The sequence below is a fragment of the Ursus arctos genome, unplaced genomic scaffold, assembly GCF_023065955.2.
Source record: "Ursus arctos isolate Adak ecotype North America unplaced genomic scaffold, UrsArc2.0 scaffold_33, whole genome shotgun sequence".
NCBI classification, from domain to species: Eukaryota; Metazoa; Chordata; class Mammalia; order Carnivora; family Ursidae; genus Ursus; species Ursus arctos.
In genome coordinates, this window is record NW_026623019.1 from 19,000,083 (window position 1) to 19,288,440 (window position 288,358).

At 42.6% G+C, this 288,358-nt stretch overlaps 1 protein-coding gene and 1 pseudogene across 6 annotated transcripts; one reads left to right on the plus strand and one right to left on the minus strand.

The window, feature by feature from the left end:
- The first annotated feature begins 61,035 nt into the window (after positions 1 to 61,035).
- On the plus strand, positions 61,036 to 200,620 carry LOC113269823 (transducin-like enhancer protein 4). 6 transcript variants are annotated; one of them, XM_026518793.4, is made up of 20 exons: positions 61,036 to 61,385; positions 62,245 to 62,342; positions 63,445 to 63,508; positions 64,695 to 64,739; positions 95,668 to 95,730; positions 108,173 to 108,247; positions 131,645 to 131,849; positions 133,125 to 133,141; positions 179,087 to 179,206; positions 180,258 to 180,311; positions 181,230 to 181,382; positions 182,583 to 182,715; positions 182,982 to 183,175; positions 183,674 to 183,750; positions 192,482 to 192,731; positions 193,710 to 193,957; positions 196,025 to 196,172; positions 196,601 to 196,751; positions 197,078 to 197,154; positions 198,938 to 200,620. In XM_026518793.4, the coding sequence occupies exons 1-20, from the start codon at positions 61,341 to 61,343 to the stop codon at positions 199,043 to 199,045; spliced, it is 2,325 nt and encodes a 774-aa protein (XP_026374578.1). In that variant the 5' UTR covers positions 61,036 to 61,340; the 3' UTR covers positions 199,046 to 200,620. The 6 variants fall into 6 exon arrangements, with proteins under 6 accessions (XP_026374578.1, XP_044247027.1, XP_026374579.1 ...); XM_026518794.4 differs by having other exon boundaries at positions 61,037 to 61,385; positions 131,648 to 131,849; XM_057305545.1 differs by lacking the exon at positions 61,036 to 61,385 and adding an exon at positions 61,788 to 61,927.
- Positions 200,621 to 246,879: 46,259 nt separating this feature from the next.
- LOC113269822 (60S ribosomal protein L7a-like) lies at positions 246,880 to 247,861 on the minus strand (annotated as a pseudogene).
- Between the last annotated feature and the right edge of the window lie 40,497 nt (positions 247,862 to 288,358).

Here is a 288,358-nt window from a genome sequence, read left to right on the forward strand (position 1 = left end):
CTTCCCATCACCTCAGGGAGGGATGACAAAGGACTTTTATCTGGAGTGCCAACTCCAACTGAATTGTACCCATTGCTAGGGGAGCTCTGTTTAGATAAATTGTGAGCAATGCTTACTGTGGTCCTGGGACATAAAGAGAGCCAGGTTCTTGACTTGCTGAGTCTCAGCAGTTCTAGGAAGGTAAGAACTTGGCTTGGCCCTATACCCAGACCTACAGAGGACCTGCCCCCAATGTCACAGTCGCTGGAGAATTTAAGACAGCAAGTGCTAAGGCCCCTAAGACCGCAGTGGCCCAAGCCAGCAAGAATATCTTCGCAGCCTGCACTAAGAAAGAGACAGATGATGGCCAAATTGTGGGCTGTGGGCGGGCATGCCACCAGGAATCAACACAGAAAGGATGGACTTGACATAAAGCCGAAGAGGAAAGAGTAAGAGGAGCACCTGAGCGAGAGGAACTATTTCCAGGCACATCTCCTGCCTACAAACTCCACTCTTTCGGTCCATCAGCTTCACAGGAACAGCTCTTAGATAAACTAGGTGTGAAGGAAAAGTCTCTAGGGATCACACCGGTATCTTGCTGTGTGTGAGAACAGTCCTGCACACACACAGTCTTATCTTTTTTCACCATTCCTCATGGATTTTCTTTTTTTTTTTTTTTAAGATTTTATTTATTTGAGAGAGTGCGCATGAGCTCAGGAGCAGAGGGAGAAGCAGACTCCCCACCCCCGCACCCCCCGCACCCCCGCAGGGAGCCCCACAGGGGCCTCAATCCCAGGACCCTGAGATCCTGACCTGAGCTGAAAGCAGACGCTTAACCGACTGAGCCACCGAGGCAGCCCTCCTCATGGATTTTCACACTTCTTAGAAACGTCAGCCTTCTTTTGGATTCTCCTGTCTCCCCGGAGGAATTGGTCGCACAGCCCTGGAGCTGAAACCGGGGATGGTTTCTTACCAGTAGGCTGCCCTGGCCTAGAAGCTTACTTTCAGTTTAGGTCCTGTGTTGCTGGGAGAGCTGAGTGGGCGGCAGATTACAGATAAAGGCTTCAGGCGGTGGTTAACTGGGGCCGGTGCAGCCTCCCTGGCCCACAGCTTAGAAGGAACAGTGCTCCTGACCAGGTGGGGAGAGCCTAGAATTCTTCTTGCGGAAATGAGACGTGCAGACGGCGGGGTGGGGGGTGGGGGGGTGACGCCAAGCAGCAAGTACCCACGTGTCTGGGGAATCCACTTGCAAGGCTGCTTTCAGATCGAAGCCTTCCTGCTGAAATTAACCCTCCGTGCGCGGCTGATATTGACGACGCTGCCCCACCTAGCATATTACTCAAGGTCAAAGGCCTCTCCCTTCCCTCGCCGCCTGCATTCATTGATTCCGGGGATTCTCCAAACAGAAGCCAAACACTTTTCTTCCACGACTCAGTTCACACGGATGGACTAGCTGTCCTGAGGTGGGCATTAGGTGCTTTGAGAGATGATTCACGCTTGCCTCAGGGAGTTTACAATCTGGAAAGTTAGAGGGGAAAAATAAGAGCTAATAAATTAGACAGAAAAGCAACATCCTGACGCAAGTTGGCCGTCAGATGCTTCTCTCTCTCACCATCAAAAGCTTGTCCATAAAAGAACCTTCGTGATGAGGAGAATGAATATATGTGACTGATACTAGGGAAACAAAGCCCCAAATAAGCCTTCGCAACCACAAAAATGTTTGGGAAGCGTCATGCCATATACCAGTGGTTTTCAACCAATGTCATTTTGGCCCCCCTTCCCCCAGAGGATGTTTGGCAATGTCTGGAAACATTTTTGATTGTTGCAACTGGGAACAGCATGCTTCAAAGCGCGTAGAGGCCAGGGAGACTGCTAAACCCCCTGCAAGGTACAGGGCAGTCCCCCACAACAAGGAATTATCCAGCCCAAAATGTCAATAGTGCCAAGGTTGAGAAGCCCTGCTTTATATTAAAATTCATGGAAATTTTGCATTCTACTCAATATTGAGAATAATATTTAACATTGTGTGTGTGTGTGTGTGTGTGTGTGTGTGTTTGTTTTGTTTTTGTTTTTTCCTGAGTATATTTGACACTGAAAGAAAATGGGGTCATGTTTCTCTGATGCTCTGGCCTGGGCTTTTTAAAGCATGGCCCCATTCTTACCTCTCCATTGATTATACTCATCCTTCAGCTTACTTTCCACCTCTTCTGTGAAGATATCCTAGAAGCTTGTAGCTGAGGGGTATCCAATTATGCAAGTAAAAATATGGGACACCTGGTTATATCTGAATTTCAGAAAAATAATCTTGTAGTGACAGCATAGTCCATGAAATACTTTGGACAATTGAAATTTAGAATTTTAGTTTCAGTTTGGAATTTGAATTTCGAATAAAAAGGAAATAACTTTTTAGAAATAGAAATGTGTCCCATGTGATACTTGGGATATGTTTATACTGAGAAATATTTATTTTTTTAATCTGAAATTCCATTTTAACTGGGTATCCTATATCTTATCCAGCAGCCCTACCTACCCCAGCTTTAAGTGTTTTCGGTCTCCTATCAACTCCTGTGATGCTGTGGGTCGTACTCCTTTGGCACTTGGGTTTCATAACCGTATTTGAGTAATTCTCCTTTAGCAAGGATGTTTTAACCCCCATAAGTAGAATCGAAGTTTCATAAGGCTGGGATCAGGCCCCATCGTTTTGTTTTCGTTGTCTAGAAAAGTACCCTGAATATTGCAGGAACCCAATAAATATTTTGTGGCTGATGCATCATGACATTTCCATGCTATGCTGGGGAACTAGAAACTTTATCAGGTATCATTATATGATACGTACTCATAAGACTAGGATTTTAACAGTGAGTATAGACTATATTGGTTAGGATTCACTTGACTGTTAGGATTCACCAAAACAAACAAACAAACAAACAAACAATCAAAAAGCATCCCTAAAACAAAAGTTTACTTCTCTCCTGCATAAAAGCAGGCTGGAGATGAGCAAGACAAGGCTGGTGTGGTATCTCCACTGTCAGAGACCCAGGCTTCTTTGAATTTTTCACTCTACTATCCTTAGGGTGTGGCCTTTGCCCTCACCTTCCAAATGGTTGCTGGTTTCCACATTCCAAGAACGGGAAGGGCAGGAGGGGAGAAGGGCTCACCCTCTGCCTTTAAAGACAGTTTCTTCCACTTGCAATCTCATTGACCAGAACGCAAGCATACGGTCACCACACAGATGCAAGGGAGACTGACAGACATGGTCTGTGTTCAGGGGAGAAGTGTGCCCAGCTAAATGCGAGGTTAATTTGAGAGCAAAGTGAAGAATGGATATTTGATGGGCAAGGAGCAGTCTTTGATACAGATCTCTCCCGGCCTGGGACACAAATTCCATGACCACTTTTGACTTCTATCCCTCATTCTGAAAGAAACGGACAACAGACCCTAGAAGAGTCCCCGGTCCGCATCGCCACAGTTCACACCTTGTTTTTAAATGCCACCTCCTTCACTCAACCTTCTTAGGTTCTTCCTTTTGCGTATCCCTTTATGAGTCATCCAAGCACTTAATACATATGCATGGTTTTTACCTTGCTTCATAGTTACTGCTGTGAATTCACATTTCCCCAGTAGACTGTAGACATCGTGAGGACAGTGTGCATTCGGAAATCTCTGTGACCCCTTGATGTGTCGCACACACAAGGAGTTCACCTCTCGGTTTCATGGGGGAACGACTGTCTCACACCTGTAGGAAAGGAGTGACAGCCTTGGATAGACAGACAGGCCCAGGAGGGAAATGTCCACGTTCTCTTTAATCACGGCCAAGATAATACATTGTGGAGATTATTTCATTTAGTTAAGCGGATTTGGTAAAGGGGAAAAATGAATTTGTTTGGAGACTACAGGGAGCTTTTGAATATAACTGATGTGAGAGTCTCAAGATTTGGGCTAAAATCCCACCCCAAACTGCTCGGGAAAACAGCACGTCTGCAAAACTTGCCATTACTGAATGCACTGGTGTAGGAAGGCCGTTAGCGAAGGCTAATGCCTATACAGATGGTGTAATGAAGAAATGGGAGGTTTAGGCAGGGGAACCACAGCTCCAACAGAAGGAGCTGAAAAGATATAGATAAGATTAGCGACATATGTAAAGGCCCAGATACTGTGTGACAAAGTCTACCCAGCTGAATAGGCTGAAGCCAGAAGTAATAGGAAGGCCATGTTCTCCCTAATCCGCCAAGATAAGCTGTTCCATCCAGAATTATCAGCCAACAATCTTCAGGGTATCAGGCTGAAAATGAAGTTTCAGACTGCTTTGATTCCTCATCCATAAATGAGAAAGTGCCTGAAGGATCTTTATTTATTCTCGCTCCCACCGAAACACTCTTCAAAAAGTGCCAATATACTAGCAACAGATGCATAAAGCCTCCCTTCCTTTGATTGACAGAACATGATATAAAGCAACCCTCACTTGACATTTCAGTTTTATAAGTCTCCTAGCAGGGGGAGGGAAAAAAAAAAATCCTGAAGAAAATCCACCAGAAAATAAAGAGGATTTTTGCAAACTCACATGAATGTTTTCAGAATCAAATTTAACAGTTTTATTTCTCTCCAGCCCTTATGCGATATTTCGGGTTGCAGATGAATAATTTCAGCAGAAGTAATTTCAGCCATGTGCTTATTAATGTTTATGGCTTATTAAAACAAAGTATTTACATGTTAATGTTTGTTGATTACTGGATGTTTAAGTTGCTTAGTTATAAATAATTGGGATATTCACTCTGAGGAGGAGATATTTAATTTGGTGCTGTGTGTGCTTTAATTTAGATTTCAAAATAAGTAACTGAGTGAGAAAATGTCATCCACACCTATGCATTTCAGTTTTGAAAGGTCATCCCGTGGTTAGTTTGTACATTTAAAAATTCTTGTCACACTGTTCAGTAAGATATTAAAGTCAACCGCACCCCTCTACATATTTCTTGCAATTGACATATAAGTGTTTTGTTTGAAATAAGAACTGAATTTAATGCCTACATATTTCTTGAGGAAGAAGGGTTGAAAAACCTTCCAGGAGAGCCTTTCAGTAAGATACTAATGCTTTTTGTCTTACCAAAGGCATCTGCTTTGTTTTTAATTCTTCTCTGAGTTTTTGCTAAGGTTACGGGTAGCTGGAGTTGTCCACGTTCCGTGGCAAACACGGTGGACTAGAATTTCAGCACGCCAGCATTTCCCTGATGAACATCAAAGCTGCTTTGGATCCCAGGGTTGACTTTCTGTCACTCAAAGAGCATTTCAAATGGTAATCTTCAGACTGCAAAGAAAACTCTGGGTGAATAAGAGCAAGAGCAAGAATATACCAAATCTGACAAAATGTAGTCAGACGGAAGTCCGTTTTATTTCAAACATAATTTACTTATCTGTGTCTCCTGTTTTCCCCACTTGCCAACCAACTGGACAGTAGAAACCAAGCAGGTGTTGCTAAGAACAGTGTACCGCTTTTTATCCTGCTTCAGCTGGTGTTGGTGGTGGGATGGCTCCAAATCTTGGTTATTTTGCCATCTGAAAGTGGGAACTTGAGGAAAGCAACTAGGGTGATAATATTCCTATTACAGACTGCAGGTTTGTGTCCTGTCAAAATTCATGTTGAAGCTGGAGTACTTAATATGATGTATCTGGAGATGGGGCCTTGGGGAGATTATTAGGTCAGAAGGATAGAGCCCTCATGATGACATTAGTGCCCTTATAAGAAGAGACTCTCCCCTTTCCTTCGCCTCCTCCTCTTCCTCGTCCTTCCTCATCCTCTCGCACCCCCTTCCTCCCCTTTGTGAGGACGAAGCAGGAAAGCAGCTGTCTACAAGCCAGGAAGTGGTCCTCAAGAGCCATCTTACCTTACCTTACCTTGATCTTGGATCTCCCAGCCTCCAGAACTGTGAGAGAGAAATATTTGTCACTGGAACCACCAGTCTATGGTATTTTTGTTTTTGCAGCCTGAATTGACTGAGAGTGCCTAATGATAGTATTTTTAGTGGCATAGAGATACTCTCAAAGCAGCCAGAAGCAAGTTATTGAATTGCCCACCCCCACCTTATTTTTTTGATTGGATAAGAGGTTCTTTAATGTTTCCAGATTTCAACGAAAAACCAAGGAAAACAGAGGAATTAGATTGAAAAGATTGACGAGAAAGTATATAGATAGAAATAGTTGCATAAATTCGGAATTCATTTTTTGAAAGATTTATTCATTTATCTTAGCATGAGCGGGAGGGGCGGAGGGAGAGAGAATCTCAAGCAGACTGTGCTCTGAGGATGGAGCCCGACATAGGGCTCGATCTCAAGACCCTGAGATCATGACCCTGAGCCCAAACCAAGAGCCAGACGTTTAACTGACTGCACCACCCAGGTGCCCCAGGAGAATTCATTTTAAAAATAGACTTCTACTTCCCCATTCATTTAGGACCCAAATAGTCATCTTAGATCCAGCCCCAGAAAAAAGGATCTGATTAAATTTTACATATATGCCCCACTATGAGCCCTGAATCAGAAATGAATGGTTCCTTTTTTCAAAATAGAAAATTGCCTCCTAAGAAGTCCCAGGCTTGACTCCCAAAGACATCGATGGGATGTCTATTTGGATTAACTGTAGTTCGCAATGCCTCCACTTCCTTCAATCTATTTTATCGGTTCACCTGGTGATTAAATAAATCATATCATGGCACAAAATATCCTCTCTTTTCATTTAAACCTCATAGAGACACCCAAGATGATACAGGCTAGAGTGCCTTTGTGACAACAGGGATTTTCATCTCCTGGGAGAAATGTGAAAATGTCCTATAGCATTTTAGAAATATGTTATCATAACTGGACCTTAAATAAGAAGAAACATAAAATCAGCAGACAGTATTATTAAAATAAATTGGGTTGGCATCGAAGTTTCTCCAAAAAAGGAATAGGTTTTTTTAAAAAATGTTCTTTTTTTTAAGATTTTATTTACTTATTTGTCGGAGAGAGAGAGAGCACAAACAGGGGGAGTATTAGGCAGAGGGAGAAGCAGGCTCCCCACTGAGCCCGGAGCCCGATGCGGGACTCAATCCTAGGACCTTAGGATCATGACCTGAGCCGAAGGCAGATGCTTAACCACTGAACCATCCAGGCGTCCCTATATTGTTGGTTTTTTTTTTTAATGCATATTATGAGACAGGAATTCTGTCTACTTTATGTCATTTAAATTTCCCAATAACCCCGTGAGGTGAGTGCTATCACAACCCCCGTTTTACCTAGAAGGAAACTGAGGCTTCTTTCTGAGCCTAACTGAGCACGGTCCAGTCACTTGGTTAAGACTGTGTAGCTAGTAAACAGCAGAGTCCAACTTTACACTCAGCTCTGTCGGATTGAAGCCCTGCCTGCAGGCACCACTTTATATTACTAGTTTTTGATTCTTTTGGTTGGGAGTTGCTTCTGCACATCTATTACACACATACTTTTTTTTATATTGTAATGGAAAAAAATCCATAGCCTATGCTTTACTTCTAAAGTCTCTGGAACCTTGGACGTGATAAAAATATTTCGGAATATGTAGTGTGCCCAGGATCGCCACAAGATGCTTATATGGTAACAACTGAGCATGAGGTGTGTGTGTGTATGTGTGTGTACACGCGTGTTTAAAAGAGTCCTTCTGTTGTTCTACAATACATTTTCCGTACAGAAGTATACATACTGTGCTAAAGGCAGCTTGTCAGAGTGACACTTACAATTTCAAGATAAGCGCCAATTAAGTCTACCGCGTAAAATACAAAAATCTCAAATACACAAGCGTGATTCCAAAAATGGCCATTTAACACAGAATTGTTGAATAATTCATTCCGTGCTGTAAGGCAAGTCCTGCACTCAGTTGGCACTGGTACGTGTCACACATAAGCTGATGCATTGTACTATAACTCACGGCCACTACTTATTGTCCAAATGTCCTGCAAAGTTACGTAATGTTGCCTGTAGAGAGACAAGATAAGAGTGTGGACGACTCCATCAAGACTCCCTTACCATGTGTTCTGTACAAGTCAGCAGTAGATGAAGTGTACAAATAAGAGACTACAGTTCTAAAAAAGTAAATATAGGCATATTCTCCTTAGCACAAGAACTGCCTTCCTGGAAATAGGAATGCTAAGTGAATCCATACCCTCCATGTTCATTAGGTCGTAGCCCTTGTGAGGATGTGGTCCCCATGTGGTGATTGTTTAATCGTTAACAGTGCCTAAAATAGTCCTTGTTCCAGGGCAGACACTCAATAAATATTTGTTGAAGGAATGAATGGATTATCCATTCACTTCGGCTTCCCTGAAGTCACCACAAACCTTTCAACGTTGTTTCTTCTGGGCCGGAGCCACACCACTGTAGTGTCTCTCCCTGGCGGTGGGGATGTTTTTCTGTCTGAGGGCTTCTGCCCACCTGCTTGGGGGCTGATCCTTACCCTCTGTTTCCCTGCCTGCAAGCCCGTCTTTGAAGGCGCCTCAAGCCATTATCAACCTTGGATATTAAAAACCCTCCCAAAAGTCTTGCTTGCCCTGTTCCCCTCCTCTGGCATGTTTACAAATATATTTCTTATTAGCTATTATGAGTCCAAGTTGTTCAGCTAAACACGAAGCAACGGCAGAATTAGATACTCACGAGAATCAACAAATTGCCTGACGAGCACCATTCACACCGAGCCAAGTATCTCATGGTCTGCTGCTGGTCTTTGACAGAGCCTGGCATCCCAATGCTCTCTTCTGTACCAGCTACCATGTCATAAGAAAAGTAGCTATTAATTACATTATTCACTCTCTACGTATTTGGTAAAAGTATTTTCTGAGACAAACTGTAAAATATCGAGTCAGTAGTATAGGAGGGAATCCCAAATGTATGCCTCCATTCTAGGTAAAAAACAACAGATTTGTTTTGGTTTACTCCTCTTTTGCAGGATAGCGTACATACCACAAAGTGTGCAAATCTGCAATATGCATTGTAATGAATTTTACCAAAGAAACACAACCACCCCACAACCCAGATAGAAATCATTAGCAGCAAATCAGAAGTCTCCCCCATAGCTTTCTCCTCCTCATTACTTACCCATTCCTGAACCACAGCAAAGCAGCTCTGGGATCTCTTACCAAAAGATCTGTTTGCCTAAGTTTTATTTCTTATAGATGTGTTATATGGTGTAGACTTGTCTCTGTCTTTCTTCTTTCACTCAATCTTTTATCTGTGGGATTTATCCACCACATTGTTGCAGGTGGCTGTGAGTCATTCATTCTCATTGCTCTATGGTATTCCATTGTACTGGTATATCAGCGTTTATTCATCCATTCATTTTTAATGGACATTTGGATTTTTTCCCAGTTTGAGGCTGTTATGGACATTCTCATATGTGTTTGGGTGCACACGTGTCATGTTTTTGTTGGGTATATAACTAGGAGGGAAATTATTGGGTTACACGATAAGCACATTTTTGATTTTTAGAAGGTATTGCCCTACAATTTCTCCAAGTGTGTGAGAGTTCCCGTGACTCTACACACGAAAGACACTTGATATATTTTGGAGTGTTTTTGGTTTGGGTTTACCTTAGTCATCCTTGCAAATGTGTAGTGTTACCTCAGTATGGCTCTCTTTGCAATTCCCAAATACCTAACAATGTTGAACATCTTTTCATATGTTCGTTGATCATGTAGAGATCCTTTCTGATAAAATGCTTCTTCAAATTATTGCCCGTTTATATTGTGTTATCTATTTTTTTCTTATTGATGTACACATTTTATATATGTAAACACATATATATGCATATATAAACATATGCATATGTATGATATATACACATATATAAACATATGCGTATGTATGCTATATACGCATATATAAACATATGCATATGTATGATATATATGCATATATAAACATATGCATATATGATATATATGCACAATGTATATGTTCAATAATAACGTTATACACACACACAAAGAGACACAGAGGCAGAAAGAGGAGGGGGAAGAGTTCTTTTTTGGAAATACATTAACAGCAATTATCTTTGCACACCCCCTCCCTAGTCTTTTCACTGTCTGTATGATGTCATTTAGTGAATTAAGATTCGGAGTTGTAATGCAGTCCAATTAATCAATCTTTCCTTTTATGGCTAATATTCTTTGCATTCTATTTAAGAAAACTGCCTAACTCAAGGTATTAAAAAAAAAAACTCTTCTGTATCTTCTAAGAAACTATATGGTTTTAACTTGTTCCTTTAGTTTCTGTGATGCTTGTGGAATTGATTTTTATATATGGTGTGAGTTAAGGGTCAAGATTCATTTATTCTTTTAATAGGGATATCAAATTGATTTAGTACTGTTTTTTGAAAAAACTCTGTTCTACATTGCACTGAAGTGGCATATTCATTATAAATCCTAGTTATGTGAATTTGTGTCTGGATTCTATCCTTCCCAGTGGTTTCTTTGTCCATCTTTGTGTCAATACTATTTTAGTTAATGTAGTCTTAGTAAATACCTATATAAGACCTCTTTCTCCTTCTTTAAAAGTATCTTTGCTAATCTTGGCCATTCGCACTTCATATAAATTTTAGAATCAGGTTGTCAATTTCCACAAAAAGTATCTGGGATATTGAACGAACTGCAAGGAAGTCAATATGACAGAATTGTTCAAATGGCAGGAGGACAGCAGAGGGGACTAGGGAGAAGCCTGAGATGTGAGGCCATGGAGGTATCTAGAACCAGGACCTCACAGGCCGTGCCTCTATGGCCTCACATCTCAGGCTTCTCCCTAGTCCCCTCTGCTGTCCTCCTGCCATTTGAACAACTCCACCATACCGACTTCCTCACAGCTTCTTCAATAGGCCGGGCCTCCATTCATCTCAGAGACTGTGACTTGCTTCTCTCCTGACAGAAACTACATTTTCTATTTAGGATTCAACTAAAATTTCCTTTCTTGGTGTGCCCCATTATATAGGGATACGGCTGGCGGTAGGTACTATGTTTTGCTCATCTTCTATCCTATCAGCTTGACCAGCACATAAGAGGTCCTCTAGAAACATTGTTTGAATGAATGAGAACGTATTTACTACAATTCTCCTATGTCCACTGATCATCCCAGTGTAAGAACTAAGGGCCGAAAGGAAAGTGAGAAAAACAAGACTATCACTAATTTACTCATCAATTTAATCAGCAAATAATTACAGAATACTGGCTGTGGGTTAGGCACAATCCTGGACATGAAGGATACAATAGTAGGTAAGACAGGAAAACCCAAGAAGTTTATAGTCTAGGGAGGGAGAAAGGTTAATATAAAGGGGGGGGGTGGTAAGTTTTAAAATCACAAATTGGTATAAGTTCTATAAAGAAAACCAAACAAAACAAAACAGGGTACTAAGCTCCAGAGCATTGAGAGTAGGGAACGCTCACTTCAGAGAGAATGTCAGGGAAAGCTCCTCTCAGGTGGTGACAATTCAGCTAACTTCTGGAGAATAAGGAGCCAGTGTTAGAATAAGCCAGAACTGAATCAGTTCTGAATCAGGGTACTTAGCTTGATCATAATTTTATTCCGGTTTGTTTGCCTCAGGAGTTCTCAAAGGGCTGTCTGGAGACCAATAATAGGCGCCTCCCTTTCAGAGTTGCCATAAGGTCAAAACCGTAACACTAAGATCAGAACACTTAAATTATCTTGCCTCTGTCACTGTTAGTATTTCATAAGGTTACTTGGAGAGTCCCAGAATCTCCCTGACATGTGATGTCACAGTAGGCTGAATGAAGGGGCCGGCTTTTATTAAATCAGACATTGCAGAGATTTGCAAAAAGCTGTAACGACAACAACAAAAAGCACATAACAGTGCCCCTTTCCTCGTTAAGCATTTTTACTTTAGACAATATTGGCATGTTGATAAAAATATGTGTTATTTATGTTAACCTGTGATGGGTTTATTGCTGCTTTGCGATCACTTAGGAAGTGCTTTTAAAACTTGCAGGTTTTAATTTCTAATATTGATAGCTAAAACCCACATGAACAAAAGCTCGCTGAAGTTTTCAAACATTTTTGGGAGTATAAAGGGGGTGTGGAGGTCCCTTAAAAAGTTAAAAATTGAGCTACCCTGTGATCCAGCAATTGCACTACTGGGTATTTACCCCAAAGATACACACGTAGTGAAGAGAAGGGCCATATGCACCCCAATGTTCATAGCAGCATTGTCCACAATAGCTAAATCATGGAAGGAACCGAGATGCCCTTCAACAGATGACTAGATTAAGAAGATGTGGTCCATATATACAATGGAATATTACTCAGCTATCAAAAAGAACAATTTCTCAACATTTGCTGCAACATGGACGGGACTGGAGGAGATAATGCTAAGCGAAATAAGTCAAGCAGAGAAGGACAATTATCATATGGTTTCACTCATTTATGGAACATAAGAAGTAGGAAGATCGGTAGGAGAAGAAAGGGAAGAAGAAAGGGGGGGGTAAACAGAAGAGGGAATGAACCATGAGAGACTGTGGACTCTGGGAAACAAACTGGGGGCTTCAGAGGGGAGGGGGGTGGGGGAATGGGATAGGCTGGTGATGGGTATTAAGGAGGGCACGTATTGCATGGTGCACTGGGTGTTGTACTCAAGTAATGAATCATGGAACTTTACATCAAAAACTAGGGATGTACTGTATGGTGACTAACATAATATAATAAAAAAAGGGGGGGTCCTGAGACCAGAATGTTTGGAACCACTGGTTTAGCTGGTAGGATTAATATCAGTAAAAGAAATATGATTCATAGACGAAATGAAAATACCCAAGAGGATATATATATATATATATATATATATATATATATATATATATATAAATGGTCCTGCTAACCTTCAGCTTTGGACACAAAATGATAGCATCTGCCTAGAAACAGAAGCATTCAAACATCTCCAGTGTTCCTAAAAGCCCAGTGGTTAGCAGGTTATGGGAAAACATTGAGTGCATATGAGCAGGGTTCCATGATGAGGAGGGTTCTCACTCAATTATTTGGCGCGTCATAACGCCAGCCTGAGCATTTTCTATTTAATTGGGAAATTTTGTAGTCTCTTGTTTATAGCACAAGGAATAGGACACCAGGCATCCTTAAGTGAAATAAAAATAGAACCAACTCCTCATTTGAAACTTCTAGAATCTTTTCCTTGAAATGTGGCCGCCAGGTCTCTCTCACCCAGTTAACTGGACCAGGACTGCTTAGCCACTGTCCAGGATGATCAAGGCTGACTCCATGAAATACTCAATCACTCTGTGTCTCCACCTGCTGCCTGGGCACCGTGGCACAGTATCTCCATTGTATTTCAGTCTGATTTTCAATTTCATTGGAAAGGGAAAAGTAATGAAACTGCCGACCATAAGAGATCAGTTATGGAGGAAATATTTCTTCATGAGAAAATGAAAAAAGCAAACAAACAACACCCCCCCAAAACCAACTTCAGTCTTCTGTCATTACTAAGAAAAATGATTTCTCTTTTTAAAAGTCTGATGTACTTTACACTGTATCTGAAACTAAATTAGAAGTCAACAAAAGAAACATCCCACTGAGAGGAGGGAAGTAAGGGAAAGCAGGAAGGGAGAGAAAGAAAAAAGGAAGAGAAAGAAGGAAGGGAGAGAAAGAAAGAAGGAAAGAAAGAAAGAAAAGAGTAGAATATATTAAATCAGTAGGGTTTGTTTGGGTGGTTTTTTTTGTTTTTCGGGTTTTGGGTTTTTTTTTCTTTTTGGCTATTCTTACAGGCTTGTTTAATGTACTGTACCCCAGGAAACATTTATATTTGCACCAGATTTGCAAGCAGAAATGATCATATTACTCTGAGAATCCCTGTGTTTGCATTTAACCTAAGGTTCTGACTTTTCCTGTTATAAATATGCCCTTGCAGACTTATGCGAGGTAATGTATGTGAAAAGTACCGTACACTACAAAGTTATGTATACTCATGTATTGTATTATTATTGCAAGTAAAGAAACCGAAATAAAAGTTATTGACACTATTTCTATATAATCTCTTCCACTGATTCCTAAGAGTGTCTTTGTGAATCCGAAATGTCTTGTTTCTTGACTAATGGAACATTTCTATACTGACCCTTTCAAGTATATATGCCATCAAGTAATCAATCTGTAATCTGGAGCCCTCTCTGTTTTAAGATCTCCAAGTCTTTCTTGAATACTAATTAATCTATTCTGGAGAGATTATTAGCAAAGTTCAATATGTATTCCCCTAGGTACCTGAATACTGAAACAAAATAATGATTTGTAGATGTTGTAATAGACAATGACCAAACTATACCATTATCTTTACAGTTACTTACACAAATTTCTTTGAGCAGATTGATACCTTCTTAGAGCTCGATTTTCCAATTCAGAGAACCAAGAGGTTCTCAGAATATTAGGGGAAAATATAACATGAAAAGTCAAACATTTAGAATAACAAACTCATAATAACTGTCATTCCTGTTGTGAGGACTCAATTTATTTGAACAGAGTTGACTAGAAAAATAATATTCAATGAATGTGAGGATGTGGGATCATTGTTGTATTTCCTTGAAATCGTTAATAATAGTTAAAAAGACATCATGACACTGTAAGATGAAACTACTTCCATGTAATTATTCTGCTGTTAAGGACTACGAACACATGAATACAAATTTTGTCAACAGAATTTTATAAAATCTTCCATAAAGTGATCATTTACTTAGAGGCCCTCAGTTATCCTATCGCTTTAATATTCTTTAGCTTTTTGGCTTACGAGGACTACAATTTGGAAGAGGTGGGTCTCCTGAAAATATCTACTTCACAGATTTGCTTGTGTGTGATATAATCCTTTATTCACTGAAGTCTCTATATCCCACCTTTGTTTCCCTGTTAGTGTCACTCTAAAATGAAAAAAGGGGGAGGGAAAGATGTGAAAATGCTTTTTCTTCTTAAATCTTCTACCATCCTCAGCAATAATAACTTAATAAGTGAGAACCTCAATGCCAGTTACAAGAGAGATGCATGGAAGGTATTTTGGAATGGCCTAAGGAGATGCTTCCCATTCTGAAGTGCGTCGCACACTTAGAAAGAAAAACACCTTTATAAGGGGGGGGGGGAGACACAAGAATAGAATTTTCAGTGTCAGCTTTACGGTGTAAGTACGTTTGCTTCAGAGAAGGAGGAAGCAGGCAACTTTGACAGTCCTTCCATATTTCTGGAAGGCAGTGAGATGCTCTGCTTTACCCAGCATTACCACACTGAAATCATAGATTTTGCCCCAAGTAAGTCCATCTGTCAGTCATACATGACTGATATAATATTGGATTATAAAATTATTAGAATGAATTTAAATGTGTTTAAATTACCATTTATATGCTGGTGGAGATTATATAAGTGTGAACTAGCACCAAACCCTGTGTAACAAGGAAAATATCATGCTTAGCATAAATGAGGCAAAATATTTGGTTTAATATCTGATGCATCTGAACATTTTTTATTGGCATTTCAAGCTTTTCTTCCTCCATCTTCTTTCTAGGTAATGTTGTTAATGAATAATACAGATAGTATAAAGTATCCAACCCCCCCCCCCCAATTCCCTTTGGTTGGGGCTGAGCAATCAGTTGGTGCATTCAGTGGGACAGAGTTGGTTATCAGGGTGAGGGCCGAGGAAGAGCCTATGAGATCAGAATATTGGCTATTTAGGGGTACTGAACAAATATATAAAATAAATGAACTGAAGATAATGAGAAGCAGATTTCTCACTGTTGAAGATGGGAGTTACAAATACAGAAAGGGAGAGTGCCAGAAGTTACACTGTAGTACGAAGCTGGAATTGGAAATGTTGGTGTGGAATCATGGTTTTTCAATATACGTAAATAGAAACAGGTATTGCTGCATGTGGACATGTGTGGGTGTGTGTATATAGGCACACATTCCTTAGTCCTGTCTGCACAAAGAGCAGCGACACACTGGTAACAGCATCCAAGGTACTCAGATCTTGACTCCCAAGTAGCTTCTGTTGATTTCAAAGAAACCAAGGTTGTGCAGAAATGGCTGGGTGGAGGGCGGGGACAGGGAAACAACAAGCTGAACCTGGACTACCTTGTGCCAGAAATTAAAGATTGTCCAAAAAAATTATGTCAAAAGGACATGGGAGCCAGTTTGAAGGGGCTTTCATTGGCTAAGCCTGGGAAAATTTGATCATCAAGACATATAATAATAATAATGGGTTGTAAGACATTGAGTGAAACGGGAATCTGAGTCGAACCTGGTATAGATGGTAGGTAGATAGATGGTAGATAGATAGATGATAGATGATAGATGATAGATAGATAGATAGATAGATAGATAGATAGATAGATGATAGATGATAGATAGATAGATGATAGATAGATAGATAGATGATAGATAGATAGATGATAGATGATAGATGATAGATAGATAGATAGATAGATGATAGATGATAGATAGATAGATGATAGATAGATAGATGATAGATGATAGATAGATGATAGATAGATGATAGATAGATAGATAGATGATAGATAGATAGATAGATAGATAGATAGATAGATAGATGATAGATAGATAGATGATAGATAGATAGATAGATGATAGATAGATGATAGATAGATAGATGATAGATGATAGATAGATGATAGATAGATAGATGATAGATAGATGATAGATAGATAGATGATAGATAGATAGATAGATAGATGATAGATAGATAGATAGATAGATAGATGATAGATAGATGATAGATAGATAGATGATAGATAGATAGATAGATGATAGATAGATAGATAGATAGATAGATAGATAGATAGATGATAGATAGATGATAGATAGATAGATGGTAGATAGATAGATAGATAGATGATAGATAGATAGATAGATAGATAGATAGATAGATAGATGATAGATAGATGATAGATAGATAGATGATAGATAGATAGATAGATAGATAGATAGATAGATAGATGATAGATAGATAGATGATAGATGATAGATAGATAGATAGATAGATAGATAGATGATAGATAGATGATAGATAGATAGATGATAGATGATAGATAGATAGATGATAGATAGATAGATAGATAGATGATAGATAGATAGATAGATAGATAGATAGATGATAGATAGATAGATAGATAGATAGATGATAGATGATAGATAGATGATAGATAGATAGATGATAGATAGATAGATAGATAGATAGATAGATAGATAGATAGATATAAGTTGGTTGATCTCACTTTTATGGTGAAAGGAAAAATATTGTACAGAATGATATGTATGTAAAAAATATATCAAATTTGTAAGATCACCATTTGCCAGCCATTACAGAAAGAATTGATTCAGCTAGATTTGTCAAAGGATGCTAAAACTGGTGGGTAAATGTTTGATATTTACATAGTCTCAAAATTGTCTCCACAAATTACTTAATTACATATCATTTAATAGGTACAAAACACATAGAAAGTGATCTACAATGGAGAAACCTGGAGAATACTATCTAAAGCAAATTGTAAGAGTTAATAGCACCAAGAATGGGACGTATGGAAATCATGTGCCTCCGGAAATGACGCACTGAGAGCACACTTCCCTCCTACGATGCTTCTGCCCCCAAAATGTGTAAATCACAAGAAAACATCAGATAAATCATGATTGTGGGACATTCTACAAAAATTGGCTGGTACTCTTCAAACTTTTCAAGGTCATGAAAGATAAGGAAAGACAGAGGAACTGTTCCAGATTAAAGAAGACGGAAGAAATATGACTAAATACAACATGTGATCTTAGATTAGGTCTTGTACTTTATAAAGAAAGCTGTTAGGAGAATTGGCAAAATTTGAATGGGTCTGTGGATTAGATGGTAATATTTTATCAGTGTCAGTTCCCTGATTTTAAAAGTTTGCACTGATGTAGGAGAATGTCCTCATTTTTAGGAAATATACATCGAAGTATTAAAGTAATGGGGTAACATGTCTGAAACTTCATCTCAAATGCTTCAGAAAAATATGTTGTAATGTGCGCATATATGTATAGTGTGTATGTGTGTGTACGTGTGTGTGTGTCAGAAAGAGTGATAAAATAAATGTACTAAAATGTCAATAGCTGGGAACCTGATTGAAGGATATACCAGAGATCTTTGTACTATGATGTTCCTTTTCTGTAATTTTAAAATCACTTCAAAATGAAAGTTAAGAAAACAACTTAATTCTCCTCACTTCCCAATAAAAGGGCACAAAACAATGATTTTAAAAAGCAAAGCAAAACACCCACACACATAAATACAAGCGGCGATGGTCCAGGGACACCTGGGTGGCTAAGCATCCAACTCTGGATCTCAGCTCAGGTTTTGATCTCAGGATGGTGAGTTCAAGTTCTGGGTTAGGCTTGATGTCCTGGGCATGGAGCCTACTTAAAAAAAAAAAAAGTGGTCCGGATTATCTACAAAAAATAATTCAGGGTTGTATTAAACTATTAAAATTTAACAAGGAAAAATAGTTATGTATTTTATCCAGTTCCATCTAAATTTGGGTTCCAAATTTATGTCCATTTTTCTCTATTTCAATTTATTGATTTCTATTTTCTCAGAGAATCATTTTGGCAGACTGCATCCCTTTCCAGTATTTCTCAGTGAGGCTATTTTCCAAATATCCATCTAAAGTTTTATAAATGTTCTCAATATGACCGCGTATCTTATCTCTCCCCTCTAGGAAAACAGATTTTTTAATTCCTAGATAATACCTACTATCTTAATTTGAGGCATTGCACCGAAAAATTATCTTTTCTCCCCCAGAGTTTGGACTTAAAGAAGGAGACTTTAGATGGTAGGCAGAAGAGAGGGATATTATCAGAGTTGTTTCTTTTCAGCTTTGGGGTTTTGTAATACAGCCAGTTTCATGTTTTTTTCTATGATTTTCTTTAATTCTAAAAATTGAGTTTTATAACTAAAGTTTAGACTATCTTTTAGGTATGATTTTTTTAAGAGGAAATCATGGTAAGTCTCAACATTTATTTGAGTTATAAACTACCATAAATAATACTTTTTCAGTGTCACAGTCTTCTAAGTTTTCAAGTTCTTGATCAGTTAGTAATTGTGTTTAAAGTTAAAAACTTCTCCCCCAAAAGACAATAATGTGCTTGCTGTGTTGGGAAGATAAAGTAATTGAGTTTGGGTAGAAATCTAGGGTTACAGAGGTCCACCTAGATCCAAAATGGTGACAATGATGATGATGGTGGTAGTGGTAGGGGTGATGATAATGATGGTGATAATGGTTGTGATGATGATGGTGGTAGTGGTAGTGATGATGATGGTGATGATGATGATGCAGGTGATAGTGGTGGTCATGATGATGGTGATGATGATGGTGCTGGTGATGCTGATGGTGGTAATGGGGGTGATAATGAGATGATGATGATGATGGTGGTGGTGGTGCTAATGATGATGGTGATGATGATGGTGGTAGTGGTAGTGGTCATGATGATGATGGTGATAATGGTGGTGATGAAGGTGGTGATGATGATGGTGTAGTGGTGGTGATGATGATGATGATGATGGTGTAGTGGTGGTGATGATGATGATGATGGTGATGATGGTGGTGCTGGTGATGCTAATGATGATGGTGATGATGGTGGTGCTGGTGATGCTGATGGTGGTAATGGGGGTGATGATGAGATGATGATGATGGTGGTGGTGGTGCTAATGATGATGGTGATGATGATGGTAGTAATGGTGGTGATGGCATTGATGATGGTGAAGAAGAAAGAGGGAGGTAAAATGATAATGATGATTATAAGTGCTAACATTGAGAACTTATTTAGACCCTCCTTTAAGGGTCTCACATGCCCTAGACATATTTAATCTTTAAAATAATCCTATAAAAAATATACCCATTTACAAATGCAGAAGCTGAATTCCAGAAAGACAGATAAGTTGTCAGAAGTCACAGAATCAATAAAATGTGGATCCGTGCCCCAAACCTAGGTCAGTACATCTCTTTCACCCTCACATGTTGAATTAAGAGTTGCCCTCCCCTTCCTGCCCTCCTCTACCAGCACATACTTCTTATATTCTCTACATTTCTTAGAACCCAGAAGTTGAGCAGGAAAGGATTTTACTTCCGTCCACTGGTGTAGTTCAGATATATGCAGACACATCTGACCCACTTACGGGGCAGGAGGACTGTGGTAGCCAGACTGTAGATACCACCAAGAAGCCTCACACGCACGCAGAAATCACTGCAGTAGCCATCGCGGTCTGAATGATCTGACTTACTGTCACCTTTCTGACACCATTTCCTGACACCTTGTTCATTGCTTTCTCCACTCCTACCACACTGGCCTCCTTGATGTTCCATGGACCCTTAAGCATATACTAACCTCAAGGTTTTTGCATTTGCTAATCCCTTTGTTTACACAAATAACGTACACACATCCATTTGTAGTATGTGCATGTGTGTCTGAAAGAGAGAGATTGATTGAGATTCATAGGTGAGGGCCGCCTCAGCAACTGCCTGAAATAAAGGGAGCAGTGGTTCAAGATATCAGGGAGACATTGTTATGGAATCCACCCTGACCCTAGAGTCAGGGAGACACATATCTCTCTGCCCTGGAATGATGGGACTAAAAGGCAAAACCAAAAGAAATGCAACTGAAGGTTGACGCAACTCTGCTGGGTGGCTCTCTCCCGTGTCCACTGCAGCCAAAGAGGGGGACACTAGAGGGGACAGGCACTAGCTGAGGATGGTGGGAAGTGCAGTGACCCTAACTATGCACGAGGTAGTGGGTGGGTCAGCACCCCTGCTGGGCAGCCTAAGGTGACATCAGCAGCCAGGTGGCATCAGAGCCCAGCACTCAGCCACTAAGAGGGACGGGCTGAGCAAGAAGTACAACCAAGCCGAGGAGAGAAGCAGGCAGGTGACGAAGTGCATTTCACATGAGGCAGTCTTTCCTGGAAGCCTGAATGGAGACCCAAGAACGCAGAAGGACTGAGTTTCTGTCTTTGAGGGGCAGGAGCTCTTGAGTCCCGTAACTTAGGAGTAAAGGCTTGAAGTGATTCATCGCCAGAGCTACACACTCTTGGCACCTGAGGACGTTTGAGTTAACACTGATACCGAAGAGACCACTCTATTAGATCTGCTTTCTTTTTTTTTTTTTTTAAGATTTTATTTATTTATTTGAGAGAGAGAGCAAGAGAGCACAAGCAGGGGAGGGGCAGAGGGAGAGGGAGAAGCAGGCTCCCCACTGAGCAGGGAGCCTGACGTGGAGCTCGAACCGAGGACCCTGAGATCATGACCCGAGCCGAAGGCAGATGCTTAACCCACTGAGCCACCCAGGCGCCCCTAGATACTGAGTTCTTTAAGTCCCTACTTTTACTTAGTAACTTTCTGATATAAAAGAGGAGCTAGGAACAAACAAATTAAGATTCTGTGTCTTTTCCTAACAAACTGTCCAGCCATCCAAATGTGGAAACTGATGATTTGCTGTCTTTCGTGCTGCTCCTCCCAAATACGGGTAGACGCTTGTTCAGACACGTAGATACACCTGCTACACCGCCATGACTTAATTCATTTGCTGCTTCTGCAAACACCTGTGGAGTGCTTGCTCGGGACTAAGCAGCAAATAGATCCAGCGAGCGAGGTTTATGATGTGGGGAGAGAGATCATTAACGCTGTGTGCAATTAATAAGTTAATTATTGGGAATGTTAGAAAACACGAATGCTATGGAGAAGAAAAGTAGAGTAAAATAAAGGGATCGGGGATGGCAGACAGGGGAAGGGAGGTTGCGGTATTAAGCAGTAGGAATAATTTTAATGTTTAGCAATGAGAAAAAGTCAGAATCGTTTAATCGGACCCATTCTTGAGCATAATAATTTAACTTTGTGTATGATGATATAATTGATACATTATGGAATTGTATAGTTTTAGAAGTGAAAAAAGGTCTAATTAGAAAACTGTTGACCACTCATCCCACAGACCCTGAGAGTTTAAGTGATTTGCCCACCATCAGTCAGCCAGTAAATGGTATAAAGAGAACCAACGTGTAGTCTCATCAAAGTCTTTTTTGTAAACACAGTTTTCAGATGTTCCATGACGTAAGTTTATTCTCCTATTTCTTGTGTAATTGTCTGATTCCCACATTATTCCCGGTCCACCCCGTTCCTCCCTGCTTTGCCCCTTAGTTATGTGGCTGTGTTCGCGTGTGTCCTTTAGGTGCTTCTTTAAGTAAGTACAAAAAAATATGAATACATCATGTACCCTGTTTTAAACACAAAAGTAACAGATAGACACTGCTCTGTACTTTCATTGACCTCAGTGCTTTTTTAAAGAGATCCCTTACCCATTCCCCTGAATTCTCCTGTTCCTATCTTGCACCAAGGGATATAATACTAGCAGCGATCTTTTCTTAGCAGAGATTGGGACTATAGAACAGAGTTCTTTAATCAGGGTTTCAGTTAGAAAAGCTACAGTTTGCAGATAACAGAAACCTGATTTACAGAGACTCAAACAAACAGGTATTTTATTCTCCTCTTATAACAAGAACCCCCAAGGTAGGTGTTTGCTGGCATTGAGTCAGCGGTTCAACAATGAATCAGGGACCTGGATCTTGTTTTTTCATGCTTCCATTCTTGAGAGCTGGCTTTTATCCTCTTGCTGTCGCCTTGCCATTGTAAAAGGTTATTGCGCCTCCAGGCATTATCTAAGGCCTGTCTCTCAAGCAGCTTTGTGTTCTTATTCCAGAAGGAAAATCCTGCAGCCAGTCCTCCCGATTCACCCCGTTGGCCAGAACTGAGTCACATGCCCATTCCCAAGCCAATCACAGGCCAAGAGGAATAAGGTTGCCTGGCGCGTATAAACCAATCAGCCCTAGGGGCTGAGGTAGGATTCTAGCCTCCTATTAGGAAATTGTGTATTCTGAGAAGTGTGAGGGCTCTCTTAGCTGTTGAGAGTATATTACGTCTTCTCACAGCCCACCCACTGTTTCATTGTGTGCCCTTGCTTTAATATATTCGTTCAAGGGCACAATTTTAAAAATAATAATAAAAGGAAAAAAATCACATGAGAACAAGAAAATGAAAGAATGGGGGTGAGGGGACTCATTTCTGAGATAGCACATAGAAGGAGAGGAAAGGAGAACAGGGCCTCCATATCTGGGTAGATAGAGGTTATCTTAGAGTAAACATCTGTACTCTGTTAAGGCTATCCCAAACTACACGATAAATAAAAATGTAAGTAAATATATGCAAATCCTAGCTTTGCCCTTATAAATGTTTACTAATTACAAAGGGAAAAATAACTTTACAGTGGAGAAATCTGGCAGGCATCACCTTAATCAAGAAATCAAAGTTAACATCACCAGTAGTGAGATAAATTGAAACCACGTGCCATGTGATAGGATGCAATGAATAACTTGCCAAAAATGTGTAACCTATAAGAGGAAACATCAGGCAAGCCCAGATCAGGCTTATTCTGCAAAGTGACTGGTCTGCAATCATCAAAAGTGTCAAGGTGAAAAAATTAAGAAGAGACAGAGAGGAACTGTCCCAGAATGAGAAAGAAAGGTAACTAAAACTTCACGACAGCTAAATGCAACGCATGATTGTGGACCGGATCCTTTTGCAACAAAGGACTCTATTAGGATAATTAAAAATGGAAAGGAGTCTGAGGATGAGATGTTGGGAACATACTGATGTTAAGTCCTGATTTCTATGTTTGTATGAGTAGTATGCAGAGGAACGTCCCTTTCTGTAGAAAATACATACTAAAAATATTTAGAAATGATGGAGCATTATGTCAGCAACTTACCAAAGATTCAGGGAACAAAAGATTTTTGTATTATCAACGTGAGCTTTCCAGAACTTTGATTCTGTTTCAGAATAAAAACACTTTTCTGCTGTTTTCACTTAATGATATATAGAGATGCCGATTCTTCGTAATGGCTGTATAGTATTCCAGTGCAGGGAAGTAACTTTCTATTGACGGGCGTTTCGATTGCTTAGATCTCAGGCAATTATGCTATGCTGCAGCGAATATTTCTGTACTTAGTATTTTTCATATGTGCCACTTTTTCTGTAAAATAAATATCTAGAAGTAGAAATTATCTTAACTGATTTTAAATGGAAGGCATATTCCAAGATACATAGTACCAGTGCTCAATGATGAAATACATACTAAAACTATTTTAAGGTTGATTGATCTGGTTTGGTTTGGTTTGGTTTTTTTAGGGAGGAAGCATGAGCAAGCGAGGGGTGGGGAAGGGCAGAGGGAGAGCAGAGAGAGAGAATCTTAAATAGGCTCCATGCCCAGCACAGAGCAACGTGGGGCTCAATCCACGACCCTGAGGTCATGATCTGAGCCGAAATCAAGGATCGACCCCTTAACCGACTGAGCGACCCAGGAGCTCCTGATCTGGCTTAATATTTTCACTCATTGGTTCAACAAATATTTTTTGGTTTGCTTCTACAGACTAAGCTCTGTAGAATACAACTGTAATCTTTGCCTTCCAAGGATATAAGCATTTGAGAGATTGAGCAGGCTGATGTTAATTAACTTAAAAATTTTCCCCATGTAAAATATATCATAATATTGACAAAACTTTAATGGAGGCAGAAAAGAATTAAAACCCTTTTTCTCTTAAGGTGTGTATAAAAATTTTTTCAACATGGAAAGGAAACCCTTACAAGTTTTAGGTATTTTACGAAAATCACTTATCAGCCTTAGTGTTGCTATTAATATTCTATCTATTAATACTGTCTATGTTATGGTGATTTCAATTAAGTCCAGTTGGCAGTTTGACACCCTGATTCCTCTTTTTTCCCCCATTTTAAGGTTTCATTGGATATCTCCTGAAAGATGGAGAACAATGGCCCATCTCTACAAGAATGAAATATTATTTTCAAGGTTGTTTTTCCCATATATTTTCAGGAAAGAATTCAGAAATACATTCTATAAATACATTCATAAAAATTTTTCTAATATAAGTGGAGGCCACTCAAGACTCCCACTCTGGGAAATTGATACTTACAGAACTGACAAACTGCATAAATGGCCTTTTGTGGATATTGATACTAACTGTGCAGATGGAGGAGCCTTTCCATCAAGAATTTATCAAGGAGTTTCCCCAAAATAAATAATAGTGCAAATCCCAGAATAGTCCTAGTCATTCTTGTTAAGGAATAAATAATTACAATTAAGACTCCAGTTACAAGGAAATAAATCTCTTAAGATCAAAAGTCATTCCTCTAAGTTGAGAAGCTCCGTGGAAAGGTTTGGAGTTGGATCTAGAGATTTGTCCAAATGTGAAGTCCATCTCTGGTTTTGAAAGGGCCACGCACAGCCCCGGATGCAGAACAGGGCGGTGGTTGGGAGCCTCGTGGCTTGGGATGCGTATCCTCGGTATTTTATTGTGTGAGCATTGAGTGCGTCAATGATTTACCTTCTCTGAGTCTTAATTTCTCCAGCTGTTTAATGAGATAACAACGCCAACTTTTACCCAAGACCTAAATAAAAGTAATCCAATCTAACTCACAGCCGGTCTAGGTGAAATTTGCATATGAGTGTGCATGTTGATTTTCGTCCAGCGTCTTAGCGCCTCGTTAAAGACCTGCCCTGAGCCTGCTTTTCCAGCCTCACCTGTCTCCACACCTCCCCTCGTAAACTACACTTTGGAAATAATCCCCAGGATGCCACGCAGTTCCCCCACGCTGTTTCACATATCTGTTCCTCTAGCCCGGCGTAGTTTCTGTTTCTCATGATGAGCTCGAGGGTAGTATCCATCATCTCACCCCTGGCTCTCCCCCTCGTCCATGTTCAGCATGTGCACGTGTGCCTGTTCTCGTTGAGGAGGAACGGGGTGCGGGGTGGGGGGGAGCACAGAGCGAGAAGAGAGTACAGGAAGCGAGAGAAGCGAGAGACTCAAGCCTGAGGAGGTCCTTTGGAGCCGGATTAGAAAGGGACTCACATGATACACGGAAGAGTTTGGCCTCATCTTGAGGGCAAAATCGTACAGAGGCTACAGAGCATTTTACTAAAGGAGTGACACGATCAGGTATTTTTTATTTAGGAAGACAATCTAGCTACAGTGACAAGGATAGATAGATTGGAGATGGAGGAAATGTCACAAATACAGATGGGCTCTTCTGAATGATGAGAATAAGTCTCCCTGCAAGGTTCTTTTTCCTCTTCTCTAGAGTTTCACAGGGGTTGGTTGGTTGATGTGTGGACCCAGACAGGCTGGCATTTGACGGGAGTCCTGGAGACTTAAAGGATCAACTATCAGGGTCCCTGAGGGGTGAGACTGATGTGGCAGCCCAGGCTCTCCCCACGTTCTGCTCTCAGCCCTCCTTTCCTTATAACAGAGAAGACAGAAGGCGACCCGAATTGCTTCTAATGATGAAAACGGAGAGGGAGTTGGAGAAGCAGGGGTAGACAGCAGAGGAAGAAGGAGCATGCTTATAAAGGTAGTTACTTTTGTTCACAGACTCGGTGCCCGGAGCTTTTCCTAGTCAGTGGTTCTCAAGCCATCATAATCACCGCAAGGGCTCATTAAGCCATAGAATCATTGATCCTGATTCTACAGGTCTGGGGTGGGGCCAGCCATTTGCCATTCTCACAAGATCCCACGTGAGGCTGATGCTGTCGGTCCGGGGGCCATTCTTGAAGAACCGCTTGTCCTACTTTGTTTCGGTTCTTCCTCTCAATAACCTGGCAAGTGGTATTGTTGCAACAGAAGAAGAAACCACTGTCGGAGGACTTTGTAACCTGACCCCTACCCTAAGTCAACTAGTAAGTAGAAAACAAAACTTTGGGGCCAGGGTGTGCTTGGCTCAAAAGCCCATGTGTTCCCCGCCTCACCTCCCTTTCCCCAACAGCTGTCTTGAGACCTTAACTAGGACAGATGGAGCTCCCAGCTTTTTCCTTCCCATCGGGGTCCCAGTTGCCCACGGCTCTTAAGTGTGAGGGTGGTGTGTAAAGGAACATATTGTACATCGGAGTGCTTCCTTTTCTCCAAAAACCGTGTTAACTCCTCTGGCCCAAGAGGTGGCATCATTGCCTATGCAGTTGCTCCCGGAACGTTTTCTTTGAGAGAGGGACCAAGTGCACCTCCAGCTGTTCCACGCATAGCATCACACCGGGGAGTCTGCAGTCTGCCCGCATACAGCTTGCCTTCCATGCCTTTTCCAGTAAGTTAACCCTTAGCACAACCACAGCCAGGTGGTTTTATATGGAATTGCCCACTGTGCTCTCTGCACGCAGGGCTTCCCCATTTTTTGTTCTAAAATATTTCCCCGTGCTATGGATATCCTGCCAAATCCTGTTTCCGACGTTGGATCGTTTTTTCTTACCTGCTGGCTGTCCGCTTTGAGCTAGGAAGAAAGAAAAAACAAGTACCCAAGGAAAGCATTCATTTTGAACATACCCGTGCTTTGGAATTAGTCATTTTATCTACAGGTAATATGTAATAAGTTGCTTTGGGCCTGTTTTTGGCCAAAGGAAACATTTTAACCTAATATTTCCTTGTTGCCGTTTTTAAAGGTAATATTCAACCTATAAAGTAGCAAGGTTTGCTTGAGGAATTTTCTAAATTCTTTCTGTGTTATTTACAATGCATATGTTCCTTTACTGCGATAATCAAAAGAAGGCTGATTGCCCTGAGATTTTTTTTCTGCATAAGATTTTTTTCCCCCTGAATAGAGAGGTAGTAAGCACCAACAATAAATTTTGCCCACCTAATTTTGCACAAAGCAAAACATGATAATCCTCTTGAACTTCCCAATTTACCTCGTTGGTATAGTTCTTGTTGACCTCATTAACTTAACATTAGTTGATTTAGTATTAACACAACTTAGTATTCCTTGATTCTGGGTAGCATTTTTGTCAACGTTGGTTTTGCTTTTTAAATCATTAGACTGTGCATAGTGTAGGAAAGTGAAAAATTTATTTTCATAAATGTAAATTTTCAAAGTCTAATATATTCTTCCTTTTCTTCTGTCTCTTTTTCTCTTCCCTCTTTCCTTTCCCCCCTTTCTCTTCCCTTTTTTTCTCTTCCCTCCCTCTCCCAACAGTTTAGCCTCAGAGCTGTCAGGTAGTGGTGGAGGGGAGAGCTCAGGGAGGGTTGTCACAACTCCAGTGAAGTGAGGAGGGCTCCACACTGGGGGATGGTCTTGCTCTGTGGCCCAGCACGAGGTTGCCAGATGTAGCAAATAAGGATATGGGAAGCCTAGTTAGGTTTGTATTTCAGAGAAACACTGAATGGTTTTCTTTTAGTATAAGTATATCCCATACAATACCTGGGAGACACTTATACTAAAAATGTTTGTTTATTTGAAATTCAAATTTAACTGGATGCCCTATAGTTTTATCTGCCAACTCTATCAGTGTGGGATGTCAGAACTCAGTCTATATGAAAAGGGCATCCACATGGGGCAGGAGCAACAGCTTAACATGGGGTGTCAGAGCTAAGTAAGATGACAAGGACATCCTTAAAGTAGAGGGATGGTGGCCCAAAGGATTGTTTATTTACAAGGTAATCAGTCAAATAGGGAAATATATTGAGGATAATGTTGGAGATGGGAGTTAAAATTTGGAAAAAAGAAAAAAGTAGTATGAGCCCTGTTTTGTGGGGTTAGAATTGGCAATATTAGTGTGAACTCATGGTTGATAATGTGGAAATAGTATAGATATTTGCTTTACATGCACAGACTGTCTCTGGAAGATGCACAGGAGAGTTGTAATGGTGTTTCCCTCTAAGGAATAGAACCGAGGCTCCTTTTTACACTTTGTGCCACATGCTCCCATGTTACCAGCACTAGACGATATTTTTTTTTTGAACATCTAAAAAACAGAATTAGCTCTATTTCAAATCAGAAATTTAGAGGTAGCAGGGACCTTAGAGATTTTTCTAGGCCACATTCCTGAATTTAAGATGTTATAACAGAAGACTAGAGACGTCAAGTGACCTTCAAGGTCAGAGGACCAAACAGTGGTTACATTGGAAAGAAAGCTCTGGATGAAATCATGATTCTATCCCATGGCAGCATGGTGCCCTTGGGCAAGTCACTCGCCTCTCTGATCCTCACATCCCCCCATAGTACAGAGCACAAAGCAAGGGCTCAAGGTCAGCTCGCTCAGGGACAGGTCCTGCTCAGTTTCACCTGTCACAGTGCCTGAACTTGGGTGAGTCGACTGGCCTCTTTGAACTGCAGAATCTTCATTTATTTACGATTGCATTAGCTTTACTTTATCAAATCTAAGAAGCCTGAGATTGTTTAAAATGCACCGTTATTTTATGTTCCACAAGAAATTTTTAAAATGCTGCAATTAATTGTAAGATGGCGACTGCCGTGGGATGTATGCTGATTTCAAAATGTTAAAATGTGAAAAAAGAAATACATCCTAGACTCAATGTAATATGATAGTATTTACCAAAGGGAACAGATTTATAATATAAGAGGTGGTCCAATGGTAATTGAGAAATAAATGGATATAAGTGAAGAAAATCAGGCTGGCATTTAAAAACATTATGAGGATGGGAGAAAAAAAGAAACAAAGTAACGATATAATGTTAAGTAAACACCCCAGTCTTCATACAATTTTGATTCAGAAAACAGACAGGCTGTACACACTTGGCCATAAACACAACAAAAAAATTAAGTACAACTGGAATCACTTCCCAGGAAGACAGGCTCTGGTGTCAAGTAATTTGGCCAAGAACTAAAGCCCATCCTCTGTTTTAAAATGTTAAGAGGAGGTGGCAGATGTGCGGTTCTGGCTTGGGCGTGGACGTAAGCAGCCCTGGGGAGCACCAGGCTGGTGGGGTACATACCGCCGCTGGGCCAGCATTGGGTGAAAGCAGCAACAGAGTAAGAAGGCGATCTTATGAGGTCTGTAAAATATGTAACTCTAAGCGTGAATGCCTGAGAACTTTGGAGGAACTGTGGCCCTATTTCATTGTCCCATTGACCCTGGTAAGACACAGAAATTGAAAAATAATACGGTTGTGTTATCTAGGTTGCCTCATCCATTCCACTAACTAATCAGTACTGGATGGAGTCCCAGAACGAGGGGAAGGAGCAGAGGCTCACCCTAGGGCCCAGTCTGGGATGAGAGGCATCCAGCCAATCAGTTGATCAGGTCAGTCTGACCTTGTAATCACCCAGGAGGGTGAGGTTGGAAAGTAGGGTGTTGAAGAAGAAGAAAACACTTACTTCATAGAGGTGTTACGAGAATTAAATGAAATCACCACATCTGGCACGTGGTAAGGGCTCAATAAACGTTAGCTATTGGTAAATGAAAAAAAATCAACCATAAATGCCATACAAATATTTATATCATTTAGGTTTTTTTAAGCAGGCTTGAGGCTCACAATCTAGACCTCTTTGCAACATGCTACGTTATGCTTATTTCATGCACTATTACTTTAAGTTGAACCCTTTCTCAATAAACTGCATTATATACACTTGTTCATAAACAATAGTTGTGTGCATGGGGTGCTGTTTATCTTTCAGATATTTCCATAATGCATACACATGATGTAACATAGAAACATAGATTTTTCTTTTAAAGAGCAAAGCTTCAGCAGTTTCTCTTGAATTTTATTCTGTCATTTGACTACATTATATTTCTGATGTTCAATTTGCACTGAGTACATTATGGACTTCTCTAGGGAACAGAAAGAAATTTTTTTAAGTAAACATAAAATGGTTTGATAAATCAAAACATGTGAATGAAATTTCTGTTAAAAATGTTCCAGTCTGTTTTGAGACTTGAAATAAAGCTCTGTCTTTAACGTAATAAAAACTGTTAACCCAAAGGCAACAACAAAGTAATAATAACTTGTTATAGGAGTAATGCATAAGGCTTATTTTAAAACGTTAGTTGTTATGTAAAATACAAAAGGAAATCTTACTATAAACTAATTGTAAAGAAACTTAAAAGCTGTAAAGTTTGCGCTTTCTGATTTGAACTGGCAATAAGAAGTGTACGTTGTTTGGAATCCATACATAACAGCTTATATCATAAACTAGCCGTAACATCTCCCATCCTGAAAAATCACCCATATTCTAAATCATGGAATATCATGAGATATTGAGAGATCATGAGAGAATGAGACCCTGCCTGGCCCATCATAGCTGTATTCCCAGTATCTAGAACAATATCTGCCCAGAGTGGGGCTCATTAAATATTTCTTGAATGAATAAATGAATGAATACTACACATAGAAATTCAGCAATTTTAGAAATCCCAATGAACAAAATTCTAAATATAAAAAAATAGGTAACTGGAGAATGATAATTTAAAATACAAAAGGGTGCTATGAGCTTGCAAGTTCGGTGCAAGTCAAAGGACAGTGGAACAGAGATCTGAAAATCTTAGCTAACTAACTATATTAGTAAGTCACATAGCTGAGCCACTTAGCTTCTGAGTTTTAGTTTCTTCACCCCTAAAATGAAGGGAGGGGTGGCTGGAACTAATGATTCTAAGGACCCTTCCAATTCCAAAATTCTATGATGCTGAGAATGCAAAGGCCCACCCCCAGGCATGTATGTGTATGCTTGCTCATTTTTACTTGAGATAAAAACAGAAATTTGTAGCTAAATCACTTTCAAAATTGACAACGTGGAAGAGACTTCTGGGTGTCCTCCAAAACCTGCTTTCCCCTTCTTCCTGGACACAGAGTTAGGCTACGTATCTCGGCTTCTGCTGCAGTGAGGCGTGACCATGTGCCCGGTCCTAGGGAGGAACATTAGGAGGTGGCATGCCCCACTTTCAAGCTTGCTTCATAAGACCTTCCATGCTCTCTTCTCCAAACCCTTCTCCTTCCAGCTGTCTGGGATGGTGACACCCCCATCCCCTAGAACAACCTCAGAAGCCACATATTCAACATAGCTGAACCACCATCAGTCTGGATCTCTGAATACCTTCATGCAGCACAACACCTGCTCCTTCCCTCGCCCCAGAAATGTTGGGTGGCAATTCTCCTTGGGTCTCTCATGTTTCTGAATGTCCTGTAAGCAGAGGCACTGGCTCTCTTTGTTTCAGACTCTTTTCAAGGATGTTAGTATGGGGAATATACCCTTGGAAGATAGAGATAGTGGCTTCCTGAGAAGCAAAGGGTGGGTTTCTTTGTTGTCCAGTGTGATAAAGGTAATATCTTCCTCTGAGTAATAAGGAATATCTTCCTCTGGGTAAATAAAGGTAATATCTTCCTCTGGGTAGCTCACTATAAAAGATCCAGGTTCCCTAAGCTTAAGGATCCTATTTGTGCCCATCCCAGACACTGTCTTCCGCTAGCTTCCATGAAATGTGGTAGACTAGCTAATTCATAAGCTCACAAGTGGGTCAGATCTCAGATAGACATGGTTCTCGATACCCACCCACTCCTCCCACCCCACAAAAACCCTGGACTCTTAGGTGAGTGAGCCATTACGTTTTAGATCGTTTGTTTGTTTTTTTTTTTTTAATAGCCTTAACTGATACAGCAGAAGTCACATCCCCATTGAAAAATCAATAAGAAATTAGAGTCAATTACCTTATCTTTGCCAAGTAAGGTGATGAAAATAAAGGATATGAGTCTGTTAAATGAGAGAATTGAATTAGATAAATATTTTCAAAATGTATCAGGGTACACACCAGTGCTATATCTGGTGAAAATAATGTTCTGTATTCAAATATGTTTGCAGTACACTCACTGTTTAAATCTTATTCCCCCTCCTTCCCCGGAGAGCCACAATGCACATAAGTTTATTAAAGACTCTGAGAAATCCTGTGGTAAAGAAAATTATTTGCATTATTTAACCAGCAGTATTTTCCTAAATTTTTTTCAGCATAACCTCTATTGACATCCTAGGAAATGAGTGTTCCATGGAATACACAGGGGGAAATGCAGGGCTAGATCATTTCTAACATCCCTTTATGCATCTATGATTCAAATGTCTGAAAATAAGTAAGAAACATATTTATTCATGTATTAGACTAATGTGAGTACAGTCGGTGCTTCTTAAACTTTAATGTACACCTGGGAATCTTGGTAAAGTGTAGCTTTTGATTCTGAATGTCGGTGTAGGACCTGATACCCCGCATGTCTATCGAGTTGGCAGGTGATATCAGGTCAATGTTTGAGTAACAAGGATCTAGACAAGACAGGATCTAAAAAGCGAATAGGCACACTTATGATGATTGTGTTAAGACATGTAGCGAATCGGTAGTTAAGGATATGTTACTGCAAATGAGTTTTTATTACAGATTTGGGGGGGGGGGTGCTCCACAGTTCATATCAGACAACTTAGGGGTGATTTCAGAATTTCTCAGTATTACCTGATGAACTTAGGGACATGTTGACTAACCGGAAAAATGAACGGGTATCAGTTTGGGGGCTCCGTATCATCATACAGCCTCTTCCCAATTTAGAAATTTGAACACAGAGACAGGACCTTCACTATTTGTCAGCGACAAATAGTGATTCAACCCAGCAGAATGGATTAATCTGACCAGACTGTTACCTATCCGCTCTAGATTAAAGATGGTGAAGCGCAGTTTATCTCCAGAAAAGAATGTTTTTCTTTCTTTTGTTTCCTCCTAACTCAAATTTGAACTTCCCTGGCCTATTTTTCAAGAAATCGTTTTCCCCACTCTAGTCTAATCGTTCTATAGCAGAATTTTTTCCACAAAATATAAAGGCATGTGAGATCAGGTAGAAAGGTTATAAGGATATGAGCTTACAGGGGCATAAAAACTTAATATCACTGAAGTTACTTCCAACAATGAAAACGAGAGAAAGTTTGGCATGTGCTAATTAAGGAATTTGATATGTGTGAATTTGTTTCCAATTATGAGATCTGAGTCCAATAATGAATTCTTTGAACCTGTTTCCAAAGTAACATATTTGGTTCTATAATAAAATCTCCTAGCAATCCCTAAATAAAAATAATTTGCAACCTTCACGCTAGTGAGAGGAAAAATGTCAAAGAAGGCACACCACATGCTCTCAATGGAAAAATAGTTTTAAAAAAAATTTAACTTTGTAAGAATCTGAGAGAAATTCATGGTATAACTTTATGTGAAATAAGAATAAAAGAAAATCTATCTCCCTATAAGCAGGACAATAAGAAAATGAAAGCAATTCAGCAGGTGAGATGATAAAACCATGAGCGAATTTTTCTTTATTTTGGCTCCTGTTAATATTGTACATCCACTATCAGCAGACATTATGTGATTTAAAATAAATATATTAAGATGGTTCATGCTGATGGGTCTGTGGAAACAGTAGGAGTTATGTCAATGGGAGTTAGAAAAATACCATATTTGTTTTGTTAATTTTTTTTAACATGTTGGCGTGGGAGAAACGTTGCTTGATTGGAACTTTCTGTCAGCGTAGGGTATGATCTAAGCTAGACGTAGGGAAACTCTACGTTTCCCTGAGAAACTCAGCAGAAAACAGATGGCACACCGGAAGTGAACAGTTGAGGAGAGTTTAATGGACCGTTTACAAAGGTGAAGGCAGGGTTTATGCCAGTGCCTGGGGGGATAGCAGAGAGCGAGCTGTTGTCACCACTGGGCCCGAAGGAACAAGGCTAGAGTAGTCCTGGGGGCCCAGGCTGGGCAGCCGATTGGAGGGGCTGCTGCAGGAGAGAGAGAGCTACTTCGCAGAACGCACAGCAGCCTGGCAGGGAAGGCCCAGCAGGAGACACCCCGACCTCACATTCCTCCGGCCCTTCCTCCCCCATGGGTGCTTCCTGGTTGTCCTCCCCAACCGAAGCCAAAGGACAAGGGAGCTAGTTGGTGCACGTCAGCTTCCCAGGCCCAGAGCAGGGCGACAGAAGGGTGGGACGTGGATCTGGAGGGACCAGGGGAAGAGAAACAGAACAGGGGGTTCGACAGCAGGGCAGAACACAGGATCTGCGCATTTACACAAGGGGGCACGTGAGGGCTCATGCTAAGTGCTTCGGGCGAATGCTAATGAGGAAAAATATGGCCAAAGGCATTTCTGAAAACCTGGAGCATTGCATAAACATGTTTATTTCTCCTTATGTGCAAGAGTGCCCATGCTGTGTTTGCTTGGCTAAAATAAGATGTTCCAAGACATCCTGTGCTCTCCTTTGCATTAATAGCAAGAACTGATGGATCTTAAAACAAGAAGAATCTCGGTCAGACCTTTGTTTAAAAATCTCTCCTAATCAGCTTTTCTATATATGATACAGAGAATATATATATGGTATAAAATTAATAAATCACCGTTATTCCCTCATTGAAGCTCTCTTGACTCCCAAAATTAACGCCCGGAACAATACTTTTTTTTTTTTTTTTTTGGCCAGAAGTGTAAATTAGTGGCGATGGTGACGATGGTGATGGTGATGGTGATGATGATGCTGATGCTGATAGCTACCACTTATTGAATGCTTACTATGCCCAAGCACCTATGAAGTAAGTGCTATTATCGACTCTATTTTAACACTGTTCGGGTGAAGAATTGAGGCTAAAGGAAGATCATTAACTTCGTCCAGTCACATCAGCAAAAATACATGGCTGGGCTTTTAAAGGCAGCCAGACTACAGAACCCCAAATTTTAAACATCCTATTATCTCTCTCTTTGGAAACATTACATTATACCCTTTTTTTTTAATATTGGAAAAGATGATTTAAAACTTTTGCTTGAAAGCTAATCAGATAAAACACAAGACTGCTAAAGATGGAGGAAGAACAAAAGAAAAGACATCAGAGGTAGGGTGGGGGGGTAGATATCAGCTGAGGAAGGTTCTACACTGATGTCAGTCTACTTGCTGGCTCCTGCCGTTCGCGAATGTTCTGTTCTGCACCTTTCCATCTAAGCCGTGATGTTTGTCCTTCCCTTTCCCAAATGATCGCTGTGAGCACTTGGGAGCCCAGTTCGATCATTTTGTTGAATCTGTATGAAAGTCCAATGTACGGAGTTGTAATAGGATGATTCTGCCATAGACCTTCAACTTATCCCGTTATCAGCTTTGTTCAATGAAATGCTGAGAAATGTGATGAAATTGTGAAATGTGCATAGGGCCACATTGCATCTGTCCATGCGAACAGCTTTACTAACATGTTAAGCTGCTTTTGTAAAACATACCGATCGACCAAACCAAATACAGATAACCAAATATGGATAACCAAAGGTTATCCAAGGGTTATCCATATTACTCCACAGCCTTCAATGCTCAAAACATGAAAACATTATAAAGAAATAAACAACAATTCTCACTCTACCTTGGACTGTCAAGGGATAAATAGATAATTATAGATTATTGAGACTTGATACTTCCCCATCTCTGCACTGCTTGGCTCATTTTTCTATTTATCAGATGGTAGTCCTGAAAAATATGTAAAAATGGAACCCTTCAGTAAGTTAATTTAATGACTTGTTAACAGCTTTGACAAAAAGGTTGGTGATGAAATTAAAATAGTTATGGAAGATGACATATTGAGGCTAACAATGGGATTCAGTTATCCATGATATCCATTAGCATGGAAGGCTAAGAAGTTGCTGTATATTTCCTAAAGCTTGGACCGCCCCGTAGCTTCAACCATATACAGCAGAAGAAATGAGAAGGAAGTCATTGGCTCCAAACTGATCTGATTTGCCTGGTGGCTGTGCGCCAGCCTGTGCTAGTGCAGATGTGCGAATTGTAGGCTGCTGAACATGGTCCTGTAATAGCTCGTGTCTGTGCCACATGCTAAAGAAGACTTTATCTGGGCCAGACCTGGATTTCTGAAATAGTTTCCTGTTACGGCCATTTGTTGTTTTTTGCCTCTCTGGTATCCATTCCCTTTTTCCCCAGATTACAATACTTCAAATTTCCTTTGGGGAGCTACTCCATCCCCAATCTCAGATCATGTGCTTTGAGATGGCTCGAGTGACCCAGCACTCAATTTGCTTAGCCATACTGATTGGTTCAGAGGTGGGCTCATGAACCAGGCCTGCCCAAGCATCAAAATCCCATCTCTTTGGGTGAATGGATTGGTTTAGAGAGAACCGTAAACCCGGGTTGATCCAGTCATAGTTAATTCAGAGTCTTGAGAAGGTACACCAAAAAAGAAGAAGAAGAAGGAGAAGGGGAAGGGGAAGGGGAAGGGGAAGGGGAAGGGGAAGGAGAAGAAGAAGAAGAAGAAGAAGAAGAAGAAGAAGAAGAAGAAGAAGAAGAAGAAGAAGAAGAAGAAGGAAAAGTCTTCTCTGCTTGGATGACTAGCGTTAACAATGATATAATCCTAGAGTTATAGGTCATCTTTATAGAATTCAAGAATGAATCCCATGAATGTAATGCAGAAAAAGCCAAGAAAATAATCCTTGCTAATGTTGTTTGAGACCCTGGATCAAACCATGCCTAAAAATATGAGTATTGAACTTTCAGTGATATTAATTTATCCTTCTTTTTTGCTTAAATGAGTTTAAACTGGGTTTTCTGTCACATGCAACAAGAGAGTTCTAAATAATGTATCTCTTATCTACATTTGTTCTCGTCTTCTAGTTCTAGAAAAATCCTGCTGTTGATCGCCCTTTTGATCTAGCTCTCTCCCATTGAAGAACATTTAACAATGACTTTTCAGTGCTTAGCCTAACAGGCACAGTCTGGTCTCTGCCTTTCCTTTGGCTGGCTCAGCCGTGTGGCTGAGCGGCATGAGGGCAGTTGGGAGAAAAAACAAACAGGACTCGATGGGAGTCGGGGGACCATAGCCTGCTTGGGAGAGGACAGTGTGGCGTCTGGGAGCAGTGTCCTGTGGTCATTTTTAAAATCCCAAGTGAAATAAATATGGACAATTGGAGACATAAAACAAATACTTCAGAGACATAATTCTGGGAAATCTGGGTCATCAAAAGGAGTCACAGTGACACTGTAGCCGGAGGCGAGGCTAGTTTCCCCCAGTCCATTGGTTCTGCCTGGTTGCAGGCAGACAGTTAGCCATTTGGTTGGATCACCAGGGCTTACTCTGGACAGCGGCCATGTTAAGCCTCCCCTGGCAGGGGACACACAGGTCACTTCCAAATGCACTAACCCTGTTGATATTCGCTCAAGAAGTCCGATGGTTCGGAACCTGTGCATGAGCCCTTTACGAGCTGTAGCTGGGGAAAACAGACAGGTGCAACCAGCAGATCCCAGGGCCAGAGTGGGGTTGTAAACTTTGGCTTGGAGACCAACCTAGACCTAGGCTTAAGTCCCAGATCCACCACCAGCTACTGGGGTGGCCTAAAGCAAGTGTTTCAATTGTCTATGCCTCAGTCTTCTCATCCACAGAATAAGTCTTTCCTCAGAAGGTAGTCATGAGGATTAATTGAGAAAGGTGTATAAAATGTTCAGCACGAGAGTAAATACTCAGTGAATGCTCTTTCATTGTGCCCCTGCACCCCAATAAGCTGGATGTTCCCTGTACCATTTCCTATACGTAGCTGGTGCTCCCCATCTTCCCACATTCCATTTTCTTCGCTTATGTTTCCCTACTGAAATTCTACCCAACCATTAAGATTTAATTCAAAAGTCATCACTTTCAGGACGGCTTCCTTCCAACTAGATGGAATGTTTCCTTTGGCTTGAGCTTTTTGTAACAGAGAGAAACCACATATAGGGCAGTAGTTCTTAATCCTGGCTGCATATTAAAACCACTTGGAAATCTATTAAAAATATTGATGCCTGGGCCCCTATCCCGGAAATTCTGATTTAATTGGTCTGGGGTGAGGCTCAAGCATCAATATGTTTAAAAGGCTCCCTAGGTGATTCTAATGTGCAGCCAAGATTTAGAACTGATGGTTGAATGAGTATGTTCTTAAATAATGTTTATCAATGAATTCAAGCTAAGATATTAATGGCTTAAAGTTTTAATAGACTAACCTTTAGAAGACGTGCATTTTTATTAAAAGCAATGCAAAAGTGCAAAGGTAAATAAGATTTTAAATAACATTTAGCCTAAAGAAAGTAATCATAATTAACTAGGGAGATGCATATAGGGCTACAAGCATAGAATATGATATGTGAATGGTATCCTAGAAATATATCTGAAGTATTTGGGCAGCACAAATGGGAAACATCCACTAATTTGGAGTGGCAGAAAAAGAAAAGGAAAAGAGGCTTTAAAATGTGGGTGACACTGGGGGGACCTGGGTGGCTCCGTCAGTTAGGCATCCGACTCTTGGTTTCAGCTCAGGTCATGATCTTGGGGTTGTGGGATTGATCCCTGCGTTGGGCTCCATGTTGGGCGTGGAGCCTACTTGGGATTCTCTCTCTCCCTCTGCCCCTCCCCCCATGTCCACACTCTATCCCTTTCTCTCTCTCAAATAAATAATAACATCTTTTTAAAAATGTGGATGACATTGAGCTGAGTGTTGAAATGTGAACACAGGTTTTCAAGGTAAGCCCTCCCAGGCCACATATGGAGGTGTCTAAGTACATGGGTCATTTCAGTTCATACAATTTTGAAGCAGGAGAACATTTCCCAAATTATACCTATAGCAGACTACTTTGGTTATAATGGACCGGCTTCCAACTTGATTTGTTTTTCAAAAGAAGAAAGAGTTGCCTTCTAAAACCAACTCATAGGGTGAGTGTGATTGGGTTCAGGGATAACTGTATCAGGAACTGGAATGCCCCCAACACTTTATTCTCCTCTTTTCTTCTCTGCTACTCCCTGAATATATATCGCATTACCATAGGCTTGCTTTGTCCATGTTGCTATGGCTGATGTCACAGGTTCCTAGATTCACAGGTGCTCAGCTGTCCCACCCGTGGAAGCATTTTGAGTAGCCTGAATTGGGCCTTGTCCGCAATTAAGCCAAGCACGAAGGCAAGATAGGGAGTATTCTGATTAACGTAGGTTGGATCAGGCGCCCACCGCTGCCTAATCACTATGGCCAAGGAAGCAGAGTCAATAGGAAGACGTCAGCATTCTCTTAAGTAAGTCCTGTGGTTAAAATAAGCATTTCTTAGAAGACAGGAAGTGAGTGCTGCTTGTAAAAGAATAAAAGAGTGCTTGCTGGGCAGATCTTAGAGATAAATCACTACCACTATCCATCTCTCGGTCATCTAGCTCTCTCATACACCTTCTTCTTCCTATTTAAATAATTTCCGCCTTAGCCTCTGTGGTTGATTCATTGCAAAAATGGCTCTAATTCCCGACTTTGCCCTCTATCCATCTTCGCCATGTAACTTTGCAGCAACTTTCATCAACGGGTGCATTCCCCCCGTCCTTTCAACCTGGGTTAGCCTATGACTTGCTCTGGTCAATAAAGCAGGACAGAAGTGGCAGTGGGTTAGTTCTCACCCTAGACTTGAAAAGGCCCTGTGTGCTTCTGTTCTTTATGCCACCAACATTACAGCAAGCCCAGGCTGGTCTGATGGAAGATGACAGACTTCGGAGGCAGAGCCAGATCGTTGTAGGTGAGGACACTGTAGAGCAGACATCCCCTCGCCAGCCCACCAGCTGAGTCCCAGACATGAGTATGTTCAGCCAAGATCAGTCGAGCCTCGCCAAGACTGAAGAACTAACTGCCCGACCAACCCACAAACTCATGAGCTAAATAAAATGATTGTTGTTTTAAGCCACTGAATTTTGTGGTTGCATGTGAACAGATTTTTTGTGGAGATAGATAACCAGTAAAGCCACCAGTTTACAAATGCAGTAATCTCACGTATAAACACAGATGGTTCGGCCCACCTCAGTGCAAATAGCTGAATGTCCAGTATCCCAGGGTGAAATCGGTCCCTATTTATTAAGTATATGTGACTTTTCTGATATTAATATTTAATGGTGGCAGATAATGAAGATAATGCTGATCAAAACTTTCCACGTCGAAATAGGGGATAGAGAAGCCACATGCAGGGGCAAATGCTACTTGGCTTTGAATCATGCTATTGATCCTTGCCCAGAGTGCTCCAATTTCCTTTGGGAATTGCCCTTGTGCCTTGCATGTGGGTGGCCCTGGCAGGAGAGTGTTTCTAGCATTCTCCATCCACCAAAAAGATATCCTGCTGGTCAGGCATAATAAGCTAAATGATGACTTTAGTAGGTCTCATTGACATCTACGTGTTGAATCATTTCCCTGGCAGTGTATGGAGCTCTTTAATTGGCCAATCTGGTAGCTCAGGTTCTGCCAGCTGGGTGATTTCCCTCCTGCGTTTTCATCAGCAGGAACCCCAAGAGAAGAGAGGGAGGTTTGGGGGAGTGTGAACACCTCAAGCATCCAGCTCACCTACAACGGCTACACACCTGGGGGTGGAAGGATTTCCTTGGTGCTTAAGCAGTCACCGGCTTCCGTGTCCAGATTTGAGATTTGTCTGGCAACGTCCTATTTGCCCAGTCACCAGCGCCAGAACTGTGGTCCAGCCTGATATTTGAACTAAACATCACCATCACTTTTTCCTCCGAGCCTCTATCTGCCTAGATCTCAGTTTAAAGAATTCGGTCCCTGCCTCTGCCTTGTGGTTGGGAAGGGTGGGTAGCCAAGGGAGGCAAAACTTTTTTCTCCTCTAACCTCAGCTGATGCCGGGGGGGGGGGGGGGTGGCCTGGGAGATCAGACTTCCCGAATTCCCCGGGTTTTCACCCGTCTCCCACTTTAGCTTAGGCTGAGAAATAGACTTTTGCAATTTGCCAGTGCATGAATCCCAGACCCTCAGTTATAGGACCACTGCTGAGGACAGAAAGGGATTCGCTTCGCAAAACCATTTCGTTCTCCTGCTGCTCTGTCTTTAATATGGGCAGAGCATGTGTTTCTCTTGTGACACCGCGCGGAGCGCCCTGAGAGGAAGCCGCACACGCCACGATCATGACATTTTTCTACCACATCCTCTACAACTTTAGTCTTGATGGAAGATGGGTTTTGAATTCCAAGAGAGCACACAGTTTAGCCCAAAGCTTCAAAAGCTTCAAATCTAAGTAAAAGCCCAGGATTTGAACCACATGCTTGGAGGACTTTTCTAGAGGAAGAAGTGGGCTCTTCCCAGAGCATCAATATTCTGGGCAAACAAAAGAAATCTCTGACTACTGCAACTCCATTTTGAGCCCTGTTCCTCTGAGCTTGTCAGCTCTGATCATTGGCAGGGGCTGCTGTCAGTGCTCCGTGGAAAGGAATTCTGCGACCATGCCCTGACTCTATGAGCAAGAAGGCCATGATTAATTAGCTATGTCTGCCAAGGTCAAGCGATAGGAGACTAACAAGACATATGTCATGTTTTGTCATCCTTGTTCTACACCAATTAAGTGTAAGATTAGGTCTGCTGTGTGGCTTTGTCTTTACAAGATAAGAATTTGAGAATTTGATAAGCATTGGAGATAAAATTTGAGAAGAGCCTCCCAGGAAAAATAATCACCAAATTCCAAATAGAATACCTTCCCTTTTCAGAAAACTAGTTCATTTGTATATATAAATTAGCATTGTCGACAGAAGATTTTGTTTGCACTCTAAATATACTCAAGTCAGTCCCCAGTTGAAACTGTCACGTACTTAAGGTTACACGTCTCTTTCTTTTAAAATAAAAAGCCGGAGAATAACTCAACACCGTATATGCTATAAGAGCAACCTCCTCTTTTTGAAGTTCAGGTAGAATCGCTGCTCCGGGGCGCCTGGTGGCGCAGTTGTTAAGCGTCTGCCTTCGGCTCAGGGCGTGATCCCGGCGTTCTGGAATCGAGCCCCACATCAGGCTCCTCCGCTATGAGCCTGCTTCTTCCTCTCCCACTCCCCCTGCTTGTGTTCCCTCTCTCGCTGGCTGTCTATCTCTGTTAAATAAATAAAATCTTAAAAAAAAAAAAAAAAGAATCCCTGCTCCACCTGCATCTCAGTCTCGTGAAGATCGGATGAACTTTGAAAACCTTAAAATGGTATCTGAAAGCTATTTTTACTGTTTTCCACTTTGGAAACTGTAATACTCGGTGTCAATTATTTTTACCGTCCTGTGCTTTTTTATTTTGGCTGCCTAACATCGATCCTTCTTCCCAGAGTGTCCCGGTCTCCTTTGGGGGTTGCCGTCAGGCACTGTGAGTGGGACGTCTGCCCGAGGGTGATGCCGGTACTAATGACACACAAACAACAGGGCAGGAGCGGGGGCGTTGAACCCTGCTTCCACTTACTGCTGGAATCGCCAGGGGGCGGGCAGGTGACAAAGCTCAGCAGAATCCGCTGCTCGCTCCTGAGAAACCGGCTCTAGATTACAGGCGAAGTCAGCAGCACTGGGTAGATGGGGTCGCCGTTCCAGGGGAGGCTGTGAAGGTGGCCAGGGCTCGCTTATGACTTGACCATTCCTGGGGCCGGCGACGGCGGTGACTCCTGGTACCCAGCCTCCCTCCTTGTCTTCTGTCCGTTGTCCAAGTCACATTTTCCAGTCTCCCCGTGAAAGAAATTCGCATTACCTAGTATCTTCTATGAATCCCCTCCCCCGTTTTATCTTATAGTCTCATGCATTCATGGCAATAAATCCACTGCAAACAAGCCGTGGGTGTTGTGCTACCTGATAGAGGAATGAATGTGGACCACAGACACGTATCAGTGTCTTGTGCATCGAGCCTAAAATGTAGCAGGTGCTCAAATAAATAATTGTTGAGGAAATGCAAGTATGGAATCCAACTGACCTCTGACCTCTGTGCTGTAATCAGCCGCCTGCTGATCCCAGTGCAGCTCCAGACAGCATGTCTGAGTTCAAAGCTGCAAGAGCCAGGCCCGCAGCATCTGTCCCCTTTGATGAGGGGAGTCATCTTTCCCAGAAGCCATTGTCCCGAAATCTCCTGCTTTCTCCTCCTTCACCACCACCCTCCCTGTCATGGAGGTGGGGAAATCATGTCTGCCACGTGAGTCTGGATCTTTTGTTGCCTCAAACAGATAAAGGTTCTGTGAGTAAGGAAGAAATGGGTGAATAGATGCTGGGTAGGAGGCAACCAGTGATGTCTGTCAAAAGAAAAAAAAAAATCGAATACACATGAGCCTCGGTCCCCACGGTCCATTCCCTCTGCCCCAAGCCAAGCAGGTCGTCCCTGTGGAGGATGTGCTAAGTCTGAAGATGGGGCCTTACTTTCCGACACAAACATGGAAGCCCTGGTTCCAGAGGGGGACTCATTTCTTCAGAGGAACCCCAACACTATAGCCGACCAAGGTCTTCGAAGCCGAAAGCTTTCTACCTGGAGGCAGACCTGGCCCTAAAATGCCTAGAATGAAGGCACACATCTGTGACGTGTTTCTCGGGATATAGCTACTCTGGTCAAGTGCCATCAACAGGCCTGCTGGATCCTTCCCGACAGCCTAACAAGGGCTGCTGCAGACTCCTGACCCCACCCTGACCTGCCCCTTTAGGACAGATGGTCCCAGGAGACCCCACTAACCCAGCAATGACCCTTGCCACTCTGACCTCTCCTGCAGCTCCCTGCCTCTGACCGCAAGAACTAAACAGCCCCATCCTGCATCCCGCGGAGGCCCCAGACGCTGGGCCCATGGAGTAGCTAATTGGTTTTTTACAAGCCTGAGATAATTCAGACATTTAAATATTGATGTTCATTTCTGGGCAGCTATAAACACAAAAGGGGGAAAAGAGCATGTTTAACTGCTTCCTCTCATTTGTTCTCACCGGGGATAATGGTTTTTAGTCAATAGGCCCAGCTTTCTAAAGGGGGGCTTCATTTGCATTAAAAAGGATGTTCCCTGTGCCCTGTCTCATGGTGACAGAATGGTCAATCCACTGGGTAGCTACTCTGTTCACCCAACGCCCTCACCTTTTGGGGTGGCAGGAGAGCTATGAAGCCCCTGAGTCCTGGGCTGAGGGGAAGAACAGAGCAGGCTATGTCCAGTGGCCAAGGCAGCATTTCCCAGTAGCCAGTGAAACCCCACGGAGGACGAACAGGCCCTGATACCCAACTCCAGATCCAGAGTGGGAGGCCATGCCGCCCCTGCCTGCCTCTCCTTGAAGCACAGCTGTGAGTGGGGACACAGGTGGGGACTTCAGATGCCTGGGGTGGGTCACTGAGCTGACGCGATGGAAGGAACAATCCCCTAGTCCCGTTCACCTCCCTTAAAGTCATTCTGTGCTCTTGTCAGGGCCTCAGAACCACTTGTCCACGTGTCCCTGACATCTGCTCAGGTTTTCCTTGAACTAGTTTGTATTGTTTCTGGAAAATGCCCAGCAACAAGCAGACAATAATCGGCTCCGATGCGGATACCTTCTGTTTTCATGTGTGTTTGACTGTTATTATCAAAGGCTTGTCATCCACCCATAGGATCTGCTTCTTCTGTAATCAGGATCAAGAATATGAAGGTGTATAAACAATGTTAATAATGACAGTGTCCTTTGGTTCAATTAAAACACCGTTAACATTACAGTACAGGTCATAGAATCCCAATGTGCTAATTTATGCATAATTGAGAAGATGGTCTATGATACTGGGTCCCTCATGTTACGTTTATGTAGGCTCCTATATTATCACTCTTTAGGGTTTAGACTTCTTGAGGGCAGCGACTTCGTTACTCTGGGGTCGTGGAGTCACATGTTCACTCACAGTACAAGTCAGATGTTGATGGAAAGGACAGTTTCTTTCATTTTTCCATTAACTGTTCTCTTTTTATAAATGCCCAACTGGTCAGCAAGGAAAAAGGAAAAAACAAAAACAACAAATTTATTCTAACAACCCAGAAAATTTCAACCTCTTCGTTAATTTTTTACATTTTCTCGACCTAACCACTCAGTCTCTTTTAGAAGAAATGCTCCACATTTCAGATTTCTCCTTCCTCTTCCTGTTTTCCCCCAGATGGCCTCTGGGTCCATGGGGAGAGGTCCTGGGGCTTCTGTTGCTTTGTAGAAGGGGGGGGTGGTGGTGACACGGTCCTCAGATGAGCTGAGTCTACCCCGGATCCTCATGACGTCTGCTATAGAGGGATGGACAAGGAATTCTCTGGGGGGAATTAATGACCACAGAGGGTTAGTGGCTCTCCTTCCAGGAGGTTCTACTGGGAACCCATCCTGAAGCAGGGAGCTAGAGTAACTGATAGTTTTCTCTGTCTTGACCTGGAGCTGGCCATTTCCCTGGTGACTTAGTCCCACATGTGCTTTGCTGGTGCTGAAGACTCCCCAAAAATCCTGGTCCAGCCAGTCTCCCTGGCAGTCCTCAATTGCTGCCCCTGGCACAGTGACTGCCTTCTTCCTAGGTAGTTCCTGTCCAGCTCTTCCTTTACTTTTCAGACTTTCTTTCCTTGGTTCCTTTGAGTTGCATTCATGCCACGGAGAAGCAAGCAGCAGTTCAAGAGGTCTGCCCTCTGCCTCACTCTGGGGTATCTGTGAATTTACTTTACTGTGGCCATTCTTGGCTGCTGAGTGTGGGTTACAAGGCTCTGTGCTCACAGAGCCACAAGTGGAAAGGAGGGCAGAAGTGCCTCTTTCCACCTTTTCATTCAACTTAGAACATTTCTTTGGATATACAATGCTATTGAGTTTAAGATATACCAACATTCTATATACCACTAAAAGAGAAAATAACAGTGCTTTGGAAGATGTGACATATCCTGATGCATCCTGGTTTCAGAGATTAAAAAGTGTGAAAATGTATGAATGATCAGTGAATGATTTATGTGTGTAACATATGTTCCTGTCCACAGAACATTGGCCCAAGAACAAAGATGGCGTCATGACCACTACTAACCTTCCTCTCTCACTTCCTTCTGTCCCCAATCCCTCAGGCCCAGTGGAATAAACTTGGGGCTTTTTGCTTCTTGTCATTGCATTCTCTCACTACCTCAGGGCAGTAAGCTTCACTGCCTAGCTTCCATTCCCCTCCCATGGAAGAGGCTCATCTATTCAGCCATGTCTAACTCTTGAGACCCTGGTACGATGAATTTGGAAAGTCCCTTCTGTTTCAACAAAGCCTGGCTTTCAAGCCTAAATTCACTTGTGACAAAATCCTCATTTGGTTATCAGAAATTGAATATTAGCTCTTTTTTTTTTCATTGTGAATGATTTCTGTAACAATCCTAAACTTCAGGAAAGTGAGCTTTTCGAACGCTTGTGGGAGAATGGGGAGGAGTTTGGTTAAGGAAAACAAAACAAACGAGGGGGGAAGTATCAAAGCACGTTAAAATATTACCAAAAAATTACGCTATTTCATTTTTATCTCCCCACTAGGCCTAGCATAGAGCAATGGACAAAACTGACATGCAGTAAATTCTAGCAGAAAAACAAAGAATGAAAGTATTTGCACTCATTCCCAAAGCTCCTTTTTATGAATACCTCTGAAGGCAGAATTTGTATCATTGACTATCTTGGCAATTTCCCACAGAAAACTTAGACCTGGTCTTCAGGGGCCCCACAGTGGATGTTGACTTAGTAGTTAACCTCTTTACCATTTCCAAATTGATACTATCTCTACCACCAAAAATAACCCTGAGGCCCTATACACTTCTGTATTTCTTTGTGTTGCAATCTTTGGAGGAGGAGTGAATATTTGCTTCTTTTTGCTATTCGAGTATTGGTATCTCATAGGCGGAATAGAGTTTACACATGGAAATTGTTGGGGCACCTGGGTGGCTCATTGGTTAAGCGGCCGACTCTTGATTTCGGCTCTGGTCGTGATTTCAGGGTCCTGGGATCGAGCCCAGTGCAGGTCTCCACACTCCAAGGGGAGTCAGCTTCAGAATTATTCTCCTCCGCCCCTCCCTCTCCTGGCTCGCTTTCTCTGGCTCTCAAATAAATGAACATTAAAAAGAAAAAAAGTTACAAGTCATATGTAACTCTTAAAAAATAAGAAAATTGTTATCATATTGTATAAATATGACTTTTTTTTTTTTCACTATTAGTTTTTGCCCCAGAAAGAGAAATTCCTGGGGCAGGACTTATAATGTAGGGCTTTTGTGTCCCTACCAGTGTCCTTTAAAAAGAGACTTTATAGAGATGCCTGGTGAGGTAATAGGAGTGGTTTCTCTGGCCAGGACTTAGCTGCCTGCACAAGAACTATCTCAAAGGGCCTTTCTCCTGGCTCGCCTGTCCCAAGACACTGGTGACAAAATCTAAATATAAACCTAAAGTAATTGGTGGTCAGCAGCTGATAATACTAGAAGTATACAAAAGAGATCATGCAAGAATAGCATTGACTTGTAAATAGGTAGCTGAATGAAGTAAAAAAACTTCCAGAATCACGCAGACTTTTTCCTTCGTATTTTTCTTCACCAAAGCCTCATTATTTCTCCTATTTTCAGTTACAATGTTTTAATCACATAGCTGTCATTTAAAAACATAATTTAAGGGGAACTATCGTATTTCTTTAAATGTGCGTTTCGAAGTGTGATCTTTACCGTTGAGGCAAAATTGTGTGTGTCTGTCTGTCTGTCTGTGTCTGTCTGTCTGTGTGTGTGTAGCACTTAATCCCTCTAAACTTCACTTTAATATGGAAGTCATCAAGAATAGAAGTGAGTGAATGTTGCTGAAATTCACATGACAGACGTTTCTTTGGGATACTGATGGTGAGCTAAGCTACTGTTTATTTTGCAAACTGATCTTTAGGGTCCTAAAAATAAATGAAACATATTAATTAAAAGATCTTCCCATATATTGGAGGGATTCCTCAAGTGGGAAAAAATTTTTGTTTTAATGGTCACTAATTGTTAACGGCTTTCTCTAGCTGCAAGCATGACCCAGTATTTCCTCATCAGGTTTTTATTCTCTTTGTAACAGCTCCTGTGCCTAACTCTGTGTAACATTTCCCACCAGCAGGTTAATAGGATGCAACACACAAAAAGGGCCCGTGAATCTGTTTGTTACAGTCTACTTGCTAAAGCTATGGCTACAATACTCCAGTGCTGAAGTCAGTGAAAAGGCATCATCCAAATACAATCCAAGGAAAATGCAAGCTGATACAGCACAAAGATGCTTTGTTTAAGAATGGCAGAAATTTCCAGCAACTATCTGGGAAAAAAAAAATGCAGGATGGGAGGGAATGTAATCAAATAACAAAACAAACCCAAACTAAAAGAGAATCTTTATAAACCAGCACAAGGACACTTTGTTTTTAAGTGCACACAATGAATTTTAAAGATCTTTGTTCAGAAGGGAAATAAAGTATTATGAAGGACTGACACATTTGATGGATGGATGGTTTCTGAAAAAAACCACATTATCAATTACTTTTTCCTTGTTTGGCCCCAGTCCAGTAATTTTTATTTGAACAAGCCACATGCTAGCACGGTTTTGATTGCAGGAAGTGACTGCTTGTTGTTAAAGGCTACTATTTCACTCAGGGGCTTATCTCTTCCTCCCCCCTCCCCTTTCTGATGGGACTCTGATATGAAAGGCACAGCTTTAGTTGTTATAAACAGAGTCAGGGATTGTTTGATAGACCCACCCGTGTTTTGCTTTCAGCCTTCCGTGGTACAATCTGGACAATGTATTCAGCAGCGGTTCAGAAAACAAACACTTGAATTTGGCTATTTCTGTCCTCGACTTTGATAGGAAATTTTGATTTTTCTGACATTTATTTCTCTCATAAAGTTAGGTGTGTTAGCAAAAAAAAAAATAGTGATGAATATGATATTCTTTTTTTCTTTTTTCTTTTTTTTCAGTAGACTCAAATGAACCTTGCTGAGTAAAAAGGATCTTTATGAAACAGTTAAACTAAAATGTGTCAAGGATCTTCTCAAGACAGTACTATGCCTTGTTCTCGCTTTGCTTATTTTTTATCTAATCAAAACAAGTGCATTAGGACACTGATTATTAGTCTAAATATAAGAAATATAGCTAATTAAACTATATTATTAAGCGTTACGAGTTTTCCTCTGTAATTAAACAAAGATTTGGGTCCAGTCATCAGCAGGCAGGAAATTATGTATGAAATCAACTGTTGATACTCATATGGACGTGTGTGTGTGTGTGTGTGTGTCTGTCTGTGTATCTGTGTGTATCTGCTATTCATAATAACTTCCTTTATGACTGGATCTTTCGCCTGCTATCATGCCTGAAACTTAAGATATTTCCAAATTCCCAGGGTAGCATGTTGATAACAGGCTTTGGAAAGTTAGTTAAGTATGGTTCCTAGTTCTATATTTTAAATACTAATTTTAGCGATTATTCCTCTGCTGAGAATGAAAAAAACGAGATGGGCTTAGAGAATGGGTCATTTGATTATTCATCGGAACATCAAAACAATTTGAATGAATTAGGATTTAATCTTGTTCAATGGAGGAAATATGAATTTAGCAAACATTTATTGACTCATTGGTTCACACCGAAATTCCTCTAAAGAAGATTGCGCAACATAGAGAGACATATATAAAATGTATTATTAGCCACAACCGATTCCCTGAAAACAAAATGAAGAAAACAAAAGATATTTTATATCAAAATTCTGTATCTAAATGTCTTACTCTTTTCTGACCTAGAGAGGGGTGGTTCGGAAGCAGCAAAAACCAAAAACCAACCAAAAAACCTGAAAAACTGAAAAACCTTCTAGAGAAACAGTCCTGAGTTTGAATCTTCCTGTGCAATATGCAGGTTGGGCGAATATATGTGAGCGAGAGCATTTGTTTGAGAGCACACGGACTCATCTTTAAAATGAAGATGAGATGGAGTTTAAGGCATTGTATTAGATCATTTACATGACAGTGTCTGGCTCGCTCGGTGGGACTTGTCAAACAATGTGGTAACCAGTGGTTGATTACATGTAACCCAGCTGTAGAAAAAATACAGGTCCTTCCTAAGATATAACAGAAGGCCATGAGGCAAGGTTCATAAGAGAAATCGATCGCTTTCCAGCACCGGAAGTCTTGATACTCAAAATGTTAAAAACAAAATTATACTTCCCTCTTTTGTCACTATTTAAGTTTTCAGTTGAATTGACTAGTTTTAGTATTTCATTTGGCAGTTCTTCGTCCTGAAGCTATGATTTTGTATATATTTGGTTTTAATAATTAGTCAAGTTCTAGTTGTGCATGCAGTAGCTTTACAGATAATAAAAATTTAATTAAACTTACTTTGATGCAACTTTGATTATAAATTTTCCTAAGCATTGCATAAATAATTCAAAAATGTTTGTGACTAACATACTTGATTCAACAGAAAGCAAATTTTCGAAAGCTCCATGCCATGCTCAATCTGGTTGTTTGTGTTAGGCTATCATAAACATTTTGCTCTAGAACTGATGGAAAATGTACAGTTATCACTACCCAGCGTTTTTATAGCTTAGATTTGATTTCTGAAGCTGACTAATTTTTACAACGTGATTCACATGTTTACTGTTTTTGGAGCAAGTTGTCAGAGAACATTGCTGCATAGCAATCTTAATGTTATAAAAATGCTTCTAACTACAATTTGTAATAAATAGTTGACAATTCTTTATTTTACATTTCAATGTCTTATTAAACGATACTTAGATGTGACAATTACCATCATAATCAATCATTTTCCACATGATTAATTACATATCTTAAAATTTTCAAAGAATATAACATCCTCCAAGGAATTAAAAACAAACTGTTGCCTTTCAAAAAAGCATAAGTACCAAATTTTATTAAGCCTCTAAAGGAAAAATAGTCTATGCTGCTGCTTAAATCCTTGACAAACGTCATTCTTAGAGATTATAAGATTATTTCCAGCATGGCTTCCCTTTCAAAAGCCTTAATTTCTCTTTAAATTGTCACTGGATGAATTCTAAAAAGTGCATCGGTTTGGGTTACGAATCAAGAATGGAGAATGAGGGAGTTATCTCTGCGTGTCTCCCTTTCTTACATACATGTTGCAAAAATTAGTTTCACGAATCAACCCTCTGGGGTGAAAATGCTACACAGTGGCAACTATACTAGGGAAAGGTGTGCCCATCACTCTGTCGTGGTGCCTGTCGTATGAAATGAGGCGGGATGAGTGAAGGGGGTTGCTAGACTGAATCATAGTTGGGTGGTGTCTGCAACTGAGCGGGTCAAGGGGGTAGAGATAACCAAGCAGCAGGGATGGCTAATACTGTACTTTCATTCGTTTTTGCCCTACTGAGTTGTTAACTCCCTCTGTCACCCAAACCTTCGGTAAAAGTGTTCATCACAGACAGCTTGTGTCCAGGGCACATCAGAAGACGAGAACGGGGCGCCTGGGTAGCGCAGTCGTTAAGCGTCTGCCTTCGGCTCAGGGCGTGATTCGGCGTTATGGGATCGAGTCCCACATCAGGCTCCTCCGGTATGAGCCTCCTTCTTCCTCTCCCACTCCCCCTGCTTGTGTTCCCTCTCTCACTGGCTGTCTCTCTGACACATAAATAAATAAAAAAATCTTTAAAAAAAAAAAAAAAAGAAGAAGACGAGAGCACATCCAAAGGATAACCTGGTGTGGAAAAGGGACAGATGAGCAGAAGGCATCATGTAGAAATCAAGCTTTCATCAGAAATAAGAGATCACAGCTGGGGATGGTGAAGAGAAACAGAAACCTTCCAGAATCCCTGGAACTACAGAGAAGGATGCTGGATTTCCCACTGTACGTGAGTTGGTGGTGAATCATTCCTGTCGAAAGCTCTTAAGAGCAAGGAATCCAGCAGACGGGAAGATGAGGACATCCAGTTAACTGACGCATGGGTTATACAGAGAACACCTTTCTATAGATTTTCTAAGTGTATATATTGTAGGATATTAACTATTATTATATATGGCCATACATGTCAATTTAGATTGTAGAGTTGGTGGGTACCTAGACTATACACTCATGAGTCAGACCAGCCACTTTCTCTCAGTTAGTTTTCACATCTGTAAGGTGGTCATGGTACCTGCTCTCCTTACCTAACAGGGTTTTGTAAGGAAGGAAGACGCATGAGGAAGCACTTTGTAAAGCACGATGCCTTATAATTAACCGATGGCATTAAAAGGCAGCTCTAGTGGAGTGGGAAGAAGTGGACTTGAAAACTCGTTTGATTCCCCTTTGCTTACTAGTTGTATAATCTTCAAGAGGCCATTGGTTTCTCTGAACATCAGTTTCCTAGTCTGTAAAATGGGGGTTTTAATTCCCATTCTTCCCATCTCTCAGGGTCTTTGCATATTTCCAGATACAGTAACATGTGACACACTATGTGAACACTAGTGGCCCATACAGAAATTAAGTATCCACTGGTCTCTATGGTGGACATATTTAATAAAAACCCATAACAAAAGCATTTAAATCTTGCTCCATGTAAAGCCAAGCAGTGGAGGTGTATGTGCAGGGTGTCTCCATGAATGAAAATTACCCAGAATTATAGTCTTTTCTAAAAGTCATAGTGCACTAGGCTAGATATTACACTGTGAATGATGGCTCCTTCACACTATTTTACAAGGATTTCTATTAAAGGAAGTCATGTGACTTGCCAGAATTGTTCCGGGTTCCATAATATTGAGGACGAGTCCTGAATTAAATTATAGCAGTGGGAGCCAAGGTACCGGCATTAAGATTATAGACCTTTACAGTTTTGATCACTTTCTGAGACAACTAATCCATTCTCAACAAAACGCATCTGCTTCCGCTTCTCCCAAATAAGATTTACTCTAGAAGTTCATTTCTTTGGAAGTATTAAAGAAGGGGAAAGAAAAAGTGCTCAGCAGGGTGATCCTGAATCAAAATCCATTCTATATGATCCACGCAACTGCCTAATTATACAATAAAACACTTCAGGGGCTGCAAAGGTTTGCATTTAGTGGGGAGAGCTTTATCTTCTCTTTGGAGGAAACACCATATGGATGAAGTCAGAAAGGTTAAAGGGACTAACCGAAGTAGACCAGATCGTGGTAGATTGTGAACTGAGCCCTGGTTCCTATGAGAAGAATATTGGACTTTCATGACTGATTTTCTCATACAAAGCAGTATGGTGTCTAGTTATAGCGTCCTACACCTACCCCATTCCCATGCCACCCACTTCAGAAAGTGAATCCAATTTTTCTCCTGGAGTATCTGCGTTGCAGGCTGTTGTGATAGCATGAGTGGGCGCCTGTGGGAAGGCATGGTGGGAGCAGCTGAGTGGGTGTGAGCCCTGCTGTTCTGGAAAGTGGAAAGACTGGTGCCTGAGCATCGTTTGTCTCTCTCGAATTGTGCTTATCAAGCCCGCAGAGACTCTGAGCTTCGGGTCTGGAGGAAAGGGGGGTGCGAGGTTTGCTTCATGCATCCATGGGGAACCTCAGGGTCAAGTTTTGCCCACTGGCAGCTGCAACACAGCCATCTCCCTGATTCACCCTCCACCTCCGTTACAGCAACAAAATCTCTGCTTGAAAAGGAGTAAACCATGCAGGTGAATTAGGGAATGCTTAAGTCACTTACTTTAATTGAATACCCATTTGTGGAAAAGGGTTTTAGACAGGTAGGAAATAAGGAGGCAGAAGACAGAAGTTTGACCTCTGCTTCTGTACTTCTAAACTGTATAACTTTGGGCAACTAACTGCTTTCTGAGTCTCAGTTGATTAATCTTTAAAGCGGGGATAATAATACCTTGTTGGCTTTAAGGCAAAGGAGTGGGAACAGAAGTATCTCTTGAAGGTCCCTTCTAGATTCAAGGAAAGTAAATATCATGTGAATTTTTCTTGAGCAAGAGGGTCATTTTTTAAAAAGATTTTATTTATTTATTTGAGAGAGAGAGAGAACTCATGAAGGGGGAGAAGGGCAGAGGGACAAGCTGACTCCCCACTGAGGCGGGAGCCCAACACGACGTGGGGCTCAATCTCAGAACCCTGAGATCATGATCTGAGCCAAAGTCAGACGCTTAACAGACTGAGCCACTCAGGGTCCCCAAGAGGGGCCTTTTTAATAGTGCACTTCTTAAATACAGTTTGCTTTATCAGCTTGGAGTATAAATAAATTCACCGATTCTTTTAAATATTCAGACAAATTGTTAATTGTTCAGACTAGCTAGAAGTTCAGGGTCTCTCTCAGACACTTGAACTATTGCTGACATAAGGTGTAATTATTGAAGATAGGAAGTTCTCCGCAGACCTTTATCATCCTCATACAGCCATTTATCCCAAAGCACTCCATTAGTGTTAGCATGAGTAAGCCAAAGGGGGGGGGGTTTCCTATCTTTACCCAGACTTCTTTCAGAATGAGAAAGACCCATACCCCCTGCATCTGTAGCTACTGATGCTGAACCTAGGTCACTGATCCATTCTGTTGACTTCATGGCGAATTCTAGACAACCCCGCACACAGCACCATGTCTGTGCTCTCCCAGGAGGGGCGAGAATGGTTTCAGTCTGTTTTCCTTCTTGCCAGTAGACTTAATTAGGGACCGTCTGAAGGGGTTCCAACAATGTAGCATTTCAATAAGAATTCTTTTCTCCCAGAAACCTCCTTAGTCTCTGTACACATTTGCCACCCTACTCCCAGGCCAAGTGCCGCCATTCCCCAAAAAAGCAATGGGTGCCCACTTGCCTTTTATCCACCAAGTTAAGAAAACACATCCCAATACAAAGATAGCTTGGCAACCTCTACCACTAAACACAGAGGCAGCTGGCAAAGAGGAGACTCGGCCTCACCAGGCAAGTTCAGAAATTTGGCATTCTCTTTGACATTGATATACTGAATCTTTTCAACTAAGGAGAATATTATATAGTTATGCCCATCTTATCATAGATGGGAGAGCAGTGAGTAGTCAGTTATGGGGCAAATCAACTGCTGCTCTAGACATGAGTCTACATGTCCTTGATTCTTTACGATTATTCCTGTTCCAGTGGTACATTCAAGGCAGAGCTTGGCATTTCTGAATTACATGAATGGCCTCTGTTCAAATTAAAATTTATCCATCACTCAATCGTGGGGTTAGGCAGTGCCAGTGCTAAGTGGGTGTCTGCCTCCATAGTCTGTATTAGCTGCCCCAAATAAAAGTAATAGGTATTTTTCAATATGGAAAAGGACATTTTCTTAATCTTATGGCCAGTTGCATATTTGTAATGATTCTGTCACTCCCTTCTTATACTCCTTCCCCCTCCCACATGGCTTTCCATCACACTCAGAATAGAAAACAAATGCCTTTATCAGATGTCAAATGTTCCGTATGATCTGGACCCATAGATGTGGTGATCTCTGCCTTGGCTGACGGCTTGACTGTCTCCTCTGGGAAGCCCACCACCATCTGAGCTAGTTCCACCGCTCCAGTCACTCCTATCTGCCCACCTTGCTTTATTTCTCTTCATAGCATGTATCACCACTTTCATATTTCACGGTTATTCATTCAACTGTTTGTCTGCCTCTTTCAATCAGAATGTAAGTCCCCAAAGGGAAGAGACTGTGCATATGTTGTTTACTGCATCAGTCTGAGTCCAATTACACAGTAATTTGAACAAGAGAAGTTCAATATAAAGACTTATTAATTATGACAGGAAATGGGAGTAAAGAGGGACTGGTAAATAAGAGGTAAAGAGAACCCTAAAGAATATAGAAATAGCAGTTATAAGGAACAGCCATTACCTCTAGGGCTGACATAGAGGACTCAAGAAAGAACTTCCCCAAGACCCCCACACACACACCGTATGGCTGAAATCCAGACCTTGCTCCAGAGGGCACAGCTGGAGCAGGTGAACCCTGATGGACATCTGCCTTCTGGAACTTGCTGGAAATCCACACTCCAGAACTTACGGGAAATTGATTCTCTGGGGCGCCAAGAAAGCTGTTCAGGGAATGTCTCAGCAGAGGCACTCTGCTCTGAAATTACATAAAGGGGGACTGAGGAGGAAGCTGCTGGCTGTTGGGTGCAATTGATTGCCACCTGTGCTGTACTGATCTGTCTGGCCTGCACATCAGATTCAGGAAGCAAAGCCCTTTCCTCTTGTAATGTCTCCCCAGCGCCCTCTATGGACAAAGCTTTGGTACCAGTTGACAAAGGAAACTTACTTAAAGGGCCCAGATCTATTTTCACAGAGCAGGCAAAGAGGATGAATTTGAAGCTGAGAGACAATTAATAAAAAAGAAACATAAATAAAAATAGATGACAAATGAGAAACATAAATATGAGAGGCAAAAAAATGAGAGACATAAATTTTTAAAAAGACCATAAATAGAAAATAACCAGTTTATTGTTAAATTCCCTTATCCCGGCACCTATTAGGTCCCCCCATTTTTTTTTTCAATAAATACGTGATGGAGGAACACATAATTTATAACATATAAAAGAAAATAATGTGCTTGCTTTGCACACATCACATTAAGATTGGAACCCCAGGCCTAGCTTCCAATAGGAATGCTGCTGCTGAGCCCCGCCCACATAAAATTCTGGAGCTCCCCACTGTGTGGTAGCGATAAGACAAGCCCCTGGGTGACCTCACAGCTTGGCTCGACAGTTTGTGAAAAGTGCAAAAAGAGAAGCACAGAGGTGCCTGGCTGGCTCAGTCGGAAAGCATGAGACTCTTGATCTCCAGGTGGTGAGTTCGAGCCCCAAGTTGGGTGCAGAGATTACTAAAAGTAAGTACATAAATAAATAAGTAATAAATAAATAAACTTAGAGAGAGAAGCATGAGCAGAGAGCAGAAGAGACGAAAGCAGCTGTTTGCCCCATCCACTTTCTGTGTTCTGCTGGGTCACCGGTTGCTTCATTTGGCATCTTTCTGAGACATCACTGTCCTGTAGAGCTGCCAAACGAGCAGCGTGTGAAACACATTCATGAGCAGTATTTCAAAACGGCACTTAATAAAAAGTAAAGGAACATCCTGATCTCTTGTCACTCTTCTGTTGACACAAACTATCGAAAGAGTTTAGGAGAAAGGTCCCTGCCATTGGTTATTTGATATTTCTTAACAGAGCAGTTTCCCCTTCGTCCATTGACCCTTTGAAATAGTTCTTCAGGTTCTATTATTAGGATTCTCATTCCCCGTCCTGGGAAAAAACTGCATAGAATCTCAATAAATATGGCCCAGATGATACATAAGCTTTCCGTACTGACACAACATGGCGTTTGCTCATTCACGGCATCCACAAGTATTTGCAGAGCACCAGCTATGTGCTAGACATCATTCTAGTCATCTGGAGTGTGGCCGTGAACATAACCAAGTGCCAGTTCTTATGGAACTTGCTAACATTCTGGCAAGAACAGATAACATGGAACTTCCTACAGAGGCACCGTGGGTGATTTAACGATCTATTGAAAAACTCCACTGGGAGCAAATAACCAACCCTAGAATAAAATGTGATCGTTGCTGGTGTTCTTCGAAAATTTGCTGTCCTAGTGTAGAAATTGCATGGCTCAAGTCTTCTAATTTTTGGTTCTTAGGAATGTTTCAAAAACAGTGCTGTCCAATGGAAATATGTGAGCTACATCAAGTGATTTAAACCTTCCTAATATCTCGGTTTAAAAAATTAAAAACAAACAGACAAAAACTAATTTTAGTTACATATTTCGTTTAAACAATTATATTCAAAATATTAGAATTTCAACATGAAGTCATGAATAATTATTGAACCATCTCATGTTACTTTTTTTTTTTTTACATTAACCCTTCAAAATCAATGTGTATGTGTTCTTACAGCACATCTCATTTTGGACTGGGCACATGGAACAGAGGAGGCTCAGAAAATTGCCCAGAGTTCTCCGTCCTCTTATTTTGGGGATGGAGAACGTATTTGCTGAATTGAATTGCTGAAAGTATCTGGGGATGGAGTTCACATTGTGAAGACCATCATAGGCTTCGTTTGCACCGGCCCTCCACAGTGCCCAGCACAGGGAGAAGCCCATAGAATGTGTTAGGTTGGACATTAAGTCATTGATTTGTCCACTGAGGTGTGGAATATCACTAAGAAGATTGGTTTTCCACTAATGCCGAAGCATCTCTGCCGATGTCTCGAGTTAGAGTAGTCAAATGACACTGAGAAATGAACGTCCAAAACAGACCCTTAAATTAGTCCACCGTCAACTTGACTTTTTCTGAATTCCTCCACGCCCCCAAAGGCTAGAGGCTCACTAGGAAAGGCTACCAGCCGAGGCGACTCCCCTTAAACCAGGGAGCTACCCCTTGCTGGATGAAGACTAAGGGTGAAGGCCCTATCTGCCCCCGGCCGTCCCGTCTTGCCACGGAGTCAGTCCCCACCTCCTTAGCCCCTTCCCTAAAAATGCCCCTCCCTCCACCTCTGCTCCCGCACCATCCCCACTTTCCCGGAACTTGTCCGCCCGGTGGCCGACCCGCCCTCTCTCGTGGCCCGCTTGGCCTGGCCCGTTTCAACCACGTCAAACTGACTTGCTCCTCCAAAGAGCAGGAAAAAGAGGGACAGTCTGTTTCTGATCTGGGAGAAAGGAGCGCCTCAGGGGCGCAGGGACGTTTTCTACCCTGTGCCTGCGTCAGGTACCTCGTTGACACTGCCCTAGTGCGGGACCGACTGACAGTCTGCGGTATGCGGGTGGCCCCCTAGACTAAGTTTCTTTGGGAATCGAGCGACCCCTGCCCCCGGGCCTCGAGCTCCACCCCGAGACTCCACGGTTACGCCCCCGTGGGCCCCGAGGGGAGCGACTTGGGGTGCTTCCTCGCATTGTTGCTTGGGGAAACCGGTCCCACTTCGGGGTTAAACGGCAATCACAGTCCTCTCGGGGCTCGGAGGGGCGCCCTCCCCACCCGCGCCCTTGGCCCCCTGCCCCGGTAAGCGTCTCGCAGCTCAGTCTCCTGCTCTAAACAAGAACAGGGGCCCGAGTCCGCGTTCACACGGAAAATTATGCCGGCTCCAGCGGCGCGTAAAATTGATGTGAACCGAACGAAGTGGGATCGGCGTGATCCTCCCTCTCTTGTCTCAACAGGGGTTTCGGCGCGTTACACAAGGCCGAGCTTGTCTCTTTAAGGAGACATTGGACCCTAATTAGTCCGCATTCCTGGCGCGGCCGAGGAGCAAGGGGCCGAGGGTGTTTGGGTTAGAGGGGGGCGGGTGGGAGGACGAGACTCGGAAGATCTTCTGACCAGCCTCGAGTCTTACCGCCCCCTCCACCCTCTTTATTTTGCCGCCACCACCGCCACCAACACCCAGTTCTGAAGATGCAGCCAGGGCAGCAGCAACAGCAACAGCAGCAGCAGCAGCCGCCGCAGCAGCCGCCACCGCTTCTCCCAGGCCCACGTTACTTTGATTGACAGCTGAACAAATGTTTCCCTGGTTCGAACGCTCGCGCTAAGGAACGTCAGCCAAGACGAAGCTCCGCCTTGGGCGGGGCCATCTCCGCTCCGCCTCCGCTAACCCCATCCCGTTCCGTTCATTGGTCCGAACCGCGGACGACGCCCGGCCCCCACGTGGGCTCCAGCTCGGCCAGCTCCTCCCCTCTGGCTCGCTATTTGTCAGCTGTGAAATGATGGGCAGTAACACAGAACGGCGATTAATGTTCAGCCATCTCTGATTGGTTGCTGGAGACGCCTACCGCGCCGAAGGTGGGCGGGGCGCTTGAAGAGCGCCCCAAAGCGGTCGCGTGGCGGGCCGGTGATTGTAGTCAATCTGGCCGAATCCTCGACCGCGGTCGCTGGGGGTGGACTACATCTCCCGGGATGCTCCGCGGTCCCTCCACGGACGGTTGTGAATATGTATCAGAATGTTAATGATTAGCTGCTGCTAAATTTGGTCAAAGAAGTCACCTACACAGAGCGTGTTGTTAGAGCTGTTCTGAGCGGGTGTTTGGGCTGTTGGCTGCTTTCTTCCCCCTCTCTCACACACTTGTATATTATTTTGAGGTGGTGTTCGCAGAGTTTGAAAGGAGAGAGAATTAAAAAAAAAAAGCCGCAAGCGTTTCACTCTCTTTTATTTTTATAATCCCCTTCAATTTGGGGTTAAAAAAAAGACAAGAAAACAGGAAGGAAGAAAAATAAGGAAATGAGATGTGGTAAAAGAAGCTAAAAGGTGCCTTTTAAAAGATCGTTGCTGTGAAGTGAAAAAATCTCCAGAGAAACCAAAAAGCACCGCCGAGACCTCTTCCGAACCAAAGGAGTTTGTGTTTGCTTTTAGGAAAGAAGAGAGAGATCATTCATTCGGAGGAATAACAACCAATTAAAAGACAAATAAAAAAAAAAGTTTGGAGTGGGACGAGCGAGCGAGCGAGCGGGCGGGCGGCGCTGCCGGCGGGCGCTGGTGCGCGGAGCTCGCACTTTCCCGGCCCGGGGGAGCGGCGCGGCCGCGGCGCTGGGCTCGGCGGGCGCGCCTCGGCGGAGCGAACGTCGGAGCGTTGCCGCGGGAGACGCGCGCCGGACAATGCCCGCGGCGGGCCAGTGACGCCCGCGAGGAATGCCGAGCGGCCCGGCCGCCCGCACCCAGCCGCCACCGCCGCGCGTTCCTGCCGCCCGCGTCACGCGAGACCCGGCGGGGGCCGGGACCGCCCGAGCCGCCCCTCGGACCCGGCCGGCCGCCTCCGCCGCCACCTCCTCCACCTCCTCCTCGGGGCCATTAAAGCCAATGAGCCGCGCGCCTCTGCCCAGCGCAGCCAACTAAATCGGTTTGGATGATTCGCGACCTGAGCAAGATGTACCCGCAGACCAGACACCCGGTGAGTGCGGGCGGCGGGGCTCGAGCTCGCGGAGCGCGGGGGGATTCCCCGCGTCGCCCCCTGCGCGCTGAGTTGTGTCTGGGGCCGGAGGGGCGGGGAGGGCGCCCCGCGCCCCGCGCGGCCCGCTTGGGGAGCCGCCTGCCGTCACCCCCCCACCCCCCGGCGCGGTAGCACTCTCGGAGGGGGTGCGGAGAGGCAATTGAGTTGTAGCCATTTTCTTATTGTTGTCTTTGAAGCCCCTGGAAGCCGCGCCGAGCGATTTGCCGTCCCCGCGCCGCGATTCCTCGAGGGGGGGGCGGCGAGCGATGGAGGAGGCGCGACTCCGCGCCGGGGCGGGGAGGGCGCCCTCGGCGGCGGCGCGGCTGGTCCGGCTGAGGCTCGGGAGTGCGGGGCGCCGGCCCCTAGCGCCGCGGGCCCCGGGGACGCGAGAGCGAGCCCGCCTGCCGGCCGCGGAGGGTGGCGGGCGCGTCCCTCCTCCCCCGACTTGACCGCGGCCAGACGCCATGGCGCGAGTCCCCCCGACGGGCCAGTTTCGATTCCGGGTGGGGAGGGAGTGGGCGCGGCGCGCCGGCCCCCGGGCGCCCGCGGTTGGCGGGGGAGCGGAGCGGGGTCTCGAACCCACTGGGTCCGGGGCGGGCCAGAGGACGCGGGGGCCCGGGGCCAAGCCGAAACCAGCCCCTGCCCGGCTGTGCGGCGAGGCGGGGGGTGGGGGGGCGCTAGATTAGAGTTTTAATCGCTCTTTGCTTGCCTGCGCGGTGACCCCCCCCCCCCCTCCGCTAGCGCCGCGTGGTATGTTTTCTCCATCTCCCTGCCTCGCCTGTGATGTGGGCTAATTAAATATTTTATTGTTGTTCTTTAGGCACCGCATCAGCCTGCTCAACCCTTTAAATTTACAATTTCCGAGTCCTGTGATCGGATTAAGGAAGAGTTTCAGTTTTTACAGGCTCAATACCACAGGTAACGATATTGACTTTAGCTGATCCTCCTGTTTGCTTAGCTCTTGTCTATCCCCCCCCCATACACACACAAACACTCCCCCCCCCCTTTTTTTTTTGGCCGCCACAAAGGTGATATTATCATTTTTACTTGTGGGCAGAAAGGGCAAGTCAAGGCCTCTTTTCCTTAGGCAGGTGTAAAGAAATTAAGCATTCTTCCCTTCTCCTGTAAATAAATAAAAAGGAGGCAGAACAATCGAAACTGAGGAGACTTGAAAAATGCTGAGGCCAAACTTTCGATATTGATTTATTGGGGCCAGGAGAATGGAAGGTTGGGAAGATTCTGGGGCCTTTTGACTTCCTTGGTTCTTTATTACTCTGGGCTTGATTCCGTCTCACTTTTTTCTGCCATTCCACTGAAATACCATGAGCTGAGAGCCCTGGGAAGTCGCAAGTGAGCGATTTCATTACTTTTATGCTGAAAAAATGTTTTCTTCTTAGAGGCGATCGTTAGGCTTAGAGTGCCTTTGAAGTATTTTTCTTTCGCTAGCTTTCTAATGACATGTAATTCTTATTTCTTGAATGCAAGAACCAAAACGAGCCACTGAACCCGATCCGCACTTTGCCCCTGGGTGGTGGTATTCAACTTGTCTCTGTTTTGGAGGGAACAAATAAGACATCATTCATAAGACATGCTTGATTCATATTTTCGTTAATTTCTTCGTGAAACATTAAAGAAAAAAAAAACTCCCTTGTGACATTTTGGGGGACTTAAATTTGTGCTTGGGTATGTGCACATTATTGACGTTTCTTTTCTTTTTCTTTCATTAAATGAATTTAGGGAATGTTCATTTCTGGATGCGGTTCTGGAATTAAATTGGCTAGAGGATTTTTTTCTTAAACAAAAACCCCACATTTGATCCTCATTGAAAGGGCAAGTCCAGGCTGGTTCCAGTCACCCCTTTCTCTCCCACCATCTCTCTTTCAGTAATGAGGATTCTGTTTAAGATAGTTGATTTGGCATTTTGTAGGTGATGATTTAGAGGAGGGAATGTCTATTTACATTTGAAGAAAACGTAAGTCAAGGTCTGCATTGTACTTAGATTTCATTATGTCTTGAACAGCCTGAAGCTGGAATGTGAGAAACTCGCCAGTGAGAAGACCGAGATGCAGCGGCATTATGTCATGGTAAGAAAACTGTGTCACAGATTCAAAGTGCCTATTAGTTTAGGATACCAAAGCAAGGATATGTTCAGATTGCTGGCAGCTGCAGGATAGAGCCCAGTCACAGCGTGCCAGTGCAGTTGAGGTTGTGGGAATGTGATCATTAGCAACCTGTAATTCCAGGATGTTATAACTTGCCTCTGACAACCAGCTTTGATTTGAATTTTCAAAAAGTTCAGCTGCGTGGGGTATAATCCTCTGTGCTTTGTTTTTATAGATTGAAAAAAACAAACCCCAAAAAACCTCATTTATGTTTTGTTGAGAGTCACAAGCAAAATGTTTTTGCGTTAGTGGTTTTCTTTGTTGTTTTATTGCTCTTGTTCCAAACAATCTTAACCAATTTTTCTGTATACAGTGAGAATTTTAAGGTTTCATTTCTTTTAGAGAAGGATGGATATCAAAAGACACCAGGCACCTTTTCAGATTTTTCCCGCTTTTTATGTTACGTGTGTGTGTGTGTGTGTGTGTATTTGCATGTGTTTCGTGTGTTTTCAATTTCTGTGGTGTTACATTGGTTTGAGGAGTGTCGTCTCCTGTATAACCGATTTGTCCTGCCAGAATTTCTGTAATGACTGTTACACTACACGTCCAAATAAAAAAATCGTATCTGCTTTTTCAGAAGTCTTACCAAGCATGTTTTTATGCTTGTTCATAAATGCTCCAGAGTAACTCATTCATTTCCTATCAAGCCTTTTTCCTTTGAATGTATGAACATGAGCAGTATACTAAAAATGAGAAACAGAACTCTGAAGCAGCATCACCTTTCTGAACAGTTCTTTCAAAGCGTCAGCATTTGTATGAGACACTTGCCATTAACTTGCCCGCTGTGCCTAGGAATTAGAGTCCATATGGTACTAAATTTTCATCAGATCTTTTTGATTCATCTGCTTGTGATGTATAAAGACCACTGGAGATGTTAAGAATGCTATGTGTGAGCTTGATTTTCTCCGTTTTGTGAGTTACTCTCTTAGAGTCTGTGTCTTAGGGTGGCTGCTAGTTTAAGTTAAGTGTTCCTTCTTAGCATAGGTATTGTGGATATTTTGCTTTAGGTGAGGCTTTTATGTTTGTTTTAAACATACTTGGGGCATTTGGAACAAACTAGGGAGACTAATGAAAGGCACGAAATTAATTGCTTTCCCTTCTTTGACAGTATTATGAGATGTCCTATGGGTTGAATATAGAAATGCACAAGCAGGTAAGTTATTTCTTTATAACCATTTGAAATGACAGTAATACTCTGCACTTTAGAAAGAAAATTGTATGTTTTGCAATTTTATTCTGCATGTTTTTGTGCCTTCATGTATTTTAAAAGACTACTGAAGGGAATACTATCTTTTCAGGTGTGGTTCCCTGTCCTTTTTTGCATTTTATCCTGATTTTAATCATTTAAAAACGTGACTTCAAATGTCTGAATGCATATTAAATTTTGTGCACTTTCAAAAGCAGGATGCTAAATTTTAAAAAATGTCTTGTTTTTCTTTTGAAAGAGTTAATTTATGTATTTCGGGCATTGCAAACTTGTCTTAGGAGAGGGCTTTTCTTAGAAAATATTAAAAAGAGGAACTGTAAATTGTGTGGAACCTTCCTTGGCTTGGTGTGGAAGAATGGATACAGGGTGAGCGGGGAGGATCACAATGAAATCTGTGGAGCTACGAAAGAAATTGATGTAAAATAGTATCCTGGTACTGGTTCCCCGAGGCTACTTAGTTGGGTCTCAACCAAGAACTGTAACTGTACTTCCAAAATTTGCACAGAGTAAATTGAGCTTGATAGGAAGGTGTGATAAGGTTCAACACGGGGCCTTCACATCTAGTAACTAGTTCAGCCAAAAAAGAAAAAGACAAAACAAAACAAAAAAGATAATGATTAGTCAGAAAGTGTTGAGAGGTATGACTCAAACAGCCTTTTCTTTTCTTTCTTTTTTTTTTCTTTAAGAAACTGAATAAAATGGTTTGGTTTAAATTTTCTACGTAGAAAAATAGTGTTTATGTAAAAAATATTGCTTGGCAATAATATTTTATTTTTAGTGATCTTCTAGTGAAAGTGCTTCAGGTTTGTCTCATCAGCTCTTTCAGAATAGGTGTGTATGTGTTTACCTGCTGGGAAAAGATGAGGGAAAACTTAATGCTTTTCATTTCTTATTCGTACTCGTGGTAGATATGATTATTTTCTAAGTTTAAAACATACAAAATGATCACATATTATTAGGCTTTTACTACTTATGGATCCCTTTCTGAATATATGTAATTACCACATACTTACAGATAGTAGATCTTTCAAAGATGACTGTTGGACAGTAAAAGCCATCTATGGATAAACAGTATTTGAACACAAAGTTGGGAAAAAATGAGCTGTCACTTATGCTGAGAATTTTTTATTTCAGATACTTTTTTTTTTTACTTCATAAGCTATTTAATTATGTCAATATTAACATTATAGTATAGTTTTCTGCACATTAAAATTAAGTTCTTATTTTGGCATCTTTGTCCTTTCTGTTTAGATTCGTAATGTAAATATCTCCTGCTTAAACAAAAATCCGTCAAGCGTATGTGTGGACTCCCCTTAGCTCTACCTTACAGGAATAAATTACATGAGAGAGATTGTTTGTTAATTATGCTCATTACGTGTCATTTTAGGTCTGGATCTTGTACATGTGTTTTTTTTGTTTTGTTTTTTGTCCTCACACCACCATCCAAGATTAATTAATGTCTTTTTCAAGATTGAGCCAGATGATTAATGTTCTTTTATTTCTCCTCCTGTATCTTATTTACCATAACACTTAGTTTCCAGATCTCTTTATACAATTCGCAGTTCTGAGAGGCACAGAGCTTGTATTTGACTGTATGCATTTCTTTGGGGGGGGGGTAGTGTGGGAGATCCCTTAATTTTACACATTTTATACCTCTGTAATTCTGTCATCCTCTTGTCCAGGTGGCCTCAAATGCCATCCATTTAAAATTGAGAATGGAGTACATTTTCCCTTTTTTTCCTCTTGCTTTTAAATTCAATCATATCAAGAATCCTGAGGGCAGTTTATCACATTATGAAATACAGACAGCCCTGCAAACCACCTACTTATTATATTTTCTTTCTTTTCCCCCCTTAAGCACAGAGGCATATCTGTCTTTATTTGTTTTCCTAGGCAGACAGCCTTGGTTCCTCTTGGCCTCTCTTCCAGATGCACTCGCTGGATACCCTCGTAATGGAAAGCAGCAATAATGCAGGGAAGTTGCCCTGCGGCATAATTGGGCCTAGTTCTCAAGATCGGGTTAGGCTTATTCACTTATTAGATTTGTGTCTCTGAAGGGTTCAAGAGTAGGAGTCCCCGGAGTCCTTGGAAGTACCCTAGTAATTGGTGGCCCTGATATTCGAAACCTTTGTGTATTTTTTGGTTAACGCTCCTGTTCTTCTTGGCTGCTGCCAGCCACAGAGTATTTATTTTTAGAGAAATTTTTCATTGGAACAGAAAATGATGGCTGTGATGGAGTCATGACTCTGTGACTTAGCAAATTGATAAAAGGATAAAAGCACAGAGCAGTGACAAAACAGGGTGGGGGGTCTGGTGTTATGGCCCCTCCCCTTTCTGTATGATGTTCATCGCCAGTCACCCTGTGTTGATTCTGATAGAGGACTATAGAGTGAAATCTATGGGGAATTTGTCATTCTGAAATGAAAGCTAATGTAATTAGTACCAATTAAAGTACATTTAGTAAATTGGATTTAATCTTAATTAAGCCTGCATAATGTTGCCAATTTTTAACAATTATGTTTGAGAACATAATTAATTTAAATTTTGGTAACTGAGTAAATAGCATTAGTCTGGTAGAATTAGTTGATTTTTTTTTTTTTTTTAAAGGGGAACTCGGTGACATGACATGGAGTTAGAGCATAAAATATGAATCTAATTTCTGGTACTCTTCAGTAGGATCGATAGAGCTGAGCAGAGGAAGCTGGAAAAAACCCCAGAAAAGTTAGAATGGACGGTTCTAGGCCATAACGTGAATTAATGCTTCACCACTGTCTTAAGTTCCAACATGAACATGAAGATGACAAAGGGGACATGGTTAGAAATGACACGTTTTATTTTGATGTCTTCGTATTGGAATTTTTTTAAATGAAAGTACGTTGGCCTTTATTCCCTAAGGATTTCCCTAAGTGTGGGGTTTTTTGTGTTTTTTTTTTGTTGTTGTTGTTCTGGATGGAACAGTTGGCCCATGGTTTAGTTGTTACTTTTTTTGCTGATCGTTCCTCTTTATAAATACAGTGTGGCTTCTAAATGGGTCAGTGACCGTGGGCAGAACAGAGCGATGCATGCAGTTGATAACATTGCTAAACGCTGCTCGTTCCCATCCTTCACCTGTAATGCTGTAATTAAAGAAGACCTCCCTGATTTAATCTGACAGCAGCAGTTACCACTTTAAAAAGTGAATACTGGATGTAGATGAGGAACAGGAGGTATGTGAGTTCCACCTATAGGAACTCTGAATGGAGATGAATATACCACATTTTGAGAACGTCTCGTGACTTTCTCATAGGCAATATTCTGTAGCCTGAAGATCTTTTTTGCTTCTAAAAAAATTTAGCTTAGTATTTGAATTTTAGAATTAGAAACTTTGGGACGTCTATACTTAGAGCCTAAAAGAAGCGAATACTGCACATTTATATACACATGTCTGTGTGTGTGTATGTACATACACGTGTGCATATGTGTGTGTAGATGTATAATTGTTATTGTTTTTTAGTCAAAGCAGGAAAACTCTCGTTTCACTCCAAGCCATGTAAATTTTATTATGAGACTTGGGCCACAACCATTTGAGTGCTGCTAAAATATTAATTGAATAGAAATGAAAGGGCCTTGCCAACTGATAGGATATCATAATCATAGCCTCTCTGGTCGATGGTAAATGATGATAAATGACATTAGGAACCTTTTAGCAAACTGTAATAACTACAAGGAGGGAAGCAGTATGGATTTGCATTATATCTGATACCCTCTAGTACCAAGTGGATTGCCAATACTGCTTGTTTAGCATTTTCTAAGGGCAATAGGATATTGATTTCTGACTTACAAGGAACAGCTCTATTTTCACCATTGAAAAGTATTGCAGGTTGTTAAGAAGAAATTGACTTGAAGAGGCCGACTGCTGCCCATCATGGAGCAAATAAAGCAAAACTGCCGAAGCATGGTGGAGCGGCGAGCCGGGCCCTCAGCAATTTGTTGCTATTAATTTACCATGCTCGACAGCAAATCAATCGGCATCTACTTCATCTGCTGGAGAAAATGCTGTCCAGGGCAGATAAAAGGCTCGGCATGGTACAGAGAATAGACTGGATTGGCCAAAAGGAGGCTGCAGTTAATGTGTAAATAAGTGAAATCAAGGCCACTGTTGCAGAGGAAGCCGTTGTTAATTAGGTTGGTGCTTTTTAGCGAACTCTTTTAGAAAGTAGCCTAGGATTTGAAGAGTAAAAACAGATTTATTGAGGTTGAAGTAATAGATGACTGGCATGACATTCCAGCCTTGAGTGGACTTGATTCGAGGGTGCAGTAAATTTATTTGGGGACAGTGCTTGCAATGGAAGTCCATTTGTTTAAAGTTCCGTTTCGACCAGATTTCCCATAAGAAAACTTATTTTTTAAAAAAAATATTACTAGTTTCTTGCACGTCTCCTGTCTGAGACTAAAGGTGCTTGGATTTGGAGGATTCGGTGCAGGAGTAGGTGTTTGAGAATGTCTGTTGTATTCTCACACAATGACTAATTATTTTTCTCAGAAATGGATGATTGAACTCTTGTATGGCAATGAAAGTGAACGATTACCGAAGGTGGGATGTTCTAGCTGAAAGGAATAAACCAATGAACATTTTACTGACAGGATTTTCTTTTGCTGTATAAACATTAGGGAATAGTCTAGAGGGTGAGGAACAGGGGGTGGACACTACTGCACTGGAAAATCTCAAAGAGATTACAATTGAAATTTTGATGACTGTGCGAAAACCCTCCGGATACAAGTAAGAGCACGTGCTTGGGTGGGAGAGGGGCTTCTTGGGCTTTCGTGTGTGTTTTTCATTGAGGCTTAAAGCCACCTCTTCTAATTTAGGGTTACTTAGTCTTCAGTAATACTTCACAATTCATATTAACCAAATGGAGGTTATTGGTGGTGGTTTTTTACCTCTGGCCTGTCTGATCTGGACATTTTGGGGTAGGGACCCAGCTTCAGTCCTATTTAGTAAATCTAGATATATATATAGATTTTAAGTTTTATTTTTCCCAAAACTCTGAGAGGATCCAGCATTAGGACAGTTGATAGCAAGTTGGCAGTGCCTTGGGCAGGAGTGAGCAGTGAGCTGTCATTTTACTTGTCACAGGGCTTTCAAAAGAAGCAGATCTGTGAGGAGGAGATTTAACCTGTCAGGGTATGTGCATAATTAGGAGTGTTTTCTGGATGGCGTGGGTTTCCCCTTTTTTCTCTTCTCACATGTCGAATTCTGAATTTTCTCTTTTTTGAGGTCTCACAGAGTATCTGAAGATTGTTCACCTAAAGCAGTGATTGTTGAGTGGAATTGGAAATTCCTTTCAGTGGAAGTGAATGTTATTATATACCGGGCATGTGCTTACCACTTGTCTGGGCACACTGCCAGATTCTTTAATTCTCACAATGATCCTAAGAAAGGGATTAGGTCCAATCAAAGGGTGATTAAGCAGGATCCGATCTGCACAAGGTGATATAGTTATTAGGTGGTGGATTCAGGACTTCAGATGAATTTACCTGGGAGGATGTCTCTTGGGAGATAGGTCTGCCCTGGGTTGGAGATTCAGGCCCTAGTTCGTTGCAGGAATGGATCACCCTTGGGAGGCTGGGATAGGCCTGGGGATCGTCCTTAAGTCACTGAACTTGGGGCTCGTACCTGGAGTGTCCTTCAGGCTGCTTTCAGTGGGTGACAGGGTGAGGGTCGCTTTTGCACGGAGTCTCCCACAGGTGGGGCGAAGACAGCTGCCTGCTTATCACGGCTGAGTTTGCTGCCTCCCCGGGCAACCTATTTCTCATTTGTTTACAAACTTGCTCTTCCATTTAACTTTTATCTTTTCCTCGTGGCTTCTAAAACTCTGCCTGAAGACAAGGGGCTGTTTGTTAATCACCATCTTGTGGGTTTTTGAAGGGGAAAACAGGGAGGGGAAAACGTGATGTTTTGTGGCCTCTTTGTAGTTCAGAAAGAGATTCTTAGATGCAGGAAATCACACACAACTCAAACTTTTAAATGAAGGCAAATATTATGCTTTTGCTGCTCAAAGATTTTCTTTGCAGCTTTCAAACAAAGGGATATTTCCTTCTCACTGGCCCTTACTCCCTACTGGATACTGTTTTTATTTTATTTATTTTTTTCTGGGCAAAATTCTTTGTATCTTAAGTAGTAATGCCTTTGGGCTGGGTTGGACTACGTCGTGTGTTTACGTGCTGTTGCAGCCTCAGTGCAGTCGAGATATGGCTGGCAACAGCCATTTCTCTTACATTCCCCATTTCCCCTTTCCGCTCCTAGAATTTTACCTTTTTTTTTTTCTGTATTATTGAATAGGTAAAGTGCATCGGGAATGAAATGTTTAAAATGTGCACTTAGGAGTTATTTGTGTGTATGTCTGCGTGTGTTTAATGAGGACATTTTTACTGCCTTTGATGTGACTGGGTAGTCTGGTTTGTCACTTCAGGACAGCAGTAATATATTTGCTGGTGACGGAGCCGAGTGAAGGGGATGTGATTTTTTAGAAGGTGCCTTCCCTTGATCCCCTTTCACACCTCCCCTCTTAAGAAACCCTAGCACTCCAGCAAGGGTGGCACATCCAGTGGTCTTGTGGCTCAGTCACCACTTTTGCGAGCGGGGCTGTTGGAGAAAAGCAGGAGACGGCATCTTGGGGGCGGGCAGCTGGGTGTTTGCACTGATAATGCCAGTTGTGAGGCTCAGGACTTGCCTCGTTCCGCGCTAAGTGTACTGCAAACAGAATTCATGAAATTAATATTGCTCTCCTCTAAGCGGCAAGGGCTTCAGGAGTCTGAGTTAAAAGCAAAAGTCAGGGTTGTTTTGACTTTTCCTTAGTAACAGCTGTCAGTGGTAGTTGCTGTATATCTGTAAAGAGGGATTTAGCCAGCATTCATCAACGCAGATCTCTATACCCTCTCTATTTTCGTTGGAACTGACCCAGTATTTATGCCACGCTCTTGCTATTTCTCTACCACCGGGCCAGAACTTTCCTCAGAGCCTCATTGTGTAAGCCGTGCTCCAGCCAGTGTGGGAATGAAGGGCAAGGTGTGGCTCTTCCTAAGTGGATTGTCAGAGAAGCAGAAGAGAGATAGTCCCGGACGCCCCGTGGATGCTCGGTCTTCTGGTTCGTTGTGTCACTTCGTCATTATTTTTGAGGATTTTGCCCACCGGTACTTCAGGGTTTGTGTTGTGAAGGGAGCTGCTGCATTTCATGGAGAGAAAGGGCGGCTGCCGTCCTGGCACAGGACTGGGGCTCTGTCTGTAGCCGGCCGGCAGGTGCACCTCAGATCCCGGCGGTGGCCTGGCGCTTGCAGCAGCGAGGGCAGCGAGAGGTGAAGGAGACGAAGAGGGGTATCCGCTTCCTGATTTCTTAGCAAGCTTATTCCACTTACTGTTGTTCTAATTAGGATACTCTGACTTTTGCACTATGTTTTCTGCTTCTCTAGGTTTGTGGATTATTTTGGTTAAGGAATTTGAAAATGTAAGGAGATACAAGTGGAGAGAATAGTAATTGTAGAAATCAGGAGCACGAGTGCCCTGTAACACCCTCTCTTTACAGAGAGCTTAAGGCCTTTTATATGTTCTCCTTAATCTTCCTGCTGTTCCTGTAAAGCAAGTAGCAAGCTTCGGATCCATGTATTTATTTAAATAGCTCCTGTCAGTGGAGTACTCGACAGTTTGCCAAGCAGTGTCATTCCCCTGGCCTCCTTGAACAGATGACACTGAGGCTTAAGGGCTTAAGAGACTAGCCCGGTGTCACAGCACAGGAGGGGCAGCACGCGGGCGGGGAGCCTCGGGTTCACGCAGGTCGGTGAACATGCCCGAGGTCGCATGGTGAGAGTCACTGGCAGAAGAGGAAGTAGGCTTCTCGACTTCCCTTCAGGGCTCCCTTCCCTGACCATGCTGTTTCCAGACAGCAAACAGCGTGCTTGTTCCTGTGATGTTCTTGGCGGTGTGCCACGTGAGGAGCTTGGGGATGCTGTTGGCAGTCCAGGGGGTGTTACAGTGTTCTCCTGAGCTAGAGATCTGACCTGGGTGTTTGTGTGAGTCCAGAGCCTTCCTCTTTTCCTCTCTACCCTTCCAGTACTTGGGCTCTGCCCAAAGGGAGGCTTAGGATCCACAAACGAAAGTCTGCAGCCTAGATCCACTTTTAGCAAAGTGCTTAATAAAACTGGCTTTTTCTGCATTCCTAGAGCATGCTCTGCAAACGTTGTACTAGATACAGCCTTGTGTCTTGCCAGTCTCCCCGCCCCACTAGAAGGTAAGCTTAATGAGAATAGGGGTGTCTATTCTGTGGGGTCCCTGGTACTGAGAACTGGGCCCGGCACACAGAAGGTGCCCATGAAATCCCTGTGAGGGAATACTCACAGTCCGATGGAGCTCCAGCCAAGACTGTGTGTGATTTCATATTTTTCAGGGCTAATATTTGGGTTGCAGGATAACAGAAATGGAGTTTCCAAGCCTAGTTAGGCCTGTGGTGCCTGCTTGTTAAGTTTGTGGAAAAAATGACAGATTTGGAAAGGGAAGTGAGAGTGACCGAGCTTGGTGTGCCTTTCGGGAGCGAGTTAGGATAAAGTAGCATATATGGATTCGAGAATGTGGAATCTGCCTTTCTAATGATGAAGACACGAATGCGTCCCAACTGAATTTAAAATTCAGTTTGAACATCACTATGTCACTAGTCAGTGTTTATCTGAAGAATTCTTTTACTATTAATAAGTCTGCGCACATGTGGTTTGAATGAGTGTGGCGAGAGCCTGATCTTAACACACTGTCGTGTGCTCAGCTGACTACCCTCCAGAGCAGTAAAAAGGCAAGTGTCTCGTGCTTTTCAAGGGACAAGGAACTTTAAAGAGATGTTAGTTTTTTAGTTAGTGGAGATGGTATAGTGTTATCGAAAGAGTAATAATCATAGCAGTGATTTTAGAGAGCTTACCGTGAGGGGACTATTTCACTTAATCTCACAATAACCTTACGAGATTATAGTGTATTATTATTTCCATTTTCTCTATGAGGAGGGGGCTGAGATACAGAAATTAAATAACTTTGTGAAATAGGTCCTGGGTGTGACTCTGTATTTAGATCACTGGTATAATGGATATTCCTGCCATATTCCAAGTGCTGTGTTCAGGATACTCTACTACCAACATATACCCTCCTCTCTCCCCCCAAATACTTGACTGAGTCCCGGGATTCAGATCCTCGTTCTGGCCCTGCCGGTGACCAGCTGTGTGACACTGCTGAGTACCTTAACTTCTCAGGGCTATACTTTTCTCAGCTTCGATGAGAGTGTAAATGAACATCCAGATCCCTGTTAGCTCCTTTGGTCTAAAATGACCCTTTGGTTTGGGTTTGTTATTTTCTGTGACCCACTGACTAGAAATTGAGACTTATCGTCGCTTTTTTTTAGTTTTAGAAAGTCTTTTTAAAGAACTCTTCTCAGAGGTTGCTTGCTTGCTTGTTTGCTTTCAGTCCAAAAGTAACCTAATGAAGCTGGGAGTAGAAATGGGTATTTAAGTTTATGTAGTACTTTATATTTTACAAGGTGCTTTCTCATCCATTATTTAAGTCACGATAATGTTGCTAAAGCATTTTTCCTATCTTATGGATGAATAAAATGAGATGCAGATGTTAAATGATTAAGTCCCACAGTTAATTAGTGGATGGTTCAGAATGCAGTAATTTATATAATATTACTGTTACAGGTAATATAAATATATGTGATATAATACCAGTGTTTCTTTAAAGTGATCTGTTTTTATACCTTTACTTTGGCTTATATGTTAGAAAACTTAATAATACAACTTGTGAGATGTATAATTTATATTGGGATCCAGGAATTTTCTACCAGTGTGTTAGGGGCTATGTAGTAGTTTGTCATCTGTTATGGAATTAACTCCTGGGATTAGTTACCCTTCCAGTATCCATAGTAGGTGTCAGTTTCTTTAACTGAGGTTTACCTCAGGACACTCAGGGTGGAAGGCATGTCTGTAGACTAGCTTACGACAAGCTTGAGATCTTGAGTCACTTGGGTTTCATGCATTGTCCCATCAGGATTCTTTTATTTGGGGGAGGGTTTGCACTTCTCAGCTTGGTTTATGGTAAGTTAGTCATAAGCAAATAAAAGAAGGGGACAGTATTTAATCTTGGCCGTTTTGAGTTGGTGAATTGAGGACATACTAGAGATCAGTTTCCTTTACTAAGGATAAGCTCTGAAAAGGAAGAATGTGTTTTGTTACTTCTGCATCCCTAGCCCCTAAAACAGTTTCTGGAACATAGTAGAAGAAATGAATGCTGGAATAACTAAAGGAAGGGTATCATCTTTCCATTTCATCGCCTTTCTCATATGTGAGTGCCAACCATCTATGTATAAGCTTTGTCTCCGAGCTCTTAGGGAGGACTCTCGGCTTTGTGACAAGCAAAAAAGGCCTAAATAGGCAATGAGGGGTTAGGTGTTCTCTTTGCAGTTCTGCCATAGGTCCTTGAGCTGGCGATGGGCTATTTTAAAATTTAGGATGGGATTCATTTCCAGATGATGATTTATTTCTCAGCTATCTTTTAGCTCTAACATCATATGATTTAAAAATCACCAGCATTAGCAAAAAAGTTCATTTTTAATTTCATTGCTTGACACTAGAGACATGCCATTTAAGTTAAGGTTTAGAATCAATGTTACGTAAGAGGAAATTATGTATGTGTATAGAAGAACCCGACTGTGAGCTGTATGAGGCTATTGGAGACACCCAAAAAAATCCTCATGTTGCCAGTGATTTACAGCCTGGAACCACGTGCTCTGTTGCTTCTTCCATAGCTAGGTCACATCTTATGAGTCCCTCTCTAGGCTAAGAGCTCATCGGTGACTAGGTGGAGTTACAGATTTTCCATGTGTGTCTGGCAAGTTTTAATGATAATAATAAGTTATTATTAGTAAGTTATTTTCACCTGTGTACCAGGTGATGCAGTAAGTGCTTTGGATGTATTAATTTGTTTAATGGGTAACTCTTGAGGAAGGGATCTGGTTGTCCTCATTGTGTATGAGGAAACTAACATCAAGGGCAGCTAAGAAATTTTGCCAGCGTTCTATAGTAAGTAGCAGAGTGGGGTTTTAAGCCCGGGCGGTCTGACTTTGGAGTCCATGTTCTTGAACCAGGGGCGATACCTGCCTCCTAAGTGACCATTTTAATACGGTCAGCTTTTTTTGTTTCGTTCTTATTTTTAAAATGTCCCTAGGTACTAGTCTGCTGCTGTGTTCTTAAGTGTTACAGATAATAGCGGGTCCCTTTTGGGTATGTATTTGTATCAGAAAAGTGCCTTTTGAGTTCTCAGATCAGTGAGTTCTTTGCCCCCAGTCCTTGTTGCGACGTGTGGTGTTGAGGTGGAGTCTTACTAACCGAAGCCACGGTTTCTGCCAGCTGCCATCCCTTTCCACGGGCAGTCTGGCTCTGGCTCTGCCTCCCTTCCGTGGAAATCCAGTGCTGGCTCTACACTTCACCCATATGCAGTGGAAGGAATACTTTTTTTTTTTTCTATTCTTTAACAAGGAATACCTGTGGTCTCCAGATTCTGATCTACAAAACAATTCCCTTTTTTTTTGTTTTTGTTTTCGTTTGCTTCAGGACTTTTTACTAGTGTAACTTGAGTAGAAATATGGATTGGGGGTAGTTTTTCAGCCAAGGCTACAGGGCCATGCACAAGACCATGAATTAATTGGTTTAATGACTCGAGTTGAAGAAAAAAATAATACATTTTTTTTTTTTTTTTTTTATGAACAAGCGCACTGGGTTAGCGAACCCATCGGTTCATCTTTATTGCAGATTTTATTGCTGGCTCCTGGGCTCATGACCACAGGCTTATGGATATTTTTGTACTTCTGATTCTAGAAATCTCTAGAACAGGCACAGTACCTTTTATAACCACATGGGAGTGTCCAGAGAACTAAAAAACTGCCTGCTTAGGGGTAAGAATGGGATGGGGGTCCTTGGCTGGGTTTTAAATGATCCACATGGTCCTTGAACTTTGCAGAATTGTAGGCCCGTTTCTGTGGGAGAAGAGTCCATGAGCACTCAGTGATCCAGTGAGGGAACTAGGACCCAAATGAGAGTTTGAGAACTCCTTCTAGAGCAGTGGTCTCAAACTGGGGCAATTCTTTTCTCCCAAGGACTGCTTTGGCAGTGTCTGCAGGTCTGTCTGGTTGTCACGGCTTAGAGGTGCTGCTGGCGTGGAATGTGTAGAGGCCAAGAGTCAACCTTAACTGGCTTCTCTAGTTAATGCGGTCAGTTTGAGAAAACGTGTCATGTCATGCTCGTCTCTTTAGGTTTTCTTGTGATGATAAGCAGAGTAGGGTTGGTGGTAGTGGGTTTTCAAGCTCTGAATGGGGATGTTACATGGTCTCCTGTATCACTTCTTCCTTTCTTCCCTCCCTCCCTCCCTCTCACCTTCCTTCCTTCCTTCCTTGCTTCCTTCCTTCCTTCCTTTCTGAAGGGAGATTTTTTTCTTTGAAACTATTGGATTAGTGGAAGTTTCTTGGCCTTAAGTGAGGCCTTTGTCCTGGCTACCCATTGAGCGTCCCAGAATTAGTCTTAGTCCTCTTGTAGAGAACAGTTGGTCCTTCATCAGCTTTCGTTTGCCCCTGCTGAACATAGTTGGTCATTTCAGCCATTCGCTTAGACCCTCGTCTGGTTAGTACCAAGAGGTATCTGATAGACCAGACCACTTGAGATCTGGACATGACACCTCGGCCTGGTCTGCCCCGCTTGAGGGATCAGGGCAGTTTTGCTGTAAAACAGTCCTTTTGTCTTTTCACTTGGTCTCTTGCTGAGGTCAGAGGGCATTGTGCTTGTCGTTGTCTAGTCCTGGTCACGTTGTAATAAAATGGAACCCTGAGTTTTCTCAGTAGCCTGTGGGTCAAGAATATGGGTTTATTTTATCTTTGAATGCATGGGCACTGATCCATAAACCTAAGTTTTACTTGGACTTGCTTTCCCCCCCTCTATATTCCATTGAGCTGTACTATGAATGTGGGTGACTATTTTAAAGGCTTTTGATTTTTTGGGACATAGAATTGTTTTGGAGTGTGGCTTATTACCTCTAAGTACATCTATGTTGGTTAACCTCAAAAAATATTACAGTTAACCTAAAGTGGCCAATAAAAAACATGGTGGCAATTCCACAGTTACTTGCTTGAATATTTTTTGGCTGACTTGGGGAGGACAGAATGCTTGTTTGGGCTTCTTAATGGAGAAATTGTGTCCTGCAAAATTCCAGAATGCCCTTCTTAAGCTTTCACCTTTATGGCAGTTCCAGGAATGTGGAGGTGACAGTTTGGCAGCTCTGCCTCCTTGTGAGTCTTTCCTTACATTTATGAGGTGGCAGATTTAGGAGAGGCTGGGTCAGGCATAGTACATTTATGTACAGAAACCGGGCTTTTTAATATGGCTACTTGTTTCCAAATGCTTGATGTGGTTGGCCGAGGAAGATGGCTCAGAGTTTGGACCTATTTTAACCAGATCTAAGCAAAGCTGATAGGATTTGCTTAAAATCTGAACAAGAATTCAGGATATTTTGCATCAATTTTGGATGCATATAGAAAAAGTTATGGTAAGATTTTTGTTGCATTTGGGCCGTCAGATGGTATTCATGCTTAGATTTATACATCCCACATTTTTCCTTGATTCGGGAATATCTTAGAGGTATTGGCAGGTTCAGTTCCAGACCATCAAAATAAAGCAAATATTGCAGTAAGCCAAGTCAGATGAATTTTTGGGTTTCCCACTGCATATAAAAATTATGTTTACACTATACTGTAGTCTATTAAAGTGTGCAGTAGCATTATGTCTTAAAAAAACAACACATATACATTAAAAAACCTCTTGCTGAAAAATGCTAGCCATCATCTGAGCTTTCAGCGAGTTGTAATCACTGATCATAGATCACCATAAGAAATAGAATAATAATGAAAAAGCGTGAAATATTGAGAGAATTACCAAAACGTGACACAGAGACGTAAAACAAGTAAATGCTGTTGGAAAAATGGCACCGATAGATTTTCTTGATGTTGGATTGCCACAGACTTTCGACTCCTAAAAAATGCAGGATCTGCGACACAGTGAAGTGAAGTACAGTAAAACAAGGTAGGCCTGTATGTGATTTTCCAGTTTGGGGGCGTGCTTTTGCCACATTTGTTTGTTTGAGGCTCATCCCAAAACTAACAATCTTAGATGGAAATATTTAGCTTCTCAAATGGAAATGTCTAGAACTGGACCTACAGAGGTCAAGAAGATCATAACCTAAAGACTTAAACCTGAAGAACTTAATCCTCCTGGGGTTGTTTTAGTCTTCTTACACTGAGTTACTTGGTTAAGAGGAGGTAGTGCTGGAGACCTCAGATGGAAGCCAAAGGCCCAAGATGGCTTCGAACTGATCTTTAACCAAATGCTCATTGATCTCACATTACCTATAGGGCATACTTGGAGGTCTAGGGAGTTAGAAAAGGTGATGGGCTTGCCTCTGTGGAGATTCTAGTCTTGTTATGGCATTTGTACCAACGTGAACAAAACAAGGCAGTGTGTGTGGATAGACAGAAGAGAGGAAGTCAGGAGTGATTAAGGATGCATCTATCCTGAGATAGATGCCCAGGCATTTAAGTGGGACCTCAGAGGAAGGGGTCACTTAGGAAGAAAGGAGAGGGGATGATTCCAGGTGGAAGCCATGTAGATGGGAAAGGGCTGTGTATATTCAGGCTCTGGTTAGTGTTTCCGGCTTGGTTGGGATAGGGGAAAGAATGGTTGAGAAGGCAGGTTTGGGATTCGTTTATAGAAGGCGTGGATGCTAGTATAGTATGTGGGTTATTGAAGGGAGGGTCAGAAGAAGATTAATTAGACGGTAGGGCAAGGACACGTCTGTTTTGCGAATTGCCTTAGTCTCAGCAGGTAGCGTGGGTCCTGATAGCAGATGTGGAGTGAATGCTGGCTGAAATGATTTGAGTGGAGAGGGACAGGACTGGAGAGGGACAGGGTTGAGGAGGGATGTGGGACTCGCAAGGAGGAACCCAAGTGACCCAGCAGTTCATTGGATGAGGGGTGTGTAAATGCATAGGAGAGAGTTCGTAAGACATTGACCCCTGCAGCCTGGCAGAATCCTGGTGCCACGGATAGAAAAAGAAACGTTGGAAGGGGGGATTTGCTCTTGACTATGCTGGGTGCGAGGTACCTAGGGAGGAGAGGGAGTGACAGAAGGAAGAGGAGAAAAGAAAAGTGAGTGTGTTGCTTCTCTTTCCTTCATGCCTTTATATCCACATCTTTATCTCCTGCCAAATCTGTACTCCTGCCAAGAACCTCAAGGATTCTTTTACGTAAGACCTGTATTTGTGCCTTTATTCTATACCCAGGCCAGGATGGACTTTGCCAGGCAGCTCTTTGCGGACATTGGATTTAGGAACTTACCATTTTAAAGAAGGTGTGTGACCGTTGTGTTAGTGTATGGGAGAAAGTGTTTCTCTTCACCATTTTTGCTTGATTACTGCCATTACCTTTATATAGATATAATAGTGGGAGTTTGCAAATTATCTGATTTTTGACTTTTTCCTTTTTAAAGTTTTTTTTTGTTAACATTAAAAATAGGTACAGAATCCTCTAAATTATTCATCAGCTATGGAAACTTTGCTCCATTCTTTTTTTTCTGTTTCTTTTTAATTTTTTTTATCATTTGGCCGGTGACTGGATAGGTCAGTGATTCCATATCCTTTTTGGGTTGAGAAATTTTGTGTAAACATGCGTCTGAGTGTGTAATTGTTTTTGAGAAACTACTATATTTCAAAAGAAATAATTTTCCCCATTGTTCTTTATGTATGATCTAAATACTGAAATTAAAATGGATGTTTCAGTCAGTGCAAATTATATATGCGGTTAATTTTCTCCTTTTTTTTTTTTTTTCCTAATGTAGCGTATTCTATATTTTAAACTTTCCCCCCCCTTTAGACACTTGTCTTAAAGTGCTGCAGTGGAGTGAAAACAGCAATGATAGTAAGGAAAGTTAAGTAAACATGAAATTAAAAAGGCCATAGAGTACATTTTGGTAAACCAAAATATTGCTTGGTGGCATAAAACCACAGATCCATTCCCAAAAAAAAAAAAACATGCGGAAATGTGGTTTTGCTGTCTGTGATGCAGTCTGTTTTCAACTGTCAGAAACATACGTTGCTTTCTGGGGTATTTTTTTTTCAAGTCTGACCACAGCTTTTAATTTCCTTCACTCCACCCACACCTCCCACCACACCTCCACGTATCTAGTGCTAATTTATGGGTGATTTAAATGTAATGACATAATCATCAACCAGCAGAAAGGTCAGCAGTTGTGGCAAAAGTTTCATGTCTTAGATGTGCTCGGTGCCAATTCTGTGCTCTTGGGAACTTCTGTAATCAGAACACAGTGATCGTCCTTGTTTTTGGACTTCTCAATTTAAGTTAAATTGTGATCTTTAAAAGGTGGTTTTGAAGTGCTTTGTTTTTTTTTTGCTAAAGAGGTAATATATTCACATTAAAGAAATTTTAGAAAGAAAAAGAATCACCCATGATCCTTCCACTCTGAGCTAACTGCCGACCTAGGCAGAGGCTCAAGGCTGAAGCCTCACTGTCTCCACCAGTTGTGCTGTGGCTGTTGGAAAATTATGTCTGCCTACCCTTCATCGAAAGTACTGGTCAAAGTTCAAAGGGTAATACATAAAATAGACACGTGTATGTTTTATTTAAAAGTACAAAAGTACAAAAAGTATATGTATAGTAAAACGAAACCTTAGATCTTTAAAATTAATTTTGACTTATTGGTAACTTTTTTGTGGGCAACACAATCCTAAATATTTTTTTAGGAGCTGCTCCTGATTTAGCCAGTAACTCGCTATGGTCTTGGTAAATTATTTAACTTCCCTGAGTCTCAGTTCTTATGCGTAGCTAGAAAACGAAGGGATAGGACCGGATCAATATGTTTTATAAAATGCTGGCTCCCAGGCCCCAGAACCTGGGACTTGGGCATCAGCATTTTCCTACACGCTCCAGGGTGATTCTAATGTGCAGCAGGTTCGAGAACCAGTGAATTGAAGCAGTGCTTCTCAAACTTCAGTGTGCATACAAATCACGGGGGGTCCTGTTAAAATCACATTCTGTCCCAGCAGGGTTGGAGTGTGCCTGCTGTATGATGCCCCAGTGGTGCTGGTGCTGCTGGTCCACTGACCACATGGCGAGTAGCAAGGAAGGAGCCATAAAATCTGTAAAATTTCTTCTGTTTCTTTGTCATTACTTATTTCCATGATATAGTTTATATAGTACATGGGGGAGGCCGTATGCTGCTTGAATGACACCCCCGATTTCGGATGTCAGGATTGATAGGTAGTGTGATGTCTGCATAACCTTTGCTTGCTGAGATTCCAGACGTGCATCTCTGGAGAAGTTCAGCAAAGCGCAGTAGTTTTAATAGTACCTTGCTTCGGGTAGCCTGACTGCGTGCCGGCTGGTGGCTGGTGGGCTTGGTACGTTGTTACAGAGAAGGGGGGCACTTTGCAGTTGTCCCTCCTCTGCTCACGGAGACCCCACTGTAGCAGGTGCTTAACACGTTCAGATTCTGTCTCCTTTCTTCTCATCCCCCAGCGGCCACCTGCCCGTCTTGACCTCTAATTCCGGAGCAGTAGTTTACGTAAATGGGCAAAAAAAAAAAAAAAAAAAAAAAAAAAAAAATTATGAAGGTAGTACGTTTTGTTTTAACTTGATTTCTCACGTGAGCACGTTCTCTGCAGAAAATTTATTAAACAAAACTCCCAGTTTTGAGGTGTATTTTGTTGTGGAAGAAGCACAAACATCCTGGAGCGGTAACATTGGCCATGCTCTTCTTTAAGCCTATCATTTGGAAATAAAAAAGGACTGTTCAAAATTGTAGTCCTCTTGCCTTGTTTGCTGTAGTGTGGCTCAGACTCGCAGGCAGCGGGCTCTGGCGGGAAGGCCCCGCTGAGGCCTGGGGTGTCTGCAGAAGCCGCCCTTAAGCAGTTAAGTGTAACTGCGGCCACTTAGCTTCTCCATGTAAACCAGGCAGGGATCAGAGAATGCTCCATTTATTAGGGCTGTCTTAGAGAATTTCGTTGCCTTGAAGGAATATACTTATCACCTCTTCTAAAGTCGCAGGCAGTAAGAAGTTGCAGTTTGCAGCGTGGGAGTGTTGCCGCAGAGTAGGGTTATTCGCTGTGGTCTGCGGACTGGAGCAGGTCTGCGAACAGTTTGCTCTAGGTGGGCGTTCGCAGTAAGGAGCTTCTCCCAGACTGTAAATCAACACACCGCTTTCTTCATGGCAAATGTCTTCTTCATTGTTAAAAAACAAAACCAAAGAACAACAACAACCCCACTTAGCTGAATTGAACAGTAGTTGATTTAATTCTGGCACAAGACCGTTGTCTCTTTGCTGATGGATAACAATTTGAGGATTGACTGCTTTTCAGGAGCACTGCTTTAGAATATGTAATCAGAGGGTTTATCAGGGTGGTTTTATTAGTTAAGAATAGACAAATAGAAGTGCATAAAATAAAGGAAGGTGTAACCTGAAAGAGAAAAAAGTAAACTTAGAGGCAAGTTAGGTTAAAGGTAAAATCAAGTTCAGGGGGGTGGGGACATGTGCAAAAGAGTAAGTTAAGTCAAGGCACGTGACACAGATTCACAAGCGGGAAGCTGTTAAGTCACTGCCGTTTGTGCGTTGGTTAACGCAAAGGTCGTTTAAATTCTTCTTGAGTACTTCCGAATTCTTACTTGTCTTCGAATTTTTGTTTTTCCTTTTCATCATCTGTCTCTAATGGAAATAACACACTCCTATGAATCTCATATAACTGTTTTCTGTAGTCTTCAATTACACGAAGCTTTGAAATTAAGCCTGAATTCCCCTCCACCTCTCCTCTCCCCCCAGCCTGCTATTCTTCACTCTTTACTACTATATTTAAAATTTACTGCATCCAGGACAAGTATCTGTTTACCAAGAAAAGAGGAAGAGAGATCCTTTGCCGGTAGCAAAACGTAAATACTGGAATGTCTTTTCTGGGTCATAGTGCAAGAAAGTGGAGAAACAGCAAATTTTCTGGGGCTGGGCTTGTGACCTCACTCCTCTTCCCAATCAATCGGGAGGCACTGTCCTCTGTTATCACTGTGCCAATGAGTCTGCCCCCCCCCATTCCCCTTTAGATCCACAGCCCTTCCCTGGTGTAGTATAAATGAGTGAGGGATGCCTTCTTAATTGAGAGACAGGAGGAGCCTAAGCTTGAATCGATACCTAACAATACAGCTACTCAGTTTGTAGCACTGTCTCATCTCAGTTCTGTCTTAGAACAGAACTACTACCTTAAGGGATTTTATTCGTAAGTGTATCCTCATAAATATTTCTGCCAAGCAAATATGGGGCAGCTAGTATTCTTCCCATTTCATGGGTGTAGAAATGGAGTAGCACTGAGGGGTTTGCTTCAAGCCGTGGTTCAGCTGGACTAGTAATTAAAGTCAGCCTGGGATTCGGCACTCCGCACTTGTATCATTCACACGATCTGGTTGCTTTCCGGAATATCTCGTCATCTGAGTTCAGCTTTTTCCCTCTGCCTTACATAACTGTCCCCCACAGCACACCTTGAAACTAACGTTGTGACTTCCCTATCCTAACGATTGGTAGCATCATACCCAGGCTTTACGTGGTAGAATCATGGATTTCCTTACTTCTTCTCATTTTCCAAGTCTTAGGGAGGTCACAACGTGCTGCTGGTTTCCCTTGTGCAGTGTGTCTCCTTTGCTTGTCCCCTCTGCCACCAAGCCTTGCATGGGCTTAGGGGAGCACAGGGAACACTTTGGTATCTGTCCATATTAGGGCCCTTCTCCATTCCTGGAAATCCAGCCAGAATTCCCTTCATGGCTCTCTCCTCTTCTCTGCTCATTTTACTCTTTACCTTGGTGACCTTGTCCACTCTGCTTAATAGATGGATTCCAAATTTTTTCTACAGCCTGGATCTGTCTTCTGAGACTGTCGTATTAAGCAAGTCTTCATTTCCATTCAGTGTCTCAAAAGTACTTAAACTCTCAGTGTCACCAGATGACGTCATCCCCCACAAACCTGCTGTGGTCCAATGATCTCTATCTCAGGAAATGCCAGAACCATCCACCCAGTTTCCCAAGCCAGAAACCTGGAGGCAGGTGATGATTGCCTTTCCTCCTTGCTCATGAGCCACACCCAGTCAGTCATCTGGTCTCTTGGAATCTACTCCCACTTACTCCCGCATCTGTGTACGTCTCTCTCCTGCTGTCTGAGCATGGTGAATTACTTATCAGGTTTTCTTCGCTTTATCTTTAAAATGAGGACAGAGTAATTCTCTTAGAACTGTTCTGCACTGAAGTGAAATATGTGGTGCGGGGGAAACTCCGTGAACGTTAGGATGATACGATGCTCATGACCATGATTGGCTCATTTAGCCACCTTACCTATTTAAGATGACTTTCACCACGGTCCAGCCTGAGTGGAGATGATCCCAGTACCCTGGGCTGTTGCGGATCTGCTTCCTCAGCCTCATCTTGTGCCGCTACCGCCCCCTTTCCTTCCCTTGTCCTTTTTGTTGAATATGAATGTCCCACATTGGTGCAGCACGCTGATCTTTTTGGAATGTTCTTGCCCTTTTCCCTGCCCCTCTCTCCTTTGTCTGTAAGACTCACTTCACCCTCAGTTACTCAGGGAACCAGAGTCCTCTGTTAAGCATTTTTAAATACCATGCACTTTGTATTTTTTCAGTGTCTCTTTCATTTGCTAGATTATGGGCTCTGTAAATCCTGTCTTGTTCCGCTACTCTGTTTCTCAGACTATGACACAGTGCCTGGCAGGATAGTAGACCATCATCGGAAACCGTGGCAGTAGTATGGCTCACGTGTAGTTCTCTCCCGAAAGCCTCTGTGACGACTTCAGCCAGAAGGGGCTTCATCCACCCTCACCCTCATTTCTAGGACTGTTCTGTGTACCACCTAGGCGCCACATGCTGTCTGTTACAGCGTTCAGAGTCCAGGTCACCTCGGCATTCACTGCCCTTGCCACCCTAGCTGCTAGCTTAGAGTAGGAGTGAATGAATGAGCTGGTATCTGAAAACGTCTTGTCGAAATTCCGAAGTTTGTGGTGCTATGGGATTTCATATTGTTCCTATTCTGAAGTTATCTTTCATCCTCCATCTTTCCTTTTGTGGTATGTTTTGTGGTTATAAATCTCTTCCACTGCCATTCACATATAATCCGTGACAAGAAGGGGGCGGAGGGCCCAGATGCACTTTGGTGGCTTGGCCTCCTGTCTGGTACTTATCATAGTTTTCCTAGGAATTGTCCTTGAGAGGTCCTTGCTGCCTTGCAGGTAAGTTCAGGCTCTTTAGTGTGGCATTCAGGACCTTCCACAGGCTGACCCTTTCTGTCCTTATTTTCCACTCCCTCTTTTATTGCACATGTCCTGTGCTCTAGCTTAATGGTTTCCACTTCTGCCATTAGAATCACCTGGGGAGCTTTAAAATAATACACTGAAGCGTGGGTTCTACCCTCCAAGAGCGTGAGTTCATCTGTCTGCCGTGAGGCCTTGGCGTTGGTATTTGTGAAGGATCCACTGGTGATGCTGGTGTAAAGCCAGGCCTGGAAACCATTGACCAGCTCGGCGTTGCCCACAAAGTGTGATCTGCTGTAAGAGCTTTGAGAACAAAGGGTTCTGCAGTCAAGTTTGATTGGTACCGCATTTCCTGCTCTCTTTCCAAATATTTGTAACTAGCACTAACAAATGAAAGGTCTGAGGTGTCCAACAGCCAAGAAACCTGTTGAACTGTGTGTAAGCCCGGTGAGGTCATCTGGTCAGGGAGCCCTTTACGCGTATAATACCTGTTAATGACATCTGCAAAACGCTGTGGAGAAGCTTTCTGGGGCGATGCTGCTTCCAGCCGTATCTCAGCTTTTAAGTCCATTCTTTATGTGCCCTTCTTTAATCATCTCATCCGCATCAGACCCCTGCCCTGCCCCAGGCTCCTCTCTTAGAACCCCGGTTTTACCTTCTTGAGCACTTCCCAGATCTGGAATTCCTCTGCATCTGCCTGTCTGTCCGCTTCCGGCTCCCACCCCTGCAGTGTGCACTCCAGGATGGCAGGGGCTTCTTTGTGTGGTTTGCCCGGTGTCTCGGCACCTAAAGTAGGCCTGACAAATAGTGGGTGCTTGATAAATACTTGTTGAATGGACAGAAAGGCAGCCATATATTTGTGGTTTTGGCTTTTCCTAAGGTACGCGTTTAAATATTTAAACTGCCTGCACAATTTAATTAAAAGCAGCTTGAAATACATTTGAACAGCAACTAGAAATACGGGAACAAACGGGGATGGTAGTGGTTTCTTATACTTTTAATTTTCTCAACCTATCTCGTAAAGTATTTAAAAAAAAGAAAAAGTAGATCTGAGCCTGACTGTAGAGAGAATGCGATTTTTCTGATTCTAGAGAGGCCTTAGTCTGTGGTATAGGACTTCTTTCTTAACTTTCTAACCGTCCTGTCACAGGTGGCTTCTCTGGGCCTGTGGGAGTCACACCTATGTGAGTCATTAAGAGGGTTTGGGTGAGGATCATTGAGTGATGGCGGACTTGTGTGTGGGATACACTGCACCAAGGACAAAAGCACACAAAACCTGTCAGGAATTAGTACATTCTATGGAAAAACATGCCCCTACAGTGAGAGTATTCAGACAGGTTCCTCAGGGACGGTAGGAAGGGGATTTGCATATTTGAATCTATGCATGGATCCCAGCAATTTCTGGCCTTTGTTTGGAAGGGAATCGATTAGCGTGTTCTCTGTAGGCGTCCTCAGACTGCAGCTGTGTCTGCAGCTCCCGAAGCCCGGCTCTGACTGTCCAAGTTCTGAGTGGGGTTGGCATGTGTGAACTGCCCTGCCTGTGTGACAGTTCGTGTGTGACCTGCTAGTCCTCGAATTGCCAGGCACTGCTCTTTTTACTTCCTGTGAGAGCATGGATGCCAGTGCACGGCTCCGGCCGGCCCTTCCTGGGCTGTTAGAGTTATCACACGGCTTTACTCTGGAGATACCCTTGTGGAGATTTATCTTGACTCAGCATTTGGGGCGCTCTCCCATTGTGCTCTCTAACAAATACCCCAATTCTAGCGGGGGGGGGGGCGGTGATCAGCAGTCCAGTGTGAGTAATCTCAGAAAGGAGGTTGAGTGGCATCTCCTTTTATCGTATTTCTTAAAATACCTTTTAGAACACATGTCTTGCCAAGGTTTCAGAGTGGAAGTTGGAGTCATTTACTTAGCAGTCCGGAATTGTCCAGAGTGAATTTGCATTTCCTTTTGTTACCCACTGTGATTACTTGTTATCCTTTTTGAGGAGCATGGCATCCTAAGTGCCAGAAAAGATGTGCGTTGGGAAGGTAAACCCCATCAGTGTACAAGCAGGTCTTCCAGATGGATAGTCCTTTACGGTGGAAGTGCTCGAACGCTTCCCAGACAGTTTCAGCGGGCCTGCAAAAGATTTTAGGAGATTCCTAGCACCTAACTGAACTGCGGTTGCTTCTGTTCATTCAGCAAATATTTTTGAGTGTCTTCTACTTACCACTCAGGGGGGCTGTACACAGACGTCTCTGCCTTCACTGAGCCTGCGTTCTGTGGAACCTTGCTACTCAGGATGCTGTCTGTAGACCCGCGGCGTCCGTGTCACTTTGGAGTTTGTTAGAAGTGTAGACAGTCAGGCCCCACTTCAGGCAGAGATTTTAACAAGAATCCTGGGTGATTAGTACGCACGTTAAAGTTTGAGAAGCACTACTCGTTCGTGTAAACAAAAAGACATGGGTGATGCTGTCTGATGATTACAAACGCCGTGGAGAAAGGACTGTACTGGGCCAGAGGATGACTGGGAGGAGGAGTCAGAGGATGGGGACTGGAGATGTCTGAGGTGTCCACGGGCTGAGACTGAAGAGCCTCGGGAAGATCGGGCACCGGGACTCCCCCTCCCCCTTGTGTGCTTTATTCACCCACATCTTGTGGGTGCTTTTCCCCTTTTCTGCTCTAGGCCAGGTGGTGGCCCATGGATTCACGTGCCTGCTCTGGACCTGGTTAGCAGTGGGAGCGTTTGGCACAGCAGCACGAGTTCAAGCAGCAGAGGAGCACAACTTTGGTTTTGATAGGAACTGGCTCTTTATCAAAGTGAGAAAACAGTCTAAGCGGATGGAAGGGTATCTTGACAGTGATGACTTCGAAGACTTGAAATTTTATGTGATTGTGAGGGGCAGGGGGAAACCAATAGAGGCCTTGCTAGAGTCAAAAGGACGAGAGAAAAAGGAATGCTGAGGAATGTGGATGATGTAGACGCAGGTTTTCTGGAAAATGGAGAGAAGAAGAAAACATGCAAGGAAGTCTTCAGCCTAACGTAAGAGGATAGACTGAAAAACAGCATGGCTTTCAGTGTATAAAAGGCGGTTTATTGCTTTTCTTGGAGGTAAGTATCCTTGATGAGTGCCTGTAAGGACCATTAGTGTTTTTATTTGTCTTACTGGTTTTATTCCAATATCCGCAGTTCCTCTTTCTTTAGGTATTTCTCACATATAGTTTAATCACATAGATCATGATGGGAAAAATTAAGGTAGATGATCTTCACCTGCTGTGGGTACAAGGAATATTTGCTCCCTACGATTGCTAAGTTTGAAAATGCTTAATTGTAAGTCAGCATCCCAAGGCACCTGTACACTTAAGTCAGTAGGAAGGAGTAAGGTGAAAACAGTTGGAGAGATTGAGTGATGGATTCAGAGACGGAGAGAAAAGACGAGAAATCAGACAGTAGCTAGCAGGCCTTGGGCCCGAGGACATGAGCATTTGCATGGGTGTCTTAGGACTCAGAGTAATCAGGTTCTCTGACCAGTTCCACCCTGTTCCACAAAGGCTTAAGTCAGGCTCACCAAAGAAAGTCCTTTTCTTTCCCTACTCCTGACATCCTACTTTTCCCTCCCATCTTTTTTTCCCCCGGTTTCCCTGCCACTCCCCTCTGGTGGAGCTGAGTATAATCATGATAACATTGGTTACAGTGTTTTTCAGACTTGAGAACTGAAATAATTTGACCTTGTAGGAGTAATTGGACATCTGGCACAATGATTGTCATTCTTAACCTTGACAATATATCACTCTCAACATTTGGAGCTGTATTTAAACACAATAACCAGACCCAGAAGGGGTAGTAAGGATAATAGGCATCTATCTGGGATTTCTCTTAAAGACCTTAGAAAGCTCAAGAGGGGGCGCCTGGGTGGCACAGCGGTTAAGCGTCTGCCTTTGGCACAGGGCGTGATCCTGGCGTTATGGGATCGAGCCCCACATCAGGCTCCTCCGCTATGAGCCTGCTTCTTCCTCTCCCACTCCCGCTGCTTGTGTTCCCTCTCTTGCTGGCTGTCTCTATCTCTGTCAAATAAATAAATAAAATCTTTAAAAAAAAAAAGAAAGCTCAAGAGATGAGAGGCAAGGGCATTTTTGTCTAATCGTGGCAAAAATGCTTCAGTAAAATGCAGCTTTACCTTGGGGATGGATTGGAATAATTCAGGAAACGTAGGTATCCCGTGGTCCTCTTCAGGAAAGGCACTGCCCGGCGTACTCTTGCGCTCGCACCACGAACAGCAGCACCCGTGCATCTTGTTAGGACAAACAAATGATGTACTTCAGGGTAGGCAATGAACTGAACTACATACTGCGTACTTAATAGCATACTTTGCACTTGGTAAATTAGCATAGGTATGGGTTCAAAACACAAAGCAGATTGACATTGCTTTGAGGTATTACTGTCAGTAGAATCATTGCTTTAGTTCAACTCCCTGGAGGAGGTGGGGTTTGGGTGGTGACTAAAAATTAGTTGAATATTGGCACTTTCATATCGTTCAAGGTAAGACTAATTGAGTACTCCTAGATAGTACCTCTTTCTTATTAGAGGAAGTGGGGTGATGAGAGCTTTTGAAAGTCTTAATACTTATAAAAAAAAAAAAAAAGTCTTGATAGTTTGAATCAGTCCTTATTGGAAACTGATAGATGTTTTATCAAATTGATTCTCACAATGTTATCACTTCATTTATTGCTTTATTAAGCAATACAAAATATTTTGTACAAGATAAGTACCTGAACTAAAATAAAATGTAGCCATCTGGTTTACCAGCTTGCCAGCAGTGCTGACAGTACCTTTGATCTGAATCTATGCCTTATTCCAGTTTGGCTTTTTTTTTTAATACAAAAATTAGTTTTATCCATTATGTATTCTTACCTCTTTTGTAAAGTTGAATTTTGATGACAAGATAAAAACTGAGTTGTCAGTTTCAAGAAATTACTTGAGTATTTTTCCTTAGGTTTAGGCTGGCTTTTTAGTAAGTCGGAAAGGATTTCTCATTACTCCTCTGACTTTTTAATCTAGGGACAAGCAGCATCAGTTCCACGAGTTAGGCCATTTCTTAGAAAATTTGGGAGAGATCAATGAACAAATGAAGATAATTTATTTTCTGATTGAAATAAAAAATTACAGTCTTCGGTTGTGTAGAGGCAAAAGAGGGGTGAAGGACAGGGTTGCAGGATTTATTTGTACTTACTCCAAAAAGGATTTCAGATAGAATAAGAAGAAACTTCTCTTCACTTTTTTGAAGTGTTTTATATAATTGGTGAATGTATGTTCTTGATAAACACTTAATAAGATAGAGTCTCTCTTAAAAACGTTTTTGGCAAAGAAACTGCTGTAGAAAGCAAATTAATTGTGAAATGTTACTCTTCAAGAATGTTTTTCTGAAACTATAGTTGTTTGTGTTTTGTTGTTGTTTCTGGTTTGCTGCTAAAATGGTTTCCTAATGATTTGTTTCTCTGTTTTATTTGAACAATACTGTGCAGTAGTGTTGCTCCTATTTTGATGAGAGACTAAAACTCCAAGAAATATTTTTTAAACCAATAATTGCTTTTGATACATCTCTTTGATTACTAAAATAGTTATCTGTACTTTCTCTCAAGTTTATTATGTCATAAAAATAAAATTTGTTTAATTTTTTAAGGAAATTATATAGGCGGAAGTAATCTAAATAAAAATTAGATTTTTATTATATTACAACTATTTGAGGGGATGTAATTTAATTCAAGTGTAGGCTTAACCAGTTTTTTGTCTTACTTAAATGACTAATGTAATTTGTTATAAGTGATAAAGAAAATATGTATTTGATATTGTGTTCTTCAGTATTTGTTACTTTTTTAATCTAATGATTGAATTGTGGCATTCTTTTCAGTGCATGATGTTGCTTTCCCATGATGCAAGATAGTTAAAACATTTTCCAACAGTTCTTGAGTTGGCGTATGAAGAAAAAAGCAATGAAAGCTTCTTCCTTATGTTTTTCTCTTCTATTACCACTGGTCATGCTGCTAGGCCACTGGCCATCTCCATTTTGGAGGTGTTAGCCTTCAGCATTCATGTGCCAAGTGTTGAGTGCACAGCCAAGGTGTTTTTATAGAATGCCTTTTTCTAAAATATTTTGCCCAGTTTGTTGTATGTGCGTATGTGTAGGGATGGTCATTTATTGGTTCTTTTTATCAGAGGGTGGCATAGGGGAGGAGGAAATAGAATGGTAGTGAAATGAGGGTAGGAAAATAATATGCGTGCAACTTATTTTTAAATGACTGTCTTGATGGGTAGAAGAAGACATAATCGAAATATCAAAAATTGTTAATGGGATTCGACAGACTGTGGCTGTAAAAACAAATTGTCTTGTTATGTTGTGGCACGAACAATCGTCCTTTTATTGGGGCCGTTCATACTATTTTGGAATATCGTGGGCATCTAAAGACAATAGCCTAGCAGTGTCTGTAAAGCCTCGAATACCACAATAACATCCAGCAGCCCTAACAGCAGTATTTCAGAATCTTGGCCTGTTTAAATGGGCTCTCTGTGAATGTACTTGCTCAGGGACGCATGAGCCACATCACCTATAAATTTGATTGGAAGCTACAGCGCTGGCATAGGCTGATGGATAGCAGATTAGAGCCCTGATTAACCATGTGATTCGAAGACTGGGAATATATTGTCTAAGCAAGATTCATCAGACGCAATCAGAATTTCAAGTGGTCAGATGAAATTCAAATGTGTATTGTGGCGTTTCCTCCCCTAGTGCTTTTCCTCCTAGGTTGCCTTTTTTTCCCCCCTCTCTTTCCCCAAAGCTGAAAAATACTTCTTTGATGAATCTGCTCCTTACCCTAAAGCTGTCTGTCTGTTATTCATCAGAAAGCAGGTCGCAGTTCAGTGAGCAGAAGAAAAGATTTTAATAGAAGCTGTGCCAAGGGCTGTAATGCATCATTTTAGGGCCCTAATTACATTACAATGACAAATATCAATGGTGACAACAGCAATAACCTACATCCTTTAATGGCTGTGCTGGAAAAGGAGTTTGGGCCCCACGCCATTAGATTAGACTCAGTTTCAAAACATAGGCCATTAGAAGTGTGTGTCCACAGTATTATTGGCTGATCACTGAAGCCCAGTGGAAAGGCCTGTAAATAAATGATGCCTCCCTAAAGCTGGGTCCTGTGGGACAAAAGAGGCAAAATTAGTTGACCATGGAAGCAGCAGTGTTTCCGAGGCAACTTTAGCTTTCAAAGTGAGGAATGACCTGCTTAATTTTATGAAATCACACACACATTCCACCCCCCTACCGCCAATTAGCCTGACCATGAAAAATCCATTGGCATGACAACTTAAAGAAATTAAGAAGTCTTTTAAACAAAAGGAGACCTATAAAGAAAAAGTTAGCAAGATCCTCCCTTTTTTTCTGTTATGTGTGTTAATATACATGAATGAATAAATAAATCAACTTTTCTACTTTACTACATTTATTTTTTAAGAAAATGCAGATTTTTGTTGTTTATTTTTTTCACAGTTGCTCAGACTTAAAATAGCCTACGTCCAAAATTGAAGAGGCCAAATAAATACCTCTTGGTCTTTATTTTGCCTGATGAGTAAGTTTCCTTAGAGTAGTTTTTATTGCCTAGATTATGTAGGCAAACTAAAGAACTCAGTTTTCTTATGTGCCCACACATTTTTAAACCCTCCTAGCAAGGGACTATTTTATTTATGTAAACAACATAATGAGGAAAATATGCTTGGCAGATGGTTCTAAGCATTAGAATCATCAGTTTGGTCTGCCCCAAAGTGTCTCATTATCTTTTATTCTCTCCCCCTCCATCTCTCCCTACAAAAAGCTTAACAACCAAATGCCTTTGAGACGCAGTGCTTTCGGTCTGGTGAATGCTACTCTATTTTCTCGGCTCACACTGGAATTTCACCCATAACCACTGTGGTATGTCCGTCCAGGTGGAGAGTGGTTTGGTGATTCCCATTGCAGCTTTTCATGGTGGTTTAAGCATTCTTAAAGGATAGCTAAATGCTCCATGGGGCCAGTGCAGTAAATTAAATCAGGTCTGCACAGTTGGGTCCTTATTCACTGCTGCGTTATTGGTGCTGGGTTTTTGTCCACCCTGTTAGGAATGCAGGCTGGGAGGGAAAGCTTAGGTTGGAAACTTCCTTCATGGTGAATTTGTGTTTTCTCTTGACTGGCAAAGTTTTTAAGGTCCTGGCATTTAAAAGATTGCATAGCCGCAAAGTCAAAAGGGTTGCTGATGAAAGAAGGAAACCTAGATTGCACAAGGAGAGTGTCGCTGTCATTCTGGTAATGACTTAGCAAGAAAAAGAGCATTTTTGTCTTCTTATAAAATGAGAAACTGACCCTGGATGGAATTTATTTTAAGAATGTCTCAGGAATAGTAATTGCTTTACATTTTCTGCCTCTCAACACTTCTCACCTCTGCTTCACCCCATCCCATCATTTAAAATATAAGCTATTTTGCATGTATGTGTATGAGAAAACCATGTGTTTACATGTCCCATCCTGAAGTGCATAAGAAGCCATCTGATAATACAAATTAAGATGAACATCAGTGAAGCTCTGGGTAGATTTTTAAAGAAAAGTTAGTGGTGGCATTTCTTCCTTTCTTTCCTTCCTTCCTTTCTTTTTTAAACTTAGTGTAACATCCTGCTGATAGAAAATTTCTATACTTAAAAAATTATTAGAGAATAAACTCTTTATTATCGGACGTTGCTGGGACGTTGCAGATCTATAGTTCGAGAATAAGTAATGTTCCCAAGGTTAGTTTCCATATATATACACACAAATCCCTTTCTCCTAAGTATAGGAAAATTTTACCATGGTCTGCCTCTGCACAGTGAGAACCCTGGTGGGACACATTTGGATAGTTTCATGGTTGAAGAAAACATGCTATGCCCTAGCAATTTTATAACTTAAGGATCCGAGTTAATCAACTTATTTGGGTTGGTTGGGTGCTATTCTTTTGGGAGGTTGGGGACTTGAAGCAGAGGCCACAAATGTAGAAATCCAGTGAGCTACTGAGAGAAACTGGGGTGGTGGAAAGAATGTCTCTTTACTGTCAAAACTCTAAAAACTCAAGGTTTTATGAAAAACCATATTAGAATGAACAAGGGTCCTGTTGAAGGCTTTTGAAATCTGATTTCCAGTCATGAAAATTAAATTCTTTTTTTATGTTGTCCTGGTGCTTGAAGGTTGACTTTTTAAGATGAATGCTGGTTAATAAATTGTGCTATTAATGTGGCACTGTTGTCACTGCCTCCTTTTAATGGGCTTGCTGATGAGAGTTTTCCTCTTCCTTAGGAAATACGCCAGCCAGAATATAAAGTGTGTTTTAATATCATCCTGTTAATATTTTGGGAATTTGTAACCAGCTGACTGTTCTCTTTATTGCTTTCCTTTCCTTTTTTTTTTTTTTTTAATGCAGGCAGAGATTGTCAAGAGGCTGAATGCTATCTGTGCACAAGTCATTCCCTTCCTGTCCCAAGAGGTAAGGCAGTTGGTTTGAGACGCTGAGCTAGAAGGTGCCATTTTAGAGGTTTTGCAGAAAAGGGATTGTGGAACTGACTCTGGCGGTGTCAGTCTCTTGGTGTTTGTATGGCACATTTCTAAGATACAGTGTTCACATTCCAACTTCTACACTTTATTAACATTCAGTGGAGTCTAATTGTGTTCATCTAATGGAACATTTTCTTCTAATGAAGCAAGATTCAATTGTTAAAATATTTTGCTGTCATTGGACAATGTAGTGTTGCTCAGAATTATGACTGTTTTTCATAATGGCATCTAATAGGGTGGATTGAAATATTGCCCAGAAGGGTTTGTTCTCCACTCTTGTCACTGGGCATTAAGAGTTGGCAGAAGACACATCCATAGAAAGTGCTTTACGCAGTAAACAAACTAATGTGACTTTTGGCTAGCTGCTTTAAAAAAGTTACTCATTACCTGCTGAAGTCTTCACACTGTATGTGCACTTGGAAGAACATACGCGGGAGGGACTCTGTGTCCTCAGTGCTCTGAGTGCCACAGACTTCTTACATTGCCAGGGCCCGTCGTCTGGCTCACCTGCTTCTCGCTCACCAGCAGTGGAAGCGTGCACTGTCTGCAAACGTGTTCGTGTTGGAATGAGAAGGTGCATTTCTCGTGCATGGTGGCTTCCTTGTGGCTTTTTTCCCCCTCTTTTTGTTTGCTCGCTTGCTTTTGGTCATTACAAAGTTTAGGTGAAAGTGCTAAAAAGAGATCATTTTTGCTTCTGAATTCCTGAATCCGTCATTTGCTCAGGTAAAATCAGCTGTGAGAAGGCAAGAATCTAACTAATGGAATATCCGTGTGTCTCCGCCACCGAGCTTTGTGGTGTGGGCTAGAAGGCACCGAGGCACTTTCCTCCTACCCTTCACTTCTTTAGGATGTTGTGGCATTGCATTCCAGGACAGCTGTCCGTCTGCCTGCCCGCCCGTGGGCAGGTGCTGATGTGAGCCTGCAGCACCCGGGTATTTGAGCATGGGTGTATGTTATAGATCATGTGAATTCTTACGTGAATTCTTATTTGGTTTGAACTGGGTTGGATCTCAGTAACCATGGGTACCTTTCATCAGATATATATCCCACGGAGGTGCTCATTTTCACAAACCATGGACCTGAGTTAACATCCTGAATTCAAATGTTCTTCTGGACTACAAACAACAATGGAGGAGCTGTCTTTCTCGCCCTTTAGCTGTGACCACAAAACCACTACCCACTGTAGCCCCATTTGCCTATTTCTGCTCAGGATTTGCTTGTGACTAGATGGGGTGGAGGGATGAAGGGAGAGTGAGGAGGCCTGTTTGCATTTCTTTAGGAGGCCGGGCCACGCTTGCTTTGCCCAATCCAGACCAGCCTGTGTTTGTTCTTAGTTGACGCCGCTCTGCTTTATGGAGATGGGAAGCATGTGTATGTAACCCACAGAGCTGTAACCAGGCTGAGGTGTTACACCCCAGGTAGAGGGAAGAGTTTGAACTATTCCTGGGGTGGTATTAGACTTGAGGCCTTTGCAGGCATAGACCCCCGATCTATAATCACTGGTGTAGCTTATTCCCATGGCATTTTTGCAGGATCTGTGGGGTTATATGCAGAAGTGGAAGGAGGTCTTGAGGGTGTTGGTGGAGATGATTTGCAAATAGGTTGTTTTCCCACGAGTTGTGGTGTTTGTGCGAGCAGGCCCAGTAGGAGGAGACTGTGTAATGGTAGTGGTGCCGAGCAAGACCCGACTGGAATGAATTGGCTAAGGAGGTTGTACCCCACAGAGGAGAGCCACGGGGAGATACTCGCAGCCCCGTTTCTCTGCTCGAGGCTGGGAAGACAGCATCATGCTCTCACCACTTACTGTTTATTTCCCCGATACTTCTGACGTTTCTTGGTTGAAATCCTTGATTTGTGTGTAATGAATGACGTGTCATGGTTTTCTAAATCCTGATTCTGTGTATATCTTTTCTTCTGCTTACTTTGGATTTAATTGGTTCTTCTTTCAGTTTCTTAAGGTGTGTGTCTGTCTTTTAATGTGTGGGCCACAGACATGTTTGTTCCTGCCCAGCCCAGGCCTCTGATGTTTTGTGTCTGAACATTGCCCACCTCGTTTCATCTTCTGGGCATTCTGTGAGCATCAGACTCCTCGCTTCTGTCCTGAGGCCAGATGGACCGTAATCTGGAGGGAGGGGAGGAGGCAGGTTATTAGAGGAAGATGAATTCTATTTCCTGTCTCTTCAGAGGCATGGAAAATCACTCTTGCATGGCTGCGAGCGTCACTCGGTGCCAGGACTGAAGGCTCTTAATCTGATCTTTTAACACCGGCTCTCTGTGTGACAGTCTCACTGCCAAAACGGCAGCTGCGGCGTTAGAATTTATTTTAAAACGTTTTTATTTAAAAATGCAATGATTGTATTTAGAAAAAATGAAAAATATTCCCTGGAGACTAGTACGTGTAAGGTACAGGACACTGGTTGGAGGGATTTTTTTTGGAATTTGACAGGAACGGGAGGTAAATTCACACACTTGTAGAAGCCCGTTTTTAATTTGCCCCCATGTGCTTGTTAGTGTACCTGCTTAATACTGCTTTTGGTCAGTATGCCACGTTTCCTAAAATTTAAAAAATACACATATAATACTGAATGACAACTATTAAATAAATTTAGTTTTAGGTGCCAGGCTTTTTTTGGAAATAAGTTGTGTAATTGTAGTTTAGAAGTACTTAAAGTATGTCTATGTATCATAGGAAACAATCACAGGAACAATATTTTCCTGGTAGATTTCACAAAAACATTTTTTAGAATTATAGCCCCTATATTTTAACGATGTGCTTGTTGCACTCATGTATGACTGCTTCCGAAGTCCCAGGCATTAGACAAAGATAACTGCCAACTTTTGTCATTAAAGCTAGTATAACATACAGTTCTTCTTTTTCTTCTTCTTCTTCTTCTTTTTTTTTTTTTTTTTTTGAAAAGGGAGGGTGAGGCACGCAAGTGGGAGCGGGAGGGGCAGAGGGAGAGAGAATCTTAAGTAGGCTCCATGCTCTGTGCGGTGCCTGATGGAGGCTTGATCTTGGGACCCTGAGATCATGACCTGAGCTGAAATCAAGATTGGGATGCTTAACCGACTGAGCCACCCAGGCACCCCTCACATATCGTTCTAAAAATTTTGTAGGATCCCTACCTAATACCAGAATTTAAAGAAGCCTCATGAGTGAATCCTTACCTGTTTGAAGCTGGTTTTTTCTCCCGCTTTGTTTTGGCTTTTAGGAATGTGTAAGACTGATCTATATTCTGTTGCCCTCAAGTTTCTTCTTTAAAAGGCAAATTTCACATAGTAAGTGGGAAGTTCTCTCTCCTGCTTTGGGTCTCCTTTGCAGGAGAGGAGCTATAAATAATCCACTCCCCGTTGGCAGTTCCGTAAGCAAGAGATGCCAGAATGATGACAGTTGGATCTGGGTCGAGTCCTGGCCTCCCTGTTACAAATTACGGGGCTTACTCTAGCTAAGTAAAGCTGGGTGACCTTTTAGCAAGTGGTTCGCCTCTGTAAGCCTCAGTCTCCTCATCTGCACATGAGGTTAGTTGCAGCGTGCGATGCGTACTTGGGATTACACGCGTGCGGCGTGGCGCCCAGTCAGCGCCTCCTGATGTTGGGTCGGGGCGGTGCCTGCTGCGGCAGTAGCAAAGCTCAGAGTTTCCTTTTTGAGAAGACCTGGAACCAGCCCTCCCTCCCCTTTTCAAAAACTCATTGCCTTTGCAAGAATGAAGTAGTTCTCTTCCTTTCCTATGTCCTTCTTATAGAGGGAAAGTGTAAGTTCAAACTGAAGTCAGGGCTGTGAACTAGCTAAAAATCTCAGGGAGGCATATTTGGTAGCCCCAAGGGTGATTGTCTTCTAGCTCCAAAAATTAATTTTCCAGTTTAGCAAACACCTGTCTCTCCCCAACCAGCAAGCCAATATCCAGACGGTGATAGCCCTTCAGGGTGTTCAACCGGTAGAGCTGACCTCTGAAGGAACAGTGGTTTGGGATGTGGTCTCTGTTTTGCCCATAAAGCTATCTAGAAAGACAAACTTCTCAATCCAGTTGGTGACTGGCTCTTTTCCAAGTATCTGGTTGCTTAGCTGAAGTTAGTTTTGTTTTTACATGTAGTTTATGGACAGACTCTCTTTTTTCATCAGTGATTTCAGGTTATATCTCATAGACCCTTCGACCTCATGGGTCCTCAGCCACGTTGAAGGATGCTAGTCAGTACTGCCTTGCCTCCACTCCGCCCCTCCCAACCCCCAACCCCTGTTCCTTGTCTTGAGTTACTGAAGTGGAGGCAGAACTGCTTTACGACTGGAGGAGGAGCCCTGCCGACTCGTCCTCTCAGAGCCCAGGCAGAGTGATGGCAGAGCCCCCAGCCCTGAGGCCTGGGCTTACCTAAGTCAGCACCTATTTCTTCCTTGTATGTGAAAATATTGATTTTATAGGGAATAAAGAATTTAAATCATTCTTTTGACCACATTTAATAATAGTCCTCTGGTCATTAGAAATTTTAGGGTATAAAAGGGAAATTAAGAGTGAAATTTTTATGCCTTTTATTTTTATTCTTGTATTTACCTAGGGAAAAGAGCATATTCCAACTTGAATGCTTTCTAGTGCACATTTAATTTTAACTCAAAACTTGGTTTTTATTACACTGTTAGCCTATCTAATGAGTAGAACCAAATAGTGTTTTCCTCTAGAATTCTGCAGATTTCCGTTGCATTTAAATAGTAGAAAATAATACACAAGTACATAATGGTGATAATACGTGTTTATTTAAATTCCAGTGCCAATAGCAAGAATAGCTATGATACCTGACTTTCTATTTTGGAGATGCTGTAAATTTGGTCCTTTTAATTTGATGGAAAACAAACCCCTTTTATGATAGGAGATACGAGTGTATCTCAAATGGTGGGGGTTTTTTTTGGGTACCTGGGTTAATATGGTACTGAATTGCTCTGAACCACATTTTGCATGTATAGAATAATTGTAAAATGGAAGTTGAAAAATGTGAGCAGTCACTTTCATACGGTGCCTCAGGGAGGAAATGAACACAATACAGTGGTTGCATGCACTGATGGCAGTGTTCTCGCCTCGCCTCGTAATGGCACCCGGTTAACTCATCTTACTGCTTGTTAACTTTGTAAGGAACCAGTGGCTTGTGATAACATGGTTTGATGGAGGTGAGCTTGGCTGAAATCACCAGAGATCCCCTGATAAGTATGCGGTGACACCTGCAGGACTGTCTTCAGAGATCGTTCCTTAAACGCCAGCAGCCGTCACAGGACACATCTGCGTTCCAGTCAGGGCCGTTTTGTCAGTGCTGGTAATATGTTACGACAGTGCTGTGTATCTTAGGGATGTCCTGAAGTGACTCATACACCTAGATTGGGGCTTTAATGGATTTTGTCCTGTTTTTGGATTCTCACATTGGACCACCTTTCATTTAAAATGTGTTTTTTTCTCACAAAACTGAATGAGGCATCAGGGGGCATAATCCTGTCCCGTGTTCCACGGTTTGGCCAATTGACTTGTTCTATGTGACCATGCATTTTAGTGACAGTTGCATATTTGGCGAGATCCTTACGGTGGCATTGTGGCCTGCTTGCCCTCAGCAAGTAAATAATTCTTGGGAGGGAGAACTTCTCCGCAGGTTTCAATGTAGTCCTCCTTTCAGAGGCAGCAGTGCCAACCCTTACCTATATGTGTCGAAAAAATTAAGGTGCTTTTGAGAAACCTACTCATTTCTTTGACTTTCAGTTAGGTGGTGATTGGATTATTACTGGAGCTAAGCTTTAAAATACTTTAAGTAGAGCTTATAATGTCTAAAAGGGTAGCCATAGCCATGTGTGGCTATTTAGATTTAAATTAAAATTAATCAAAGTTAAATAAGGTTACAAATTAAGGTTCCCAGTCACATTAGCCCCATTTCAAGTGCTCAGTACACGTATGTGGCTAGTGTGGAAGCTCCCGACATTGTAGAAAGTTCAGTTGGAAAGCTGGGACTTGAGAGCTTATTGGACAGGTCAGGCAAGAATGCTCGGTCCTCATGCGGGTGAGAGCAGAGATGGTCAGTAGAAAAAAGCCTTGCTCAGCACTTCCCAAGCCTCAGTACCAAGTTTCACCGCTAAAATTGTTTGGAAAACCCTGCATACATATTCACGCTCTGAGATTTGAAGCTCAGAGAAGACCTGCCATTTACCAGGTATTAGCCAAATTACACCCGGTCGGGTTTTTTTGTTTTAAGTAATACCTGATTTCTTGTGGGACTAACATTTCTTGGGATACCATTAGGAAAGGCTGATTTGAATTTAAAGCTTATCTAGGCCAGTACACTTGGTAGAGTTGCCGAAAAGAGGGTGAGTAGGATTTTAGCCTGACTTACTGGACATGGAGGGACACTTCACTCAGATGTGACCTGCTTAGCCATCTCTGGAGTATTCTGTGTCGTCACCGAGAGCACAACCAAGGAGTGGCCAATGGATGAGTGGCCTAAAGCCAGTGGCCTAGGGATATTTAACATGGGATAGAGAAAGTGAAAACATACATTAGGCCATTTTCATGTACTTGAAGTGCACTCCAGTGGAGGAGAATGTAGAGGCAAATCTGGGTCCAGTGGGAAGACATCAGGAGAGGTAGATTTCTAATCAATATTAGAGCCCATTATCCCCACATAGAAAAAAGCTTGTGCATGAGGTAGTGAGTTCCCTTCCGGAAGATAGGATCAAGCAGACTGACGACTACTTGGTAGGGTGTGACAGAGGAAACTCCTCCGTTGGATATAGTAATGGCTTTTGGCCTGTGGTTGATACTACAACCTCAGCCTCCCAGTCCACTCAGTCAGGCAGCATTTAGAAATCTGTAGGCTTTTGGAAGGGTGGAGAGTCTTTTATTGGTCAGTTTGTTATAGTGCTTGGGGCACTACTGCCATCTGGGTCTCCTGATTTCTAAGGCCTTTACTAGTTCTGAGTGAGTGGCTTTTTATGTACATGTGGCTAATGAGTCCTGTGAGCAGAAAGGGCATTTGGTCCAGGGTCAAGTTTATCTTTCACCCTAGAGCATTGCATTAGCCTTCTACTTGTTCTCTCTCCTGTCTGGCTCACCTCCCTGTCATCCAGCTTCTTTACTGTTCTTTACTATCCCAGCTCTGTCTCACTAACATGCAGAACTGATAACACTCAGCTGCTTTAAAATTAAAAAAAAAAAATGTCTTACCCCAGGGGCATCTGGGTGGTGCAGTTGGTTAAGCCCTCCGACTCTTGGTTTCTGCTCAGGTCACGATCTCAGGATTGTGAGATGGAGCCCCATGTCAGGCTCCATACTCAGCATGGCGTCCGCTTGAGATTCTCTCTCCCTCTGCCCCTCCTGCTTGTGTGCGCACGTGCTCTCTCTCAAATAAAAAATTAAATCTTTAAAAAAATGTCTTACCAGGATAAAGTCCAAGTTTTCTGCGTGTTGTGCAAAGCCTGTCAGTGTTGGGCCTCCTCCTGCCTTACAGATTTCACTTCCGCTAGTCCGAGGCTCTCTGGAGTATGCCTGGGCCGTACCCACGTGACTTCAGGCGCTTGCCTTTGTTGTTCTTTTTGTGAGTCCTTCTTCCACTTTAAAGCTTCGCATATGTGTTTTGCCATGCCCGAGAAAGCTTTCAGTCCCACCTGGCTTTGTCTCTCCCCACTTTTCCCCTTACCCTGTCCTTCTCCTACAGCCATCCACGTTCATTTTCTTCCATGACAGATAAGCTCCTTTCTCCTCCAGGGACCTTGCCCAGGCTCTTCTCTGTGCCTGGGATTCTTTTCTCCTTGCTTCATCCACAGAACTCTTGCACATCCTTCATGTCAGTTGTTGGGTCAGCTTCCATAGGGAATCTTCCCTCAGTCCTAAAGATTCCATTAGATAGGTCCCCAGTAAGGGATTGCGTAGCATCCTGTAATTTTCTTCATGGAAATTATCCTCCAGTTGTGATATTACCACCCTCGTGAGTGTTATTCGTTCACCGAGTGTCTTGTTCATGACTGTAGTCTTAGTTCCTGCCACAGTTGCCTGGTGCACAGTAGTTTCTTAATAAATAATTGAATGGACGAATAAGAAAACAAAGACTTTCCTGATGCTCCAGGAAGTATGCTGGGCATTCCTTCCTATAACCTCTCCTGGTATTAGTTTATGTCCTGCTTTCCTATATAGTGTAAGATGCTCTGTGTCTGCGAGTTCTTTGAGGAGTAGTGGGGCCATTATCCCAAGTGCTTACTTTTTCATGTCACATGTCAGGAACATTAATGTCGTTCATTATAAAAATCCTACTTCATTTTACACCTCTACCTTTAACTACCCACTACCTCTTTACTTACCCCTATCAATAAGGGAGGTAAGGGAGAGGGAGGGTATTAAAAAAAATCCTAAGTTGTAATGTAGAGGTTTTTTCCTTGTTTTTATTGGAAGTACTACATCTGATGCCATGCCCTAAAGTGTTGGCATGACAGGGATGGTCATTGTCATCTCTTCCCCAGTTCATACAGTAAGTACCTGTTATACACGTATTAGTGATTTGTTAAGGTCTGTTTCTCAGCAGGCTTTGTTGGACTTACGACTTCTCTCGTTTCAGTCTCTTTCTTGTTGAAAAAATTATTCCCAGGACCTTTCCTGAAAAATGCAAAAAATAATTTTATGATGAAAGTTAAGTAGGAAAGTGATTTAATGTATAGAATTTCATTTTAGGGCCCCCCATCCATGCTCATATTCCTTAAATCACAGTATTTAATTGAGATACAACTTACACATCATAAAATTCGTTTAAGTGTGTAATTCAATGATTTTTAGTAAATTTACAGAGTTGTGCAACCATAATCACATTGTAGGTTTTTTTTTTTTTGAGGGTTTCTTTTTTAAAATTATAAATTGCAGTATTTAAAAGAATAAATTATTGGGCTTTTTTTTTTTTTACCCCCCCCCCCCCAAGTCCCAGTTAGAGACACCCCCCCCCCCCCCACCTTAGGCTTACTGATATATTCTTAGTAGCATTTTATTTGGTGGTACTGGTAGAACAAGTTCAATCCGGGCCCCTATGTGAGGGAGCAGTAAGAGGCCATAGGACTGTTGCTTTCTGCAGATTGCCTGGGGCTAGAGTGGCTGTCACCACTTGTGGTGAGGTGGCAGAGGGGAGAAGCAGGAAGTGGGAGAGGACATGAGATGCAGGGTGGAGTGGGAGGAGAGGAACAGATTGGGGAAGGGGAAGAAAAGGGGAAGAGATGGCAGATGTAATGGGAAAACCATCAGGGTTCTAAGGAGATGTGAAAAACTTGCTGTATTTTCTCAGCTTATTTGTTAAAATTGGAAATGGAAAAAAAAATACCACCTTTGGGTCAGTTTATGAGGATTTTGGGCTTCTTCATCGAGTGTTCGTTTTTTTCTTCAGTGATCATTTGCCCCTTCTTTCCTGAGGTGTGATTCTTAGAGTGTTATTGACGTGGCTGAGTGAGCAATGTCAGGGTGTTTCTGGTGCTTGCAGAGCACATTGGGAGGAGGCATTCTTTGCCTTAGGGAGCTTCTGTTCAAAAGGTCCTTAAACAGCAGATGATTCACAGTTGTAAGCAGAAACAGGGAAGTAAAATCCTGAACTACAGGTAGAGTTCAGATGTGGTATTAGCCCGTGGCCACTGTCATGAGAGGAAACGAAGGAGCTGAATCATGACTTCCCATTGTCATTTTAGCTTTTTACCAAGAGTTTCTATAGGAACATCAGACGTCAGTGTTCTGGTTCACTGCTGTGTTTCTGGTTTTCTCAGTAAATGCACTTGATTTTAACGCTGAGCCAGAAAGATATCCCCACTGCCCTAAGGCATCTTTGCCTATCTTGGCAGTTGGAGTCCAGGTTATGAAGCAAGAATTGAACAATCTTCATGGTAGAATGGCCCTAACTAGCTGTATTTCCTGCATGTTTGTCTTAATAGAACTGTTCTTTGAGTGCGTAAGATAAAGTAGAGGATGTTTCACTAATATTGGAAATATTTCAGTAATATACAGAAATTGGACACAGTAAGAACTTAAGAAGGCTTTTGTTGAACCTAATGGATACATGAATGGAATGAATGATATGTGTGTTGATGTGTGTTCGTGTGGTTGTTTGGCTTTCAGTTTCTTGAAGTTTTGAGCAGCTGTTGTTGAATGTTGGAAAGCGAAAGGTGGAAAATCCGTTACCAGTTTCTGTCCATATACTCGAGTATTAGGAAAATCCCAGAGTCGTCCTACATGTTGTCCATTTTCTCTGTTGTCCAAGTACTGCCATTTTTCACTACTCTGATAACTAGATTGCTTTACATCTACACATGAACTCTGTGCTTGTAGGTTAACATACTGGTTAGGGTAGCTTCGAGGAGAAACTGCTGTTACTGGCCACTTTATGGAGCATGCCTCTCTGTTCCTTCTAGTGTCTTTATAAATCTTTAGGACTTTTACTTTCTTCAAACAGAGAAGGAAATGAGTTATTTCACTCTGGGAAATGTTTTATTAAAGAATAAGAGAATGGACGGAGATACCTAGAAACACTTTCAGGGCACCTGGGTGGCTCAGTCCATTAAGCGTCTGCCTTCAGCTCAGGTCAGGATCTCATGGTCCTGAGATCCTGGCTTCCTGCTCAGCGCCCTGCTCAGCGGGGAGTCAGCTTCCCCCTTTGCCCCTCTCCCCCCACCCTTGTTCTTGCTCGCTTTCTCAAATAAAATCTTTTAAAAAAACGACTTTGGGATTGTTTCTTAAGCCCTTGCTTTGAAACTCCTAAAATTAAGAGAAATATCAAAGTACCTAGTTTAACGTTCAGAGTTTATTAAAAGCTCAAAATGCAGTGATCTATTTGACATTTTTCTTTCCATTAGATTTAGGCACAAAATGCACATTTCTATTAGGAAATCAAGGGTGAAAACGCCGCATGTGGATAACTAAAGCAGTTTTCTTTTCCTCACTCCACACCCCCCCTCTAAGTCTACACAACTGGGAGGTGGAAATATTGGTCACCCTAGTTAATCGCAGTAACTGTGTATATTTGAGAGTTTGGGAATGTAATACCAGGTAGCTCAAGGGGAATTTCGTATATAATTGATGGCTTAGCTTTTTGTGTGTATTAAGCAGTATGCTAGCTAAGCTTCATATTCACTTCCAATCAGCGGAGAAAGTTAGTTACATTCATCAACTAGGATCAGTCAAAACAAGATTCTTCCTAGCCACGCAGAGGAGTGCCTGTCTCATACACAGTCTTTTTGGTTCCTTCATTCACGAACCTAGTTGAAAAAAGTCCACGGGAGACCTGTTTTGGACCAGATTTGAGAATGTAGATGCTGGAGGGTTCAGCTGTACTTGGGTGAGGATAGTACTTATGTCTTGGAGGTGCTCGTGCACTGGCTGGTGGATGTGTAGCAGTGAGCGAGCGCCTCCCTGCAGAGACTTCGTGCTGCTTCCTTTTGTTAATATCACACAAATGACCGATACTCCGTTCTAGCTCATTCTCTTTAGAACCGGATACTGGATAGAGGGAGGGATTTTCCTGTACTATCCATCCTAGTTTTTCCATAAGAAAAATAAATGAAACGTGTAGGTTTTAGTTTTCTGTTGCATGTAAAAGAAACACCCGAAGTCCTTAGACTTTACTGATAGTGAAAGTTGCGCGTTTTTAATCGCTTAAATATGCAGCCCTTCTTTTTTTTTTTTTTTTAAAGATTTTATTTATTCGGCAGAGACAGAGACAGCCAGCGAGAGAGGGAACACAAGCAGGGGGAGTGGGAGAGGAAGAAGCAGGCTCATAGTGGAAGAGCCTGATGTGGGGCTCGATCCCAGAACGCCGGGATCACGCCCTGAGCCGAAGGCAGACTCTTAACCGCTGTGCCACCCAGGCGCCCCCATATGCAGCCCTTCTTGATAGGAATTAAAACATGAACACTTCCCACCCTTTCGGAAGAAAATAAACGTTTAATTCTAAATGGCCTTCTAGTGCTTACTGTAACCGCTCTCAGGAGAAATTTTGAAAATAAGTACTTCTAGGAAATACTCTCAGACTTTTTATGTAGATGGCAGACAAAAGGGGGTACAAAGAAAGCAGGTGGGGGATGGGTTGCCTTGTCGTGTTTGTTAGTATTCGTGGAGGATGCTGGGCCACAGGGTACCGCTGACGGCAAAGTGAAGTTTAAGCTGCTTCTACCAGTTGTGGGGGTGCAGTGCAGTTGGACGCCCAGCACTCCTCTGCAGTAGAGACCCACATAGACCCTAGACATCGGTCAGCCACCGCCTGGGGCTTTTATTTGAACTGTGGAGACCCCCGAATCCTGTTTTGCATGTAATCGGAGTTAGAGGACGCGTTAGGAAAAGCTGTTCTTGCCTGACTAGAAAGCAAATAATTGTATTCTGTTTCTGATCTTCATTTTATAGCACCAGCAACAAGTGGTGCAGGCTGTGGAACGGGCCAAGCAGGTGACCATGGCCGAACTGAACGCCATCATTGGGGTACGTGGCCTTTCCGTTTTAGCTCTGATCTTAGTGTGTGTCATCTGCTCGCTTGCTCTCTCTCTTTAAACTTTGTTCCAGCCGAAGGGCAAAAGGCAATAGAGGACCACAGAGTGAAACTCAGCACTTCGCCTTCTGTCTCAGGTGAAGTTCCATGGCTACCTCAGAAACTTTGCATCACATTCTCACCAAGTCCCGTGGACATGTTCCCAGAAATTCTCCCCTAAGGAGACTAGACAGTTCTTTTTCATAACATTTCTTTCCTTTGCAATCAGCTCCTGTTGCGGGCCTAGGTCTGCAAAAAACATGGAGATTGCCCTGATGGTAAAATGACCGTACTTCTCTCATCTTTCCGCAAATACAGAGTACCTGCATACCGTTTTGGGAGAAATAAAATGTGCATTTTTGTATCTCCCAGCTACTCTTCCTCCCCTGTGGTGAGTGGTTCTTAAGGGCTAGGTGTCCATTTGTAGTAGGAGTACTAGATGAAAGGTGTACCTTTTGGCACAATCAGTGGCCCAGTTAGGAAATTCTTCCTGGTGATGGTAGCTTTAGTGTTGCATAGAAATCCCGCTGGAATTCATAGGTTTGGGCAATCACTCCAACTCCGCTTAGATTTTTGTTCTCCCAGATGAAGGTAACAAGTAATAAAATAAGGTGCTAAAACTTAAGGGATAATAAAGGTGAAAAATCTTAGCTGAAAAGAGCACAATATCACATCTCTATTTATGCAGCTGGTACAAGCAGTTCCTTAGATTATTCTAATGAAGACAGCACAACTATACTTCCCTCTCTCGGCTCCCTCCCGGAATACTTTCTTTTGTGTATAGATTATACACAAAAGTCTTTTCTCTTTTTTCCCCCCTCAGTGTATCAAACACACTTTGAAATGCTAATTATTCCATTTACTTTCATTAAAATTCAAATTGCTGAGTGAAGATGCGGATAAGGGTCGCCTGATAATCAATCTGAAGTGAAGATATTGCTTCAATTATGCCTCTGTCTTTTAACAAGGAAATCACAACTCTGGGATGACTGGCGGTGGTGGAGCCATCGTCTGATTGTGGCTTGTTTTTTAATGCGCTATTTGGAGCTCTGTTTTGTGGGCCTCTGACCACAAGAAAATACCGGTCGTAAATTGGAAGACGTCATAAATGGGAAGGGGCAACCTTTATTTCCTCAGAAGTGCGCCCTTGGAAAGAAAGGCCCAGAACCAGCCGTGTACACTCATCTGTGGTACACTTTCAACGCTCTGGGTTTGAGGGAGAGATGAGAGAGGAATACATTTCACAAGTAGTTTTTATTTCATAAAACTCCAGAAAATAGTGGCATGTTACATTTTTTAAAAAGTTGAAGCAGCTTTAATTTTCAAGTGAGTTATGTACGTCTATTCCAGCCGTGTTTGCCTGAAGCACTCATACTCGCGTTGGGATGTGTTTTGGTTACCAGACCTCCCGAGGTCACCGGGGACAGAACCTGCATTTCTCACCCACTTCACCACCGTCCGCTGTTGAAGGAGAGAACGGGCGCGGGAGGACTGACAGGGGAGCCTGCTGGGTCCTTTCTAGCTTGTTAGTGTTCATTGTTTGTGCGAACCGCTAAAACACGAGGAGCCATCCTACCTTAGGACTGGTTGGCAGCCGTTTCTCCGGGAAACAGGAGGCTGTTTTGTTCCTTTTTCCAGTCTTATTAGTTACTGTCTGTACAGTGGAGAGATTAATCTAAATCAAAAACCCATTATTTTATATTGGATGTTGCTTCAACATAGGTGGGAAGATCTAAAACTCAGAACCGGTTCCCTTCCCTTCACACATCAAGTATATTTTTAATGCTGTTTCATATCTATTTCATTTTACATATCTTGTTTTGAATGGGATGGCAGATTTCCTTTTCTCAGGGAAAGGGTGATTTATTAGACCGTAGCCAAGTTACGACTGACATATTGTATATATATGATTTAATTATTAAAATATAGCAAATTTAATTTTGTGCCCTAAAAAACTTACATGAAGAACTAACTCAGTAGAACCGCGTGCTATCAAAGCAGCACGTGTGTTTGTGGATCTGGTGGGGATTCCAGATTATTGGTGTCTGAGCAGGAAATGGAGTCACAGTCACATAATCTGACTATTCTGAAAAAATTGATTGCAGAGATAGAAAAACAAACCCAGCAGCTTTAGGGAGCCACAAACCAAGTGAAAAGGAAGAGCCCCGTTACAAGCTCACTTGATACATTCCTACTGCTGCTGTTCTCTGTGGTGTAGTGTCTTTGTCTGTTTCAGCGCGTGATGCCTCCTGTCCAGTAGTTTTCACTTGTCACATTGTGTAATTTTCAGTGCACCTGCTCTTCCGTGTTGTGAGGTGTGCCTTTTTGACTAGCTCCCAAAAGTGCTGAGGGGCCAATTTTAGATTTTTGTACTTGGTTTTGGGAATGTAGTTGGCCATGGTTTTTTCCACTGAGGGAATGAAAATTTTCCTCCCAAGAAGCAAAGACCCATCTAAAGCCCCTGCAGACAGACCTTCATTTGTTTATCACTACGTATGTATCTGTTTTATATGTATGCACACCATCCAGACAAGCGCAAATGTTCCCAGATTTAATGAAATCTGATGAAGCACCTTTTTAACTCTGCAATATTATTCTACCTTCATTGGTAAATGAGCCAAACCAGTGATCCATGCAGTTTAAATGCAAAATGCTGAAGTGAGCCCGAAACCTGGAGAGGCGGCTTGTTCTCTTGACAATAAGCTAGTTGTGTTTAATGGAATGAAACACAGTTATAATGATTTCTTTCACAGGTCATGTTCAGTTTAAAACTGTTGATAGATTGAAATAAGTTAAATATCATTTATCTTTTATTTATAAGGAAAAAACCTAGGAAAATTCCTGCGTTGTATTCTATAGTCAATATTTTGTGTGTTGTTTTGAGTTGGTGGTATCTCCCATTTCCTTGAAGCTTTCCCGGAGTTCCCCCAAATTGGCTGAGGGAATGTTATGTATCTAGTTTGATCTTGTCATGTGTCGTACTAGCCACTGTTTTTAAATTAGAATCTCTGCGAGATCACACTGTTGGAACAGCACACAAATTGTAGTTTTAAATCAGTAATATGATCTAATTAGAAATGATGTTTTCATTTCCTGTATTATTAAATTGAGTCATCTGACTATCTTAAAATGCTTTTTAAATCCATTACACTATATAATCAGCACATGCTGTGTGAATGTGGTTATGCTTAATAAAGGAGACTGGCTTGGAACCTCATAAGAATTTCACTAAAGAAGCCACCATTAGGGGAAAAAAGTTTTGTTAGTACGAAGATTGGAAAAGGAAATGTTTGGCTTGTAAAAATAGAAAGTGGGGTTTCTTTGGAATTCCCTCCACCCTCTCTTTTAACCTAACTCTTTGAGGGGGTAAAAAAAAAAAAGGTAGAAATATACATTAAAAAAAAAAAAACTTAAAAAATTCCTTAAGAACAGGTATGCCATGGTGTTTGTAGGAAAAAATGCAGTTTAGCACAAGAAATGCTGAACCTCAATTTTTAGCAGTGACATTTTAATGATAGGAAGTCTGCAAAATTATTTGCCATCAATTGTGAAGGCAATAACAAGCCTTGGTGGTTTTTCACACTCTCTGTGTTAAGTGCTTTCAGAATGACAGCGTAAACTGTGTTAGAGAACTCCAAGGAAGTAAAACTGATTAAAATGTTCATGCTTGAATGGTGCTGATGGAATAGTTCATTTGGACTTTCTCTACCTCCTGCAGCTCAAGCTGAAATATTAAAATTCAGTGGATTTAAATCTCTCTCCTCTCAGCTCAGGAAAAAAACATTACATTTTAATAGGTTTTAAACCCATAATTCATTGGTTTGGAGCAGCACTATTAAATCTATTTAAATATTACTTGTATTACTAAGGAAATGATTTAAATGACTTTGCCTTTACCATCCTGTGTGTTTGAGTTAGTTTAAAAAAAGGAAGACAATACCTTTGGGGGTTTTTTCTTCCTCTTAGCGTTTTGTTTTATTGTCCTTGTCATATAATTGGCCCTTAAATTACACACACACACACACACACACACACACACACACACACATATTCCAGATTGACGTTTTGGCAGAGGGTCTTGTGGTATGACAGTTTGAAAACGTATGTCCCTCCTTTTCCATTATAGATTTCAAAACTGCCATTTTAAGTTTCAGAGGCATTTAGATACGCCATTGTGGTAATTTCTCTTTTTGTCTTTTTAAACTAATTAATCATTAGGCAAAAAACTGGAAGATACAAATATGTGGGTATTTATGAAAATGTGTGTGTGTGTGCGCGGGTTCATGCCTGTTCTATCACAGCTTCCAGTAACACAAAATTTGAAATACAATTAAAAATACTTCACTTTCTCAACAAAAGCAAAAAGATGTTAAGTATCCAAGAGCCACATTCTCATCCCGCCTCTGTATTTGCTAATAAAGGGCTTGGGAGAGGTATTGTTGATTTTGCAGTGGCTGTGCTATTGTCCTCTTTTGGGCACAGGTACCCCCACAGTGCTGAAGCAGTGGTGTCCCTCCTGGGCTACTGCATTCTCGCAGTTCCCTCATTTCCCTCGTCCGCCTTTCCCTCTGGCCATTGCCAGTACAAGTACAGTGTTTCCCCAGGCTTGACAGCACCTCTCCTCAGCCACACCGCGAAGCTCTTGCATTTCCTGGTGCTCTTGGTGGGGAATCCACCCTTCACTTATGGCTGAGCAGTATGAAAGGGTGAGGTATTTACACATACCCCCATGGGGTAATTCGGGCTGCACAGGCAGTCAGTCAGTGAAATGACCCCCCTCCTGCCCCATTGGTGGGGAATTTTGAGGTGCTTTCTTCCTTGCTCCACAAAGGGTCCTGGCAGGGCGGAGTTTCATCTAGCTGCCCACGGTAGTCATCCACTCAGGGTTGCATCCTTGTTGTGATTTTCCATTCTTGCCTGATTTGCTTTCCCTAGGTCCCACTCGTCCTGGGATCATTGCTTAAAATGACCTGCAGCCAAAGCCCTGTCTCTCTACTTTTGGAAGAACTAGGAAACTCAGGATTTTACTGCATCGGCCCCAAGCTCTCTCAGGGGGGTTTCTGGTAGAGGTAGGCAGTTGTACTCAGGTGCTGGGATCGTGGTTTGTTTTCAGACGTGAGCTCTGTGCGTAAAACATTTTGTCTTGAACAGCTCAGCTTTTACATTCTTTTTAAAATAAGTACTTTCCCATACATTTATAGGTGAGCTTCCCTTTCTTTTTCTTCTCCCAACCGATTACTGTTGGTATTTTCTAAATGTATGTAATATGGAATGATCTTAAAAACAAGCTATGAAATCGATGTGTGTTTCATCAGAGATCATTATTCCACCCTTGTGACTGTCTTCACCAGACAGCGTGCCCGGAGTCTCAAGACTTTATGAGATATGCTGGCCACTGGCTGCGTGATGGGCACAGCTTGCTGGGATAAGGGCTGGGGGAAAGGAGGCTGGTTTTCTGCAGTTGTAGGGCTTTGCTCACCTGCTCTCACAAGTATGATCGACCCCAAGATTGCGTGTAAGCCAAAGCAGTTTTATATCATAGGTCCATACATTCCTCTGTATCTTTTGTTGGTATGCCTGCCCCCCACCCTTTTCGTTTTGTTTTGTTTTTAACGGATTCATTTATTGTGGATCAGGGGGCTACATTATTGAGTGATGTAGTCATAATCTAATCTTTGTGCTACAATTTGATGAGGCTCTAAGAGGCAGTAATTTCCCTTCTCTCATAGCAAAGGCTCTCATATATTTAAGTAATTTTTTTTTTTTTAGCTCTGTCTCCACTTCAGAACTCCCTAAGAAACCTGGGTAAAGAACAAAATTTCTAATTTGTATTTATGGTGTACTCTGTTAATTTCTGTTGCATAGCTTTCCTAGAAGAAACTTCTAGAAGCTAGTCAGTTTTTTTTCTTTCTTTCTTTTCTTTCTGTCTTTCTCTCTTTTGCTGTTGCCAACCTGAAGTACTATTCTTTTTCTTCCTGTTGAGGAAAGAACCCTTCTCTCCCTCTTTCTCCCACCTGTATTTCTATAACTCAAGGTAGAGCTCCGCACAAAGTTGTGACGAGTTGCAGAATGTGTTTGGGTGGGTGCATCTGACTTAGTAAAAGGCCTGTGGGCTTTGTGCTTCCACTACTGAGGAGAAGGTGGAGTTTCGCAGTCTGTGATCTGCACTTCATTCACACCAGAGCCCAGCAGGCTGAGCCTGTGTAGGGGTCCAGGGGTCTGGGTGGAAGAGTTGATGCAGAAAAGCAGGTTTCACTCAGGGCAGCTTGCAAGCTTGTACTTTGTCATTCCTTTTGATTGGTTAGTGGTTTGTTTTGTTTTTCTTTTTTGCATCCCTTTTTCTTATTCTCTTATTGGCATCTTGCCCTTAGTGTCCCTACAGGCGGCGGCAGCAGCTCCCATGTAGCCAGACCCTCTGCCTCTGCCCTTCAAAGCTGGGGGGGAGGGAAGAGACAGGCTCACCCCAAAGAGCAACTCAGAGGTTTAAAGGACTTAGGCTAAAAAGACTTGGTGTGTGTCCTCCTCAAAGCTCCCTAGGATATCAGTTTGGGAATCTTTTACCTAAAAATGCATTTGTGATCTTAAGTGTTTTCCTGAGGTCCTTTGTGAAAAGGTTAGGACCGTTTATCAAATGGTTAAAAATAATGATTACATCTACTCCTTCATTCATTAAACAAGTATTTGAATAGCTTCACCAACTCAGACCAAAGGGGCACATTTTATGTTCTGATATTTTTAAACATTTTCTAAAGTGTACTCTGAAATGATCCTCAAATTACATTTGAATCATTCATCTTTAAGGTTTTGGTAGTTGTAAGGTTTCTGGTTTTGCATTTTACTACACATAATCAACTTTTAATTTGCACATTTTAATTTCAGTAAAACTTTAGCTTCCAAGGACAACAGAATAAAGAGAAACAGTAGAAAAACATAATAAAAATGAGGCATACATTTATGAATTTATATTTTTTATATTTGGAATTAGAAATCTAGCAATACACATTCAATATTGATACTCTATATGTTTCAAAAAGATTTATCGAGGTATAATTGAATAAAGGTGAAGTTGACCCTTTCTAGCATACAGTCCTGTGAGTTTTGACAGCCGAATAGAGTCCTGTAAACTACCACCGCTGTGGAGATACAGAATATTTCTCTCTTGCCCCGCCTCCCGAAATTCCCTTGTTCTGTGTAGTCGGTCTTTTCTCTACCCCAGCTGCTGGCACCTGCCCGTGAAGTTTTTTTCTCCCAAAGTGAGCCTTTTTGAGAATGTCGTATAAATGGGATTATACACCATATAGTCTTTGAGTTTTCATCTTCATTTAGAATAATGCATCCGAGATTTGTCTGTGCTTGCCTGTATCCCTAGTATCCTTTGTGTGGCTGAACGATATTCTGTTGTAGGATAGGCTAGTGTGTTTAGCCATTTACTCCTTGAAGGACAGTTGGGTTAGCTGTAGCGTTTTGTGATTGTGAACAAAGTTCCAGGAAATATTAACATACAGATTTGTGCAAGTTCTTTTTTTTTTTTTTAAGATTTTTTTTTTTTTGATGTATTTGACAGAGATAGAGATAGCCAGCGAGAGAGGGAACACAAGCAGGGGGAGTGGGAGAGGGAGAAGCAGGCTCGTAGCAGAGGAGCCTGATGTGGGGCTCGATCCCATAACGCCGGGATCACGCCCTGAGCCGAAGGCAGACGCTTAACCGCTGTGCCACCCAGGCGCCTCGATTTGTGTAAGTTCTTGTAAGTGAATATAAGATTTCCTTTCTTCTGGGTAATTACCTGGAAGTGGGATTGCCGAGTTACATGGTCAGTGTATTTTGGAAGTAACTGACCTACTATTGTCCAAAGCGACCATGTAGTTTTGCACTCTCACTAACGCGCTCCGTGAGACAGCTTTTGCTCCACGTCCCCAGCAGTGCGCGGAATCGGAGGCTTTGCGAGTCCTTCGCCGTTTCTGATGGGTGGATGGTGCTGCTCTGGCGTTGGTGCATTTCCGTAGCGGCTGCGGAAGTGCTGAGTGCCCGTGTGCTTACTTGCTGTCTCTCTGTCTTCACCGGGAAGTTTCTGCTCATATTTTTGCCTCCCTTTTTCCTTGAGTCTGTTATTTTTTTATTATGAAGTTCTGAGAGTTAAAAAAAGTCTGGATGTAAGTCCTTTGTGTATTTTGCAAATAATTTCTCCCAACCTATAATTGTCCTTTTATCTTTTTTAATGCTGTCTTTTGAAGAGCAGAAATTTTTAACACCCAGGAAGTCGGATTTATGAATCTTTTTTTCTTCATGAGTCTTAACTTTTGGTGTGTCTCTCAGCAATCTTTGTCTCACCCAAGGACCACAAAGATGTTCTCCTAGCTTTTCTTCTAGAAGTTATAGGTTTAGGCCTGTGATCCAGTTTGAGTCAACTTTGTTTATGAGATATAGATCTAGTTTCTTTCTTTCTCTCTTTCGTTCTTCAGATGGACTTTTGATTCGATGGTTCCCAGTACCTTTGTTAAAATAACTCTTTTGGGGCGCCTGGGTGGCACAGCGGTTAAGCAACTGCCTTCAGCTCAGGGTGTGATCCCGGCGTTACGGGATCGAGCCCCACATTAGGCTCCTCCACTGTGAGCCTGCTTCTTCCTCTCCCATTCCCCCTGCTTGTGTTCCCTCTCTCGCTGGCTGTCTCTATCTCTGTCAAATAAATAAATAAAATCTTTAAAAAAAAAAAAAAACTCTTTTCCCCATTGAATCGCCTTGCACCGTTGTTGAAGTTCTAATGACTCTATTTACGTAGGTCCTCTTCTGGACTCTCTCCTGGTCTGTGAGACTGGGTGTGCCTGTTCTTTTGCCAATGACACACTGTCTTGATATCCGTAGCTGTCATTATCGATATTCCCCGTTCCATTTTGTGCTTATTCTTTTCTGTTCCAGTACCCCTCAGAACTTGAGTCTTCATTGTCCACGTCCTAGAGACTGGCTGAGGGAAGAAGGGAAAGAATCCAAACTCAGTAAAAAACTTACCCTGCGATCAAAAATGGTATCTATTCTGCCTCCAGACTGTTCTGTCAAGGGTGACTGCGCTTGCTGTCTCCCTCCTCTGGTCTCCAGCCTCTTCCTCATACGGCTTCTTCTTTACGCATTTGTTTCTCTCTGCTTTATCCTACCTGCGGCAGCCAGACTGATCTTCTGAAATACAACTTGGATCCTATTGCTCCCCTGCTTAAAACCTGTCTCTGAGGGCTGCCAGTTTTGCTTAGAATGAAGTCTGAATATCTTACTGTGGCCTACAAATTTCTTCATGAGCTGACTCTTTGCCCACCTCTCTGATGTCACATACCACTCATTCTCTTCGTTTGACTGTATTTCACCCACATGCCTACATTGGCTTCTTTCTTCTCTCCCTGGGTCACCTCAGGCTGCTTCTTGACTGAGGGTTTGTGCATCAGCGCTTTTGAAGGCCCGCCCTCCATGTCCTGACACGGTCCTCCTAATGCTCCTTAAAGTCCCAGCTCCTGTATCTCCCGAGAAAGGACTTCCCTGATCAGCCGGCTTTCGTAGCTCTTTTACCCAGTTCATTCTCTGCCCTATTAGCCCGTTCTGTACTTTTCATAGCATTTACCATTTATTTGTTCACGAATGCATCACACTCCCTTCCCTAGCAAGTGAGATCTTGTTCACTTTTCCTGCCGCGGTGCCTAGAACAATGTGTGGCTCGTTGTGTTCCATAAATATTTGTACAGTAAGTACTCAGCAACTATTTGTTCAATAAACGTGCAGTAATTTATTATGTTTAATAAATATCTGTTTAATAAATATTTGTTAAATGAACAAATACTCTATTTTGAGCTATTTTTACATCCCCCCCACCACCACGCACACAATTTTGAGAGGAAGTTTGGACTGGTTGAAAATCCACAATCCTGAGTGTCACTTACAGTATGATTTTAGGAATTTCATTTAACAGTTTTCTCACCTGTAGGCTGCATGGCTAGAGCAGATAGCCACTAAAGTATGACCACTCGTCTAACATTGTATGCATGGTATGATTCCTGAGCCTCTTTATTTTGGTAACTACGGGTTTTTTTATTTTAAAACTAAAGGGCCTTTTGTGTCACAGTTATTTCTCTAGATTTACATCCCTAGGCTTAGATTCTTTTCCCTAAACAGGTAAGTAAAAATAGCAAATGTTTATGATTTGTTTTGTGTCAGTACTGTGTTTAATCTTCACATCGACCCCATGTGGAAGATAGTACTACTCTCCCAACTTTACAAAAAGTGAAACCAAGGCTCTGAAGGAGTATGTAGTTTTCTAAAGGCCACACAGGGAGGAAGTGGCAGAATGGGGGTTCACACTTAGACCAACTTGAGAGCTCACACATTTAACCATTCTGTTACACTTGTCCCTTATTTGTTCCCTCGACTCTGTGTTCTTCTTTCTTTGATACTAGGATCAATAGTCTCTTTATCCCAAGATCCACTGTAGGATTGTCCAGTGTTTAGTGCCCAGAGCTCAGTGAGGGAGATGGAAATTGGGTGTGCCTGATGCACACACTAATTGGTTCGCCTAAGTTGTCGGAAGCATATGAGCCGCACAGATCATCTGGCTACTCCTGACTCCTACTGTGTTTCTCCCTGTCTGTTGTAACTTACTCTCATATGTAAGAATCACAAGTTATAAACACCACTTTTTTTTTTTTTTTTAAGATTATTTATTTGGCAGAGATAGCCAGCGAGAGAGGGAACACAAGCAGGGGGAGTGGGAGAGGAAGAAGCAGGCTCCCAGCGGAGGAGCCCGATGTGGGACTCGATCCCGGAATGCCGGGATCACGCCCTGAGCCGAAGGCAGACGCCTAACAACTGTGCTACCCAGGCGTCCCTATAAACACCACTTTTAAACCTAGGTCCTTGGTATTTTAAACCTAGGTCCTTGGGTCTTCTTGGATTTCATGCTTGGGTATTAATTAAGCTGTTCCTCAGCCCCCTGAAATGTTGACACAATTATGGGTGGGTGAAAGAGATATATACATTTTCTAGAGAAGAAATTTTGGACTTAGTTTCACAAAAGGTTCCATGACACAAAAATGTTTGAGCCTATGTTTTATGGCAGTAGAACTGTGCTGGCTCCTGATGGGAAATAGTAAAATACCTGGTGGGATGCGTGCAGCTAGAAAGCAGTTGTCTGTAGCATTAAAAGGAGACATTGCTAGACGGTTGTTGAGAAACCTGGAAGTAGGGAGTTTATACTGAATTTGTTTCTAAATATTGCCCAGGGGATGGGGGCGTTCCTTGAACTGTCTGTCGATTTTCATACATTGTTTTCCCTTGGTAGATTTATAAAAAGGGGGAGAGTTTCTCTAGTCACCCAGATTATCTTCTGTGACCAACAGGGCCAGTGCCACTGTGGCTCTGAAGCAAAGTGGCAGTCATGTATTTTTCCCTCTGGCTATTTCTGGGTTGACCATAAGCAGTTTGTAGATACATCTCTGCAGAAACGAGTATCTGGGAGAAGGGACTGTTGCAAGGAGAAGTTTAAGCTGCTGCCTACTTGGATTAAAAGCTCAGAGGTAGTTTGGGGTCTCTTTCGGCTAATAGCCTCAGACTGGCCTGTGAGCAAAGACAGATGTCAAGGCAGGTTTTGTTGGTTGGTTGTTGCAGGCTAAGCCTATAGCTCCTGCTGTGGAGGCTGAACCATCCAGGTGCTCTGTCCGGCCTTCCTCACAGCTGGGCTGTGGGCCAGTGACCCTATCCAAGTCCATGAGATTTAAGGAGATATCTTTCTCTCCTTAGCAGAAAGACCCAGAAAAGAAAATGGCCCTCTTTCTGCATTTGAACATGGTTGTGTGAGCATGAGTTAATGCTTGGAGCTGTGGCAGCCATCTTGGTGTGGAAATGGGATATGGCAGAGGCCATGAGAGCCAAAGAGATGTTGACACAAAACCTTGTTATCACCGGGTCATCTGACGTTTAACCCTGGACTTGTTAAGTGAGAATAAAAGTCTCTGTTACTTAGGCCACTTTGATTTGGGTATTCTATAACTTGTTGAGGAACTATCTTAACTAGTATTTTGTAATACCGTGGTGACTCCATATATACATCAAAATTGGAAACGACCTAAACTTGAAGCAAACGATTGAGGATCACTTAAGTGAACTCTCACATATCTCTACAACAGCATATACGGCATATACTGTGCGGCCATCACAAATGATGCAGTCAGAGCATTACTTAGGGATATGGGAAAAAGTTTGATACTAAATAAGAAAAGAAGAACTTTAAACTACAAGATAGCATGATGTTATTTGTGTTTTAAAATGCTTATATATGCACTGAAAAAAATACCAGATGGACTTGATCATTACATTAGCTGTTTTTTGGCTGGTAGGATTTTGCGTGACTTTTAATGTCTTCATAGTCTCCTTGTTCGTTACACACATGACTCTTCTGATCTAAAGAAGTTATAACTTCTGTGAACTAAAACTGCTCTATAAAAATAAGGTATTTAGACAAATTACAAAGCACAGCTGTATCTATAGGCCCATTCCTCCCCACTTCTGACCCATCCGAGGAAATAGTACAATCATCTCCCCAGTTACTGGGGGCCTGCTGTTAACAAAGTGTGTTGGATTCCTTCAGTTTTGCTCATGCCCTTCTCCTTCCATAACCATGTCTTTTCATGCCGCCTCAACTTATCCTCACTCCTTCTACTCTTTGCAAGTTGTGCAGCCACAACCCTAATCCATCATCAGTTTTTGGTTTGAGCCACTGTATCACCTCCCAGCTGGTGTCTCTCCTTTCATCATGGCCACTCTCTCAGTCTCACATAAGCATTCTGTATTTTAAACATTTTGAAATTATTTAATACTCTAGTTTGCAATACTGATAAGTCTTTATTTAAACCGATGGAACAAATACTCAAAAGTAGATCCATTCATATACATCAGAGGGGCATGCGGATCAAGGGAGGGAAAGATGTCCACTAGTAAGTACTACTGAGGGGATAGTTGGTTATTCTTGTGGAGGAAAGGAAATTGGGTTCACCTATCTCACCGTTTGCAGAAGCCAATCCAAAAAGCATATGGAAGAACTTTAAAACTTTCAGAAAACAACAAAACAAGAAGAATCTTTATCTTGGAGTCGAGAAGTATTAATGGGTCACGGAAAGCTCAAACCATAAGAAAAAAGATTGATAATGTTACCTAGTTAAAATTAAAAACACCCGTTCATTAAAAGGTATCCCAAAGAAAATGAAAAGACAGGCCCCAGAAACTGAGAGAAGATACTGGCAACACAGAGCCAGCAAATGATTACAGTCCAGCTTATATCCATTAAGGACAAACTAAAAGTTCAATTTGAAAGACAAAACAAAACCAGAGAAATTCACCACGGCCTAAAGCTCTCCTTATTCTTACGTGAAAGTCTTAATTCCTTTCCGTCCATAATCTGATTCCCATATTTCTGTTTTACCATACTTCCTTGCTCCCTGGGTTCCCACCAGCCGTCCTTTTGCTTCCTTGGTCACTTCGGGGCCTCTCCAGTTCTGGACCTTTGCACCTGCTTCTCTCTTGGCCTGATTCCTTTCTCCCAGTGCTCTGCAAGGTGCTCTAACTCTTATCTTTAGACCTTAGTTCAAAACTCACTTCCACAGAGGGGCAATCTCTTTTGATTCTTATGAAGGATTGTTTACCTCTTAGGGTTAGACCTCCCTAGTAAAGAAAGGTCCCCATGGGACAGCGAGTGCCATCACTGGACTGGATGGTGGGGGCTTGTGCTTCATTCTTGATGCTGATAAAATCTACCGACTCACATGTATGGGTGTTGGCCTGTAAGGGTCTAAAGCCCCTTCCTGCGGGGTGGGAGGATTCCCACTCCACCAAGCAGTTCTCTAACATCAGCTGGGTGTTCTGTAATTCAACTAAATTCTGATACAATCTCTGGAGATAGCCTCCTGCGTCAGCCCTGCAAGACATCTTCCCACCACCACCATCGTCTCTTCCTCTTCTGAAGCCAGTCGCAAGTCCAAGTTGTCACCTGTGCTTCTGACAGTTCCCTTCTTGGGTTCCATTAATTTGCTACAGCAGCTCATAGAACTCAGGGAAGCATTTTACTTACTAGATTAGCCATGTATTGTAAAAGGATATAACCCAGGAACCGGAAGACACAATAAGATGCATAAGACAAAATTTGGGGAAAGGGTATAGAGTTTCCTGCCCTCTCTTAGTGCACATTCTCTCCCGCTCTCCCCATGTGTTGATCAGCCAGGAAGCTTTCCCAACCCTGTCCTTTTGAGTTTTTTATGGAGGTTTTGTCATGGTTGATTAAATCATTGGCCACTGGTGATGGGACTCAGTCTCTAGCCCACTCCTCTTCCCTGAGGTCTGAGAGTGGGGCTAAAGTTCTAACCCTCTAATCACATAGTTGGTTCTCCTAGCAACCAGCCCCGCCAAAGCCACCTCATTAACATAACAAAAGATACCTTTGCTGCTCTCATTCCTTAGGAAATCTCAAGGGTTCTCCCTGCCAGAAATAGTGGACAAAGACTAAATGTAGAATTCTTGTTACAAATCACAATATGACTCATGCATGTGCAGTGAAGTCAATTCAGTGAGCCATCGTTACCGTTTTTTATTAAGAAGTAGAAGAGAATAGAATATATTACAGGGAGGTACACATACTATTCGGTATTGGTAAGATTTGGTTTGTTTACAAGTGTATTCTCTGCAGATACCTGCATGTCCACACGTGTACTGCACACACATGAGTTTTGGTCAAAATGTTGGAAAGCAGCTCATCTCGGTATCCTCTGAATTTCATTCTACTTTTGAAGGTCAATTGCAGGGTTACTGAAGAACCTTGAAGTAGATAGGCTTTTTAAACTCAGCTTCACTTTTTTAAAGTACTCTGAAATAACTAAAGAAAACTTTCCTGAGTAAGATCCCCTAGCTGGGTGACTTTAACGACTAAAACACAAAATAGAAGTATTAGTTTCAGTAAGATACATGTTAAAAATCTCTAAAAAAAATTTTTTTTTAAACACTTAAACAAGTTTCCAGGAAATTGTAGTTCTGTTATTTATTTGTTTAGAACTGCCTTTCCTAGTAAACTTTGGACCAACTCAGAAAAAATTCCAGCAGGATCTCCGATGGGAAAGTTAACATAGTAATCAAATTTGGGGGATTTTTCCCCTCCTTTTCTTGCCATTATCACTTTGTGAGTTAAGACAAGTTAAGACAAGTGAAGACAATAAAATTCTTGGCACAGGAGTCACAGGATTCCTTACTTTGCTTGTTACATGTCTTCCCCTTAAAGACCAGCCCAGGGACCTTGAGGAGTACGGAGATCTGTGGTCTTTGTATGAGAAGCACCCTTGCAGTGACAGTCTTTGGGTTGTTCTAAATGTAGGTCTTTCCCCTGCAGTAAATCTCGTTTATGTTTTAAGTCATTAGAGCGAGTTACAGATACATTTCAGTTGAAAAGTTTGTTCTTCTGTTCTTTTTATTCTTGCTTCTTTCCATATATTCACTTACTGGCTTTTGCTAGATGTATTTGTTAAAAGCAAAAAATGCCGGGGCCCCTGGGTGGCTCAGTTGGTTAAGCTTCTGCCCTTGGCTCAGGTGGGCTCCAGTGCCCCACTCAGCGGGGAGTCTCTTTGGCTTCTGCCTCTGCCCCTCCTCCCACTTGTGTGCTCTCTCTTTCCCTCTCAAATAAATAAATAAAATCTTTAGAAAAAAAGGAAAAAAAAGCAAGACCTCCCAATCTTTTGTCCAGAAGGGCACATCTATTTTTCCCATCCCAACAACTACAGAGAAGTAGAAAGAATAAAATCGAGACTGTACTCATCACCTAGACTCAACCAGTTAACATTTTGTGTTTTGTGTGTGTGCTGAACTGTTTGCAAGGAAGAGGCCATCATGACGACGGGTCACTCATGGTACATCAGCATGCATCTTCTATGAATGAGGGTATTTTCCTATATAAGGACGATACAGTCAACACATCTGTATATCCAGTGTATGGTTTGTATTCCTAATTCTCTAGTCCACAAAGTGTCTGTGGTAGCACTTCTTTTCCTGGCAGTTTCCTCCCGATCTGTGACTCATGCTCACAAATGTCTTTGTTCCTCAGTCTCTACAGTCTTCTCTAAGGTAGAACAGTACCCAAACCATTTACTTTACGACTTGGGCATTTTAGAAGATTCTAGACCAGTCTTGTGGCATGTCTCACAACCTTGATTTGTCTGATTATTTCCTCATATTTAGATTCAAGTTAAGTATTTTTAGTAAAAATACTGCCTAGGTGCTGGTGTATTTACAGTTGTATCACCTAACTGGTGAAGATTGGTAATCTGTGGGGTGATGATTTGACAGTGAATCACTTGACACCCAACAACTTCTTACCCATTGATTTTAGCCTTGGTTGATGCTATTAATACATTTGGAGTGGTGAAGTAGTAAATTTTAAATTCTTTTCCCTTTTAAATTAATATTCTGTAAAGAAGAACTCCTCCTGCCCACCCATCCCCGTGTGTGTGTGTGTGTGTGTGTGTGTGTGTGTGTGTATGTATGGATGGACTTCTGGATACCTTTTTTCGGTGATAGCAGTCACCATTTATTCATTTATTGTTTATTATTTGCCAAGCCTTGTGCTAAGGGTTTTATGTGAACAATCTCATAGAATTCTCCCGATACCCTCAGGGGATAGACTTTAAAACTGTTTCCACTTTTTACATGAAGAAACTGAGGCCCAGAAATGTTAAGTGACTGGCTGTTGCTTACACAGATGGTAATGATTCCAGCTTGGTGGCCTGGTGGCCTCTTCATTAGCACGCATCACTGACTGCCATTCAGGATCTCTTTCTCAAACTCAGCCCAGCCCCCACAGACCGAATCCTTACCGAAGGGCATCTTCAGAGTTCAGAGAGTGTAGTAGATACCAGCCCAGTCCTGGGCCCTTCCTGGGCTTGCTACTCCATTTCAGAGTCTGTTGCCTCCTCTTACCCAGCTTTTCTCAATCAGGGTCACTGGGTCCCTCATTACTTCTCTCACCACGGTGTCTCAAGGAACGCATGCTCTGTGCACCCATGTTGGCCAGCTGGCGCAAGAATTTGTGAATTTGGGAACCATTCCCTAGTCCTTGGCCCCAGAATGCCCCACAGCCCCACCTATTTTCTTGGGGTACCATGGACCCCACTCCTGGAAACTTTCTTAATGTGTGTTAGATGCGTTATAATCTATTACAGTTATTATTCCTCATCATGCTTAAATTGTCTCAAGTTTTGCCAGTCAGAACCCCTTCTGGTTGGCTCCATGTCCTAGTTGTCACTCCCCATTATTTTAGATAGCTTTCTTACTCCCTAGCTTGAGAGCTTGCAAGCTCACCATGCATTTTTTTTTTTTTCTTTTAAGAAACCAAGATATGACACTAAGTGTGCTCATTGTTCTGAGAAAGATGCTGCTTCCCCCCCCCCCCCCCGCCTTTTTTCTTTTCAGGATTTTTTCTGTGGTTGGTAGCATAGTGGGCAAGAAAATCTCTGCCTGGTTTCCAGTTGGAGTTGTCCCAGATTGCTAGGGATATGTATTTACTTAAACTCTGCACTTACCCTGCTCCTGCTTGGTCATTGGCCTGTCAGGCCCTGGTTATCAAGCAGTTGGGGACATTTGATTAAAAATAATTCCTTTTTGGAGTGCCTGGGTGGCTCAGTCGGTTAAGCGTCTGCCTTTGGCTCAGGTTGTGCTCTCAGAGTCCTGGGGTCAAGCCTACTCAGCGGGGAGTTTGCTTCTCTCTCTCCCTCTGCCTCCCAAATCATGCTCTTTCTCTGTCTCTCAAGTAAATAAATAAAATCTTTAAAAAAAAATCCTCTTTTTGTAGAAAGACAACATTTCAAAAAACATTTCCTGCGAACTCGATTTGCTCATGGGTCCTTTTCTGCCCTTCATTCCAAACTTGAAACTGCAGGGAAATAATTCTTTGTTATAGAAACTCCAGTAAAAGCTATTAACACAATTGAGGCCATGTCTACCACCTCACTGCTGTATATTTTCAGAAGTAATTACTGGCTATTTTTCAGAATTAAATTAATTATCTTAATGGGGTGCTTACTTGTCTAAGTTTAAAGTTCACTCCATTTTAATGTTTATTTTCTTGAATGGCCTATCAAGGGAACTGAAAAAAAAAAAGGATTTTTATTTTGTATTGTGGTTTGAGATAAGAGAGTGTTTTGGGTTTTGTGTGTGTGTGTTTTTTTCCCTTTTTACCTCCCCCTCCCCCCCTTAAGTAACCAAGAGATAGTAACAGCCTAGGGAGCTCAGTGAGAATTTTTCCAAGGTATATATCTTTCTCAGTAGGTTTTTCTCCATTATGGTTACAGAGAGTGTATTTTATTTTAATGTTTAATTGATACTACAGTCTATGCCCTCCTTTTTGATTTTTGGCGTTTTCTTATAAAGTGATCATTTCTTAACTTGGTTGTTTATAATTAGGTAATTTGCCTTAAATTATTTTAGTAACAAGTCAGCGTTGAACTACGTACTCTTAACATACTTCGTTTCCTTCCGTCTTTAAAAAGCAAGAAGTTTTATGTTTCTTAGCACGACTGTAGTAGCATAAAGTAGTAAATCTTGCAGGTTAATTGCTCTGTAATTAACACGGATGGGGCGGAGACCAGAGGACAGAGGACGCCGTGGGGCAACCTCAGCAAGCTTTCCTTGTTTTGTAGGGCAGTCCGTTAGGTTATGCTACTCTAAGCTTCTGGAATAATATCCAGTGAAACTGAGTTCTTTCCCTGGGAATCTGCTTTGAGTTTTCCTCTGTCGATGAGAAGACTTGACAGAGATTCTTTTTTGTATTGAAATCTTGAATGTTATTTGAAATTTGATAGATTGAAGCCATTTTATTTTTTAATCGAGGAAAGGGCGAGGTTCAGTTGATTTGTTGATGACTCACTCCTTTTATTTAAAGAAGATGGCATCTTATATGTTTGTTTTATTGACTAATCAGGAGTCATTATCAGTGTGCATCTGGCACTCTACTTCTCGGATAGTTTCTAAGTGTGAACTTACAAAGAAGCTTAAAAATGACCACCTGATACAGAAAGTGGTCTGTTTCATTGATTTAAACATTTTAAAACATAATTATTTCTGTATATATTTTTGTCATATATCTTTTGGTGAGTTATTTAATTACATTCTTATTTTATAATTTTATATTTTAAACACTTGATAAAGATTACTCCTTTCTACCAGGTGCCCTACTGAGTATGCTTTTTTGTTTGATATTGTATAGTGGATGACTTGTGAAATGGGTTCATGGTTAGCCCCTTCTAACTCTTCTTCTGTCTCCAAAGTTCAAGGCATATTCTATTCACCAACGTGACTGTAATTTGGATGTTGCCATTCTTAAGATCTGTGAAACGGCTTTATAATTTTGGTATAATAACATGTGTATCATTAAAACTTCTCAGTGCATTGTGGCATCCTAGAACAGAAAAATGGCATTAGTGGAAAAACTGGAGAAATCTGAATAAAGTCTATAGTTTAATAGTAATGTGCTATGTTAATATTTTAGTTTTGATAATTTCTGTGGTTATGTAAGGTATTAACTTTAATGGAAGCCAGATAAGGGGTATATAGGAACTCGTTTAATATTTAGTGGAAATTTAATTTATCAAAAGCTTTAAATGTATGACTAAATACATATGACTAAATGGTGAATTAGGTGCCAGGGGTGCAGAGGCTGGAGGCTGGTCTCTTCTCTCCAGAACCTCACAGTCTTGCTGGCAAGTCAGAGGTCTTCCTAGCCATAAAAAGATGAATACCAGTATCTTCACAAGGCAGCCAATGCCAGTGAATGATACAGGGAGTCCTGTGCAATAGTAGACGCGTGGGATGTTTGAGAAGCCTTTGCAGAATGGGTGGAACATGAGGTGAGCTCGGATGGATGACTACAACTTGGTTACGTAAGGGTGAGGTTGTTTTAAGAGATGGGAGATGACATGAATTGAGGGGAAAACATGCCAGTGGTGATGCAGGATGAATTCATTGGAATTCAAGTGAGCTAATGGAGGCTTGCTCTCATCAAAATATGATAAGGGTCTGATGGGTATGGTGGTGTAGAAATACAAGGAATTATTTGAGAATTCATAGGATTTGGTCATTACGGATGTAGGAGCACAGAATAAAAACAAATCAATGGCGGCTGGTTAACCTGAGCCAGCAGAAGTTACCTAGGGCATTTGTGTTAAACATTTTCATTTTAACATAATGCTGGACTGCCAAGTAAAATTGTCTGGCAAGAAGTTAGGCCAGGGCTACCAGAGCCTGGGAGAGGAGCAAAAAGTTAAGGGCCGTTCCTCTTCAGTGAGCAGGAGCAGAGAAAACCAAGAAGGAAAGCTAATGGCAGAGCATTCAGACGGGTAAAGAGAGGCCTTGGGGATCGTTGCGGTGTTCCTGAAACAGGTAGAGGGAAGTTTCAACAAGGACTGCATGTATGTCGGAGAGAAAATTGTAAGGTCTTGAAATGATTGCTGTCTGGGTGGTCGTGGGCTTCATGAGAATGGTGGGTCTGGAATCCATACTATAGGGGGTTAAAGAGGAAAGGGTGTTTGTGTGTGTGTGTGTGTGTGTGTGTGTGTGCTGGAGGGAGTTCCTGAGAAGTGGAGAGAGCAAATTTACACTAGTTTTTAGAGAAGTTTGGCTGTGCAAAGTCAAGGATATATATATATGTATATATATAGGCCAGTAGCCGAAGAGGGCAAAAGAAGGTTATTTTAATTAAATTTAACAAACATTGATCAAGTGGCAGTTATGTGCAGGGCACTGTGTCGGGGCAGTGGAGGACACAAAAAGTGATTAAAATACAGTGTTTTTTCCCTCCTAAAAAAGTGCTACCCCGGGTTCTTTCGGTGTTCGCTAGGCAGTTCATCTTAAACAAAATGCTAGGGCTGCTGGTATCCAGCTGGCTAGCAGGACAAAATCAGTGACAGAACACCTGGAGGTAGGGGAGAGCCCTGGAGAATCAGCAGCACTGAAAGGAAGAGGGATGGATAGCTGACACAGCCTGTGTGGACAGGGAAGGGTCTCGGCCTCAGACAGGAAAAGGGCCCTCCTTCCTCAGAGATGGACAGATTCTGGGGAGAAGAGGAGAAGCTAGTGTCAGACTACTTTGAGGGGGGATAGTGAGGCTTTCGGAAAGTCTCTACTGTGAATGGCATGTGCAACAGACTCGGGGTATCTTTTCTGCCTTTGAAACGTTCCTGGTTGGGTAGATAAATGAGGGTGATAGTACTTATTTTTTGTCCTGAGAAAAATCGAAGTGAGACACCTGGATCATTGAAGCTATTGTTTTTGGCTGAGACTTTTTTTTTTTAAATGTCTAATGAAACCGACGTACATATTTTGGGATTGTCCAGGTAACCTGAGTTTCATTGCCTGCAGGCCGCTAGGGTTTGCCTCAGATGTAGACTCACAGAGCGTGGAGTCTAGGAAGGGGGATAAGAGAGACACCTTCGCAGGCTCTTAATAAATGCTCGCCAATTGAACTCTGATCTGAGGTACAAAGTGGCTGCGTGCCCGACCCATACACAGGAAGTATTAGGAGATTTAGAGGAGATAGGGAGTCGGAGCAGTTTCTAGTGATCGCAGTTGAATAAGGTTTTGAAATAAATTGGCCGTATGTTTACCTAAAGGCCTTGTTTTCTTCATAGACGTTATTTTCTGCACATTTAGAAAATATGATCGTGTGCTCATACTTTCTGGTAACAGCTAAGTTACAGTATGTAAAGAATTACGAACATGATCTTGGCTACTCAAAAGGAGAAATACACCGTGTCGAACTATCTAGTTAGGTAGTGCTTTGCAGGACTGTAGCGTGGGCGTGGGTTGGTGGAATATCCGAATCACTGCTCCGATTTTTCGATTTTATATATGTAAACTTGCTTTTTTAAAAGTGTTAGTACTTAAAAAAAAAAAAAGCGTTAGTACTTTATTGACTATATTTTAAGTGCATGTAGCCAGAAAATAGTTGCAGGTCAATTGGAGAAAAGAGCTAATTAGTGCTATACTTTGACTTCTATAGTCAGACACAGGAAGATGGGTAGAGGGAAAGAGGAAGGAAATAAAAGTGATTTGGGGAGGAGAAAAAATAATGCACTTTTTTCTTTGAAGTATTTATTAAAAAAAAAGGCATTTCAAGATCCTTTTTATCAGTGAAGGGGAACAGCATACACAGTCCTACTTGGAAAGATTCTAGAAGACTATTGGGCTGTCATAGGATCGATCTGACAAGTGATTTACTTGGAGGCATTAATTAAAACGTAATCAGTACAAAAGTTAGTCTGAGACTTCCTCAGCGCTTGTTCTCCTGGAGCACCATGAAGCAGGGTCTCCAGGGGAAGGGGGTGCCTGTGGAGGGACGCGTTTAACTTGGAGTCCTCCCGTCCCCTCCCCCTCCCCTCCGCACTGCGAGGAGGCAGCAAGGCCTGCCCAGAGCAGTTGCTGTTGCTGAGCGTGATGCGGCCTCTGCTGAGGTCCGGCACTCCCGTTGCAGCCTCTCGAGGGCTTTCTCCATGTGTCGCCAGTGTGCTGGGGAAAATGACTTTAAACTCTTGTCAGCACGGTTACCGGTGCATGCATCACAGTCCCACTCAGATAAACCTGTCACAACACAGAGGCGGCCGCTGGAGAAGAGTGCGAGGGCAGGCCTCTAGCTTTCCATTCGAGCATCACTAAACGTGCACAGAGTGCCCAATTATTTCAGCATTATTGAGCAAGCCTACAGGAGGACCCCAGCCTTGCTACATTAGATTTTCTTTAGTAATTTGCTCAAGTACCGCTGAGGACACTTACTTAAAGGGCTTAAAACGGTGGCTGCAACCAGTTTCCTTTTCTGGGTTGTTAATTCAGGTTTTCTCTTTCAAATTAACTCTCGCTGCATGCTGTGCAGCGGTTCTGGGAGAACTGTTTAACACTAATTTTCTCAATTTTCAGCTTTTTTTGTTCAACATAACTGCTTTAACAGTCACGTATATGTTTTGATTAGAAATGTACGATAGCAAGGCCGTATGTTTGGTAGAACAAAATACAGACATTTTGTTGAAGAAATCTGAGTTTCAGCTATTAAAAGGTACTTAGCTAATTTCACTATTTAAAAATTAAGTTCCTTACAGTACGGTGCGAAACCCCCAAATCTAAGGAAAAAAGAGCATTTCTCCACTCTACATCTCCCTCCCTCCCTTTCTAAAAAATTTGTATATGAAGGCTAAATCTCTCCCTCGTGGGTGTTGGGTTTTCCATGATCCTTTTGCACCTCTTTTCTTTTTTGCAGGGGGGTGTGGATATAGGGAACAAGTTCAATATCTTTGTCTCATTCCTCACAGCAGCAACAACTCCAGGCCCAGCATTTATCACATGGACATGGTCTGCCGGTGCCTCTGACCCCACACCCTTCGGGACTTCAGCCCCCTGCCATTCCACCCATCGGGAGCAGTGCCAGCCTTCTGGCCCTCTCCAGCGCCCTGGGAGGCCAGTCCCACCTTCCAATTAAAGATGAGAAGAAGCACCATGACAATGATCACCAAAGAGGTGAGTGATTCCCTCAAGATGTCAGCCTGCTGTTACCTGCCCACCACTGAGTGTGGGTTCCAGATACTGTTGTTTATTCTGTCTCTGGATTTAATTTTCCCAGTGACTACACAGAGGATTTCTGCTGGAAGGTAAATGAATGATTGGAAGCAATCTTTTTCCAAAGGATCCCCTAGTGGTTTGCAACAGTGAATGCAGTCCCCAAAGGCAAGGGGTCCTGGTTCCTGGTTACTGCCTTTGACCCCTTGCTACCCACCTCCTATGTTCCCCAAGTCTGAATCGGTAATGAAATCCCACAGTGCTCTGTGTTTGAAATAGTGAGTGGCCTTAATAGCTAATTTTGACCTATTCTGTTTTGGGGAAGGACTTACTGATAAAGACTCACTTGATAATTTGACAGAGTCAATTATTATTTATAAATCAGATCAGCCTATATGGTGCAGTAAAAATCTCTCAGGTAAGAAAACAATTTTAGTAGTCTTAGTAATGGAGAAAGTACAGCCCAAATTAATGAAATCTGTTGGTTTAACTACCTCTCTCACACAGGCTGTCTACAAGCATGAAATTAACTCATTTCTTCCTATAAGACCAACACAATTGTTATGCGAATAATTGATTTAAAGGACAGTTGTGCTCCTTCTAGATTGGTTTCCTCCCTCCATTAAAGTATATGAATGGTTCAGAGATATTTTGGTGTGACCGTATGTTTGTATGGTGCTTACTAATACTTTTTATTAGTTAGTGGCAGAAAAGCAAATGAAGAAGTCTCTCCCAGCATTCCTTTGTGGGAATTTAGTTAGCACATGGGTGGTTCATTGGTTAGAAGGGTGTGGTTATAATTACAACCTCATATCTACTCCTGTTTCAGTGTCATTACCATGAATTATAATCTTGGGTAAATGATTTTTATCACATAAACATAAATTTCCCATCTCTGATGTTGGAAACACTGTAGTATTTCTCATCCAGTTACATTAATGCTATGATCCAGAGCTGAAGCATGACGGTGAACACTTTCTTAAGTGGACAAGTCGATAAGGAGTATAAATAATCTGAATTAGCCAGCTTTGGTTTCTGAATTTGTGTCAGAGTAGATTGGTGCTTTGTGGATCTGGTTGAATAGTATTAATAATTAACTTTACTGCAAAGATGACATCTGTGCCATTTATTATTTAACAGAGATGAAGTTTGATAAATGTATGATTTTATGTAAACTAACTGGTACTTTCTTTCTCCTTCTTCCCACCACCTGTGCTGTTGCTGTTTGGCCTACAGACAGAGACTCCATCAAGGTAGGACTCCAATTCACAGATGAATGAATGGCTTAAAGGTCTCTAAATGATGTGAATAAATCTGGTTATGGATTCTTGGAGATTCACAGAATGATTTGGTGGGCTTTACCAAACCGTGGTTAACTGTATTTTTGATTACTTTCAGTCGTGTGGTTGAGATTTTTGAAAATATTGGTCTCATTTTTCTATCACAATTGGATTTGTAGCCCAGGATGGAACTATGGAAGATCTGGCTCACGTTGCTTCTTTTATTATGTCTTGCTATGTGAGGAAGAATAACTACTTTTTTTTCAGTTAGGCTTTGGCTATAAGATAAATAATAATGAAAAGTAAATAAATTGATTTATAAGAAATATACATTAGTCTCATTTTAGAAAACAGTTCTATCCTACAAGACGCCCTAACAAAATGTATAAAAGCATTCTTCTCTGCCAGAAAGATATTTATTTATTTAACAACATCTTGTTTTCCAGTATAGCAAGTTATTCTCCTTAGGTTTTGCATCTCTCTTATCTGCTTCTGTATCTCTTTACAGACAAGTTGTAGGGAAAGAGGAAAAGTATTTAGGGCCTAATTATTTGGATGTGATTGTGCAACACCAGAATGGGGTGTGCTGAGGATGCCTGAATTTATAGAGTAAGCTAAACGAGAAAAACAGGCTACCACGGCAGGAAGTGAGGAAGGCATGAAAATTGCTTGATCACTTTTGAGCCAGGCACGATGTAAATATGCCAGTGTGTTATGCATAATTGCCTACATGTATGTGTTGTATTTTGTAAAGATTAAAAGGACAAGGCCGTTCTCAGGCATTGGCCAGTGCCCAGATGCTGTCAAGTCCTTTCCTTGTATTTTGCAACAGTTGTTCTGGAGCATAGGCAGTTACATCTCTTGTAGTTTTTAATGAAGTTATGTGTATGAAGACTAAAATCTTCCCCTAGAACCACCTGTGCTGTCCCTTTGAACGCCTCTTTACTCTCTGTCCTTTTTTCCAAAACCCTTACATAATGGAAAATAAAAATTAAGTGTATCTATTTTACCCTTCAAGAGTCTTTGTAATTTGAAAGGGCATCTGTACGCCTATAGAAATGTCAACATTTACAATTGGAACTGCACACACTGACTTATTTAATTACGCTTTTACAGTTGTGTGTTTTGTTGTGTAATATGCATATCAGGACCTAGATTAAAAGAAGCGATTTTGATATGAGTGTTCCACACATGTGTACTTAGGAAGTGGTAAGTAAATGCACTGACCAGAATTAGCTGATAGCAGCCCTTGGAAAGCCTGTCTAGTTATTCTGGGGCCAACGATATAAACATTCCCTGCCTTCTTATGATAAATACATACCTTTAGGCAGGCCAGTGAACTAAACAAAAGCCTCTTCTCCAGCCCCACTCTGAGAAGACTGTGAAAATATTTATACTCCAGTGCACACTTTTGTGTCAATTACATTTTATATTCCCTTATGCCAGACCAGGGTGTATTTTGAAATCATCTATAATCATTCAGGATGAGTCTGGGAGTGAGTGTCTACGTAGCTAGAAGCCAGGGGGAAAACAAAGAGGAAATAGGGGTGGATGATTTGGCCTTGATTTATTATGGAATGGTAGCTATAAACAGATGTTCCTGTTGGGTACGGTTCTCAAGATTTGAAGTTGTGTCGGGTTTAGGGCTGTGCTGTGGCTTTGCAAGGTGAAACAAGTTTGCTAATTTTCGTAAATGTGTTCTGTGATGCTCAGAGAAGCGGTTAGGTGCTTGTTCCATTGATCGTCCTCATCCTCCCTTAAGTGGCTCCTGGTTAAGAGGGGCTTTTTATGATTGTCTGCTGTGTGACTTGAGATGGTTTTTATCAGCCGGAGCGTGCCAGTTGCCTGCAGCTGGAGTCAGGCTTGTATGAAATAATTTATTCATGCAGGATAATGCTCCTTAACATTTCACAGGTAATGAACGTGACATAAATTTCCTTCTTGCTTTTAATTTTTCCCTTTCCTCTTCTAATGTGCAAACAGGCAGCTCTGGTACTCTAAATAATAAGTAATTTTTGGCCATCTGTCAAAAGGAAATTTCAATACAAATTTAAATTAATGGTGCCTGAAATTTTTTATAGCTCCTCTAAAAGCCTTTAATGTGCAGAAAATTCTGAATCTGCTGGTAGTAATTAGTGTTGCATGTAATGAGGATGTGGGCAATGTTATACAGCCCCAGTGTAACATTTTGATATGGTAGCAAAATTTTGATTTATACAAGGTTGTGGATGGGTTTAATTGTGAGAGACACTTTAAAATGTTTTCTTGACGTTACAGATTATTAAACAGGGCAGATTTCAGAATAGCTCATAAAATGTAATTTAAACTTACTGTAAAGATTCAGGTAATTAAGGTGTTTTACCTTTTTAGGTGTCAAGTAAAATGAGAGAAATTCACTTGTTAAAGTGTTGGGCTTTTTTCTTCCTTTTCCTTTCTCTTCTAGGAAGTTCTGTGGCCACTAAACCACATGCTATTGGCTTTATTGATCTTGTTTTCTATAGCTCCAGGAGCCAAGTTCATTCCTAAGCCTTTTATTTACAGACCTGTATCTGAAGTTTTTCAACAAGGCTAGAGAATGTAAATATGGACCTAAAGGAGAAAGCACTGTGGGAGCCCAAGAATCAAGTTTATTTGATGATGAGAAACCAGAACGGTGTGTATTCTAGGGCTGTTGAGGATAAGAGTTTAGGGCGTCTGCTCGTCATTTGACTATCTAGTAACTCCATGTGTCCAAAGCGAAGCCCCAGAAACATGGACCATGATCCACTCTTGTCCTTGGTGGTAGGTTGGAAGGCCCAAATTTAGCTGTCCCAAGAGGACCCCCGAAATGAGGCTCCTACCTCTCTCTCCTGACTGGGGGCTTTCTCACCATCTTCTGGAATGTTTAGTACCATTTCTCTCATCCCTTGAAACAACAGAAGCGAAACCAAGGAAGCATTTTCTGGGATGGTGGAATCTTCCAGTGCTCATGCCTCCTGGTGGCAAAGGGGTAAAAGTTGGTTGGCTTCAAAGTGGTGACAGAGCAGACATTTCCATGTGCTGCCAGGAGCTGCCCAGTTGCTGGTGGTACCAGTTCATGAAGAGAAGTCATTACATTCCTCATATCATTATCTTTCTCATCTGAGTGGCTGATGGGAGGGTATTGATTCAGAACTATGAAGGCTAAGTACCCAAAACTTGCTAGGAATTTGAGGTTGAGAAATTAGTCTTATTAACCGCAAATGCCTACACATCTCTAATACCTTCTAGCAAATAACGGATACCCAGATCAAGACGAGTTTCAATAGAAATAGCAAAATTCACTGTCACCAACTGTTGATAAGCTCCGTGGCCACTCCCAAATTGATATTATTGTGCATACTTTATTATTTCATTAGTCCTTTTAATGTATGTTATGTGTCCTGTTTTTTATCCCAAATGCAGTCACCTCCTTGAGTGAGACCTGGGAAGGATTTGCCATTTTTTATTTGTAAAATAGAGCACAAGTACATTTTTTTTCCTACAAAGTGGTGGTGCTTTTCTTATTTCATTGGATAGTCTTTCCCGAAGTGCTATGTGCATCATCAGAGTACGATCATTTTTAGCGACTTGTGCACTGCCAGATTAATCTCCAGAAACAGTGTACCATCTTAAAAGGCCGTGTTTGTTCTCACACAATCCGCCAGTACTGAACTTGATAATTTTTGTGATCTTTGCTAGTGTAAGTAAGGATGGTGCACTTTACTTTTCTAAATTTAGATTTGGCTGTTTTTCAAGCTAAATGCTTTTCTATGAGTGTACATACTGTGTGTCCCCCACCCCGTGTGAATTCTTTGTTTTTGTTTAAGGGTTTTCCTACTAATCTGGTCATTAGTCACATCTAAGACAATGCCTGTTCATTCTGCCTCAGCTGCATTTGGTGTTTATTCTGTGCAGATGACTAAAACATCATACGTTGCTTTTCATCTCATCTCCAATTATTTCCTGTTGGCAATAAATGTTTATTAATAGACAATTAGACTAAGGCTGTTTTTATGTAAAAATTGAAGTATGTGATTCAGGCCAAGAAAGCACTTTTATCTCATTAGTTGGGTGTTACAGGTGAAAGTGGGTTTTTAGCCTGAACTAACAGAATGATTACTTCCGTTTGCCACTTCGCTTTGTACATCAAGACTTAATGGTTAAGGTTCTGTTCCAGGATCTTGTGTGACCTGTGTGATTTGGTGTTTTTTTGTTTTTGTTTTTCCTGTCTGAAAGGAGTAACAGTCCAAAAAGAGTGTGCCTTTTATGTTTAACCCTTTGGCATGTCTTGTGTGTGAGAAAGTTGGAGAAGAAGCCACTTGAGAAAGAAAGAGGGGGAGCAGTGGGAGAGGGGATAACCAAATGGTCCAGGGGGTTGTGTTTTTAAACCACCCCCACATGCACCTGTTCAAAATAAGAATTTTGTAATTTTACCTTTCAGGAGAAAGCTGGGTGGGATTGATTTTCATTACTATAGACTTTAAAAGGACATGTTATAGAAAGACAAAGGCATAAAAGTAAGAGGAGACTAGATTAAAAAGAGGAATAGATGAAATCTATAGAACACCAAGGAGAAGGGTATAAACAAAAAATGAAAAATAAAGCAAAAACACCACCACCAAACTTAAACTGTTTTCGGGCTTGCATTATGTCCTGTTTTTTCCCTCAGTCATCAGTAATCTGAGAAAAGAAGCTAATTCAGGAGTGTAACTTGGACACTGCATCTTATCCACTCTGACCTAGGGGAACAATAAGGTGGATTCCTACTCAGTCCCGCTGCTTGCATGTGTAAGTCATAGTTCAGATTTCAACTGGGAAGGTGGGTGGCATGTGCTAGTCTCTTTTCAGATGTGAAGAAAGGCTTGGAGGTGTTAAGGCCCTGTCCAAGGTCACATAGCCAGGACTGCCCTCAAAGAAAAGCTTTCTGCGTGATCCAGTCTGATTCTTCATTAATAAAAATTTGAAATGTACTTAGAAGTAGAAATACTAGTGCAAAGATCCTCCATATACTGAACATCAGTGTGTAAGAGTTACCAATTTTGAGGCACATTTTAATCTATTCCTTTATTTCTTTGCTGAAGTATTTTAAAGCAAACCCGGATAGCATGCATTTGCCTTTATGTACTTCAGGATGTAAAATGAACACATCTCTTTAAATAATAGACCCTTTTTTTTTTTTTTTTTGCCTAGAAATAGACACCCAATAACAGACATACTGCCTTTAAACACTCAATAAAAGTAATTATTTGACAGCTTCTAATATCCAGCCTATAAGCAAACATCTTTGATGAATTCCAATAATTGGTTGGCCTGAAATGGGGTCCAAAGAGGATCCATTTCATTTTAATATCTCTCAGGTCTCTTTTAATTTAAGTGTTTCCTTCACTTTGAAGATTTTTCATATGCCATTGACTTGTTAGAAGAACCTGGTCTAGCCTTCTGTAGAATGGCCCATATTCTAGGTGTCTCTTTGTGCTTCCTTGTGGTGGCAAGAATACTTTCTGCTGAATCATGCCAGGAAAAGTCTTTTTCTTATGCTGGGAAAATGGGTAGAAGAATGATCCCTAGGTTTGCACGTAATTGTTGGCTATAAACAGTTTAATGAAATTTATTAATAAACAAGGGAGTAAAATATCTAGAAATGATGCTGATCATTGATAAACAGAATTCCCTTTGTATCCTTTAACCTTCAAACACAGACTGTGATGTTTATTTGAAGTCCAGCCCCACTTTCCAGACATAAGTATTGCTTGACAGGCCTTTAAAAATAGATTTTTAAGTAGAATTTTTTAAGTATGTCAAGTACATCTGTGTCCTTGTGGGTTGTGTCCTATAGATGCCCTGTGCCCCAACTGAATAAAGTTCTCTCCCATTAAATTTTTAGCTCCTTGAGGGCAAGAATCTTAATCTTTTTTGTTGGAACTGTATAGGAAGACAAATCTAGGCTTAGCTAAGAAGGCGAATTATAATAGAATTAGGAAAATCCAGACCCTGCTGGGAATCCTTGCTCCCTCTAGTAAGCTGTGTGTCAGTGGCAAGTCAGTTTAACTTCCCTGGATCTCAAAGGTATAATGCTGGGTATTTTTTCAGGCATTTGGAATTAGATGGTTTCTTAAGTAATTCAGTTCCATCCTGCAAGTGAATTTTACAATAAAAATCTTATTCCATAGGGTATGTTTCATCATTAAAGTTGGTTATACCATTAGCTAAATAAACACGGTGGTAATTGTATTTCATTTGGGGGGTTGAGGGTAAGGGGATGGTTTAATGTTTTAATGTATGCCTCTCAAGCATTCAATGTTTAACTCTTTTCAATTTTACAAAATAAGACGGTAACGAAATTAAATGTTTCAGCATCATTGTTGCTTTTTTGTTATTTATAGAAGTATTTGTTTCTAATGTGTATTTTACTATTTAGAGTTACCTTATCAAAGGACAACCAGGAACTTTTGTTCTGTGGGTTTATGATGCAGTAATTTGTTCAGTATTAATTGATACCTGCCTCTAGGCATGTGAGCTGTGTGAAATGTAACAGGTGCCCTAATTCCAGAAAATATGTTGTAATTGTTTGTTTGTCGAACAGATGAATAAATATCTTTAGGGCATAGCTGGTCCTCAGGTGGCAAGCATGAATGGATTAATGATGTGACTGGGGGAGACGGTGCTTGTTTGCTGTGCCCTCCTCCACCACCGATCACCCAGGCAGAACAAATAGTAATTAACAGGGGTGGGTTGGTGGTGGAGTCTGCCTTCCCCAACTGATTTTTGGCAGGGGTGGTTTCTATTCCTCCATGATCCAGCCCTCTTATTTATTAAACAAACATTTTCATCCTGGTGTTTAATGTGTCTAAATTTCTTAATTATTTCATGGAAACTATTGCATGGTAAGGTTAATATCTAACATTTTAAAAAAAAATTTAGAGGGGCCCAAGACGTATTGAAACGTTTTAACTAGCACTTTAATTTCAAGAGCTTTGGTTTCTCAAAATGCAGGTAATTCTACCAAAAGAAGTCAAAGAATTGTTCACCATCTTTTTTTGTATTCTTCCAGTAACACTTAACTCATAACCTACTCTGGCAAAATTATAAGATCACCCGGGGTAGCTGCATACTCTCACTTCTCAAGCTTTCTTGAATCATTCCCTCTGGTAATCCTTCCATTTACCTGTATCCAACTTACATATTTTGTTCTATGATGGTTTGAAGTAATTCATGTATCTTTTAGGTTAAAGGCTTCCTACACCTGGGGGCCATCACTAAGGGTTGTATTTTCAGATGTAAAGAGGAATCATATCTAATTTTTACCATGACAGCTGCTCTGGGACAGGATTGAACACAGTTTGGGTCTCATGAAAGAGGACTAGATAGGAAGTGTGCTGAGGGCTGAGTAGTACTTCCTGCAAGCATTTTAGATTCTCTGAAATAAGCTTGCCACTAAATGAAAGTAATAAAATCGTATTTCAAGACTAAATGCTGCTTAGATCTTTCAGATCAAAACTTTAAATCTTAGAGTTGAATACTTAGTTGTTTTACTTTGAATCTAAAAATCGACCCAAAGTACTGTTACTTTAACTTTATTGGATTCGCTGCTCAGAACCAATCCAATTATTTCTGCCTGTAGTAAATTACAGTGCTATAAAAAACATTTTGGGCTTCCCTCACTAGTATTGTAACTTAGATTTCTGTTTATTTGTGATAGTCGTAGTTGGTGATTAAGCACCCCCCGCCCGTGGGATCCCCAGTGCCTGTAGTTGGGCTTCAGCCCCTCGCGAAACAGCCACATATACTTGTACGGAACCCCCTCCCACATAATCTACCTTTCTTCCCTGGCTGTTGAATATTCCATCCCTTCCTCAACCACTAAATGTTCAAGAAAAGCTTATGCTTTCCTGTCCTTCACATCCCCCCCCCCCCCCCCCCCGACCCTTGTACTGAATTGCAGTGGGGTGGAAGTTAAAATGTCTTAAGTATTGTCCTTGTAAGTGAGCTTTCTAAGATGGTGATAGGGTGAGCAAGAGGAATTCTTTTTCATGGAAATGGACTCATTATTTAATTGTATCACACCCTCAGGATTCTTGAATCTGTCTTTCAAAACTGGTACTTTTCAAGTTGCTGAGTGTTCAGATATAAGGGGAGGAGGAGAGGGGAGGAGGGAGGTAAACAGGTTAGTGATGCCACCCAATGAGAGAGGCCAGTAGGCGATATAATAACACCTCTCATTTTTATTTATTTCTTATGGTCATTTTAATTATAGAAATTTTTGAGTATTCTCTTCATTTGTCTTTCTTTAAACTTCTGTTTTCTTGAGCGACATTTGGCCTTTTGAACAACAAAATAAAATTGGAAATGCTAATGTTTTGAGCCAACTAAAGGCGGAAAATAAAAATGTCACCATGGTAACAAAGCTGCTTTCTAGATGGTTTCCTAAGATATGCCTGAACTAGAAGCAGATGTCTGATTTGAGAATCTTGCCTCCTTCAATGTAAACAAATAACTTCTGGGCAGGTGTTGGAAATAATATGGAAATCCTATTAAGGGGCCCTGGGTTCCTGTCAGTCAGGAAGCCCGTGCCACAAAAGGGCTGGTTGTCACATAAAGGAGCAGAGTAAATTCTCATTAGGCTTGAGCTTTTCCCAGGAAATGATTGTCTCAGTGTGTTCTTTCTCCTGTGAATCTGAATGTAAGCTGTTGCTTCTATTGATCTATTCACTGGCTTTATTTTTCTCCTCTTCATTCCAGATCCTCCCTCACCCAGCCAGCCTGTATTCTCCCCCTCACCCACCCCTTCCCTTTAGATTAACACTTGATCTGTGCTACTGCTCTGAGAGTTGTGACATTTGTGATTTTAACCTCCCACCCTGGGTTGGGGTGGGTGGGGTGGGGGAGGAGGGGAAGTCAGTCTTCGTCCCTGGGCCTGTTGGACAAAGAACCCGGCTGATTAGGCCACCGCTGGGGGGCTGTTTGGAGCCAGCACAGTGAGTGACAGCCAGTCGTGAATACTGTTCTGTGTATATTTACTTGGAGTTATATTTGTGTTAATTAAGCAAAAACTAAAAGCATGAAGAGACAGCATTTTGTGAACTTTTTAAAACGTGCTTAGTTGTCTCGGTAAGCCTCTAAAACTGCGTGAATACGGTAGCCACTGGCCATGTGAAGCATTTTAAATTTAAATTTGTTGAAATGAAATAAAATTTTACAAACTGATTTCTCCGTTGCACTAGCCACACTTCATGTGCTCAGCAGCCATCCGTGGCTGCCACACCAGTGCAGGTATGGAACATTCCCATCATCACAGAAAGTTCTGCTAGATAGGAAGAGACTTCGGCCCGGTAAGGCTTGCTGGTTCTCCTGTTCCTTCCGGTTAAAACTGACTGTGATGTTCAAAAGCCAGGTTCCTCCCCATGCACAGAAAGTAAGGGGCATGTGCACGTTTTGGTTTGGTAGTAGCTTCTGTTCTCAGAAATCGTTGATGTGGTCAGCTGCACTAATATAGTGATCTTTAAATGCTTGTAGGTCTTTTTTTCCTTTGTGGAACTGGTGGAGCAGTTTCACATGGATCTTCCCAAAATGGACCCCCAGGAGATGCATTTTAATGTTTCTAGATAGAAAGTTGAGGCAGTTTGGTGGTGGTGGGAGGGTTTGAAGGCTGTGCATAACGATGGCTCTTTATAATACTCGGGAAGGTTAAATGTGGATAAGCACAAAACAAGGCTTCAGAAAAGCCACACTATTATTATGCAGCATTTCTCGGACTATAGTCCCCGAGACGCACTTCATAAAGCCAATAAAGCTCGCACTGGTGGTCTCCTGTTGCCCTAGCAACGGACCATGGGGCACAGTGTATGTGAAATGCATGAACATCTGTGAATTAATCTTTTTTAGTTTGTTCTTTTCTTGGCACTGATTGGGCCACTCGGGCTTGTGCCTGTGACACTGTGTGCGGAGGGGTAATCTGGAGCAGTCCCCAGGGTCTTGCCCTAAAGTGGATGGTGGAATGGCAAGTGAAGGGAGATTTATCCTGGTAGTGCATGCGGCAGTGGAGGGATTTGGCCCGACAGCACTCTCGGTGGGATGTTATTAGCTTACTTTCTGGTGCATGGGGAAATGAATAAAAAATTTTCTAGTAAATCTGGGCATTATTGGGTTTATTGGGCTGCCCTGAAAAAATAATCTTTGGAGAAAATTGAAATAATCACTTGCGTTCCTACCACAGTGATCAGGACCTGAAAGGTCTCAGAGTTGTCCCACACCCTTGCCCCAGCCCCAGCCCCAGGCCCAGTTTCGGCCTGGGGATTATAACCACACCACATTGGGCTTGTTGGAGGGAGGCTCCTGAATTGGGTGCTTAGGCTGGAACCTGTTTTCATAATAAAAATCTGGGAGTAACCTAGTCTGTCCTTATTTAGGAAATTTTAAACTAAGTTGGTGACATTTTTGCCCTTGCGAAAATGGAGCAAACTGTGACTAATAGAAAATTAAAGAGCAAGGCATCCAGGAATAATACTTTGGTTAGATAAGTTACTCCCCCACTCCCAATAGGATTGTCTTCGGTTCCTCCCATTTTCAAACTGGTGCCCTCCCTCCAGACGGTAGCGCCATCCCGCAGTCCTCAGTTCCTCCTGTCAGTGCCAGATGCTCGCTTGTGAACGGGTTTGCTCACCCTTGTCATTTTCAATTCCCTTCTCCTCTTCCTTTTTTCTTCCTCTCCCCTTCTTTGGTCGCCCTCCGTTCTTCCTTATGGGTCGACGCTTTTTCTTCCCTGAGGAGGAATGAAAGAATATTACATATAAAGTGTCCCTTGTTGGATGTCGTCTGTTTAGTTGGTAGGGAGAAGAGTTGCTTTAATAACTGTATTAAGACAGAAGTCCGTGGAACATGCTAGTCCATATATGATTTGCTTGATTGTCTTTAAAATAATTGAGGGTCGTTTAGGTAGGAAGAACTGTCAGTGTGTATGTTTACCTTTAGATATTAAAAAGGCACCTCTGAACCTCTGAGGCGGAGCGATTTTCCTGATTTTCTGTAGACAACTCACCCCCAATTATTATTTTAATGGCTCCTGACTTTGAAACGTGTTGGTGTCGATACATGAACTTGAAAATTGAGCAGTGCAGCCTAAATTAAACATTCAAAGTTGGTAGGTATTGATTTGGCAGCTGGAGGGCAAATCGGCCTGAACTGGGTCTTTGGGGGTGCAAGGTAAACATTAGATATACAGTCCCTTCCCTCAGTTGTTTTCCTTTTAAAGTATGGAACTGAGATGTGCTGCCTTCTGAGTAGAATAAAATATATTAATGGATGGTTTCTCTTCATTTCTCTAAGCTTCTGGTTAGTCCTGAATTCTTTTAAAATGTGCATATAGAACTAGTTTATGGTGATTGGAGGACAGCTCTTGAAGGCAGTCTTCCCAGGAGGCTGCCTGGGCTGATGTGCAAATCCATGCAAACCTGGGACCTTTAGCAAACGCTGACAGCAGTGCCCGTGACAGCGTTCTGCAGACCCCCAGCCTCCATGGTGGTGCGTGCCTTTTTACTTGTGTTCAGGTAGTATTTTGTAGGAATCAGCAAAACAACTGGACTATAGGCTAAAACGTTCTATTGTTGGACTTGTGGGTGTTTGAACCCCCTCACCTTGCTTTTCAGGTGGTTTCTCTGATTAAAAAAAGTTTTCTGTTGCTGCTCCCAGTAAATAGCCCCATTTCAGTTCAGACGAAATTGTCCTCTTTCAAGAATCTTTGTATTTTTTTCGTCAAGAATCTTTGTTAAAGTTACCAACTTTCTAGTTGATACTGGAAGCCAGCCTCAGAAAATACAACAGTTACAGGGGTTATTAAAGACCTTTAGGAGGAAGTAGAATTCTCAAGTTGCTTTTCGTGTTCTGGTCTAGTATTTGTTTTTTGAAAGCACAATTCTTTATGCCAAGAACTAAAAATTCTTAGACGCTTCTGGTAAGAAGTGAGACTCCTGCAGTGAAGTAATAAGTGGCGGTGAGTACACTGGCTATCGTGAGCAGACGTGAGTTTGAATCTCTTGTTTCCTTCACCTGTGTTTGACCAAGTGCATTACAGGCAGTAATTTTATGATCTGGCTGTTTGGAGGCTGGAAAAGGAAAGCAGACACAAATAATCTAGAAGGGAAGAGGGCTGTCTCTAGCATTCAGATATTTTATCCTTACTCTATGGACTAGCCTAGCAAACAACATAATCGTTGAATTTTATTTTTAATTCTTTAACGTTTTATGTTTTTAAAGTGTTCATAGAAATAAAATCAGTACTTTTGTTCCTGTTGTGGATCATACCTGGATCTGTAAAAAACCAAAGGTTTTAAAGGGAAAAAATTCTCGCATGGTTTTCTGATGCCCTGCAGTGGAATGTTTGGTGTAGAAGTGATCTCAAAAGATGGGATTCCCACAAAATGACGTGCTAGCTTCCTGTTGGTCCTACCCCTAACATTTGTGGGGCCTGGGAAAGAGTACAAATGGAAGCCCTCATACCATATGTCTGATTATTTAAGAGTTATAATTCCAGTTAATAAATATACTTTCATGATTATCTGAAAGGCCAGGATTGAATTTGAAATTCTCAGGGCCTTTGGAGTTCATTGCTGGAACCACGTGGGCCCTCACCTGTGCTCTTGTAGTAGATACCCCAGCTCTCACTTCAAAGCTTTGTTGTCATGCCAGTGGCTGCCCTCAGGTCCAGGTATGCGCAAACTCTCACCTTGGTCTACCCTTGGGGGGCTCCAGAAAGACTTGGGTAAACCCTGCGTGAGGGTCAGGAATGCAGGGTCCTGGTGCCCAGTTCAGGGCCTAGAGGCAGGGAGTGTGTCATGTCCCTTCGGTCCTGAGGGAGGGGTGCAGCTGGATGAGGGCCCAGACCCCAGTCAGGGTTCCCCCTTCCCAGGCCGTTTAGTTTATGTATGATTTCACAAGCCGTACATTTAAGAGAAAAGAAAGGAAAGTGGGGATTTGGAATGATTACATCTCAAAGTAATTCTTCGCTAAATAAACGTCAACATTTTTATCAAAATTAGGCCAGGGCATCGATGTTCTAAAGTACAGTCTTTTAGGAACAGGTACTTTTAAACTATGCTTTGTAGCTCGTTAATACATTTCTCGTGATGCTTTTAAAATGCTCCCTTAAAAATCGTAAATGCATATTGTACCTGTCGGCAGTGGTTATGAAAGGTGGCGGGGGGCGACTTTTAAAGTTGAACAAGGTAAAAGATGGTGGAGCACCACGCTTGGTCTTCGGTTGCCCTGAATGGCTGAGTAAGTGGCCGTCTGCTCGGCCCCACCCCCAGTCGGGGTCATAGTGAAGCTTAGGCCTGTAGCGACAATGCCAGGCAAGGTTAGACCCAAAAGGATTAGTTGTAAAGACTTGGCTTTCTTAGACTAGAGATTATCACTGGGAACTAACGCGGGTCATGATTTCGGTTTTCATCGGCCTTTGTTCCTTTATGTGCTTCTGCGGTCGGACAGCTGGAAGTGCCGCAGAAATATTTGAAGAGCCCTGTTTAGTAGTTTACGTGGGAAGTCATTGAATAATTCACATAACAAATGATTAGACAAGCACTTGTCCATCCAACTGAATTATTCGACATGTTTGCTGAAGCAGCAAAGGAGGAGCACAGCGTTTCTTCCTCCAGAGGGTATACAGTGGCCATATTGACCCATCTAGTTATTGGGTTTCAGCCTTTTGTTGACATTGTTGTAAATGAAAGCAGCCCGGAAGAGCTTTGGAGCAGCTGGGCTGGATAATTGTGAAGGATTCATGCTTGTTGCTGTTACCCCCAGTGTTTGCAGTGGGTTGTTTGCTTTGACTTTTGTTGAACTGTTGACAAAAGCATTAGATACAAATGGGAACAAATAAAGTGGTGAGATGCCAGGAGGGCTTGGCAGGAGTAGAGGTTTTTATTCCGACTTAAATGGGGGCTGTCGGGGCTGTCGGAACTTATCTAGATGCGAAATGGAAGGTGTAGTGTGTGTGTGTGTGTGTGTGTGTGTATGTCTAGTCTAGTTTTCTTTTTCTGGAAAATAGTTTGCTGTTTATGTACCTTGGCTCACAGAGGTGAGAGATTTGAGGAGGCCACCATGTCTTATAACCTTGAAAAAGCCACACTAGACTTCTGCCCTTCAGATGTTTTGCTGGTCAGGAATGCTGTAACACAAATCGTCAGTTTCTCGATTCCCCCTTTCCAAATTGGGGAGGGGGGAAGACATTTTTAATACTGGAAGTGTTTTGGATTGGAGAGATGACAGACGTTGAGGTAGGGAGGATTAAGAAAAACAGTATATGCTAGAATAGTATAGCTAGCAAAACGGAAGTCATTTACTGGAACGCTTTTAATTTGGTTTAAACAAAATACTCTTTTGTATATTCAAATGGGGAGTAGCTCAGCTGTTGTGAAGCCAGAAAATTAATGGTATTTTGAGTGAAATAGCAAAAGCATGTCAACAACAGAGCTGCCGATGATAATGCTGGCATTTTATTCATGAGGAATTATCAATGCAGGTTACCGGACAACATAGTGTGACTGAAAATGATTGAGTGTTGGAGAAGCCGCTGTCCTTCTGCTCGATGATTTCATTTAGCATTTGGTCTTCCTCGGGCTTCATTTGTGCATGTATTTTCCCTGTCACAACCCGAAATATAAAGTCTTCTGGGCTGAGGATTGTATGCCTATTTCTCCCTTTAAAATATCTGAATGTGGAAGTTCACCTTGAGTATTGACTCAAAAGCTGTGGAGTGTGTTTTCAGTGCCCAGGTGGTCAGTGGAGGTGGTGGGTGTGCTCGGGAGAAAGGTTCCTGTGGAGAATTCACCAGAATAGGTCTATGGGAGTTGTTTAAAAGCACCAGCCAGCAAACCTCACCACCATGCGGTTGGTGATAGCAAGTAAAAGATTTGGAATACCTCATGATGCCAGAGAAATGTAACACTTGAGCAAGGATAGACAGAAACTGTATTTGGGAAGTTAAAATGCCCTCTGGGGGAGTGCATTTCAGTGGTATGATTAATTGAAAGGTTTACTAAAAATGTATGTGAGTGGTCAGAAAAATTAAGCCATGCCTTTGTGTGTTTGGTCTTTAATTCCAGTCCGAAGGGCTTCGGGCACCTTCATTAAGACCTCTTTGGTCAGGACTGCTTCACCCACTGTTGGGGCAAGAAGGCTGGAGCTTCCTCTTTTGTGTTCTGTTCTCCTTTGGATTTCCCTCCCCTGCTGGTGACAGAAAGAATGGATGGGACCTTCGTGTGGTAGTTCTTCTTCGGTTCCAGTACGTCATGTGACCGACTCTTAAGGAATTGTAGTGGCAAGGAATGGAAATTGACTGAGTTTATGCTAACAGTGGGAATGTTCGGTTGTTTTCATCTTTGCAGCACCTCTGGGCCTAGAGACTAGTAATCATTTGAGCAGCGAAGGCGACTTTATGAGTAAAGGGAGGCGGCGGTGTGCATCACGTGACAGTGCTCTGCAGTTTGCCAAAACGAACTGTAAGCTGAATACTCTCCAGGCTTCAACTCGTAGGTGATATTTTGCTTATTTCAATACTAGGTGATCGAGTGGAGGGGCCTAGATGTGAAGTTCATAAGGAGGAAATCCCTGAAAGGACTGGTATTGAGTGGGGATAAATGCATCCATGGGACTGAGCAGTTGACGCCTCCGACAGAGGTTAGTCCTCAAGGGAGGAGGCAGGGGCTTCATGCAGGTTAGAAAACTTGAAAAGACAACAAGGCGAGAAGTTTGTCGTTAACGAGCTGGAAGAAGAAAAGAGAGAGACCTAGACTCCACAGACTTGACTCAGCATGACTCCAAAATTATAAGAGACCTGGGCAGAAACACAATAAAAGGCTCACCAGCGAAAGGAGTGAGTTCAAGAGAAATTGACTTAGGCCAAGACAAATAGATGGGTCCGCTGCGCCCCTCAGGCAGTGGCGGGGGCCACAGGTGTAAAAGCGTATTTTGGAAGAGACCTGTTTTACAGACAGCTCTGCCTTGGTCTTCCCTCCTCCTCCTCCTTTCCCACCCCTCATTCATGGCTGCTGTGCTCTTAAAGCTGAAATAACATCCTCATAAAGGGTGACTCAAGGTGGCTCTTTGTGCCCTGTTTGAACCACATTTCTTCATGTTGGGAAGCTGGTGTGTGTTGGGACCTGTCCACATCTGTGCGTGTGACACACTATGAACTCTATAACCAGTCTGCAGGTGAAAAGCAGTGCTAGGGATGCTAGTTAGAAACTTAAGCTCTGGGGCGCCTGGGTGGCACAGCGGTTAAAGCGTCTGCCTTCGGCTCAGGGCGTGATCCCGGCGTTCCGGGTTCGAGTCCCACATCAGGCTCCTCTGCTATGAGCCTGCTTCTTCCTCTCCCACTCCCCCTGCTTGTGTACCCTCTCTCGCTAGCTGTCTCTATCTCTGTCAAATAAATAAATAAAAAATCTTTAAAAAAAAAAAAAAAAAAAGAAACTTAAGCTCTGGGGTCAGAGGGCCTGGGTTCACACACTGCCTTCTGCCATTTACCAGCCTTGTGACTTTGGGCAACCTTCTCTCTGTCCTAGTTACTGTCATGGGGCCCGGGTAGGGGGAGGTGGTAAGGGTAAATTTTCAGGGCTGCCTAACACGTAGTAGGTGCCCAGTGAATCTTACTGTTAATATTTTTTTAGTGCACAATATGGGTAATTTGAAAATAACTCGGTTTCATTTGTTCTTTGGGGATTTAATATTTAAATCAACTTGCATTCCACAAGCAAACACCATACTGACAGCAGAAAGCAGCAAACCAGAAATGTGTTAGGCTGTGGGGGAAATTATTCTGGGATTAAAATTTTGCTGCAGAAAATCTACAAAATGGATCTTGTACGTGCAGATGGTTGAGAATTAACTTCAGCTGATCTGAGCACATATTTAATTCCAAAGGGGATTTCGTGTTTCGGGATAGTTCAGCCTCAGCTGAGAGCGTGACTTTTATGTATTTTACAGCAAAAACCAGTTGCCACTCATAATAGATGGAATTGGAGACCAAACGGGGAGAACCTTGTGGGTTCCTGTCAGTCTAAATCCTCATTTTAAAAGACATTCCCCTGCTGTGCCGGCACAGTGTGCCTCTGCTGGGAGCACCGAGCGGCCTTAGCAGCGCCCAAGGAGTGGCCTGAGGACCGCCGTCCCGCTGTTTGCGCTGCGGTTGGTAGAGAGCCTCTGGTTGGTAGAGAGCCTCTTTTATTTTCGCGTCAGATTATCTGTGAAATGGACTTCTCCCTCCAGTGCTGTAAACCGTAACAATTCCGGCGTTCCTCTAATTGTGTGGGGAGAGGGAGTATACCCAACAGATGCTTGTCGAGCAGGAGAGACTCTTGCTGCTTTTCATTATTTTACTACTCATACACCTAATCCCTGTCAATAAGGTTGGCTGTTTGGGGAAGGAACACACATCCCTGCACTATAATACTGATTTATTTGCAGCTCCTTTTCTTCAGGCTGAGTTAACAGAGCAATCTCACGAGGCCGCAAGAGTCAGTCTTGGTATGGGCTTTGGCAGGGGTGCATCTGAGGGGAAAAAGGATATTTGCAGCATCTGGGGTGCTGGGGGATGACGGCAGGTCTGGGTGGCAGCAGGGGAGGCTCGGGACTGCCACCACCCCTATTCGAGAAGAGGCTCTCATAAAGGTGAATGTTGAGAAGAGATATGCTACCTGGTTGCTCTGTCTTCAAGTAGAGAGATCAGATTCACCTCAGTTTCTCTAGAATGTCAGTCTAGAAGATTTTATATGGCCTGTGCTTTTTAGGCCATTGAAACAATATTTTGTCTTCCTTTGCTTATCTTTTGGTGTGTGCCCTTTCAGGGATGTGTGTTCTGCTACGTCTCTGTCTTCCAGAGCTTACAAAAATCAGAGACCCCTCCCGTTGTGGGGAGAGGGCACCTAGGATGTGAATTCAGATTACTCAAAGAGTCATACCAGGATTCAAGCAAATTCCATATTTTCTTAATAGGAATGACAAAGCGGCCAGAGCCCCGGAGAGCGAGATAATACCTGGGCACGGGTGGTGTTGCCCTTATGGGAAGAGTCCTGGCCTAGCCAGGTCTCCCACGGGGGGTAGGCAGTGAGGGGCACCTATGCAGGTAGGATTTCAGCTTCCCCACAGGGGCCACGGCTAGTCTCACAAAGCTTTGGAAGGTGTCTTTGAAATGACTTTTTGAGAAGAGAATTACCTCATCTGGATGGTTAGAGCCATCTCCCTGGCTAATCTGTTTTCTGTGAGACAGAGGACCTGGGAACCATCAGGCCATATTTGGGGGCAGCCCATTCTTACCAGTCACCAAACCTTTGTTTTTAGGAAAGTCATATCTCCACAAGGGCTCAAGCATCCTTTGTGAGATCAGCCGTACTTGAGAATTCTTGAGTCTCTCTTTTTACTTTCTCCTACCTGAAATGCCACTTTCGAGTGCTTATTATTAGCTCAGGTTTGAAATGTGATTAAGAGGGATTCACATTTCTCTGGTTATCAAAACTGAACAGCAACTATGTTTCTTTGTAGAGATTTATTTTATTTAAAAGATAAGGAAAAAATATACTCTAGCTCAGATAACCCTGCGAAGAAGGACTCGATTAAGTGGGAACTTTCTACAGCCACAATTAGACTTCTGTTACAGAAACAAGTGCAAGTGAGGCCAGGTGGGGAGTAGAATACTCTCAGCCCAGGGACTCAATTAAAAATGCTTTAAAAATGTAATTCCAATCAATTTGGATAGTCTTAGAACATTGCGAGATGTGTGAAAACATGCCTTAAATGCCGGCAACCAGTGAAAAGGGCACGGTTTCAGAAACCCTGCTATAAATTATGTGCCTTTGGCTTTCAAAAATGCGCAGGATACATCACTGAAATATTCAGAATAAATATCAGAGAGAATTGTACAGTCTTTGCATCCAAGAAGGAATGAAATTTTTAAAGAGCTAGTTTTGTTTGGGCTGAGATCCTGAATTTTTTTTTTTTTTTTTTTTTTTTTTTTTTTTTACGGTTGTCACAACATTTGTTTTGGGAGATGTACAAATCAAATCTGATTATAACAAATATCATTACAACAAAAATATCCCTATAACCAAACGATTTCTAGACCCCAACCAATAGTCCACCTACTTATTAAAACAATACTGAATGTAACCCAATGCCATTAAGGCAAAATACTGTGGGTTAGTCTTGGAGGTTTTTCCTTCGTGATCTACCTCCTGGAATCCACATATGTGAATTAGCAGCAGTGATTTCAAAAACGTTTGTTTACCTTGGGAATATACTGTATGATTTTTTTAAAGTGTAGTTTTCCTTTCAGATGATTCTGTGCGTAGGTCCATATCAAAGCATTTGCTTTTGTGGGAAGATTCCACCCCAAATGAAATGTTTCTGTCTGATTCCCTACTTTGCGTGTTTTAGTTTTTTATTTTTATATCTAGAAAATTTTGCATGTAAAACTTTCCCCTAAAAGTATAATTCCCAGTTTACTCATTGTCAGCCACCAAAACCACAGGCCGCAACTTGCTCAAATGTAGTAAATGTGAAACAAAACATAGGCTCAAAATACAGTTATAGTGAATGGTCGTTGTCACATGTGAGTAGTTTTTGCCTCCGAGCCCCAGTGGCAGTTGCTTCCAACCTGGTTGCGGATGCCTTCCTCAGAGGGATGGCTGTGTAGACCAGGCAGTTCTGTTCGGTGGCTCTTGCCTCTGGCTGTCCCTGGGCGCATCGCCCTGGAGTCTCCCTCTTAATTGCCCGCAACTTCTCTAGTCCCTTCACATGACACGTGCCTCAGGCTTCTCTTCCTATTGCGGGAGGTGGCCTGTTGCTTTCCTCGATGTTTATGAAAATTGCCAGAAGGCTGCTCAGAATAGAGTGAAGAAGCACAGGCTTTGTAGCCACTGTCATTGGGTCTAGAGACAACTCTGCCACCTGCTAGCTTTGTGATCTTGGATAATAATAATAATCAGCACTGAGGGTGTGTTCATTCTGTGCTGGCTAGGTCCTTACCTCACCGTCCTTACCTCACCGCTGGCTAGGTCCTTACCTTATGGTTTAGTCATAACAGGCGGAAGAAAGTGGGACACAGAGACTAAGAGACTTGCCCACGGTCACCTGGAATGTAATCTGTCCGATGAGCTGATTAGAAGCAGGTTAGTCTCCAGAGCCCATCCTCTCCATCTCTACACGGGGGTCAGTTTAAATCTCATCTGGGTGTATCTTCCTGGGTGTGGGATTTTAAGCGTGAGGATTAGAGATGTGTATGAGGAGACCCAGCAAAATGCCTGCCACTTAGGAAAACAGCTGTGATAGTGTCTGAGCTGCTTCCTTTCTTGTCTGTGAAATGCACAGAAATCCAAAGCAAATAGATGCTGATTTTGTGCACTTGTAATAATGCTGTTGTGATGTGTTCACTTGTGTGGCTTACCTGTCACAGGTCCTTCAGAGCGTAAATTCTTCACTAGGGAAAGGCATGTCTTTTTAATAACGGTGATTTGAGGCCGTTTTTGTTTCTCAGCATTTTGGAATGTTATCACACAGTCCTGTGTGTGTTTTTCTGTTAAATTTCTCATATCCAACAGATGTATCCTCCTCCTCTTACAGTTCAGAATCTGTTATCTGATTAATTGAAATTTATGCAGACGAAAAATCTGACAGAGTTTCACTTGTAGCCTCATCCACTTGTTGGAGGTTAATAGAAATACTCTTACAGTCATAGAATTCCCTAATTTGGGTTTTATAGTTTGTTGTTCTTTTTCTTTCATGGAGAAGCAAGGGTAGTTTTGCTTTTTTTTTTTTTTTTTTTTTTTTTTTTACTATAGCTACTAACTGCTTTTAGTAATGCTTCCTGACTTAAATGTCTGCAATAATTTGTAATTGTTAAATCATTTATGCTTACTTTTATTCCTTAATTGATGAACAAATGCTCGTATTTTCAGTGTTCTGGCTGCAATTTTTATCAGCTGACTTTTGGAGATTGATGACACAGATTGAGGATGGACCACTTGTATTTCCTAACTTAGAGGCCCCTTTGGACTGTTCTGAGTTTTCCTTTCCAGTCCATTCCTTCCCTCTGGTGCTACCCCTCTTCCCTCCAAAAAAGGATGACTTTGGTACCTTGGAACAGAACAGATGGGGTAGTTGGGTAGGAGTCACAGTGATTGATTGCAGTGCTATATGAATTTGTTGAGGATAACATGAAGAATTAAGTTGGGGGCTACACTGATGGTGATTTATACTTTCAGAATACCAAGCCCATGGCTTGACAAGAGCATTTTTGTGTCAATTTGTGAATTCCTTTGGAAAGAATTAGGAGATAGAAATGGAATTTCATTTATTCTACATTTATTTATTTAAAATGTATATAAAGCGTATCAGGCTATCCTGTCAGTCCACAATAGATGCTCATAACAGCTATTTATGAGTGGGGGCTTTAATCATTTTCAGGATCCCTCTTTCGTTCCTTATGACCGCTGTTCATGCCACCCTGATTAGTCATTCTGCTTCTTTTTTACACACAACTCTCAGCTTTATATTAGGGAGCTGAGGTGAGGAGAAAGAGATGTGCCTTAGAATCTTATACCGGCCACTTTGATCTGATCGGGTCACAGGCATCTTGTAAGATGCTTAAAGCTGGGCTACCCTGGTAGAGTGGCAGTAACGAAATGCTGTTTTATACTCATTTTACTCTACTGCCATATTTGATGGCCTGTTAATTGCCACTGATGTTTGTTTTAGAGACTCTAATTAATGGAATTCTTCACCATTTTTGCTCCCCAAGGTCTTTCCAGCAAAGGGCACAACAGATAAAGCAAATAAATTACTGCTTTTGTTACTACTGAAACTATTTTGGTTCAGTAGTCTAACTCATTGAGGATACTTTTTAAAAATAAAATATGTAGAGGGGCGCCTGGTGGCTCAGTCGATTAAGCATCTGCCTTCGGCTCAGGCTCAGGTCTTGATCCCACGCTCCCTGCTCAGCGGGGAGTCTGCTTTTCCCTCTCCCTTTGCCCCTGGGTGTGCGTGTGCTCACTCGCTCTTCCTTTCTCTCTCTCCCAAATAAATAAAAATCTTAAAAAATATATATATATATTTTGAAAGAAGAAAAAGCCAAATGGTGATAGAGTAGAATGAGCACTGGGCTGGGAGTCAGCGAATCGGCTCTGGTACCCGACCTTGGATGTGTGCCCTCTATTCTCTCTGAACCACAGGTTTGCCACCAGATTGCGTGACTGCTTAGGTTCTTCAGAACCTAGAGCTTGTGGTGTATTATATGATAAATATAATGAAGTATTGTGAATTTTGTTTAGTATTTGGGAGTATTTTGATTATTTGGTATTTAATAGCAATATTTTATTTTGCAAAAGCCCCAGTTTACTAGTGGGCCATGTGCTTTTTGTGCCTTATCTCATTTTAGGGTGTCCTTTCTTTTTCCTTCAAGATGTTAATTTTAATTATGTGTAAGTACTAGACTATGATAACAGCAGGGACAAAGATGACACAGTAGGAACTTCAAAAAAATGTTTTTCAGTTGATAATCACAGGTCCTGATAACCTGATTTCTTCATTAAGCTTTTTATAAGACACTTCTTCTATATTTTGAATTTATGTATAACCAGTGCCAGATTTAACTTACAGTGAGCCTGTACTATCCCCCAACTTTTTTTTTTTTTTTAAGATTTTATTTATTTGACAGAGATAGAGACAGCCAGCGAGAGAGGGAACACAAGCAGGGGGAGTGGGAGAGGAAGAAGCAGGCTCATAGCAGAGGAGCCTGATGTGGGGCTCGATCCCACAACGCCGGGATCACGCCCTGAGCCGAAGGCAGACGCTTAACCGCTGTGCCACCCAGGCGCCCCTATCCCCCAACTTTTTAAGATATGGCATCTTCACAATGAAACTCCTTCTGAATTTTGTAGGCTTGTCATTAATTTCACATCTGTATTGATGTGGCCCAATGGAGGGCACTCTCTTGCCTATAGAATCAAAAGTGGGCAGTGTAAGACATTTTATATTTACCAGACTCGGAAAACTTCAGGAGAAAAATTAATAAAAGATTAACCTTATCGGGTACTCTTAGTAAAACTTCTTTCTTCTCTTTTGAATGCCTGTTTGTGTATAAAAGTGAGTATCAGATCAGAAGCTTGTTAGCAAAGCAAGTAGTGAGTGGGATGCAATTGCTGCGCAAGTTCAGAGAATATTTTATATTTTTTCAGGTCCTCAGGTTTCTTAGAGAAATTACCGAGTGATGTTAACTGTGTTCTGAAATACATGGAATGAGGCAGAAAATAAACTGTGCACGGCCTTATCAAGGATACAGGATGCTTAAGTTCAGGGAGGTTGGGCTTCATCCAGTTCTGTGTATGGACCTGCCTCTTTGATAATTAGAAACTTTGTTTCTTCGTAATCTTGACCCTGAGCCTAAGGTAACAGAGCCAGAACTAATGTGTGGGCTTTAATCTGTATGTATTGTCTGGGGTAAACATCCTTGTTTATCAGCAGAATGTCCATTACTTGAATCAGAAACCACATGCAGACCTCATTCTATCCTAGCTTCCCTCTTATGGCTATAGGGCCTCAGACAAGTCCCCACCACTTGCTTTTACTTAAGTGTTAAAACCAAAGTGTTTGGACAGGAGTTCTCTTAAGTTTGTTGTCTACATTTAAAAAATCAGATTCAGTCTGGGGAAAATAATGCATTGCTGCATTAGAAAGAATCTTGGATATACTCTTCCTACTGGTGAAAAGAACTCGCCATCTGCCAGTTCAGTGAACACTATAGTTTTTCATGGTTAAGTGTATAAATTACAGATGAAAATCACTTTCATAGATTTGTTAGGTTCTGACAAAGGGCTTGCTTCCTACAGGGTGCTAAAGCAGAGGCAAAGGTCATTTGGGCACAGGCTCTTTCCTCATAGAGTGACAGGGACATACATACAGAGAAGGTCATAAAATCTCTGGCTTTCATATTATCAGGTGTTGGAGCATGTTTTCTTGGGAATTGGATATATAATATCCACATCACGGTGGCCCCCTTCTAAAAGCATATTATCTGGCCACATAGCCACAGGTATTTAATGATTCGATGGATAATTTATTGAGAAAGCTATGTACTTTCCTTAAGTATCTCTTAGGGAATGTTTTATGTATTTTGGTAATCTGTTTTTTAATGACTTTTGGGCATGCAAGAAAATGTTGCTAAGAGTAAAATCTTGATTAGCTTGACTTCCCCCCCTCCCCCCTTGCATCTCAGGTAACCCTGATGTCTTACTAAAGATCTGGTGCGGTAAAGAAGGCCGTCCTGGTGCAGCAAAAGTTGACGGTTGCTTTGAGTTTGGACCTGGAATGACCATATTCTGTGGTTTTCTTAAGTTAAAACTTTATTTGAAAAGAAAGAGAAAAATAAAATAAATTTACAGACTCTTCTGAGACTGGGCAGGCCTAATCTTTTATCTGCTACTTTATCCACTACAATTGGTATCCACTACCCTGACATCTAAGGAGCTCTGAAAACAAAGTGGGGTTTTTTTGCATCTCATTTGGTAACAAAACTGAATTGACTCCAGAAATATGAATGTCTGGTTCTGGGCTGTTATCCCAGAGCATGTACAGTAAGTGTATCTTACTCCAAAATACTGAATGTTAGAACTCATCTGGCCCCGAAGGATTTCCTGACATGGCAGCCTCTCAGTGCAGCCTTAGAACTTGTGTGCTTATCTTATCTCTGACTTTTCCATGGACAAATGCTTTGAGGGCAAAGACCTTGTCCTTTCCGGCTTTGAACATTTCTGCATTGCTGTCAGGGTGCCCCTGTCACAGCAGTCCTTTCTTTGTTACACTGTTGAATAAACCAGTGGAGGGAGGGAATAATGTTCGGTCCAACTCGGCCCATTCTCCTTCAAACCAGTTGGCCCATGATTTCTTGTCCAGTGTCCGAGGCATAGGAAGGTAAGCCGTGAAACTGAGTTGACGGATAACTGACGTTCTTAAGATGACGATTTATGACCTTTCCCTTGCGTTTACAATAATGAAAATCAAAGTGCTCGGGCACCCCAGACTGGCGACGCAAGTCAGGCGGTGTGGCGGTTATACGTGCAGGTGCCATCTCTCCTCTCTCGGGAGCGTCGAGCGCACCCTGAAGGGAGAATACTGGAAACTTGATAGGATCGTTGTGGTGATATTCTTTAGATTATAAAAAATGTAGGAATACACCACATTCTCTTGCAGTTACATAGATGAGGGGCAGGCAGACCATAGCCAAATTCATTTCTTGTTTTTCTTTTTCCTTTCCTTTTCTTTTTTTTTTTTTTGTAGCTCATGAACGAAGACTGATTTTTGTATTTTTAAAGGGTTGTAAACAGAGCATATGCAACAGAGACCTTATGTGGTCCACAAAGCCTAAAGTGATGACTAGCAAGCCTTTTACAAAAGAAGTTGGCCAACCTTTGATGATACCAACCATTGATTTAACTCCCAGCCTAATTCCCCGTCTTCCGGATGAATCCTTTCCTTCTCTGTGCCTGTGCTTTTTTTGTCTTCAGGAGTCCCCTGACTCGATGGTCATTCTTCTGAGGGCTTAGGTGATACGTTGTTGTTGTTGTTGTTGTTTTTTCCGTGAAACTCTAAAAAAGTGCTTTTTATTCCCTGTTTTAAATGTCCTCGGGAGGAAATTTAAATGAAGACGAGATGTAGAACTAAGCTAAGCATAAACATGAAGTTGAGAGTTGTTTTAATATTGAGATGTGGAGAGAACCAATTATAGAGCTTCCACGATGCCTGTCCAGACGAGTTTTATGGAGGTATCATTACTCTGGTCCCTTTATCTTTAAAATTGCTTTGATTCACCAAGTGGTGTGCACAGTTCGAATACTGAGAACTATTTACAAAATATTAACTTGGGAAAATAATCTGTTGCTTTTTAAAGAAGTGATATTTTAATTCCTATCTAACTTACGTAATCCTGGAATATCAATGTAGTTTAGGATTTATACTGGGAGCTATTCTGTTTTTCTCTAAATTATTTCAGTTCCAGCAATAGATAGTTCTTTATATCTTGCCTTTTTACTCCATGAATTGATCAAGTGTGAGTAATCTCACTGACCTTGTCGTATTCTCCTTACTTCATGTCAGGGTATTAGTGAAAATCAGTTCAGGTCTAGAGTCAGAAGCCCTGTATTCCAATAGCAGCTTTTCTTCTCTCTACCTCAAGCAGTCCCTTAATCTCACTTAGAGTTCTGTTTGCTCATCACTAACATGGTGGTGATAATACTATCCTAACAAAATTTTGGAAAGGGCAAATACGATGATGTGTGTGGAAATGATTTGAAAGTTATAGAGTGATTTTCAAATGTCAGTTGGTATAGGTGAAGCAATAATGAATCTATGATAGTTTATCATTTATACATATGTTGATTCATTTCTTAAGGTATTAGAAGTGATAAGGCTGAGAAGTAGGAAGGAATGAGCTTCTTAATTTACATTATTTTCGTCTATTCTTTATAGCTTTAAAAAGGGAAAGGGGCATATATTCTTATGGTGCTTATACTTAATTAAATGGATATATCGGTTAGCAATCGCTGTGTAATAGTCTTTTCTAAAACTTAGTGGTATAAAATGAAAACTATATGTTATATCTCTTAATTTTTTTAAAAAAGATTTTATTTATTTGAGCGAGAGAGAGCATGAGAGAGAGAGAGAACAAGCAGGGGGAGGGGTCGAGGGAGAAGCAGGCTCCCTGCCGAGCAGGGGGCCAGATGCGGGACTAGACCTCAGGATCTTGGGATCATGACCTGATCTGAAGGCAGACGCTTAACTGACTGAGCCACCCAGGCGCCCATGTTACATCTCTTTAGTCTCTGTGTTAGCTGTGGGAAAAGTCCTTCTACCTGGGCTGGGCTGATCTTGTCTGAAGTCAGCTGGGTGGTCTAGAATGTCTTCAGCTGATACTCTGGCCTTCCCCGATATATCTCTTGTAGCCACGCAGCAGACTAGCCAAGGGCTTGTTTTGTTTTGTTTTGTTTTCTGATTTGCAGTGGCAGAGTTTAGGAGAGCCTTTGATACTGTACTCTTGGCCAAAGCAATTCACATGACCAAGTCTAGCATCAGTGTGAGAAAAGCACTACCAAAGGGAGATACAGGGAGGTCTGGAAAACTGTGGCCACTGTTGCAGTCAGTCTACACAATGATCTTAGAAGTAAAGGAAGATCTTCCCAAGTGGGAACCAGAGGAGAGCCTGGCACGGGAGTCAGGGTAGTCCTGCGTTCTTGTGAACGTCTTACGTAAGTTCAGTGCTTACACACTCCCATTCCTCATCCCTGCACCAGAACCTTAGCAGCCTCACGATCTGACTGCTTCATAAGAAATAGCCCACGCCCAAATATGCACCTCGTGTGTTTTAAATAATACAAAGAATATTGTTTCCAAGACAACTTTGATGAAATGTCAGCTTTCTCTAGGTTCTAAACCCACATAAGAAGCATTGTTATCCTCATCCCTGCTGGGTAATTTGTATACTGCAGTAGTTTGTTTGGAAACATGCCTGTTGTTCTTTAAAATATGCTTAATGCTAGATTAGAGAACAGATTTTTTTTTTTTTTCTGTTTATGCAAGCTCATTTCTAAAGCATTTAAAATAAAGAGCTTGGGCATGTATGGTATTTAAAAACCCTTCACATGATGTTTTTAAAACAGATCAATTTCAGCATTAAAATGTTAGGAATTCAGCCAAGGAAAATTCAACTTGGATTGTATAGCTGTAATGATAATGTATTATAACCATCTTCTTTGAAAGTGATTGTACCAGCAGAGTTGAACCTGGTGAATTACATAATTTAAGAGTGTTTGCCAGAACACCGTTGTAGGGGTATTATTCAAGCCTTTCCTAAACAAAAGCAAAATGAAAGATGGATTTTATTATGAGGTACTTAAATCACAAGAACCGTTGTCACAAAATATCTAAAGATAACTCATTTGAATTGAACAGAAGGTCATATGTCTGAATGTCAGTTATCACACTAACTACTTGGCAGAATATTAGGATGTAAGAGAGCATGATTTCTGTTTTTTAGCTTCTTTCGCTTGAATTAAAAATGGGTTTGCTTATTACTTACCCAAAAAGTTTTTCAAGTCCAAAGTATCTCAGAGATTGAGACTTTATTGATTTGAAATACTGGCTTCCAAGTCGTTAGGAAGTTTATAGATCAGTCACATTATTTAGGCATATCATTAATCTTTTTAAACTTTTTTTTTTTTAAAGGAAAAAGCTCATATATTCTTGGTTCACCATCAGCGCAGTAGCCCTGTGTCTCGAAGGACCATACGTTGCACTTGCACGAAGAGTACTTTTGTGGGTCTGTCGTATCTTGTCTGCTGCTGAATATTCAAGGTCTTGAGTAAGAGAATGTTTTGGAGGGTCAGGTTCATCATTTTGCAATATAAATATTGTTCCTTTGGAAGAGTTTTACAAGTTGAATGCCTTAGTACTTTCAATGGTGAAGATGAGGCAAGAGTCTGAAAGAAATAAGAAGGGGGTAGGGAAACCTTTGTTTAAAAAGCCAGTGCCTCTGCCTTGACACTGAGACCACATGGATGTGATGAGAAAGCCATCTAGACAGAATAGTTCCTGAGACACTTCAGTGACATTGTCTCCGCTACAGGGGGTGAGGGCAGGGAAGTACATAAACTGGGAGAGTTGAGGGCCGCATGAGGGCAGGCAGAGATCGGAGTTATGCTGCCACACACCAAGCAGTGCCAAGGATTGCCAGCAACCACCAAAAGCTGGAGAGGCAAGGGAGGATTCTTCCCTAGAGACTTGAGCGGGAGCCTGGCCCTCCTGACACCTTGACCACGACTTCTCGCCTCCCAGGCTGTGAGAGAATATACATTTCTGTGGTTTTAAGCCACCTGGTTTGTGAGACTTTGTACCGCAGCCCTGGGAAGCTGAGTGTTCCATCACTCAGTGTAGCAGTTGCTTTATGATGCTAAATACAGGAGCGTCTTCATACAATAAGCTACAAAACTGTTCTTTGTTAAATGTTCTTAAAATGTTGCTCTTCACTGGTGAGCCAAGTACAGGCACTGTACTTAGGCTGTGGGGATATATTGGTGAGGAGGACAAATGTCTGCCCTCGTGGAGCTCACAGTTCATTGGGAAGAGAAACATCCATTAGACGGTAAAGAATTCTGACAAAATTGCCCCGGTGGTTTTTATGGAGCCTGCATTCCTGTTCCTTTTTTTGTCATCGTCTAGAATCCTAATTGACCTTTGGGTGCAGCCTCGGGTGCTGCGACAGGCTGCCCGTGCTTGTCCTTCTCTGGGAGTTAGTCTGGCCACACTGATTTGTGTAGGAGCACGATTCGTAGCGCCCACAGTCTTCAGCCCACGCCCCCCACTATCCTGTGTGGTGGCCGCGCCGAAGCCACATTTTCTCTCAGGTCGCCATCTTCCTTCAGAAAAATCAAGTGGAGACTTCACAGCTTTTCCTTCTCTCAAGTTTTTCTTTTTTAATACATGTTTTAATGTTCTTTTCATCTTTTGTATTTATTTTCACTTCATACATGTTTCAGACTTCTTGGCCTAAGTAGAATAGATTTGAACCGGTTTTGTCAGACCTAATGAAGCAAGCCCCTTTGTCATTCTCTTGACCCCTTTTGTGTCCTCTTTTATTGATGATGCCTTGTTGCTCTGTATACAGGTTGGTTTCTTTTGACAGCACATAGGCATCATTTCCTGTGCCTCTTATTAAAATCAGAGGACCGTCTTCCAGTGTCTGCCCTGTTAGCTTTGAGTTACTTCATCCTCGAGATTCAGGTTTCTCCCTATATAAAGGGAGGAGGTTGAAGTAGACAGGGGTTTGTCAGACATTTAATGAGCATAAAAGGCACACGTGGGTTAACTGCAGATTCCGATTCAGTAGGTATGGGGCGGGGCCTTCGGCGGTGCATTTCTATCGAACAAGCTCTCAGAGGCGACCTGGACGCTGCCGGACAGTGAGTGGGCCGTACTAGGAGTAAGCGGGGGACTAGATGATCTCTCCGGTCCCTCCCAGATAAAGATGAGCGCTTCCAGCCTTGGTCAGTAGAGCCTGTTGGTAGCCGTGAGCTTCACGTTGAGAAGGCCCACACTCATCTTGGCATTCCAGTATTCTTACCATCCCTGCTGTCTGCGTTCCACCGGAAAGGGCAAGGTGCACTCGCTCGGCGCCCTCCCGATGGTGCTTGAAAGGACCTGCTGTCTGCACTTCATGGTTGATAGCTTGATCCATTTTCTTAGACTGAAGCTAAACCCACTTTCTAATACATAATTAGCATCAGCCTTCAGGTTACATAGTCTTCGTGTGGCTGTTTGCCTTGGGTTTTCCCATTCCTTCATCTTATAGTAATGGTAGATTTATAACCGTCCTCGTAACTATGATTAAATGTCTCAATTCTTTTGCTTTATGTGGCGTTCTTGGCCACTTAATTACACTGCATTAAATGGTATGTTGTTGCTGTCAGTGCAGTTGGATTGCATTGGGGATAGCATCTTTGGCTATCTTGAAAAATGTTCCTATCAAACAATTTGAGCTTGTAAACAGAAGTGCTGAGCATGCATAAATGCGCTTTAAGAAATTATTTCTTTATTACTGTTTAGTTGAACTGATGGTGACACTAAACATCAAGACTTTGATGTTTTATACGGTATTCTTCCCCAGTAATTAACTGCACTAATGAAGTTAATTAGTGGGGAAGAATGCCGTATAAAACATCAAAGTCTTGATGTTTAATCACAGCTTAAAAAAGAAGTTTTATACTCTTCGATTGCCAAACACATTCCAATTAGCCGAAGGAAGGTCATTTTGTTTTCCCTCTTCTGGTCTTCCAAGCTTTTCCTGGCTCTTCTGGTTGACCATTGGTTACTTGAGCCTGAGTGTTAATCCTCTAGGCAAGCTGACAGTGGCATGTGGAGGGCCAAATCTCTTCCCACAAGCTCTGAACCAGCATATCTGAAAGACTCGGTTTCTGCAAAAGGCGGTGAAGACTGCTTGTAACATGCTGATAGGGGAAAATTACTCTCAAGGAGTAATGGGTATTTGTTTTTCTCATGTACTGTCTAATTTTATTATTAATTCAGAGCCACTCCGTTTTCCTTTACGTTACCCTTTTGAGCCACCTAACGTCTGATAGGTATATTTCCTTAGTGAACTCAGACTACAAAGCTGAGGGAACAGGTACGGTTTAAAGGGATAAGGTGTAAGTGGGGGCCCTACAAAGTTGATCGTATGAATTCTTCAGTGACGAGTAGTCAAGCAACAAGAACAAGAACTCCTCAGGTCCTTTCCCTATAGTGTGTGTTAGATCAGTTTTTATTGGTTTTTGTTGTTGTGTTGTTGTTGTGTGTGTGTGTGTGTGTGTTTAAATCAAGCGGGGTTTGCAAGAGCATAATGTAATTCAGGTAAGCAATTATTGTAATTGACCTTGGCTCTGAGTATCCTTGGCTTTTACCACAGTTTACTTAATACCTGAGGATGGCCAATTATCTCATAATGCCCACTTTATTGAGATTATTGTTTTAATTATGGCACTCAGAATACATCACTTTGTCAGCATTGTAGAGTCAGGCATCGGAACACCGCATTCAGGCGTTCAGAAGTGCGTAAAGAGCATGTATCTGCATCTTAGGACCTGGTTGTGGTTAGGTTTTTTCTCGCTCCCAACTCCAAACTGTGATTTTGAAATACGTTATTTCTTACCGGTTAAATGTGGGTCCTCCTGGTGAGAACAGCCAGAGGGAGATAAAGTCTGGGGTGCCGTGGCTGCCTCTGAGCTAATCGTGCCCTTGAAAGGGCTGGAGGTGACTTGGTGCTAATAGGTAGGTGTTCAAGTCGATCAGGCGTTCTCGTGGACAGCAGTCCCGGCAGCTGCAGGCTATCTGAATACACCTTAGGTCAGAGCTTCTCAGCTTGAGAGTCACTTGGGGGCTTGTAAAATTGCCGGGGCCCACTCCTCAGTCTGACTCCATTGCTCTAGGGCAGGGCACAGGTGGGGTTTTGTTGTTGTTGTTGTTGTTTAAAGCTCCACGGGTGAGTCTGTTGTGAAGTCAGGGTGGAGAACCACTGCCCACCCAGTCATTGAATTTCTCTCCACCAGCTTGTGTCATCCTGTGACCCTGTCCCGGAGAAAGGACACCTTTCGGTCCTTGCTGCTCTGTGTTTTACTCTGCTCCTCTTCCTCCCAGACTCAGCCTAGCTTCCCCCGCACCTGAAATCCCCTCAGTCCAGGTTTGGACCCCCGCAGCGCTTACTCCTCCTTCCCAGGCGGTGCCTGGCCTGCAGTCCCCATGGAAGTCTCGGGTGGATCCTACCCCTTCTGAAACCTCTCACTATGCTCCTCTAACCAAGTTTGCTGGTCACCACAGAGAGAGGTCTTACCTTCCTTCTTTCTAAGTGTCTTCGCGTAAGGATAGCATTTCTTCTTTAGCGTCTGTCTCAAATGCTTAGTATACTACTTGGTGGAAATGTAATTCTGGCTGATTAGATCAGTTGTGTGCCCCCCCCTTCTGTGATAAGCCTGGAGAATGCCGTTCACATGTGCCACGCGGTCCCATGAGCACCTTAAGGTTAAGAGCATTCCTGTGGGATACCTAGGAAAGGACAGGAACCCTTTCTTTTTTCAGTAGACACCTGTGTCACAGTGAAGACAAATGAAGTATATTGACACACTTGATTTCATTCTAGCTATATACATGTACATATACGTAAATACATACCTACATACATATATATATATATATGCACATGCCCTGGAATATATGCATACTTATGTACGCCACACACACACACGATCGTATGAAGTAAGTCACTGGGTTATATCTCTCCCTCTCAAATCCATCCTCTTCTCCATCACCCCTTCCAGTCTGAGCCACCATGGTCTCCCCTGGACCCCTGCTTCCCTTCCACAGCTCTATTAGCTGCAGGCCCAGCTAAGGCCTGCTAACTGTAATAGTATAAGCCGGAACATGAAAAGTGATGAAAGCTCAGCTGTGATGACCTGAATCAAAATTTTGTTTTAATTTTAGCATAATGCAAAGTTTATGTTGTGCACTGGGAGTATTTTTATTTTTAATTACTAAGGATGGAGGGTAGGTTAAGTAGTCTTTTCTGTTCTTAAGTACTTTTAAAAGTCTTTTTTCTGACTTTGGCCCCGGTGTAACATAGAACTTTCCAAAGATCTCCTGAATGATTTTTAGAGCGTGTGTTATCTCATCATTGCCTTCAGTGGCACTTAGAATAAAGCAGACTTCGCCGTGGCCCGCTGAGCCCTGAACAGCCTGGCCCCTCCCTCTGTCCAATACCATCGCACTCCCAGCTCTCCCTCCACCACAGGCCCCCAGATCTCCTGGCCCTCCAGTGTCACTGCAGGCTTCCTCCCCCTTCAGGGCCTGCGCATGTGCTGTTCCCTCTGTCTGCAGCATTCTTCTCCTGGCTGTTCACATAGTTGACTCCAGCGTTTGCTCCTGCTGGCAGCCTGAATGTCATCTCTTTGAAGAGACCTTCCCTGGCCACCCTGTCAGTAGGCTCAATTTTAGCATCCTGTTTATGTCCTTTGTAACACATTGCCATTTGCACTTATTAATTTTTTAATACTATATTAATAATAATTTATTTTTATGCCCCCTTACTATGACAAGCACTCTCAGGGCAGGGTCTTCATCTGCCCATTTTTCTGTGTACTGAGCCAGTGCCTTACAGCCCAGCAGAGTGCCTGGCACGGAGTTGGTACTCAGTTCAGTAACTGACCGTATTCAGTTATTCATAAGGAGAATACGTGCTGCCCCCCCCCCACTGCATTAGTCCTGATGCCCCACTAACTTCAGAGTCATTTGTCTAGCTCCAGTGAAGTTGGGGTTGCAAGGTTAGACTTCACTTTGTTACCCCAACTCAGCGTCATGTCAGAAGGTACGCTTGACATGAATTTGCAGATAAGGAGAAAGAGCAGAACTTCTGAAGAGGGCACGAAGCCCACAGGGCAGGTAGATGCCCAAACTAAAGACTGCTGTCTGAAACATTTGAATCTGGACATACAGTAGAGTGGCCTTTGCCTGGAACCCGAGGAACTGCCCATTACCCTCTTTCAAAGGAAGGCCAGTAGGAGACATTGTAGCAGCTCTCGGGCATCTTTTTGCCTGGTTGGGTCTGGCAAAGGCTTGGCCTTTGGCTTCTTGGGCAGATTCCAGAAATACACATGAAAGAAAGGGCTGTGTGCCTGCCCCTAGATGCAGCTATCTCATTTAATCTTCATGATGACCTCATAGGACAGATACCTTGATTTTACAGGTGTGAACGTTGAGGCCGCAGGGGGTTAACTTGCCAGAATCAACATAGCTAATAAGGGCTGGAGCGGAGATTTGAAACCAGAGTGCTCTCACTCTAGAGCCTGTGACGGTTCCATTCCACCCTCTTCCGTCTAGACTCCACAGTGCCCTAAAACTGTGCCTTACTCACTTCGTGTCGCCGGTGTCTAACACACTGCCAGTACAGAAGTAGCGTTCAGGGGCGCCTGGGTGGCACAGTCATTAAGCGTCTGCCTTCGGCTTAGGGCGTGATCCCAGCGTTATGGGATCAAGCCCCACATCAGGCTCCTCCACTATGAGCCTGCTTCTTCTTCTCCCACTCCCGCTGCTTGTGTTCCCTCTCTCGCTGGCTGTCTCCATCTCTGTCAAATAAATAAATAAAATCTTAAAAAAAAAAAAAAAAAAAAGAAGTAGCGTTCAGCTCAAGTTGTAGGATTTTCCCGGCATCACTGCATGAGACTGTGCTTGCGAAGTCTATTGTTCTTTAGAAAGAGGAGTAAAGCCTCAGCTAGTATTGAAAGCACTTCTGCAACATCACCCTGTATCCCTCTGGTTGGCTGGCTCTCTTAGGGCTGCTAATGGCCTCTCTGACCCACTCTCCATTCCCAGTGGAAGTCCTTGGCTGTGTGTTTTAGCCGACTTTTAGTGGCTCAAGGTCTCTGACTTGACATTTGATTAATCCAGTACCGTGTGCTTTGCTGTGCATACAAAGTTGTAGGACCTTCTGCATCTGATTCTTGTGCCCTGGGTGCTTACAAACCAAAAAGCTCAGCAAGAGACTCGACGGCTGTGTTAACAGAGGGCTGTCCTGCGACGGGGTGTGTGTGCACGTGTGTGTGCGCATGCATGTGTGGAGAGAGAGACAGAGTCATACCTGCACTTGGAGTTACTTTCATCTTCATCCCTTCAGTCAGCAAGCATTTACTGGACTGTCCCTACATTATGAAGTGCAGTGTTCCTTCAAGCCATACTTGGCATTAAGTAGCAGAAGCACGCCACTGGGCTAGTGTTCTTGCTTTTTAATAAAAGAGTGATCGATCAAATGGTGTTCACCTCATTTTTCAGCATGGCGAGTGAGAGTATTTTCTTCCAGTCCGTTTTCAGCATGCTGCTATTACCGCCCCATTTAGCTCGCTGCCAAATTGCAGTTGGCTCTGTTCACTTCTGTTTACCCGAGTAGCGCTGTAGTGATTAAATGTCACTGGGTACACCGAGTATACAAAAGTAATTAACCTAAAAGGACAGATTAGAATAAGGGTCAACAACCTCTTTAGCCCACAGTGCCCCCAGCAAGACTAAGTATCGACAGAGGTGTCGCTGGCGGGGCAGGGGCAGGTGAGGGGTGGGAGAGAAGGAAAACGGACAGGTCAGAGAAGCAGGAGCAACAGACCAGCACTCACAGCTGTTTGGGGTGGCAAGTAGACAGCTCTGAGACATGATCTGTAGTCCCTTATAATTTCGCTCTTTGACCTATGATCGGATGGTGGGAGGGGGGTGGGATTAGACCGTGACCTGACTCCCCTTTCAGCATCTCAGCACTGGTTAGCGGAATGCTGTCTCCTGGTTAGACCAGACTAATCTTACTTGGCACACACTTGATGAATCAACCTGTTCTTCCAACGTTTTATGTATTTTGTCAACCCTGCATCTTTACACCTACTTGTCAAATAAAAGCTGCTGCTTGAAATCATTTCTTTGGAAAGATTTGAAATTGTGTCTCTAAGTATCTCTGTCTGGTTTGTTTTCATTCCTCAGTATACCGGAGTCACTTTGTTAAACTGATTGATATTAATGCTTTATGTGGCTTTACATACTAAAAATTTACATCAAACTCTAGATAGTCCTCTCTGACTTAACAATCAGCCATTGTAAAGCTCCTTTTTTAAAAAACATTATTTCTGTCTGCCCTGTATTTGGCTTTTTCTTTCATCACCTGTGTGTGGTGACTTACTATCCAGAAAAAAAATGTGAGTAGTGAGGGATTTTTTTTCCCCTTTTACCGCATACCTCCTTGGGAGATAAACATTTCTAGGAGATCCCCAGGGATCACTGTTCTCTAAATGAGCGGCCACAGAAAAGCTGCTGATGCCTGCATTCTTCATGTGGTCGGTCTGTCAGACAGGATTCATTTAAATCCTGCCTTTTCAGTGGTCAGACCTGAGTAAGATTTGTTTCCCCCTGGTCACAGACAGGTGATGAGTACATGATGAAAGACGAAGGAGAGCCAATTGAAAAATGTCTCCGTTATGCGGAAGATTTATCTCTTGTAGAATAAGAAAAATTGGTGGCCTTGGTACGTTTATGCAACAACAGATATTTCTTATTTGTCCACCCAGAGGTCAGATCCTGGTGCTGACCTTGGGGAAGGGGGCCCGTGCCCTTGCTGGTGGGGAGCAAACAGGGAAAAAGGTACCACCTTCCACCCTTCTTCCACCTGGCATCATTCTGACTTTTGTTCCAGTTTTAATATTTGCACCGCTTCCTCCCAGTGTCTCTTCAGTATAGTCCTGAAAATTGTCTTGTCACTGTATCACTTTCACAATTACCATTTTTGACTTTTGAAGGCCGCCTCCTTGCTTTGGTGTGCCTGCACACACCTGCACTCGCCCCCGCCACCCCCCCCCCCCCGCAGCTGTTCCTCTGACTACGGCAGGCATTAATACCGAGTGCTGAGAATACAAAGAAATAAGGCACAGTAGTTTATGCCCTTGAGAAATGGGCAACCCCGACCCTCAATACAATGAAAATAATATGGGACCAAGTAAGACGTATGCACAAGTGTTGATGCGTGGGCAGATCAAGGTTTGTATTCACTCATTTGTCCAGCAGCCATTAACTGGGGCACCAAACCAAGTGGGTGGTCTCTGCCTTTGCAGACCTTCTAGTCAAGTAGAAGAGACAAGAAAATAATCAGAATAATGGCTGTGATACAAATGCTAGGAAGGAAGTAAATAAGGGGTTATGATAGAGATTTCCGGGCGAGATCTTGGATAATGTCACCGACAAGACCTTTCTGAGAAAGTGGCATTTCAGCTGAGACATGAAAGGTGAAAAATGCTAGCTACTCAGAGGCTGGGAAAGAGTTCTTGGCAGAAGCCCACACCGGGGGATGAAAGAGAGTATGGGCTGTCCAGCATTCTGACGAAGAGACTTTGAACTCAGATTGGAGAAAGTAGGCAGCAGCCAGGTCAGGCCTGTACTTCTGTAAAGTGCCAGATGCTTGTATTAAGGGGCGTCATGCCTGTGGTGCCTTTAGGATCTTTGAGGCCTGGGTCATCCAGTATAGTAGCCACAAGCCACATGTGGCTTCTGAGCCCTGGAAGTGTGACCAGGCCAGATCAAGGTGTGCTGCAAATGTGAAACACACGCCAGATTTTAAAGACCTGATACGAAAAAAAAAAAAAAAAATCACGTAAAATGTGTCACTGATAATTTTGATATTGATTATATGTTGATGTGGTATTTTTAGGTACCGTGGCTTATAAATAAATAAATATATGACTAAAATTAATATTACCGTTTCTTTTCAATTTTTTAAAATCTGGCTACTAGAAATCTTTAAAATATATCCGTGGCTCATGTTCTATTTCTGTTTGTCAGTTCTGTTCCAGAATACAAACTAGTGTTTTAATGAAGGACCTTAAGGCCAAATTGTCCAGCTGTTTTTTGCCATATTGAGGTGGTATGAAGAAGACCTGAAGTTTCTTATTAGCCATCTCAAAACTGTTAGGCAGCCTCCCTTTAAATTGATATACTGTTGTTGCCTTTCTGTGTTCCTGCTGAATTACCCTCGATATTGTAGAGTGTATTTGCATACATAATACATAAGAATATATATGAGGCTCTGTGGAGTTAACACTCTTTGGAAGAAAAAAAATGTTTAGCCTTTCAAATAGATTAAAACAGTTTACTGGAAAAAATAGCAACATGAAAGACTTTCTTTTCCAATAAATTTTAATAGTTACTAAAATGAGGATTCTGGTCCATTAAGATAGAGCTTGCCAAGTCTTCAAGCTGAGTCACTTATTTTTTCTGAGCAGCTACTCTACTTCAGCTTCTTTCAAAGCAGCTGTTAGAAGTATGTTGATATTTTGATTCAAGAACAGAACACAGTGCAAGTGTAGGTCTAAAGTCAGTTCACCTTCCCAGAAAATTAAGGAAGGAAATTTTTGCCCGTCCTCCCTTTTTGTTTTAGGGCAGTCAACCTCATGTACAGCATCGTGTTTGTCGTATTTGTCGGTGAGACTTAGTAACACTGATTATAAGGCGGTAGGTGAATGAATGATCTAGTATATATATTATGGGTGCTCTACAAAAAAAAAAAAATCCCAGGAGGAGGTGGCAGGTGCATGTGACTATACTTTTATAAAAGTGCATACAAGATATATAGAGTCTCTGTTAATGAGGGAAGGGGATTCTTGGTGGAGACCAAGTGCATGTAGGAACGTTAGGTCTTGTGAACTTTGAGGAGGTCCATTGGATCGAAGGGCATGCAGTGGTTTTGGGGTGATTAGCTGGGTTAAGAGATGGGACTTTTATGCACTGTCTGTGGGCTCTCTTCTCCATCAGTGGTAAGGGGATATACTTGTCCCTTCTCGTTCTCCCAGTTGCTTGTTCACGTGACCTGCAGTTCAGACCAAGAGCAGACAGTTGGCCACCAAGAGAGGGAAGCTAAGGTGCCTACACAAGGATCAAACGTGTATCTTTGGTGTCAAAGCAAAGGGTTCCAGCAGCTCAGCTCGCCAGCTAAAGTAACTGTATTTAATGAAATTTCTGGGGTGGAGCCAACAGCTTTATTCCAGGAAGAGGAAATAACAGTCAAGAAACCCCAGGAGGACATTAAGATAATGTTCTAATTTAAAATCAATTTTATTGATACCTTATAAATTATTATAGCATTTTATCCTGACCAAGTAATACATAATGCTGAGGCCATGGAAGCAAAACGTGAATGACTAAATATTGAAGCGCTGTATAGTTTACTGCATGAAGCAAAAAATATGTAGGACTTTTGTATTCTAAGTATTTTTAACTCGTGGAGCCTTCTGGAGGGCAAGGTGTAGATTTCATTCATCTTTGTATTTCTGTACTTTGGTGGGTATTCAGTAGTTAACTTGCTCAAAGAGCCCATAAGTAGACTGAGATTGTGTGATGGTCTCACAGTAGCATAGGAGTCGTAGCTCTTTGTGATGCTAGCTACTGTGTTCCCAACATGCGCTCTCCTCCATCTTGGCGGCAGCCTTCTAAGCAGGTACTCTGGTTGGCCTCGTTTTGCCCACTGGGGGACTGGAAGCTTAGAGAAGTTCATTACTTGTCCAAGGTCACACAGCTGGTGGTACAGCCTCCTTTGGAACCCAGGCTGTCTGACCCTCGTACCCATACCAGAACCATTGTGGACACTGCCTCTCTTCTTAATCATTCCTCTGTCAGTTGCTCTTGTTCTGATTATCTGCCCGAGAAATATATTTTGCCCCAAGTATCTCTTACCAGGAGAGAAGCAGAAAGACAAAGACACCAATAGAACATTTTAAAGAATGTGTTGTTCGTGACGTATTGTAGAAGGTGAAACATTTATTAAGAACAGATTCATTATATGGAGACTATATTTTAACAAGGGCAGGTCTTCAGAAAGTCCCGGTCATTTTTGAAGGTGAATTTTGATTTATGTTAATTTGGAAAAAGCAAGTTCTGTGAGGGTTATATACAGATTGTGTTTTTAATGACTTCCTTAATCAAGCAGGTTATTTTAAAAAAGTCTTACCATAATGAGCAGTAAACTGACACCAGTGACTGGCTTAGAGCCCTACCATATTCAGGTTTTTCACCACGAGCATGCTATAAATTTTAAGCTAATTTACATAAATTTGCATGTGTTATGAGTCAGTACGTAAGATGTGTATATTTTAGCCAAATTATTTTTATTTTTTAATTTCTCCCAACTGAAGATTATTTTCTCCATCTCTGCTGGTTATTTTTTTAGTAGGTGGGATAGTAAATATTAAAATGTTTTATTTCAAAGAACTGTATGAATAGAAATACAAAGATTTTGTGTAATACCGTACAATAAAACCTCAATCAGAAATGCACGGGGGTATGGTACTGTGTTTGTTTGGTATATATAGGTTTATTGAGGGTATTACTTTTACTTCAGAACTTGTTGAAAGTATTTCATAACTCCGAAATGCTTTGAGGACTAGTGAACATATTGACCCAGGGTGACTCATGATTGTCAGACTCCTCCTACTGAAGGCTCTTCTGCTCAGGAGGGGGAGTGGGCCAAGTCCCTGCTGGTCTCGGGCAGTATGTTGGCCTTTCTGAATTCAAGAGAGCCAACAGTACTCATTTCTGTTTTAGTCATCTGTTTGCTGCTGCTGTTGTTACAGAGGAAATGATGCTTGAGGACTTTAGTTACAGCATCAGGGAAGGGTCAACAGGCCTCTTGAGCCCGCCTTCTCCATCCTGCCCTCCCCTGCTGCCATTAACCAACTCCCTCTGAATTGTCCCTGACCCAAACTAATTCCTGTACTGAATGAACTATAGTTCGACTAGCAGTATGATTTACCTTCTCAACTGGGCTGGATTTGAGTAAAGTAGGCCTGGGCAACAGTTGTAAGGGGAGGGCAAAACCCTAGGCAGATTATCGTGGTACCTCTTGCCCTGTCATTATCCCCTTTATCTGTTTGAAAATGGACTTACCCTTTGGTACCGAGTAGATGGGGTGTTGGAAGGCTGTAGCTGAAGAACAGACAAACCATAACACGTGAGTTTTGTAGAGTTTTTGATCGTGGTTGTCCAACCGTTCCTTCCGGTTGGGATCTTGTAAGTGGGCAGGGACATATGAACTTCTGCGAACGGCAAGCGGAATTAGCTTGATGCGCATTTGAAATCAAATTAGAAAGTCCGATATGGAGGTGGTATTTATAGTCCTGCCTGCCGTATTGAACCAAAACCTTATTGTGTTGAAAGGAGATGTGTTTTGGTTAATAGCAGCCTATTGAAACCCTATCATTATGGACCATCTGTATATCTGTGCTGAGGGGTAGTGCTACACAGATGCCGAGAATAGTCCTTATGTGAGGCTTAAAATAGAAGCTGCACACTAGCTCTGTAGTAAATAGCACGCGGCGGAGCCCCAGCGCGGAGCTGCCGTCGCAGAGCGGTTCGACGGTCTGTCTGGGCCTGCGCCTCCTGCTACTTCGTGGAGATTCTTTCACCTGGTCCTCAAAGCCGCCCAGGGAGGGAGTGGGCGGGGGTTCTAGTCCCAGACTACAGAGACTGAGACTGAGCAATATCCCCAAGGCTACACAGCTATTAAGTGGAAAACTCTAGACTCAAATCCAGACAGGCTGTCTGACTCCAGACAGATGCTGTTGCCTGCTAGTAAAATGTGTGCTACCTGTTATTAACACAAGCTAAGTGTAACAACACTACCTCTTGGGTTTTTTTTTTTGGGGGGGTGTACTTTATAGAACTCTTGGTCATACATGGTCATCTTTGATCTTGCGGTGGCAGAGGAGTAAAGGTGAAAGGGCGGGGCCGTTCATTTCAGTTGCTGAAGGTGTCCGTTTTCCATCTGACTTGGTCAGTAACCTTAGTAAAGTCTTGGTTGGGTTTCAAACCAGGCTCTAGCATTTTCTCATTTGGAGATGAAATCTGATTTGTAATGTTAGGAGTAACTCTTTTAAAAGCTTATCTTTTGCTTTCAAAGCAATTGGGATTTCCATATAACAAGACTTACTAACAAATTTTTAGTATTTTTCCCCTAGTTTGTCCTTGTTTGCCCCCCTTCTTTTTGATTAAACATCTATTTCGTTCTTTTTACTATCCCAGTAATATAAGTGTTTCATTTTTAAAAGTAACAGAGCTTTGTAGTAAGCATTCTTATTTAAGGCCTTCTGCCTCGTCCTGACTGGCCACTGCTTCTGATTGCTATGACCCTCCGTTCTTAACCAATTTGCCGATATAGTCACATCATCAGACTGTAATGAGAAAATGTTTCTCAGTTTGTAGATTTATAGAGTCATGATGCAGCTCCAGTTAAGTTTCCTGTGTAGCAAGCTAGAGAAATACCTAACCTAGGTAAGCTTTTAAAATAATGATAGAGAAATAAAAATATTTTTTAGTAAAACCGGACTTCGTCTTTAAAAGTATTTACTTAATTCCTCCGGTTCACATGCTCAGCAAAAATCCAAGTGGCCTTCCAGTGGCAGAATGGTGGACTTGTAAGATTCATGATGAGAGTCTGTGCCAAGTCCAATTTGATTCCAGAGCAATTATGTTATTAGAACATTGCTGATTGCCCCGTGCTCATTGTGTAGCTTAACCTTTAAATGCTAGTGATAATTAACTACTTTATCATTCTACCAGGAAACTCCAACATATGACTCTGTTCTGCAGTAAAATTTCACAAATAAAATACTACCCACAGAGCCAGAAACAGCCAGTTAAGAATAGTAAAGCTGTTTGTACATGTGTATCAATAAATAAGCATAAAGATCTAAATAAATAAGCGTTACCATTTAGTGTTAACTTTTAAGAAAGTATTTTATAATTGTTTAAAAATCAATTTTTCCTTTTGGACAAAGTGGAAATAACTCAGTAGAGTATCTCAGAATCAAAAGCCTCAGACTGTTGTTAATCACACACATACAGTTTTTTTCTTCTTTTTGTACAATAGCAAATGAGTAGGAAGAAGGCATGTGGAAGTAGGTAGAGGAGTAGAGGCGAAGAGACACGACTGTTGTGCTGCTAATCCCCAGGGGCGGCACTACTCCGATCTTACTGTAATGAATGGTTTCTTGTGTAAACCGTTCAGCCTAGTGGTCTTCTAAAAGGGAATGTATCATATGAATTTTAGGTTAAGATTGAGGAGCGCAAAAGGGATGCTTTTTGCACATTTATGTTCAGAAACATTTCCGGGCAGTTCTCTGCGGCTCACTGTGCCGAGGGCCCCCACCCAGGTAACCCACAGCCTGGAGTGGGAAGTGGCCTTGTAAACAAATAGCCACGTATTGATTGCGAGTGCTCTACTCATGGGGTGAACAAAGTGTTAAGAGAACAAAGAAGAATTGAGTGATTAATTCTGCCTGACAGCGTCTGAGCGAGCTTTAAAAGGTGACATTAGAGCTGGTCCTTAAGAATACGGATTTCAACAAAAAAGATACTGAGGGGAAATGGGCATTCTCATAAGCCAGGGAAAAAAGGCTACAGATACAATGAAAACGCACAGAGCACTGGGCAACAAGAAGCTCATAGTGCTGAGCTCTCAGGCCAGGGCCCTGGGTGAAGGGCTTTGGAAACGGCCACAGGCAGAAATATTTGGCATTTTTTTTCCCCTAAGGACAGTGGGGAAACAGTTGGTTGTTTTTAAGGAAGAATGAGAAGTGGTCAAATCTCTGTTTGGGATATATGTACTCCAGAATTGTGACGGAGACTGGAGGGGGCGGAAACTAGATATGGGGTTCCGACATCAAATATGGTAGGTCGCGGCTCACAGATGATGTTTGCAAGCATGATTTCGATGGAGTAATAGTCACAAAAACCTGGTGACGGCGTGAAAGCAAAGCAGAAGCATTGAACCAAGTCTTAGGGCTTGGGAATGAGGATTGGATCTCAACGGAGATACATGAAGAAGCTCTCCGGTTTTAAACATTGTTTGGCTTCTAGTGTTTTGCCTTGGTCTTCGGCTTACTGAACGACGTCTGCTATCTTTTCTGCTATTAAGCTTAAGGGTGAATGAGTAGGGATAGTTTCAGGGTTCGGTGTCTCCAGTCTAGAGTATTCATTGAAGACTCTGAGAGAGAATGGTACAGGAGGAAGGATTTAGAGGTACCCAGCCCTATCATTGGGAACCCACTCACTTGTCCTTCCCATCTTCCCCTGACACCAAACTCCTACCCCCTCCTTCCTGCCTTTGGAGACGGTGGTGGAGTTGCCATCACTATAGCCGACCACTAGGGGGTAATGTCTTGGTAGCGATACTGACCCAGGCATTGGGGAAAAAACAGTTCATTGGTTTTCCTCTAACAACAGGCTTCAAAAGTTTAGCCACAAAAGGAAATGTGGCATTAAAGTTCAGTGGAAATGAAATGGGATATAGAGGCAAAAGTTCTGGATATCACACTGCCTCCCGTAGTTAATTTAAAAGCCCTTGTAAATGTTGTTTATCTTCATAAATGTTAATTATTACCATCAGACTTTAGATAAAGAAAAAAAAGTACAAGGGGTTAGTTTTATATGAGAAGAATGAAGTTACCAATGAGGACGAGCTTTACGGAACAGTGTCCTGAATTGATTAGATGCAAGGCAGAGATATCCTGGTGGTGATTCTTTGTTCTACCTAGAACTTGTTTTCTCATCTCCAAGCGTTCTTTCCATTGCCAGCCTGGGTTAATTTAGCACTAAGCCCTGCACGGGTGCCCTGCTGAGGCCTTGGCTTTTCTGGCCTCTCTGACCCGTCCTCCACAGGTCAGCCGTGCTCCCTCTCTCACACCTCACCTTAACGTTGAGCTGGCTCCTGTTTGGTCTGTCCTGAACTGAGTCACTAGCCAGTTCCATAAGGTTGCTTCAGTTTTCATTGACACTTTCTTCACTTCCTCGTAAATGATCTTAAGCTCTCATACTGTCTGAGTGTGCCCAGTAGTAACCACCCGGCCTCACTGGCAGTCAGATGCATTCTCTGTGCTTCACTGTGTATCTTCGGCATGTAGGCCTCCTCCAGTTGGGAGCCCTTTGCAAGAGCAGAGATGCCAGACATTGTCTGAGCCTGTATGGGTTGCTCCTGACTGTGATCCAAGAGGGAGGGACTATCTTTCCATTTGTCTGGTCCTAATGGGGGTTCCAGGGTTTCCAGAGACAAAAAGGAGCAGGCTCGTGAAAATGGTAGAAGTCAGAAAGGAATAAAGTGAATTTTTGCAGGTGTTTTGTTTTTGTTATTTTTATTTGCCACTCTGAATCTTCTGTGCCTTTAAAACAAGGGACTTAGCAAATTCCTTAAATAGGACCTTTGTGTCACATGATCACCATTTTTTGGTTGCTTAAATTACCGAAGAGTACCTGTCTTCCCTTTCTCTTTGAAGAGTTACTGGTTTTTCTCGAGATGGACTCTGACATACTCACTGTCTCTGTATAGGCTTAGGTTACTGGCTTCCCATCAGCCGGCAAACTTGGGGCCAGAGGGGGGTGGGGCTTGCCTTTTCCTTCCTTCCATTTTCTTTTCACTCCTCTTCCTTTCTCACCTCTGAAGCTGCTTCACCAGTGTAATCTACATCTCTGCGGGACCAGACCCATTCTGTCTTCTGAATTTGCTGTTCCTTGCCTCCTTTTTTATTCCTTGGCTCCCTCTCTGGTCCTGTCTCCATTTTTTCTTTCCTGTTTGTTCCTTTTTTCCCCTCAGTCCCTTTCCCCGGTTTTTCTTTGGTTTTTCTGTCTCCTCCTCTGTTGCCCTCTTCCTTTACCTCCTCCCTCTCTCCCGTCTCCTGCTCACAGTTATGCAGGTGTGCACTGACGAACAAAAAGGACAGTAAGCCTGGAACACTCACGGTTAAGTGGATGGTCATTTCTCAACCCTGCTTGCTTTTCTAATTCCAGAGCTCTTCAGTATCCCCGTCAGCCAGTTTCCGAGGTGCCGAGAAGCACAGGAACTCCACAGACTACTCCTCTGATAGCAAAAAGCAGAAAACTGAAGAAAAGGAAATTGCAGCTCGTTATGTAGGTTCATCCACCTCTGCTTTGGGGGAAGCCAGTTTACTCTGCTTTTTATCAGCAGCCATTTTACCCTTTGACGATTACCAACCAAAATTAGAACATAGGAGGAAAAAACATCTACTGGGAGAAAAAAAAAATAGTGATCGCATTTACAGCTGTGTCTCCGTTGGCTAGCTGAAGTCCTCTGAGTGTGCAGGTCAGCGCGCGCGTGTGCGAGTCGGAGCAGGATGCTTTGTCTGGCTCTGATAGAAGATGGCCAGGGAGTCCCATAATACCATTTCTAGGGATCTGTTTGCTTCCCTCTGTGTATTTCAAGGTGGTTGCATTTTCTGTGGTCAACTAGAAATGTTAAGGAAAAATGTAAAATCATAGAAAACCTGTTAAAATGTCGAAAATGAATTCGTGCTAAGGCATAAAGCGAATTTTGTGGAGTATAGCTTGCAGAGGCATCCAGATGTGTCCCTAGCCTGGGTTGAAGCTCATTTTCCTTCAGTGACGAACCCTTCCGGTCACAGAGTGAAGGGAGCAAGCTGGATGGGACCGGGGTGGATGCAGGCAGCCCCCGCTCCGCTTCCTGGGAGGGTGCCCTGCTGGACTGCAGGCCTCAGAAAAAGCAGAAAGTGTGGATTTTTGTGTGAAACCTCCCGATTTTAACACGGGGACTACTTAACCCAGTTTTTTAAAACTGAGAGATAAATCACACCCAACCGTAGGCTGGATTTAGCCCGAACATGCCAGCTTCCACCAGATGCTCTGGAGTAACAGGCAAGCCATAAGCTTCAGTTTTTTAAACGGTAAAAGGGGATCATCATCTTACCTACCTTGTAACATCATCGTGAGGATTAAAGAGCACAGTACATTGTAAAGCGTTTAGCACTGTTGGGCGCAGTTCATTTTTATAAGATGTGAGGAATTAGTCTGAACTTATCTAGGGTGAATCTGGCCTTTGTGCATGTTACGTGCGCGTGTGAGAGTGTGTGTGTGTGTGTTTGTGGCCTTTGTGCGTGTTACGTGCACTGGGGGAGGAAGTAATGCTTGTCAATTGTCAATGCAGGATAGCGATGGTGAGAAGAGTGATGACAACTTGGTGGTTGACGTTTCCAATGAGGTATGTTTTCTGGCTCATTCAGCTTCCTGCTCTTACAATGACTAGTGGCCAGACAGTATTCAAAATGTGTGCTTTGTTTCCAAAGGGACCCACTTTTTATTTACCTGAAAAATTTATGTGTTACTGATTTTACGTATTATTGATCCTTGCTTTATTGCTCGTCTTTTCTATAAGAGGACAAGTGTGTTTTGCTATCACCATAAATGCACAGCAGACATATGTGGTCAGCCTGCAAATCTCATTGACAGGTGACCTGTAGATTTGCAGCGTTTTGATTTTTGTTTTGAGTAAGTACAACTCCTTGAATAAGGCAGGTAGCGGAGCGGTGTTTTAGGGGCACCAAGCTCCCACGAAGTTGAAAATATGCATGTAACTCCCCCCGCCTTTTTAAACTTAAGTGTGGTTGACACACAATGTTACCTTAGTTTCAGGCGTACAATAGAGTGATTCAGCAAGTCTGCAGGTTATGCTGCCGCATAGAAGGTTCCACTCCCCAGAAACTTAACTATGAATAACCTACGATAACATAAACAGTCGATGAACACGTGGTTTGTATGTTACATGTGTTGCATACTGTATTCTTACAATAAAGACGGCTAGAGGAAAGAAAATGTTAAGACGATCATAAGAGAAAATACAGTTTATAGTTCTGTAGTGTATTTTTTTTAAAAAATCCGCATATAAGTGGACCCACGCATATCCATCCCATGTCGTTCACGAGTCAACGTGTGCTGTAAATATTGTATTTTCTTTGACCTCGATACCAAATATTTTCTTTAGCAGTTTAGTGCATCTTTTATTATCGATTACAGAACATTTTGCACTTTTCCATGCTTTCCGCTAGAAACATCCACACTCAAGTACTCTAGCGTTGTAAATGTGCTGTGCTGTACCAACGCCCTTGATGTTCCTTCGCAGGATCCATCTTCCCCTCGAGGGAGCCCGGCACACTCCCCAAGAGAGAATGGCCTGGACAAGACGCGCCTGCTCAAGAAAGATGCCCCCATCAGTCCAGCCTCTATCGCGTCCTCCAGCAGCACTCCTTCCTCCAAATCCAAAGAACTTAGCCTTGTAAGCTGTTCTTCATCGTCTTTCTTAGCCTTGCCTGTTTCAAGTTGATTGGCTTTGATTATTTTGTAAATTTGGTATTTTTTCACATTTTTCTATAGGGCTCTTATTTCCAAATATATGTATACGTTCAGTATTCAAGTTTAATTGGCAAAAGTACTTTGGGACCAGAATGGGTTTACTGACTTCCTGGTGATAAATGTTTGTTTTATGACTCTTTTTGCAAGGATAGGGGAGGGATATGGGGAAATTGAGTGAAACGTGTCTCAGCAAAGATGAAGAAATACACACTGGGCTTACAGAGATGGTTTTGTCACCTACGGTTTATGGTAAATTTAGTTTTCGGCTGGGATGTGATTTTGTTGCTAGTTTTGTTTGAATTACCAAGCTATATATGACTGCAATAATTTTGCCTTCCTATCGAAGAAGTAATCTGTCATTTACAAAAGTCTACCTTGACTCACACCACAAATCACAAATGCAAAAATGAAACTGCTTGCAAGTCAGGATAATCTCCCCATACCCCCTTCTTCTGTGGCTCTGTGGTTAATTGCATTTTTGTGTGTATGTCTTCCTTTTTCCTCGCCAGTTATTTCCTTGTAACATAACATTAAAAAAAAAAAAGACTCGGTTTTCATATAACCTTCTGAATTCACAGCTGAAGGAAAGAAAGTTCCTCTGTTTGTCTGCACATTAGGGGGATGTGTCTGGCACGGGCTGCATTAAGTTTTTCTCTGTTGTTCTCGCTTGGCCTTCTGGCCTTCTAGTATTGGCAACTCCTCTATACGGATCTCTGTGACGACGGGGGCGTGGATCTGTTCTAAGGGGACCCGTTAACCAGGAAGCCTCATGTGACACGAACAGTCCCCCAGGAGCTCAGCTCAAGCAGCCCTAAAGCAACCAGCAAGCGTTTGGTCACAGGACGTCATGATTTGTCAGCCTCTGTCTGACTCAGACCCAGTTTCCTGGAAATCATTTACGCCAAATTCTGCTTCAGTTTATATCCTCCTGAACATTGGTTTTGTGGTCTCAGGGAACTCTTTCTGTTTGTTGGTTTGTTCTTTTTAATTATGAAAATAAAGGCCCAATCTGAAGAATTTTTTCCATTTGTTTCTCTTTTCCTTTTGACTTGCCTTTTTAAACGTTTAACATCATTAAGACTGTGTTCTGATTGCCACTCTGTTCTCTTCTGTCTCTCGTTAGAATGAAAAATCTACTACTCCTGTTTCGAAGTCCAATACCCCTACTCCACGAACCGATGCACCCACCCCGGGCAGTAATTCCACTCCCGGATTGAGGCCTGTGCCGGGAAAACCACCAGGAGTCGACCCCTTGGGTTAGTAAGAAGAAGGGTTTTCTGCATATTTATGTTTCATGTTTTCAAAGAAAGCAATTTAAACACTGCAGTACCTTAAGAGTAGTAATAACCAGTATTGAAAAGCTGTTAGAATTACTTACTTAACCTGAACCAAGTGCCTTGATGATTTTTGAGATTATTACATTAAGCAAATTTGAGCCCTGGATCCTACTTTTTAAGGTATATTTTATTCCTTATTGTTTCCCGTGTTCTTGGTTTTTCTCTCCTTTCATTTTGGTCTGTAGCCTCAAGCCTAAGGACCCCGATGGCAGTCCCTTGTCCATATCCAACCCCGTTCGGGATCGTGCCCCACGCCGGGATGAACGGGGAGCTGACCAGCCCCGGCGCCGCCTACGCGGGGCTACACAACATTTCCCCGCAGATGAGCGCGGCCGCTGCCGCCGCCGCCGCCGCCGCGGCCTACGGGAGATCGCCGGTGGTACGTTTGTGGGCCTCCACGAAATCAGACCATTCCATGGCTCACGGAATCGCCAGATGTATTTTCGAATGTAGTTTATGTAATTTGAGGTATTTGTCAAGGGACCCGTCATATCCGTTAATTAAACTACACCCAGTCGTACTGTGAGATCCCGTTCCTTTTCTAAGGAGAGGAAATGTCTTTGTTATTTTTGGTTTACTTTTAATTTTAAACCTACAAGAACAGAGCGAACGATCATGAATGTCGTGAACCCTGTGTTTCCATCATAAGCTTCCAAAATGATACAAATAATTTTTTTTCATGTGTGTTCCATCCCCGGGTATGTTACCCCTACAATCATAACCATCCTGTCTTTTCATCAGTAGACACTACTGTATGTATATCTCTAAAATCGTACTTAAAGTCTGTGTTCTCCCAAGATCTAGAGAGGTATCGAGTAGGCTGATGTGAGTTAATGTAACTGTGTATGTTTTGTTGTTTTGCTTGGGAAAATCGTAGGTTGGATTTGACCCGCACCATCACATGCGCGTGCCAGCCATACCTCCAAACCTGACCGGCATCCCGGGAGGAAAACCGTGAGTACCCCCGAGCCTCGGGCTCACCGCCGTGTGCCAGACGCCGGGCCCCTGCTGGCCCTTTCGGCTGAGCGCTGCTGGGCAGTGTGGGGAGTTCCCGGAGCTCAACGTTTTTGTTTGGTTTTTGTGTTTTTCCTTGCAAAGAATTTCCATTTTCTCTTCGCACAAGGAAAGGAGTAATGAGGTGGGGTTTTGTATTTTCAATTTAAAATCTTGAGCTTCTAGTATGGAAATGCAAATTACTGAGGCATCTCCAGCAGTCAGGTCTTCTCTACGTCTGTTGCTGAATTCTTTGGTTGCCTCGGAAAAAAACGTCTCATGTGCAAACCTGGATGCTCAAAATTTGTGCGTGTTGGGAAAAGACGTGCCAAACTTCAAAGGCTGTGAAAAGAAAGAAGTGTGGTCTTATGCTCAATTGTGTTTGCAGAAAAGGTGGCTTTGCTCATTTGGCTTCTTGTCCCGTGAGCTGGATGTTTGGAGTGTCTGTATTCATAGCCCCCTTGAGTTAGGAAGGCAAAACGCACACATCGGTTTTTCCAGCCTCTTCTTGTACATTCTGCTCTCTCACCATATCTCGTTCCACATCCTTCATTTCAGTCCAGAGCACCTTCTTATTACTTCCTGTGCACGGTTCTCTCTGCTCCCTGGCTTCATCTTCCCAGATACAAAGACTTGACTATAAAATAACACCGTTCTTTCCTTAAAATCCCAGCTTGCTTCCTCGCTCCTCTCTTTGGGAAGCATCCCCGCAGACCCACCCTGCCTTATTAGTCACGTGTGTATATTATTTATGCTTCTGGCTCTTTCCCCTGGCACCACACATGCCACTCACATGCTGCTTCCCCAGGCTGGTGCCTTCCCCGTCCGCTGCTACCCACACTTGACCCTCCGTAACCGCTAAGTCCCTTCTCCCAGAGGCTTCCTTGGTGGCTTGGCTCCCTTGGGGCATTTGCTCTTACGGGTCCTTCCTGCAGTACTTTTTCTCTGGCCTATTATCTCACTTCAAAAGTGTCTGCTAAAATGTCACTTATTCGAGCATTCTGCCCTGCCAGCCCTATTTAAAATAGCATCCTTCTCTCCCTTGCTCTTCCCATCGTTGTTCTTTTCTGCTGCCTGTCTTTTTTGTACTTGTTTGTGGCCGTGATCTGCCTCTCCCTGCTTGAATGTAAGTTCCGTGAGAGCAGAACAGAATCTCTGCTATTCGGTTACAGAAGTGGCTCCAGCGCCTAGAATGGTACCTGGTCTATAGTTGGTGCTCACAATACATACTTTTTAAATGAGTGAGAGAAGGAGAGAGAGAGCGCGTGTGAGAGCACACGGTTGAGCCAGCCGGTCTCTTCTCTGATCTCCCACTGCTTACGTATTCACTGCTATACACTCAAGCGCTTAGTTGTCACCGTGTTGTTTCCTGTGTGTAACTTCTTGTGTAACTTACTTCTGTACAGATCTAGGCTAAACTTCCTGTTGCATCAAACACAATGCTGGCTCCATAGCCAAGTTGCTCCGTAAATATTTGAGTGATTAATAAGGGAGGCAAGGCAAATTAGACTTTGAGTTCCCTGAGAATTGAAGGTATAAATACCCATTACCATAAAATTCTGTGTACTTGTGTGTGTTCTGCAAATAGTTGTTGACTGACTTACAAGTCTTGTTGACCAAGAACTCTGATGTATTTGAAGGTGAAAGTTTGGTCTCTTTCAGGCAGTGACTAAATAACAAGGTCAGAGGATTAATCACATAACTCAAATACCTATGAGTTCCATATGAGCCTGTGGGGATGGAGAGGTTTCCTCAGGGAAAGGTATTAACCCATGTTCAGCTGCTGCGTAGTAACACTTGGTTAACTAGCTGTTGCACCAGAGCTGTGACGGAACCATTAGAGCAGCGGGGCTGGTGCTTTTCAGCTCAGCTACTGCCCAGGGGCCACCAGGGGTGAAGAGGGGCAAGAGGTGGTAGGTGGCTGTCAAGAAGAATGACGGTCTTGGTTTAGCTTTGGGTCACCTGAGCCACTGTCGAGTTAGAGCTGGTCTGATTCGGGAGGCACTGCTGAGCCTTGAGCTGGACTCCCTTCCGTCCCCTCGTCTTGATTCTTAGCATTGTCAAATTGTTGAGATCCTTCTGGGAAGATTGATGGGGTCGAGGATGGTTGCAAATTTTCATTCGTGGGAGTTGATAGAGCCCTGTCTCCTGCAGTTGGCAGATCTCTCCAAAGAGAGCCACGGTGTGGTCGACAGAGTGGTTCTGGAGCGTGACAGATCAGAATTTGAATTTTTACTTGGCCAGGTGACAACTAGAGGACAGTTTCTTAACTTTGTGAGCTTCACTTGACTTATCTGTAAACCAGGGATGGCACCTCCCTGACAAGCGGGGCGTACGGCTGAGATAAGATAATATGTTCCATGTTGAGTACTGTGTTTGGTATATGGGGCTCTTCAGTCGACCGCAGCATCATTTCCCGTTTAGCTTTGGCCCAGGGCATTATCAGTTTTTTAACTGCTTATGCAGTTGAACTGAACTGCATTTCTGCAGTGGGCAGAAATGACCCGAGAAAATTAAATTGAGTAAATTAGACTCCATGCTCCTGTCATTGGTGTGTCTTTATACAAGAGGGCATCAAGACATGTAAATTCACATTCATTTGTGCATATAGAGATAATATGTATTTTATTATAGATTTTTCAGAAGAAATGATTATGACAGGTGGCTCTTCAGATCGTAAGATACAGAATTGTGGAACTTTGTCTCGTGTGTGTTTTTCAACAGAAACACCTATTTTTTTGTGTGCTAGAACCTAAAACATAATAAATCACCTAAAGTCTTCCCTACCACACACACAAAGTAAACTGCCTTTCTCCAGAAAGTCTTAAAACAGTTGTGCATCTCTGTCCTAATTATTTTTACAGAATGAATTGCTAGATGTTATCAAAAGTTATAATTAAATGCATGTCACCAACTAATGAATAAAGTAGCATTTGTTTAATTCACATTGGGTCCTCTTGTCTATTCTGGTGAATTAGCAAGAGTTCCACTCAATTTGTAATTGGAATGACAACATAGTTTAATTTCAACATAAGCCCAGAATGGCCTTTTTTCCTCACCTGTTACTTAAATGAGACATCCATAAATAGTATAAAACTATTCAATTAAAACCATAGTACTAATTATATTATGGGACATGGCATGTGGATGTAGCCATGACAGAAGAGCTCAGGTGTGTTGGTTTAGGCTGCTCACAATTCAGAAATTTGTCCCTGTTGTTCTGTTTGTGTTTATAAGGCAGGATTTTTCAAAATAGGAACAATGCTTGACACACTGCAAGGCCTTAACAATTAGTTGTGGGTTGGCTGACCTACTAGAGGGTTCATACACCACCTAGAACCTGACCGCCTAGCATACTTATAAAGCACAATGGCCAGACCTTTTACTGTGAACCCGACGTCTGGTCCCTTCCCGTGACACACTGAGAACTTTGGGGAAGGTGTTGTAAAGTATGAGAAAGATGAGTGCAGCATTACAGAACTGGGCCTTTTACAGAGGGTAAATGAGGCGGGGGTGGGGAGGCCAAGGACCTTCTTTAAATACGCTAGGTTTTCATGGAAAGATGATGATTCACATAAAATAATCTTCAATGTGCATGTTTTAAAAAGAACGATTTGCAGATGCCTTGACTGTTTGAAGTATAGTTCTGTCACAAAGTCCAAGCTGCTTCTGTTCTCTTTACCGTCTTCCTTAGAGAGCCATTCTTAGCTCTCAGTGCCGTCACCTGCTGCGCGCACACATGCTTGTGTGCGTGTGCGTGTGTGTTTTGGAAGAGTGCATGTCACTGTATTCTCTGGTTCCCTGCACCCTCTCCCTCCAGCCCCACATTTGTAGTTATTTGCTGGACATCTCAGATGTCTTGCGTGCGTATTACTTGCACTTCAAAGTGACCGTATCACGATGCCCCCCCAGACTAGGTCTTCCTCCCACATTGCCCAGCAGGACTATTGGTATTTTGCTCCTTGTTTCCTAAGCGCAGAACCTCAAATATTATTGGCTCCTTCCTCACATCTTATTCGTTAAGTCCCGCAGAAATTTATATCCACTGTTACTTTTAGTGTCTTCCTTGACCTAGCCTAGTTCAGGTCCCCCATTACCTCGCATCTAGATTGTTGGAATAATCATCTCTTACTCCTCCTACCCATTGTATTCCTTGTGCGCAAATGTATTCTGCCAGTTGCCCCAATAGTGCCCTACCTGTTCTTCCTCCAAAACACCCTTTAATGAATTCTGTTTGTGGGGTTCTCAGGCTGGCCTTGTAGGCTGTTCCTTTTACAGCCCTCCCTTTTCTAGCAGATAGATAGCAGTGTGTGTGTGTGTGTGTGTGTGTGTGTGTGTATAGTATAAATGTATATATTCCTGGTACATTTGATCAGACTGTGCTTGGGCCAGCTCTTCTAACCACTGAAGTGTGGGGTTGTTATTGAATAAATGAATCCTTGGATTAAAACCAGTCCAGGAGTTTCCATCATTGCACCCCATCCTTTTAGAGCACTTGCTCTCTGCTGTTTCCGCCCCCCTGGAATTGTTTTTCCGTCTTCTTCCCTTTTCGGTGAGATACCCTCCATTCTGCAAAACCCATCTCTAGTACCATGTCACTATTGAAGCATGAGCTTTGTCTTTTCTTTTTGAACCACCACAGAACTTCCTGCTTGTCATCTTCCACCTGGTATTGTGGCCACTTCTGTGCTTTTCTCATCACACTTCCTAGATTAGAAGCCTCTAGTGGGAAAGGCCAGTGCCTTACCTCATTTTGTATTCTTAGCATGATGTCCGTATCCAAGAATGTAGCTAAGAGGCCTTATCTAAGATGTATTTAATCAGGTAGAAAAAGAATCGTTCTTCAGGCCTGGGTTTCTGATTTCTAGAAAGGTTGGCTTTCGTTACACATTCCAGTACACCTTGCCAGCTACACATCAGAGTTCGTTGAAATCTGATAAGAATCTACTAGAGTTTTATTTTTTCCGGCCTTGAGTATCTTACATGTACTAATAGCAAACAGAGGGCCACATTATATCCTTAATGCAAGTAGGCTTTTGACATTCTTGTTAAAGGGAGTTCCAGGAACATAGTAGGTGCTCACAGAGTGGTTGTGGTTGAGTTGAAGAACTTCATATCAAAAACATCGAAAGAAATGTGTCTGGTTTCTTAACTATTTAAATTCTCAAAGCTCTTTAAAAACCACTTAGTGATACTAGAGAGGAGTGAAGGGATGGCTTCTCAAGTAAATTATCATTAAGAATGTATAACACCATCTAAACTTGGAATAACCTTCCTCTCTTTCCTTTAAGATTTAGTCTTCATGACCTCTTTAATTGCTAAATCAATTAGCCTTTTTCTCCATCGTCATCCCTCAGAATCTCAGCCTTTCTCTGCGAGCGTCGCGGCCTTCCCCTCCTTGCCTGATTGGCACCTGGCTGTCTCCCAAGGGGACCTCTCCACCTGCAGCTCTCTGAGGGGGTGCCCCTTCATTTGTTTCATATCCTGAAATCCTCAGGGCCAGTGATGGTGTGATAAAGGTTGTGTCATGCCCCCCCCCCCCACCAGTCTTTTCTAGAACGGAACTCCTTTATCTTTTTGTGAAAACTCTGGCCCTTTCAGGCTTGTGTCATTGGGTTCTACCCACCCTTACACCTTGTTGGGGGATTTCCCATTTATTAAAGACTTGACACTGGCTTAGGGTCTTCCTCCCCTCGGAGCCTGCCATCATTCCAGGTGACTCTGGTATTCACAAGGTCAGCCCCCAGTAACCTCGGCTTGGGCCATGTGGACTGTAGCTGTCCATCTTGACTTCAGTTACCCATTTACAGGCTCGCAAGGAAGATCACATCCCCGCCCTTCATTGTGTCACTTCCAGAACGCAGATATGCCATCCGCACAGCCTTCCTTACTTCCACCCGCCCAGAGCGATCTTTTCAATTGCTTATCTGTTCCCAGCTGTCTCACTGTGTCCCAGGCGCAGCCACTGGCTTCTCCCCCGATTACTGCACAGACCTCCTGTCTAGTGTCCCTTTTCCCGTTCTGCCACCTCTAATCCACTCTTCACCCAGCAGCCAGAACGGCACTGTAAAACATTAACTGAATCCTGTCACTCCCTGCCCAGAAGTCCCAGTGACTTCCCATTCCACCCAGCATAATATCCACAGTCCTCATCACAGCCCGCCAGGCCCTTTCTACCGCTGCCCTCCTTCTGTCTCCAGCCTGCCCCTCTCCACTGAGTGCGCGCCAGCCTTCTCACTTGGTTGTGCTTTAGGGACTGCGCATTGTTCTTCTCCCTGGTGCGTTCCACGTTCCCCTCCTCGATGTGTGCAGGGCCTGCATCCTTCCTTCTTATCTCTGCTCATACGGTGCCCCAGACCTGTGCACCGTGTGCGTGTGTGTCTTGGCATCTGGTGAGGATCTGAGGTTACTTATTTTTCTACTTATCTGTGGTATCTGCTTTCCCTTCTAGATGTTGGCCCTGGAAGGTAGGGACTTTGTTCACCCCTCATTCCCAGCACCTGATAGTACCTGGCTCGTATTAGGCATTTAATAAATAGCTTCTGACTAAGTGGATCCTAAGCATTGTCTCACTCTGGCCTTCATGTTTGCCACTCCCCTCCCCCTCACACCATCTTCCTCTTTATATCAAAGTCCCATTGTCCTCACTCTGTCAAATCCCACAGGACCAGGCCTGTCCACTGTTCATCGCATTGACCCTCTGACATTTCTATATTTATTTATGTGAATATCTCACTGATGAATCCACCCCCTACCCACCTGCCGCCCATCTACCCACCTGCCACCTAGTCCCACAGGCCGTAACCTCAGGAGAACCAGGGATTTGGGTTTTTTCTTTCTGTTGTAACCCTGGTCCTGCTAGTACGGTGCTTGGCACACGGGGGTACCCAAGAAGTACGTGTTGAATGGTTGAATCTCTTAATAAGTTGTCAGGTGGTTGACTGTCTTCCCCCATCTCTGCAGTTTACTGTCTCTCTCGACTGTCGGTGTCTCTGACTGCTCGTTGGAGGTTCGTTAGGTGTAAGCAGTCCCCTAAGTCCTGCATCTAGTCTGCTCACTGTATATAATGCTACGGCATTATTGTGTCTGCTCCCTTAGCTTCAGCCATCACTTCTTAGTCGATAAGCACACGTTGTCTTTCTAACCCAACCTCTCACCTGAATCACAGTACTCAACTTCCTGTTGAATTGTTTGGATTCCTGACTGCCCTCAAATTGAAGAAAACCAAACCATTTAGCTCCTTGCGTGTGTCCCTTTTGGTCGTGCTTCCCCCGTCCCTTGACTAACGTATCATGGTCCACTTGAGTCTCCCGGGTTCCGAGCCTTACAGCCCTCCTCCGCGCCTCTCTCCCAGGTCACACATCCAGTGTGTCTCCAAGTCCTATTGATTTGACCAAGAAAATGTCTTCTTCCTCTCTCGTCTCCCTAGCTTCCCCCTCCTTCGCCCTCAGCAATCTGGCATACTACATTTCTTCTGCAAGCTGGGTGCATGCCTCTCTCTTGTTTACAGAGAAAGAAAAAGCCCTCCACTCTCTGGCACCACATCTTCCACAGCCCTGTACTTGCGTCATCCCTTCTGGGGACGTTCAGGGGGGTGATGAGGGCCCCTCAGTAATGGGCTGAATTTTGATGAATGTGGCTAGCCTGTAGAGTTTTGCATTAAGGAACCATAAACTGTTTGGATTCTAAAACTTCCCTGATAGGTCCAAGTTCCAATCCTTTGTGTACCCACAGATGCTTTCCCTTGGTATGTCTTTCGTAAACTTCTTCCTATAAACAGAGCACATTCCAAAGCTTCATGCCAAAGCAGAATGACATAATTTCCGAAATGGGCTATTGCCCATGACAGAAGACAGGCCCAGCTCCCTCTCCCCACCGCTTGCATCACATAGCCCCACTGATGTGCCCTTCCTGACTTCAGTGCCCTAAGAACAGAGATTTCTTGAGGAAGATGTTTGAACTGAAGTTGCATTTTAGAACCAAATGTTTTCATAAGTATAGAGCTTTCCCTGGAGATGAACTGGAGTTGGAGCCGATGATCGGTACTCACAGGCGGGCCTTTGGGTTAGTCACACAGGATGCCTTTACAGGTCTAATTTCATTGGGAATACTTCAGTCAGTGATTGTCAAGTCTGATAGGACTTCCTCTGGTGTGTGTGCGGGGGTCACAGCTGTCATTTCACCATGTAGGCCTCGAGACTCTTAACTCCTTAAAGCTTGATCATTTTGACTCATTGATCTCCGTCAGTAAATCACTTGATTGGAGTGACTCCATATACAGGCGGAAATCTCATCACAGGCTTCTGAATCACCCGAAGTAGAAAACAGAGCAAGTTTGCAGAGTGCCCTGAAGGAGTAGGTACCATACTAGACGTTGGCTATCTTACTTAATTCTCTGTGAAGTGTAGGTAGCATTCTCTCCCTTTTAAAGATGAGAGCTGAGGTTCAGAGAGGCTCAGTAACTACTTACGTCACACAGCAGCTAGTGAAGAGTCGACCTGACGTTTGATCATAGATCTAGCTCGGTGACTCTGAAAATTATCTTCTTTCTACTGTACCAGGTAAATTTGACTTATTTGCAAATCATAAGTAGCACTGAAAATGTTTTCTTTTTCATCTCCTTACACTGATCAGTTAACTAACATTTTTTACATTCCCCTCTTCCTATCTTTTCTCCTCCCCACTACCTTAGAGCATACTCCTTCCACGTTACTGCAGACGGTCAGATGCAGCCTGTCCCTTTCCCCCCCGACGCCCTCATCGGACCCGGAATCCCCCGGCACGCGCGCCAGATCAACACCCTGAACCACGGGGAGGTGGTGTGCGCCGTGACCATCAGCAACCCCACGAGACACGTGTACACGGGCGGGAAGGGCTGTGTCAAGGTCTGGGACATCAGCCACCCCGGCAACAAGAGCCCCGTCTCTCAGCTCGACTGTCTGGTGAGCGAACATGGAGGAACAGGGCTTACACCTTCATTCAGAAAACGGGATGGGAAAGTGAGAGACTGGGCTGGACAAGCAACACGTGGAATTGATCCCCATTGGGTAGTTGTTTTCCGTGGTTTGTGGCCCTTCACGCGGAGACTCGGAGCGCTGACGAGGACGCACGTCTTTCAGTTCCTCCAGCAGAACTATCCAGGTCTGGATGCACGGGCCCCAGTGCAGCCTTCATGAGCCCTGCCCGATGCGTGGGCATGGCCTCCCTACCTGTTTTCCCGTCTGATAAAGCGGTGTAAGAAAAGTAGAAGTGCAGGAGGGCTTCCTTGAGAGCACACCTGACTCTCAGTCTGTCACGTTGTGAGACCAGAGTAACGCCACACTTCGTGGGCAGACACGGAACTATCCCCTTGGCTGTGGTTTGGGCATTTGTCCTTGCGTCATTTACACAACTTCAGTTGGACGTTCTTCCTTAGACGAGCAGTGGAATTTTTGCCGCTGCACGATGTTAGGTCAGTTTAACATGCTTGATGTACCCACCATTCCCAGAACCTCACGAGCTGGGAGGACCTTGTCTTCTTACCCCTGTCCCTTAACACTTTTTTGCCTCCAGTTGATGCTGCTTGATCAGCTGCTGCTGCCCAGGACTGCGCGCGCTCCGCGTTGCTGTGCGTGTGTCTGTGTGTGCAAATGAGTCAGGCAGCCGGGTGATTCGGTGGTAGTGGTGGGAGTTGGGTCTAGATCCTTGCATTTTCATGCTAATTAAGATTAAATATCTCAGCACTAAATTTGTAGATCAAGTTTAAGTACTTCCCTAATTTCATGTAATTTTCTAGCATTAATCCACTTTATCATTGTCATAAGTAAAAATGGCTCATTAAAACCAGGAGGGAACACAATACTTTTATGGATTTCTGCTCTCATGTTAATGCTGTTTTCCTTTCCTCATGAGTGATCTCTTGATGGTTTTTGTCTCTACAGAACAGGGATAACTACATCCGTTCCTGCCGATTGCTCCCTGATGGTCGCACCCTCATTGTGGGAGGGGAGGCCAGTACTCTGTCCATCTGGGACCTGGCGGCTCCGACCCCGCGCATCAAGGCAGAGCTGACGTCCTCGGCCCCCGCCTGCTACGCCCTGGCCATCAGCCCCGACTCCAAGGTCTGCTTCTCGTGCTGCAGTGACGGTAACATCGCCGTCTGGGACCTGCACAACCAGACGCTGGTGAGGTGGGTCAGCAAGATCCCTTCCTCTCGGGGGAGCCAATTTTACCGCTGTGTGCCAAAGAGCTGTGTGTGTCTAAAACAATGAAATAGAATTATCCTACTAAAAAGTGTTAGGGACAGCCTCCTTTTAAAGATGCTAGAAACAAATTACTAATGTAAAATCTTATTTTCTGCACTTTTGAACTCACCAAATAAGGGGTGGTTTTCTTTCTTTGCTTTTTTTGGACATTATCCTAAGCATCACCAATTTAGGTTTTTTAAAAAATGAGGTCATTTTTACATAATTAATGTACATCGTGTTCCCATGACCTCATGAGCTTGTTAGACGTCTGTAATTTGCCATCTGTGCTTGCTAACCAACCGTCATTGTCGATAGACACCGAGAAGATTCACGGTGCAGGGCACTGTCTTCCGTGCCACATGCATCCTGCACGTGCCTTCCTTCAGCAGATCATCACTGAACCCCTGCCCCGGGTCCAGGCATTGTGCTTCGCTCTGAAATGGTCTAGATTATCTGTAATCCCACCATTAAGGACGGATCGATGCACTGAGATGTCTGTTTAGAAGTGAAGTTGTATGGGATCGGTGTTGATAGGTAATGCCCTGAGACGAATCTCCAGATGTCAGCACCCAAGAGAGCAGGAAGCAAGAGGTATGATCTGCTGAAGGGTGTGAGAAGGTTGTAATCAAGCCTAGCTGCAAGTCAAGGGGAGTATGTAAGGAGAAGAGGCCTCTGCTGGCCATCTGTCAGCTATTTTGCAGGACTGAGCTTTATGTATGATTCCAAAAACAAAGTAGTCATCATTTGTTTCATCTTGGGTAGGGCCCTTACAGGGAACTACTTCTAATCTCTTCTTTTCCCTGTGTCTTTTATACAGTCTACCAGCTCCTGGGGCAGCTGAGCCACACTGAATTTTCCATGTGCCATACTTGAGAGCATGGCCTTTTCATTGTCTTGCACAGCCTGCTACAGTTGCATTGTTGCGCACTGGCAAAATTTGCTCTGCTGCTTCTGTGCCCATCCCTGTAGCTTTTGTAGGAGGGAGAATATAATATGCCTTACATCCTCTTAATCCTTTCCTTCATATTACAATGATAAAATAAGTCTTAGATGTATTTTTGATTCGTTCATATACATGTAGCTATATATTTTCTTACGTTTATTTCAGTTTGAGATTTTTTTCCCTTTGGTTATATGAGTCGTTTTTTGGTATGAAAGTCAAAGAGTACTTCCTTAGTGTTCAAAAATAAAAAGGGCGGAAACTTCAACATCTCAGTTAAACCTGAATCTCTCTCTATATATCCTTCGTTATTTGAATAATTAGAAAACACAGTAAACCCAGGTGAAATCTATAAATAAGACCTGCAATGAAACTGATCCCTGAGGAGTTCTGAATTTTTTTTATTGAAATATAATTAACGTTCAGTGTTATATTTCAGGTGTGCAAAATAATGATTCAACAATACTGTGCATGACTCAGTACTCATCACAATCAGTGTGCTCTTAATCCCCTTCATCTGTTTCAACCATCCCCCCCCACCTCCCCTCTGGTAACCATCAGTTTTTCCTGTGTATGAGTCTCTCTTTTTATTTGTCTCTTTTTTTCTTTGTTTATTTGTTTTGTTTCTTAAATTCCTACAGATGAGTGAAAACATATGGTATTTATCTTTCTTTGACTTATTTCGATGAGCATTATACTCTGTATCCATCCATGTTGTTGCAAGTGACAAGGACTCATTCTTTTTTATGGCTGAGTAATATTCCGTGGTGTATGTGTACCACATCCCCTTTACCCATCTGTTGATGGACACTTGGGCTGCTTCCATATCTTGGCTATTGTAAATAATGCTGCAGTAAACATAGGGGGGCCTACATCTTCTCAAATTAGTGTTTTCGTTTTCTTTGGGTGAATACCGGTCATGGAATCACTGGATTATATGGTAATTCAACTTTTAATTTTTTGAAGCACTCCACACTGTTTTCCACAGTGGCTGCACTGACGAACTCGGAATTGAGTTCACATAAAAACTAACTTTTCAAAGGTTTTTCCTCCATTTTGACATTTTCAGGCAATTCCAGGGCCACACAGACGGGGCCAGCTGTATTGACATTTCTAACGACGGCACGAAGCTCTGGACGGGCGGCCTGGACAACACGGTCAGGTCCTGGGACCTGCGCGAGGGGCGGCAGCTGCAGCAGCACGACTTCACCTCACAGGTACGGGCTTGGGCCTGGGACATTTCGGAAGTCATGGTTTTGTGACATACATGACAGGCTTCACCATGGGACGAAGTCTCTTGTGACTCTAGGTTAGATAACTGGAAATTGTATTGTTTCCTGTCAAAACATAGTAATATGTATTAAAGGATTAAAAAAATCTCATTTATTATAAGCTTTTAGCAGGTTTTTCCTTGAAAGACCGTTACTCCGTATTCTTTGACTTGTACCTAAGTGATTAAATTGTACTGTGGAAATGTATCGCGTTACTCTGGGATCACCCATTTGGCTGCGATTTCTTCTTATACAATTCCAATCATCTGGACTTCTTCACAGTTTAAATAGTATCCCCAGAAGAAGTAGTGCCTCCCGGTGCAAGGCAGCGCGTCCTCTGTAGGCGCCATCACTCTGAGCTGTTTTAATCGTAGATCTTTTCTCTGGGCTACTGCCCAACCGGCGAGTGGCTGGCGGTGGGGATGGAGAACAGTAACGTGGAAGTGCTGCATGTCACCAAGCCGGACAAATACCAGCTGCATCTCCACGAGAGCTGCGTCCTGTCGCTCAAGTTTGCCCATTGTGGTAAGCGGTCCCCTCCCGTCCGTTGCCTGTCCGAGAGAATCGCTCCCTCTGCCCTCCTGCGCATGCGTCTTCCCTCCGCGCCTTTGGTTTAGTAGCGTGGCCTCTTCAAAGTTACATACACGCCTGCGTCTCTAATGCCATGTGCCAGTCCACTTACCCTTGTCGCAAGGATAAATGACTCACTCAGTCTAGGACAGTGAGCTTTATGTCCTAGGAACTTTGGTTGCAGATTAGAATTTTCTGTGAGTTGTTTGGTGCTCTATAAAGCAAATCTTGGGTGTCTGACACAGTAACACGAACAAAACCTTTTTCCAAACTCTCTGTAGGCAAATGGTTTGTAAGCACTGGAAAGGACAACCTTCTGAATGCCTGGAGAACACCTTATGGGGCCAGTATATTCCAGGTAACACTTCACTCGTTCAGCTCCCACCTACTGCGGGCTCCCTGCATGGCAGTGCTTTACCCAAAGTCTCTCTCTGCATTCTGTCAGATTAACAAGGCTCCTAAGTGTCCTAGGACGTAGGGCAAGAGAAGAACACTTGGCCTGAGGGAGGCTAGTGCCACAGCCACACGCCGTGGAGCTGGGGTTGGTCTCCAGTTCTCTTCGAGCCCAGAGCCAAGACACTGCCCATTGCACTAACCGGCTCTCCGTGCCTCAGTCCCGTTTTTACACTCGAGTAGACTTTTTACATCCTCTGTGATTCGTGTGTGTGGTACAGCTTTAAAATGCTTCTATTTAAAAAATCTGAGCGTTTTGCCTGAATACTCTTATTAGTATTGTTATTTCTTTGATTTTTTTTTTTTCCCAAAGAAGTGTTGTGGAAAAGTTTAGTCAATCTTGATGAATTTCGGTAATGTTTATTCTTATTGACTCAGCGGTACTTTGTGTGTGTGTGAAATTATTTGTGGGAGGACCAGATGGTAGATATGATCAACGTGCACACACACAGTCCCCGCGCTCTCTGGCTGGTATGTGGGAATTTCACAGGAGGTTAAAGAACACTTGTCTTTTATAACCTGTACTTCCGGTGTTGTTTTTTTAGGTGTGCTTTTTTTTTTTTTTTTTTTTTTTTTTTTTTTAGGAATAATAACAAACTTGCAGTTTTCTTGACTGGGTAGTATTATGTCGTCCTAGAGTAGATCAATGCAGTTGAATCCAAAAATAAATATATTGAGTGAAAATACCGTGCCAGATAACCAGTGGGACAAAAATAGCTGATTCTTGCTGTCATGAAGTTTATCATTGAATACAATATATATTTTTGGTGTTATGGGTCACAACCTTTCTGGTGGTCCCAACCAGGACTAAAAAAAAAAAGGAAATATAAAACCTTAGAGAGGATCTTTTCTAGTAAGTGTAAGTGTTGTATGTTGTGTGTCTACTGGGTCGTGAAGTAAAATGGATTAATTACAGGTTACAATCAAAATTTGAGAAGCACTGGTAGTGGGTTAGCATCTGCATGTCAGACATGAATGTTTTAAGTGTTCAGAGTGCTGGGTAAAATCCTGCGGGGTTAGTTTGTTTAGCACAGTTCATTTCAAAGTTGACATTGAACCGCTTGTAGTTGGTGTCGTTGAACATGGTATCCAGGACCCTTAAGTATGGTACATTTCTCTTTCTAACTGTTGAACTCCTCCCCACTCGGAAATTTGCATTCTTTTTTCCCACAGGAGAAAATCAGGCTTTCAAAATGTTTTTACATTCCCAATTTCAAAAAATGTAGTGTTTTCCATGCCATTTTCCACTTGAACTCTGAGGCAAGTCTCTGAGGTGGCAGGCAAGTAAGAGGCCTTTCTTTACCTGTTTGTAAGGTAGAGGCTGGCATTCTGCAGCTCGACCTCCGTCTAAGCCATGTGACTGAAGTGGAGGATTTTTCATGCTAACAACACTCTGCTCTTACCCGTCTGGAGAATAGGAGTGGAAGCCAGGCCTTGCTGCTTGGACAGCGGGTTTGCCTGCCACCCGATGTCCCCGGTGCCGGAGCCTGTAGACTAGCATGGTGAGGTGTCCCCAGAAGTGTCCTCGGCCCCGCCATTTTGAGGAAGCGCCGGGACTGTCTTGCCTGGTCGGCTGCTCCTGTTCCGACAACGGGACACGTTCACACTGGTTTTTGCTCTGTGTCTTCCAGTCCCACCTCGTGGGTTTTTCTTTCAGTGGTTAACATTTTTGTTTGTTTCTTTCCTAGTCCAAAGAATCCTCATCGGTGCTTAGCTGTGACATCTCTGTGGATGACAAATACATTGTCACTGGCTCTGGGGATAAGAAAGCCACGGTTTATGAAGTTATTTATTAAGGACAAATCTTCATGCGAACTGGACCCCTTCTCCTTGTAGCACTTTGTTCTATCATCCTCTTGCCCCCGCATCTAAAACCAAGGATTTCGAATACTCATTGCAGTTGTGGAGTTTAATCCCATCTCTTACCCCCACTTCCTCCTTGCTATTGAATTGTGAATACTCATTAAGAACCTGTGATACCAAATCTTCAGCTCTCTACTTGGAAGAACATGGAATAACCATACTTAACAGCGACAGAATCTTTAATTATGTATTATATCTGTAATATATTTATTTTGTTTAAAGAAGGCTTTCTAACTTTGACTGAATAAAGCTGTCTGCTCCTGCATTGATAATGAAGATGCGTTGTATTTGATACCCCTCCCCCCCTTTTTTTGGCAAAGGAGGGGAAAGGAAGGTTTAAAATAATTGATGAAAAATGTCACTAAATGTAGACTAAGGACTGTATAGAGATGTGAAATGTATAATTACATATGGAAGCAATATGTTGCTGTGTTGTTAGATTTTTTTTGTTTTTGTTTTCTACTTCTTTTAAATGTTTGGAAATTTGAACAATTAGAACATGACAGGCCTCGTCGTATTCATTTGAGTCTATTTGGACAACTTTAACCAATATATCTATAGCTTTAGATTCCATTTGATAAAAGTAATTGGACTTTTTCTTTTTTTCTTTTTTGACTTGTTGACAAGTGTCTTTGTAATAAGTTTTTAATTCCTTTTTTTATTGTATTATAGACAGATGAACAAATTAAATTTGGCCTAAAGAGAGAACTTAATCCCTTCTGGATATTTTTGCCGCGTTTCTTTGCAAAGGGAGATGTATACCTTTGGGCAGTTTGGTCATGACGAGAAATTATGGGCTATTTTTTGGCATGTTCTTTGGGAACTGCACAGATGTCAGGGGAGGATTCCTCCTGCTGTGCAAGTCAAGTCTTTTACAAAATAAGGACAGCAGAGGAGATTTGCAAGGACCTCCCTCTGAAAACCAGAAAGAATGGACTCTCACCTGGGAGGAGGACTTGCTTTCTTTACCTCCGGTTCTTTCCCTGTCTTAGTTGGATGTCCCCGAAATGGACACAGGCTGTGCCATTGTGCCAGAAACATTGTGTTATCTTTTATGTTGTTGTTGTTGCTGTTCAACTATGATATGTGACTCCTTTTTTTATTATTATTTTTTTGTTTGGATGCTTTAAGAATCTTTTAAGTCTGTGGATCTGCTGATGTACAGTGCCTTTGCTGCTATGGATCAAAATCAAGAGAACTGTGTAGATAAACTTTATCGTATAAGTAGAAAATGACTTAATTTCATACTAGAAACGGATGGATGCTGCAAGTTGAAATGGACTGTCCATTGACGTTCCTGATGTGGTAGCAGAAAAAACAATGGTGTCTTAAGTGCTTAGTGTTTGATGTCATTAACAGTTTCGTAAAACTCTACAGTGTAGAAAGATTTTGATACTAAACCGTGCATTGTACATAGTTCTAATGCATTGTATTGACCACCAGTACTTCTCTAATGGTAGATTGTTTGTGCATTCAGACTTTTAAGCATTAAACATAAATAACTTCTAGTATGCTTATTTCTAATTCTTTGTTTGGCTGGCTTTCGTTTATTTTTTGTCTTTGACTATGCCACTCCCATCTACTAAAATTTACTAGTTTCATTCAAGGGAGACTGGTGTTCAAGTCACGTGGGCTTCATTATTACCGCCTTTTTAGTTTTGTTTTTATTTTCGCTTGACGAGAACTAGAAGGGAGAGCAGATGGAGGTTATCAAGGACAGGTTGCTACCAGATATTTATTGAGTGCCTCTGGTTTGTAAAAATACCGTGTATCAAAAAGTTGTCACGTTACTCAAATGCTTTAGAGCGGCACTGTTCAGTATGGTTGCACTAGCCATTTGTGGCTATTTAAATTTAACTCTAAAATTAGTTGTGTTTTTTTTTTAAGTAAGTTTATTAGTCACACTAACTGCATTTCAAGTATTCGGTAGCTGCGTGTGGCTAATGGCTACCATATTAGACTACTCAAATTTATAGAACATATCCGTCATCACAGAAGGTTCCATGGGACCAGCGCTGCTTTAGAATTAGCCCACACACACTGGTTCTAGCCATCTGGGTTTGGGAAACATGTCAAGTGTGATACACTGGAGTTGTTGAAAGCGCAAAGCCTACTGGGCTGCTGCTGGTGGGGTGTGTGAAGATTGAGCATAAGAAGGTGCTTAAAGAATTCTAAATTCCTGAGACTCGAAAGTCTGGCATTTTTAAGGATCCACTGGGTGGAAAGACGGCGGGGCTGGGGACTGTGGTCTGGAGTGTGCTCGGTGATCAGCTGTGAGATCCTGACTCTTGAGGTGCCCAGTCTCAACAGTGAGCACCAGTGGGGTTGGAAGCAGCACTTCACATGTGAGAACTGTGACAGCTGCTACTTCAGACGATCACATTTTAAAGGATTCTTCACTCAATATCTGTGCTTCCTTACTAAAATGTCTTTAAAAGTCGAGATTTAGAGTAAAAAAGTCTTTTTGGTACAGAGAATATGACACTTGTACCATGTTTACACCTCTAGAAAGAGAACGAGCCTGCCTTGAGGAGGCAGAATTCCCCTTTGGTGCCTGGCGGTCACGCCTCTTCAGGGAGATCGACATTGGCCGTTGAGATGAGATGGCCGTAGACCCAGCTTGCTGTAATTAATGGGCATCAATTTCCTCTCATTGCCGAGGTTTTATCAAGTTAGATTTTTAGGTCTTTGATATAAATCTCAGGCGTAGATTGTGATCTATGCAAAAATCTTGATGTAATTATGACTTGATTTACCATAGTTTTTGCTTTAAGTATGGTCTCTCAGAGTCTAAAGCAAACAGAGATAGGAATCACCCGGAACCAGAGACAACTTGGTTCCAGTCAAAGAACAGTGGTGTAGGGCTGCAAGACTGACTCACATAGAACTACCAAGAAATAGAAACTCAGCTTGAAGAAGCCATCAAGACTTTCCCAAGATCAGCAGATAAAATGTAGAGTGGCAAACTCCAAGGTCTTTCAAGTTCTTACAGATACACACCTCCCTTGGGCCACTACTGAGCAGGGTGGTTTCATGTCCACCAAGCTGCCAAAGGTCCAGCCTTGTCCTGGAGGGTGTATGCTGAAACTAACTGCAACCCTGTAACACCTACAGGGGGAGGAATTACGCAGCCATGAGATGTGGAGAAACTCCGTTTTAAACCATCTCATGTAGCCACGAAATTCCGGGACCTTAACAGCCGAAAGCAGGGGAGATTGATGGCCCCCCAGTTAGAAGGCAGCATCCTGGATAGAGCATAAGCAGCTAGACCATCAGTGATACCCTCAACTATCAACTGGGCTATTTGCATCCTCAGTCTGGATGATCTCTCAGCAGAGCTGTGTCACCCGGAAACAAAATGTCCGACTTAGAATATTTGTCGTTCGGTAGTTGTGGCAGTTGTGAGGAAATTTGTGCTGGAATTCCTTGCCCAGCATCAAGAAATTAAAAGTTATAAAGATGTTGGTACAAAAACAAAAAAACAACGCCTTGATCTTAGAGGCTCACTCGCATAGCTCTGCAGCTTCTGGGCAACCTGTAGAGTGGCGTTCAACCATGAGCCCTGGGTCCTGCCGCCCCATAGCAGTAGAAGTGGCAGCTCCCAGCCATCCTGTTCTTCTGAGCTAATTGTATTTATTTGCCTGTCAATTCCAACTTTGGTTGAGAACTGACAGTGGAAATGACTCCGTTTTGGTGACCCGAGCGCATCAGAAAACCTCCCACGTAGCACACTTTTGAACAACAATGGTCCCATAATGGTAGGAACGCTCATTCATTATAAGCTGCTAGCAACATCTTATTTTAGTTTTGAGTGTTTGGCAGCAATGACAGAATCTTTTGGGTCCCAGATAGGGATTAGCAGGGGAATTGGTCTCTGATTCACCTCTCCCCAGGGAAGGAAATTCTCTGATGAGATCTTAGGTGTTTGGCCTGTAGAGAAGGAGAATTCCTGTGGGGCTGCCTTCAGTCCAGAAGAAAATCAAGAGTACAAATGTTTTCACAAAAAAAGTTGTCCTGTTTGGTCGCACAGCAGTATAGACAGACTGGGTGCCAGAATACTGAATTTACACAAAAGCGCACACGGGATCAGAGAAGAAAATCAATGATCCAAATCCCTTATCTCCCAAGAAGGACAAAGGCTCCAGACTTGGGGGTTAGAATTCTGTGCCATCTGCCCAGCATGGCAGATCTGGGAGTGTTACGGACACCCACCTTGCTGCTCTCTGCCCCTCAGTTTCCTGCAAGCTACCTGACTTGGGATTTCAGCATCCCAGGACCTCTTGAGAACTTAATTACGAATCGTCTTTTGAGTCCCTGTAATGTGTGTGCCTACTGTGGACTGTGGTACATACAAGGCAAAAGCCCACCGTGGCCATGTAGACTTACCCCAAGCATGACCCTCATGACCTTGGTGACCCTGAGTGTCTTACTGCCTCCCCCATTCAAGTGATATCATGGCTTGATGAGAACATTCATAACTAACAAGCTGTACGTTATTTTGGAAGAAGACTTAAGATCACCTAAATGTCATGCTGTAATTGGCTTATGCCCAGCAAAATTAACACACACAAGCAGGTACTTGCGAGCTATCTGGATTTTGAGAATTTAGGCAGTAGTTTTTGGATTCTAGGTGTTCAAACTAATGCTGGCAGAAAGTATGAGTTGAGCTAAACGTTTTGTTCTCCCAGGAGGCTGGGAGGTAGCAGGAGAATGAGTCATGGTGGGATCTTAGTCAAAGAGAATACGCCTGGCCTTGGGGTCATGAGGGCTCCAGCAGAGAAAACTCAGGCCAAGCGTGTGTCCTTCCTCCATATAGGGACAGGAAGAGGAACCAGCAGGAGCCCTTGTCAGCGATGGAGTGAGACCCCTGGACCGCCATGCATCGAGCAGAGGCGTTTTCCTGAGGACAACTTCGTGTTATTTGAAGCACTTCGGTCAGATGCCTCTTTGCCTCAAGAGTTGAGCTTAAACACCATCCATCTCAACATCTCTGAAGTCAGCTTTAGCATCGTGTGTCTAACGTGGAGAAGTCTGGTACCGCTGAAAACAAAGCACTTTCCCCCAGAGCCGGTCAGCCTTTCCCAGCGGGCCGAAAACAAGTGTCTGGAGTGACTGAAGAAATCATCGGTTAAACTTCATTCTCAAATCTCCTTCAGATATTAATAGCCTGTTTTGGTTTTCCTCCGAGTAGACGACCACTGTTAATGAAAGGCGATTTCAGGTTTTACGGCTGAGTCAGGAAACTCGAAGTTAGAGTTTCCGCACCGACGGTCAGTCAACCCCACCACACGTACATCTTTGGGCCTCAACGTTTTCGTGGAACAAGAACAGCCTTCTGGGCATAAACCGGTTATGAAGGTTACTCTGAAGACAAAAGCTCTGGTTCGCAGACCCTTGTTCCTGAGCTGTGGTCTTAAAATCAAAGGACAAAGCACCCTTAATGAGAATTGTAGTGGTGACTCAAGTTGATTAAAAGTGAAGGATGTGGCGCGAATCCCTCAGGGGCAGACTTGCTTTCACGTTGAGGGGCTTGGCTGAGGTGCTTGGTCTGGGCCCACGTGGCTTCGCCGACATCCCCCCGATGGGCAGCCTTGAGCCAGGAGTACCGCATGAACTTGAGTTCAACTCCTGCAGACTTCTGGCAGACAGCATTTCCACCTCATGGCTTTTTGTGTTTGCTTGAATCTGTGCTTTTCTTGCTGAAGATTTGTTTTCATTGAAGTTACAGAGAACAGTGTTATGGAGTCTTTTCACATTGATTGCTATTAGGTTTGTAAAACTCACTTGAGCTTGTCACCCGACTGCAGAGCTGCAGGGGCGAAGAAGATAAGGCAAGTTGGTGTTTGAGCTTATGTAGGTTTACCTCACCCCCTCTTCATGGAGAGATAATTGACCTATAACCTTGCGTACGTTGGAGATCTACAACTTGATGGCTTGATACATGCATATATGGCGGAATAATGGCCGCAATAAGGTCAGGTAACACATGGTAGGGTGCTGTCGCTGAGTCCCCAGGGGTCCAGAGCTGCTGCTGATTCTGCTGCCAGGACCTCCGTGGGCCAGGCAGGCCCCTGGGTGAAAGCCCGCCTTCTCAGAACAGCTCTCCTCAGTCTTGGGCTGCGCTGGGGTATCGCAGGCTCCTACGTGGACCCCGAAACCCCCACAGAGGCACTTCTGTCTGCGGGTAGACGCCTACCCATTGTTGAGGGTGGGATACAAGCGAGGGACTTCTTCCACCACCTCGATGACATCGCTCTACCCAGGGTTATCTTTTTTAAAATTTAAAAATTTCCCCATTTTTCGCTGTGACTGATTTTATTGCATCATGATTTACCTCAGTCAGCTGGCATTTTCAGAAAACGAAAAAGTCCATGTTATTTAGTTTTCCAAATTACTGAAGTTCATGTATTCCTTTAAGAATCAAAATTTAAAACAAAAAAAAACATCTTTTGACAGGAAAGTGTTCAAAAGTATCAAATTTCTCTGTCGCCTTTAATTCCCTTCAAAAGAAGCTGTAGACTCTCCTGACGGCAGAAAGTCAAAGGAACAATTATTTCGTGGCGCCGTAGATAACGGCTAATGCTTTCTTTGGTATTTTCATTACTGAAAACCAGAGCAAATGAAATGAATCTCTTACCACATGCCAGCCACGATGCTAAATGGTTTACTCACATAACCTCGTTGTTTTTAACATTCAATGTTTTTTTAAACATTTTATCTTTAAGTGATCTCTACACCCCATGTGGGACTCAAACTCACAACCTTGAGGTCAAGAGCCGCATGCTGTATCGACCGAGCCATCCGGGCGCCCCCACTAACCTCACTTTTATCTGCATGACAGACCCTAGAAAGTAAAGGCATGGGTCCTCAAAACTGATTTGAAATCCTTGGGTCCACGTGTATTCGAGAACAGAGATCGATTTTGGAGCTTGAAAAGGTCAAATGTGACACGTGCCCGTGTATGACATCCCAGCCGGCAGCGCTCCACAGTCAAGCACTTTCATAGTTCGAGGTAGAGTGTGAATGTCCAAACTACGTGAGGGCTAGAAACATCCACAGCTCAGCTCAAGGAAGTTTTGCCCCAAATGCATCATAAAAAAAAAAAAAAAATCCTTCTGATATTCTTCCAGTGTTCCGTCTTGGAATTGGAGGTGAGGGATTTGTAGATGTGTTAAGCCATTTTACAGATGAAAAATCAGATCCACAGCGATTGAGTGACTTGAATGACACCAGAGCCAGCGTCCTTCACGGCTCCCCCCTGTCAGCACATCAGTGACTGGATCAAGGTTGCCCAGAATGTTCCCTGGGTTGTGCTAGTTTTATGTTCTCTGCATCCCTTCTTCAGATCAGTTACTGATAATTACTCTCCTGCAGCCCAAGCAAAATCCCATACTTTTTCTTACAAAACAAAACAAACAAAAACAAAACTAAGATGACTGGGCTTGCTATGATGCCCTCAGCTCTGAGAAGTTTGCTTCTTGGTTTGATGCTATTTTCTTTGTGACTAAAAATCTGCTCTTTGAATGAGAGGCATTGTTAAAAGCAATATGCTGTAACAGTAACAAAACCATCAGCAAAAACCATGTGGCTTCAAAAGTATCAGATTTTCTGACTGTAAGTGTCCTAATCCATGTTTGCTTGTTTGTTTTTCATATTCCAAACTTGAAATGTGATTAACTTTTTTTTTTTTTACTTTTGATATTACTCTCGATAAAATAGTGTGGATTTTTTCCTTTTTTTTTTGGCCTTGTTTCTTTTTATTTTTAAAAAACACTTCATGGTAGGCACGATAGTCTTGTTTGAAAGGTGGGCCACATGGGAAGATTTTCTTTGATTACTAGTGTGTATTTTGATTCCTGAGCTCATAAAGGCCCAACCATGGCGGTTAAAGCAGAATTGTTTACAGTCACGTGAAAATTATACTGAGGTAGCAGGGGTCCTGCTCACAGGATGGATTGAGCCGCGGGGCAGAGGACACAGGTTGCTGGACATCCTGGAAGCCGCTATGCTGGGTCCAAAAAGGCCTGAGGATCTATTGCTCTTAGTTGGGGGACAGTTTGATTATGGACTCTGGGTGCTTAATATCACACACCTGTATTAAAAAGCTCAATTCTCTCAACCGCCAAGGAAAGAATTCTTGGGGAATTCAGAGAGTTTTAATTAAGATCTCATCACGGAACTTGGACCAGTTAAGTGACTATCTGAATTGCTTTCCTGTGAAAAACAAGGGCTTCCAGAGTCTGGGCTGGGACGCACAGCTCTCTGGACAAGTGCATAATTGGCTCCCTGGAGGAGGACGGGGCGGCTAGGAGTGTTTTAAGTGTTCTCAGGATCGGTCTTTTAGGGATGTTGCGAAACTATAGTCCTGTCTATCTGTGGTCCCTGAAAAATCTTCCCTGAAATCCCCAACAGTCCAGGGAGGTATCGCCATGTCCAGAATTGAACACGGAGGCCTTGCTCACTTCTCTCTTTGGAGATAATGATTATATACGATGCCAGCAGCTGGCTCAGCAGGGAGCAATACATGGCAGCTCTCCCCCTGATCCCCCCAGCTTCCCTCACGCTGTTAGATAAGACAGGATTTCCAGTGGATATTTGCTCTCAGGACTATTGTTTGACTAACTTACATGTATAGAAGTTGCCATGTAAAGCGTGGCAACAATCAAGCAGTTTGGTAACCGGGTCGAACAAAAAAACATGTGTGCAACTTTTGATAATGCAGATGGAGGAAACTTTCAAAAGAGAATGGGGGTTTTATTCCACTAGGATCATACCTTAACGTCCAAGCAAATGCACGTCCCATCGCATGTGTGTCGCTCCCAATATTAAAGGGATATGGTTGGGGAAATGTGTCTCTTTCACTCAGAGGCCACCCTCTTTGCTACATATCTTTACAAGAGATGCTTCTGGGTTTTTTTTAGCATTACGCTTGTGGCTCAAATGAACGTCTTACTTTAAAACACAAAGCTTGCCGAAGCTGAGTTGTAAAAATCCTTTTGCATATGTGTTTGCCATCATGGGGACTTGGGAAGATGATTAGGTTTTACTGTAAGTTGGTAGAAGATTGAGAACAAATTTGAGAAGACTTAAACATTCATTCCATAGCTCCTCTATGTTTTAAGAAACTGAAATAGCATGGAGGACATCAGAAGAAGGAAGGGAAAAATAAAGGGGGGGAATCAGTGGGGGCGACGAGCCATGAGAGACTATGGACTCTGGGAAACAAACTGAGGGTTTCAGAGTGAAGGGGAGTGGGGGATGGGCTAGCCCGGTGATGGGTAGTAAGGAGGGCACGTATTGCATGGAGCACTGGGTGTTATACGCAAATAATGAATCATGGAACACTACATCAAAAACTAATGATGTACTGTATGGTGACTGACATAACAAAAAAAAACCGAACTGAACTAGGCCCTGGAGATGCAGAAACAGACAGAAGAGAGATGGTCCCTGGCCTCACAGAGCTTAGGAAAAAATAGGACTTCATGCAAGCCATTATGTGATTACCACATAGTTGGATGGATCGTATGCTGGGGGTGTTCAGAACACCCTAGGACCACATAGAAGGGAACACAGCCCAGACTTGTAGGATCAGCGTAGGATTCTGGAAGGTAGGCTCAGCAGAGGCTTCCAGAAGCAGTCACAGATAAGCCCAAGCCTGAAGAATATGTGGGGATTGGTCAGATAAGGAGTTCATGTATATGGGTGAACACTCAATTCAGAAAAAACAAGTGGAAATGTCCGGAGGTGACAGCATGGAGACTTCAAAAAACTCGGAAGCCCTTTGGTATGGCTGGCAGTTGGACCATGAAGGCCCTTGTGAGCCGTGTAAGCGTCCACGACTTTGTATTCAAGGCTACGAGGATCCAGGAAAGACTTTCCACAGAGGAGTAGCACTGCCGGGTATCTATCTGGGAAGGACCATGTGTAGAGAATAGACCAGAAAGATTTTTATTAGTTAAATAGATTTTTTAACATCTAAGGAATAAGCTATCCAAAGCTGACTTCCTTTAGTTCCAGTGCAGAAAAGAGAGGACCAAGGAAATTGACCACTAGAAAGAAAGAAAAGAACAATGCCAAGAAGGAAAGATGCCGAGCTTGGGCAGAGCCTGCTAATTATATGTGAACTTTGCCTTCACGCAAAAACGGTCAACTGTTAAAGGGCAACTGCATTATTTTTCCCTGGGAGGGTGGAAGAGAAAAGAAATCTGGAGATTTTAAGTGGCTAATGAAAACTTTAAGGTGTTGATTATATTCTGATTATATTCAGATAATTTGAAGATATTCAAACATTAGTGGGTGTCATTGCTTTGGAGACTTCCCCGAAAGAGCAAGGATAGTTCTATTTCTCAAAAAGGAAGGGGGATTATAGTTCTTTATTTAAACTTCAGCGCATTCCAGCAAATAACGAATAACAAAATAGCATGAAATATTTTCAACATACGTGACAAAGTTTTACTATTTTTCTATATAAATAACTTCTACAAATCAATTAGAAAGGGTACTAATAGAAATCTGGGCAAATGACATAAATGGATATTCAGCAAAGAAGAGAAATAAGTAGCTATTATTAGAATTTATAACTGAACAAATAAAAATTAAAGATACCATTTTTCACCTTTCAAACTGGCAAAACTTTTTTTTTTTTTTTAATCCGATGTTAGGAAGGCGTAGATAACAGACCTTCTCATATACTACAGAGGAGCGTTGACATTTATAAAACTTTTCTGGGACGCCTGGGTGTCAGTCGGTTAAGTGTCTGCCTTCAGCTCAGGTCATGTTCCCAGGGTCCTGGGATCGAGCCCCACATGGGGCTCCCTGCTCAGCGGGGAGCCTGCTTCTCCCTCTTCCTCTGTGCCTGCTCGTGCTCTCTCTTGCTCACTCTCAAATAAATAAATAAATAAAATCTTAATTAAAAACACTTTTCTGAAGACTGTTTGGAAATGTACTTCGATCATCTTGCTAATGTACATTAGCCCTGACTCAAAAATACAGTTTCTCTGATTTTACTGTCAGTAAATATCTGAGGATATAATTGACGATTTTTTTAAAAAAGGATTTTAGTTACAGTGTTTTTTGAAATGTGGTTACAAAGGACAGAAACCCGACCTGAAAAGGCATAAGCGAAAACAGAGTGCTTATTGGCTAGAGGAATCCGAGGGTTTGAAGAACTGAGTCACAGAAGGCAGGGCGGGACCTGTAACAACCGGACTCAGGGTTTGAATGTTGACAAGTCTTGCCTATCACTCTTCTTGCTGTTCTCTGAGGTTCCATCTTTAAGACAGACTGGATCTTTCTCATGGTGGGAAACATCTCCATGGGTCCAATGAATGTTATTAACAAAGGAGAGGCTGACGAATCTCAAATTCTAGTAAATCCAATTCTACAGAAAGCCTCTGATGGTCCATTCAAGAGCTCACCCATGGAATCATCAATTGCAGTGGTGAGGATTGGCTTATATATTTTTTAAAGATTTATTTATTTGAGAGAGAGAGAGAGAGAGAGAGCATGTGCGTGAGCAGGGGGAGGGGCAGAGGAAGAGTAGAGAGAATCCCAAGTAGACTCCCTGCTGAGTACTAAGCCCAACCCTAAGCTCCATCCCACGACCCCGACATCATGACTTGAGCCGAGATCAAGAGTCAGATGCTTAACCAAGTGAGCCACCCAGGTGCCCAGAGGATTGGCCTACACTGATGCAGATACCCAGTTCAGATGGGTTGGTGTGACCAAGATGGCCAGATTCTGAGAACCCATAGCAGTTTCTGTCATAGCCATGCAGCCTTGGAGAAAGGGATGGGGTACAATGATTGGGCAGGCAACTCCATAGATATCCACTGGAAATTTTTGGGTTTTTCCATATGATAAACCAAACACTAGATGGAGGATGGTGTCTAAAGTATGGAAACTGGGGATGGAGAATGAGAATCACGGGGTAAACATCAGACAGCCACTGGTAACTTCAGATTGATGGCAGAAGACAAGAAGTTGATACGTGTATCACTGAATCTCCTACTTTAAGTTCCCAGCATGTGAATGCAAGTGAGGCACTAGTATTTATTACATGCCTCCAGTATGCCTAACTCTGGAGAAAGTACCTATATACCTAAATATCTAAATACATAGTATATATGAATATATATGACCTATATTCTATGTTTTATACATAAGTATATATGATACGATGAAATTTCATTTCTGATTTCAACTCTGGAAAATTTGGGAGGCCCGTTTTCTATACAAGGACATGGAAATCTGAGAAAGGTTAAATAAGTTACCTAAAGTTGTACAACCAGTAAATAGTCAAACCAGTCTTCAAACCCTGACTCTTATGGGCTGCCTCCTTAAATCACCTCTTCTTTCACAAAATTTTACCCCAAAGATATTTTAAGGATTTGGCATGCTTTTCCACTAACCCCCTGCATCCCGTATACCTTTTTTTTTTCATTTCCTAAAGCTTGAGTTTATGTAGATTGATTTTTCTCCAAAGTAAAATGTATACCATTATTTATGCATATTTATAAAACCTTCAAAATAATTTGTAACTAAATCTGTCCCAAACAATGTCAATCCCTTACCTAATATCATCCGTAGAAAGCTGGCTCTTCCTGGGGGGAGGGAAATACTCTTCTCCAAGATGCTGGTCTCTGACCACCCTTTCCTTTGAGAGTCGTGACCATTCACCAAGCAGCAGCGGTCCTACCCCTCCCGCATTGCACGAGTGCCCATTGCCCAGGGGCTGCGGCTGCCTTTGGGACGGACGAGCATATTAAGGTGTCGAGGAACCACTGGATCCTGTGTCAAACATCACCTGCCCAAACCCCCACCCACCCATTTAAGGCGGAAACAGTAAGAGCTGTGCTGTTTAGTAAACCTGTACAGCAAATTCCTTCTGGTTTGAAGTCGTCTGCTGATGAGCGTATCAAGGAAGACAGAATCGAGAGCTTTGTGAAATTCAAGCTCCATTACGTCTCCTTCATCCCTCTGATCTTCCGGGCCTGTCACTCTGTTTTAAAGAAGGAAATTGGATGGTGCTGACAAGACTGTTCTTTGCAAAGCAATGCTGATTATTACCTAGTATTCTGTGATCGTATGGGTGTTTGCAAATCGATTTTTTGATGATTTGTTCTAGTATTTTCCACGTATGAATACTAAACCAGCTACACTATGATTTTCAGGGCTGTCCCTTTCTCAGTTTCAAATATAGCTCCGATCTCTACTGTTTTTACTGTTCAATGGCCTCACTGATCCCCGTTGAATTTTTTAAAGTGCTTTTGAAAAACATCATTAGGCTTGCTTAGACGTTATGTAAGGGGAAACACTTAAAGGAGATGATGACTTGAACATTTAGGGTTAATTTTTAGAAAAGAAAACACGGTAACAAAGACTTGAAATCTGGAGTTTCTTGCAAGCTGGCAGAAGATTTGCTAGGCCATTTTCTGCACCCCTAAGGTTGGCCCTAAACAAAACCTAGAATATATAAGGTTACCGTTACAGGGGCGTAACAACAACTAACGCTTTGTGAAATAGTTAAAGATGTTTAAGGCCAATTGATTCAAATATTTATTCCCCTTGGTCAAGCTTGCTTTGTGAAAGATACACACAGATTACAGAATAATATATACTTTTGAGATACAAAGAGACTTGTTTAGCTCTCCAAAGGGAATAATCACTGATGGAGACCAATGCAATTGCTTCTTCCTGCTATTAAAAGAAGCTCAGCGTCACATTAGAAGCACAGGTGAGATCTCCTTGTCATTCCCTCACGATGAAAATGTGGTCAGCAGGCAGCTTAGTGGGCTCTTCCCGTGGGGAAATGACATCAAGGTGGGAGCTTTGGAGGTTGTTCTAGACTCACTTGTAGGGAAACCAAAGAACCGCTGTGCAAATGCCCTTCCCCACACATCTGGGGGTAAACACGACGTGAATACACCTGGATGTGCTCCGGATGGAGAAACGAGGCATCTTCATCCTCTACGTCCTTTCTTGGCACCGTCACAGGCTCACCGGTACACTTAGCTTTGGAGCCTCAAAGCAATAGTTCGGTAAAGAGAGCTTTGTGACTCCGAGGCAGACAGAACCATTTTTCAATTGCAGAAGTACTTAATTCTTTCTCACTTTAAGTGTGAAAGCCATTTGGGTGATAGCCCAGGCAGGGTATTGCAGACCGGGAGTGAAAAACTCTTGGCCTCTAAGAAGAAACAGTAGGGGAAAAAAAACCTCACTTACCATTTACTAAGAGACCAAGAAAAAAAAAAATATTACATTTAGAAAAAATTGCTTTTGGCAACTGTACTTAAGACTCTCAGATTTGGAAGTTAAACATGGGAAAATGTTATAAACGGGTTGCACCATATTTGTCTACCACTCTCTTTTTGAAGTGGCAATCTGGGGGACTGGAAAGTATGAACACATCTCTATTCTGGTACAGCTTGCTGAGAACCGCGAGTTACAGAATGAAGCCTGCCTGTTAGCTGCTGTTTATAAATAGAAGGAATCTGGTTCATGCCATGGGGGGGGGGGCTTCCGTTTGATTTTTCGCATGTGGGTGAAGGCGGCTACTGTGTATTTGACGGGGCAGCTCAGCTGTCATGAGCTGGCATATAGCGACAGAAGGAGGAGAGGGGCCCAGCAAAGAGCCATTCTCTGAACGTGCTCCTTGAAGATTTGGGGTGGTCCCTGTTGCAATCATCCTCAGCCTTGGGTTAGGATTCCGGGGTTGGCGGGAGCGTTGCAACGGAGGCCCTGGGAGTTCTGGAGCGTCACAGGGCTTTCAGAGCAGGCCCTCACTAGCTATTCGGCCACACCTCACCTTCCCAGAGGACAGGCATTCTCTTCCTCCTCCTCATTTTTTGACGGTGGTCGCCATTTTTATGAGATGCTGGGCCTACAGAAATTTGGGGAGAGTTATGGGATGCTAGGAAAATAATATCATTAGCAAAGAGGTAACAGTACGTGCTAAATATTTACAACACTTTACTTAATTCCCACCAGAGCATGTAGGCGGCATCAGCCCAACTTAAATGCATGGAAATGGAGCTTCAGGGTAAGGAAGTGGTTGGCCCAAAGTTTATAACCAGCAAGGGGTGTGATCAGTCTACCCAGCTGAAGCTCGACAGCCCATGGTCATCTGCTTCACCTTTTCCTCGCACGAGGAAGGCACACCTGAGAGCCGATTATCCTTGGAGACCGGTGGGCCTCTGCCATGGAGCCCGGAGTACGGCTTAGGTCCTTGCCCTCGTACAGAGGAGCCGTGGACTCCGTGGCCAGCCACTCTCTGGCATTTCTGTTGAGAGCCACATACTATAGTTCAGTGCCAGGCCTCTTTTACAGGGGTGATTAAAGCCATTTGTCAACACTGTGTGAGGCTTTCCCTTTTCAGGGTGAACGAAAAGTCCTTATTTATTCCTCTGGGCGTATTGTCACCCAGCTGTCCTGTCGGCCCTTTAGAAAGGGCCAGAGCTGGTGCGGCTCACCTGGCCGCATTTCTCACACGACAGCTGTGTGTGTCTCTCTCTCTTCGTCCCTGGTCTCTGGTTCAGTTGAGTTGGGTATCCTCCTGTTTTTCTTATGCTTCAAGTCTAAGCAGGCCCCAAACACCTTCAGGACCACTGCCATAGGGAGGCTTTGAAGCCAAGGCAATGGACGATATTCAGTGACTTCCAGGCTTGTATCAGTTGGGTGATACATTTCCCACCAGCCTGTGCACAATGTGTCCGGCAGGATCATACCTCCGCCGTGTCCTTCCGTGGACGTCTTGCAGGAATGTCACTCCCTCAGCTCAGTTGGACACATGCAGGCGCCGGGTCCTAAAAGTTGGTCCAAGGACCGGATCATGTTTCTGAAGAAGATTTCACCACATCTTTTTTCTTTCTTTTTCTTCTTTTTTTTTTTTTTTAAAGATTTATTTATTTTAGAGAGGGGAGGGGGAGAAAAAGAGAGGGCATGCATGAGCACGAGTCAGGGGAGGGGCAGAGGGAGAAAGTCTTTAAGCAGACCCGCCGCTCTGCGCGGAGCCCTGTGCAGGGCTCGATCCGATGACCCATGAGATCATGACCTGAGCCAAAACTAAGAGTTGGGTGCTTAACAATTGAGCCACCCAGACGCCCCACTTGCACCAGATCTTGAACAAATAGATGAATAAATGGATGCAATAAATGTTTTTTTAAAAAACTAACCAATTTAAAGAAAATAGTCTTTCATCTAAGTGTATGTTTTCATGATTGTGTGTACCTGTGTTAGAAACATCTTTTTCTGGAATCAATGGATATTACAGAATGCTGATGTTTATTTTCGAAGGCCTATTTGACCCTTCTGCCTCAGCAAATGGATTCCATATGGATTCCTTAAATTGCCAAACAAATTCCTACTGTTCTCTGAAATCCTCAATCTGGCAACCAGTAACGCCATATATGATGCTTTTTATCTCTACCATTCTACACCTGCCTCTCCCAGACGCCATCAGCGCAGAGATTCTCAAAAGGAAGGGGAAGGCGGAAAACGCTGGAAAGAATAATCCCATTGTTACAGAAAAACCAGAAAAAGATATAATATGTAAATTACAGGTAATTTGTAAAAATTACATCGAGCATATATTGACATAGTTGTATACATTTGCTTATAGAGGCTCTTTGTAGGTGAGCTGAAGATTTTTCATTGGATGTTCTAGCACTTAGGGAGTCTTCTTGACAGAGACCGTTAAGGGTCAGAGGGTTTAATTCCTTGGGGGATGTGAGAGGTAGCCTTAGATTCTTTCTCATCTATTTTCCTTTCTCTGTCTTGTCTCCTTCCCTCTCTTTACTCCCGCTTCTCCTTCTCAGTACTGAGCTTACACCAGACAAGGGGGGTCCTTCCCTGGCCTCACACTTCAGAGAGCCCTACTTGTCACGAAGAGACATAAATGAATTAAAGAGCACGTGGGCACCTCTATCCTTGGGATCCAGTGTTCAGTGCTGGGATGTGTAACCCCAACATCCACGCTCAGAATTAACACCGTTCAGGGCCCAGGGAAATACTTCCCCATCCTTGCCCTTTGTCCTCAAAATAATAAAGGCAACTCCATCCAAATGCCATAAAGACGTCCGGGCTGTTCTACTGATACATCAGACACAAACATCACTCTGGAGATTGTGACAAGATTGAGTGGCAGAGGCACTTAGGTAAGAGAAAAGACAAATTAATTAACTTGTCAAATCATTGTTCTCTGATAGCGTGAGCGTGATAGAGTCTCGTGTGATCAAATATCATTTCCCATTAGTGCTGAACGTACACTTTCTTATGCCTCTTCGTGGTTCCAGAGGTATTTACAAATTAGCACGATATTCAGAGCACTAGCTCGTGGAGTGTGAGGAACATTTGCTAAAATTAAATAATCCAAATTACTACTAAATCTGTCTAGATGTGGGTGTACGGCGTGAGAAGTATTTTGCTTTATATTATTGCATGGTTCTAGATATTGCTTTGAAAGATGGTGAAAATCACATGACAATGTGCATATTGACGTGGAAATATTGTGTACGTTTCATAGTAACAATAATCTATTATACACAATCGAAATACGCTTGAGCATTATATATAAAGGAATTCTGTCAAGAACTCCAGGTGCTACTGCTTTAGCAGAGTGAATGTTCTCCAAATAGAAATTAATAATAAAAAAATTACCTTAGAACTTTACTATTTCGAGAAATGTGTCTATTTGGGCATTGCTGTCAATAGAATACCAGTACCTGCAAGTGTTGATTATAACATAATTAGTGTTTTGCTGAAACAAAGGCAAGAAAAGCACATTTTATGGAATATATTTGTGAATTAATGAGAGTTATTTTATTACTTATCAAACTGTGCCGGCCCATCAAAGAAACACTCAGACATGCACATTATAATTAAATCCAGTCATCTTGGAGAGTTTGTTGACTTTCAGTCATATAAAAACCCATAGCTTTAAACAGAGTTTTCATTCTATCATTGTGAATATTTATTTCTCAAGGAAGGGGATAGAATATGTATTATTTAACAGTTCGTTAACCTGCTTTATAGCTTATAATTATTGAGATCTATGGCATATGGGCTACGGTTCGAAGAACCCTTGCCGTATCTTCCCTTCTTTCCCCTCATTTTCTCCCTTCTTTTCTTTTCTCCTCCCTTCGATATAGCATGACTTCTCCCTCTTTTTCCTCTCTTCTCTCCTCTTTGTCCTTCTAAATCTTATGTGCAATTTCAAGTGCTTAGTAAGTGCCGTCTTTATTTTTTCGAAAGCAAATCAAATCCGTGCCTGAATCTCCATTGTTCCCCGACGGCAAGAAATCCAAGCTTTGTCCTTATGGAGAAGGATATGAGGCTGGAATTCTTTTCCCCCTTCTCTTTCTCTTGGGCCATGTAATAAGGTAGAAAGTTTATACAGCAGTCAGAAGGCCCTCTCACTCAGACATCACGTTGACCCCTGACGTCTGGTGTCCCAAGTTCTGCAGCTGCTTCCTTGTGAAGCTGGGACCCAGTGTCAGCACTGCTCTTGGGCGGCCTGGTGGTTGGAGTCCAGGCTCTCCAGGGTACCACAGCCATTCTCTTCCGGGGTGCTGCGTCCCTCCAGGGTGCTGGGAGAGCTGGGTGAGGGTCGCACTCTTTGAGGGGTCTACCAACCCCAACCCCTTTCCAGTTCAGGGGAAATATCCCTGCTTCCTTGGGCGACACTCCAATTCCCCCTCCCTCTCCACCTCTAGGATGATTCCTTCAGGAATCTGATGCTTCTGGAAAAACAAGCCCGAGGGTCAAGATGTCTAAAGGCAATTTCTGCTTTTATGAATCACAAACTCCTCTAAAGCAAGGAACTGAACACGAAGTCCTGTCCATCTGCTTGGAAGAGGGGAAGGAACGATACTGGAAGGCGAAACAAATCAATATTTTAAAAAATTATCTCACACATTTGGACTTGGGGCATGAGGGGAAGAATGCAGTGTCTGCTTAATTCTGGAGACCTGAGGACACTTAGAAAATAAAAGCAGGGCCCAGCTAATAATGACGGATTTTAGGTTGTAAGGGAAGTTTCAGATTTTGGTGTATTCAGAATGGTGTATCTCCATTCAGCTCACTGGAGAAAAGGTGGAGAAAGGGACCCCAGGTCATACTTCTGGCTGGGAACGGGGTCAGCGCACTTTGCCGGCACCTTCCCTGAGACGTATCTCTTGGAAATTAATATTTTCCTCAAGCTCCAGTGTTCACCCCCCTCCAATACCTGCCTGATGTCCCATATATGCTTAACATATGGGCAAAATTAAACACGTTTAAAGGGGAGCTCTTTCTTTATACAGTCACTTATTCATTCAAAAAATATTTGTTGAGGGCCGTCTGATTACCAGGCATGCCAGTAGGTGCTGGGTGTACGCAGGTGCATGAAATAGGCATGATGTTGCCCAGTGGAACTTACAGCTCATTAGGGGAGAGATTCAATAAACAAGAAAACCAATAAATCTGAATTACAAATTGTGCTAAGAGAATGACCAGGATGTCAAAAGAATCTAACACATCATTGTACGAAGAATTGAAGGAATTAGAAAGATTTGCCTTCTCCATAGAAGGCTCAGAAGAAATTTCCAGCTGTACATAAATTTTAAAGGATGTCATATGAAGAGGACTTTCTTTCATTGATTCTAAGGGGTTGATCTAGCATCAAAAGCTGAAAGCCTTAGAGAGATCCAAGTTGGATTGAGAGGGTGCAGACTTTTTTTGAGTTATAAAGGAATGGAATGGTTTGCTTGCAGGAGAGGGCCAGGAATTTTCTTGATTAGAAATAGCCGCACTTAGTACTCGATAATAAAAAGGAGTAAATACACAACAGTATGGATGAATCTTGAAAACATTATGCTAAGGGAAAGGAGCCTTACACAAACCTATCATATATCATGTGGCTGAAATTCTAGATTAGGCAAAACGAGTCTGTAAGGGATGGCCAGAACAATGATTGCCTGGGACGGGGAGCAGGACGGTAAGGGCTAGGATTATCGAGGAAGGGGTGTGAGGGAACTTTCTGGAATAATGAACATGTTCTGTATCTTGGGAGCGGTTTGGTTTACACAAGCATATGCATTGTCAACATGCATCCAGTGGTTCATTTAACACGTGTGCATTTCACTATGTATATTTTTACCTAAAAGTAAATAAGGCAGGAAGACAGGAAGTCAAAGAACAAGGAAGGAAGAATGGAAGGGAGAAAGGAAAGACAATACTGAATATTAGTTCATGATACGCATGCTGGAGTCTTAGGGTGGAGCATACCGACGTCTACACTTACTTTGAACTACTTGAAAAGTCAGATGGAGTGATGAACCGATATGTAGATGGAGCCCCGGCACAGGGGTGCAAGAGCGCCTGGCTCCAGGGTCCCAGACACACCAGGCTTGGCCACTCGCTGCTGACAAAATCCGAAGGCACTTTGTGGTGAAACAAGAAAGAATTATTTCAGTGAGGCCAACACTGGGAAGACAGCAGACTAACGTTTCTTCAAAGATGGTCTCCAAAGTGCTGAAAAAACTTCTCGGTTTATATAAGGAAAACGTGGGCCAGGGGTTGCTGATTATGTGTGGGTGGGCAGTAAATGTCAGGTGGATCACTGTCTTGGGGTCAATCACGTGGGATCTTGCTGGCAGTCCCTATTGCTTGAGGGGTGAGTTTCGGTTCCCATCATGGGATGCTTCGCCTGCAGGGACTTTGCCTGAGTTAAGAGATTAGCTGGAAAGGACTTAATCAATTAGAAAGTTTGAGGTCGAAATGGAGGTAGTCAATGTCCTTTCTCACAGACATGTGACAAAGCAACATAACCAAATGTTAGCGATTATAGAATGTAGATAGTGGGTATGTGGGAATTCACTGTACGATTTATAGCTTTTCTGATGTTTCAGTTTTTTCTTAATAAAATGTTAAGGAAAAAATAGTCCCTCTTCATTGAAGATCTGTTACACTCTGTTTGTCACTGTGCTATGTGTTTTAGAGATATTACCTCTGATACTAAGGAGAGCAAGTTTATTAATAAAATTATTTATTATGTTTTCTTCTATTGTAAATTTGTGAATTGCAAATCAGGACACTAGGGCTAAGAGAAGTCATGGAACTTGTCAGGGACCATATCATGACGCGGCAGGCCTGTGTGTTTTCAGTCTACACCTGTGCTATCCAAAATAGTACCCACTCACCCCATGTGGCTCTTGAGTGTTTGAAAGATGGCTGGTGCGAGGGAGGAACTGAATTTGTAATTTTATTTAAACTTAAAAAACTGATATTTAATTCAGTGATTGGAAAACTCCCTTCAGTTATTGGAAAAGTTTCAAGTATGTTTGCAACAACTTGGGTAAGTAAAGCTACTTTTTCAACTGTAAATTTTACGAAACCTAAATACTTAGAAAATACTCCCAATGGGAATGTAGCATTCGAACTGGAGTAATGCCGTAAGTGTAAAAGTAGACACATTTTCAAGCCTTATTGTGAAAAAAAGAACGTCAACTATCTCATTAATCATTTTTAAATTGATGAAATGTTGAAATAATAAGATTTTGGCTGTATTGGGTTATATTTTTAAGTATTAAAATTAGTTCTCTCCCTTTTTACTTTTAAAAAATATTAACATTGCATGTAGGACTCACATTTTTTTTTATTTTAAAAAATTTATTTGAGAGAGAACGTGAGCCGGTGGGGGGTAGTTTAGAGGAAGAGGGAGAAGCAGGCTCCCCGCTGAGCAGGGAGCCAGACACCGGGCTTGATCCCAGGGCCCTGGGATCAGGACCTGAGCTGAAGGCAGAGGCTTAATCACCTGAGCCACCCAGGCGCCCCTCATATTATATTTGTATTGGATGGAGTTGGTCTATGCTTATACCAGTGGGACTCAGGCTAGGGGATGCGAGTTGCCAGGAGCAGATGTGGGGTGGGGTGGGCTGGGGTGGGAACACACCAGGTCCCCAAGACGCTTTATAATGGTGAGATCCGGGGAAACGTTAAGTATTAAATGTTACGTACCAGGGACTATTTTCAAGTCTTGACATTTATTAATTCATATAATCCTTACCAGGACCCTTTGGGGTAGGTACTCTCATTAACCCCATTTTGCAGATGAGATGGAAGCCGAGAGGTGCATACGTGGCCATTTCGCAGCAGCTAAATCAAAGTAAAGAAATGGCCACATTTGGCTGATACTCAGAATTTAAAACATGCTCTTTCAGAACTTCCCTTAAGTGGCTTCTATTTACAGATTTGCTTTCAATCTCTCAGACTCCCGGGGACGTTTTCTTCTAAGGACGACACTGACCCCTTTTTCTGTACAAGCAGCTCTCCGAATCGTACATCTTTCCCAGAATTCAAAGACATTTGTTCAAGCAACGGGCATCGAACTAGATAATTGGCCAATGGGAGTACAATGTAGCTGAGCAAATGGATTATTAGAGGGGTCCCATTTGAGAATTCATCATTTTCTTGCAGTAGAAAGGGTAGTTTAATCTCTGTAAAAGCCTGCCACACCCTGTGATAATTGACTTAGCCGTAGAATTGCCGTGTAGAAAGCTCTTGTATTTCTCTAGCCGGGATGCTGCTGGAAGTCTTGAAGAGGTTCACGAGCTACTCCGGGTTGTTCTTCCGAGATATTTACAGAAGGAGAGAAGGTGACGACTGCCTTCAGAGGCAGTTAATTTGTTAAGTGCCAGGCTCTGTTCATTTTGAAGAGACCCACGATTGGCTGATGTTCTAGAAACAGCAACAAAGAAACTCAGGTGAGTCGTCAAAGGTTACTTGAGGAGCTTGGATGGTAGGCACTGCGGGTTTCTAGCACCGGAGATCAAGCCTTTCCCTTCTTTTATGAGTATGTCTTAAAATTCAGGTCAGCACTGATGCCAGTTATAATCCCCGTCTCTTTCCAGAAGGCAGTGCCTGCATTGGTTATGAGACCCAGCATGTGTATGCTGTTAACACATTGGCAAAGCTTTCAAACAGTGAAAGAGGAAACTCTAAAAATTCAGGAGAATGTCACCATAATGCCAGTTCTAAGAGGGTAGAAGGGGATCACATGGAAAAGTCTTGAAGAGCGGAACACTTTGAGCATGACAAAGGGTAACTCCCACATTCTCCTAAAAACACAGAAGATGCCGAATATAAATATCTAAAAGGTGTTACCTTCTGGCACCACTAAATTAAAATGTCCAGGTTTGTGAGTCATCGGTGACAAACAGCGGGGAGCTTCTTGTACTTGGTTGGATCTAGACAAGGGCCATGTCGGGTGCTGTCCTGGCCAGCAGCACCACCTAGAACCTCTGGAAATGCAGAGTCACGACCTCACTCAAATCACGGAATCAGAATCCCCGGGATGGGCGATCAAGACTCTTAGCTTTAGGGGCACCTGGGTGGCGCAGTCGTTAAGCGTCTGCCTTCGGCTCAGGGCGTGATCCCAGCGTTCTGGGATCGAGCCCCACATCAGGCTCCTCCGCTGGGAGCCTGCTTCTGCCTCTCCCACTCCCCCTGCTTGTGTTCCCTCTCTCGCTGGCTGTCTCTATCTCTGTCAAATAAATAAATAAAATCTTAAAAAAAAAAAAAAGAATCTTAGTTTTAACCATACCCTGAGACCCACGCTTCTCCAGCTTTCTGTGATGAAGGGCAAGTGTGTTGTTTATTTTTTAAAATTTGCACTGGCTCAATCTTTAGTAAACATGTCGTTCAGCGGGACGAATTGAGCTCCCCTCCGTGGGGCTGTCGCCGCAGCTTCAACGGCCCTGAGCGGTTGAGATACTTGCTCTCGACCTGTTCACCTTTCTTACTGGAGGTTGGGAACCACGGGTGCATGGGCTGGAGGCGCTGGTCTGCAGACCTCACTGGGTGTAGCACTCATCTAAGCCATACTTCTTCAGTCCCCTGGCCTTCCTCAGTCCCGAAGGGTCACTGTTGCCTGGCCCTCACCGACCTTTGCCACGGAAGGACAGAAGCAGGGAGATGAGAGTTCACCAGAAACCAGCCCTTCCACGTCGGCTGCTCAGACAGTGACTGAGCTCACTTTCAAATGACCCTTTTTAGCTGAAACAGATCGGGCAAAATTGTAGTCTTGGATGGATCGCCTTCTCATGTTACTGGATGAAAATGGTGAATTACGAAGGTTTGCTTTTCACGCATCACTGTGGTGGTTCATGAAACTCCCCGTTGCCATGAGTACGTAGATAGGGAGAAAGTAAATTTATTTTCATGTCTGTCTTCCAAACAGGGCTGAGTTTCTAATTTTCTGCTGAAAGCCTGTGTTACAGAATTTGGCTGGTCAGCTAACATTTGGAGTTCATCAAATTCTAATTGGTGAATAAACACAGGGACAATGTTTCTTTCCCGGACGTAGAGAGTTGTCAATGTCAGATGAGCTTGAGGTCTTGCAAAGCTTTTGCTTTACTTTGTACCCCATTTGGTTATCCTCATCCCATAACCACATCTCTTAAAATCTTGTTAAAATACATTAGGGCTTATTACATCCCTTGTTTATACTAGGGATTCAGTAAGAGGAGGTGTCAATGATGTAAACATTACATAAAAGTAAAGGCTTCGGAGATGAAAAAAGTGCTTAATGGAGATGTTTAGTGGGAAATGAATTCTGATATTATCCAGAACCCGTTCTTATTCTGAGATGGTCCCCACTTACAAAGAGTGTCAAACAGCCTTTTAGCAACCTTCAAAAAAAAAAAAAATCTACGATTGTTTACATAAAAGTGTTTCAAACTCTTCCTCTGCTATAAATTGTGTACGGCCAAGTGGGTGCATTAGGACTTACACTAAATCTCTTTATCTGGTAAGATAAAAGAAATGTTTATAATTTCCCTGAAATGTATTTGCTTTTTCCACAGCTTTAGATAATACTGTTAACCCCCTAAAAGAAGCCATTTAAGAAATAGCTGTTTAAGCTACAACACAAACAGTAGCATAAACCCTTTGGTATTTTCGAATGTCCAAAAATGACTAATTGTGACTTTTCTAACTACAACCTCTTCTAGAAGAAAAGGCCTGGTTTGTGAAGTTTATCTAATTTAAGAATACCTATGCAAAGTTGTTTTGAACAGTTTCTCATCTTGGTTTCTTTTCTTTCTTTTTTTTTTTAAAGATTTTATTTATTTATTCGACAGAGATAGAGACAGCCAGCGAGAGAGGGAACGCAAGCAGGGGGAGTGGGAGAGGAAGAAGCAGGCTCATAGCGGAGGAGCCTGATGTGGGGCTCGATCCCATAACACCGGGATCACACCCTGAGCCGAAGGCAGAGGCTTAACGACTGCGCCACCCAGGCGCCCCCTCATCTTGGTTTCTTGACTTCACCTGTGATGGAAGTATGTCTTAAAGAAAATTAAAACCATGGTGAGATACCATTTGACACCCAATCACGGTGGTGAACAAAAGAAAAAGGCCATCAGTAGCAAACGTTGGTGAGGATGTGGTGCAGGAAGTCTGACAAGCTGGTGGCGGTATGAACTGGAACAGCTACTTTGGAAAACAATTTGGTTTTTTGGAGTCAAGTAGAGCATTTTCCTTCCTGGGTGTGCGGGCACGGAGACTCTTGCACGTGCGCACCAGGATAGACGCAAGAATACTCGTATTAGCGTAGTTTCTAATAGCGGAAATTCCCAGCAGGAAATTCAAATGGGCATCCGCTAGAGAAGGGATAAATTCATATTGTTATACTCATACCACTGCATCGAAAGAGAATAAAACATAGCTGCATGCATCTGCGTGGATGAATCTTAAAAACGTAACATGAGGGGCGCCTGGGTAGCACAGTCGTTAAGCGTCTGCCTTCGGCTCAGGGCATGATCCCAGCGTGCTGGGATCGAGCCCCACATCAGGCTCCTCCGCTATGAGCCTGCTTCTTCCTCTCCCACTCCCCCTGCTTGTGTTCCCTCTCTCGCTGGCTATCTCTCTGTCACATAAATAAATAAAATCTTAAAAAAAAAAAAAACGTAACATAAGGTAAAAAGGCAAATTCCAGAAGAAAGCCTACCATAAGATTTCATGTGAATAAGTTCCATAATGTACAAAAGTCGGTGATATCCATGAGAGGTAAAATGATCAAGAAACCCAAGTGCATCATTAACAGAAAAAAAGATAATTATCATCGTTTGGGGGCAGAGGGGAGTAATCAATGGAGGAGAGTCACAGGGTGGAATTTGAAGGAATTGGTCATGTTTTATTTCTGCAGTTGGATGCTGTTTATACGGGCGCACTTTCAAAATCAGACAGACTTGGTACATGTCCTTTGCAAGCACGAAATGTTTCATAACAAAATAAAAGTCAGTGGAAAAAGGTTCTGTCCTAGAAAGAAATCACGAGACCTCTATCTCCTAGGTCCCATCAGGTTATTCTGGGTAACAAACCATCTCTAATTCACACTGGCTTAGTGAAGCAATGTTTATTTTTCTCTCATGGCTACGTGTCCAACGAGAGTCATCAGGGGCCTCTGATTATCGTGGTAAGTGAGGGACCCAAGCTGACAGAGCTTCTATGGGAAGGAGCCTTATGAGTATCGTCTTTGGGAAAGATTATCACCAGATCACCACCTACAGAGGGGTTGGGGGGGAGGGGGAGAAGGAACACAGTAAGTCAGGCACTGGCTTCTCAAATTCCTATCTGGAAATGATGCATCACTTCTCATATTTCATTGACCAAGTGAGGCACTATGGCCCTGCTAACACCTGCCAAAGTTGTGAGGGAAGTGCAACCTTAGTATGTCTCTGGAAAGAGAACGTGACCATTTGTGAACAGACCCAATGACCATAATGACTTCCAAATATGACAATACGCCAAATTTCAAGTTCGTTGCTGCTTCTCCTATCTAAAGCTCTAGAACACACCTTTAGGCTCAGTTGCTGTTCCACCTCTGATAAGGATACGAACTGCTGAATTGGGAAGGGTTCTCTCCTGATGGTCTGAGGAGAGAATCCCTTCTGGAGATAGGATGCTCTTATTCCAAACAAAAGCCGTGTCCTCAGAGTAGAATCCTCTTCTTTTCTGCCATCTGCCGAGGTGGAAGGCAAAGATACTCAGCATTCCACTTCCCAGAACTGGGAAAAGACAGGTTGGGGTGGCAGTGACATGGGGGGGAGGGGTGGCAGATGCCAATAGAAATCCACGCTGATGTGAAAACGCAGCAACTGGAAGTTGCAAATTCATGGTCAAGATCTGTCCCCCCCTTTGTGTCAGAGTTCCAGGGCTTCCTAGGCATCAGAGCATCTGTACCCAGGCAATCAGGGGAGAGAGAAAATACGTACCGACCATCTGACATGGGTGGTGAAACCAACTGCCAATGTCTTGCCCCCGGGGGTGGGCCAGAGACTGGCTGTTTATGCTCCCGTCCAATTCTTTGTCCAGGACACATTGGACGATTACATTTTCCAACCTCCCCTGCGATTAGGCTTGGGTGATGGAATCTGGATAATGGATCATGGATCATGGTGGACATGATGTGATGTCCAGACCCGACCATAAAATAGCAGCACAATATCTCATACTTCGTCACGTCCCTTGTCTTTGGGCTAAATGCAGAGGAACCACTCTAAGGAGCCAAGCAGATGATAGGAACCTGCGTCCCTGAATCAACTCACTGAAGCCTGGCCACTGAAAACCCAATGGGATGATGCTATGAGCAAGAAATAAGCTTTTACTGAGGCATCTGGGTGGCTCAGTCGGTTGAACATCTGCATTCGGCTCAGGTCATGATTCCAGAGATCCTGGATCGAGTCCCACACTGGGCTCCATGCTCAGCGGGGAGCCTGCTTTTCCCTCTCCCTCTGCTCCTCCCCCCCACTTGTGGTCTCTCTCACTCACTCTCTCTCTCTCAAATAAATAATAAATTAAAAAAAATTTTTTTAAAGAAATAAACTTTTATTTTGTGAAACCAGTAAGATCTGGGGGTTTTTAGTTTCATCAGCTAGTGTTCTTTACTATAAATAATATAAGGGACCACAGCCCCTTTCTTCAAAGCTACTGCTGGCAAAGATCTCTGCTGGGTTGAATTCAGATAATTCTCTGGAATGAGTTCTCTTGGTATGTAAGAGAGGCTTGTCATCTTTTCTTACTACTCTCAAAATGGGTAGGCAAGCCAGGCCTTACCCATGTGTCAGGTGAACATTCAGAGTTGATATTACAATGTGAGCACATATAAATTCTTCAAGTGATTTTGAAATTTTCATCCCATTCAGACTTTATGGTTGTCTGGGATTTTTTTTTTAAAGATTGTATTGATTTATGTGACAGAGAGACAGCCAACGAGAGAGGGAACACAAGCAGGGGGAGTGGGAGAGGAAGAAGCAGGCTCCCAGCGGAGGGGCCCGATGTGGGACTCGATCTCGGAACGCCGGGATCACGCCCTGAGCCAAAGGCAGACGCTTAATGACTGCGCTACCCAGGTGCCCCTGCGGTTGTCTGGGATTTTGAACCTTGGCTTACCTCTGCAAATGATTTAAGACTGGGTATTTCTTAGCAGAAGGTGTGACGTGATTTAAGAGATGATATAATATCTCTATAAATGTCTGGACAGGCTACTTTATATGCTTTAGGGTCAGTTAGGCATAATAAGCCCACTGAATGAAGGGGGATACAGGCTCCAAATGCTATTTTATGTACGTGGAATATGGAGACAGAAATGCCCAGAGAGGGAAAGGCTGGAGTCCAAAGTAGATAAGCAGGCAAAAATGATGGTCAGAAAGGGAGTTGTCCGGTGAACATTCTTTTTTTCTCATTGAAATTGCAGTCATAGTGATAAGACCTGTAAGGTGACCCTTTTGTGCCCCCGATGTAGGTGTGTGGGCCGAGGCGGGTTTGCTGTTCCTTACAGAAGGGGAAGAATTAGCCTGTGTTTATTCATAGTCCCCTAGTGACCTTGGGAAAACCATAATGGCTGGCGGCCTCCCCAGAAAAGGCAATGAGACACCAGCTGAAGCTTGGGAAGCGCGTGGACTTTGTCACGCGAGGCTGCATTCTTGCTTTTCCGATACAGGTCCCGAAGCAGCCCGGGGACAGGTTGACTCATGAGTCAGCAACCTGAACCTTAGATCTCAATCTCATGGCGTGTGCCGAGTGCAGCCCTCAGCTTCGGTGGCCATGTCTATACCCCAGGACTCCACAGACATTTTGTGAGGGGCACGCGAAGGAATATGCGACATGTGCAGATAACTACAGCAGTGCCTGGCATAGGACTAGCTCCAGTAATGTCTGCTCTCTGCCTTCTTTCCTCAATTTGATATTAAGTTCCTTGCGGGAAGGAGCAGGGCACGTTCATGTTGCATTGCCCTAAGGGCCTGGAGCATTATCTGGAAGACTCGGGGATGCTGGATAAATGTCTTATGCCAATGCCAAAGGCCAGTGGTGAGGCTTGGGGCTTAACTATGGGACCTAAGTAATTAAAATATTGACCTTAATCCCTTCATGAAGTTTCCCTAAAGATAGGTGTATTAGGTAGGCTTTACTGTCAGCATTTACCAGAGACTGAAATGACAGAGGCTGAAAACACAGAAGTTTATTTCTGTCTCATGTAAAAATCTGAATGGGTAGTGCAAGGCTGGGGTAGTGGTGCCCTTGTGTCCCAGTGGTCTCTGACTTCATGGTCCAAGATGGAGGAAAGGGGGTGAGAGGTGGTACATTGCCGCTGCCTTCCATGGCACCGGGACATCTCATATACCTCCTTTCCTCACCTCCCAGTAGCCCAAAGTCCAAGCTGCCACAGGACTGAGGATGTGCTTTTCATTCCAGACGGCTATGTGGCTTCTATAACTTGGAAAGGGAGATTAGATATTAGACAACAATCTGCAGTTCCTTCCACGGGCGTTCTTCTAGAATACTTCTGGAAAATGGAATGATTGCTGGTCCCCTGTGCTGGACCGTGAGGGTGGTAGCCACTTCCCAGGGATGGAAGAGAAGCAGTCTAGAAGCTTCCTGAGTCCCAGATAAATGAGGAGCTGCCAGACAGTCTTGAATTATTCATTTACATGTGAGAAACAAATTGCTTTCTTAAAACACCCATTATTTTGAATCTTTGTTATCTACAAGTAAATCTATAGTCTAAGTGATGCAATCAGTCTGGCGTGCATGAGTGTCTGTGTGACTGTCTGTGAGCTGGAGAAACTTTTACCCTCTGCCTATGTTATTACCCACCGGGGAGCGAGTGGTCCTTCTCTCTCCTGACTCAGCAGCTACACTGGCGGGAGACAATTCCTCTCTCCACCCAGCTGTGACTTCATTCCATTAGGCTAAAATTTAGATCAGGGGTGAGCTAATATACCAAATTGTACCCCAGTGGATTCCAATTTATTCTCTTTCCACTTATAGGGTCAGGCCCCGTATCCTTAGTTTTATACTAGCAATGTGAATTGTACAAGACTCTTTAAAAAAAATCAAGCCAATCAGAAGTAATAAGATCTTAAAACATAGTCCTGCCTTGCTGTAGGAAATGTTGGTATGTGAAAATTCGGATACATTTAAAGTGATAATGCCTCTACAAAAAGATTGAACCCTTTACAAAATTAGCAGAGGAAGAGGTGGGTCCACCGAATAATTTGCTGAATATCTGAATACCCTTAAATAGCGACATTTCCTTACGCATTTATAATACTGTGTCCAAATGACTTCAGATGTTCAAATAATCTTTCTGTTACACAAAGTGAGATAATCAGTTCAAACACCCATGTTAGGTCTAAATAAAATAGATGGAAATTCATCCATGTAATATTGTTTTTCCAATGTTACTGCTTTGACATTAACAATAAGGATGAAGGACAGGAAGGAATAGTAAGGAAATGTTACCTAAAGGCATAGTAAAGGAATTAAAATGGTGGCCAGTCTGTGCAAGATTAAGCCTTCCCATTTCTTTTCTTTTCTTTTCTTTTCTTTTCTTCTTTTCTTTCTTTTCTTTTCTTTTCTTTCTCTTCTCTTCTTTCCTTCCTTCCTTCCTTCCTTCCTTCCTTCCTTCCTTCCTTCCTTCCCTTCTTCCTCTCACTCTCTCTTTTTCTTTCTTTCTTTCTTTTTAAAGATTTCATCCATTTTTTTGTCAGAGAGAGAGAGAGAGAGAGCACAAGCAGGGGGAGCGGCAGGCAGAGAGACAAGCAGGCTCACCGCCGAGCAGGGAGCCTGATGCGGGACTCCATCCCAGGACTCTGGGATCATGACCTGAGCTGAACGCTGACACTCAGCCGACTGAGCCACCCAGGCATCCCTAAGCCTTCCCATTTCTTCCTGTTACTTTTTATCATAGTTTAAACACTCCCCCCCCATTTCAGAGTTCATACCTTGTGTACTTTACAAAGCTTATACTTTGTATTTTAAAAATATCATGTAAGATGTCTCAACTCTAGGCATTTTCCCTTCTTCCACTGTAGCTATGATACCACTGCAGTGTGGAACTACCTTTATGATCCTCGAAGGCAAGACCACCAGCTTTTAAAGCAGGCCAGCCTTCATATCCAACAGCTTTCACCTCTAATAACACAGAGAAATAAATAGATAAAGCGCCTAGAAGGGAAACCAGCTTTTCATCTGGGCTGTCTTTCGTTATGAGTTCTTAGAAAAAAAGCAAACACAAAAAACTGCGTTCGTGGTCTGTTGCCTTGCTTTTCAGGAGGGACATTTTCTGGATTTGAATGCGGCATCTTTGTTCACCCATGATTCCAGGGAGGAATCCACTTTTTTGGAGCAGTCAATTATATAACTCACCAGCTTTGTAGCCACAGTTCCATTTGCAGCTCCAGCTGCCACTTGCTGGAGGGAGGGCCCTGGCAGGTGTCCAAGGCCGCACACCAAGCAAGGAAATCAGAGTTCGCAGAGTGTTGAGCACCATGTCCGCTGGATTGTGCCAGGACAAGTGAACCGTTCAGAACGGCTTTCTGGTTTATTATCTTCTCTCCCATCCCCAGGGAGTATCTTCTCCAGATAGGCTGGGTTTGGAAAGTCTAGCAGCATTCTAAATGCAAGTTTATAGAAAGAAATCCAATTAGCAGAGGGAAAACCGTATATAGATACGGACGATGTATGAATAGACAGACAACTCTTATACTTGCGAGGTGTTTTCTGCCCAGGTACCTGCCCTCTGGCCCATTCCCCTCACTCTGCCTCTGGAAGCAGAGGCTCTCTTCCCAGGGCTCCTCATCCAAGGCTGTCTCGTTTGGGGGTCTACACTTTCAGCTCTAACGTGGCCAGAGCCCCCTGGAGACTTCTTTCTCCAAGACTCCATCGGACGTCTGCCGTGGGGATTTTGCTTGCCTGGATTCTGGGTTCTCCTTGTTGGTTGCTGAACTATAGAGTGCACCCCACTTGGAGGAAAGCAGCGGAGGCCCCCACTCAGATTCACTTCGGAAGGGTCGCTTTGCTTTCTCGTCTTGCCATTAAGTTGCTGGCCCGTCTCCTGTCTCCATCTAGCCTTCACTGGACGAGGCAGACCGGAGAAAATTTTCAAACGATTGCTCGCTCTGCTTCAGCAATGCCCAGCTGACTCCAGCTAACCACAGGCCAGGTGCTTCCGGCCTGCTTCCTTCTGCCGACGGAGCCCTGCACACGAGCTCTGGTAACCACTTTCTGTTCTGCCTTCTGTTTACTTCCTGCCTCCACCACTGACTCTGGTTGGGAGTGGAGATCAGGGGAGTGGAAGGGACGAGCTTTGAACTTGAAGTCAGATAGCAGTTGTAATTCTCGTAGCCCGAGACCTTAGGGTCTGTGGGATCTAGAGATGTCATTTAACCTCACCGAGACTCAGTTTCTCCACCTGTAAAGTGGACAGCCTCATGCCCCTTCTGAGTCAGCAGCAGCCAACAGAAACGCCTTCCCCAGAGGTTCCCCCTCAGACTTAGCCTCCATATATATAGTTTTAAGATATATCGCACATGTTCTATATAATAGCTAAAAGCCAGACTCGCTGAGGAAAGTAGAAATAGAAGTTAGCATGCAAATCCGGAGATTTTCTAATCATGTGTGGTGAATTTCAGTTGGATTTCTTGACAGAAGACTGTTCAGCAGAGCTGGCTGCGTGGTGGAGACCTCACAGGTGAGCCTTCTCTCCTCCCCATGACACATTCTCATCTCCAGATCTGGCGAGGAAGTTTCTAGGAACTCGGAGAAGGGGGAATGAAACGGATCATCTCCCCATGAAGACATTCAGAATATTGCATTTCCTTTTACAGAGCAGGCTTATTGATGCGTGTTCTCTTAAAGCAGAAAGGGAAAAGCTACAACCCCCTGAGCTCATTCAGTTCAGGAGTGCAAGCGGATCGACCTGCAGCTTCTCCCAACTTCCCGGGTCGCTTTACCGACTGTGATCTGAGGCGAGGGAGCACGCGCTTCCCCAGGGCGCCAGTTAAGCCAAGGAGAGGATTGGTGGGGCGTGTGGTCTTTTGAAAAACCACATGACCACACCTGTGGCTGAGACTACAGTGGCTCCGAGGGGGTGGCTCTGGGTGTGGAGGGAAGCTGAAGCCATGATGACAGAGGACTTCTTTCTCGAGAAGCCTCCCCATTTCTCCCGGTGTGTGGTTTTGCTTTGCAGCAGAGAGGTGCGAATTGGGTCCTGCTCGGCCTCCACCGCGCCCTGCGCTCGGTCAGGGCACTCTGCAGTACGCTGGGTATCAGTTCCCATCGAGGGCCGCCACAGAGACACGGCTGGCTGGCCTCTTATTCGTTCATCCTGTGTGCCTGTTGTCTGAGCATTTATTATGTGCCACACGTTGCGTTTTAGCCCTCTGCTGGTCTTAACTCATTTATGCCTCACAGCACCTCTATAGGGGGGCAACCACTTTTATCCCCGCTGCACAGAGAAAGAAACTGAGGCAGAGGGAGGCAAAGCTTTCCTCATGCCTTCTTTACGAGGAATTGTGTTTGGTTTACAGTTATTGACTTGAAGGTGGCAATTTTCCAGAGAATTTTTCTTGAATGATCTGGCTGGAACCACTCGCTCACTAAGCAATTCACATGTTTGTTTCAGACAGTGACAGGCCATCCAGACAGAACGAGGGAGAGTATATTATGGGGCAGTATCACTGATATTAGACCCTTCCGTACCATGGAGCAGGTGGCCTAGAAGATCATGCTTACAGGGGACACTGGTAGTTTCCAGATTTTTTTGTCGGTCTCTGACCTTAGGCCTGTGGTTTTCTAAAACATCCCACGTTTCCTTCCGAAGCAAAGGCATCAACAGGTATCCCTTCTCAGGTGACTGTTTACTGGAGTCTTGATAGCCTGTCTGGTTTGAATACCTCTGTGGAGCAAATTCCACATTGCACGCATTGTATCATCTCCAATGGTCACCTTAAAACACAGAAAGAGATTAATGACAGTGACGTCCTCGGTTCCTCTGGTGGCAGTGAGGAGCCCTTTGCGCAGGCTGGTAGCAGCTCTCGCTCCGCCTTTGAGACCCCCTCCTGCCCTTTGAACTCAGCAGAATCGCGTGTGAAACTTGACTGCATGTGTGCTGGGGCAGGAGGCCCAGAGCCAGGCCCTGGTCGAACTGCGATGGCCCCCAAGCACGACGGGTACCGCTGCGGGATGATAAACTGGGGTTATGGGAAGATTGCGGGCAGACGCTATTGGAAAACTGGAGTAAAGGAAGAAAAAATGTGGAGGGCAGGGGACACTGATGAAGGCGGGTGGTTGCAGACTTAGGCCATTAACCCCATGAGCTGTCCCCGTGCTTTCTTTCTCCTAGTGGCACCTGTTGCCGTAGTCGGTGAAGTGCCACTGGGAAACTGGGCTGGATGGCGGGGGATCAGGTCATCGTGCGCCAAAAAAGTGCTTAGTTATCCAGGACAGCTGGCATTTGTAAGGGCGGAGAAGGAGCAGGGCTTGAGTGTCTGCTCTGTTCTTATCCCGTGACCCTGGTGACAACACGCTGTGTGTTTCCAGTTCCCCCTCAACACCACGGTCTTTAGGCGTTCTGTCCATTTGGCTTCTCACAGCGGGTTGGTCCAAGGCAGGTTGGGAATGCCGGTTATTTTAGTTACTCTCAGGCAATCTGATGGGCTCTCTCCTCCTGCTTCCCTCCCTCCCCACCTCCTGAAATCCTTCACACCTTTCCATGCACATCTTAGAGGCTGCTTTTTCTATAAGCTCCCCCCCCCACCATTGTCTGGAGCTGGATTTCATCTTGCCCTCCTTGGTGCATTCTGTATTATAGCATGCACAAAAACCCATCTTGTATTTCTCTTTATTGTTTGTGTTCATGTCTCACCTTGACCCAAAGCTCCCTGAGGGCAGGACTCATGTTTTCTTCATCATTACTGCCTCCGTATCGCCTTGCACACAGTATCTTGTACAGAGTACATGTTTAATAACTTCCTGTGGGGGGCGCCTGGGTAGCGCAGTCGTTAAAGTGTCTGCTTTCGGCTCAGGGCGTGATCCCGGCGTTCTGGGATCGAGTCCCACATCGGGCTCCTCTGCTAGGAGCCTGCTTCTTCCTCTCTCACTCGCCTGCTCTGTTCCCTCTCTCGCTGGCTGTCTCTCTTTCACATAAATAAATAAAATCTTTAAAAAAAAAAAAATAACTTCCTGTGGAATCGAAGTTGATTACAGACCTTCCACACTCCCGGTTGCACAAACAGCCCGTGTGTCTACAAACATGAAGATATGTGGGTTGGGTCGGGGCAGCAGGAGAGGAGCCGTCCTGGGGAGGAGAGACGTTTGCAGGGACTGAACGTTTCTGCACTGGGCCAGTCCAGATCTTTCTCCTCCCTAAACCATCAACGCTTCTCATGTTTTCTCCTGGAGGGTCTCTGTCGTTCTTGCTTTTCAGAGATTAACTACATTGCTTCTTTTTTTCTGGCGTGCTCTGAAGGCCTCGCTGGCATCTCCTTTGCTTTTCAGAGAGCTTAGTTTGTAGCAGAGGGGAGGACCTCTCTGGGTCACAGCAGGATCGCTCACCTCCCCTCTGCTCTCTGGTAGCCTTAGTCTGAAGGGCAGAGGGGAACTGCCGGCCAGGGCGCCGCTGATCTGTCCACACGCTTGGGCTCCTGCAGCCCCGGGAGGTGATGAGAGAATGTCAAGCCATAATTGACCTTCAGTATCAGCTGGTCAAGGATGAGCCTCACCAGCCCCGAGGCCAAGCTCGCCATTGCTGTTTTAAGATAGTAACCCAGGATCATATTGTCTATGTTAGGGAACACAGTGATTCTTCTCTTTCTATCCTAATGTTTTAATTATTATTATTATTATTATTATTATTATTATTATTATTATTATTTGGTCATTCGTTTTAACACCTAGGGAATGTTCTATATCTGTAAGGGCCCCTAGTTAAATGACAGTCTCTAAATCTGGACACTCATTTTCATCTCTACTTTCCCAAGAGAGCCTGGCTTTTGGCTATTCAATCGATTTCTTGTGGTAAGTAAATTTTATAAAAATACTCGGAGATGAAATTTGAGGGCCTGGGCAAAGGGTTTCTCCTCAGCTCCTGGTGACACCGCTGGGCCAGGTGGCTTGTGGAAGACACAGAAGAGAGGTCTTTGGAAGTAGGTGGCCAGGGCAGTCACAGCTCATTCAGTCCACACAGTCAGTAGAAACCCAGATGGAGGCGTGAGCTGTCCCCTACTCCTTACAGCCCACCGTGCCCATTTCGGACCCCAACAATTCTCATCTTCTACAGGCTCTTTCTTTTTTTTTTTTTTTTAAGATTTTATTTATTTATTTGACAGAGATAGAGACAGCCAGCGAGAGAGGGAACACAAGCAGGGGGAGTGGGAGAGGAAGAAGCAGGCTCATAGCAGAGAAGCCTGATGTGGGGCTCGATCCCATGACACCGGGATCACGCCCTGAGCCGAAGGCAGACGCTTAACCGCTGTGCCACCCAGGCGCCCCACTACAGGCTCTTTCTGACCACAACCTGAACCCGGTGACTGAAAGCAAACAAATTTCACCTACTCCTCAGCGCGCGCGAGACCCTGGAGAGAGCGTGTATAAACCAGCAAGGGTCGACAACGCAGCTTCGACAACGTGTAACTGGTGAGTTTAACAAGCAGCACTTGTGACATAAAGAAAACACAGCATTACAGTCTTTCCCCCAGCAAACCTTTGAGCCTGATTCAGTGGGATTAATTGTCTCCTGCCCAGGGAAGGCAGCTCTGGCAGATCGTACTGCTTTTGCCTCCAATCTTATATAAAAGATACTCCAAGGTCACTTGAGGTTGCAAACACAATCTCCATTCAGTAATTAGAATGTCATGGTGCAGATGTTAATCAAAACTTTGAACGTGACAGCACCCAATTGTCTGACTTCCTTCAGCTCCGAACTGCTTCAGGCATGGTCCTCTTGTCTCTACCCCTCGGGGCTCACACCCCTCCCTCCTCACTCCCCCCTCCTTCCTCCCCTCTCCCCTCCTTGTCTTCCATCCCCTCCCTTTCCTCTCACTCCCCTCCCCCTCCCCCTCACTCCCCTGCCTCCATCCCTACCTTCTCACTCCCTTCCCTCATTCCTCCTCTCCCTCCTCACCCCTCTCCTCACCTCCCAGTTCCCCCCCTGCTCACCCTCCTCCCTCTTCATCTCCCTTCCTCTTCACCCCCTTCCTGCTCACCTTGCCCTTGCCCTCCTTGTTCACCTCTTTCTCCCTGTATACTTTTCCTCACCTGCTGGATCCTTGCCAACATGAAAAGTGGGAGAGGGAGGGACGTGGGCCTGAAGCTACCATCCCTAGTTAGGTTGCTGATGATTAAAACAGACCTTTTCTCCGTGGCTGCCTTTTTGGGCTCTTTGAAGTACTCTGCTGAGCGATTCCTCCCACTGCTCCCATTACCTATGTGGATTCACCTGCATTTTGGCTGGCCATTTATAACTCCTCCTGTAGCTGGTGGGTCCCCAGTGAACCCCTTCTGCTGTTCTCACCCCGGGTAGACGAGATGAGCTGGGTGTCTCTCTGGCACGGCTCACATCAGCTCCCTGGATCCTTTGCCCAGCCAGCTCTGAGGATGTGGGCTGACCCCACCGCAGAACATTGTCCTGCCTGCAGCACCAAAAGAGGGAGATGGCTCTTTGCTCCTTGGACACTTTGTCCCAAGGGAAGGCAGAGCTTAGGTAACGCTCCATTCTGGCCTGCTTAGCCAGGAGTTGGAAACTGGTCCTTGGTGTATATCAATTGCCCTTCAACATTTTCTGGAACTCTCCTCGAAACTCTCTCTTCCAGCCTATTACTCTACACCTGGGAGGGTAGAAGGAGGTGCCCCGTCATCCTCCCAGGTAAAGGAGGATGGGGGTTCGCAAGACAGTAGTGCCTCTTGCAAAAAAGGAAAAAGAAAAGAGAAAAAGAGAAGAAGGAAAACACACTTGTCTCATTTCCTTTTTCTACCCTCTCTGATCTCCTTTTATATTTTTTTGATCTGGCTGAAAGCTTCAAGATTCATGGGACAAGTTCTTGAGGCCTTTCCAAGTGGTTGTATATGAAGCGAAAGGTCTCACCTTGCTCCCACCTTGACACATGACATCCGTTGTATCACCCCTGTTGCAACAGAGCCTGGAAGAATTCATTTCTAACACACGGCTGCACGTATTATCTGAACTAGCTCCGAACAGCTAGATCTGTGCCTCTTACCTGTCCCTGCCCGGGGACATCAGGTACACGACTGGGACCTGCCAACTTCAGCAGCCACAGGAGAATAAGCCAGTTGGCCTCAGTCCCTCTTATTTATGTTTGTATTGCCCTAGACAATGCCAGTGTTTTCACTGGGGTGAGTAATGGACAGGTGGTGGGGCATAGGGGGAGGTTCTCAGCTCATTTCTGTGAGGGGAAGAATAGAAATTAAATGTTTTGCTCTAGTGTTTCAATGTACGGGATGAGGTGGGAAGGCAGAGATGCATATTCCTGGGCATTTAGAGGGAACTCTCTAGTCACTCCAGTAACTAATCGCAACCCCCAATCGGCGAGGTTACAAATCCCTCCAAAGCATGCACAGTGCTTCCGTTCACGGGCTACGATGGCTATCAATGAGCATAGTCATGCTACATTACAAGAAACCACCAGCTCACTGGCCTATAAGAAGCAATGTCTGTTGTTTATGCTTCAGAGGGGTCCCTTGGGGCTCGACCAGATGGTTCTTCTGATCTGGAGGGGCTCCCTCATCTTGAATGGAAGTTGAGTGAGTGCTGGCTGATGGAGGATGACCTCGGCTGGAGTGACGGGGGGAGATCTGGCTCCGCTCCCTATGTATCTTCTCCAGTAACAGGCTAGCTCAGGCAGATAGAGGCGCAAAAGTGAGTAGAAATAAGCAAGAGCTCTTGAGCCCAAGGCTTGGAACTGGCACACTTATTTTCAACTTGGACATCCTGTATTTTTTTATTTGCTAAGTCTGGCAACCCTATATTTCATTTTACTGACCCAAACAAGTCCTGTGGCCAAGCCCAGAGGGAAGGGGCAGGGCAGATCACCCTGACCACAGCGGAAAGCCTTGCGGAGTTATCTGGCAAAGGACAAGGATCCAGGGCTCGTTGGAGTAATGCAATCAACCTACCCCATGGGCTTTTTTTTTTTTTTTAATAAACTTCTTTTTTTTCTGGCTAAGGACCATCATATTTATAGTGGTTCCCCCTCATGGTCTCTTCACCTGTGTTGTTAGCAATAGACATTAATTTTATTTTCGGGACTTTAGCTTCTGCGTCTAGGGGAAACAGAAATGACCACACTCCCTTGCTAAAATGACTCCTGCCCTCACAAAGCTTGGCAAACAGAGGATTCAAATTCCTGCTTTGGTACCATGATGAATTTCATCGCCTTTTTGGCCCTTTATGGTCCCAGAGAGTCAAACCGTACATGTGAACTCAGAGACTATCAGGGTATTATGGTGCCAGAATCACTTGTGAGAAAGAATGACAGGTGAGCGGGAAAGGAGAGGCACAGAGCCAAAGGGGGGCTAGAGACTTTGCAAGACAGAGCCAAGGAGTGGCTGGCAGAAGCTGGCAAGGGGAACGTAAGTAACTCAGGTCATGGTTTCCAAGCCTGCTTGAGCACCCAAATCACCTGGCGATATCCTACATTTCTTAGTTCCCTGTGAGGACTGGGGACTCTTGGTCCGTATCAACCTTAGAAATCCAGTTCCTCAACCTGTTTCCTTACAGGCTTAGATGCATGTCAGTGTGAGTGGGATAACACCCCTGGATGGAACTAAAATTGGTTGGAAACCTTCCTATGTGGAAACGGATGGCACATAAATCTTAATCTCTCTTCTTCTCAGTTACATTTTGTTAATTTCATGACCAATGTCTCTATGTGTTGGTGATAATAAATACAAAAAGTGTATTTGACTCTTCATTTATTTGCTTACATTTGTGACTAGCACATTCTTTGAGAGAAAAACCATACCAATTCTGTGCTAGTGTGGAATATTCAGAATTTGGTTTCTCTTTTTGTTAAATGCAGAAACCTCACAATTTTTCTGATATTTAAGTATTTGTTTTGTTAAAAGAATACGATTTGAGGACTGGAGGAAGAGGGAGAAGCCATTAGCATGATTTAATTTTATTGCTTTTGAAGTAGCAAACATTCATTGACTTGCGGACAAATTATTTGATTTCTCTGAAAAGGCGTAGTATTGTACAATGAGTGACGGCTGATGATGTGTTTTCTTGACAAGTACTTTTAAGAAGACTATTTCTAAATGCAAAATGCCAAGCAAAATCTTGGGAAGAAGCTGCATATTTCTTTAGTGAATTCACAGTGATTCACTGTAGCCTTTTCGTTTCTTCCGTGCTCCTTAGAAAGCCCTTATCTATTTAGGAATTTCTTTTTCCTGCTTTGAATGGAAATTCTCTGCAGAGCCAACCACTTTAAATATCTGTTTTAAACTCCTGATTGGTTCATTAAAATTCGTTTTTAAGAGTTTTTGTGTAGCTTGGATTTATGACCCTAAACACTTAAAGTCAACAGTGTGTCAAGTCTAGTATGGCTGATGGAGTGAAGAGAATCTTTAGTACAGTAGTGAAATTTTATAAGCTTTGGCAATAAAGGGTAAAGATCTAGATTCATTTAGAAACTAATATTGGAAAATAATGCCTTGTAATTTTATAGCTTATTATCTCAGTTGATTCTCAAAATTACTGTTGTGTGACGTAGGCGGTCAGGTAGCCATAATCCCATGTTAATGATAAGAAAACCAAGGCTTAGGGAGGTTGGCTGAATGGGCCGGTGTCATCTTGGTATGTTGAAGAACTAGGACAGGAATCCAGGTTTTCCGTCTTCAAGGCCTGACTTTTTACATGACGGCATATGGCTTTTAAGACTGAAGTGGTTAGTTAGGGTTAGGCCTGGACGTACAAACATGGAACGAGACCCCAACCCTATTTTCAAGAGCACGTTGGGAGGTTCACTGAGAGACAAGTCAAAGCGTGCTTCACAGCACAGTCTGGGAAGGACACGGAGAGGCTAAGGCTGTAAGGGAAGGAGGGCCCAGTTCTGTCAGGGTTGGGAGTGGGGAAGAGTTTAAGCTCTTGTGGTTACAAGAAGGAGTCTCAGTCCTTGCCTGTATTTCTCTGCCACAAGACATGACCATGAAAGTGGAAGTGTTTTTGTTTTTGTTTTTGTTTCCCCTGTGCTCAGGAAACTGAGTGTTCGAGGAATTGAACTGATGGTATTGAAGACAGCAACTCCAGCTGAGCAAGAAAGTCTGTAGTTGTTGAAGAATTCTTGGTCCGGGTGTCAGGAGCGCTCCCAGTGAAAGGCAGCAGGGGTAGAGCCCTGTAGAGGAGACCATGACTCCGGACCTTTGCCCCCACCTGGAGCTTCAGACAGTCATCATGGCGGATGGTATTTTCTGGAGATGGCCACAGCAATGTCTTTTGTTCCCCAGGCTCCTTCTCATCGTCACCTTCTGTTCCCCTATTGAGAGGCTGAGTCTAATTCTTCTTCCTTTGAATTTGGGTGAACTTGTGACTGCTTTAACCAGTAGAGTATGCAAAGGGGATGCTGTGTGATTGCCAAGACTGGTTGCAAAGGGGGAGGCAGCATTGTTTGCTGGGATACTTTCACTTTATTCAGGCTACTTTCGATCAAAATACAATTAATATGTCAGAGATGAACCATTTCTGTATCTTTTATCTATCATCTATCTCTCATCTATCTATCATATAAATCTCTTAGTATGAGAGAAAATGTTTCAACTGCCATTAGTTCTATTCTGCTATTTGTTTTTTTTACTCTTGGAGTCGAATTATGGATATGTAAAATTCGTTTATACATGGGATCAGAAATAAAAGTTGAAGTTGAAAACAGATCCATTCCTTTATAAGAAGACTGTACTTCTAGAAAAAGACTGGTGAACAAGGGAAATGTACCCTCTCCTAAACCAGGCTGATGTTTACGCTTGTGTTTTGAGGTTTTTCTCTATCTCTCTGGTTTCTCCTGCTCGGTTGTTTTTGTTGCCACTTTTTGCTCCGTCCATCCCTTACTTATTGCTGGTTTCCATGGTTACTCCGTAGGCCTTCTCTCCTTTCCTTTTTATTCCTTCTTCTTCCCACATTTTCTCTTCCTCTCTCCCTCCCCACATATTCCAAGGGTGATCTTTTCCTCTTTTGTGGCTTAATCACTATGTATTGCGGACAGTCCTTAACTCCATAAGCATTTATTGACTGTCCTCTGTGTGCCAAGCATTCTTCTGAGAACTGGGGATACAGTTATAGCCTAACATTTTTAGTGGTTTTAGGCTCGCCAATCTTATTTTCAACTGGCAACGATCATCCCAGAAATTCAAATATTATTGTATAAATTTACATTAACATAAAATATGTGTTCCGAAGATGATGACTATTTAGGAAGAAATGAGAAACTGGTTAGCAGCTTGAGCCAACAGACTTTTCCTACCTCTTAACTTGGAAAGAGTATCTGTTTATCCTTGGTATTAAGGTAGCATGATTGATGAGAAAATAATTTTCCCTTTTTGACACATACTGCACTGTGTAGGATGCAGTTGGGAAGTCCCCTGTGCTGACAGCTATTAATGGCAGAAAACCTGTTTGAGGCAGATGCCAGAGGGAAAGAACTAGGAAGTGTCATTTTACTCTGGTCTAGTTGGCTCTCACACTTTGTGGATTGTACCGGATCACTGTGAGCCAGCTTTCTGGACTTTAGATTATCTTGATTGACTTCTTTCTTGGACTGGAGTCCTTTGGTAATGTTAATGAGGACTTTCCAGAGGAATAGCTAGGGAAAATAGCATCAAACCATTCATGCAGCTGAAAGCAGACATCTTTGGTGATATTTACATTGGGCAGAGACTGTGCCTTATTTTGGGTTATGTATAAAGACATTCTTGGCTTCCAGAATTCTAACCCTAATGTAATTTGCAAAATTATTTGGTTTGGAAAGATGTAGAAAAGCCAATTTTAAATTGTCACGTAGTTTTTTCTTTCAATTAATTGAGGAGCTTGAAGATTAACATGAAGCCACACCCCACCAGTGCTGTTAAAAACCCCCAAACAGTTCATTAAAAGAAAGAACGAAGGAAGGAAGGAAGGAAGGAAGGAAGGAAGGAAGGAAGGAAGGAAGGAAAAGAAGAAAGAAAGAAAGAAGAAAGAAAGAAAGAAAGAAAGAAAGAAAGAAAGAAAGGAAAAGTCCATCAAAGTAAAAACAAATAGTCCTCATCTTTTCCTACCTAGACTATTTGCTTCTAGACTTTCTGGGTGTTTTTTGGTTTTTACTGTCATGTTGTTGAGCACTCCTCTTCCTTTTGAATCTAAGACACCAAAAGGCTTTGTTCTGAAGCTCTTTTCCACCACAGCAGCTGGTGGTCTGGTAAACACAAAATGAGTGCTTAGGTTTTGGGAAGCCTAGCATCTTCTTCTTAGATACTGTTCTGCTGTTCCCTAGCACCGGTCAGTACGAGAAGAATCTTCAGCTGCGTCTCTGGGGCTGCTCTCTGGTATTTCAATCCCAAAGGCCTGTAGGCCGATTATGCAGTCACACCCAACCACAGTGATGGGTTCTGTTGCAGGCAGCTACTTTGAGTTTCCTTTTGTGTTGCTGGGTCAAGAAGATGTCAGTAAAATTGAGGAGAAACACGAATGCATCTGCGCCGGGGATGGGATAGGAAACAGGAGAAATTAATGACATAGTGGAGTGCACGTTTGGGTAGGAGAAATATCAAGACTCGTAAAATCTCTCGGAGGCATGGTAACTGCTGAGTGGAGCACAGTGGAGGGGAGTGGAGAGGAGGGGACGCATGGAAATACCTAGCAGGTGTCAAGCTCCGGGCGAAGATTTTCCTAACCTCTCTTATCTAAATCTCACAACAAAATTAGGGCATGACTATTATCCCTAACTCACAGATGGGAAAGTGAAAGTTCAAAGATGTGAGACAGTTTGTGCCAGATCACATGGCTTGTCAATGGCAGGCCCCATCTTTGAATCTAGAAGCTTTGCTTTTTTCCAGCACCCCACGAACACCACACAACAGAAGGTATCCATCGACTGTTTTATTTCATGATGCGTCAAGAAAGAGTGGGTCACAATGTCCTCAGGGTTGCTGGAAATGTGACATCTGACCTCGCTAAGTGAAAACAACTGGAGGAATGAACTTCACAGAGAATCAGGGAAACCATTTACCGGCTCCGAACGTCAGCCCAGGAAACAGTCCTGACGCTCAGCTCGACAATCCTTATCCGTGGCATCAAACGACCAGCTGCAAACCGGAATCTGATTCCCCTGTTAGAACCAAAGAAACAAGGAAGCGTGAGCAAAAGAAGGATAAGGTGAAGGGTTTTGCGAAGACGCGGCATCTCGGTGGTATGGTTCGCCCCTCACCTTCCACTAATTGGCTTCCGAATGCTTTTCCTCCAAGACCTAATTAGAAACATTCTACCTGGTGCTTTAGCAATGTGAAGATTCTTTCTGCTGTTGTTAAGCAAGTTTTTTTTTCTTTTACAAGAAAGAAACTTAATTCAAAGTTTAGCTTCAATATGCTTGAATTTTAATCTCCTATTTCTTAGCTGAGGCACATTTTTTCCTTTGGATCAGAAAGCACTCCTGGCTGCTACCAAGAGTAAGAAATACCGTCCTGAGACAGATGTCTATTTCCTCCGCCAGGCTGGTGTGGAAGCCGACCCAGGTTTCCTTCCCCATCCGAATGGCAGGGGAAGCAGCAAGGAGATGTCAAACATTCTGCCTAAACTATTTCTTTCTCACCCCAGTGCTCTTGCCACATCCAGTGTCTTTTAAAATAGCAGCAAAATGGCTCTGGAAGTAGATGGCATTGGTGGCAGGTGAGTGGCTAGGACCTCTAGGCTTATGAGTCACGCCTGTCCCAAGAGCAGGACAAGTTTGGGGCTGGGTCAGACCTGGATTTGAATCTCAGCCATGATGGTTTATAAGCAGTTGTGTCTTTGGAAGCGTATGGGACAGAATGTGTTCCACGACACCACCTTTCCTGTGATCTTGGGATTTTAATTAAGGCTCACATATTGAAGACACTGGGTGGTAAGTGCCCATGCTTTGTAAGGAAGGTCTAGACGTTTCTTTGTAGACTTTATTAGGAAGCAGTAAACCTAGTCTTTGAACTCTGTCCCCATTGCTCACCAGCCCCAGTCTGTGTAAGAGAAAATGAGATGATGCGGGGAGGGAACAGGAGAATTCTTTGAAGGGTCTGAACAGAATTAGAAAATGCCAGATTTTTCTCCGCTGCTTCCTTCTTGGCCTCAAATCCTGGAAAACCATTGTTAAAGGTGGAGGTCATCTGAGGGAAAGGAAAATTGATGTGTCATAATCCTGCTCTTTGCTTGATGACCTAGAACAGAGATGGGCAAACTTTTTCTACGAAGAACCAAATGGTAACTATTTCAGGCATTATGGGCCAAGTGTTCCTAGTTGTAGCAATTCAACTCTACCATTATAGAGAGACAGGCTTTCTAGACAATAGGTAAATTTGGCTGTATTCCAATAAAACTTTATCTCTAGAAATCTACTGGTCAGATTTGGCCTGTGGGTCATAGTGTCTGGACCCTGATTTAGAGATTTACCCATTAGTTCTCTGGGTTGGATCACAAGTGATTTCCCAGAAGAGTGTCTGATGGGCATTATGACATAATGAAGACGAGAGTGTCCCATAATGTCCTAGTCAAGAAAAGTTGTGAAGACTTAAAATGGGCAAAAAAGATAACTGGGTCTTTTTAAATGGAAGCCAGGCATTGTCTAGAATACTCTCCTTGGTCATGTGATTCTCTGGGATCTGCAGCTTTCATTCTCTTTAAGTTATAAAGAAATAATCTCTCTTTATAATTTAGTTTATATTATATATTTATACTATAATTTAATTCTATAGTTTCTGTAAATTCTGGAAAATTGATTGCTGGTAATATGAATTATTTCTGTCCATAGAGATGCAAGGGAATTTTGGGCATTCAATTCGTGCCCCCCTCTTTTCCTCCAAAGATGCCAGTTTTAGATCTAGCCCGCAAATTCCTTTCATTCCAGATTCCCGAGGATCTAAAACGTAACTGCACTTTGGATTCTCCTTCGAACTGTTTCTAACATTGTAATTGTTCCCTCATTAGCTAATGAGTTAAGGACCATTTTTGGCAAACGTTCATTTTATGTTTGCATAAGAGTTGTGATTTTGTCCTTCAACATCCAGGAAAGGAGAGGGAGCCCTAGACAAAGTGTGTTGAGCCCCTTTTAGGCATCACTTCAGAATTCTCTTGGGCCCTTAACCGCTTCCTCCAGTGTCTGCTGTTTTCTGCAGGTACAGTGAGAGAAAGCCTGGCCTCAGGCCTGCCCTGCGTCACCTCCCCTTTCTGCCCTGGGTTTCTCTGATAAAATGGTGCTGAACTCAATGTGCTTAGCTTGGAATACCGGGGAGTTAATACCAGTGGGAACACCACTTGGCCAGTGGGGAATAAGAGACAATAGATAAATGCTTTCTACTTTCCTCAGTTTCTCTCACCCCCAGCTCTGAAATGCATGTCATAAAGGTCTGTAGTCTGTCCTCACATAATGTTCCTCTTTGTCCTTCTTGGGGGCCAAGTTGAAAAAACACACCTGTATTGGCTTTGTCTCCTTCTCTTTCTTTCTTCTTCTCCTGCTCTCTGCCTCCCTGGGATCATAACCGTATATAAAAATTACCTGCATGCAAGCCTCTGGGTCTGGCCCTACTTTGGGGAACTTAGGCTAAGACAGGAAGAGACCTATACTTTTTTTTTAATTAAAGATTTTATTTATTTACTTGTCAGAGAGAGAAAGAGAGAGCACAAGCACAGAGGGAGCGGCAGGCAGAGGGAGAGGGAGAAGCAGACTCCCTGCTGAGCAGGCAGCCCGATGTGGGGCTGGATCCCAGGACACCGGGATCATGACCTGAGCCGAAGACAGATGCCTAACTGACTGAGCCACCCAGGCAACCTGGGAAAGACCTATACTTTAACTGTTTGCTGGACAAGCATTTCCAGTTTCCTAGAGGCCAAGTGGACTCTGGGCAGGATAGCCAGGAGTGAACTCTCTTGGAAGGACCCTGTCCTGGAGAAGTGTTTGCTGGGGGGGAGGTGGCCCTGATGGAAAGAGATTGCATGAAGTGTACAGACAGGGGGTGGGTATTAAGCTGGAGTAAAAGAGGTCAGCCTGAAATTATATCCCCTGCCCTGAGGATTGGTCCAATGGGAGGTTGCTGAAGAGGACTTGGAAAAATTTACAAGGAACCTCATAGATGAGCCAGAATTTGAGGACTGCTTTGCAAAAGTCATTAGACATAAAACAGCACCATAAAAAGCATCAACTAAAAAAAAAAAAGAAAAAGAAAAAGTTTTATTCCCTAAGCACTTATTTCACTTGCTTCTATCTTTTCTTTTTTCTTTTTTTTAGAAAGAGAACTGTTTATTACTTCTATGTACAGAAAATTCAACAGCATCCACCCAGCCCAGTTTGGCGGCCAGTTCTTTGGCCTTTGCCTTTTCCAGCTTGGTGATGCGAGCCACCGACTTTGGACCCAGAATGTTGCTTCCCCAGGGACAGTGGATCTCATCATATCTGTCATTGTCATTGGTCCTGATGGTTTTCACCAGCTTAGCCAGAGCTCCTTTGTCTTCTGCGTTAACCTGTGTGAAGGCGACAGTGGTATAGGTCTTCCTGTGGCCCAGACGCCCCAGCCTGGCCTTCCCCTTGACAGCATGGTAGGGGACCCCCATCTTATGACACAGGGCAGGCAGGAAGACAGCCAGCTCAGTGCGATCCATATCGTGTGCGGTCACTACCAGCTGAGCCTTCTTGTTTTCCACTAAGGTGGTGACAGTGTTAACCCCAGCTTGAAGGACAGGCGACTTCTTAGTGGGGACATCCTCTTTGCCCACAGCCGCCTTCTCAGCCCAGGCCAACAATCTCTGCTTCTTTTCTTGCTGTGTTTCTGGTATTCGTGGGCCGGCTTAAGCAGCTGAGTAGCTGTTTGGTGGTCCGAGGCCTGGGTGAACTGGTTCATCATGGGAGGCACTTGTAGACATTTATAGAGAAGAGCTCTTGGACGCTGCAGTCAAATGTAGTGGGGCCATTTGACAAAGCAGGTGAGGTCCTTTTTGGGCTGGATGTCCTGTCCAATGCCAAAATTCTTGGGCCTTTTCTTGGACAGGGGATTGAGCCCCTTCTTGGCCTCCTGCTTCTTCACAACAGAGGCTTCGGGGCTACCTTCTTCCCCTTCGCCTTTTTGCTTTCAGCATCTCGGGTGGCGGGAGGAGAGAGCTCCATTTGTTTCTCTTGACCACGGAGGAGGTAAGGGGACCTTGAGTAGGTGAGGAGCTGGATTAACAGAGGAAAAGAAGAGAGAGCATGCTGCCTCCCCTCTTCACCCATGTCTGTAAAATTGTGGGCTAGGATAAGCAGTGCAGGAGGTGAGAAGTTCTTAAATATCTCCAACATCTCTCCACATCAGTCCTGTATTGGCATTGAAAGTTTGCTAAGCAGTTCGGTCCTTTCCTAACTCCCTACCATGGTCAGGTTTCATGCACAGTTTGAATTTTCACTTAAAATGCATTAAAAGTAAAATGCCCATTGCTGTGATCTCTGTGGAAAAAAAAAGAAAAGAAAAAACAACTTTCGAGAGATTGAAAGTTGAGAGTTTGAAGTTGAGATATTGAGATTTTGATTTGGACTGGACTTTTTTTTTTTTTTTTTTTAAGATTTTATTTATTTATTTTGAGAGAGAGAAGGGGCAGAGGGAGAGGGAGGGAAAGAATCTTAAGCAGATTCCACTGATTGTGGAGCCCTGCACGGGGGCTCTTGGGTCCACGACCCCAAGATCATGACCTGAGCTGAAACCAAGAGTTGGGCACTTAACTGACCGAGCCACCCAGGTGCCCAGGACTGGATAGGACTTCTTCTTCTTTTTTTTTTTTTTTTAAAGATTTTATTTATTTATTTGACAGAGATAGAGACAGCCAGCGAGAGAGGGAACACAAGCAGGGGGAGTGGGAGAGGAAGAAGCAGGCTCATAGCAGAGGAGCCTGATGTGGGGCTCGATCCCATAATGCCAGGATCATGCCCTGAGCCGAAGGCAGATGCTTAACGGCCGTGCCACCCAGGTGCCCCTGGATTGGACTTCTTAACACCAAAATTCTTTTAATGACTAAAAATGCCTGGAAAGCTATGAAATCTGCCTCAGGTATGGTCAAAGGCCAGGGAAAGAAAAGTTGGTAGTATTTAAGGGCTCTTTCTTGAGTTTGTCCCATTCAATAAATTACTTATTTACCTTCCCTGATCTTATTTTCCTCATTTTCTTTTAAAGTGGGGATACTAAACCTGGCCTATAGGTTCATTTGTAAGGATTAAACGAAATGTTCTGTGTGGGGTCTGTTGACTGACTGACTGATTGACCAAAGGGAACTGTGGGCACCGAACTCAGGTTCCATTGGCCAGTTGTTTTCACTCCTTGAATGATCTCAGTTCAACTGGTCATCATCAAACGTTGTCTGCTCTCAAACCCCACCAGTCAGTCAGTCTTTAAATACTGCTCTAATCATCTGAGTGTCTTTTTCTCAGATAACTCAAATGGAAAGGCAGGATTTTTTTTTTTTTTTATTACTGCTTGGACGGCATTTTCTAATTTCTATTTTACATCCATCAGAGTAGCCCCACACTTCTCCTGATGCACCTCGGTGTAATCCCCTTCGTTACTGAAGAACATCCAGGCACCCTGCCGTCAAACCTAGCAGCCTAATTAGTAAGGAGCGTGGGGCTGAGATGCAATTTTTTTAATTCTCAAATGCTCTATCCTGAGTGATTTAATCCTGGGAACATATACATAAATTTCTGCTCCACGTCATAAGATGTTATTTGTCACTCATCAAAATAAGGTTGTCATTTTTGGGATGAATTTACAGAATTGCCGTAACTTTTTTTTTTTTTTTTTTGAGTGAATCAGGAATGCTTCCCTCTTTGCTCACGTGCTTCTGACTTAGGCTTTGTTCTTGTCATTTTATCTTCCTAAGAAATATGTGTGCAAAGCATTTTGTCTCGGGACTGTCGTCGGGTCTGACTTACCGTTTTCCCAAAGCTCAACAATCCATAAGAGCATTTGTCTTATCACCCCTCTTCCCTCATGGTCTCCCCCACTTGAATTTACTTTGTAAAATTTTTCCAAAGAAGGGAATAGTGACATCCGGGGAAGCATTGCAAAAAAATTCCTTCTAGGGTATTGGGGGTTATACCAATGGGCCCATAACGCATTCACAGAAGAGCTACAGACATCCTGACTTGGGTCCGTGGGGTGCAGGATCTCGTTACGATAAACAATAGCACACCTGCCCCAGCTTCAGTCCACATGTGTGCCTGTCCCTTCTGAGGAAGAGGGGAAGTCTAGGCAGTGTCATGTCTATTTGGGCAGCTGTGCGGCAAGTCTCCAAGAGGGTTGGCCCTTCGTAAGATGTCTACGTCACAAAAGTTTGACACAGGTACACTTTGGTCATTATTTTAGCTCTTATTTTCCCTTTCTCTTCCCCTTCCATCTGTCCTAAGCGGCTCACGGTTCCCTACTGACCTGAGGACCCTACAACCTTCAGGTACACGGTGCTTGGACATGGAGTAGGTCCTCAATGAATTTGATCAATGAGTACGTGGCATACGTGACTGAGGTACTTTTATCCCTATCCCGTTGCTAATGGGCTTGGTTTTCCCTGCAAGGCTGTAGTTTACAGAATGTGGCCATGGAAGTCATAGAGCAGGGTACTGCTGTGATCCCTGCGTCCCCAAACATTCGAGTCCATCAGGAGGCCCAATTAAAAACATTTTCATAATGTATAGGGCTTTAATTTTCTCATGTACGTAGATGAAATTGGGATTAATAAAATGCAATGGTGCTTACAGGACTTAATGGACAGGATTTAACATAATGATAAAAACCTTTAAATCTGTATTTATTGCCACGAGAGGATGTTGGTATGTTATTTCATGACAGAAAGAAGTAATCACTTTTAAGAATTGGTGTCAGTACTCTCTATTGCTTTTCTGGTTATTGTTTCTAACAGTTTCCCTTCAATTAATTTATTGTGTATTCATTAACATGCCTACTGAAAATAGATGGAAAAGTTTAGGGTACCTCCTCTCAGATGCAGATCATTTGGAACAGGTTTGGTGGAGGGCAAACAGCTGTGCCTTTTGTGAATCCTGGCCCCTCACAAGGCCTTTCAATTAATTGTAACAGGCCAATATTTCCCCCGTTACCATGGCTAACTGAAGGCTGACCATCCTCCAGACTGGCTTTACAGATCAGAACACTGGGTATCGGACTTTAAGAACGATTATTTTAAAGAGTTTCCTGATATCCTGTGCTGGGAGAAAGATCCATTTGGGAGAATAAGAATGAGATGAAGAATTTAAACTGGCACCCAAATGAAAGCCCGTGCGCGGTGAGAAGCATTCAAATAATTTTTTAATGAACTGGTTCCTTTGACTTATGTTAAGATCTCTATGTAGGGGGAAATAAAAGCATGACAGGAATAGAAGAGATGAGAAAAAAAATTAAACAAGATTCTGCCCCATTAGTTATGACTGACAAGGAAAAGATAATAGCCAAAAAGCAAATGGAGTTTGTTGGCAGAGGGGGATAGTGATAATAGGACTTTCACAAATATATCAGGGAAGAAATAGATAAAAGTTTTTAGAAAGTTCGGTCGTCAGGCGAGATAGGCGTACCGTGAATGACTTTATAATGGTTGAGATATTGGTGTTTAAGTTCTGTCATTACCAGGAGACGTAAAGAAGGGAAGTTCAGATCACTAATGAATAATAAAGAAAATTGCGAACATGGCTACGAAAAATGCAGAGAAGTGACTGTTCGTACTTGGAAAACTTGAACGCAGATATGTCAGCACATTTGGTTGACACGCTTTCTCCTGAGTAATGCGAGAATCAGCTAACGTGCTTACCAAACCACTTCGATGCATAATTTTTATACGATAATTGTGCTGATTTAACACGAACTTAATCTCTAAATGCATCGAACGCGAGAGTTGCCACTTTTCAAAGAAGGGAAGCAGGGAAACTGGAATAACAAGAATTTGAGGTTTCTATGATTTTGTTTTTCAGATTTTCCGTCTCTCTCAGCTCAGAAGGCGGAGTCACAAAACGCTGTGCACACTCCCTTATGTAACGTGAGTTTGAGCTAACGAAAGGTGAGCACAGGTGCCGTCTCATTCCCTCCTCGTCTGCATTTGCCAAAAAAAAAGATAAATCCCAGAAAAGAAAAAATAATCTTTGGTTCGTTGATCAAACGCAGGGAAACAATACAGTAGAATGTCTAATGTACAAAGCACGTCTCCACAGAAGTATCTACTGAGATGTGGCAGGAAAATATTAGAGCTTCTATTTATCTATTAATCGAATTCTAGGAACATGTTATCTAAAGTGAGAAATGAATTGATTTTATCAATATTTGATTTATTGATTGACCCTGGCATCCTTATTTTGGAGTGTTCCACTCCAGAAAGATTGGATGTTCGTAGATGGCTGATCACGTGCTTATTTTTCAGCTTCCTGTGAACTTTTTATAGGCTCTATGGGTCTGTTTACGTGGTTTTTATAGAAGGTAGTATCTTGCTTGAATCTCGATCTTTCGATGGAAAGTGAACCAATAAAGATTCCTGGAAAGACACTACAGATAAAATAATATCGATGTTCAAGCCGAGGCAAACATCAGGAACATGGCAGGGCTGACATTTCACACTCCCCTCGTGGGAGTGGTTGGTTAGCCATGTAAGAGGTGAAAACAACAGCAAGCTAGTCATCTAACTCATGGACCTAAGGCTTGACAATGAGCAAGAGGGTTTTTCACATGTGAATTTACACTCACAACATAGGGCTTAGCTACGGACCGTGTGAGGTCATCATGATTCACAGAATGTTTAAAAGGAGTTTTATTTCACTTTATCTCATCCCTCCAATTGTCTAAGTTTTCTCCATGTATGAAATGTATAAGTAGGTATCTATGTTTTGGGAATGCTTGTCAAAACGTACGGATGGTGCACAGAATTCAGAATGCTTGGCGATCCCTGTGTGTGAGCAAGTAGGTTAGGAAAAGAAGCCGCGGACATTCTCCAAGGGGCTGCTCCCTGATGCTTAGCTGTGTTTATTACCTTGTATGTTATATTTAGGTAGAAATTCCATGACACACACTTTGCAGTAACTAAATTACTCTGCTATTTTATGAATTCCTCTACAAGTTGGTCATGGCATTTTCCCCTGTTCTTTTGCGGTGTGGAAATAAATGAAGACCAATCAGATGAGAAAAGCAGAGGCTATTTATTTAGGACCTGTTTTAGCAAGGGAGTCAACCACTATCGCTTGGGTTTGGCAGAGACTCAAAGGCAGGCAGAGAAGTGGGAATGCTTCAGAGTGGAGGAAAGGGAAAGCTTCGGCTGTGCTGTGCTCGGAGGCTGCTGGCATGGGGGAGCTGGAGGCAGGATAATCAGAAGGTGGGCGTCCTCTGTGTCTGGTTGGGGGTGCATATTTGACTTTCTCTGATTGATCCGAATTGGAAGCAGGGACAGGGATTAGGGAAGCTGTCGGTTGTTAATGGACTCCTCGCCATTTTGGACTTCTGTGTTACAGAAGTTATTGTTTAGCTCCCTGGATTGTTACTAGAGGTAGCCATCTGACTTCCTGCAAGTCTCATAGCAGGTAGGTTTCCTGGGCTGTGTTTTGGAGATAACGGCGTGGTTTCCTGGGCAGTTTTCTGAAGGTTGTGGGTCAGAGTTCTGTTTTTACATATGGTCTGGCCGTTGTCCATTTGTGTATTTAGTCTTAGAATGGCTAATTAGAATGTTCCTTTTACCACTCCTCTCTGGGGGCACCTGGGTGGCTCAGGGGGTTAAGAGTCTGACTTCAGCTCAGGTCATGATCTCAGGGTCCCAGGGTGGAGCCCCGCTGTTGTCAGGCTCTGCGCTCAGTGGGGAGTCTGCTTGTCCCTCTCCCTCTGCCCCTCCCTCTGCTTGTGCTCGCTCTCAAATAAATAAATAAATAAAATCTTAAAAAAAAAATCCGCTCTGGGATATTGCACTAATACTTGCTGTTTTGACCACTTACTGAAAATTTTACAAAATGACTTAAAAGAATTAGAGAATCATTCCATTCTGCTCCCGAATGTTGCAAAGCAAAAACATCACTCTGGATACTTCTGGGCTTTTGCTATTTCCAGCCTTCGGGAAAGTAATCTACAACATCTAAAAAGGGAGAGGCTGTGCTCCACGGGGTCTCTGGGATCTTCCTAAAAATCCTCTCTCTGTGTGTTTAAAAAATATCCTTTGCTGTAATGAATCCTCTTAACACACCCAAGAATTAAAACTACACCAAGAAGAACAAAAAGAAACTTAAAGCAAAGCCAAGGTACAATTTTAGGACCAAATACAGTATAAAATTTGGATTCTGGAGATCGGGTATTTAATATGCTGCCTATAATAAACTGTGAAAAAGCATTCTGGAGGTAACAGCTCCTTTGTCCCCATGAACAGTGACACCTGAGCAGCATATAGGTCCTGACCTCCCGGTGTCACACTCTTGAGCACAGTCTATGGGAAAGCTGTGGCATCTCAAGGGTAGGATCGCCACCACCATTTGTCTTCAAGGCCATTAAAATCCCGCTTACACTTATTGCCAGAAAGTACCTCTTCTCATGTAATTCTAGCAACTCCTCCTTCACTATGTCATACACATATATACGAAGTAGAACAAATGTGCCGAATTCAGTATATTCCACTCAGAAGTGCCCAGTTTAAACAGTTTAAACTGTTTAAAGATATTCTTATCTTTATGAATAAAGATATTCATTCCAAGAGGTGGAATTCTTCTGAAATTGGGATGAAACTTACATTTTATTAAGAAAGAAAAACATTTTCTAAAATACCCATTTAAAAAGACTATGGAAATCACATAGGGAGTTTCAAAACAAGTGTTTATTACATTTTATTAACTGTATTAAATGCTTTGAGTAATACTTGCTCGTCAGAGGGAATTTAGAAGAAACAGAATAATGAAAAGAAGATGGAAAGGCCACGTAGGGTCCTAAAACACCAGGAAAACCCAAAGAAAACCAATGTGATCTGGACGTATTTCCTTCCTGTCTTTTTTTCCCCGCCTAGGTAAGGAATTTTAAAATAACATGTACATAGAGCCATATTGTTTTTCCAAGATTTGTTTTTTGTCTTCTTGCTCATTTGTTGTTCACACTTAAACCGCCGTTTGTTTAAAAAGTTAAAAAATCAATTGCAAGGAGCTTCCTGCGATTCCGCTGGTTTTACCTAATGCTCCTCATCGGTCTGAAGTGGGAAAGGGGAGAAGGAGGCCGTTTGCCTACGGGAAAACCACATTCAATTCTGCTGCCGTCCTTTTACTCCCCAACCTTTAGCCCCAGAAGAAATTAAGGGGATAGGCCAAAAAGATATATACATATTTTATAAAGGCTTCCCAGCTCGCGCTTCTCCCCCCATGTGTCCTCAGTGGTACTGACCATGAGGCTGAGTAGCCTGACTTTACACAAAAGAAAAGAGAGTGAGCTGTGGACTGACACAGAAGCGTGTGTCTGAAAATACTTCTGTTATGTGGGAAGACATACCATGCTTAGCAATAAACATATTATGCTATTTGACTGAACACGATGTCTTTGAACAGTAGGAATTTTGTTTTGTTGGTATTTGTAATTCATTCACTCCCCGCCCCTTTTGTCCCTTAGGGTCATTTCTAGCTATTGAGTTAGGAAGACATGGTAAGGAGGAGTTCAGAAATGGTGAATTTACTGTATTTGCTGTGGGTTTGCCTTTTGACCGTGGATAGGGACTTCTCAACATCCAGAGGACCACAGGTCTTTACGGAAATGAACACCTTAACTCTCTCAAAGGGTGTGGTCAACAGTCTACCTATTGCCATGGAGAAAGGGGACCATTTTTTTTTTAAAGATTCTATGTATTTATTTGAGAGGGCGAGCACGAGCAGAGGGGCAGAGGGAGAGGGAGAAGCAAGCTCCCTGCTGAGCAGGGAGCCCGACATTGGGCTCCATCCCACCAAGCCGAAGGTGGACAGTTAACTGACTGAGCCACCCGGGTGCCCGAGAAAGGGGACCATTCTTCTCCATGGGCCAGATATTTCTTCGTAAGTATTTACCCGAAAGCAGTGATTTAGGTAGTAATTACTGATACCAGATAGAGTGGGGCAGGATGAACGTGGGTGGTAGATCAAGTATTAACCCTCATCTTGTTACCCTGTACAACACAAGAACTTTAGTTGACGCTAAGCACTGGGTGGAGAGACCAGATGGTGGGGAGAGAGCCTGAAAATACCGGAGGTGAATTACACAAGAAATTTGATATTTGGTTATGCACAGATCCAGAAGGACCTTCTGACATATTTGTCACCCAAGAATCAACAAACAGCTGGCCTCTATTCAACCTGGGTCATCGGTCTCAATACCAAAAGGCAAGTGTAAACTCAAGGCAGCCCCTAATAAACGTTCCACAGTTCCCCATACTTCTCTTCTCTGAGTTTGCCCATTCTCTCCTTTGTTTTCCCCAACCCATAGCTGGTTCCTTTACGGTGACCTCAGTGCTCCTCTCTCCCCATCTCCTGTGTTTCCCAGAACAGGCTACCCCTTGATAGTGATGTTCAGAGAACTTTCTCGTGCTTTGCCGATTTTACAACCTCTACCTGCACAATGAATGTCAAAAATCCCCCACCTCTACCGTTTTCTGCTAGCTCTGCAGTGGGGTTGAGGAGTGCAGTGACGGGAAGGAAGAAGAGCTTTCGACTCTTTGGACTAGAGTTAGAATTTGTTTAATTCTCAAAACTTCCCTGGGTCTACTTGACAAATTTGCTTTACACTTTTTCAATATTTTTACTTTACTCCATGTGAACTAAGAATCCTGACTTTCATCTTATTGCGATAAGAGAGCATTTGCATTCTCCCTGCTCTGAGAATTTACAAAACAAAACTTTCCTACAAGGATGGACCATGAGGGATGCCCAGTCTAAATCAGTTTCCAATTTTACCAAGTCATAGAAGGTTCTAGAATGCTGCTTCAGCCTGATAATTCTGAAAAGAGGTTTCACAAGTTTTCAGAAAGATCATCCCACAAATGTAGCACTGATTGTGTTTTATAGGTTAGAATATAGTTAATGTGACATATTTTTTTCTTATTAAATTCCATTCCATCCATTTTAAAAATTTGCAAAACATTTCAAGCTAATATTTAGGTTGTAGTTGGTTAAATTATTATAAATAAGACTGCTACAAACATCTTGGTACATAGTTTTTGTGAATTTAAGATTAAGGTGGTATCCCAGAAGAAGAGTTTTCTACAAAAAGAGACTCTATCAATACATAATCCTGTTATCATTTCCTTTTTGTTGATTAAAAAAAAAACTACATAAATCCTTTTGGGGGGCTATGCTATTAAAATTAGTCTAATATTTGCTTCATTATAACACCAGAAGTTAATGAATACTTACTCCTTTCATCTTGTTTTTCTGTTTGTGTATTGTGTTACTATTTAATAGAGCTTGTTGGTGAAACTGAATTTCTTACTTATTCAATTAAAATGCTTTCTTTTAATTGAAGATTAGTCAGGTAATATGGCACTTTAACATCGAAATGCCTTAAATTGAAAAAATAAGCTGAATTACACAATCACTTTATTGAATATAATTTCTGAGCTGCTAAAAACTAATATATTGGATTAAATTTTTTTAAAAGATCATTGCATCTATGAATAATTGCAAATATAAAGCAATTTGCATAAAAATAAAAATATTCTATTTTGAATCCTCTATAAAAGTAATTATTAGTACTTCAGAATTTTTTTGTATCTATGAATATTTTAAGTAAAAATGCTTTAATCCCCACATATTTCTTTTAAAAAATTAGTTAAATTTTTGAGAAACCTTGTGAATAAGTCTAGGGTGTGGGAATTCACTGAGAAAGTAAATCCTTTTTAGGTTTTTAATTTGACGTCTCATAATATTTAATACATCTGTGTTGTATGGGATACAAAGAAATACAAAGTAAGTTCGCTGCATTCAAAGAACAATTTAAATGAAAAGTGCAAGGCATAGACATAAAAAGTTGAATCTTTTATCTAAACCCCAATTTAACTGCAAAGTTGGACCATTGAGTATCATAACTAATACCATATAAGTCCCAAATTTGTAATCAAATTTCTGTGATAAGATGTAATTTGATAAAGAAATAATACATGCACTCACTGACATGTGGAATTTAAGAAACGAGGCAGAGATCATAGGGGAAGAGAGTAAAAAATGAAACAAGATGAAACCAGAGAGGGAGACAAACCATAAGAGACTCTTAATCTCAAGAAACAAACTGAGGGTTGCTAGAGGGGAGGGGGGTGGGGGGACGGGGAGGCTGAGTGATGGACATTGGGGAGGGTATATGCTGTGGTGAGCGCTGTGTGTTGTGTAAGACTGATGAATCACAGACCTGTACCCCTGAAACAAATAATACATTATATGTTAATAATAAAAAAATAAAATTAAAAAAATACATGCAGACAAATTATTCTAGGGATTATTCGTGAAAGAAACACCCTAACTGCTTTGGAAGTGGGCCAAGGAGTGTGTCAGAGAAAATTCCTGAAAGGAAGGAGATTTGTATCCTATCAAAATTTCCCTAATCAGTGGCAATGTGGAGAATTTGTGGGAGGAATGTATAGAACAAAGCTCTTCTATAGGACAGACCATGACAGGTGTTCTGCCCAATCACTTCTCATTTTACCAGGCCATAGATGGTTCTAGAATGTTGCTGTAGTCTGGAAATTCTGAAATGAGGTTGACAAGTATTCAGGAAGATGATCCCACAAATATCAGACCAGTCATGAGTATTTTAAGAGCAGTGGTTTCTTCAAATCAGAGTTTGAAGCATAGGAGTCCTAGTCAGGGGGTAATAACAGTGTGAGGCCACCTTCACAGAAATCTCAAAGAGCTTGTTGCAGTTTAGGCAAAAGTACCATGAAATTTATGAAACAAAGATATGCAGTCGTAAAAGGCAGACTTCATTCTTCACTGAATGTGGTGTTTGAGTCCTCTGAGAAGCAGACATCAAAGCAGACTTGGACATCCTGGAGACCTGTGGGGGGAAATGTCTGTAAATGGTGAAGGCATCGGAAACAGATTAGGTGGGGAGAGCCGTCAGACCATAATAAAGGTGTAACACTTATGAAAAGGGAAAGGGAGGGAAGGAAGATTGGTTTGGAAATGTCCCAGAATGCGGTGAACCCCTGAGAAAATCTCAGGCCGGCACAGAACCAAATCAAGCTCGAGGTGGACTGTACCAGCTCCAGCCAGAGTAAGACCTCGATGGTAAATTGTGCGTGAAAGGGTGCAATTTATAAAGGGAAGGGGAATATTATATTACATTTTATTTTTTTAAGAAGATTTTATCATTTATTTATTTATTTATAGACAGTGTGAGCAGGGGGAGGGGCGGAGAGAGAGGGAGAGAGAGAATCTCAAGCAGACGCCCCAACGTGGGGCTCAATTCCACAACCCTGAGATCACGACCTGAGCCGAAATCAAAGAGTTGGACGCTTAACCAACTGCGCCACCCAGGCACCCCAGGGAATATTATATTTTAAGGAGAGGCGACTGGGATTTCAATTTCTGGCAATATATGGCAGACTAGATGGCATAAAACAACAAAATCTTGGCTGAAACAAAACAGCTGAATTGGCTTGGTAAGATGTAACAAAGCAGAACATTCAGGATAGTTATAGAAATCCTAGGGACAAAAAACGGCAAGGAAACTGAGAAGCTAGGCTGAATATGGGAGTTAACTTTGTCTGCCTTTCGTTGGAGGTGGGTGCTGGTTCTGAAGACCATGGGCACACATGTCCATGGTCATCAGGCAGAAAATAAGAATGGAATCTCTGGTCTTTGTAATGAGAGGACTTAGAAAGGAAAACGACTCTACCCCAACCTCCCATATATAGGGTCCTAAAAGAAATTACCCTAAATGACAGCACTGGGGGCGTGGGAGATAAACAATGAACACCATACCACAAAGCCACTTACCATACCACAAAGCACGGGGGCGGGGGGGGAAAAGGCTTATTGGTCTTTTTGACTTGGGTTCTGGATGGGAGAAAAAGTCTCCCTCGTGATACCATAATTATAAGTCTATGCATATGTGGGTTTGTTAACACTACTTGTATGATTTGGTAATCTGTAAACCAAGAATTTATGATAAGGTAACATCCCGTCCAAAATTTGGTTTGTTTCTGGTAATTTCTCTGGGTGGCCTAATAGAAGCAACACAGGATTTTTCTAGAGAGATATAGTATCAACCTATCTCCTCAGCAGTCCCACCTGTGAAGTCTAAGTGAACATGCACTGATATTCCAAAATTATGAAATATGCAAGGAAAAAACACCCCCTCAAAAGAAATCAGCAGATTCAACAAACAGCTGAATTAAACTCTGAAGACTTTGAGGGAATAAAGTCAGCAAAGGAAGACTTTAAAATAAGTTACTTTAGAATGACTAGAATCTAATCCACAACTGGGATACTTCATAGTGAAACATTGTAAAACACAGAAAACATTCACTTCAAAGGAAAGATCTTAAAAGCAGCCAGGAAGAAAAGACACATTACTTAAAAAGTAATGAAAAGTGGTCAGCAAACTTCTTGAAAGCACCAGTGGAAGACATTCGGGATAAACATTGCAAATAGCACAAAATCATAAATAAATACAAATATGACAATAAATAAATGTAAGTGGTCTGAATTTGATTAAAAGTCAACAACTCTTCTGATTGCATTAAAAAAATCAAATTAGGTATGAGCTGCTTAGAAATGATCTTTAAAACATAAAGTCAATGGACAGAAGGGAGGTGGGGGGGAAGGGTGAAATAGGTGATGGGCATTAAGGCATACACCTGTCATGACAAGCATCAGGTAATGTAAGGAAGGGCTGAATCACTATTTTGTGCACCTGAAACTAATATTACACTGAAATTTAAATAGAAACTTAAAAAAAAAAAACCCATAAGGTGAATGGAAGCAATGGGAGAAGTTATGTCACAGAAATATTAACCAAACAAACATTAGCATAGCTATATTTAATTCAGACAAAATAAATTTAAGGCCAAAAGCATCTTTAGGGATAAAGGGATTACTATGTAATCATTACCATTTTAACTCACCAGGAACGCTATAATTCTATACTGTATTCTCTTATAATAGAGTTCCCAAATTTCACTCATTCATTTATTTAATATTAACTGAAAGCCAACCTATGCCAGACTCTGTTCTAGGTGCTTAGGGGACACACTGGTGAACAAAACAGACCAAAATTTCTGCGCTCATGAAACTTACAATCTAATTTAATCTTTGGGAGTGGAGGATAGAGACTTAAGCACTAAGCAAAGAAACAAATTTGGGGAAGTAATGTGTACTATGAAACATAGTGTAATGGGAGGAAGAGAAACAATATGGGGGAACTATTGGTAGGGGGTAAGGGGACGCTTTTTAAAAATAAAGTGACATTGGAGCTGAGATCCAAAGGAAGTGAAGGAATAATCAATATGGAGATATAGGGGAAGAGCTTTCAAAGCAGAGGAATTAGCAAATGCAAAGACCTTGAGAACAGCAAGGAGTTCGTTGTGATAGGAGTGGAGTGAGCAATGGAGAAAGTGGCTGGAGATGGTGTCAGCAAGGCAGTAATGAGTCAGATCATGCAGACCTTGACAGCCATTGCAGCGATTTGGGAGTTTTTTTTTTTTTTTTTTTCAGGGTGAGATGGATACCTTCCAGCGGCGGTGTGACATGTTACACTTTCGTTTTAAAAGGACCACTTGGGCTGTGGTGCAGAGTTTAGACTGTAGGAGGACAAGCAAACAGGAAGATCAGTGTGTACGCTGTTGCAATAATCCACATGAGAGGTGATTGTGGTTTGGACCACTAGAGAGGATGAGAATGAGTCAGATTATGGTGTAATTTCAATAATAGAGCCCATGGGAGTTGACACAGGAGACAAAGAGGAGTCAAGAATGACCCCATGTTTTCCAGTTTTCGAAGTGGAAAAATTAGTGTTGTCCGTTGCTGAGACGGGGAGGAGCGCAGTATGGCGGGTATGGGAGGTTGGAAGTTGGACATGAATACCTACTAGAGAGGAAATGAAAGAATTTCAAGGAGCAGGAGATCATTTACTAGTTCTTGTGGAGGGGGTAATATGTTTCCCCCAATCAATCAATGGGTTGAGAGTAGAGAAAAAAATGAGGTATAAAAGATTTCAACAATACGGTTAAAAAGTCTTGTTTTGTGGAAGTATATAGACTCCTGCATGTGACGTGACCTTCATAAAAACTGTCCATTTACTGGACTAGAAAACGAGTCTCAACGGATTTTAAGAATTGGTCATCAGCAGACCCCATAGTTTAAGCACAGCACAATCATGGAACAAAACCATGACAAAGGATAATCGAAGGATAACTAAGAGAAAGGCAGTAGGCTGGAAAGAAAAGAATTTCGGAGAAATGAAATCTCAAGCAACAGTATTTCTGAGAAGCTCAAGCTGCTACATCTGGACCAGCTCAGGGTCTTTGGTTACACTTGTGAGACAGCCTTTACACCTTGCCTGGTTCTTAGTCAGGAGTACCCTGACTAAGGTGAATTCTGGCCCTCTCCAGCAACTTCCCAGGGTTCCCTGGAAAATGAGCAAATTTCTGAAAGGTGACTCTTCTCTTGGGATGTCTGAATTTCAAGATATTCTTCTCTTTCTCTAGTTGTCCTACAGTCTGTATCATTTTAGCCTCCTGAAAGTAGCTATGATTGTTGGGCCCATGAAGCTTGTTCTGGTCATGCCTGGATCGAGGTGGTGGTGGTGGGGTGTCCTTGGGAGGCTAAAGCTGCCCTGAATTTAATGTTACGGCAGGACACAGGGAGCTCCTCGGGTTATTCTGGTCTAGGAGTCCATGACTGGTACTGCTCTACTGTGTGGCTGGCTCGCATGGTTGTGTTAGGGAACTGGAATCGAGCCAGTCCAACCTCGATTGCCTTCCTTAAGCTACTGGGACTGCCTCAGGACTTAGCCCAAGTCACTTAAGGGGAAACCCTGTAGGTATCTGCAACACTTATCCTCTTCCTGCACTTATTTTCCCTCTGCTTGAGCTCCCTCTTCTGCCACCGCTTCCAGGCGCAGGCTTCGCTCCGTACCCTGTGGGTGGGTCCTATTGCGTTCCCACATATGATCTTGCCACATCCATCAATTGTTCTTCTGGCTCTTTCGGCAATGATCTCCACTATTGCTTCGGATCGTGTGTTTCCTCAGTTGTGTGGGCCTCAGGCCGTATTTCAATCCAGTTCGAGAACCTGTCTCCAGTCCTGCTGTGACCTGGGCCAGGGAAGTATCATGCTCACGATGGATGCTGGCGATGGGGATCTGTGCAGATGGGACAGTGAGGTAGCCCATAGTTTTCTAATTACTGGTATTTTTTCCTGATTATAAACAGACTACATATTGAATTGTAGAAAGTTTAAAAAGTTCAAAGAGTATAAAGAAAAAAATACCACTCATACTCCTACCATTTAGGAATATCCTATTCCTATTTTGGTGCATTCACTACCTGAAATTTATATGCATATAAATGACTAAATGAATACATTTCAAAAAAAGAATTAAATTGTACTTTACATTCAGGCTTTATGCTCCTTTATTCATTGACATAAGTAAACATTATTGGAGGGGCGCCTGGGTGGCTCAGTTGGTTAAGTGTCTGCCTTCCACTCAGACCATGGTCCCAGGGTCCTGGGATTGAGCCCCGTGTAGGGCTCCCTGCTCAGCAAGGAGTCTGCTTCTCCCCTTGCCCCTCCCTCTGCTCCTCCCTCCTGCTAGTACACTCTCGCGAGCTCTCTCTCTCTCACAAATAAATAAATAAATAAAATCTTTAAAAAAATAAACGTTATTCTTGGACCATAAAAAACTTGTAAACACCATTTTAAATGACTGCATATTATTTCAGCCTATGTGTCGTCTTTAAACTTAATATTTTATTCTGTTTGTAATTTGTGTTATTTCTCCCCCTAAAACCTTGTATTCTTCCCGATAACAAAGACTTTTGCTAGAATGGTTTATTTCTTGATATCATTACATTTCTTAAAGTCAACATCTTATGTTTCTAATTATTATTTTTTTAAGAGAAGAATTACAAATGCTAAGGTTGTCAAAGGTGATATAATTTTACCTTCTTAAAAAGATTCAATTTTTGTAATTTTCCTTTTAGGAAAATTAGCTTTGGGTGAATTAGCTTTGGGTATTTTTAAAGATTTATGGTTTTATTAAACTAATGAAGTAACAGCTAAGTCTCCAAGTTCTTTAGGAATACAACTTAAAATGTCTGAGGAAGGCCAGCAAAGCAGAATTTCAGATTCACATGCCATTTCTAGGAAAAGTGAAGCTTATACTTCTAAAAATGTCCCCATGCTTCCAGACCAATGAGCCTTTCCTTTTATAACTATTAGAAACCAGAGAAACAGAATTATTTTGTTTCATCTCTTTACCTCCTCATAGCTGGCCCAAGCTCCGCCATTGGCTGCCTGCGAGGTTTTGGACAAATGATTGAACCTCCCTAATCGTCCGTTTTCTCGTGTGTAAAATGGGGATGATGATTTCTCATTGGATTGTGGTAAGGATGAAATATAACATGAACAGTGTCTAGTCTGCCTCATTAAATTTTGGGTGTTATTCATACTGTTGTTATGTTGCTGGTGGAGATAGAGTAACATGGAGGTGAACATCATGGACTCTGGAGTAGGGCTTCTGCCAGGATTCTACCACTAGTTCCGTGGCCTTGAGAATACACTTACACTCTTGTATCTCAGTTTTCTCACCTGTGAAAATGTAATAATAGTACCTACCTGAGGGGATTTTTATGAGGCTGAAATACTCTAGTGTATATGAAAGTACTGAGAACAATGCCTAGCCCATATTAAGGGCTATATAAGTGATTATCTGAAGTAAATAACATATTTATTCCATATTTTCAGTAATAGGGGGATGGAACGGTTATAGAACAAAAATAAATCATGTCACTTTCATTTCTTCAATATTTTTTTTTCCTCTGAAGTATTCGGTATCCGGAAGAATTGTGTGTTCTGAGATTGCTGGTCTGAGTTGTGCTCGATTTGACTAATCCCCAAAGAGGTACTTACCAGATTGCTAGGATAGCAGGTTAATGCTTCAGAATCATGAACATCTGAAATGAGTCAGCTGATGCCTACCCTTGAGTCTTCAGAAGACCCAAGAACACAAGAGAAGTATTCTGAATAGATAGCTGCCTCTATTTATGTTTATGGGACCACTGCCATCCCTTCAAATGCAGAAAAGTAGTTGTGGACTGAAGAGACTAATTTGCTTTTAGAGATTAAGTGTCTTGACCGTCCCTGGGCAAAAAGGAGTTCAAGTAGAGTGAAAAAAATATAAACAGTATTACTCTGTTCCTCCTTCGATAAGACTCTTCATAAAGAATGGCCTGATAGGCTAGAAGACTTTCGAGCAAATCAGAATTATTTTCCACAAGGCCAATGAGAATTTTGATTGCCTCCCTATGTTTTAGAAGTACTAAGAGTTTTTCAAATGAGGTCCAAAGTGCAGCAAAACATAATCATCTAACTTGGAAGGCAGCCATGGAATGGGATGACTGGATAAATATTACCATCTAGTATCATTTATCTCAGGCTCTAGTGGGAATGGGAGAGAGGTTGGGGAGGAATTTCCTGCCAAAATCCAAGGTTAAACCCAAAGAGAAGTTAGTACCCTCCAGGGGCCATTGTTTCCCCATTATGAGCCTTGGATACGATTTCATTTCAATGATTATTCTTAAAGAATTGTATTCTGAAGGGGGCTATGCAGAGCTGGTTTTGAACATCTATAACTCGAGGATTCATCAGGAAATATGACGGTCGGTTTGCATGCATATGAATACACACCTTTGCTGCCGGCCTTTCTTCAATATATTTTTTCTACTGACAAATTAGGGCCATTAAAAATTCCTTGCAGTACGGGCATTTGATTGTTTGAAGTGAGATCGTGGACACCTCCATTAGCCCTTGACAGGGGACACAAACCATAAGCTGGAAACTGTAATGTAAGCCTTGAGACAATGGAGTAACTTAACAGGCCTGAATCAAGCATAAACAATGAAGTGGTTTGAAAGGGTTGGTCTCCCCAAAATGTCACGTTCCACGGAAGAATGCTTTCTCTATTTGATCTGTCACTAGAGCTCTCAAAACATGACACTCCTTGAACATAATATACTTTGATGATAAACTAGATTAACTTTCCCAGTACAAGTGAAAGGCCACCTGTTGCCAGAATGGCCATATTCCTCGTTGGCTGTCTTGTAGCTGTCATCACTTCAATGCAATCTGCAGCCGACATGCTGGAATATAATGAATATGTCAGAAGTTGGAGGTCAGCCATCCAAGTACATGAAAACTTGGCTCGCCTACAGTGTCAGCATGGAGGCCTTCCCTATCATCTTGTGCAAAGGATTTCTGCACCACTTGATTTGTTTGCACAGGGTTTGTTGCTGTTGGATGGGGCGTATTTCTGTCTTTTTGACAGCCCATTCAAATATTTTCAGTGTGGAAAAATAGGGCTTCTGGTTTCAAGCTCTTCAAATAATAATAGGTGGTGTGAAATGCCGTGGTAGCTGATGGAAGTGGGGGTCTGTTGTTGGTCGTTGGTGGAGAAATATCCACAGAGACTGTTAGAAGTGTTTTGATTGGAGTGGAGAGGAGGGTTGGTTGGAAGGCGAGAACTACTGAAGAAATCATACAGGTGCTCCATTTCTACCTTCTCCTACCCACCCTTAGCATACAGTGGTGTTGGGTCGGTTGGGTCACAGACTCTTGGTATAGGGAAGTAGAAGATGGTGCATCCTAATTTATATGTCATATATTTATAACATATATAATACAATATGTATCAGTTTTTCCAGGTCACAATAATGGGGTACAATAGGAGATGTTTTGCTTATTTGTGACATATCTGTTTTTTTCTTCTTTCTTCTCAAAAAGTAATGTCTGTTTTAGCTAACAACATCAGGAAGAGGCCTTCCAAAATCTTGGTCAGTATGATTAAAGAATCACGAGTATTTCCATTGGTTGAGAGTAAGAGAGCTGAAAGGCCATCTTAGCTATTGTTAAATACTTGTTCCAAACCTCTAAGGGCCAACTAAAAGGACAATTCTGTTCTTGGCTGTAGCTAGGGTAGAGTTTCTCAATCTTGGCGCTATTGACATTTTGGATTGGATAATCCTTCGTGGTGGTGGTGGTGGGGGGTGGGGTGCTGTCCTTTGCATTGGAGGATGTAACAGCATCCCTGGTCTTGATCCACCAGATGCCAGTAGCACCGTCCCAGTGATAACAATAAAAAAGGTCTCCAGAGATCCACTAAGGGGCACAATTGCCCCCAGCTGAAAAACACCGAATTAGGGGTGTACTATAATCCTAGAAGTATGCTACATTGTAATAACATAAAGAAGCAAATTATATGCATAAACCCATCCTCTTAACTCTCCCCCACCCAGTTTTAACATCAAAATATCAACTGGAAAGGAGTGGGAGGTTTATTGCACTCTACGCCATAATTCACATTCCTACATCCTAAGAGTATGGGTTTGGGTAGCTAAGGGTCTAAGATTGTCTTCTGTTTTGGTAATAATAGCAAAAATAGCTCTCATTTATCAAGGGACGATTATGGTGCCTCACCCTGTGTTCGGTCACTTCCATGTGCTGTTTCATTTGCTCCTTCTAACAAATATAGAAATTAACTACATTATCATAGTCTCTTATCAGATTAGTACACTTATCAGATGAGTAAAAGCTTAGAGCATTTAAAGAACTCGCCCAAGCTTATAACCGTAGTAACAGAGCTTATGCTTTAAATCCAGGGGGTCCCACCGAGAATTTGGATGGCTAACTACTTACATGCAGTTTTTCCCTATGTGGACTGGGTCACAAAAGAAGGGGTTCTGCTCCCAAGGACTGAACTGTCACTCGTCCCCAACCGCTGATGCTCAGCAGGTTTCTTTCCAGCACATTCACATAATTTAGGCCTCAGTGAGTCACATCCTATAATCATTTTATGAGAACAAAGTGGCAAATAGCTAATTTAAAATTATCCCTGTCAAAAGAAGATAAGAAAATTACGCGTGGGTTTGATAAAAAACATTTTATATCTCTTCTAAAACACTTGTTAAATTTTATCGAGATGTGACCTTATAAACTCAAGACCAGTGCATCGGCAAGCTGCATGCTCAGTAGGAATTCAAATCCCTACTCCATATTTAATTTGCGTTAATTAACTTAATGTTTAAGTTTCGCTATTTATTTCCATCACCTCTAACATTTTCTACATGTGTTGACAAGGGGAAATATCTGAATAGTGCATTTCTTTCTTTTTTCCTTTTTTTTTACCTTTTGCCCTGCTGGGAGAGGTTTAAGAACTAACGTAATAGTCAAAAGTCAGGCCGAGTGAACAAAACAAAAGCAGAGGCACCAATTAGTGCACAGCCTGGGGAATGAGCGAACAAATTTGCCATCATCTATGCTTTCCTAGTCTGATGCCAGAGCTCCTTTCCCCTCTTCTTGATTTATATATTCTTTTAATCATTACTTCCCTTCATTTGTGCTGTTGCCATTTTCCGAATTGATCACAAATGTAAGAAGAGTCTTTTCTCTTAGTTTTTTTTTTTTGGTTTCTTCAATGGACGAATTAGGTCATTTCTTCGTTAGTGCTTAGCAGACACTAAATATTTGCTGTCTCGTGGAGCCCAGTAGACAAGTGAGAGTAGGAAACATATCAAAACGGAAGATATAGACAATGCCTGGCCGTATGGAAAATATCGGTACTGCAATGATGGAAGATGGGAAAGGCAGTGAATCGTCATTACCATATGTCACTGATGACTTTGGAAGTACTCATTGTCATGGAGAATTTCAAACATATACAAGAACAGGAAGAATAGTAAATGAACCCCCGTACACTTTTCACTCGCCTCAAAAGTCTCCAAACCGTGGCCAGTCTTGTAACATACTGTATTAGTTACCCATTGGGGTACAATGAATTACCCCAAATTTAGCATCCTCAAACACTGTGTATTTATTATCTCACTGTGTCTGTGGATTAGGGCTCCAGATAGGGCTTATTTGGATCCTCTGGCTAATCTCACAAGGCTGCAGTCCCCTCAAATCCCACCTGGGAAGGATCCACTTCCTAGCTTACTCAAGTGGTTGTTGACAGGAGTCATTGACTCATGAGCTGTTGCGGGGAGGCCTCTCTCTGTTTCTTTCCACGTGGCTAGCCCTGTAAAGCATCTTACAACATGGCAGCTTGCGAGCGAGAAGGGGAGTCACAGTCTTAATCATAAAAGAGGCATCCTGCCATCCTTGACAAATTCTGTTCTTTAGGAATAAGTCACTAGGTCCAGCCCACACTCAAGGGGAAGAAATTACGTAAGGGCCTAACTACCAAGGTGAGGATCATTGGGAACTATTTTAGAAGTCTGCCTATCACACATACCGCCACCTTTCACCTCTACCCTCCTACATTATTTTGAAGCAAATCCCAGATTTCCTATTATCTCTTCTGTAAATATTTCAACATGTATCACTGAAAGATAAGGGTTCTTTAAAAAAACATGTCACCATGGTACCCATATTACACCTAAAATCCTAAATGATAAGTTACTTTTATCAGTTTTATTGGCAAGGCCCCCTCCCCAGGGGCTTTTAAAATAATTGTGTTTCTCAGTGAAATGATCAGATTTGATGAAATATATTACTAACGATGAAACTTAAAAACAAAACAAAACACCAAAAACACTGTCCTCTAGGGCTAAGTTCAGGAGACCTAGGGATTTTCTTTTCTTTCTTCTCTCTTCATATGGCTTTTCTTGTTGATACAGGTATGCCCCTTTGAATGTTTGCAATACGCCACTTCATTTTTATGAAAGACCTACAATAGGACTTATTTTTCACTAAGTGAAAGAAATTTGAGGAGGAGTTTACTTTAAGGAAAAGAGCCATTACTGTACTAACACAAGTCTTTTGGACAAGCAAAGAGGAAAAATGTGGAGAGGGGAGGGATACTCTTGCTTTATATGATTTCAGGTACCAAAGGTTTCACAGGAATGCTTTAGTCTTGGATGGTGGGGGGAAACATGGAATCCCACCTTTCCTTGAGACCAGACACCATAGGTTGTTAGATACACCATGAATTTTAAAACAGCTTTTCAGGGAAAAGCTTTTTTTTTTTTTTTTTTTTCCTGATAGACTTACATTCTTCAGTTTGAAAGTTTCATTTGAACCCAAGCCTTTTCACATTCAAATCCAAATATTCTCCTGAGTCTATTTTGGACATCACCCATAGTGTCATGCTGGCCTCCTCCACGGCACCTCATGACCCGTTTTTTCTAATCTGTCTCTCTTCAGCACACATCAGAACACATGACTAATTTCAAGGTGTATCACAGCCTTCCAGGCTTGAGGAACTGTTCCGGTGTGGTTAAAGTCATCATTATATTCTCCCCCTTCACCGAATGGTATATTGGACATTAAACGGTTCTTAAGAATCGACGGGGGATTTCTGGCAGATGGGTGCTGGTACCGGAGTGGTAGCTGTTTGGGTTTCAAGACTAGACACCATCAAATTTTTATAGTTTTCAGAAAGCTGTGCCTTATTCCAAGAGATTTGGCAATTTTTCTTGCCTTTAATTGTATCGTGGAGAGCATGACAATATTCTGCACACGTAATTACTATTTGTTTCTCTGTTAAGTTTTAATCAGTTCTTTTAAAAGCCATTTGAAATGACAATCAGGACCCAAATTTCAAGCGAGGTTCAACTACACGCCATGCTAACAAGGCTCATCTCTCAGCTTAGGTGAGACTCGGATGAATCTATAACCTCCCGTACACATGCTAATTTGCACATGTGCAGGCATTGACATCTATGTCACAACTCAGTCCTCTGCCAAATCTCTTTTGGCACCGACTCTAAATTACATACAAATTGGAGATATGTTAACATGTGAAAAGTTCTGCATCTTAGACTTGAAGAAATACAGTAATAAATAACATTTGTAGAGTGTGTGTAATATGCTAGCTACTTTACCTATATGATTTCACTTAATTTGTATAGTTACTCTATCAAACCATACCGTTATTGTCCCCATTTTACAGATGAAGAAAACTGAGTCTTGGGGAGTTTAACTCATTTGCCCAAGAAAAGGCAGAACCGAGTCGAAGCTCAAACTTGAAAGCACATGCTCTCTTTACTTCCCCAGTTTGCTTCAAGTAAAGCCTTACTTTTTTAATGCTCTAATGGGACTGTCCAATAGAACTTTTTTTTTTTTTTAAAGATTTTATTTATTTATTTGACAGAGAGAGAGACGGCCAGCGAGAGAGGGAACACAAGCAGGGGGAGTGGGAGAGGAAGAAGCAGGCTCCTAGCGGAGGAGCCTGATGTGGGGCTCGATCCCAGAATGCCGGGATCACGCCCTGAGCCGAAGGCAGACGCTTAACCGCTGTGCCACCCAGGCGCCCCCCAATAGAACTTTCTATGAGCCAAATGTTTTCTACCTGTGTTAACCAGTGTCTTAGCCACTAGCCACCTGGGGCTACTGAGCATTTAAAATGCAGTTAGTATGACGGAGCAATTAAAGATTTAATGTTATTTAATTGTAATTAATTTCAATTTACATAGGCACACGTGGCTGGTGGCTCCCTACTGGAGAACGCGACACTAGAAAGAAGGTCACTATATTCACAGGGAAATACTAAAGAGTTAAGGGACACGGAGTTCGCTTTCGCTCTTGCAAAAATCATGTCTACACAAGGCCACGTATTCCGAAGTAATTACTTCTCTGAGACAATCTGGCTATTCTCATGGTCATTTGGAAGCTGGTCAGCAAATTCCTGCTTAAACATAAAAGGGCAACTGGAAAACTATCTTAACCACTGATGGGGATTTACTCATGATGTGAAAGGTCTCTGATGGGATTCTTCTTAGGCTCACTGTGACAGGTTTTCACATATGCTGTTATTAATACTTTACCTTTGTAAAGTACTTTACATCTTACCTGTCGGTTTCCAATTATCTTAATGAAACTTTCCCAAACATTCTATAAGGTAAGGAGAATTGGTATTACTAACCCCATTTTACAGATAAGGACATTGTGACTCAGAGAGGTAATGTGACTTGCCTAAGGTCACACAGGTAAGGATTGACTTACCCCGGGCCTGGTATCTAGATCTTTGGACTTCCAGTCAGTTGTGCTTTCCTCTACAAGGAACCATTTTTCCTCTACAAGGAACCATTTTTCCCCTTCTGTCTTCAAGCATATTTTATTCAAAAACAAATATACACCGAACAAACTCTGCTGGGGGGGGGGGGATTCCATGTACTGATGGAACGAGGTGTCACCCAACGGAGCGTTTGCCCTCTGAAGAGAAGCCTTTAATGATGGTTTGAGAGATGTTGCTGTTTTCAGGTGGACCGGCTTCCAGCCAAGTGACTGATGCAGGAACCAATGCAAGGGCACTAATTCTGCTGGTCTCCAAAGTGGCCATAGGAACGAGTGCTCGAGTTGTGCTGTGCAGAGAAAATGAACACATCCTAATCTCAATTCCTCTCCGGGTATTTTGGTTGGCTTCAAGTACCGTTCCTTTTGTAATTAAGTGGGAAAGGGAAAACAGATGGTCACCTTGTCAAATCTTGTTTTCGAGTTAAATACACACAGCCCTCTCTCCTAAGTAGGATAATTCCCTTTTAATGGGAATGCTTTCAGATGGACGCTGGTCATTTTGCATAGGACCTGGAGAATGTTCCTATAAGGTCTACCTGCTTGAACAGTGCACATGGAAAAAAAATCCTTCATTTTTATGGAAGCCCCACCTGTAGTCCTCTGTGTTGTCTAGAACAGTCATCATTTAGCTTCTCTGTACTTTAGTCTCCTCAGGGTTACACCTTCTGGACGTCCAGTCAAAGCATGCACACAGAGCCATAGTATTTATCTGGGCACCGTGAGGTGCCATTGGAGTGAAGATTAGAGGAACAGTGGAGAGTTTTCCAGATGGTCCCACTGTCACCTCGTTTTGTTTACTTTTTGGATATTAAGGAGGATCCAGAGAGGTGACGGAATTGATAATTACTCAAATGTGGAAGCTGTTCTTTCTTCCCCACCCCCCACCTGCTTCCTAGAACAATGAGGTTAGACGCTCACAGCATAGGCCATAGAGGGCTCATGGCAAAGGCCATTCCCAGATTTATTCCCCATGTCCTGGAGAAAAGACAGAACATACCTTCAGTTTAGAAAAACTTTTTTTTTTTTTTTGAGACTTTGGAAGGGAGAAGCGAGTCTTCTTGTCTTTGCCAATTTAGAGTCTCTTTCTCAAACGTCTCCTGCTGACTTCCTTGCCCTTTTAATGACACGCTCTCTGGATCACCCGCATTACGCAGGATAAAAGTGGACTCCCAGACAAAGAGAAGCCTTGATTCATTCTCTATTTCTAGAAAAACATGAGATGTTTGTCATTGCTTTTCTATCAATCAGCAATGATTTATTGGGTGCCTACTGTGTACTTAGAATGTGTTGGAATTCCTTCCTCTTGCCCCGAAGCAGAGCACATTGATTTTTAGAACCACTTTAGTTAAGACTTTAATTTAAAATCGGGTATTATTTTTAAAATGTGTGTCATTCCTCTTGGATTTCTGAAGTCTTTTGCTTTCTATGTGTTGGCTCGGAGGACTGACTTTCCTTTTTCTTCGTTTACTTCCTTTAGCCAGGAGTAAAGGAGACCACTTATTTTTGTGAAGTTTTTTTTAGGGTGTTTTGACTTTGTGGCCGATGGTCTGGCTAATTCATCTTTGTAGTTACTATAAATGCTTATTATCCAAAAATACATAGTTTGGGAGATCATCTAATACTGTGTGCACACCTTAAACTTATGCCCACATATAGCACGAGTGGATTTAGACTCAGTTTACCGAAATATCCTTTTTACTAGAACACCAACCTTCCATATCTTATGGTTTTTACATACTACCCCCAACTCTTATACTTACATGTTGGTTAACAGAGCCATAAAAAATGTGTGTGTAAAGATCTATTTAATAACCATTTTGTATTCTGTAAGCATACTCTGGAAACTACATAGGTCTAAACTAAAGAAAAAACTCAACCACCCTGAATTTTACCATTACTAAACAAATGTTGTTATTAGCTCAGAAGTGAAAACCTGGGTGCCAATTCATTGACGTTTAATAAAATTTACTGTTCATGAATTAATTGGCCAAAGACAAGTGTGGGCCATCTAAGTCTTGCTATAAATGGGGCTACACCGTGAAACAAATGACTTTTTCCGCTGGATCTTGTCTTCCTCTATGGTTCTTAGGGAGGGTCCTCTTTGCATTATTCAATGTTTTTGACTTATTTATAATTCTGAGGAAATGTTGCACAAAACCACAAATATTTCAAATGTCCCTGTTATCACGGAATTACTCATTCAGACTGCAAATGAAACGAGGAACGTTTTTGCCATTTAGAACTTCCAGAGCAGGAGTGAACATCACAGCTCCAAGGTTAAGCAGATGTGGTAAAAACACATTCATTTTGTGTGTGTGTGGGTTTTTTTGCTAACAAAAGGGCAAGCTTAATATAAGTTAATGATTTCTCTTTCCCTCTTCTTTTTGTTAAATTGTTAGTTGTTGATTGTGTTTAAAAAGGAAATTACGAGAACGCACTCTTCTTTAGCAGCTAGCCTTGATTTGGTGAAACGTTTCTTTCATTTTTTGAATGAATGCATTTGTCTATGTGGTATTGGAATTTAGTAGTTATATTTTATTGGAAATCGTTTTTATTTTTATTTAATTTAATTTTTTTTTTTTTTTGAGAGGGAGCACATGCAAGTGGGGGTGAGGGGCAGAGGGAGAGGGAAAGAGAGAATCTTAAGCAGACTCCACACTCAGGGCAGAGCTCAACCTAGGGCTTGAACTCAGAACCCTGAGATCATGATCTGAGCCAAAATCATGACCTAAGATTTGGACGCTTAATCGACTGAGCCACCCAGGTGCCCCAGAAATTGTTCTTAATAGTTTTAACTTATTTGCTAAGCTCAGACAGCTTAATAAGCTCAACTTTATACATAAGAAAACCATGTTCAAGTTCCTCAGAACTGATTTTAAGACTGACGTCTCCTCAGGGAGCCTTATTCACCCTTGGCCTTTATTTTTGATCTTTAATTTATAAAAGAAGATTTTTCTCTTGTCCAGCGTAGATCTTAACTTCTTACTTTCTTTGTGTGAGGGGGGATTTGGAGATGATCACAAGAATTCATTTTCCCCCCTCTTTGCATTTGGAAGGTGAAAAGGAAATGATCTATGCGCAGTTTAAGCTCCAAGATTATTATTTAGGGTAATAATAACAGCATGCGCTAATCACCTGCAAGGTGCTTTATTTTTTTATTTTTTTTATTTTTATTTTTTTAAAGATTTTATTTATTTATTTGACAGAGATAGAGACAGCCAGCGAGAGAGGGAACACAAGCAGGGGGAGTGGGAGAGGAAGAAGCAGGCTCATAGCGGAGGAGCCTGATGTGGGGCTCGATCCCACAACGCCGGGATCACGCCCTGAGCCGAAGGCAGACGCTTAACCGCTGTGCCACCCAGGCGCCCCTGCAAGGTGCTTTAAATTAAGAAAAACATAACGCTGATCCCTTTTTTAATGATACCGATTTGGGGTTCAGAAAAATGTCTGTGAGGGTCCTCTGTGGATGGTGGGCTTCATGGTGTCATTGCCAACTGATTTCTGGCACTGACAACACAATTTTCTTTCTCTCTTTTTCCCCCCTTTTGCTTTTCTTTCATTGTCAAAGGCCACCATGCTGTAGTCACTCTCTCTGCTTCTCCTCCGCAGACATGAACACACACTATTTCACACTTATTATTGGATATTGCAGTCTGCTATTAGTTCCAACATCTCACTAAATATGAATGATTACTATCCATCTGAAAGTTAAAACATGCAACGAGGACTCCCCTCCCCCCACTTCGGGGGTTACAACTTGAAATCAACATTTGTGTCCCCTTAGGAAAAATGGTTATTGGACATTTCTAGAATATTTCCACACTTCTTATTTGAATTCAAATGATAAAAAACCCAGAAAAGGAAATCATCCTAAAATTTCATATTATGATTACAAGTGTCACCTTGCTGAAGGAGAAGATTTCTAATTATTAGATAACAAGAGTCACATCTCTCCAAGCAAAGATTCAGAGCACTGCATCTTTGGAGAAAAGGTCTATTTTGGGTGTCAAAGTGCATTAGGCGCTGTGCTCACCATGTGGCAAGTAGTTAATAAATATCTGTTGCCTCGAATTTGAAAGTTGGCCCCCTCCTAAAACCATAGAAAGTGCTTCTAATTATTCTTTTGTCGTTGTTAAATACCACACTGATTTATTTCCATGATGAAAAGAAAATTTTCCTTCTCAGCCTTTCTAAAAATTGTTATCATGAGGGAGTAAGAGAAGAGGAAAGACTGAAAAAAAAAGAAAAAGAAGAGAAAGAGGAAGAAAAGCGAAGGCTGGAAGGAAATGAAAACGGCATTCACATTTGGTTGCCGTCCTGAGATTAAGGCCGACCACACAAAAACCCAAAGGAAGCAAGCATCATTTAACATTCAACTTGCAATTCATTTTTTGACTCTATCATTATGCCAGCTCATTTGTCTGCAGTTTAAAATGTGTTACAAAGTCAAACTTAGAAGGAAAATTCTTTCACTTCCTGATACTAGAGTGAGCGCAGTGCATCTGTCTGTTTTGGATCATTTCAAAGCATTTCTCAAAGGTTAGTTCCACTTTGCCTGAAAGATGGTGTTTGAACCATCGAAAACTGTTGCATCAAAACTTTATCAGATCGCAATTTCTTTTTTAAAACTCCCTATTAACAGAGAGCACTATTCAAATGGTTTAATGTTAGTCACCTTGCCCTATTAATTTTATTTCTGAAACGTCTCTTGAACGTAGCCCTTTATATCCATATCCCCTGGCACGGTCCTATGTCACAAACACCTCTCTACCAGGCCGGCTCCTGGGTCCTGGGTTGACATCTATTCCAATCTTTCCTAATTCAGTGATTTCTTCAGGCTGTTATCAGCATTATTTAAATAGGATAGATTGTGAAGGCTTTTTTTATTTTTCTTCCAAAGCCTCCAATGGCTTTTATTTGCTTACATAATATAGTCTGAACTGCTTCACGATCTTTCATCACCTAGCTCCCAGCCTCAACTTCTCCTTCATCCCTCTACATCTCTTCAATGTTGAACCAGTGAGTTCTGCAAATGCACCAGATGCTCTCACGTTTCTTTGTCTTTGTGCACTCTAATTCCTCATCCCAAATGTCCTTAGTCTGCTTTTATAGTTATGGAAACCCTAGCTCGACTGAAATATCCCCTCTTCATGAAGCCTCGGGTACATTCCCCAGCTGAAGGTAACTGTTCTTTCCTTTTTCCTCTCATAGCACTGGGAGTAGATTAGTATACTGATGGAAGATGGAAAAAGTTTTACAGTTCAATCAAAGTCCATTCAGGAATCATCTAGGTGTTAGAGAGATGATTTAGTTTTCAATGAAAGAAATAGCAAACAAATTGGGTTAACTAAAAGATGTATTTATTGGTTCATGTCATTGAAAATCTAGTAGTTGAGCTGGCCAAATGTGGTGCCGAGCTAATGTTTTCAGGGATCTGTCCTTCACTGTATTTCTTGGCTCCGATTTCCTTCACGTTGATTTCAGTCTTCAGCAGACCCTTCACTCAACGCATGATAGGAAAGTAGTTCTCACAAGCCCCAGATTTACATGCTGTTTTTAGCTCTTAATCTCAAAAGGAGAGAAATCCTCTTCCACAATACTTATATCAACACCCGGCACCCCCACCCCACCTCCCAGTCACCATAGGACACCGACTGTCCCTATTTGGACCATGTGTCCACCTTGGCTCTGTATCACTGTTTTCGGGAAGTTGGAGTCCTCTGATTGGCCAACAGCAGTCATATGCTGGTTCCTGTGGTGAGGGAGGTAGGGCATGCGATGGACAGGCACCCTAGAATACTCTAGAGCGAGGAAGGAATTGTCTCCAAGAGGAAGGTGATTTTTATTCATTATATCTTCTGTTGGGTTCTGTTGGTTTGCTCTCCATTACAGCTCACTGTTGATGTGTATCTTACCCTTTTAATTCTAAGCTATTTGAGGGCATGTATCTACATACATTTAATAAATGTTAGCAGAATTCAATAAATGTTAGTTGAGTAAAGGACTTCCAGGCAGATGACAAATGAAATAGCACCCTAAGTTATCATTTTAACAGACTAAGGATCTTTTTGACTTTCTTTCTTTTTTTCTTTTTCTTTCTTTCTTTCTTTCTTTCTTTCTTTCTTTCTTTCTTTCTTTCTTCTTTCTTTCTTTCTTTCTTTCTTCTTTCTTCTTTCTCTTTTTTTAAAGATTTATTTATTTATTTTAGAGAAAGAGAGCACAAGAGGGAGGGGCAGAGCAGAAGGAGAGGGAGAGAAAATCTCCAGCAGATTCTGCACTGAATGCACAGGCTGTGAGGGGCTCCATCTCACGACCCTGAAATCATGGCCTGAGCCAAAACCAAGAGTTGGGTGCTTAACAGAATGGGCCACCAGGAGTCCTCTTTTTGACCTTTTTAAAGCCTCATTAGTGACACTTGATATTTTCCAATGATTAAGGAAGATTAGCATTCACAGAAAATGGGGGAGGGGTTACTATTTAGGATAACAATAGATCTATTTACAATATCAGACTCTGAACACTTCTATCTATGATTTGGCTAGCAAAAACCGTTTAAATTAAACATTTTTTTTACTAGAAAATGCTTGCTTTTAGTAGAGAAAATATTGATAGAGTTTATTACCATCACTAAAAATACTTAAAATCTACATTTTTAATTTCTCACCATTTGGCAGTCAGTTTTGTTTTATACTCTTAGAAAGTATGAGGTCTTGACAACTAGAGTTTTAAAGTCTTCAAAATGGAAAATTAAAGAGTAGTTCCTCATTTCTTTCCTTTTCTTAGTAACTTTAAATAAATCTAAGAAAATGACCCTGCTTTGCATTTTTTCGCTCTAAATTCTCTTAAGTGCTTTATTTAAACTAATTATTTCATGAGCATGATGCTACCCAAGACAGTTGACCGCTCTTGGCCACGGCATGGACAGTACCATATTGAGAATACTTTATTTGTATTGTTTCCTTCAATAAGCTTTTAATAAAACACTTCCTCAGCTTGTTTTCATTAAGTCTGTGTTCTCGAGGTTGTTTAGTGTAGAGGTTAAGGATTCTGGACTTGGAACCAGACTTAACCTGATATGAAGTCTAACTCCTCCACTCATTAGTTCTGGGTGTCCTTGGCTCTTGAATTTCAGTTCACTTCTCTGTAAAATGGGACTAATAATATCTGGCTCAGAGGATTGGGAAGATTAAAGGGGATAATGTGATATTGTATATGGAATATATGGAACGTTGTTAAAGGCTCAATATAAGGGTTATTATGACAATAGCTATTATTGTACTTCTACTGGTACCTACTGCTTTAGTTGGGAAGCAAAGCTAGAAATCACTGGGAAAGGAATCTTGGAACAGTTGTATTAAAAGTACTCCTGCTTAGAAGGGAAAACAGGGCATTTAAAAGACAGAACAATGCCCTTATTTCATCTTTGGTAAGATGTCCTGCTTTCAACCCTTGATGAACTTATGGCTCCACTGCTTTATTCTGCATGCCCTCTCTAACTGCAACTCCCAGTATTTTGGCCAAAAGACCCCCCCTTCCCTAGATGGACCGTGAGGACCACAAGGTCAGTCTCAGCATGACTTTTCACTTCCCACAAGATAGAAATATCTTACTCCATTTGAGGCTACATTCAATCTTTTTGGAAAATGTAAAGCTATTATTTTCCGGTTTCTTAAATATCAAAGATGTGATATGAAACAAAGCATAGCATACAGAGAGATCTAAGCACACATCCCAGGGCTGTACTGAGACCACAAATCATGGAGTTTTGCTATGATTAGTTATGGTGGTATTAGACCGATGATGGCTTGCCTGACCTTAGAGTTGCCATGATTCTGGATTAAGCACACTGTCTCCTGCAAAGAACATTTCTGTTTAATATATATATACAGAAGGTGTTCATTCTTATATAGTCCCCTCCTACTGTCACTTGCTATTTATGGTAATTTTAGAACTTTATTTTGCAAGAATTTCAAACTTACAGAAATGTTGCAAGATTGGTGAAAAAATTGTAATGTTTTAGGGGCACCTGGCTGGCTCAGTGGGTGGAGCACACAACTCCTGGTCTCAGGGTTGTGAGTTCGAGCCCCATGTTAGGTGTAAAGATCACTTAAAAAAAAAACTCTTAAAAAAGAAAAGAAAATTGTATAAATTTTCCCCAGATACACACATTTTTGTTTTGAATGGACATTATGTTAAAGATTTTAACTTATTATTGATGAAGGAAACAGGAGAATATTATGACTAGTTCAAAGGTTCATTTATAGATCGGGAATATGGAAGTGGATTTGTGGATAGTTACAAAACTGGCTTCTTACGAAGTGGGGGAGGGAACCAACCGAAACTGTGCTTGACAACATTTCTTTACATGCCTTTCGACAAGAATTATTTTGCCTAGCCATGATGATTCACTAATTTTAAACATTTTGCCACATACCCTTTATCGTTCCCTCTTTCTCTAATTAAATTTTTCTAAAGCCCTTTGAGAATAATTTGCATGCATCATGCCATCACGCCCATTAATACCTTTAATTCACTGTGAATTGTGGAAGAAAACACATTCTCCTACATAACCATGGCAAGTTATTAAATTCAGAAAATTCAACATTGACACAATACTTTAATCTACACTGCATGTTTTGTCAGTGGGTCTAATAATATCCTCGATGGCATTTTTCATTCTCTGACATTGAATCCCGTCCAGGGTTACGTATTTCATCTGGCTACCAGGTCTCTGTAGTATCCTTTATATTTTTTAGGAAAGTTCGAAGTTTACGCTGGAAATTGAGAGACAAAGATCGTGGCTTCTGTGTGTGTGTGTGTGTGTGTGTGTGTGTTTGTGTTTGCTTCACTTATGAAAATATCCTGGGCTATTATGTCAAAAGCTGACTTTAGAAAAAAAATGAGTTTCTACTCCGAAGTACGACTGGGGGGGAAAGAGCAAGGATAAATCAGAACACCAAAGTAAGCCCCACCATGCCTGCAGTGTATACAGAACTGTTGAGGAGTTTCCCATGCTTACTGAACTGAATAAGTATAAAAGCTTTTCGTGTGCATTCCTATTTGCGGGCCCAATACAGTACGTTAACCTCAGAATATCAAATTGAATCAGGGGTTCTGAGAAGAGCCGCCCGCAAAGCAGTTAGCATGACACTCTTCATTACGCTATTTTCAGACTGCAGACAACCATAACCAGGCTTTTCCAACCTCTCACCTCCAGTGAGATACACAGCCCAGATCAGAGACTACCTTCTGGCGAGGGCTCCCAGACCACTTAAAATGTGAGGTCCGTCGGGACCCGGAAAGGCAAGCCTGACATTGTGAGGAAGAACCTTTTCTCGATGACATTTTTCCTTGGGAGGCCCAAATCTGGAGGCCCTGCAAGGCTGCTCACCACACAGTATGTCAGCACAAATTATGCAGGCCGGGGCTGAGTGCATGTGGCAGCTGCCCATTAGACCACACTAAAATAGAATTGCTGGGCGCCTGAAGCATGAAGCATGATATTAGATAAAGTGATGAAATCTCACTCGATTAAAGAGCCAGGTCAAGGACAGTTACCTCAGGAAATTCCTTTTTTCCTCGAATATTCTTGCAACTTTGATGAATTTATCGTTTTCTTGCTTATTTTTCATTATCGTCCGGGGCTTTATGAACAATAAAATGTGCCCTCAGCAGGCACTGACATATTGGAGTGATCAGAATCATAGGTTATATTGATTCAAAGAAAGAAAGGGGGGAAAAAAGACGGGATTGACATTGCCACAGGTCAAAAGCCTTTGGAAATGTTGGATTGATTTGTTTAGACAGTTGTTTGATTTCTCTCTGTTTCTCTAGCTGTTTTTCCCCCCTAGTAAAGGGATAAGAAAAAAAACAGAGAGGGTAATCTTTTTTATTTTAGGCCAGTTGAAGAATAGGAACAGAAGCATATGGCTTGGCAGAAATTTTTATTTTTATTTATTTGATTTATAAGGACAGGAGAGAAATGCTTCTTGCAAAGGGCTTCTTTTTTTCAAAAGGACTTGCAGCCTGAATGTAAATGACTGCATACCTCCATTGCTTCTTAAAACCTGGGTTGGAAAACCACAGCCAGCCTGGGTAAAGCTGTCTGGCTCCTCCAGACTGTAGAGGGGAAAAAAAAAAAAAGAGGGTTTTGGTTCATGAGTAGAGCACTCTGGTTTAATTTCATTTACAGTAACATATGAGAAGCAAAAGAAAGGAAAATGAATATTCAGAGCACTTCGGTTTTACCCTTAGAGCTCCAAGGTTCTCTCCCCCTCTCGCTGTCCCCGCCTTCCCTGCCAGGGAGGGGTGAGGTTCCTCAGGCAGCTGGACATCCCCGGATGTGCCGGCCGAGCAGCGCTGCGGGCGCCATATTCAAATAATCTGAACAAGGAGCCTCTCGTTCAATTAGTTCAGCCGCCCCTTCTTTGGGTCCGAAAACCACAGCTGCAAAAGTGCTCCTCTGGAGGAGAACATTTTGCAGGTAGAGGCTTCCAGCACCATTTGAGGGTCTTTTATAAACCGTCAAACTTAATAAATGATGAAATTGTTTTAATTCAATGAATTTCGCATGCAACATTTTAACATTGGGCTCCAATTCCATTCTATATAGGTAGGCTGTTTGAGTTTTTAGATTCTCTTGTTCCCTTCGTAAAATGGGGATCATATAAGCTTCTTCTACCTCTTCTAGCTCACAAGCCTATAATATAATGAAGATGAACTAAGGTCACCTATTTACAGGTATGTTGAGTTCTTAAGATGAAAGCCTTATCTAGATTCCAAATGGTGTCATGATTATATTTTTGTCAGATATTAATTTTTAATGCGGGGGCACAAAGAACTTGCATGACCTAGTGAGCTAGGCTTACTTGGAATGTGAACCATAGCCACACTTAAAATTTACATCTTCTTCAGCACATTCCTTAAGCATTACATGATGTTTCTCTAAATCTAGCTTCTTATTTATATAACAGCATTTCCTAGGTGGGAGTTGATGTCCAAGGAAGGAATATGTTACCTAGCAGCCTGGTGGGACAGGCAGGAAATGCAGGAGGGTGTATGGGGTATAAGGTTGATGCCTCAGTTTCTCCATAATTGAGAGGACAATAGGGAGAGGGCAAAAGTTTTTTCTTTTCATTACAGAATTAAAAAAAAAAAAAAGCATGATTACTTGCTGCATAGAAATGTTAGACAATTGCTTCCAGGTCTGAACAACTGAAATCTTTCTTTTCCTTTTCCTCTGGAGCCAAGCGGGTTTTGTTTTTTTGTTTTTCAAAATATTGAAGTGGTTTGAAAGATCAGAAGGCAGTTGTGCTAAATTTGCTATTATTAGCATAGAAGTGATAACAGCTTTCCTATCCCTTGGGAGAAGAGGCGGCAGTTGGAGGCTGAGGAATTCTCAGTGCAGCATCGGCAAGCTTCTCGCCAAAACAAAAGGAGGAGTAAGAATTTCTGCCCATGAGAAAATGATGAGTCTGTTACTTTTTCTTGGGGCGAGGTGCACGTCGAAGACACCCAACGAGGTAAAAGTGAGGTCAACGAAATGGGTGGAGTTTTAAAGCCTCCTTCTGCGTACTGGGTGAGCTGGATTCTGGTCTTGGGGGGCCATACCCTGCGTGGCGGCTGCTCTCTGTCTTCTCTGGGCTCCACGGGCCACTGAGGTTTTCCCGAGTCACTTGCTTTGGGAACTCAGTTTCTTTGCTTGGATCATTTTACTTTGGCCTAAAAAACCCTTCCCACGGCTACAGAACGGGGAAGACCCCTGCCAGGTATTGGTGGTAAAGTAAGGGGGCATCAGGTTTTTTTAATAAAGATTTTATTTGTTTATTTGAGAGAGAGAGCGAGCAAGAGAGAGAGAAAGTGCATGAACGGGGCGGGGGGGGGGGGCGAGGTAGGGCAGAGGGTGAGGGAGAAGCAGATTCCCTGCTGAACAGGGAGCCCCACGCCAGGCTCAATCCCAGGACCCAGGGCTCATGACCTAAGCCAAAGGCAGTTGCTTAACCCACTGAACCACCTGGGATCCCCGGGGTGCATCAGTTTTTTCCGATGCAGGAGGAGGCCTTTGCCCCATGTTTCTCTTCCTCTTCTTCAAACACCTGGGCAGCTCCAGGCAGGAATTATATCTTACTGATGGTCATCTTGCTTATGATGAAAATTATATGTTTTATCCTGAGCAACAATAAAAAAAATTACCTTGAAACCTCCATCAGCACCTCTAATGAACACAATAGATCAAACAATATGCTTATCAAAAATGGCCCTTCTTTTCACCCTGATAAACTCAGCAAATATTCCATTAGAAGAAGGGTTTGGTTTCCCACGTGGGGTGTGAAATCTCCTGGGTTATATTAAGGTTATAAATGCAGTTGAAAGTAGCTCAAAGCCTCACTCGAGGGGATGGGTACTCTTTATTTTTCATTCATTCCCAAGAGGCTCCGACTAGCCCAGTGCTCATTCGGTACAATAATGGAACAAGGAATTTCCCAGCGGCTACGGCGACAGCAGCTCAGGTGAAGGTCTGCTACCTCGGGAGAATCAGGTCATTCTCGTGTCTGCTGGGGCGACATGCTCCCCGAGAGAAGGGGCTGGGAGACTAGACCCCCTCTGATAATAAGTGAAGAGCTCCTTCTGCAGAATATTTCCAAGCAGGGGAAGGGGTGCGATTTTGGTCTTCTCCATCAAAATGGCCCTCACATTTCCTTCTTTTCCTTTAAAATGTATGCTTTTGTTTTATTTATTCTACTTTCACATAAGAGAACTGAAAGGGCAAAGGCTCTGGACCTGCAGGCTTCTAACCTGAGGGGTTCATCATTTCCATTCTGAACACCAACTTATGTCGCCTCGGCCAGCACGAGGGAGGAGACACGTTTCTTTTTCTTTCCATACGCCTTCAACGACATGACACATGAATGATGGAGTATATAATGATTTAGCCAAGCCTGATCTTTCTGCCTTGGGGCACACACAGCACTTAAAGCCTCCACAAGTCCTTTTTAATTAATTAATTAATTTATTTATTTATTTATTAGCTCTCTTAAGTAGAGAAGCAGGGTATTTAAAATCCACCTGCTTTTTAAGCCTTTACCAGGAGAGTTCATTTCTCTTGTTACCGAGAAACTATCCCCACGAGCCAAAGTAACCGACTTTTCGTGATAGGGAAATTCCACAAATATTTAAATTGCGTTTCTTTCGTTCTTTAATTACTGAGGTTTTTGTATGACCTCTCCTCTATTTGGGCCCTGTGCAGAGGAGAAATCGCGTGTCCTTCAATTCCAAAGTTAACCCATCAGTCATGTCAGTCTGACTGATTAGTTTCTTTCCCAGGGACCACACGGCATATGCTTTCTGCTGGATTCAGCTAGATTCATTCCCATCCGATTCACTGGGTGGCAGGTGACACGATGTGCCAGGCAGCTTGCTTGCAGCCAGCTCTGGGTTTCTTAAGAGCACTGGGATACCTCTTGAATGATGTGGGAACACCACTGACATGGTGATTCCTTTAGGGTAGGACATGCCATGGTCTTTTTTTTCTTCTTCTTCTTGTCTGGCTTGTCCAAGTAGGATTTAACATAGGCATGAGCGAGTGAACAGAAAGGAAGATGAGGCAGGTGTCATATATCTGGGTTTTAGATTAACCATAGTCATATGGGACAGTGAGAATTAAACTACATTTGAAGTAGAAACCTCCCAGTCCCCATATCCAATGGCATTTAAATAGGACAAAGTTGTGGAGCTGGTGCTTAAAACTCATCACATGAGTAGAAAGAGAGGCTGAAGGGACAGCAGAAACATATTTTGTTGAGGAAGGCCTTGACAATTTAGATGTGGTCAAAGAGAGCTCTCAGTGTCCCTGAGTGAAAGATGTTAGTTTTTCCTAATTCCTTTATTACCTGAATCTAACCAAGATGGAATTACAGATCCATCTTGGAGAGTAGAAGGCTAGGGACAGCTGGTCAGTGAGGGACAGAGGAGTGGGGGTTGGGGGTGAGGGAACATCCTTGAGAGGATGACATTTGATCAAGACCTTCAAGGAGATGATCAAGGTAGCCCTGTAGAATCTTCCAGGTAGAGATAACAGCACGTCAAAAGCTGTGCGGTAGGTAGGTTATGTGCCTGGTGAGTCTGAAGAAAACTGAGGACACCAGATTTTCATGGAATATTGTTGTAAAAGGGTGATAGAAGGAAATGTGGGGTCATGAGGGGTCTCTCCTCAGGATACTTGACACTGATGGGCATGGGAAGCAAGGGAGAATTTCACGATGTAGGGAGAAGGTTGGGAGGGGTAGTTCCACAAGTTAGGATGGAGTAGGGGGGAAATGGAGTCCATAATACATGTGGAGGGCTGGCTAGAGAGAGGAGTCTAAACAGGTCCCCCATCATAGCAGGAGGCAAGAAAGGGCACATGGGCACTGCTCCAGGTCACAAGGGAGATTTGGTGTTGGGAAACTCAGAAGTTTTCTTCAGTGTATGTGTGTGTGTGTGTGTGTGTGTGTGTGTGTGTGTGTATGTGTGTGTTAAGTAAAGTCATCAACTAAGAGTGAGGATGGGCAATATGTATTGGAGCTTTGAGGAGAAAGAAAAAGTCATGGAAAAGTCATCTAGGGCAGTCGTTCCTTAAGTGTGGTCCAGACCGGCAGCATCAGCATCACCTGAGAGATGCAGTTACTCAAGCCCCACCCCAAACTGACCGAATCAGAAATCTGGTGAGTGGGGGCCAGCAACTTGAGTTTTCATGTATCCTCTAGGTGATTCTGTGGTAATCTCAAATTCGAGAAACACTGATTCAGGATAACGGGAGAATGATGATGGATTGTAGAAATGTATGTTTGCTGGGGAGAACAAAGGGACCTCCTTGAAGATGGTGTTCAGGAATTGGAAATGAGATCAGTCAGCAAGCTCGTATTGCTCTCTCCAGCCCTGACCATCTCTATGGGTGCACAGAGCAAGCTTCTTAGATTTAACTTGGCGTAGGGATTTTCCACATGAGAACAGTGAAACCAGATTGTTAAGCAAATTTGCAAAGTTGTAATATAATGATGGAGCATCACAAGCTAGGTAAGTGGGAAACCAAGGGACCATGAAAATATACGATCAATGGCTAATAGCTCCCAGTGAGGCCAGAGTTTCTTAGAGTTGGGGTATTAGAGTGAGCTGGAAAGAGAGAATGCTTGAAATTGCAATTATGGCGGGGTTATATTTGCTGGCAGTAAGTCTGGGTATGACCTTTGGAGTGAATGGTTGAGGCAGAGTGGAGGGTGCGAGAGTTGGAGGAGAGGGCATCAGGAAACTGAGAGTCTAGGACATTAGAAAGGTCATATATATGGGTACTGAACTCACCACGTATGTTGGAGAAGTGGCAGTGAGCCAAGAGCTAAAATCGTCAAGGAATTAGGAGGGGGTTCTGTTGGTGATTGTAACGGATTGGAATCTCGGTTGTTAAAGACTAATGACATGACATTCGAAGATGAGGATTTGCTGTTGGGAAGGAGGCAGTATGGAACAGGAAGGACACCTACCCCCACCTCCAGGCCTGGTGTCGTAAGAGTCTTTAAGGACATAACAGCTGCCACTTCAGGGCGCTGAGTGAAAAGCAAGTAGTTTCTTGAGAGGAGAGTCCGTTCATTTAGAGCATGAAGGGAAAGGACATTTCTGAGAAGAACTGAGGGGAAGCCTGTAGTTGAGCCCAAATTCCAGAAGGCAGTGTGGAAGCATTTCAGGAATTGGAGGTGGGTCGTAGAGTGAAAGAGCAGGTAAGAAAATACAGAGATGAGGGGCGCCTGGGTAGCGCAGTCGTTAAAGCGTCTGCCTTCGGCTCAGGGCGTGATCCCGGCGTACTGGGATCGAGTCCCACATCGGGCTCCTCCGCTGGGAGCCTGCTTCTTCCTCTCCCACTCCCCTGCTGTGTTCCCTCTCTCGCTGGCTGTCTCTCTGTCACATAAATAAATAAAATCTTTAAAAAAAAAAAAAAAAGAAAATACAGAGATGGTTGAGCACCAGAGTCCAGGAGATGAAAGATGATCGAAAGTCCTAGGCATCTCGTAGGGTCTGACACCCCTCAGAGAACAGGGCCAAGTGAGGTTTGCCTGCAAGTCCTCAAAGGAGATACTGAGGACAAGGCTGGGAGCGTTGCAGGGCAGTGAGAAGTGGGGGTCTTGCCAGGAGTGTTCCGAGGCCTCTCTTTACTCTTGCCAGTGGTGATGTGAGGCCAGAGTGGGCAGGCTCACCGTTGGTATCCGGAAATCTAGGGAAGCGTGATCTTCTTCGGCTGGCTGTGTGGATGGCTCTCCAGCCGGAGTAGATTTGCAAGTGGCTATTGGAAAATGGTGAAGCATAAACGAGTCAAGGCTACTGTTGTTTCAGTGCTCTAAACCAGGCCCAACTCAAGGTATGGGTGGGTAAAATTTCTACTTACCTATTGTCTTCTTTAAGCCCTGGAAGTGAATAAGAAAAAAAGGAGATATAAAAAAGTATCTGAATTTTTACACTTTCATG

Excerpts from the sequence above, each read along its gene's own strand:
- LOC113269823 (XM_026518793.4), top strand. The coding sequence starts at position 61,341 with ATGATTCGCGACCTGAGCAAGATGTACCCGCAGACCAGACACCCG. Across the intron at positions 179,207-180,257 it reads AGGAAATTGCAGCTCGTTAT|GATAGCGATGGTGAGAAGAG; the intron begins GTAGGTTCATCC and ends TTGTCAATGCAG. Across the intron at positions 180,312-181,229 it reads TGGTTGACGTTTCCAATGAG|GATCCATCTTCCCCTCGAGG; the intron begins GTATGTTTTCTG and ends GTTCCTTCGCAG.